This window comes from Manis pentadactyla, chromosome 3 (genome assembly GCF_030020395.1).
Source record: "Manis pentadactyla isolate mManPen7 chromosome 3, mManPen7.hap1, whole genome shotgun sequence".
Classification (NCBI taxonomy): domain Eukaryota; kingdom Metazoa; phylum Chordata; class Mammalia; order Pholidota; family Manidae; genus Manis; species Manis pentadactyla.
Genome location: NC_080021.1, coordinates 144,524,463 through 144,812,820, shown reverse-complemented (window position 1 = coordinate 144,812,820; position 288,358 = coordinate 144,524,463). Strand labels below are relative to the sequence as shown.

Below are 288,358 nucleotides of genomic sequence, written 5' to 3'. Positions count from 1 at the left end.
GCCTCCTTATGACGTATCATCAGAGGGTCAACAGTAACCTAACAGTCACAGTGCCCACATCATCACCTTATGTCACCTCATCCTGTAGGCATTTTAGCATCTCACATCATCACAGGAAGTGTGAGTCCAGCACAATAAGCTACTTTGAAAGAGAGAGACCACAGTCACGTAACTTTTATTGCAGCATATTTTTAGAATTGTTCTATTTTATTACTAGTTATTGTTAATCTCTTACTGTGCCCAGTTTACAAATTAAATTTTATCATAGGTATGTATATATCAGAAAAAGCATAGTATATATAAGGTTTCATACTTTCAGGCATCTACAGATGGTCTTGGAACATCTCTTCTGCGGATAAGGGGGGACAACTGTAGTTGGTCATCCCAGCACTACCCAACAGTGTGATTAATTTGGCCTAAAATTAGATTCTTCTGACTTTCTCTTAACTCGTTTCCACACACATCTCTTTTTGCACATTTGAGCTCTGTATATGAACAAGTTCAACTTATTTTACAGTGATTTGAGGTCAGAGTCAACTTGGTTTATAGTGATTTGCAAGCCTGCCTTTCATTTATGAAACACTCTTTTTTCTAATTCCCAGCATCCTATCCTCCTCCCTTTTCTTGTTGTGTCCACTTGTAAGTTGTAAAGGATTTTATAAAATGTGATCATTGAACTCTCTTTTTATGAATTATTTGGTTAGTTTTAACTTAAGTAGTCAGTTCAGTTGTAAGAAAAATAAATACTGCACCTTAAAATATTAACTGGATTTATCTCATAGTAGAATTATGGGTGACTTTATTTTCTTGTTTTCTAAATCATATTGTGTGTGCATTATTTTTGCAAAACAAAATATTTTCCTTAAATAACTTTGAAATTACATTTTAAATTATTTCAGTGAAACAAAATTAATGTTTACCAAAATTTATCCGTAAGATTTCACCATTTCTGGTCAGCATTGCCCATGGAAATAGACATAGAAAATTAACTAAATCTTCTGTCCAGAAAGATATCATGCTATGAAAGAAAGACATTGATCAGGGTCCAAGAAACTGAGAATTATGAAGCAGGTCAGTCATGTGATAAGGTGACAACATCAGTTGAAGAATGAGTGAAATTCCAGAACAAGATAGCCAGAGGCAAAATGGAATTTGGGAGGGGAATTTTGGTGGGTGTGAGGAAAAGAAGTCTTTGGATAATTTTTACTGGGCCAAGGAAACTTTCATTCATCTGAAAATATTTACTGATTACCTTCTATGCACCAGTGTTTACATCAATGAACCAAAGGTATAAAAAAAATCAATATCCTTATAGAACTTATATTCTAGTATGGTAGTGACAATTGATAGTAAATGTAATAAGTAGATTATATTTTAAAAAGTGAAAAGTGTTGTGGGAAAAAATAGGTTTAGGAGTATCAGGAATGCAAGGTAGGGTGGATAGAAGAAGGATTATAATACTAAATTGCAGGGAAGTGAAAGATTCAATCAGTAAAAGTTCTTAAAAAGGACCAAGTTTTACCAAGAGAAGAAAGTAAATGAAAACAATGACTTTGCAAAAATGCATTGGGATTCAGAATGCTATTTGACATCTGACCTGTAGACTTGGAAGGACAAAAGGGGGACAATGAATTAGCGTCAAGTGGACCCTGCCCAATTTGGGCCTCTTTACCTTCAAATTTGTCTGTTCCTATTTGTCTTTCCTGCAAATGAGATGAGCAAGGCAGTGGTGCTAACAGTTTGCAGGATATTATGGCAGGGAATTAGAGAAAGGCTATTTTGTGTGTACAAGCATCAGTGTAGACAAACTTTTTCTGCTGTGATCTGGGCTAAGATCTAATTCATTAGAATTTCCCTAGTGAAGCAAACAGATAGGAAAGATTTATATTTTTATCCTTTTTTTTCTGATATAAGATGCTACTGAAAAATAGTGTTAGTGTTTTAATTAATGATTGACTTATGGTATGTATGAATACATTTGTGTATTGTATAAGTGAATGACAGGATTAAAAAGATTTTAAACTACATAGATAAATGAAGCCACTAAGCCAATAACAACAAGAAAAGCCTTAGGGAGAAAAAGTTTGCTGCCAGTGACTCAGTATTCAATAAAGTATTTAAAGTCTGCTTCTTTAAAACTCAATCTTGGACTAAGTAAAACTTAGTCTGCAAGCAAGTGCAGAAAAGATATGCATCAATGCGATGAATGAGTGAACGAAAGCAGAGATACATGTAGTAGTGACTACAAACCCTCATGCATTATGAAAACTTAGTCATATATCCACTGTTGCCTTTTATTAAGAAAACTAAGCCTCCCAAATGAGATACATTACATAAATTGTACTGTTTAAAAATTGCTGTGTTCATTCTGAGGAGCTTAATTATGGTCATCATTTACCCCAAAAAATCAAAGTCTTGTCAGAGAATTCATAATAATGAATGTTTCCCATTAAAAATTAATGAACAAGTGGCTTCTTCTGAAGGTATAAAGTCTGTGGAATATCATCATTTTCTTTTCTTGTTTAAAAGAATTAATATTCATGCAAATTAGATCCAAATTACTACAGTTTAGATGGTTACTTAGTACTACAGATTATGGATTTGTTTATTACCATAGAAGCCAATTATATTTGTCAGCATAGGCCAGTCTATGCTGTAATAAACAAACCTTGAAATCTCAGTGGTTTCATAAAACAAAGGTTTCTGTCTTCCTCATGCAAAATGGGATTAAGTCAGAATACCCCTCAAAGTTGTTCTCCTCTCTACAGTGACTCAGCAAACTGCTACATCCATTTTATATCACTACCATTTCCCCTTTAGGATTATCCTGGAACAAAAAGAGACAGAAGGTTGTGCCTCAGACCTTAAATGCTTCAGCCTGAAGTAACACACACCACTTACATTCACAGCCCAGTGCCACATTGTATTGACTTTACTAACACATCCAAGAGATGTGGGAGAAAAGATGAGTATTCAGTAAATAATAACGTGCCTATAAGTGCACTAGCAAAACCTAAAGAAGAGACAGATAAAGAACATATTACCTAGCAGGTAAGTACTGCTAAGATTTTTTTGCATAACATTGGGAGAAGGGCTGTGGAGAAAGTGAGGGTTCCTACGGGCCGGGATTCTCACCTGGCCCTGATTGGCTTGCTCACTACACACATGTGGGCAATACATTGTTCTGACTCTATATGAAGAGCTCCGCCCTACACTCTGGGCTGCTGAACCACTGCAGGGCAGTAAGGATGCAGAAGAGCAGAGACTGAGACAGCTGGGAGGGTAGAGAGGCCCAGAGGCAGAGAACTGGCTTGCTGTAGGCCGACTCGCTCTGAGTGGACAGGATTCTAGTGCTTAACATGCCACTGTGGGAATAAAGGTGGGCATAATCTCTTTCACCCCAAGAGCGTTCCACTGTCATTTTTTTGGTCTCACTGAATCTACAGTGAACTTGTGCGGGGCTGAAAACCATTGGCAAGACAAGGGCAAGGGCAGAATATTCCAAAACACAGTAAAAAACGTCTGTATCTTGGAAACTCTAAAGTAATGCATGAATCTGTGAGTCAGTGATCTAATACCAGAAAGCTACTATAATAAATGCTCACCCTAGAGGGATCAAACCATCAGTGCAAAACACATTTGGTAAATCCATCACTTGGAGGAAAATAGGAGTTACTTGCTTGATCATGGGGTTATAAATAGCATGGGTAAAGTCCTATTCCTTTCTTGACCAAACTAAGAAGAAAGACAAGGCTTTGAGTGAGAAGGAAAAACTCTCTGTTCCTAAGTCTTATTTAAGAACACACAATTTAACTTCACTTGTTTCTTTATCCCTAGGCTAAAATAGCAAATAAATGAAGGACTCAGTTAATTAAATGCATATTTTAAGCATTTATCTGGCATTGATTGGCTGAGGCCACTTACAGTAAAGTGTGGAATACTTAATACAAGTGCTGGCCATCTCCTAAAGGAAGTGACCTCAAGGTTATATAATTGTAGCCATCATTTATTTAGCTTAAAATGAATGTGTTCTCAATTAGGTTGGGTATGCATTATAATAACACAAGTGGGATTTATATTTGCTTATGCCTTGGCTATGAGGGTTTAGTTATTGGATATGTTTGCCTATATTTAGTCAGTCGATTCATGATCCTTCCCAGTAAAGATTGGGAGCCTTATGCATGCTGATTAATAGGGGCACAGTCCTTATATTGCAAATATTGGCCTGACCTTCCCAGAGGCAGTGGAGGAGTAGAGACACAAGCACAGCTGCCAGAAGACATATCAGGGAAATTCTGCTTGTAGGAACCCAGTACAGTTGCAGCACATCTTAAATTTGCCCCATAAATTGGTGCCTAATACAAAAATATACCACTGCTGCAGTACTTGAGGATTTATTAAAAGATTTGGTTTGCTGAAATTCACCTTTTACACACACATATTTCTCTCCCTCTAATCTGCAGGTCCTCTGAAATGGAAAAACAATTATCCATGATGCTCTACTCTCAGATTCGAACTTGATTGTATTTGTTTAGAAAGGGGAACTGAAGCATCTTTACCATTCCTTGGTCAGAGAGGGTAAAGAAATTCAAAAGTCAACATGCAAATGGCTGATTCTTTACCAACCCTGCCCACCCAGACCCAGTGTAAATTTTTCAATCTCTGCATGCATGCCAAGCATGCAACTAGTAACTGTGTATGAACACACAGAGTAATTTTAATTATCATTTCATTTATTTACAAGCCGTCAGAGATTAGGGGTTGTGCCACCACAGGGTCCAGCCGAGACTGGTCTGGAAGCACAGAAGTCAGCCAGTAGATGTCTCTATTAGACTCACAATAGTGAAGTGTTCGCGCCCCTTGGGAGGACGCCAGACCTCTCAGGATGAGTGCAGCCTGCTTGTAACATGCGTATTTCTATCCAAAACTTTTCAAAAGCTAAAAAGGAAATCTGGCACCGGTTGTGCTTGAGCTCCAGTTTAGACTGTCAACTTCACAACATCGCTTCTGTTTAGATGACCCAGGGAAGGTGAAATCACCCTTTCTCCTGATTCCTAATCATCAGGAAGGTTATTCTACCCCATTCCTGTGCCCTGCCTAAAACACAACCCACATGCGACCTTTCTTCTCCAGGGGGACTGAAGCTAACACTCACCCCGCTGTCTGCTCAGAGAACATCTGCTTTGCCATGAGAACTTTCACCAGCACAAATCTATGGTCCTTGGGAATAATAGAGAGACTTTTCTTTTAGTCTCTTATGTATCAGATTCAAGTAAGAGATCAAACCTGTGAAACTGCTGGAGATGAGAACTGTTACCACTGCATGAAGGAAAATGTGTGGATGTGTTCTTCAAAACAAAGAGTGCTTGCTACCAGCTCATTTTTGTCTAAGGTACTTCAGTGGCTTTGCAGCCCAGAGAAGTAGTTTCTTCAAGTATCTACCAGCACATCAGTGAGAACTTCATATCTAAAGGTTGCATAACTGAATCTTAATTACTACAATGCTTCTAGTCTCAGAAAACACTGTCCAGTGGAAAGAAAATTGCACTGGGCATTAGGAGAGCTGTGCTCACTTCCAATCCCTCTTGGCATTTTGCATGAATCGAGTTATTTAACTTTTCTGATCCTGTTTACTTCTCTGTGGCAGTGGGGTAATAACAAGAATGAAAGAAGACAAAACATTTTGGAAGGAGTTGAGACATTCTTACTTCTCAGGATCGTCCCAAGCCATAAATAAGATAATGTACATAATCCTCCTGAGTCATACTCAATTACTGTTTATGTCTTTTCTCCTCCTTTTCTCATTGAACTGGACAACAGGAAATCTAAGAATGCCTTTTAAAAAATTGATAAGGAGATTAAACAGCTAAAATGAATCTTAGAGATTATTAGAGACTATCAGAGATTTCTATTTCCTGTGCGCTCTATTCTGTAACACTCTCTCTATTCCTTTGAACACAGAATAGGTGTTCAAAGTCAGAAGAACAGCACAGATGACATGTCAGATTGTTCACATACTCTGGTTTGAAAGCTGTTGATCAAGCTATTTTCCATAGCACTCAGACTATGCTAGAAGAGAGTGTCATTTGCACCAACAAATAAAAGATACTAGAAAGCCTGGAAAACTTCTTGACCATCCACAAATCTGTTGCTTGTCTTTTTGCATGTTTACTGGGAACCTCCTTTATGCCTGGCCCTCTGCTCATGGGAAGATGACTTTCTGATCCGGGTTTCTCCTGTCAGGGGCAATCACTCTACAATCCGGGAGGAACATGTCCAAATGAATGTCTCCAATGCTAACTGATAAATTTGATGCCAGATAGAATTGAAAACATTAAGAAAACCCAAATGCTCGAATTAGTGATGGGAGTATGAGTCAGAGGAAGTCTCTATAATAAACTATAATAAAGGACTCAATTGATCAAAGGAAAAGTAGGTGGACAATAGATGGGGCAGAGGAGCATACCATCTTAGGTACTGGGAATAACAAGAACAAAGGAAGACAAATGTTTAGGAGAAGTTGAAAAATTCTCCCATAATTCACTATAAGAACGTGTCCTAAAGTTACAAGTTACATCCATACTAAATACAGATGTGCAGAGAAGAGACAGGTTCGTTGTTCCCTAAAGCTGCTATGATCTTCACAGGAAGTGATGGGAGGGAAGATTAAGTATTTAAACCTGATCCAGTCCAATATTGCTGCAGCCTCCTTAGGTATGTATGTAATTGTCAAGGCACTGTATTGTACATCTGAAACCAATATAATATTGTCTATCAACTTTATTCCAATAAAAAAGAATTAAAATTAAAAAACATGCAAATTAAAAAAGAGAGTACTTATATGTGTGACTTCAAAGCACTTCTAAAAATTCCTCTTTCAGCACAAAAAAGGGGCTCCGGTCAAGTTTACATCTTTCACATTTCAGAGAATCAGCCTATAGACAAGGTACTGTTTTCTCATTGTCTTAGATTTTTGGCTCCCAAACAATAGAGAGGAAGAGACTCATATTGTATTGAAACATATCTTTCTCTTCAGAAATGATGGGAATGCTATATAAATATGACACCTCATGCAACTAAGAGAGCCCCACACATGTGAATCCATTTCCTGCTAAAGATATTTGCCAATACACAATTTGTAATTCTTACAAGCCAGGTCAAATGGAAACATTGCACAAAGATTATCATTGCAGCCTCTCAGAATAGTAACACCTTTTTGAAAGAGAAGTGTCTAGAAAAGAGAAACAGCAGGGCAGCTACACCTCTGAAATGCATGTGCTGTTAGTCAGTCATCCCTCTGGGCAGTGGAGTTTGTGAAGAGTCCATTCGTGCAAGTGATGGCTTTCCCCCGAAGATGATGGAGGCTGGCCTCGCCCTGCAGCAGTTCTATAAGCACCTGGAACAAATTTCAATTTCAGTTTTAATAACTCCATTGGCATGACAGGAAAGACATGTTTTGTGCAAGGCAATATAACTGAACCCATCTAGGGACTGGTTTCAGAGCATCTTTCCTTTTGTTATTCTGCCTGTCCGTGTCTGCCTGGGTAACAGACAGGTCAAGGTTGACACCTTTTTCCCTACTACCTTACCTCCCTCTTCTAACTTTCTACAGTAAGTGGAGTTTGGGGGAAAGTGAGGGGTAAGAAAATACGCTACTTTTAAATGCCTCCAAAATCCCTGGATTTTGCCAAATATATTTCTATATTGTGATCACTGAGCCTGAAATGGATGAATCTGCAGAGTTTCTGTAAACTGACCTTTTACAAAAACAACCTAGGATATCTATGAAATGTTCCCTTTCAAGCATGGTAGATATGAATATTTCTACATTTATGAATATTGTTCATTTGAGGACTTTTAATAATCATGCCAGGATTGGAAGTTGGGATAATGCAGAAAAAAACTGTTAAGAAATATACACCATTCATATACAGGGTGTTCATTAAAGAATAGTAACATAGATGAATACCTATAATCCCAACAGTGAGTGACATCTCTGAACTGTAAGGAAAATAAAATAATATGGAATAATATTAACATATTTTTGCTAATGTCAGCAAATCTAATAATAGCAATACCAATATTAATATAGATACTACCTTTTTTTTCACCTCTGTTTCCAGACTATGGACACCCTGCACAATATGATTCCAAATTTGTTTTTAGTGTGAGCACATATGTGTGCATATTTAAAACAACAGAAAAATATACAATAAAATTTTAGCAATGAGGTGAGATTATGTATCATTCTTATTTTCTTCTTTGTGATTTTTTTCCAATGTTCTAACATTAGCATGTGCTACCTTTGTGTTGAGAAAAAATTTTAATAGTCAAAGCAGAATAAGCTGTGTGTCTACATGTCTACCATACAATGTAAGTAGTAGTAGATAAATTCTACTGTGGATATGTTCAGCTACTCAAAGTAATGGTTTTCAGGCTCACGTTTGGAAGATAGATGAAATGTCTTAAGAATGTCTTAAGAATCTAGGGAGGAAACAAAGGGAAAAGAGGAGTAACAAGAAGTAGCAGAGGGTCCAAACGTCTAGCTCCTAATGCATTTATGATAATATTCTTGATGTAATCATTTTCTCCTCTAGACAAAGTTCCTAGTAAAAGAAAAGAACAGAATGTAATAGAGTTGCTCTGTCATCTTCAGCTTCTTCTGTTTTCTCTTACTAAGCCACCAAAAGCATCCTGAAAACACAACTAAACCTCCATAAGTGTCTGTTCACTAACAAATCACATACTTTGCCCTTAAGAGGTCACTGGAAAGAGTGACATATATGTATATATGCTTATGCTGGGTATTTTTAAATATGAAAGTGGGCTTAATTATATGGTAACTGAAACAAATTGTCAGTTCGATTTATGAAGATAAACAGAAGGGAATATCCTAGCGCTAGCCTCCAGCGAGGTGTGGGAGAACTTTGTTTGGTGCGGCCCAGGTGTGTGTATGTAGAATCATTGCCATAATGTATAGCAATGGTTAGTCGCTACTTCCCCAGTGATAACATAGATTGAATTATACAATCTAGTAACTTTGGGAAAAGCTTTATCATGAAATTGAATGTATCCAGTGGCTTTTTATAGTTCCGACTTCTTATAGATGGTTTTCTCATACACAATTTCTATAACCTTAAAAATCTTCCTGTGTTCAACTTGTACATGTGAAACTCTCAAAAGGAAAGCCCAGCACTGCCGAGGTGGCGATCGCGTTCCTTAGAGGAAGAGCACATGTCCCCATAAACCTTAAAAACAGATCACAATTTCACGTTCTCCCATGGAGTATTTCTAATGTTTAAGTGTACAGCTTGACCCAAGCAATTTAAGGTACATCTGAAAGCTGTTCAAGGACAAAACTGAAAATACACAGGTTCTGTGTGTTCGAAAAGGCCTGGCTCTTCCATCAAAGAACAAACATAAAACTCTATCTCATAGACATCTGTTACTCTTGCCTTTAAGAAATGACTCGTAGGCTATTGTAAGGAAAGAGTTTTCCTTCTGTAGACACTGGCAGTAGCAGATGAAGAGAAAAATAACTACAACTCCATAGAAGACACCACATCACCTTCCCTGAGCCACTTCGGAGCAGCAGGGATGCCGCACCGCCCTGGGTTTGGAACGACAGTGTCACCAGCTATTTCTGTACATTTTTAATAAAAATTCTTCTATTTTGATGAATCCATGCTCTTCAATTTACAGCTGAGATTAATTCTCCAAGACACATTATGGTACAGTACTAACACCTGAAATCATCTCATAACTGCTTGCTTTCATATTTGGCGTGACTATTGTACTATCTTAGAAGCTGCTTCTATTGACCTTTAGATTAAAAATATGTTGGATCATCATGATTGACACTTTTTAAATGACTCATTCTTGCCAAACACAGCATAACAACTTTTAACATTCCCTTTTCTTTACAGCCGCCTCTACGTTCATTATATGAAACATGGCTGCATTCTACACCAACTCTCATTGCCTAAGAGGCATTTTTTTTTTCCAAGTTCAAGAAGATTTACATTTGGAGATAAATGTTTCAGTGATTGCTCTGTTGGGTTTCATTATACCAGTGTAGTTAATCAAAGCATGTCTGTCCTTGCTACCATGATTCATTGTATGGTTTTTTGAACTTAATCATTTACACAGAATGAATATACACATTATCACCAGGGCTGGATTTCTTTAACAGCCCGCATGACACGGTACTGTAATACCTTTGTCAACTGCTGGCTCCTGAGAGCTCCACCGTTGCTAGGGTTTTTGTTAAGATGTTTCATTGATAGGCTTTTGAATAGAAAAAGGTAATAGGAAGCCCCTAGATGGAGCCCCAGAGAGCAGAGGAAATGCTGGTTGACTTCACTCACCTCCAGATTGGGCAAACTGGGAATCTGTCGTTTGTGCATAATGTTTCTTTTCATAGTGTGTGTGGTCTTCACAGTCCTAATTTACAAGTAACCTTGCTTCACTTTCATTCTTAATCCCATCATAAATTATTGGCTGCTGGCATCTGGGTAGGGTTTGGCAGATCTCGGACAGCCTAAGGCCATTACTAAAGATTGCTGCTTTTTAAAGTGAAGAAGCTAATTGTCTAAGTATTAACATATGTGAACTAGGTTCTAACAAGTCTAGTTTCTGCGTCTAACAAGTCAAATCCAGTGATGATCCCACTGACAGCCTCTTCTTCAACAAAAAAGCAGAGTCCCATTAAACCAGAACTAGCCGAGGGCAAGAGCCTGCTCCAGGTTGAAGTCAATTGTCAAGCTTTTGAGAATTTTATAAACAGCCACTATAAAAAATTGAACTATGCAAACTTTTAATTAAATAAATTATTTTTAAGGTAATAAGTATCACAACTCAGCACTTCTTAAAAATTTTAATACACTGTTCTATTATCTGTACCCTTGAGCCTATTTGTGTCTCAAGTACCGGTATGGTGGGGATGCCATGCATGTAATGGCACACTGCTGCACATCTCTCTGAACTCTCCATCCAGTGACGTCCCGTTGGTAGCCTGAAATCAGCCCTTCATGAAGAGAGCATTTACAGCACAGAAATCACAAATACTACAAACCAGGACTTGATTTCTTGTTTTGCTACCTCCTTGTGTATGAAGGAAACACTATTTTATTTTTATTTTACCTACCACAAAATTTCAGTAAGTTCCAGAAAAGTTCAGTAGATGATTTGGCCATAGGATTCCACTGCAGGTGTCTTCTGACACAAAATCCATTTTCTTAAGTCATGTGTTCTGTACTACCCATCTAGTGGACCTTCTACCTGCCACTGTCCCTATACACTCATAAAAACTACCAGTGGTATTAACTAGTGTGTGGTTGGTGTAAGTATTATGTTCCTTGAGTAAGGTACAACTTCAGTACATTTGAATAAATCCTGCACTTTATTTTTCAGAGAGCTGGTTGTTACACATTTACCAACACAGAATTGGAGGTTCAGTTTAAATCAATTATCCCCAGGAATTAACACACTCAGGTGCAACAATCCTATCATCTGACTTTCACATCCCCCTTGTCTATCTTCCACTCCAATTCCTAACCCTAGAAAACACTGAAAAAATACTTCCTAGAAATAACTCTTTTTTTCTGTTCATAAAAAAGAATCCCAATTAGAATTTATAAATTCTCCAATTGTTCAGGGCTCCCCATCCTGACCACTGATTTGGATTTCTGGCATCAGCCCAAATGCTCCTATTTGATTTCAATATGTGAGCAACATGAAGCCAACAGAATTAGAAATGAGAGAAGAAGGCGGCTACACAGACAGGCAGAGGAGTGCCAGGCTTGCTAGGCTTTGAAAGAATCAGGTGTCGGACCTTAGCCTGTGCTCTGCCTATGCCATTCGGACTTGCCTTCCGTGAATAAAAACAATGCTTCAGTGGGAAATTTGGGCTCATTTTCCACCACACACTATCCTGCTGATGTAGGAAGAAGGAATTCATTGGATGGTAACTGAGAGACAGAGACTGCAAGTCTAATAATATATGGGGCCCACCCTCTTCTGTTTTTGATACCGTTAGCACTGTGAGTACACTCACAAAAGAAGTACTAAGTCGCTCTGTGTGTATGTTCAGACATCTCACCAGCTTTGTCTGCCATTCATAGTTTGTGTGGGAGAGAGGGTGAAACATGCCCTGTTCTATGAGTGGAGATTCTCAGATGGGATATTTTATCCCCACCCCCACCCCAATGCCCTCAACTGGTGATTGAAGAACCTCACCTCCGGACACCTTTCCATCTTTCACTTCATTACCGGTACCATATGCAGCAAGAATTACCTTCAGCTTTACCACTGACCCTGGATATCATGGCTTTCTCACAGCTTTATCTGCTGTGGCATGAAGATTGTTTCTTCAAAACAATTAGTCACAGTGAATACTTTCCTCATGTGCATTGTCATCAACATCCTTGCCTGTTTGATGACTTCTGATGGAAAAAAACTGACAAGTTTCTGCCTCACTCCTGATTCAAGAGGCCCCTGGATAGCTCACAATGGAAACTGGTGTGTTGCAATTAGGACAAATCACACTCAGACTTATCAAGAAGCTTTGTTCCTAAATGCAAAAAAAAGAAGCAAAACTCTTTAAGTAGTTACTAAACTTTTCTGCAAGAGTTGTATCAGGGGAAGAAGGAAACAGAATTCATTTAATAGTAAAACCTAAAAATTTTAAAAGCTGAAGATAGCTTATCACAAAATTGTCAGTTTGGGGGATTCATTTTATTCCCTCTTATTAAAATGTACTATACTGTTTGCTTCCCCCATATACACATATACCTTTTCCTCCTCAGCTGGACTAAAAAAATATATTTTGCAAACAGTAGTTGCTCAAAAAGGCTAGTCCACTGGCTCACTTCAAAAGCTGTGGGATTCTACAAATTGATCCATTAAACAGCTGCTCTCAGATGAAAGTTAGTCCTATTAACACTAAAATGCAAGCTTAGAACTCACATAGGCTTGGAAATGACAATCTCTCCTAGTGTTTAAATCCTCTATATCAAAATTCCAGTCAGCTAACAGGATGCATAGGTGGTGAGGTGCCAGAACATTCGACCTTCCTTGTTATTCCATGCTATTTTATTGGGGAAAGCTTCTAGTTAGCTTACTTTGAGGTTGAAGTAGAAGAAAAAAATCAACAGTGATAATATACAGTAAAACTTTCAGAAAAAAGTTTAGCAATGTACTTGGTGTGATTCTGTTTGGTCAAATAAACAACTTCTATTTTGGGGTTTGACTTGAAACTGCTAGTATGATCTGCAACTTTGGCCATCACTTTAACTCACCCACTGTCATCCCTCTTGTGAAAAGGGGGAAATAATACTGTCTTAGTTGGTCAGAGCTTCTGCAACAGAATATCACATAAGACTGTGCACTGACATACATGCTATGATAAAATACCAAGGTGACTTATAAACAACAGATTTTCTGCTCACAGTTCTGGAGGCTAGAAGTCCAAGATCAGCTTCTGGTGAGAACCTCCTTCTGAGTTCATAACCGGCTGTCTTTTTGCTATGCCCTCACATGGTAGAAGGGACGAGGTTTCTGGGGTCTTTTCTATAAGGGCAAGAATCCCATTCTTCAGGGTTATACCCTCATGACCCACTCACCTCCCAAAGGCTCCACCTCCTGATACCATCACATTGGGCATTAGGTCTGAATGTATGAATTTGGTGGGGGCACAAGTGCTTTAGTGGACATTTCCCTAGAGTTTCAGAAGATGAAAATTCTGGCCTTGATACCTGCAAGTGCTCAGAGGGCTTGGCCTGGAGACACCATTACTTTCCTGGAACAGTGTTGGTTGGGATCAAGAAGTCAGTCTGAAGGAGAGAGGCAGGCAGCAATGAGTAGTTTTCTCAGCACATAGCAGGATTCCGGCCTCTTGAGTCTCTGAAACACTCAAATTCACTGAATGCAGAAAGGAGGAGGACTATATATATTTATATATCGATCTGCGTGCTGGGGTTTCAAATGTGATTCATTATGTACAGTTTCCTTTACCCTAATCCATCTGCTAAGGTTTTCTTCTGCTGTGCAGAAGGAATTTGAAAAAGAAATGCGACTTTCACTGAGAGTAACAGCATGACATAGTTAGAACCACCTGCCCTAAGAAAGATTCAAGATGGTATTTGTCAAATATTGGAAGATGTGTGTCTGCTAGCTGAGGGATAACGGGATGTTTTCAGAGACTGTTTTAAAGTTCTATGGCCAAGAAAAAAAAAAGCTGCATTTGCTTCTCATAATAGTGGTTATCATTTTTCTTGTGAAATGTTTATCTACTGGTGATCTCACTATGGCTTCCTTTGGATTGTCTTATTTTATTTCCTCTCACTAGAAAAAGCAAACATCTTGGTTCCTGTCTCTTTCTATTATAAGTACCAAGCATGTGCAAAATTAAAACAAAGCCTGCACATTTCCAAGGAGCTAGATAAGTACGGTCAAGTGGATCCTAATGGGAAGGCTATGGTGTGGACATTTAGTAACAAAAGCTTATTGACTCTGTAAGAAGGGGAGGAGAGATGGGTAAAAAAGAGGGGGGGAGCAATGGGAAGAGGAGAGAATAAAATAAATACTTGAGGATGCAGCTACTTAGGTGGGAGTGAATAAAACACCATTCAGCTCAACTTACAGCTGGTCAACTATGCTTTATGTATATATCATACCAAATTTCAGCTGTTGAAATCAGCAGATCTGCAATGAGGGATAAGTAAAATTATGTATCATACTTACATGGGCATGCAAGTTTTAGTCAACTGCTTTGCTTATTACCCACACATCTTGGAAGATATTAACTTCATTAAGCTTTTGAGCTTGACAAAGGTATTTATAGTAGCTGCATATTCTCCTATATTCCTGAGTCTGAAAGAAATTGTTATCATAAAAGTAATATAATCATGTTACAAAAAATTTGTAAAGTAGTGGAAATGAGAACCAAAAAGTATCCTAAATAAAACAAGTGGAAAAGTTTGTATATTTTTAAAGTCTTTGATACACATTTCGGCTACAAGCTATTTACTGGCTCTGTGATCTCTTTGCAAATCTTAGACCTCTTTGAGTTTCAATTACTTCACATAAAAATTAAAATTAGTAATACCCCTTCCTGGTTGCTGAAATCTCAAATAGATAGAAAAGCACTTTGGAAAGTTAATGCTACATTGAGGTATGATTAGTATTTTTACCAATTCTTTAGGACCCATCCCAAAGAGTGAGGAAGTCTGGGAAATGGAGTGTTAGGAGTTTGTAGATTAAAGAGAGAAAGCAATGGAAACCCTAGGCATTCATTTCCCTATAGTTAACAGGCCTAAAGACAACACCAATGTTTTCCCTAAAAGAACAAAAGTCTTCTCTCTTGCTGGGGTTTCCAGATCCTTCAGAAATTGCTAGGAGTAACAAACCTCAGAGTAATTTGTTGATTTGAAAACATACAGTGTTGACAACTGGGATTATATGGTATCTTTTAGCCTAGAGTATTTCCTGATACTAACTTTATTAGGTTTTAAGTAGACATAATTTCATCAAATACTTTGAAACCATTAAAAAGCAATGCAAATAAAGGTGAAGGAGGAATAACAGCAGTGTGGTAGACCTAAACAATAAATTAACAAAAACACAGTGGTAATTATGTGTAATTAAAGTAAACACTCCATTGTTCATGAGGGATACAGACCAAGTTGATCTTTGGAATCCCCAAATTTGTGAATCCAGAAACATTAGTACATGCATTCCTGTTGAGAGTTATACAAATGTATAACTTAGACATATCTTCATATAAGAGTAAGCATTGTTTTAAACTTGGAAGTTTAGATCTCGCTTAGTTAGTAATTATGGCAGTGGCTGGCACATTTTTCTGAACAAGTTCATGAATCTAATTCCCTGGTTTCCACATAGAATTTATGACTGTCTTGTTTATCTTGTTTACTTAAGTCATGGCCAAATACATATGACACTTTTTTCCTCTAAATCTCCTAATTGTTGTCTAAGAACCATTATTTTTTCTCTTTCTTTCTTTCTTTTTCTCTTGTTCTCTTTTTTTAAATTATGATGTTGACATCTCTTAAAAGTACCAGGCATGTAGCAAGTGTGCTCAGTAAATATTTGCTGAATGCTTTCTTACACTCCTTCACTTTTGCACCAGTACTAACTGTTGGTGTTTGGGGAAGGTAATTTTCCATAAAGCAACAGAGTAGGTTTGTGGTCTGTTTGTCTTGTTTTGTTGTACTCATTTCTTGGGAGCTACTGCACACATTCCCAGCCCTGATGTTTCCTTCATGTGGAAGCCCTCATGGCATAACAGGCTTTTGGCCTCTCCTTTTTACTCTCAGGTAGTGGTTCCCAACCAGGGGTGATTTTGCCTTGGCAATGTCGGGAGACGTTTGTCACCCCTCAGGGCAGTTAAACAGTCCTGTAGGTAAAATTAGCAATATTTCCAGAATCTCTCACCTGGTCTTAGTTATCTCCATATCAACAGGTGTTTCCAAGGGGTAGAGAGAAGTGGTCCATCTCCATATCAGTAGGTAATTACAAGGGCTCACGAGGGCATATCTGAACCAGAGAGGTTGGGCAGGGTCCCTTCTTCTGCAGCCAGTCGCAAGAGACACAGGAGAGCAGAAGAGGGCAACTACTTGTAAGAAATAAACAGATTTCCCCCACTTTTATTTCTCCCTTTGACTGATTTCAGTTTCAAAGCTATTTTGCTCTGGGAATTTCCCCCTGGGCTTACAAGTCCTTGCCCTTTCTTTTGTCTTTGTGATTTGCCTGTTTACAGAGAACACACATTTTCCTCTGTTGGCACTTTTCCATGGGCTACGTTTCGTGGGGTGGAATCTGCCCCCCTGACAGGGAAGCCCTGTAGTTTGCGGGTACACGTTCAGTTCAGGAGAGCAATAGCAAGCTCACATGTCTGCACTCCCTTAACCTTATTACTTAAAAAACGGACATTTTAATCTCCCTCTGCTTGAGTCTTGAATTTCTCTCAGTTCACTCTAAGCTTGAGCAGGAAAAGTTACTATTTGGAGGGCTCCTTCAAGCTCCAACATTATATCTAATGAAGACAACATATAATATGGATGCTTAATGGCCAGCTGGGTTTGCTGACTATGGTTCTTCTCTCCTCACACCAGCTCTGTTAACAAGCAGTTGATACAGTGATGGTGACAGCAGTGGGGGTTCAAGGCCTGACACTTGGGAAGCTTAAGGTCCTCAAGAGGCAGGGAAATTGAGCTCATTTATTTAAAGATGAAAGAATGACTATGAATGAAAACAAAATATATAGATATGGTACCCATGTGGAATATGCCAACTAATGTATTTGTCCCCATTTTTGGATGATACCCTAGACATACATTATTTTTGTTCAGACTACATCCTTTCAGAACAGAACCCACTTTTTCCTTGGTGAATTATTGGTTCATGTGGGCCAACACCATACCTGGCTCCAGGTGTAGGCCTAAAACACAGTCCTGGCCCATGACAACCTCAGTTCCCCTGGGCCTCAGTGAATAGATCAGCAATGGGCACATGCTCCAGTCAGAGTAAAACCACTGCCAGGGTTTTGCTGAACAAACAGGAGAGAGACACTTATTTCTGCTGGACTTGGGGCTATGAGTACGTTAGCCTGAGCTGCCATAAACAGGATGCATGAAATAGAAACCAACATACAGAGTAAAGTAAACCAAGACATAGAGAGAAAGAATCCAGAAACTAATGGTATCGTTTGATCACTGAGTTCCAGTTGTACCTAAATCTTGGGTGAGCCAATAAATCCCACCACACTGCCCTTAAAAAATGAAAAGACACTTCACAACAGAGAGAGTCTTGAGTGATAAAGACATCAACTTTGGACTCACAGCCTCAATCTGTCATTAAATAAAATAGTTCCACCTAATTCTGGATACTCACACACTGCCCATCATCTACAGTTTTGAGTCCCCTCTTGATTTCATTTCTTCATGTGCTTTGGCAGCATTTGAAGATAATTCCTACTGGTCACTGGATACTCAGAGAGTCATGGGTAAATTCATGCCATGAGCCAGGTTGTAGGTGAAACACACCAAACTTGCCTGACCGAATCCTCAGAAAACTCAGTTAACCAAATATTATTCTATAATAATGACTAAAGCAACAACAAAAGTAATATTGGCACCTGTCATTGATTAGCACTTTCCTGCTTCTCACATACGATGTTAAGTGTGGTCTGTATTTTCTCATTTAATGTTCTCATCAACCGTGTAATGTAATCTTCATTTTCCTATTTACAAGGAAGAATCAGAGACAGAGAGAAAGAACTTCAACAGCTTCCCAGGGGTTACAAAGCTAGCGGCACTGAGAATCAGCTCTGACTCCAGGCCCTGTGACCCCAACCCCTTCTCTCCTACTTCTCAGGAGTGCTCACTGGGAGGGTAGCTATGCAGCAAGGTTTCACAATAACCAAGGATGGGTATCAATGATAGGCCCTCTCACTCATTTTTCCCAGGAATTTCATTCATAAAGTGATTCCATCATGGCGTCTATAGAGAACAATTTCAAAATAAAAGATTTACAGGTAAAAAAATATATAGTCAGAAATGTGTTGCCCACAGAATAGGCACAGACCCCAGTGGCCCTTGGCATCAGCAGTCTCTAACCTCAGTCAGTCACTTACCTCTCAGTCTCCCTTTCCTCCACTGCAGATAGGAGGGGCTGCTGGAGAGTGTAATGATAACGGCGACCACGGATGGAGGGCCTCCGTGTGCCAGGCATATACCAGCCTTTCACATTCATTGGCTCTAAGCAATCACTCCTGCCTTGTTAGGCCTGAACCTTCTGTGATTACAGGCTCCCTGTGAATTAAAATGATTTTGAAAGGGCCATGTGAGAATACAAATATGCAACTGCTTGAGAGAGTTAGATTAAAAATTCCAAATAATGCAGTCCCCTAAAAGTTATTTTTTATTTTTGTTCTTCGCAGGGCAGCAGTGTGTATGTATTCTTGGCAAGCATACACACTGCAGCCATGATCCTTCTTCCAGGGCAGCAACCAGTGGATCTGGTGTGACTGAGAAATAAAACGCTTACAGCTGAGCCCTTAGTGGCCTCCTTACCCTTTTGGCTGAGGCCTCTTGCCCTGCCGACACCCAAAAAGACACGTGAGAAGTCAGAGCATTTTGTTAATATTGCAGGAATTTCTTCCAAGGGCCACTAAGGGCCTCTATGATTCAAAGAAAATTAGGTTCCTCGGCCGGTAAACTGCCCTTTGGGGGAAAAGGGAGAGCCATTCCGGAGGAGGGAGGGGAAAAAGAAAGAATAAATTTCAACTACTCCTCTCAATGATAATTAAAAAGGGCAGTAAATGACAATTGTTCATTTCAGATGTTCACCCACTTTGGAGTCATCTCCGAACTGGATTCCTCGGTATGTATTTATTTTTCTTTAAATATCCTGGGACGTGCACATGATTATCTTCTGCGGACATCTTTAGTAAACAGGGAGCTTAGGCATGTTTGCATTGTTCTGGCTTGTTGCAGCTCTTGAGCTGATTGGATCATGCACTACTTTGATCACATAAAAAGGAAAGCAGTTTTTACTGCAAACTGCAATGGAATCATTTGAAAGCTAAACAAACCAAAAGGACATGTTCTCTTTATTCTTTATTACTTACACGTTTAAAAGAACACACAGACCTCTCTTCTCTCACTCTCCAAAATAGGGATGTGTTCAGAACATACTTTTTAGCCACCTTCTGTTGGAACATTCTAGGCAAAACCCACCCGAGGGTGCTTCTGGAAAAGGGTCTATGGGCTGGCAATTTCGATTTGGAAAAACCACACTTTTTTTCCCACCAGATCCTCCCCTCAGTTTTGTTTTACAGGCTCAGGAGTCTTTGTCCTGACTCAGCCCTTACTGACCATGTAAACTTGGACACAACAGTTAAACTCTCTGAGCTCCGGTTTCCTCACCTGAGAAATGGAGATAACAGCTCAGAGTCTTATTGAAAGCATTTAATTATTTAAAGTACATGGTAAGTATAGTCAAGGAAAGATGGATACTACCTTTATTTTGGGTGTAATTTTTTATTTACAAATGAGGAAATTGGATCTCAAAGAAATTAAGTGACCTGTGTAAGTACTCACAGCTGACAAGTGGTAGTATTTAGAAACAAGACCTATTCTTTTGCCTTAAAATTCACCTTTTCTTATTTTGCTCATATAATAGAAACAATTTGAGTAAAAAATTCTGGGCAATCCATTCCTTGCCACCCCCTCTATAAAATGGTCAGCTCAAAGTCCCTTCTAGACAGACATTCTAAAGCTATTTTCTCTATCTTATTTTTTTAATTAAAATGCCCCCTAATTAAAAGACACTGTTAGGAAGAATAATTGAGAGGTAGTGGTTTTAAAACCACTATTTGCATAATGATGTGTCTGTTGTTGTGGTCGCCTTTTCTTGTCTTTTTCATCAACAGGCCTGATAGCTTTATCTTTTCAATGCCACAGTCATGAGGTTATTAAAAGGGACCAAATACCCTAACAGCCTCCTACCTTTGATTTTCTGCCATACTCTCCAAGTTAATGAGTAAGAGGGTCAAGGGAATTTATTCCTGTGCTTTAGGAAATCTACAAACAATATTAAAAGAGAAATTGGTGGCAGATTAAGAAACTTTTAATAACCTTGTGCAAACCTTCCAGACACTCATTACTCAGCTTCAGTTAGCACATATAGGTGACTGAAATATGCAATTTCAAAATAGGCTGTGGGAGTTCAGAGAGAGCCAGCGGCTGACAGCAAGATAGTTTGGGCAAGAAAAAAGAGCTTTCAGGACCAAGGAGCTCAGTGGAAGAGTTAGTTGTTTTATTTTGCTGACTTTTTAACTGGAATAACCACCACAAAAGGAAATGTTGGAAGCCTTTCAGGGGCTTGCATGCACATCATTTGGGAACCCAGGAAGGACTACTGATCAGTTTATGTGAGGCATGAGTATTTCATTGGAAGAGAATACTGTACTCTCTCTCTCTCTGCCTTTCCTTCTTTTTTTAAGATGTTATTTCCCAGACAAGCAAGTAACCTCCTAACTGCCTTATCAGTTCCAGTCTAAGAAATGGAAATCCCGAGCTATTTTCCTATTCATCTTTGAAGCAGTTATTTATCTTCCTAATGCTGTTTCTCAAGAGCCAACTGTGAATTTACACATAGTTTGTGTTTATCAACTGGATTCCAACTTCTAGCTTTAGCTCTTCCTAATTCTGGGAACTTGTGCCAACCACCTAATGGCTTAACATAGTAAGCTGAGTATTTTATCCACATTTGACAGATGGAAATATGAAGCTCAAAGAAATTAAGTGACTTACGCAAAGTCACAGAGCTACTGAGTTTTGAACATCTGACATAGATCAATCTAGCTCCAAAGTCCTCAATACCAGAGTGCACCCTGGTTTGAGTTTCTTCTCCACAAAGTAACAATAATAATAATCTCTGCCTTATCATCTCAAAGAAACTTTTCTAAGAATCATATAAAGTAATATTTGTAAAAGTGCTTTATGAACTCTATATAGCAATGAACAACTGTGAAGGTTTCAGAGAGAATAGAGTAAGGACAATTCTAATGGAGGAAACCACATGTTCAAGGGAAAAGAGTAAAATACCAAAAGTACAGGCAAGATCACCCTGACCTGAGTGGGATTTGTGCTACAGGGAGGGGTCTGCAAATCTTCCCTGGAGAAAGCCAGAGAGTAAATAGTTTAGGCCCATTTGTTCTGACTCAAATACTCACCTTTGCATGAGAACAGCCACGGGCACTAATAAACCAGTCAGCATAGCTGAATTCCCATAAAACTTTCCTTATGGACACTGACATTTGAATTTCATTTCGTTTCCACATATCACAAAATAGTATTCTTGTTTTGAATTTTATTTCAATAATTTAAAAATGGGGACATGATTTTTAACTCACCAGCCTTCCAAAAACAGGCAGTGGGCCCACAGGGCATAGTTTTGCAGATTCTTGCTACAGAGCAATGAAAAATGATGAAGTGGCTGACTCATTTGGTTATGTTTGATAGGCAACACTATGTCATTAAAGTTCATTAGCAAGAGGATTACAAGAAATGGAAATAAAGCAGAGGTATGTTAGAGAATGGAAACTTGTGTAACCTTGACTCTATTTTTCCCTGTGGGAGAGACTGCAGTCCTCCTGGCAGCTGTGCCCACTCATCTCCCACAGCTCACAGTCCCCTTGCATCCTCAGCAGAATGGAAAAGAGTGGAACCAGTTTTTTGCATCACAGTCGGTAGCCAAAAAATGTGAACAGAGTCCCACTGGGAAAGAGCCAAGAAAAACTTGAACAAATGATATAGAGAGCCAGGTATCTGCCTTTTCTAGGCTCAGGGGTTCTTACAAGGTATTGTTTGGTTCGCTCCATAGCTAAGGAGGACCTGCTGCAGTGTTACAGGGGTTGAGGTCCGCAAGAACTAAGGGGCACAAGACTGTGGTGGCCCAGGCTGGCAAAACATTCTTTCAGTCTAAAAGAGAGAGGTGATGGCCAAAACACAGGCTGAAAGCAAGCATGGGCAGCAGGAATGGACACAGAAAGGAATGCGCCTGAGAAAGAAGAAGAGGAAAGAGTGAGAGAACCATTTGGGGGAGAGGAACTTTTACAGGCACAACATCTCATGCCTGCAAAGTGTGTTCTCTGTACCCATAATATAAACAAGGCCTAAGGAAAAAAATATCCAGTGACAGCACCATTCTTTCAATGTGTGTGAGAACAGTCCTACACACACACACACTCATCCACAGAAACAAACACAGACACACACAGTCTTGTCTTTTTTTCACTATTCAAGCTGTTTCCTCCTGGATCTTCACACTTCTTAAAAACATGCTCCTTCTCTTGGATTCTCCTGTAACCATGGAGGAATTGGTAGTGCAGCCCCAGAGCAGAAAACTTGGCTGCTTTCTTATCAGTATGCTGTACTGGCCTAGAGGCTTATTTTCATTTTAGGTATGTGCACTGGCAGGGGAGCTGAGTGGGTGGCAGATGACAAACGGAGGCCTTAGGCAGTGGTAACTGAGGGCCAGTGCAACCACAGGGGCACACAGTTAAGAAGGAATGTTACTCCTGACTAGGTAGGAAGAGGCTTGTGAAAATAGGAAGTGCAGACAATGTGGTCAATGACTCCAACCAGCGAGTGTTAAAGAGGCTGGGGAATCTATTTGCAAGGTTGTGTTAAAGTGTTACTGCTGAAATTAATCCTACATGTTGCCAATATTGACTGTGTTGCCTTCACCCAGCATATTAGCTGAGGTCATTTTAAGGCCCCACCCCATCCATTGATTCCTGGGATTCTCAAATAGAAGCTGGACGGAAACTTTTATTCCACAATTCAGTTCACATCAATAGACTGCCTGTCATGTGGTAGGTACTAGGTGCTTTGGGAGATGAATTGTGCTTGCCCCAACAAGTTTACAACCTGGAAAATAAGAGGAAAAAAAACAAAAAATTAGAAAAGTAACACACTGGCTAAACTTGGCCCTCAGGTGCTGATCTCTGTCATCATCAACAGCACTTGACGAGCGCTCAAAATTGTTCACAGAAGAACCTCAGTGATGAGAATGCATATGATTGACACTCAGGCGACAAAGCCCCAAATGGTCCCTCACAACCACAAAAATTTTTTGGAAGTGTCATGCCACATAACAGTGATTTTCAACCAAATGTAACTTTTCCCCGAGTCCCGAAAGAACATTTGCCTATGTCTGGATACATTTTTGGTTGTTACAACTGGGAAGAGCATGCATCTACTAGGTAGAGGCCACTAAACCCTGCTGAACACCATATAATGTACAGGACAGCCCCCCTAAAACAAATAATTATTCAGCCCCAAATGTCAGTAGTGCTAAGAAGCCCTATTGAACAATAATTGAGAACCCTGCTTTAAGATATTAAAACCCAAACACAGATTTTGCATTCTACTAGATGTTCGGAATAATATTATTTTACATGGCTTCTTTTTCTTTGAGTAAAATTGCTACTGAAAGGACATGGGGTCATGTTTTTCTGATACCCTGGCCTGTGCTCAGGCCCATGGTAGCACACCATCATTTAAAAACATGGCCCCATCCCTGTCTCTCCATTGATTCTGCTCATCCTTCAGTTTAATTCCCATGTCTTTTGGGAAGCCATCAAGACGCTTGCAGCTAAGGTTTGCCAGATTAGGCAAATAAAAATACAGGGTGCCTGGTAAAATCTGAATTTCAGAAAAAATAATATTTTAGTAGTGACTCATACAATATTTTAGACAATTGAAATTTAGAATTAGAATTTGAATTTTGGATTTGCATTTCAAATAAACAAGAAATTTTTTATAAGTGTGTCCTATGTGATATTTGGGATATGTTTATTATAAAATCATTCATTTTTTTAATTAAAATTAAATTTAACTGGTTATCCTATATTTTATCCAGCAGCTCTGCCTGCCCCAGTTTAAATGTTTGCCATCTCCTCTCAACAACTATGATGTTATGGGTTGTATTACTCCTTTGATACTTGTGTTTAATAATTATGCTTGAGTAATTATCTATTAGCAAGCATGTTTTAACACCCCAAGTAGAATAGAAGTTTCATGAGGCTGGGATCAGTCCCCATTGTTTCTGGCTTTTTGTCTAGGCAAGTGCCCTGACATTTCAGGAATTCATTTAATTTGTGGCTGATGCACATGTCATTTTTAATGATAAGGTATCATTACATGATACGTGCTTATAAGAATGAGATTTTAGCAATGGGTATAGACTATATTGGTTGTGATTAGCTTGGCTGTTAGGATGAACAGAGACAAAAAAGAAAAATCATCCCTATAACAAAACAGAAGTTTACTTCTCTCCTGTGTAAAAGCAGGCTGGAGATGAGCAGGAAGAGCTGGTGTGGGGACTCCATGCTCTGACCCAGGCTGCTTCTACCTTCTCATTCTACCACCTGGGGTCTTCATCCTTATGTTTCAAATGGCTGCCAGAGATCCAGCCTTCATATCCACATTTGAAGAACCACAGGGCAGAAGAGAAGAAAAAGGGCTCACTCTCTGCCTTTAAACACATTTTTCTCCACTTGCATCTCGTTGACCACACTCAGATGCAAGAGAGAAAGAACTGTGGTCTGTATTCAGGGAAGAAGTCCTAGAACATGTGAATTTAATTTGAGAACAAAGTGGAGAATGGATATTTGATGGGCAAAGAGCAGTCTTTGATTCAGATCTCTTCTGGCCTCAGTCACTAATTCCGTGACCACTTTTGACTTATATCCCTGATTCTGAAAGTAACTGGGAAACAGACATGGGAAGAATTCCCAAGCCCCCTGCAACCTTTCAAACCTTTCTTGTTTTGAAATGCCACGTCCTTCCCCCAGCCTTCTTGGATCCCTCCTCTCTCTTAACTGCCCCATATAATCTATCCACATACTTTTTGTGCCTTTCTTGGGTATATGGGGTTTCACCTTACATCATAGCCTTTTCTGCAAGTTCACACTACCCCCGTTAGATTGTACACATCTTGAGGGAAGAGTCAGTTTTGAAATCATGTCTGTGGCCACTTTATGTCTTGAATATACTAGGGGTGCAAATATTTGTTTCATGGCTGAATGACTGTCTCCTACCTGGAGGAAAGAAATGACTACCTGGCACAGGTGCGCGGACACACGGGTGGGGTTTGGCTGGGGGTAGGGGAGCTGTCCACATGATCTTTAATGGTTGCAAAGATAATGTACTGTGGAGATTAATTTCATTTAGTTAAGCAGATTTGGGAAAGGAGAAAAATGAGTTTGTGTGGGGGACTCCAGGGAGCTTTTTAATATAACTGATGTGAAAGTCTCTAGATTTGGGATAAAATCCTGCCCCAAACTGCTCATGAAAGGAACATATCTGCAAAACTTGCCATTACTGAATGACATGGTGTAGAAAGGCTGTTAGTGAAGGCTAATGCCTACACAGATGGTGTAATGAAGAAATGGGAGCTTTAGGCACGGGAAACCACAGCTCCAACAGAAGGAGCTGAAAAGATATAGATAAGATTAGTGACATATGTAAAGGCCCAGATACTGTGTGACAAAGTCTACCCGGCTGAATAGGCTGGAGCCAGAAGTAATAGGAAGGCCATGTTCTCCCTAATCCTCTAAGATAAGCTGTTCCATCCAGAATTATCAGCCAACAATCTTCAGGGTATCAGGCTGAAAATGAAGTTTCAGACTGCTTTGATTCCTCATCCATAAATGAGAAAGTGCCTGAAGGATCTTTATTTATTCTCGCTCCCACCGAAACACTCTTCAAAAAGTGCCAATATACTAGCAACAGATGCATAAAGCCTCCCATCCTTTGATTGACAGAACATGATATAAAGCAACCCTCACTTGACATTTCAGTTTCATAAGTCTCCTAGCAGGAGGAGGAAAAAAAAAAATCTTGAAAAAAATCCACTAGAAAATAAAGAGGGTTTATGCAAACTCACATGAATGTTTTCAGAATCAAATTGAACAGTTTTATTTCTCTCCAGCCCTTATTTGATATTTCAGGTTGTGGATGAATAATTTCAGCTGGAGTAACATCAGCCATGTGCTTATTAATGTTTATGGCTTATTAAAAACAAAGTATTTACATGGTAATGTTTGTTGATTACTGGATGCTTTAAGTTGCTTAGTTATAAATGATTGGGATATTCACTCTGGGGAGGAGATATTTAATTTGGTGCTGTGTGTGTGCTTTAATTTAGATTTCAAAATAAGTAACTGAAATGAGAAAATGTCATCCACACCTATGCATTTCAGTTTGAAAGATCAGCCTGTAGTTAGTTTGTACATTTAAAAATTCTTGCCACATTGTTCAATAAGATATTAAAGTCAACTGCACCCTTCTACATATTTCTTGCAAGTGACAAACAAATGTTCTGTTTGAAATAAGAACTGAATTTAATGCCTACATATTTCTGAAGGAGGAAGGATGGAAAGATCTTCCAAATGAGCCTCTAAGAAAGATACTAATTCTTTGTGTTTTGTCAAAGGTATTTCTTTGTATATTTAATGTCTCTCTGTGTTGTTGTGAAGATTATTGGACTTAGAGTTGTTCATGCTCTGTGGCAACTATAGTGTAGTAGAAGCCCAGCTTGCCAGCATTTTCCTGACAAACATCAAAATGGCTTTGGACCCCAGGGTTGGCTTTACGTCACTCAAAGAGCATTTCAAATGGTAATCTTCAGACTGCAAAGAGAACTGGGTAAGAGCAAGAGAAAAAATATAGCAAATTTGACAAATCTTGGCTAGATGGAAGTCAGTTTTATTTCAAATGTGATTTGCTTATTTGTGTCCCCTACTCTCCCTATTCTCCAAGAAGCTGAACAGGAGAGAGCAAGCAGGTATTGCTAATAACTGTATCATCATTTTCTGCCCTGCTATGGGTGGTAATAGCTGTGGGGTGGCTTAAAATCTTGGTTGTTTTACCAGAAGGAAGTGGAAATTAAGACCTTAGTGTGATGCATTTGGAGATGGGACCTTGGAGAGACAATTAGTTCATAAGACTGGAGCCTTCCTGATGACATGAATGCCCTTATAATTAAAGGTACCCTCTTCCTCTCCCACGTGAGGACACAGCAGGAAGGAGGGAACCTCCAAGCCAGTGTCTTGCCAATGGGTTTCAACCCCAGCAAGTTCCCTATGGATTCAATGCGACCAAAGAAATTGACAGCAAAATGTTCTTTGGGGTGAAAGGGTTTATTACCCGACTTGTTCTCCCCGCAGTAGGTTGAGCACTAGTCTCTGCCTCCGCCCAGAGCACTGGGCTGAGCTCTCTATATAGTGCAGTAATAGCTTCCTGCCTAAAGGTGTGGAAGTGGTGGCCTAGCAACAGGCCAGTTACATCATGAGGTGGTTTAAGTTCAGTGAGGATCCTGGCTGTAGGAACCCCAACTTCCCCACACCGGGAAGTGATCCTCACCAGACTTCAGATCTAACTCACCTTGAGCTTGGGCTTCCCAGCCTCCAGAACTGTGAGACATTAATGTTTGTCATGTAAGCCACCCAGTCTATGGGATTTTTGTTACAGCAGCACAAACTGACTTAAGACAGTTCCTAATGATAGTACCTTTGTTGACATAGAGATACTCTTGAAGAAGCCAGAAATCAATTATTGAATTGCACCCCACATCTCTTTTGCTTGTTTGTTTGGATGAGAGATTTTGTAATATTTCCAGATTTCAACCAATGACTAAGGAGCTCTAAGGACCCTTTAATGAAGAACAATCTTCCCTTTGGCAGAGAAAGCTTTGTCTGAGTGTCTGCAGTAAGAAGAGAGAGGAATTAGATCCAAAAATTGAATAGAAACTATACAGACAGAAGTATTTACATAAACCTAGGAGAATTCATCTTAAAAATAGATCTCTACTTGCCCTTTCAATTAGGATCCAAATATTCATCTTAGGCACAATAATTCAAATGATAAATGCAAAATGGATGAAGAACATGGGATCAGGTAGAGAATCCTGGCTACATAATTCAGCCCCAAAGAAAAGGATCTGATTAAGTTTTACATACATGCTCAACTGTGAACCAACCCTGGATCAGAAATAAATTGTTAAATTTTTAAAATATAAAATTGACTCCTCAGAAGTTCCAGGTTTGACTACCTAAGGCATCGATGGGGTGCATATTTTGATTAGCTAAAGTTGAAAATGCCTCTACCCACTTCAATCTGTTTTATCAGTTCACTTGGTGATTTAAATAGATTCTATCATGGCACAAAATATCTTCTCTTTTCATTTAAATCCCACAGAAACCACATCATACAGGCTAGGAGTGTTGGTGTGACTGTGGGAACTTGCATCCTCTGGGGGAAATGTGAAAATGCCCTGCAGTGTTTTAGATGTATTTTTTCATAACTGGACCTCAAATAAGGAGAGACTTAAAAGCAGCAGATGGTGGCATTACAATATCTGGTTGGCACAGAAGTTTCTCTTAAGAATTAATAATCCTTTTTTTAAATGCATATTGTAAGACAGGCATTCTGTGTACTCTATTGAATTAAGTTTCACACTTCTCTTGTGAGGTAAGTGCTATTATAACCCCCATTTTACACGGAAGGAAAATGATATTTCTTTTTGAGCCTAAATGAGCAAGGTCCAGTATTAGGACCACACAGCTGATCAGCAGCCGGGTCCAGCTCCATGCTCAGCTCTGCCTGGCTGCCAAGCCCAGCCTATGGTCACCACTTTATCTTGCTAGTTTCTGATTTCTTTGATTGGGAGTCACTTCTAGATATCTTTTGCACGCATACTTATTTTATATTGTAATGAAAAACCCAACCATAGACTAAGTTTTACTTGTAAATTCTCCAGATCCTTGGACATGATGAAAATATTTCAGAATACACAGGGTGCATAAGATTGTATTAATATACTTAATATGGTAACAATTAAGTATGATGTGTGTGTATGTGTATGTGTGCATGTTTAAGACACATTCTGTATTCTAAAATAAAAATGTTTTCCTTATATAAGAATACATCCTTTGCTAAAGGCAGCATGTCAGAGTGACACTTATAATTTCAGGATAAGCACAAATTAAGTCTACCACTTAAAATACAAAAGCGTCAAATATACAGATGAGATTCCAAAAATGGCCACTTAACTCAAAATCACTGAGTAATTCATTTTGTGCTATATAGGCAAATCCTGCATTCAGCTGGCATTGGTACAGGTCACATATCAGCTGAAGCATTTTACTATAACTCATGGCCCCTATTTATGGTCCAAATTTCTTACAAATGCAGAAATGTTGCCTGTAGAGGGAACACACAAAAATGCAGTCAATCAATCAAGATTCCCTTACTCCCTTACCATGCCTCTGTACAAGTTAGCAATAGTTGTTTATCAAGACCATGGTTTGTCTGTTTTTTTAAGGTGACTATAGGCATACCCTCAGCAGCACAGAGACTGCATCCCTGAAAATGGGATACTAAGTGAATCAGTACCCTCTATGTTCATTAGGGCATCATCTCTGTGAGAATGTGGCTCCTACATGGCATTTGTTCAATCAGTAACAGTGCCTGAAATAGTCCTTGTGCAAGAGCAGACACTAAATAAATATTTGTTAAATGAATGAATGGACTGTTCATCCACCTCAGCTTCCCTGAAGTCATCACATGCCTTCAAACATTGTTTCTTCTGGGCACTAGCCACACCATGTAGTTGTCTCTCTGTCTGCAGGGATGTTTATCTGTCTGAGGGCTTCCACCCGTCCCAGTTGCAGGCTTATCTCTATCCTCTGTGTCCTCACCTGCAAGGTTGTCCCGCAAAGACACCTCAAGTCATTGACAACCTTGCATTTTAAAAACCCACTTGTTAGTCTTACTTGCAAGTCTTACTGTTGCCCACCTCCAGCATGTTTACAAATACACTTACTCTTACCTCTTCTGAGTCAAAGTTATTCAGCTGGACATTTAAAAAGTCAACAAATTTGAAAGACTCAAAAGAGTCAACAAACAGCCTGACAAACACCATTCAAACTGGGCCAAGTATCTCATGGTTTGCTACCAGTCTCTGACAGAGCTTGGCACTCCAATGCTCTCTTCTGCACCTGTTGCCCTTTCATAAGGAAATTAGCATTAATTATGTTATTCGGTATATACATATTTAATACAACTATTTCTAAGCCCAAGGTAATAAGAGAGTCCTAAATATATGACTCCATTCTAGTTAGAAAACAACAGATCTGTTATGTTTTATTTTACTTTTGTTGTGGTATAACATATATACCATAAAGTGTACAAGTCTAAAATATTCATTTTAATGAATTTTACAAAAGAAACATAACCACACATAACCCAGGTAAAGATAATTACCAGCAAACCAGAAACTTCCCCATACCCCTTTCTCATAATACTTACCTCCTTCCCACCCATAGCAAAGAACTCTGGAATCTATTACCAAAGATCAGTTTACCTATGTTTTACTCCTTGAAAATGGTCATGTAGTATAGACTCATCTATGTTTCATTCAATCTTTTATCTGTGACATTCATCCATATTGTTGTAGGCAGCAGTAATTCATTCATTCTCATTGCTGTATAGTATTCCATTGTATTATTCTCACAACTTATTTATCCATTGAGTTTCAATGGACATTTGGATTTTTTTTTCCCAATTTGGAGCTGTTAGGAACATTCTTGTGCATGTTTGGTGCATATATGTAACATTTCTGTTGAGTATATATCTAGGAAGAAAATTATCAGGCTACAGGATGAGCAAATTTTTAATTTTTACAGGGTATTGGCATATAGTTTCCCAAAGTGTATGGAAGTTCCAATTACTCTATACACATAAAATACTTGATACATTCTGGGGCTTTTCAGTTTGGGTTTATTTTAGTCACTCCTGTGGCTGTGTAGTGTAATATCTCAATGTAGCTATATTTGCATTTCCCAGATACTAATGACGTTGAACATCTTTTTATAGGTTTATTGATTATTTAGATATCCACCTTCATAAATGCTTGCTCAAATTATTGCCCATTTATATTATGTTTTCTGTTTTTCTTATTGATATACAGAAGTGACATAGAGAGAGGGGGACACAGAGAGATAAAAAGAGAGAGAGAGAGTGATATGTATATAGCAAATATCTTCTTTCCCATTCTTCCTAGTCTTTTCACTCTCTAGATGATGTCATCTGATGAACTAAGGTTCTAAATTTATTGAAATCCAATTAATCAATCCTTCCTTTTATGGCTAGTGTTCTTTGCATTGTTTTTTAAGAAAACTGCCTAACTCAAGGTTTAAAAAAAAACAAATTCTTCTTTATCTTCTAAACAGCTATATAATTTTAACACATCCATTTCATTCTATGACACTTCTGGAATTTTGTATATGGTGTAAGTTAGGGGTCAAGATTCATTTAATTTTTTAATAGGGAGAGCAAATTGATTTAGACTGTTTTTTGGAAAAACCTTGTTTTACATTGCAGGAAAGTGGAACATTTGTTGTAAATCTGTATCTATGAGAATTTTTTTCTGGACTCTATTCTTTCCATGATCTATTTGTTCATCTTTGCATCAATACTACTTTAATTAATTCAGTCTTAGTAAATGGCTGTGTAAGACCTCTTTCTTCTTTGTCTTCAGGAATATCTTTGCTAATTTTGACCATTTGCCCTTCCTTATAAATTTAGGAATCAAGTTGTCAATTTCCACAAAAAATACCTTGGATTTTTATTGGGGTTTCATTGCATCTCTAGATAATTTTAGGAAGAATTCACATTTTAACAATAGTGAGTCTTCCAATCCTTAAAAGTGGTATCTCCATTTATTTAGGTATTTAAAATTTTGTCTCAGTAAATTTTTTTAGTTTTCTGTGCAGAAATTTTATACAGCTATTGTTAAATGTATCCCTAGGTATTTGATTTCTTATACTACTGTATGTGTACATTTTTCCATTTTAATATCTAATAATTCATTGCTGATATATAGATACACAGTAATTTCTTAATGACAGTGTTTTTAGATATTCGATATACCAAATCTCATCATCTAAAAATAAGATGGTTTTCTCCCTCTCCTTTCAATCCTTGTACCCTATAATTTTCTTCCAGACTAGGACCACCAGTACAATGTTGAATAAAAGTGATGATAGCTGACATCTTTATGCTTTTCCCAAATTTAGGGTTATAACTTCCAAACTTTTAACCTTAAGTTGATTATTTTTTGCATATTTTTGAAGATAACTATTATCACACTGAAGGAGTTCTTTTCTATTCCTAATTTACTGAGTTTTATTATGAAGAAATATTGGTTTTTTATCAAATGTTAATATAATCAATGAGATGATCATATGCTTTCTTCCTTTATTTGATAAATTAAGTGAATTTCATTGGTTGTTTCTTCAAATGTTAAACCAAACTTTTATCACTGGAAAAGTCTAACTTGCTGTCTAGTATTCTTTCCATACATTTCTGGATTTAATTTGCAAAAGTTCTGTTTAGAATTTTTGCCTCTATGTTAATAAGAGATACACTTCGGCAAAATAATCAGTACCTCCTTCTGAATTAGTAGTAGCATGAACTAACTTCCTGCAGATATTTTGTTAAGCAGAATAACTTCATTTAGACTACTGGCATTCAGCGCTGTGTGTCTTATAAATTGCAATGGTTTAGATATTCCCAAGCAGATATAGTGAAGAGTTTTATGAGTCCTCCTTGACTATTGATCTGCATAGCAGAAGGGGGAATGGAGACGCTTGCTCCATACTTTGTGGCTGTGTGTCTGTGAGCTCACAACTTTCTCTTGTCAATGAGTATGGTGAGTCCATGTGATGTTCTGCCTTTAAGATGGAGTCCTATCTCCTAAATCCAGAACCCAAGGCTTGTGGCTCCCAAAGTCACACACTTCTCTAACCTCACATCTGTTCTCTTCCCCGTGCCCCGCGGCTGAAAGCCTTTGGCAATCTAAATGACTCAGCCTCATTGACCCCCTGCAGTTCCTTCAATATGCCAGGCTCTCGCTCATCTTAGAACTTTCCTCCTGATAGCAATTACATTTTCTACTTAGTATCCAACTAAAGTTTCCTCTTCTGGTGTGCCTCATTATTTAGGGATAACACTGAGGATAGGTTCTATGTCTTACTCACCTTTTGTCCTATACTCTTAACCAGCACGTAAGAGGAACTTCAGAAACATTGAATGAAGAATGAATGAATGGAAAAGCATTTAGGACAATTCCACTGAGTTCACTGATCATCTCTGTGTAAGAAGTAAGGACCAAAAGGGAAGTGAGAAAAGCAAAACTACCACTAATTTATTCAATAATTAAATCAGTAAATAATTATTGAATATCGACTCTGTTAGACACAATACTAGGCATGCAGAATACAGCAGTGAATAAGACAGAAAGCTCAAGAGGTTTATAGTCTAGTGAGGGAGAGCCAAGTTAACATAAAGGAATAAAGTGGTAAAGTTTAAATTGGAATGAGAAAAACAAATGAATAAACAAAAAAACAAAAACAGGGTACTTGGCTCCAGAGCATTGAAAGTGGGGAATGCTTACTTCAGACAGAATGGTCAGGCAGAGCTTCTCTCAGGGTAACAAGTAATATACATTCTGAAGAGTGAGCAGACCCCATCAGGACTCTTGCCTGTACACAGTTCTGAACCAGCGTACTTAACCACATCATAATTGTACCCATGTTTGTTTATCTCAGCAGTCATCTTCCCTTGTCAGAGGAGTCAGGAGGTCCGAACTACAATACTAAGATCATAACACTCAAATATCTTACCACTTTCACTCTCACTATTTCATGAGGATATGTGGAGATCCCCAGAGGCTACCTGACATAGGATCTGACAGTAGGTTGAATGAAGAAGCTGTCTTTTATTATCCCAGACATTAAAGGGATTTGCCAAAAATATATAACAATGCCACTTTCTCACTAAATATTTTTGCTTCAGCTACTATGGGTGTGTTTGACAATAATATGTGTTATTTATGTGACCATGTAATGGGTTTATCATTGCTGTTTTGTAATAATTTAATAGATATTTTAAATAATTGCCAGTTTAATTTCTAATATGGTAAATATTGACAGATAAAACCCATACAGGCAAGAGCTCTTCCAAGTTATAGAACATTTAGAAGAATAAAGGTGTACTGAGACAAAAATATCTAGGAGCTGCTGGTTTGGCAGGTAGAATTAACATCAGTCAAAGAAATAGGATCAATAAACAATGTAAAGATACCCAAGATGGTATATATAAAATGATCCCTACTAACCATCCAACTTTAGACAAAAATGGAAGCATTCGGTCAAACATCTCCAATGTTCCTAAAAGCCCAAATGTTGAGCAGGTTATGGACAAATATTCTGGGTATTTGAGTGAATATGGGCAGAGCTCCATGGTGAGAAGGGTTCTCATTCAATTTTTCGGTGCCTCATAAACCCAGCCTGAGTATTTTCTATTTTAATTGGGAAATGTTGCATCCCCTTGTTTAGAGCATAAGGGATTGGAGACCAGACATCCTTAAGCAAAACAGAAATAAAACCAACTCCTCAACTTAAACTTCCTGAATCTTTTCCTTGAAATATTGCCTTACAGGTCTCTCCTACCCAGTTACTCTGCACCAGGTCTGCTCATCCACTGTCCAAGATAATCAAACCTGACTCTGTGAAGTATTCAATCACTCCATGCCTCCACGCACTCCCTGGACACCAGGGCATAGTATCTCCATCGTATTTTAGTCTGATTTTCACTTTCAGTGGCAAAAATAGAAGTAGTAAAATTGCCAGCCATAAAGATCAGTTATGGAGGAAATGTTTCTTCAACATTCGTTAAAAATAAAAACAAAAACAAAAACAAAACAAAAAGCTAACTTCAGCTTTCCGTCATTCCAAAGATAAATTATTTCTCTTTGTAAAAGTCATATATGTTTGGAAACTGTGTCTGAAACTAAACTAGAAGTCAACAAGAAAAGAAAGCACCCCACCAAAAAAAAAAGAAAAAAGCAATATATATTAAATTGGCAGATTTTGGGGGACAATTTTTATAGCCTTTAATGTGCTATACCCTAAGAAACATTTGTATTTGCACCAGATTTGCAAGCAGAAATTGTATTACTTTGGGGATCCTTCTGTTTGAATTTAACCTTTTGTAAGGTTCTGACTTTTCCTATTATAGATTTGCCCATGCAGATTTGTAAAAGGTAATGCATATGAAAAGTGCATTGTGCTATAAATACAGGAATACTCATATATTGAATTATCATTGCAAGTAAAGAAAGCAAAATAAAATGTAATCTCTTTAAATTAAAGCTATTGACAATATTCCTATCTAATCCTCTTCCATTGATCCCTTAGAGTGCCTTTCTGAATCCAAAGTCTCTTGTTTCTTGAGTAATGGAACGTTTCTAGACTGACCTTTTCGAGTATATATGCCATCAAGTAATCAATCTACAATCTGGAGCCCTCTTTGCTTAAAGATCTCCAAGTCTTGCTTGGATACTAGTTAATCTATTCCAGAGAGAGTCTCTATCAGGACTGTTTTGCAACATACATTCTCTTATGTTCCAGAATGTTGAAATAAAATAATGGCTTGTGGATGTTTCATACACAATACCCAAACTATACCATACAGTTATGTTTTTCACCATTTACATAAATTCCTTTGAGTCACTGATACATCCTCCAGAGATATTTTCCAATTCAGAGAACCAAGAGTTCTCAGAATTTTAGGGAAAAACAAAACATGAAAAGTCAAGTACTGGAATAACAGACTCATAATAAGTGTCATTCCTGTTCTGAGGACTCAATTTATTTGAACAGATTTGACTAGAAAACTAATAATATTCAATGAATGTGAGGATGTGGGATCATTATTGTGTTTCCTTGACATAGATTGTTAATGGTTAAAAAGACATCATGACATTGTAAAATGAAAGTACTTCAGTGTAATTGTTCTGTGGTTAAGGAACACCAATACATGAATATAAATTTTTGTCAGCAAAATTTTATAAAATCTTCCATACAGTGATCATTTACTTAGAGGTCCATGGTCATCATATGACTTTAATGTTCTTAAGCTTTTCTGCCTATAATGACTGTGATTTGGAAAGAATGGATCTGCAGAAAATACTTACTTCATTGATTTGCTTGTGTAATATGATTCATTATTCACTGAAGTTTCCAAATCCTATCTTCATTTCCTTGATAGTGTTGCTCTAAAATGAAGAAAGGGAAAAAGAAAAATGTGAGAATGTATGTTCTTCTTTAGACTTCTACCATTTTCAGCAAACACTGTTAATAAGTGAGAGCCTCACTCCCAGTTACAAAAAAAAAAGAGACTCACAGAACATGTTTGGAATCCATATGTCGTAAGGAGATGCCTCCTGTTCTTAAGTGCGTGGTGTGCTCAGAAAGAAAGACACCTGTCTGAGTTTAAAAAAAGAGAGAGAGAGAGAAATGAGAAGAATTTCAAGTTTCAGCTTTATGGTACAAGTCCCTTTCTTCAGAAAGAAGCAGCAGGACACTTTGACTTTCTGGGAGGCAGTGGCATGCCCTGTATTACTGAGCTTTCATAGTCACTTACAACAATGAAATCACAGATTTTTGCCCCAAGTAAATCCATCTGTCAATCATACATGAGAAATTGGATTGTGAATTATTAGAATGAATTTAAATGCATTTCAATTGCCATTTGTACTGCTAGTAGAGATTTACATAAATGTAGACTAGCACCAAAGCCTATATAACAAGAAAAATATCATGCTTAGCATAAATCAGGCAAAATATTTGGTTGAATACCTGATGCATCTGAACATTTTCAATAGCATTTCAGATTTTTCTTTCCTCACCCTTTCTCTAGGTAATGTTAATGAATAATGCAGAGTATAAAGTATCTGAACTCCCTCCTGTTTCCCTTGGTTGGAGCTGAGCAATCAGTTGGCACATTCAGTGGGGCAGGGGTTGTTGGCAGGATCAGGGCTGAGGGAAAGCCTGTGAGATCAGAATATTAGCTATTTAGGGGTATTGACAAATATATAAGTAAATAAATAAACCAAAGATAATGGGAACTAGATTTCTCACTATTGAAGAAGGGGGTTACAAACATAGAAACAGGGAATTGAAATGTAACATAGATAGACATAAATATAGAAAGGGGGAATTAACCCTGTCATACTGAACTGAAATTGGAAGTATTGGTATGGAATCAAGGTTTTTAAAAATATACAAATAGAGCTACATTTAAGAGAATGAAACTGGATTACTGTCTAACTCCATACACAAAAGTGAACTCGAAATGTATCAAAGATCTGAATGTAAGTCGCGAAACCATAAAACTCTTAGAAGAAAACATACGCAAAACTTTCTTGAATATAAACATGAACAACTTCTTCATGAACACATCTCCACAGGCAAGGGAAACAAAAGCAAAAATGAACAAGTGGGACTATATCAAACTAAAAACTTCTGTACAGCAAAAAACACCATCAGTAGAACAAAAAGGCACTCTACAGTATGGGAGAATATATTCATAAGTGACATATCTGACAAGGGGTTAAAATCCAAAATATATAAAGAACTCACATGCCTCAACACCCAAAAAGCAAATAACCCTATTAAAAAAATGGGTGGAGAATATGAACAGACACTTCTCCAAGGAAGAAATTCAGATAGTCAACAGGCACATGAAAAGATGCTCCTCATTGCTAACTATCAGGGAAATGCAAATTAAAACCACAATGAGATATCATCTCACACCAGTTAGGATGGCCAATGTAGAAAAGACCAGGAACAACAAATGCTGGTGAGGATGTGGAGAAAGGGGAACCCTCCTACACTGCTGGTGGGAATGTAAACTAATTCAACCATTGTGGAAAGCAGTATGGAGGTTCCTCAAAAAACTCAAAATAGAAATACCATTTGACCCAGGAATTCCACTTCTAGGAATTTACCCTAAGATGCAGGTGCCCAGTTTCAAAAAGACATATGCACTCCTATGTTTATTGCAGCACTATTTACAATAGCCAAGAAATGGAAGCAATGTAAGTGTCCATCAGTAGATGAATGGATAAAGAAGATGTGGTACATATACACAATGGAATATTATTCAGCCATAAGAAGAAAACCAATCCTACCATTTGCAACAACATGGATGGAGCTAGAGGGTATTATGCTCAGTGAAATAAACTGGGTGGAGAAAGACAATAGTCAAATGATTTCACTCATCTGTGGAGTATAAGAACAAAGAAAAAACTGAAGGAACAAAACAGTAGCAGACTCACAGAACCCAAGAATGGACTAACAGTTATTAAAGGGAAAGGGACTGGGGAGGATGGGTGAGAAGGGAGGGATAAGGTGGAAAAATGGGCATTACGATTAGCACACATAATGTGGGGTGGGTGGCACAGGGAAGGCAGTATAGCACATAGAAGACAAGTAGTGATTCTATAGCATCTTACTATGCTGATGGACAGTGACTGTAATGGGGTATGTGGTGGGGACTTGATAATGGGGGGAATCCACTAACCACAGTGTTGCTCATGTAATTGTATATTAATGACACCAAAATTTCAAAAATACACAAATAGAAATAGACATGGGTGGATGTATACGTGTGTGGGTGAGTGCAGGCACACATGCCTTAGTTCTGTCTGCAAAGAGGGCCTAGATACAATGACACTCTGGTACCAACTATCCAAGGCACTCAGATATTGATTTCTAAGTAGCATTCTTTACTAAAAATCGAGGATGAATCTAGGGATGGGAAAGGAAAACAACAAGATGAGCCAGGAATATCTTGTGCCAGAAAGTAAAAAAAAAAAAAAAAATCTGAAGAATTATGTCAAAAGGATGTAGGTACCAACTTGAAGGGGCTTTCATTGGCTAAGCCTGGAACAAAGTGATCATCAAGACATTAAACAATAATGGATTGTAAACACTGAGTAAAAAAAGGAAGCTTATTTAAAACTGGTATATTTGGTAGGTATGTACATAGACAAATGATGATAGATAGATGACAGAGCTTCTATAGTGAAAGGAAAACTGTCTTACAGTAACATGCCATACATGTAAAAGAAATTATAGAATTTGCAAAATCACCATTTGTAAGCCATTATAGAAATATTGGTTTAGGCAAGAGTCAGCGAAGGATGCTAAAATTGGTGGGTAAATGATGAGGAACAGGATATTTACATAGTCTCAAACTTTTCTCCACAAATCACCTAAAAAAAAATACCCATCAATTAATAGATACAAAACACATACTAAATAACCTTACAATGGAGAAACCTGGGAAATCCCTCCACGGCAAGTGATAAGAATTGATAGCCCCAAAAATGAGATATATGGATATTATGTGCTTCCAGAAATTACACATTGATAAGTACACACATCATTTCTCTGATACTTCTGCCAAAAATGCGTAAATCACAAGAAAACATCAGACAAACCACAACTGTGGGGCAGTCTACAAAATAATTGGCTTGGACTCTTCAAACATTTCACAGTCATAAAAGACAAGGCAAGACTGAGGAACTGTTCCAGATTGAAGACTGAAAAAATATGATAACTAAATGCAGCATGTGATCTTTGGACTCTATAAAGTAAATTATTAGGGCAATTGGCAAAATCTGAATGGGTCTGTAGATTAGATGGTAATATCTGATCAGTGTCAATTCCCTGATATTAAAGGTTTGACTGTGATTAGGTAGGACAGCATCCTCATTTTTAGGAAATAGATTTTGAAGTTTGAAAGTGTATTAGGGTATCATGTTGGAAACTTAATATCAAATGCTTTAGAAAAATATATTGTAATATCCATATGTATATATAGTGTACATGTATGAAAAAAGAATGGTAAAATCAATGTACTAAAATGTCGATATTTGGGAACCTGACTGAAGGGTATACAAGAGATCTTTGTATTGTTTTACACCTTTTCTGTAACTTTCAAGTCATTTAAAAACAAAAAGTTAAGAAAAAAGATTAATCCTTCCACCCCTCAATAAAAGAGCATGAAATCATGATATAAAAAAGCAAAGACACACATACACACACATACAGGAAGCAATGATCCAGTCTACAAAAAATAATTCAGAATTGTATTGAAGTACCAAAATATAACAAGGAAAAATAGTTACCTATTTCACCCAGCTGTCTCCAAGGAGATGGATATCAGAATTTGGGTTCCAAATTATGTCCACTTTTCTTTGTTTCAATTTGTTGATGTCTAGTTTCTCAGAGTCATTTTGGCAGATTGCATGCTGTTCCAATATTTCTCAGTGAGGCCACCTTCTAAATATCCTAAGGCTTTATAAATGTTCTCAACATGACCACATATCATATCTCTCCCCTGTAAGAAAGCCAGAGAGATTTTTTAAAATTCCTAGACAATAACTTGTATTTTAATTTGAGGTACTGTGTCTAAAAAATATCTCTTTTCTCCCCTAGAGTTTGAACTTAAAGAAGAAGGCCTTAGGTAGAGGCAGGAAGTAGGAATACTATCAAAGGCATTTTTTTCAGCATAGGAAGTTTTGTAATATAGTCAATTTATCTGTTCTCTATGATTTTCTTTAATTCTAGATATTGAGTTTCATGATCAAAGTTTAAGATTGTCTCTACATATGATATTTTTTAAGAGACTCTTAGTACATCTCAAAATGTATTTGTGCTATAAATTGCAATAAGCAATACTCTGTCTGGGTCACAGTCTTCTAAGTTTTCGAATTCTCCCAGAAAAGAAACTAAATAGTGTGTTTGCTGTGTTGGGAAGATAAGGTAATTTAATATGGTTGGAAATCTAGGGTTACAGGGGTTTCAGATAAATCTGAAATGAGAATGATAATGATGATGATGGTGAAGATGATGGTGAGATGGTGATAGCGATACTGATGATGGTGATGGTGGTGATGATGGTGATTATGGTAATGGTGATGAGGATGATGGATGTGGTGATGATGATGATGAGAATGAGGGTGATGGTGATGAGGATGATGGTGATGGTGGTGATGATGAGGATGATGGTGATGGTGGTGATGATGAGGATGATGGCGATGGTGATGGTGATGACGAGGATGATGAGGATAGTGATGATGGTGATGGTGGTGATGATGGTGATGGTTATGAGGGTGATGGTGATGATGAGGATGGTGGTGATGGTGATGGTGGTGATGGTGGTGATGATGGTGGTGGTGAGATGATGATGATGGTGATGGTGAGAGTGTTGATGGTGATGAGGAGGAGGAGGATGGTGATGGTGATGGTGGTGATGATGGTGATGATGAGGATGATGGCGATGGTGATGATGATGATGAGGGTGATGGTGATGACGGTGATGGTGATGGTGAGGAAGATGGTGATGGTAGTCATGGTGAGATGATGATGATGGTGATGGTGAGAGTGTTGATGATGGTGATGAGGATGATGAGGATGATGGTGATGGTGATGGTGGTGATGATGAGAATGATGGTAATGGTGATGATGATGGTGGTGGTGATGGTGATGGTGGTGGTGAGATGATGGTGGTGATGGTGAGAGTGTTGATGATGGTGATGGTGGTGATGATGGTGATGATTCTGGTGATGGTGATGATTGTGGTAATGGTGATGGTGAAGATGATGGTGATGGTGGTGATGATGATGGTGGTGAGGATGATGGTGAGGATGATGAGGGTGATGGTGATGGTGATGATGGTGGTGATGGTGGTGGTGAGATGGTGGTGATGGTGATGGTGATGATGAGGAGGAGGAGGATGGTGGTGATGATGGTGATGAGAGTGGTGATGGTACTGATGAGGGTGATGTTGATGATGAGGATGATGGTGATGATGCAGATGATGGTGATGGTGGTGATGATGGTGATGGTGAGGATGATGGTGATGGTGATGAGGAAGAGGAGGATGGTGGTGGTGGTGGTGAAGGAGAAAGAAAGAGATAAGATGATGATGATGATTATCAGTGCTAACATTTGGGAACTTATTTAGGCCTCCTTTAAAGGCCTCACACGCCTGTGACACATTTAATCTTTAACCCTATAGGGTAGGTATTATCACTATGCCTGGATGAGGAAACTGAATTCCAGAGAGACAGGTGAGTTGTCAGAGGTAACAGAACCAATAGAAGGTGGAGCCACACTCAAAACTTAGGTCAGTTTGTCTCTTTCACCCTAATATGTTGAATTGGGAGTTGCCCCTCTCCTTCCTGGCCTCCACTACCAACACACTTACTATTGTCCATCAGTTTTTGTAGAACCTAGAAATTGAATGGCAAAGAACTTCTAATCCTGTCCACTGTTGTAGTTCAGATATATATCAGCACATCTGATATACTTGTGGGCCAGAGGGATGATGGAAGCAAGTGTAAATAACAATCAAGAAGCCTGTGTGTGTGTGTGTGTGTGTGTGTGTGTGTGTGTGTGTGTGTGAAAGACATTAATTGAGATTTATAAGTGAGGACAGCCTTGGTAACTCTTTGAAATAAAGGGAGCAGCAATTCAAGATATAAGGGAGACAGTGTAATGGAGTTCACCCTAACCTTGACAGTCTTTTTGGGGGAAGATGAGGGCTGAATTGTCAAACTAAAATAGATGCAACTGAAGATTCAAATAACTTGTCTGGGTGGACCTCTCCCATAACCATTGCAACTGAATAGGGAGACATTAGAGGGGCAGGCACCACCCAGAGGACAGTGGGGAAAGCAATGACCCTAATCATGCTTGAGGCAGAGGAGGATCAGCATCACTACCTGGATAGCCTAAGGTGACAACAGCAACCGGGTGGTATCAAAGCAGCCCAGCACTCAGCCACAAAGAGGGACAGGCTAAGCAAGAACTACAACCCAGGGCACAGAGGAACAAATAGGCTACAGTTTGCATTTCACATGAGGCAACCTTTTTTGAAAACATCAACTGGGACCCAAGAAAGCAGAAGGACTGAGTTTCTTCTCTCCTTGAAGGGCAGAGGCCAGTGAGTTCTATAACTTAGGATAAATTCTCAAAGTGATTCATTCTCAGATCCACATGCTCTTGACACCCAAGGACATTTTGGTTAAGACTAATATTGAAGAGTCTACTCTGTTAGATTTGCTTCCTATTATTGAGCTTTTAAAATCCCTACTTACACTTTATAAGCCAGGACTAAACAAGCAAATTAATATTCTGTGTGTTTTCCTGACAAACCATCCAACCATCCGAATATGAAAACCAATGATTTGGTATCTTTTTTGCTACTCTCCCCAAATATAGGTAAAACTTGTTTAGACATTTAAATGGATCTGGTGCAACACCATGATTCACTCATCTAGAAAACATTTGTTGAGTGCTGACTCTGTCCCAGGTAGGTGAAATACACAGTGAACAAAGTTTATACTGTAGGGAAATTGATCATTAACAGTGCCCAACTAATAAGTTAATCATTTGAGATAATAGAAGACACAAGTGCTAGTGAGAAGAGAAAAAGCAAAGCAGAGTAAGGGCTCAGGAATGGCAGAGAAGTGGAAGGGAAGGTAGTTTGCACTACTAAGTAGTATGAATAGTTTTGATGTTTAGTAATGGGAAAAAGTCAGAATTGTTTAACCTAATCCATTCCCAGGCTGTCTCCAGATGTACTGTCAATAGTTGTGCAGATGAGAATTTCCAGTTGGAATAATTTAAATAGGACAATTTAAATTATTAAGTTTAATAATTTAACTTGGTATATGATGATGTAATTGAAAGATGCTTCATAAAGTTGTATAGTTTTAGAAATGAAAAAGGTCTAATTAGAAAACTGTGAATTTCTCATCCCACAGGTGGGAAAACTCAACTGAGAGTTTGAGTGATTTGCCCATAATCACTCAGCCAGTAAATGCTATAAAGAGAACCAAAATACAGTTTCATCAAAAAGAGTCTTTTTTGTAATGCAATTTTCAAATTTCCATAACAAGTTTATTCTTCTATTTCCTGTTTAGGTTTTATTCCTAATTCTCAACCCACCTGTCCCTCCCTGCCTACCCTCTTAATTATGGGGTTTTGTGTGTGTGTGTACTCCTTAGGCGTTTATGTTAAGTACAAGAAAATATGAATACATGATTGAATCCCTCTTAGACACAAAGTAACATATAGACCCTTCTCTGTTCTCTCACTTGCTTCACTGTCTTTGTAGAAAGATCCTTACCTAGTCTCCTAGGTTCTCCAGTTTCTGTCTTGAAGTGAAGGGTATAATACTAGCAGTGATCTTTTCTTAGCAGAGATCGGGCCTGCGGAACAGAGTTCTTTAATCAGGGTTTTGGATAGAAAGGCAAAGTTTGACTGCAGATAACAGAAATCTGATTTACAGAGACTGGAACAAATAGGCATTTTATTTTTCTCTTATAACAAGAACCCCTGAAGTAGGTGGTTGCTGGCATCAAGTCAGCAGCTCCGCAATGAATCAGGGCCCTGGATCTTGTTTTTTCATGCTTCTGTTCTTGAAGACTGGCTTTTATCCCCTTGTTGCTGCTTTGCCATTGTAAAAGGCTCCTATACTTGGGGGACAGGGATTAAAAAGCCTCTTTCTGCAGCTTTGCATTATTATCCCAGAAGGAAAGACCTACTACTACACCCCATTAGCCAGAACTGAATCACATGCCCCTCCTAAACCAATCAGAGGCCAATAGGAGTAAGGTTACCCGGCCCTTATAAACCAATCAGCTCTAGGGTTGAGGTAGGATCCCACCCTCCCAGAAAACCAGGGATTCTTGCCCCCTGTACCTGAACAAAACGGAGTTCTTTTAGTAAAAAAGAAGAGAGTCAGGAATGATTATCAAGTGAGCAACAGGCAACATCTTCTGGAAGCCATGAGGAGTAGTGACTACTGTGTGCAATATTATGAAATTGTGTAATTTGAGAAACTTGAAGTTCTGTTAGCTGTAGAGAGTATATTACACATTCTCATATCACACCCATTGTTTCCTTGTGTGCCCTTGCATTTATTATTTCAAGGACTGCAGATTTTAAAAAGTTAAAAGGGAAAATTACATGAGAACAAGAAAATGAAAGAATGGGGAGGGAGTCATTTATCTACCACATGTGAGGAGAGGAAAGGGAGTGTCTACACCTGCTGGACAGAGGCTATGTCAGAATGAAAAACCTGTACTCTATTAAGACTATTCCAAACTACGTGATAAATATAGACGTAAATAAATATAGACATATCCGAGCTCTGTCCTTATTAATGTTTATTAATCACAAAGGTGAAAAGAATAACTTTATTGTAGAGAAGCTTAGCACATATTAATCACTTTAACCAAGGGATCAAAGTCAACATCAACCTGCAATTAGATTGACTGAAGCCATGTGCCACCTGATAGGATGCAATGAGAGGAATAAATTGCCAACTATGTATAATCTATATCTAAGCATGAGGAAACATCAGACAAGCCCAAGTAAGAGATATTCTGCCAACTAACTGGACTGCAATCATCAAAAATGTCAAGGTCATAAAAGTTAAGAAAAGATAGAGGTGAATTGTTCTAGAATGAGTAAGGAGACTAAAACTCTGAGATAGCTAAATGGTCACATGATTATAGACTAGTTCCTTTTGCCATAAGGGACATTATCAGGACAATTAACAAAACTGGAAGGAGTTTGAGGATTAGATGGTGGGGACATATTGATGCTCACTTCCTGATTTTGATGTTTGTATTAGTGATATGCAGAAGAATGTCCTTTTTTGTAGGAAGTACATGCTAAAAGTATTTAGTAGAAGTGAAGAAGTATTATGTCAGCTGAAGGTTACTCTCAGAAGTTTCCGTTAAAAAAAAAATTTTTTTCATATTATCCACGCAAGCTTTCTGTATATTTGAGAATTTCAAAATAAAAACATTCTTCTGCTCTTTTTGCTTAACGGTATAATGAGATGCCAGTTCTTTGTGTCGACTGCATTGTATTTCTTTGTATGGAAGTAACTGGATTTCTTCCATACACTTAGATTAATTTGATCTTGGATTAATTTGGATAAATTTAACCAAGGTTAGATTTGATCTTGGCTATCACACCCTATGCTGCAATGAATATCATACTATTTTGCACATTTGCAACGTTATCTGTAAAATACCTTGAACTGGAAATTATATTAGCTGATTTTAAATGGAAGCCATGTTCCAAGCTACATAATGTTCGATGCAAAATGATGAAATATTTACTGAAAGTATTTTTAAGCTGATTGATCTGGTTTAATAATATTTTCACTCATCAATTCAACAAATATTTTTTGATTCACTACTGTGGAGTAAGCTCTGTATTAGTCCTCAAATACAGTCATAATCTTTGCCTTTAAAGGACATAAAAGTTTGAGAGATTTGGCAGGCTGAAGTTAATTAATTTAACTGTTTCTTCTAATGTAAGATATGTCTTATTACAAATTTTGAATGAATTAAAACATTTTTAAAGAATTAAAAACTCCTTTCTCCTAAGGTGCATATAAGTTTTGAGGGGAAGGAAAAAAAACCTTTACTAGATGTTTTACTAAAACCACTTATCAGACTTTGTATTGCTATTAATGTTAGATTTATTAATATTACCTCTATTATGGTCATTTCAAGTAAGTCCAGCTGGAAGTCTGACACACTGATTGTTCAGTTTTTTTTCCTACATTTTAAGGTTTCATTGTGCTTCCTTGAATGCACAGTAACTTGGATGTCACCAGCTCCTGAAAGGTGGAGAACAATAGCCCATCTCTTCAAGGATGAAATCTCACTTTCAAGGTTATTTCTCCCACCTATTTTCAGAAAAGAATTCAGAAGTAAATACATTTATAAAAATTTTTCAAACATAAGTGGAGGTCACTAAAGACTCCCACTCTAGGAAATTGACACTTACAGAGCTGACAAATTGCATAAATGGCCTTTTATGGATATTGATACCAGCTGTGCAGACAGAGGAGGCCCTCCATCAGAATTCATCAAGGAGATGCACAACACAAATATTAGTGCAATCTCAAAATACTCCTGGCCAGCAATGTTGAGGAATAAATAATAACAAACAATTAAGACTGCAATTACAAGAAAATACATTGCTTAAGGTCAAAAGAGTAAGTCTTCTAAATGGAGGACCTCAGTGAAAAGGTTTTTACTAGAATTAGGATCTGTCTGGTCTTCAAAGGGTTAAGCAGAGCCTGGATGCAGAACAGTGTGATGGTTGGGAGCATGGCATGACTCCCAGAAGCACCTTCAGTATTTCACAGTGTGAGCATACAGTGGGTTAATGAGTTACCTTCTCTGAGTCTCAGTTTCTTCAGCTATTTAATGGAGATAGTAATGCCTACTTTTTTCCAAGTGCTGAATAAAACCATCTCATCTAACTAGTAATGAGTTGAAATTGGCATATGTGGTTGCAGGTTGATTCAGCATGTTACCATGTCATCGAAGAACCGCCCTGAGCCTGCTTTTCCAGCTTCCCCCGTCTCCACACCTCCCCTAGTAACTTACACTTTAGAAATGATCTCCCTAATGCCACACTGTAGTTTCTGCACTGTTTCATTTGTCTGTTCCTCTCGCCTGGGTTACCTTCTCTTTCATGATCAGCTCAAGAGTAATATCCACCAGGAAGCCTCATCTCACCAACTGGCTCTCCCGCCTGGCCAAGTTCAGCCTGTGCACGCGGGCCTGTTCGTGTTGGAGGTGAGGAGAGGGGCATGGAGGGATTGGGAGGGGAGGGCTGTACAGGAAGTAAGAGATGTACAAGGCTGAAGAGGTCCCTTGGGGCCAGGTGGGGAAGGGCCTTACGTGTTACGCTAAGTTTGGCCTCATCTTAAGGGCAAAATCTTATAGAGGCTGTGGAGGGTTTTGGTAGAGAAGCGACAGCATCAGGTGTTTTTTTTTAGGAAGACGGTCTGGCTGCAGTGAGAAGATCAATTGGAGGTGAAGGAGACGTCACAAATGCAGATGGGGAAGACAGGAACGTGCTCCCTGAAAGCTTCCTTCTCTTCTCCCTCAGGTTTCAAGGGAGAAGTGGTTGGGGAGTGTATGGGCCCAGCGGGCGTGGCATTATGGGAATCCTGGAGACTCACAGAACATCAGGGTCTCCAGGGCATGAACCTGATGATGGCAGCCCTGCCTCTCCCAAGTTCTGCTCTCGGCCCTCCTTTCCCTATAACAGAGAAGGCAGAAGGCAACGCAAACATATTCTAATCATGAAACAAAAGAGGGAGAGCTGGAGAAACAGGAGGACAGCAAATGAGGAAGGAGCCTGTTTACAAAGGTAGTTGCCACTTTTGAATATGACACCTTGTCAGGGGCTTTTTCTGTTTCAGTGGGTCTTAAATCACTGTCGTCACCGAGGGGTCATTAAACCACAGAATTAGTGATGCTGAGTCTGTAGGTCTGGGGTGGGACCAACAACGTGCAGTTTGAACAAGGTCCTAGTGAGGCTGCTGCTGTTCCTGGGGCTGCGCTTGGAGAACTTCTCGTCCTATTTCATCTCTTTCAATCCTCTCACCAATGTGGCCAAATGGTATTATTTCAACAGAAGAAGAAACCGTAATTGGAGAACTAAGCAACCTGTCTCCTGCCCTGGGTCAACTAGCATGTAGGAAACAAAACTTTGGAACCAGTTTATGTTTGGCTCAAAATCCCATGATTTCCTGCTTCATGCTCCTTTTTCCTCCACAGCTATCTTGAGACCTTAAGAAGGACAGACGAGCTCCTAGCTACTTCCTTTCCATCAGTATCCTAATTGCCCACAGCTCTGAAGTGTGAGCGTGGAGAGTAACGGAATATACTGTACTTTGAAGCATTTCTTTTTCTCCACAAACCATTTTAAATCCTTGAGCTCTAATTCCTCACTCTGGCCTAAAATATCCAGATACTGAAGCTGTTTATAGACACAGTGGTACAAAATGGACATCTAACAGTTCCACATGCAACTTAATGCCTAGAAGTCTGCAATCTGCCCATATGTATCTTACCTTTGAAGCCTTTTCCAGTAAGTTCACACCTCCATTATGCTTCCACTATTTTCCCTTAGCATGACCACGATTAGGTGGTTTTATATGGAATCACCAGCTCTGCTCTCTGTGGGTCTTGCTCATCTTTGCTTTTTAAATATTTCCACATGCTGTGATTGTCCTCCCAAACCCTGTTTCCAACTTCAGATCATTTGTTTGAGTGTCTTCACTTGCTGATTGTCCACTTTGAGCTAGGGGAAAAAAAAAACAGCCAGGAAAAGCATTCACTTTAAATATACTTTTGCTTGGAATTAATTATTTTTTCTACAGTTAATAAGTATGTAAAAAGCCAGGATGCCTACTTTAGGCCAAAACAAATATTTTAATCGTTTCATTGTTACTGTTGTTTTGAAGGTAATATTTCACCTGTAAAGTAGGCAAGGTGTGCTTGAGGAATTGTATAAGTTCTTTCTTTGTTACATGCAATGTGATAATAATTCCCTTACTGCAATAATCAGATGAAGTCTAGTTGCCCTGAGGTGTTCTTTTCTGAATAAGATTGTATTTTTCTTGAATGGGGAGGTAATAAGCACCAACAGTAAATTCTGCCCACCTAATTTTGCCCAAAGCAGATCTTGACAACCCTTGTGAACTTCCAGACTTACTGCATTTCTTGTTAACTTAGTTAATTTAGTATTAGTTGATTTAGGCTTAACATTGTTTAGTCTATTCCTTGACTCTAGGTGGCATTTTTGTTCATGTGGTTTTTTGTTTAAATTACCAGACTGTATATAGTTTAGGACAGTGAAGAATTTATTTTCATAAATGTAAGTTTTTAAAAGTCTAATGTATTCTTCTTCTTCTTCTCTCTTTCTCCCCTTTTCCCCTCTTGCCCCTTTTACTTTCCCTTACTTTCCTAACAGTCCATCCCAAAAGTTATTAAGTAGTGGGAGAGGAAGACATCTCAGTCCAGGACACTAAACTTCAAGTAGGTGACGAGGTTGCACCCTGGGGAATGGTTGTGCTGAAGGGCCCAGCATGTGAGGTTACCAAATTTATAGCAAAAAAAATCACAGGAAGCCCAGTTAAATTTGAATTTCAGTTAAACAATATTTTTGTAAGCGTAAGCATATATCATGGGATATTTGAGACATACTTATACTAAAAAAATTATTGTTTATCTGAAATTCACATTTTATTGGATGTCTTTTATATTACTTGCCAACCATATCAGTGTGGGATGTCACAGCCCAGGCTAGATGGGAAGGGCAGCTACATGAGGGCAGGGACAATAGAGAAGCCGCTTAGCACAGGGTGTCAGAGCCAGGCAGGATGACAAGGACATCCTTAATGTAGAGGGATGGTGGCCCAAGAGATTGTTTATATACAGAGGAACTGATCAAATAGGAAATACATGGAGGATAATGTAGGAAATGGGAGTTACAATTTGGACAGGAGGAAAACTTGAATGAGCCCTATGCTGTGGGATTAGAATTAGAGGTAGTGTGGATTCTTGGTTGATAATTTGAAAATGTTTTATGTATTCAATTAATATGCATAGCATTGTCTCTGGAATATGTACACAAAAAAGTGTGACACTGTTTACCTCCACAGAATAGAACTGACTGGGGCATGGATGGAAAAACTACTTTACCTTGTATTTTCTTTGCTACTTCAAAAATTTTGTGCCACATGCTCAATTACCTGCACTAGATAATGTTTTACAAATATGTAAACATTTAAAAAATAGAACTGGCTCTATTTCAAATCAGAATATTAGAGGTAGCAGGGACCTTAGAGGGCTTTCTAGGCCAAATTGTTGACTTCAAGATGTTATAACAGAGAACTAAACAAGTAAAGTGACTTTTAAGGTCAGAGGACCAATTAGTGTATTCCAGTGGAAACAGAAAGGGCTCTGGATTCAAATCATGATTTTGTCACATGACAGCATTGCCCTTGAGAAAGTCACTCACTCCCTCAGAGTACAAACCAAAGGTTTGAGCAATCAGCTTGCTCAGATTCACCTGTCATAGTGCATGATCTTGGGCAAGTCGACTGCCTAAAACTCCAGACTCTTCATTAGCTGTGATTGTATTAACTTTATTTCATCAAATCTAAGACGTCCTAGATTGTTTTAAATACACCACTATTTTACGCTCCACTAAGAAATTTTCAAAGTTAACTGTTAGTTAATTGTTAAGATAGTAACCACTGTGAGCTGCATGCTAATTTCAAAGAGGTTAAAATGTATTTTAGAATTAATGTAATTTACCAAGGGGAGAAAATATATAATATAAAAGGTGGTGCAGTGGGAACTGAGAAATAAGCAGAAATAAGTGAAGAAAATCAGGCTGACATTAAAAACATTACTAGGATATAGGAGAAAAAGAAACAAAGTAAAGCTATAATGGGAAGTAAATACCTCAATATTTATACAATTTTGATCAGAAAACATAGTCTGCACATACTTGAAATTAGACAAACAAACAAAAAAGCATAAACAAAACAGAACCGAAGTTACTTTCCAGAAAGACATGCACTGGTGTCAGTTTGGCCAAGAACTGAAATCCATTCCCTGTCTTATGGTGACAGGAGCAGCAGATGTGCAGATCTAAGTTGGGCATGGAAGTCGGTAGCACTGGGGACCACCAGGCTGGATGGGGGTACAGATTGCCTCTGGGCCAGCATCTGGCTGAAGTTGCACAAAAAGGGTTTTGTGAGGTCTGTAAGATATGAATGCCTGAGAACTTCAGGGAAACTGTGGGCCTGTTTAATTCTCCTGTTGACCCTGGTGAGATATAGAAATTGAAAAAAAAATGCGGTTGTGTATCCAGGTTGTCTCCTTGATGCCCCCAACTAATCAGTACCACATGCCGGATCCGAGTCCCGGAAGGAGGGACCCGTGTACGGGAAGGAGGCAGAGACTCTCACTAGGGCCCCAGTCTGGGGTGAGAGGCATTCTGGCAGTCAGTTGAACAGGTCCATGTGATCTTACAGTCACCTAGGAGAGCGAGGGTGGAGAGTAGAGTACTGGAGTAAACACTGAACCTCATAGAGGTGTTATAAGAATTAAATGACATCACCACATCTGGCACGTGGTAAGTGCTCAATAAGTGTTACCTATTGTTAAATGAAATTAAAAAAACTTTGTCAACCATAAAATACTATACAAATATTTATATTATATAGTTTTTTTAAGCACCATCACAATTAGATCCTGATTCTTGAGGCTAGCAATCTAGACCTCTTTGCAACATGCCACATTATGCTTATTTCATGCACTATTACTTTAAATTGAACCCTTTTTCAATAAACTGCATTACACACACTTGTTCATAAACAGTAGTTGTGTGCATGGGTTGCTGTGTATCTTTCATATATTTTCATAATACATACACACAATGTAACATAGATATAGATTTTTCTTTTAAAGAGCAAAGTTTCATCAGTTTCTCTTGAATTGTATTCTGTCATTTGACTACATTATATTTCTGATGTTCAATTTGTGCTGAGTACATTATGGACTTCTCTGGGGAACAGAAAAAAAAATTTTTTTAAGTAAACATTAAATGCTTTGATAAATCAAAACATATGAATGAGATTTCAGTTAAAAATGTTCCTTGAAATAAAGCCCTTCCTTTAATATAATAAAAACAGTTAACCCAAAGGCAACAGCAAAATAATAATAATTTATTTGTAATAGAAGTAATGCATAGGGCTTATTCTAAAAGGTCAAAAACACAGTGGGAATTTTGCTATTAACTAATTGTAAAGAAACTTAAAAGCTGTGAAGTCTGTGCTATCTGACTTAAGCTGACAATAAGCACTGTAAATTTTCTGGAATCCATACATACAGCTTATATCATAAACTAGCTAAAATGTCCCTCATGTAGAAAAGTCAACCATATGCTAAATATCATGGGATATCACCTCAACCTTAGCTCTATAAGAGCAGGGACTTGCCTGGCCCTATCATACCTGTATTCCCAGTAACTAGTACAATGCCTACCCATAGTAGGGCTCAATAAATAACTTCTTAAATGAATGAACAGTAGACACTCAGTGATTTTAGAAATCCCAATACTCAAAATTCCAAATATAAAAAACAAGTAATTGGGGAATGATAATTTAAAATACAAAGTGGTCCTCTGTGCTTGCAAGTTTGGTACAGCTCAAAGCACAGTGGGAACAGAAATTGGAAAATCTCAACTCAAAAAAAAATCAACAAAGGTGATTATATGTTTAATAAGTCACCATTTAACTTGTCTGAGTTTCCCCCAAAAATGAAGGTGATAAGGATGGTTGGAACTAATGATTGTAAATGCCCTCCCAATCCTAAAATTCTATGATGCTATGATATATAAAGCACTGCCTCCAAACATTTATGTGCATGTTTACTCATTTTTACTTGAGATGGAAAGAGAGAAACTTGAAGCTAAATCACTATCAAAATTGGCTATGTGGTAGAGACTTCAGGATGTCTGCTAAAATCTGTTCTGCCCTTCTTCCTGGGCACTAAGTTAGCCTACATATCCCATTTTCTCAGTGAGGTGTGGCCATGTGTCCAAGTTCTAGGGATAGAATATTAGGAAGTGGTGTGCACCACTTTCAAGCTTGGCTCAGAAAACCTCCCATGTATGCTCCTCTAAACGCTTCTCCTTCTAGCTGTCTGGGACAGTGGCACCCCCTCCCTCTAGAGTAACCTTGGAAGTCATGTATTGAACATAATAGAGTGACCATCAGTCTGGATCTCTGAATAACTTTGTGTGGTGCAACCCCTACTTTCCTTCTCACCCCAGAGGTGTTAGGAGGCCCCTCTTCGTGGGTATCTCATGGAGAGACTCTGCATATCCTGTGAGTAGAGGCACTGGCTGTCTTTTTTCAGACTATCTTTTCAAGGTTGTTGATGTAATGAACAGCCACTGAAGATAAAGACTGCCTTAGAAGCAAAGGAAGGTTTACTGGCTGTCCAGTATAATGAAAATAATCTCTCCCTCTGGGGCAAAGGAAGGTTTTGCTTGTAGCTCACTAAAAAAGATTCTGATTCCCTATGCTCAAGGATCCTTAGCATTGACTTGAGCCCACTCTATGTGCAGTGTTCACCTGGGACACTCCACATTGACACTGTGGGACTGGGGGACATGGAGAAATGACACAAATATGAAGCTCACACTGCTTTCTATGGCATGAGTAATCAAGTCATATGTCTCTGACCCAGGAAATTTTGTGTCTTCTGCCAGCTTCTGGCAGAATAAATGAAACTGTGGTAGATTAATTTGTGAGCTTGCAAGTAGGATAAGATCTTAAATAATCACAGTTCTTGATACCCACCCACCCTCCCGTTCCCCAAATCCTGGACTCTTATGTGAGCAAGCCATTATATTTGGGATCTGTTTTTATAGCCTTAGCCAATATAGCAGAAGCCACATTCCTATTGAAAAATCAATAAGAAATTAGACTCAGTTACTTTATCTCTGTCAAATCAGTTGATGAAAATAAAGGATATGAGTCTGTTAAATGAGGGGATTGAATTAGATAAATATTTTCAAAATGTATCAGAGCATACACTAGTCCCATAAGACACCTGATGAAAGTAATGTCCTGTATTCAAATATGTTTGCAATACACTCACTGTTTAAATCTTATTCCCCCTCCCTCCCTGGAGAGTCCCAATGCACATAGTTTATTGAAGACTCAGAGAAATCCCCTAGTAAAGAACGTTATGTGCATGATTTAACCAGCAGTACTTCCTAAAATTTTTCAGCATAGCCTCTGTTGACATCCTATGAAATGAGTGTTTCATGAAATACACAGGGGGAAATGCAGGGGTAGATCATTTCTAAAATCCTTTCATGCATCTGTAATGCAAATGTCTGAAAATAAGTAAGAAACACATTTATTCATTTATTAGGTAAATGTGAGTGTACCCAGTGCTTCTTAAACTTTAATGTACACCCAGGAATCTTGTTAAAAATGCAGATTCTTATTCAAAACTGTGTGTAGGACCTGATATTCTACATTTCTAACAATGGCAGGTGATATCAATGTCAATGGTCCACAGACCATTCTTTGAGTAGCAGGAATCTAGACAATACAGGATCTAAGAATATAATAGCCATGCTTATGATAATTGTTTTAAGAGATGCAGTAAATTGGAAGATAATGGTATGTTACTACAAATAAGCTTTTATTATATATTTAGAAAAAAACGGTCTAAACTTGTGGCTTCATATTAGATAATGTGGTGGTGATTTCAGACTTTCTCAGTATTACTTGGTGAATTTAAGGATTTATTAGAAAAAATGTATGTGTATCAATCTGGGATTCTGCACCATCATGCAGTCTATTCCCAATTTAGAAGTTTGAGCACAGAATCAATATCTTCAATAAACACACTGAAAAATTGTTTTTGATTGAGCCTGACAGAATGGAATAATCTGGCCAGATTTTTACCTCTATGCCCTGGATTAAAGATCACTCAGCTTTTTTTTCTCACACACACACACAAAAAAAATATTTTTCTTTCTTCTGTTTTCACCTAGCTCAGCTGTGAACTTGCTTGTCTTGTTTTAGGAATCCTTTCCCCCTCCTCTGCTCTAACAGTTCTAAGAAGAACTTTTTCAATAAAATAAAAAGGCATCTGAGATCAGGTAGAAAGGTTATAGGAAGATGAGCTTACAGGAACATCAAAACAATATAACTGAAGTTGAACAATATCAACTGATATTGTAGTTACTTCCAACAATGAAAATAAGAGAAAGTTTGGCATGTGCTAATTAAGGAATTTGATATGTGTGAATTTGTTTCCAATTATGAGATCTGAGTCCAATAATGAATTCTTTGAACGTTTTTCCAAAGTAATATATTTGATTCTATAATAAAATTTTTCATACCAATCTCTAAATAAAAATAATTTGCAACCTTCATGATAGTGAGAGAAAAAATGTCAAAGATGATGCATTATATGCTCTCAATGGAAAAATATTTTTTCAGAAGTCATTTAACATTGTAAGTATGTGGGGGAAATTCATGACATACCAGTATGTGAAATAAGAACAGAAGAAAGTGTATCTCTCCTCAGAGTAGAAAATAAGAAAATAAAAGCAATTTAGTCTGTGGGGTGATAAAATCATGAGTGAATTTTTCTTACATTTTGATTTTTGTTAATTCTGCATTTCCACTATTAGTAGACCGTTTAAAATAAATCTATTAAAACAGCTCGCTAATGGGTCTGTGGAAAGAGTACTACTTATGTCAATGGTAGTAAGAAAAAGGCAAAATTAGTTTTGTTAATTTTTTTACATGTTGAAGTAGAGAAATGCTGATTGATAAGAATTTTCTGTCAATGTAGCTTATAAAACTATAGGGAGCAGGTAAGAAACTAGGCCAAAAAGAATGGCACACACTATGTGAACAGTTGAAAAGAAGAGTTTAATAGACTATTTATGAAACTGTGGGCAGGGTTTAGGGAACCCAACAAAGTTTGGGGGAGTCCCTGAGGGGATAGCCACAGGGAGCTGTTGCCACCATTGGGACTATAGGAGCAAGGAGAGAGTGACACTAGGACCCAGGTTGGGCAGCTGAAATGGAAAGGGCTACCAAAGGAGGGGGGCAGTTAATGAGCACACAGAATGCATGTTGGCAGGGGAGCCTGAAGTAGATACCCAGCCGCACATCATCTCCTGCTGATGCATCCTAATCACAGATTCCAGCCAAAGCCGATGGACAGGGAGATGGTTGGCGCGGGTCAGTTCCCAGACCCAGAGCAAGGATAGAAAAAGAAGAAGGTGGGTCTGGAAGGATAAGTGGAAGAGAAGTAGAACAAGGGGCTGCACAGTAGTGTGGTAACAGGATCTGTGCATTTACACATGGGTTCACATGAGGGCTCATGCTAAGTGCTTCAGCTAATGTTAATGAAGAAAAATATGGCTACTGGCATTTCCGAAAACTTGGAGCATTGCATAAACTTGTTTATTTCTCCTTATGTGCAAGAGTGCCCATGCTGTGTTTGCTAGGTGATATAAAATGTTCCAGGACATCCTGCATGCGCCTCTGCATTCATAGCAAGAGCTCATGGCTCTTAAAATAAGAAGAATCTGTCAAACCTTTGTTTAAAAATCCCCCTGATCAGCTTTCTGTGGCAGATATATATATAATGTATGTAATCATTATATATTATATTATATATTATATGATGTAAATTATATGTATATAATTATATATTATGTAATGTATAAATTATTTATATAGAATTATATATAAAATATAAATCATGATTATATATTTTAGTTATATATGATTAATTTTTATATATAATAAGTCAACCTTCTTACCTCTTTGAGGCTCTCTTGACTTTCAGATTTTTCCCCAAAAAAAGATTTTTTTTTTGCTAGAAGTGTAAATTATTGATAACGGTGATGATAATAGCTAGCACTTACTACATGCTTGCTATGTGCCAAAGTACCTGTGAGGTAGGTCTGGTCTGGTCTCTCTTTTAAATTGTATGGATGAGAATTGAAGCTAAAAGAAGGTTATTAACTTCTTCAAGTCACGTCACTAGAAATAAATGACTGGGTTTTTGGAGGCAGCCAGACTCCAGAGCCCGAGATTGTAAACACTCTCTTCCCTCTCTATATAGAAATAATGCATTAACACTTTTTTAAATAGTGGACAAGATGATTGGCATTCTTTAAAAGCTTTGCTTGAAACCTCATCAAATAAAATGCAAGACTGTCAAAGATGGGGGAAGAGCAAGATAAAAGATCAAGGGCAGGGGGACCTGGGCGTAAGTGTCAGAAGTTTCCAAACTGAGCTCAGCCTACTTGCCGGCCCCTGCCACTCACGAATGTTCTCTACCCTGTGCCATCTAAACTGGAATGTTTGTCCTTCCCTTTCTTAAATGATTGCTGTGAACAGTTGGGAGCTAAGTTTGACGGTTTTGTTGAATCTGTATTAAAGTCCTACATACAAAACCGTGACAGAATGGTTCTGCCGTAGGCCTTAAACTTATTTCATGTCAGCTTTGTTTAATGAAATTCTGAGAAATGTGATAGAACTGTGAAATGTGCATATGGCCACATTGCATCTGCCAGTGTAAACCAGCTTTACTCACATGTTAAGCTGCTTTTGTAAACATACTGATCAAGCAAACCAACCCTTGGTCATCCATATTGCTTCACAGACTTCAATGCTCTCAGAACATTAAAACATTATAAAGAAATAAATAACAATTCTCATTCTACTTTGGAATGTCAAGGAATAAGCAGACAATTATAGATTATTGAGGCTTGATACTTCTCTATCTCTGGACTACTTGGTCCATTTTTCTGTTTATCAGATGATAGCCCAGAAAAATATGTAAAAATGGAACCCTTCAATAAGTTAATTTAATGACTTGTTAACAGCTTTGATGAAAAGGTTGGTGATGAAATTAAGATATTTATGTAAGATGACATATTGAGGTTAATGGTGGGACTCAATTATCCATGATATCCATTAGCATGGAAGGCTGAGAAGTTGCTATAAATTTCCTGAAGCTTGGACTGCCCCATAGCTTAAACCATACTTAGCAGAAGAGATGAGAAAGAGTTCATTGGCTCCAAACTGATCTGATTTGCCCTGTGGCTGTGTGCCAGTCTGCACTAGTGCAGATGTATGAATTGTAGGCCACTAGAATATCCCTTCTTTGCGTCACATGCGAGCTAGAAGAGACTTTATCTGGGCTAGACCTGGACCTCTGAAATAGTTTCTGTAGTGATCATTTGTTTTTTTGCCTCTCTAGTATCCTTTCTCTTTGTTCATTCAGGGTTCAATATTTCAAATTTCCTTTGGGAAGCTACTCTATCCCCACTCTCAGATCATGTGGTTGAGATGGATCATGTGACCCATGTTTAGGCAACCAAAGCACTAAATTTTCTTAGCCATATTGATTCTTTCAGAGGTGGGTTCATGAACAAGGCCTGCTCTAGCATCGAAATTCCATCCCTTTGGGCACATTGGAGATGGTCATAAACCCAGGTTAATCCAATCATAGTTAATTCTGAGACTTGAGAAGATGCACCAAAAAATAGTCTTTTCTGCTAGAATGACTAATACTAATAGTGATACAGTCTTAGAGCTGTAGGGTACCAATGTGGAACCTAAGAATTTGAATGCAAAAATAGCCAAGAAACTTATACCTGTTTGAGTGCCTGGATCAAACCATGCCTGAAGATACGAGTACTTGATTGTCAGTGATATTAGCTCATTTATCTTTTTTTTGCTTACATGCTTAAATTGGGTTTTCTGTTACATGTGACAAAAGAGTTCTAAATAATATTATCTCCTCACTACATTTAGTCTCACCTTCTGGCTCTTCTAGAAAAGTCCTTCTATTGCTCTCCCTTTTGATCTAGTACTCTCCTGTTAAAGAACATTGAACAATGACTCTTCAGTGCTTAGCTTACAGCACAATCTGGTCTCTGCCTTACCTTGGCTGGCACAGGCATGTGGCTTAGCAGTTTGAGGCCAATGGGAAGGAAGAATAAATAGGATTTGATGGGAAATAGTCAAGGGGCAGTGGTCTGCTTGGGAGAGGACAGTTGTGGTGTCCGGGAACAGTGCCCTATGGTAATTTCTAAAGTCAGGAGTAAAACAAATATAGACCATTGGAGACATAAAACAAATCCCATCATGCGGGGAAATCTGGGTCATGAATAGGAGTGACAGTGGCACCACAGCTTGAGGGTGAGGTGACTTTCCCTCAGTCCACTGGTTCTGCCTGTGGCAGGCAGCCCATCAGCCATACGGCTGGACCACCAGGGCTTACTCTGGAGAACAACCATGTTAAGCATGACCTGGCAGAGGAACACAGCCTACTATCAAATGCACGACCTCTGTTGACATTTACTCAAGAAGTCAGATGGCCCTGAGCCTGCCACATGAGACCTTCTTTGCATCAGCTGAAGAAAACAGAGGTAAGGAAACAGGGTGGCTGCCAACAGGTGCAGCCCACCTGCCATCCCAGGATGGGGCTGTACACATTGGCTTGGAGACCAACCTAGACCTGAGCTTAAAACCCAGGTCTACCATTAGCTAAGTAGTATGATCTTAAGCAAGTGTCTGAATTGTTGATGTGTCAGTCTTCTCACCCACAAAATAGTTCTTTCCTCAGAAGGTGACCATGAGGATTAATTGATAAAGTGTGTAAAATACTCAGCACAGGGTAAATACTTGATAAATACTTTTTCTTTTTCTGCTACACTTCAGCTAAGTTGGATGTACCATTTCCTATGCATATTTGGTGCTTTCCATCTTTACAGATGCCATTTTCTTTCTTCCCTTATGTTTCCATACTGGAATTCTCCCCATCCATTAAGATTTAATTCAAAAGTCATCATTTTATGAAGGCTACCTTCCAACTAGATGGAATGTTTCCTTCATCTATAGCTCTTTGTAACAGTTAGAAACCATATACAGGACAGTAGTTCTTAATCCTGGCTGCATATTAGAACCACCTGGAAACCTATTAAAAATATTGATGCCTGGGCCCCTATCCCAGAAATTCTGATTTAATTGTTCTGAGGTGAGACTCAAGCATCAATATGCTTAAAAAGCTCCCTAGATGATTCTAATGTGCAGCCAATATTTAGAAGTGATGGTTGAATGATTGTGTTTTTAAATAATGTTTATCAACAAATCCAAGCTAAGATATTAATGCCTTCAAGTTTTAATAGACTAACCTTTAGAAGACTTGCATTTTTATTAAAAATAATATAATATTATTTCCAAAGAATACAAAAGTAAATAAGATTTTAAAAAATGTTTAGCCTGTGGAAGAGATCATACTTCAACAAGGGAAAATCATATAGAGCTGTGAGCGTGGAATATGACACATGGGTGGTATACTAGAAATACATCTGAAGTATTTTGGGAGCACAAAGGCGAAAAGCCCACTAATTAGGAGGTGGCAGAAAAAGAAGAGGAAGAACCTTCAAAATGTGGCTGACATTGAGCTGAGTGCTGAAAGGTGTAAACTGGTTTGCAAGATCAGGGGTGGGAAGGTTTTCCAGGCCATTCATGGAGGTCTCAAGTGCCTGGCTCGTTCCCATTCATGCATCTTCCTATCACCAAAGAATGAATTGTTACTGGAGAAAACAGCAATTCCATCTGCTAGGTTCTAGCTGTGAGAAGATGAGAGAATGTTTTGAGGCAGGTGAACTTTTTCTCAAAATTATACCTGTAGTAGACTTTGGTTATAATGAACCAGCTCTAAACTTGGGTTTTTATTATTTTTTTTAAAGACAGAAGGGTTGCCTTCCAAAACCAATTCATAGGAAGGATGAGTGTGACAAGGTTCAGAGATGACTGTACCAGGACCTAGGATGTTTCCAGGACTCTCTTCATCTCCTTTCCTCTGGGCTTCTCTCTGAATGTTAGTTTCATTGCCACAAGCTTGCCATCTCTTAGCCACCTAGTTCTCTCACTAGCTTCTTCTTCCTATTTAAATAATTTCCCCCCAAAGACTCTGTGGTTAACTGATTGTAAAAATGGTTCCAGTTCCCCACTTTGCCTGCTATCCACACCATTTGCAATGTACCTTTGCAGCAACTTCCACCAAGCTGGGTGTTTTTCGCCATCCTTTGGATCCAGGTTGGCCTATAACCTATATATATGGCCAATAGAATAGGACAGAAGTGAGAGTGGGCTAGTTTTGAACCTAAACTTGAAAAGATCCTGTGTTCTTCTTTCTATTAGAAGCCTACCACCAATGTTATAACAGGACCAGGCTAATCTAAAGACCCTGGCCGTAGAGCCAGGTCATTCTAGGTAGACCAGGCAGCCCTCAGCCAACCCACCAACTGAGTTGCAGACACATGAGTAAGCTCAGCCAAAATCAGTAGAGCCTAACCAGGACTGAAGAATTGCCCAACCAACCCACAAACTCATGAGCTAAGTAAATGGTTGTTTTTTTAAACCACTGGATTTTGTGGTTGCATGTTAACAGAATTTTTGTGGAAATAGATAACCAATAGAGCCACCAGTTTACCAATGTAATAATCCCACATGTAAACACAGATGTATTCAGCCCACCTCACTGCAAATAGCTGAATATCCAGTATCACAGAGTGATGTCTGTTCCTGTCTATTAGGTGAAAAATGTGACTTTTCTGAGATTAATATTTAGTGGTGGCAGAAAATTAGGATAATGCCAATCAAAACCTCCCAGTCAGAAATAGGAGATGAAGAAACCACACACAAGGGCAAATACTACTAGCATTGAGCCCTGCTATTTATCCCTGGCCAGAGCGCTCTGGTTTCCTCTGGGAGTTGCCCTCAGGCTTTAAGTGTATGTGGCCTTGGCAAGAGGGTGATTCCAGCATCCTGCATCCACAAATATGAAAATCCTGCTGGTTAGGGATAATAAGATAAATGATGACTTCAGTAGGTCTCATTGGCATCTATGTGTTGAATCATTTCCCTGGCTGTATATTGAGTTCTTTAATTGGCCAATCTGGTAGCTCAAGTTCTGCCAGCTGGGTGATTATCCTCCTCTATTTTTGTCAACAGCAACTGTAAGAGAAGGGAGAGAGCCTTTGTGAAGTTTCAACACCTCAACCATCCAGCTCACCTACAATTGGTGCAGACCTAGAGGCCTAAAGGTTTCCTTAGGGCTTAATCACTGGCTCCATTGTCCAGATTTAAGATTTCTCCAGCAACATCGTAACCGCCTCATCACCAGCACCAGAAATGTACTCCAGCCTGATATTTGAACTAAATATCACTGTCATGTTTTACTTCCAGCTTCTATCTGCCTAGTTCTTAATTTAAAGAATTAGATCTCTGCCTCTGTCTAGTTGGGACAGAGTGGGTAGAGAAGGGAGGCAAACTAGTATCTCCCCTAATGCCAGCTAATGCTTGGGAGGGCCTGGGAGATTGGGAGATCAGACTTCCTAATTTACCTGAATTTTCCCTCATATTCCACTTTAGCTTGGGCTGAGAAATAGACTTTTACAATTTGCCAGTGCGTGAATACCAGTAGTACAAGACCACTGTGGAAGGGCAGAAAGGGATTCCCTTAACGAAGCCATTTCACTCTCCTGCTGGTCTGCCTTCAGCTTGGGCAAAGAACATCTTTTTCTTGCAGCATCATGCTGCATGCCCTACAAAACAGCTTCCACAGTCTACTGTCATGACATTTCCTACCACATCCTCCAAAATTATAGCTTTAATGGAAATGGGGTTTGAATGCCAAGAGACTCCAGGCTACAGTTTAGCCAATAGTTTCAAATTTGCATAACAGCCCAGGATTTGAACCACATGCTTGGAAGACTTTTCCAGAGGAAGAAGAGTACCCTTCCCAGAACATCAACATTCCAGATAAACAAAAGAAACACCTGACTACTACAACCCCATATTGAACACTGCTTATCAAGGGTTGCCTACACTGATTGATGGGTAGGGGCTGCTCTCTGCACTGCTTTGAGAGAGATTGTGAGGCCATGTCTTGACTCTATGAGAAAGAATGCTATGATTAATTAGTCATGTCTACACTGGTTAAGCAGAGACAGGAGAGTAATAAGACACATGTCATGTTTTGCCATCTTTGTTCTTCGCCAATTAAGCATAAAATCAGGTCTGCACTGTGGCCTTGTCTTTATAAGATAAAAATTTGAGAATTTGGTAAGCATCTGAGATAACAATTGGGATGAGTCTAATATGAAAAGTAATCATCTTGGCTTCCAGATAAAATACCTTAACCTTTTCAGAAAACTAGTTCATTTGTACATTCAAACCAACATTGTTAACAGAAGTTGTTTGTACTCCAAATATGCTAAATTCATCTCCAACTGACAACATCATATACTTAAGGTTACATACCTCTTTCCTTCTAAATAAAAAGTCAGATAACAATGGAACACCTTATATTCTATAAGAATAATCTCATCTTTTGGCAGCTCAGATATAATACCTGCTCTGCCTGCATCTCCATTTTGTGAAGATCAGATGTACTTTGAAAACCTTAAAATACTGTATGAAATTTCTTTTTACTACTTCTACTTTGAAAACTGTAATACTCTATGTACCTTATTTTTCTTCTTCCCAGAGTGGTCCAGTCTCCTTCAGGGGCTGCCCTCAGGCACTATGAGTATAGTCTTAGCAGGAGGGTGATTCCTATACTCCCCATCCACAAAAAATAGGGCAAGTGGAGGCATCGGATCCTACTTCCACTCATTTCTGAAGCTGCCTAGTGTGCAGGCACGTGAGAAAGCTCAGCAGAATGTGATGCTTGCTCCCAAGATGCTGGCTCCAGAATATGGGTGGAAGTCAGCAGCTACAACAGATGTGGTTGCCCCTGAGCAGAGGCTGTGATGGCAGCTCTGGCCTGATTCTTCTAGTACTTTCTGTGAATTACACACACACACACACCCCGTTTCATTTTATATCTTAATGTACTCTTGCAATAATCTTTATGGCAAACAGGGATAGTGTTGATTGAAAGAAGCAATCAACATGGACTGCAGACATATGTCAGTGTCTGGTGCATTGAGCCCGAAATGCAGCAAGATCTCAATAAATAGTTGTTGAATAAATGGAGGCTTGAAATACAACTGACCTTGGACCTCTGTGCTCTAATCAGCCACAGGTTTATCCCTATGCAGCTCTAGACATGTCTGAGTTCAAAGCAGGAATAGCCAGGCCCATGGCATTTTGTACTCTTTGATGAGGGAAGTAAATCTTTCCCAGAAGCCATCATCCTGAAATCTCTTGCTTACTCGTCTTTCACCACACCCAACTCCCATGGATGTTGGCAAATCACGTATCCCACCTGGGGCTGTATCCTTTGTTGCCACAAACAGATAGGGGGTTCTGTTAGTGAGGAAGAAATGGGTGAATAGATATTGGGTAGGCAACTAATAATGTCTGCCAGAAAAAAATTCTAATACAGAAAAGATAATGATCCTGGCTTTCTGAGAGTAGAAACCGTGGGAATCTGGACCACTAAGGAAATGGGAAACCTTCCTCACGAACATGAACCCTGGTCCCATGGTCCACCTACTCGGCCCCAGGCCAAGCAAGATGTCCCTGCAGAGGCTGTCCTAAGTCTGAAGATGGGACCCTACTTTCAGATACAAACATGTAAGCTCTGGCTAGTGAGGAGGATGTATGTCTTCAGAGGAACCAGCATTCCTATAGCTGACCAAGGTCTTATAAACCTAAAGGTTTCTACCTGGGGGCAGAGATGGCTATAAACTACCCAGGATGAGGGGCTCCAGTCTGCTATGTGTTTTCTATGATGCAGCTGTTCTAAGTGTTTCGTTTGTGTACCAGCAGTCCTGCTGAATCCTTCCTGACAGCCTTACAAGGGCTGCCACAGGCTCCTGACCCTAGCCTGGCCTGCGCCTTCAGGCTAGATGGTCCCAGGAGACCCCACTAACCCAGCAATGACCCTTGTCACTCTGACCTCTCCCCAGGCTCCATGCCTCTGACCGGAGAACTAAACAGTCCCAAGCTGTGCCCTGCGGAGGCCCCAAACACCAGGCCTAGGGAGTAGCTAATTGGTTTTTTACAAGCCTAAGATAATTCAGACATTTAAATATTGATGTTCATTTCTAGGCAGCTATAAACACAAAAGGGGGGAAGAGGATGTTTAACTGCTTCCTCTCATTCAGTCGCAGGGTGATAATGGCCTTTAGTCAATAAGCCCAGCTTTCTAAAGAGGGGATTCATTTGCATTAAAAGGGATATTCAGTGTGAGCTCTCTCATCGTGACAGAATGGTCCCTGCACTGGGTGGGTGCTCCGCTCACCCATCACCCGCCCAGTTTGGATAGCAAAAGGGCCACAGGAATCCTGTGTCCGGGACTGAAGAAAGAATAATGCAGACTATAGTCAGCACCCAAGGAAGCATTTCCCATAGCCTATGAGACCCTGCTGAGAATGGGCAGACCCCAATAGTTGACTGCAGATCAAGAGTGGGAGGCCAGGGTGCTCCTGCTGTCCTCCCCTTGAAGCATGGCTGTGAGGGGGACACAGGTGGGGACTTAAGGTGCCAGGGCAGATGGCTGAGCTAACGTGGTCCAAGAAAGCACCTCGCTGCCATCTCCATCCCTCTCCCAATCCTGCTCACCTCCCCCATGCAGTCATTCTGTGCTTGTCCTCTCAGGCCCACAGAAAACACTAGTCCAAAAGTCCCTGACACCTGATCATTTTTTTCCTGTACCATTGTGTATATTTCTTGAACATGCCCATCAGCAAGCTGGTGATTTGTTCCAATCCTGATACTTCTGTGTTCACGGGTATGTAGTTGTTACTATTAAAGAGGTTTGTAAGCCATCCACAGGATCTGCTGCTTTCATAACCAGGATCAAGGCTTACAATTAAGATGTAGAAACAATGATAATAAAAATGGTACCCTTTGGTTCAATTAAAACACCATTAATATTATAGTACATGTCATAGAGTCACAATATGCTAATTTATTTATAATTGAAAGATGGTCTGTTCTCTCATAGACTCTGATGTTGATGGGTACCTTATGTTATATTTATGTAGTTTTTCATGTTACCATTCTTAAGATTCTAGACCTCTTGAGGGTACTGTTGTCATTATTCTGGAGTCCTAGAGTCACACATTCACTTATAGTACAAGTCAGATGTTGACAGAAAGTGCAGCTTCTTTCATTGTTCTATTAACTGATCCCCTTTACAAATGCCTCACTGGGAAGCAAGGAAAAAAGAAAAAACCAAATTTATGTTAACAACCCAGAAACTTTCATCCTCTTCATGCAATTTCACACTTTCTCTGCCTAACTGCTCTGCCTATTTTGGAAGAAATGCTCCATTTTTCAAACCTCTGCTTCTCTCCCTGTTTTTGGAGATGGCTCTGGGCACAGGGGCAGGGGTGGGGTTTCTGCAGCTCTGTGGTGGTAGTGGGCGAGAGGGTCCTCAGACCAGCAGTGTACCCTGAGTCCTCAGGAGGTCTGCGGCAGAGGGACTGGCTTGAGCTTCCTGGGAACTATGACCACAGAGGGTAAGTGGATCTCCTTCCAGGAGATTCTGCTGGAAACTGGTCCTAGAGCTTGGGGCTAGTGCAACTGATGGTCAGTTTTCTCTTCAGCTTGATCTGGAGCTGGTCTCTTAGTTCTGGTGACTCATGTTCTTGTGTGCCCTTGCTGGTGCTGAGGACTCTCAGTAGATGCTGGCCCAGCCAGTCTGCCTGGCAGGCCTCATTGCTGTCCCCAACACAATGACTGGCCCCTTCCAGAAAGTCCTGTCAGACTCTCCCTCAATTTTCAGACTCTCCTCTAGGTCTCATTTGGGCCATAGAGAAGCAAATAGCAGTCCAGGAGGTGAACAGACTGCCTCCCTTTGGAGTATCTGTGAGTTTACTTTGCTGTGGCCATTCTTGGTTGCTGAGGATGGGCTATAAGGCTCTGTCCTCTCAGAGCCTCAAGTGGAAAGGAGAGCAGAGACCCTCTCTTCACCTTTGCCCTCAACTTAGCACATTTCATCGAATCTGAGATGCTGCTGATTATAAGACATACATCATTGTTCTGTATACCAATACATAAAAAAAAGAAAATAGCAGTGCCTAGGAAGACATGACACTCCGTGATGGATCCTGTCAAAGTGTGCAAATCCATGTGTATTAAATCAGAGAATGATTTATGTACGTGGCATATGTTCCTGTTGACTGACTGTTGGCCCAAAGATGGAGACACAGGCCTGGCCACTACTAATTTCCCTCTCTCACTTCTCTCTCTCCACAATCCCTCACACCAAGAGGAATAAGCCTGGGGCTTTTGGTTTCTTGTCATCACATCCTTCTGTGACCTCAGGGCAGCAAGCTTCACTGCCTGGATTCTCCTCAGAAGATACTCATCCCTGTAGCCCTGCCTAGCTCCTGATACAGTATTAACTTGGAAAGTCTGTTTTGTTTCAGCAAAGCCTGGCTTCCAAGACTACATTGACTTGTGAGAAAGTTCTTTTTTGAATATCCAAAATTGAATGTTGGTGTTTTTTTTTCTTTTAGAACCAATTCTTAAACAATCTTAAACTTCTAGGAAGCATGCTTTTTGAATGGCTCTGGCAGAATGCAGAGAAATTCAGTTTAAGAAAATATAAAACAAGCAAAAAAAAGAGGCACATTAAAACGTTAACGAAAAATTATGCTATTTCATTTTTATCTCCCCACAAGTCCAGGCTAGCATGGAGTAATGGGCAAAACTGACATGTAGTCTATTCAGCAGGAAAACAAAAAATGAAAATATTTCTACTCACTCCAGCAGTACCTCTGAAGACAGAATTTGTATCACTGACTTTCTTGGCCATTTCCCACAAAAAACTAAATTAGATTTCATTTTCAGGGGACCCACAGTGGATGTTGACTTAGTAGTTGACCTCTTTGCCATTTCCAAATTGATAGTATCTCTCCCACCAAAAATAACCCTGAGGCCCTAGACACTTTTGTATTTCTTTGTGTTGCAATCTTTGGACGAGGAGTGAATATTTGCTTCCTTCTGCTATTCGAGCGTTAGTAATCTCATAGGTGGAATAGAGGTTGTACATGAAAATTGTTATTATCTTGTATGAATGTGACTTTTTTTTTCACTATTATTTTGGAGCAGCCAAATTGACATTCCAGGGACAGGACTTGTTATAATATAGGGGTTTTGTGCAGCTACTGAAGCTCTTTCTCCCTAACATTCTTCAAAAAGAACCTTTACTCAGATGCTTGGTGAGGAAACAGGAGTGGTTTCTCAGGCCAGGACTTCTTGCTGTCCGCCTGAGGTACAGCTGTCTCCATGGACTTTTCTGCTGGCTAGCCTGTCCCAAGACACTGCCGACAAAAATCTAAATATAAACTTAAAGTAACCAGCAGAGGAATGGTAGATAGTACTAGAAGTATACAAAAGAGGTCATAAAATGATTGCACTGATTTGTAAATAGGTAGGTGAAAGAAGTTGAAAAGTTACAGAATCACCCTGCTTTTTTCCCTGTTTTTCTTCACCAAATCTTCATTAATTCTCATATTTTTTGTTTCAGTGTTGTAATCACATAACTGTCATTTAAAATATGATTTAAGCCAGACTATTATTTTTAAATATACATTTTCAAGTGTGATCTTTCCCATATTCGGGGCAAAATTGTGTGCGAGTGCTTATGTAGCACTAAGTCTCTCATAAACTTGACTTTAATACGAAGTCATTGACGGTAGAAGGGAATGTCACTGAACTTCATCTTACTAGACATTTCTTGGGGACACTGATGGTGAGCTAAGCTATGGTTTGACAACTGATTTTCAAGATCCTAAAATAAATGAAATGTTTTAGTTAAAAGATGTTTGCATATATTGGAGGGTGGGAGGTGGAATTTTTTTTTATAGCAACTAACTGTTAATGACTTTCTCTAGCTATAAGTATGATCCAATATTTTTTCCTCATCAATTCTTTCTTTTGTTTGCAATATAGCTCCTGTGCCTTACTCTGAATAGCGTTTCCCACCAGCAGGTTAATAAGATGCAACACACAAAAAGGGCCAGTGAATCTGTTTGTTACAGTCTACTTACTAAAGCTATGGCTACAATACTCCAGTGCTGAAGTCAGTGAAAAGGCATCATCCAAATACAATCCAAGGAAAATGCAAGCTGATACAGCACAAAGATGCTTTGTTTAAGAATGGCAGAAATTTCCAGCAGCTATCTGGAAAAGAAAAAAATGCAGGATGGGAGGGAATGTAATCAAATAACAAAACAAACCCAAACTAAAAGAGAATCTTTATAAACCAGCACAAGGACACTTTGTTTTTAAGTGCACACAATGAAATTTAAAGATCTTTGTTCAGAAGGGAAATAAAGTATTATGAAGGACTGACACATTTGATGGATGGATGCGTTCTGAAAAACCACATTATCAATTACTTTTTCCTTGTTTGGCTCCAGTCCAGTAATTTTTATTTGAACAAGCCACATGCTAGCATGGTTTTGATTGCAGGAAGTGACTGGTTGTTGTTAAAGGCTACTATTTCACTGATGGGCTTATCTCTTCCTCCCCCCTCCCCTTTCTGATGGCTCTCCCATATGAAAGGCACAGCTTTAGTTGTTATAAACAGAGCCAGGGATTGTTTGATAGACCCACCCGTGTTTTTCTTTCAGTCTTCCGTGGTACAATCTGGACAATGTATTCAGCAGCGCTTCAGAAAACAAACACTTGAATTTGGCTCTTTCTGTCCTAGACCTTGAAATGAAATTTTTATTTTTCTGACATTTGTATCTCTCATAATCTAAGTTTGTTAGCAATATGGTATTCTTATGAATATGATCTTCCTCTCTTCTTCTTTTTTTTTATTTTGGCATTGGACTACTATCTCAAGTGAACCTTGCTGAGAAAAAGAATCTTTCTGAAACAGGCATCCTGAAATGTGTCAAGGATCTTCCCAAACAATATGCTGCCTTGTTCTTGCTTTGCTTATTTTTCCTTTAATCAAAACAAGCATATTAGAGCAATGTTTATTGGTCTTAATATAAGAAACATAGCTAATTAAATTATATTAGTAAGTATTATCAGTTTACCTCTGTAATTAAAGAAAGATTTGGGTGCAGTCATCAATAGGCAGGAAATCATCTATGAAATCAGTTGTTGATACTCAGGGGTGTGTGTGTATGTGTGTGTGTACATCAATATCCTCTAAACTTCCTTTATGATGGGATTTTTTGCATGTTAGCAGTCCTGAGCCTTAAACTATTTCTAAATTCCCAGGGTAGCATGTTGATAATAGCCTTTGGATAGATAAATATAGTTTCTAGTTCTATGTATGCATTTTTTAATTTTTTAATTTTTAGTTTTTTTAATTTTTTGCTTAGTCCTTACATCTTTTATTTTTATTTATTTATCTATTATTGGGGTATGTAAAATGCATAAATCTTAGCATACAGCTCAAAGAATTTTGACATGCTTATATACTCACATAACACCCAGCTCAAGATCAAACATCCTCATTAATTTTTTCCCCCTTCACCTATTTTACCCTATTCCACATAGTTCTATACTTTTTTTTTGAGAGGATATCTCCCATATTTATTGATCAAATGGTTGTTAACAACAATAAAATTCTGTATAGGGGACTCAATGCACAATCATTAATCAACCCCAAGCCTAACTCTCAACAGTCTCCAATCTGAAGCATAACGAACAAGTTCTTACATGGTGAACAAATTCTTACATAGTGAATAAATTCTTACATGGTGAACAGTGCAAGGGCAGTCATCACAGAAACTTTTTGTTTTGATCACGCATTATGAACTATAAACAATCAGGTCAAATAAGAATATTCGTTTGATTTTTATACTTGACTTATATGTGAATCCCACAATTCTCCCTTATTATTATTATTATTTTTAATAAATTGCTAAAGTGGTAGGTAGATGCAAGATAAAGGTAGAAAACATAGTTTAGTGCTGTAAGAGGGCAAATGTAGATGATCAGGTGTGTGCCTATAGACTAAGTATTAATCCAAGCTAGACAAGGGCAACAAAACATCCACGGATGCAGAAGATTTCTCTCAAAACAGGGGGGGTGAGGTTCTAAGCCTCACCTCTGTTGATCCCCAATTTCTCACCTGATGGCCCCCCTGCGACTCTGCCTGTCTTAGGTTGTTCCTCCCTTGAGGAATCTTACCCGTCTCTGGCTAACCAGTCATCTTCCAGGGCCATACAGGGAAATGTAAAGTTGGTAAGTGAGAGAGAAGCAATATTGTTTGAAAAGGTTAGCATTTTACTTCTTTGCATATTTATGCCCTGTGGCTTCTATGCCCAGCATTTGTCTTGAGGTATCTTTACCACTTGGAAGAATTATGATACTCGGTAATTTCGTTATGAGGCACGAATTCTACTTAAGGGTTGTAATTAGGAAGGAAGAAGAAAAGCTATAGAAGTAGCAGACAGAAGAAAACATGGGGAGATTGATTATTTCTTCGACATATCTTCTTGTAGAGTAACATAAGCATGTATAGGATTTAAACTACTAATTAAATTGCGCACACACATTAACATACTAGGAATACAGCTACAAAACCAAAGCAGACCTACAATTACCAGCCATCTCCAGTGAAACCAAGAAAACCAGTTAGGCACCCTAGGCATTTGTGAAAACTTATCAATGATATGATGGATATTGTCTAACTGAATTTGAATAGTTTGAGAAAAATCAGACAAATTAAAACAACACATTCCTGGGAAATGTTCACATCTGATATGTTCTTTTAACAGTAGACAGTCTATAGTTGTAAGATTTTGGAGCGCTGCAACTTGCACTTCTCCTAATTCTTGGTTGAGTTCCAACAGTGTAGATCCAGTCAAATTTGTTGTTTTACTGTATGCACAGGCCAGCTTAGATATCTCCTTCTTCATTCCAATGGCAAGTCCAGGAACCGGTGGGATGAATGCAGTTACAACTGCAACAGCGCCAGGATCTTTGTTGAAGTTTTTTGATGATCATCTTCTGGAATTACTCTTCCAGAGAATGTTGATGTTCGAAGTTCTTCTTCATATTGTATCTTAATTCATTTTCTGGGTAGCCAAATTAGGCTTTGATCCTCTGTATAAACACAAACAGAACCTTTGACCCCACTTTGATATGCCCTTTATATCATTGTGAAGAATTTATTGGAGGTCACCACTCAGGAACTGCTTTTTTTTTTTTTTAAGAGAAAGGAATATTATCAGAAAAATGTACTTCCATAGCTGATCATCTGACACCCTTTAAATGATCAAAATTAAGGATATTTAAAGCATGCTTTAATTGTTGATTTACAGTTAGTTTTATCCTATCAGGGAGTAATCCCCCTTTTCTTTCCTTTTTTTTTCTGTTATCATTAATCTACAATTACATGAAGAATATTATGTTTACCAGGCTCTCCCCTATACCAGGTCCCCCCCACAAATCCCTTTACAGTCACTGTCCATCAGCATAGCAAAATGTTGTAGAATCAATACTTGTCTTCTCTGTGTTGTACAGCCCTCCCCTTTCTCCCCCCACCCCATTATGCATGCTAATCACAACACCCCCTTTCTTCTTCCCCCACTTATCCCTCCCTACCCACCCATCCTCCCCAGTCCCTTTCCCTTTGGTACCTGATAGTCCATTCTTGAATTCTGTGATTCTGCTGCTGTTTTGTTCCTTCAGTTTTTCCTTTGTTCTTATACTCCACAGATGAGTGAAATCATTTGGTATTTCTCTTTCTCCGCTTGGCTTATTTGACTGAGCATAATCCCCTCTAGCTCCGTCCATGTTGTTGCAAATGGTAGGATTTGTTTTCTTCTTATGGCTGAGTAATATTCCATTGTGTATATGTACCACATCTTCTTTATCCATTCATCTACTGATGGACACTTAGGTTGCTTCCAATTCTTGGCTATTGTAAATAGTGCTGTGATAAACATAGGGGTGCATCTGTCTTTTTCAAACTTGAGTGCTGCATTCTTAGGGTAAATTCCTAGGAGTAGAATTCCTGGGTCAAATGGTAAGTCTATTTTGAGCACTTTGAGGAACCTCCATACTGCTTTCCACAATGGTTGAACTAATTTACATTCCCACCAGCAGTGTAGGAGGGTTCCCCTTTCTCCACAACCTCGCCAACATTTCTTGTTGTTTGTCTTTTGGATGGTAGCCATCCTTACTGGTGTGAGCTGATACCTCATTGTGGTTTTAATTTGCATTTCTCTGATAATTAGCGTTGTGGAGCATCATGTCTGTTGGCCATCTGTATTTCTTTTTTGGAGAACTGTCTGTTCAGTTCCTCTGCCCATTTTTTAATTGGATTATTTGTTTTTTGTTTGTTGAGGTGGGTGAGCTCTTTATATATTTTGGATGTCAAGCCTTTATCGGATCTGTCATTTACAAATATATTCTCCCATACTGTAGGGTTCCTTTTTGTTCTATTGATGGTGTCTTTTGCTGTACAGAAGCTTTTCAGCTTAATATAGTCCCACTTGTTCATTTTTGCTGTTGTTTTCCTTGCCCGGGGAGATATGTTCAAGAAGAGGTCACTCATGTTTATGTCTAAGAGGTTTTTGCCTATGTTTTTTTCTAAGAGTTTTATGGTTTCATGACTTAAATTCAGTTCTTTGATCCATTTTGAACTTACGTTTGTATATGGGGTTAGACAATGGTCCAGTTTTGCCAGCACCATCTGTTGAAGAGACTGTCATTTCACCATTGTATGTCCATGGCTCCTTTATCGAATATTAAATGACCATATATGTTTGGGTTAATGTCTGGAGTCTCTAATCTGTTCCACTGGTCTGTGACTCTGTTCTTGTGCCAGTACCAAATTGTCTTGATTACTATGGCTTTGTAGTAGAGCTTGAAGTTGGGGAGTGAGATCTCCCCTACTTTATTTTTCTTTCTCAGGATTGCTTTGGCTATTCGGGGTCTTTGATGTTTCCATATGAATTTTTGAATTATTTGTTCCAGTTCGTTGAAGAATGTTGCTGGTAATTTGATAGGGATTGCATCAAATCTGTATATTGCTTTGGGCAGGATGGCCATTTTGACGATATTAATTCTTCCTAGCCACGAGCATGGGATGAGTTTCCATTTGTTAGTGACCCCTTTAATTTCTCTTAAGAGTGACTTGTAGTTTTCAGGGTATAGGTCTTTCACTTCTTTGGTTAGGTTTTATTCCTAGGTATTTTATTCTTTTTGATGCAATTGTGAATGGAATTGTTTTCCTGATTTCTCTTTCTATTGGTTCATTGTTAGTATATAGGAAAGCCACAGATTTCAGTGTGTTAATTTTGTATCCTGCAACTTTGCTGTATTCCGATATCAGTTCTGATAGTTTTGGAGTGGAGTCTTTAGGGCTTTTTATGTACAGTATCATCTCATCTGCAAATATTGACAGTCTAACTTCTTCTTTACTAATCTGGATTCCTTGAATTTCTTTGTTTTGTCTGATTGCCGTGGCTAGGACCTCCAGTACTATGTTAAATAACAGTGGGGAGAGTGGGCATCCCTGTCTTGTTCCCTATCTCAGAGGAGAAGCTTTCAGCTTCTCGCTGTTCAGTATGATGTTGGCTGTGGGTTTATCATATATGGCCTTTATTATGTTGAGGTACTAGCCCTCTATACACATTTTGCTGAGAGTTTTTATCATGAATGGATGTTGAACTTTGTCAAATGCTTTTTCAGCATCTATGGAGATGATCATGTGGTTTTTGTCTTTCTTTTTGTTGATGTGGTGGGTGATGTTGATGGATTTTCGAATGTTGTAGCATCCTTGCAACCCTGGGATGAATCCCACTTGGTCATGGTGTATGATCCTTTTGATATATTTTTGAATTCTGTTTGCTAATATTTTATTGAGAATTTTTGCGTCTACATTCATCAGGGATATTGGTCTGTAATTTTCTTTTTTTGTGGGGTCTTTGCATGGTTTTGGTATTAGGGTGATGTTAGCTTCATAGAATGAGTTTGGGAGTATTCTCTCCTCTTCTATTTTTTGGAAAACTTTAAGGAGAATGGGTATTATGCCTTCTCTGTGTGTCTGATAAAATTCCGAGGTAAATCTATCTGGCCCGGGGGTTTTGTTCTTGGGTAGTTTTTAATTTTCTTTGCTTGTAATTGGTTTGTTTAACTTTTGTGTTTCTTCCTTGGTCAGTCTTGGAAGGTTGTATTTTTCTAGGAAGTTGTCCATTTCTTCTAGGTTTTCCAACTTGTTGGCATATAGGTTTTCATTGTAGTCTTTAATAATTTTTTGTATTTCTGTGGAGTCTGTCATGATTTTTCCATTCTCATTTCTGATTCTTTTGATTTGTGTTGATTCTCTTTTTCTCTTAATAAGTTTGGCTAGAGGCTTATCTATTTTGTTTATTTTCTCTAAGAACCAGCTCTTGGTTTCATTGATTTTTGCTATTGTTTTATTCTTCTCAATTTTGTTTATTTCTTCTCTGATCTTTATTATGTCCCTCCTTCTGCTGACTTTAGGCCTCATTTGTTCTTCTTTTTTCCATTTTGAAAATTGTCATGTTGGACTATTCATTTGGGATTGTTCTTCCTTCTTCAAGTGTGCCTGGATTGCTATATATTTTCCTCTTAAGATTGCTTTCGCTGCATCCCACAGAAGTTGGGGCTTTGTGTTGTTGTTGTGATTTGTTTCCATATATTCCTTGATCTCTATTTTAATTTGTTCGTTGATCCATTGATTATTTAGGAGCATGTTGTTATGCCTCCATGTGTTTGTGAGCCTTTTTGTTTTCTTTGTAGAATTTATTTCTAGTTTTATACCTTTGTGGTCTGAAAAGTTGGTTGGTAGAATTTCAATATTTTGGAATTTACTGAGGCTCTTTTTGTGGGCTAGTATGTGGTCTATTCTGGAGAATGTTCCATGTGCACTTGAGAAGAATGTATATCCTGTTGCTTTTGGATGTAGAGTTCTATAGATATCTATTAGGTCCATCTGTTCTACTGTGTTGTTCAGTGCCTCCGTGTCCTTACTTATTTTCTGCCCGGTGGATCTATCCTTTGGGGTGAGTGGTGTGTTGAAGTCTTCTAAAATGAATGCATTGCAGTCTATTTCCCTCTTTAGTTCTGTTAGTATTTGTTTCATATATGCTGGTGCTCCTGTGTTGAGTGCATATATATTTAGAATGGTTATATCCTCTTGTTGGACTGAGCCCTTTATCATTATGTAGTGTCCTTCTTTATCTCTTGCTACTTTCTTTGTTTTGAAGTCTATTTTGTCTGATATTAGTACTACAACCCCTGCTTTCTTCTCACTGTTGTTTGCCTGAAGTATGTTTTTCCATCCCTTGACTTTTAGTCTGTGCATGTCTTTGGATTTGAGGTGAGTTTCTTGTAAGCAGCATATAGATGGGTCTTGCTTATTTATCCATTCTATTACTCTGTGTCTTTTGATTGGTGCATTAAGTCCATTTACATTTAGGGTGACTATTAAAAGATATGTACTTATTGCCATTGCAGGCTTTAAATTCATGGTTACCAAAGGTTCAGGGCTAGCCTCTTTAGTATCTTACTCTCTAACTTAGCTCGCTTATTGAGCTGTTATATACACTGTCTGGATATTCTTTTCTTCTCTCCCTTCTTATTCCTCCTCCTCATTCTTCATATGTTGGGTGTTTTGTTCTGTGCTCTTTATAGGAGTGCTCCCATCTAGAGCAGTCCCTGTAAGATGCCCTGTAGAGGTGGTTTGTGGGAGGCAAATTCCCTCAGCTTTTGCTTGTCTGGGAATTCTTTAATCCTTCCATCATATTTTAATGATATTCGTGCTGGATACAGTATTCTTGGTTCAAGGCCCTTCTGTTTCATTGTATTAAATATATCATGCCATTCTCTTCTGGCCTCTAAGGTTTCTGTCGAGAAGTCTGATGATAGCCTGATGGATTTTCCTTTATAGGTGACCTTTTTCTCTCTAGCTGCCTTTAAAACTCTTTCCTTGTCCTTGATCTTTGCCATTTTAATTATTATGTGTCTTGGTGTTGTCCTCCTTGGGTCTTTTCTGTCTTGGGAGTTCTGTGTATTTCCGTGGTCTGTTTGATTATTTCCTCCCCCAGTTTGGGGAAGTTTTCAGCAATTATTTCTTCAATGACACTTTCTATCCCTTTTTCTCTCTCTTCTTCTTCTGGTACCCCTATAATACAGATATTGTTTCTTTTGGATTGGTCTCACAGTTCTCTTAATATTGTTTCATTCCTGGAGATCCTTTTATCTCTCTCTATGTCAGCTTCTATGTGTTCCTGTTCTCTGGTTTCTATTCCATCAATGGCCTCTTGCATCTTATCCATTTGCTTATAAATCCTTCTAGAGCTTGTTTCACTTCTGTAATCTCCTTCCTGGCATCTGTGATCTCCCTCTGGACTTCATCCCTTAGCTCTTGCATATTTCTCTGCATCTCCATCAGCATGTTTATGATTTTTATTTTGAATTCTTTTTCAGTTAGGTCTGTCTCCTTCTCTGGTGTTGTCTCTTTGATCTTGGTTTGCCTGTAATTTTGCCTTTTCATGGTGATAGAAATATTTTGCAGAGCTGGGATGAGTGACAGCTGGAAGAACTTCCCTTCTTGTTGGTTTGTGGCCTTCCTCTCCTGGGAGAACAGTGACCTCTAGTGGCTTGTGCTGGGCAGCTGCACGCAGACAGGGCTTCTGCTTCCTGCCCGGCTGCTATGGAGTTTATCTCCGCTGTTCCTGTGGGCGTGGCCTGTCTTCGGCCCCTGCTCCAAAATGGTGGAGCCCTGTTAGAGGGGGAGTGGCCGGGAGGCTATTTATCTCCATGAGGGGCCTCCATGCTCTCTGCTGCCCAGGGGGTTAGAGTGCCCAGAGATCCCCAGATTCCTTGCCTCTGGACTAAGTGTCCTGCCCTGTCCCTTTAAGACTTTCAGAAAGCACTTGCGAAAACAAAACAAAACAAAACAAAAATTAAATAAATAATTTTAAAAAAAAGCCACTCCCTTTTCTTTGTCCCCGGGCACCGGCCTCAGGGACCTGCTCACAGGTCTTGCTGCCCTGTTTCCCATTATCCAGGACCCCGCGCATGCACTGTGTCTGCGCTTTGGTCCGGATGGCTGGGGCTGGGTGTTCAGCAGTCCTGGGCTCCGTTCTCCCTCCCGCTCTGACTCCACTCCTCCTGCTGGGAGCTGGGGGGATGGGCGCTCAGGTCCCGTGGGTCCGGGGCTTGTATCTTACCCCCTTCGGGAGGCCCTGGGTTCTCTCAGGTGTGGATGTGGTCTAGGTGTTGTCCTGTGGCCTCTGGTCTCTATTCTAGGAAGAGTTGTCTTTGTTATATTTTCATAAATATATGTGGTTTTGGGAGGAGATTTCCGCTGCTCTACTCACGCTGCCATCTTGGCTCTGCCCACTTAGTTCTATATTTTAAAACACTTTTCCTCTGCTGAAAATCAAAAAATAAAAAATAAAAATATGGGCTTAGACAATGATTTATTTGATTATTTATTGGAACCTGTAAACAATTTAAATGAATTAGGATTTAATCTTGTTCAACGGAGGAAGTATAAATTTAGCAACCATTTGTGGATTCACTGATTCATATCCAAATTCTTCTAAAGAAGATCCCACAGCGTAGGGAGATACACAAAATGCATTATTAACCATAACTTCTCTAAAAATCAAAATGAAGAAAACAAAAGATACTTCATATCAAAGCTATGTATCTAAATGTTTTATTTCTTTCTGACCTAGAAAAGGGTGGTGTGTTTTTCAGCAAAAACAAAACAAAGCACTTTGTAGAGAAACAGAACTGGGTTTGAATCTTATTCTGTTATTTACAGGTTGGGTGAAAGTACTGAAAGTTAGGGAACATGTTCAATAGTCCGTGGACTCACCTTTTAAATGAAGAAGAGCTGTAGACTAAGGTATTGTGGTAGGTCATTTATATGACAGTGTCTGGTGTGTTCAGTAAATGTTTGCTACCAGTGGGGTTGATTACATATAACCTACTGTGAAATAAATACTGGGCCTTCCTAGGATACAGCAGAAGGCCATGAGGCAAGGTCCATAATAAAAATCACAGGGTTTGTTGCACCCTAAGTCTTGATATTCAAAATGTTATAAACAAAATTACACATCCCTTTTTAATCACTATTTAAATTTCTAGCTGAATTGACTAGTTAGTACTTTATTTGGCAATTCTTCCTCCCCAAGTGATGACTTTGTATATATTTGGTTTTAATATTAGTCAAGTTCTAGTTGTGACGCAGTAGTTTTGTAGGTAATAAAAATTTAATTAAACATACTTTGATGCAACTTTGATTATAAAGTTTCCTAAGCAGAGCATAAATAATTCAAAAATCTATGTGACTAACATACTTCATTCAACAAAAAGTGAGTTTTCAAAAGCAAAGTGTCAAATATGGTCATTCGTGTAAGGCTATTGTGAACATTCTGCTCTAGAACTGATGAAAAATGTACAATCAGTGTACCTTTTGCCAGTACGGTTAGTGCTGTCTAGTGTTCTTAGAGCTCAGAGTAGATTTCTGAATCTGGCTAATTTTTACAACATGACTCACATGTTTACTGTTTTTGGAGCAAGTTGTTAAGAGGACGCTGATTGCAGCATAGCAATCTAAATGTTATAAAAATGTTTCTAAATGCAGCTTGCAATATTTATGTGTTAATTCTTTATTTTCTATTTTCAATGTCCTATTAAAATATGACAATTACTGTCATAATAAATCATTTTCTACATGATTAATTATATGTCTTAAAATTTTCAAAGAACATAAAATCCTCCAAGGACTTAAAAAACAAAGTTTCCTTCCAAGAAAGCCTAAGTACCAAATTTCTTATAGCTGTAAAGGAAAAATTGTCTATGCTGCTCTTTAAATCCTTGATGAACATCATTCCTAAAGATTGTATTATTATTTCCAGCATAGCTTCCCTTTTAAAAGCCTTAATTTCTCTTTAAATTCTCACTTGATAGATTTTAAGTGCCTCAGTTGTCTTACAAATTGAGAAGGGAGGATGAGTGAGTTATTCTGCATTTCTGTCTTTCATATAGAGATGTTGCTATATGTAGAGAGATTCAGAATTCACCCTAAGCTGTAAAAACTCTGCACAGTAGTAACTGTTCTGGAAAAGGTATGCCAATCATGCTATTGATGCCTTCCCTATGAAAGGAAGGGAGATGAGAGAAGGCAAACTGCTAGACTGAGCAGAGTGTTCCATGGTCTGGGTGAGGGGTGTCTGCAATTGAGCAGGTCAACAGAGTAGAGATAACCAAGGGAGAGGGGTGGTTAATATTCTTTCATTTGTTGGTCCTTTTGAGTTTAACTTCCTCCATCACCCACACCTTCAGTAGGAGTGTTGATCATAAACAGCTTGTGTCAAGGGTACTTCAGAAGAGTAAAAGGTGTCCTAGAGATTAGCCTAGTGTGGAAAAGGGATGGATGAGCAAGAAGCATAGAGTGGAGATCAAGTTTTCATCGGCAACAAGACACCACAGACAGTGATGAGTCAGAGAAAAAGAGCCCTTTCAGAATCTCAGGAGCTACTGAGAAGGATGTTGGATATCTGACTGTGTGGGTTGACAGTGGATTATTCCTGTTGAAATCTCTCAGAGCAAGGAATCCGGCAGGCTGGAAGATGAGACTTCCAGTTAGCTGGCATGGATTATACCGATAACATCTTTCTATTTTCTAACTGTATATATTTTATTATTATATCATTTATATGATATAAATTACATATTATATATAACAATTATTACATTATTAATTATGTTACTATATCTGGCTATACATATACATTTTGATTGTAGAATTGATGTGTAGTCATACTATAAACACATGAGGTAGGCCAGTCACTTTTCTCTGAGTAAGTTTTCACACTTGTAAGGTGGTCACTGTACCTGCTTTCCCTACCTAACAGGTTTTATAGGAAAGGAAGAGGTCCATGGGAGCACTTTGAAAAGCACAGAGCGTTGTAATTAATGTAAGAGATTAAAGGGAGCTCAAGTGGAGGGGAGCGAAGTGGGATCTGAAAGCTCATGTTTGATTCCCAACTTGTTTGCTTACTACTTGTATAATTGTCAGGAGGCCATTGCTTTCTCTGAATGTCAGTTTCCTAGTCTGTAAAATGGGGATTTGAATACCCATTCTTCCTACCTATTAGTGTTTTTACATATTACCAGATGTAATAATATGTGACAGCACTATGTAGACATTTGTGGTCCATCCAGAAGTAAGGTATCTAATGATCTCACTTGTGGACATATTAAGAAAAATCTATAATAAAAACATCTAAATCTTATTCTATAAAAAGCCAAGCAGGAGAGGTGGGGGTATCTCCATGAATGAAAATTTCCCCAAATATCATAGTTTTTTCTAAAAGTGGTAGTGCACTGGACCAGATATTATACTGTGAATGATGGCTCATTCACACCATTTTACTAGGATTTCTATTCAAGGAAGTCATGTGATTTATCAGAATTGTTCCAGGCTATGTCATACTGAGAACAAATCCTGAACTGAATTACAGCAGTGGGAGCCTACATACTAGCATTAAGATTATAGACCCTTACAGTTTAGATTGCTTTAAGTGACAACTAATCAATCTTCAACAAAATGTGTCTGCTTCTACTTCCCCCAAATACTATTCATTCCAGAAGTTCATTTCTTTGGAAGTATTAGTGAGAGGGAAAGAAAAAGCAATTAAGCTTAGCAAATGATCCTGAATCAAAATTCATTCTATATGACCAATCCAACTCCCAAATAATAAAATAAAAACATTTGAGGAGCTGCAAATGTTTGCATTGAGTGAGGAGAGGTTTAGAGATGATACTTCATGGATGAGACACCATATGGACAAAATCAGAAAGGTTAAAGGGACCAACTGAGGTTAACCCGATCATGGTAGGCTGTGAGTTGAGTCCCAGTTTCAGTGAAAATAATACTGGACTTTGATGAGATATTTTCTTGTACAAAGCACATAGTATCTAGTTATACTTTCCTACACCTACTCCATTCCCATGCCACCCATTTCAGAAAGTAGGCACACAGCTTTTCTCCTGTAATATCTGCCCTGCAGGCTATTGTGATAGCCAATGTGAAAGCGTGGCAGGCACCCCTGAATAGGTGTGAACCCTGCTGTTGTGGAAAGTGAAAGGACTAGTGCTTATGCACAGTTCATGTTTAAGTTCATTGCTCTTGAATTGTGCTTACCAAGATTTTCAGAGACTCTGAGGTTGGGGGCTGGAGGAAAGCAGGGCGCCAAGTTTGCTTACTGCAGCCATGGGAATCCTCAGGTTTAAGTTTTGCCCAGTGGCAACGGTAACACAGTCATCTTCACCCCCATTTCAGCAATAAAACATCTGCTTGAAAAGGCATAAACCACACAGGTGAGTTGGGTCCTGTTTAAATCACATACTTTAATTAATACCCACTTGTGGAAAAAGGATTTTATATAGTTTTAAAATAAGGAGGTAGAAGATAGAAGTTTTCTGCTTCAGTACTTACAAGCTGTATATCCTCAGGCAAGCGACTTTTTCTGAGCCTCAGGTGATTAGTCTTTAAAGTGTGGATAATAATACTTTGTTTGCTTAAAGGCAGGGGAATAGAACAGAAAAATCTCTTAAAGGTCCCTTTTAGATGCAAGGAATTAAACATAATATAACTTTTTCTTGAGTGAGAGAGTCTTTTTTAACAGTGTATTTTAAAAGTATGATTTAAAAAATCACAGAATAAATTCCTTTAAAATATTCAGATAATTAATTGTGCAGACTAGTTAGAAGTCCAGGATCTCTCTCGGACATTCAGGATTATTGCTGATGTAAGGTGTGACTATTGAAGACAGGAGTCCGATAAGACCTTTGTCATTCTCACACACTCAGCCAAAGCACCCCATTTGGTACCAGGGTGAGTCAGCCGAAAAGAAAACGGGATTCTTATCTTCAACCAAGGGTTCTTGCAGAATGAGAATTGCCACCTCTGTAGCTACTGATGTTGAGTCAGGGTTATGGGTCCATTCTGTTGACTTCATGGCGAGGTCCAGACAGCCCTCCACATCCCACTATGTTTGTGACCCAATCTATGGAAGGGAAGAGAAAGGCCTCAGTGTTCCTTCTTGCCAGCAGACTTAATTATGGACCATCTCAAGGGTTTCAAACAATGCAGCATTTCAATTAGGAGAGTTGTTTTCTTCCAGAAACCTCTTTAGTCTCTATGCAACTTTTTCCACCCTACTCCCTAGCCAAGCACCCCTGCCCCCCAAAAAAGCAATAGGTGCCCACTTGCCTTTTACCCACCAGCAAGGGACATCTCAACACAAAGACAGGTTGACAATCTCCACCAGTAAACAGAGGCAGCTAACAAAAATAAGGCCTTGCTTCACCGGACAAGTCCAGAAATTTGACAGTGTCTCTTTGATATGGATGTACTAAACCTTTTTAAAAAAGAGTATTCTATACAGTTATATCCATCTTATCATAGATGGGGGGGTGACGACAAGTCAGTTATGGGACAAGTCAGCTGATGGTCTATAAATGCGTCCACATGTCCTTGATACTTTGTGATCGTTGCTGTCCTAGTTGTATATTCAAAGCAGAGCTTGACATTTCTGAATTATACAGGTGGCCTCTATTCAAATTAAAATGTACTCATTTTATTCATTACCGGGGGTAGGCCATGGCAGTGCCAAGGAGATGTGTGCCTTAGTAATCTTACCAACTGCCCAAAATAAAAGTAACAGATATTCTTCAATATGGAAAAGGATATTTTCTCAATCTTAGGCAAAGTGTGAATAAGGGCATTTACTGACCATTTTCATATTTGTAATGATCCTGGCACTTTCTGCTTACAATCCTTCCTTCCCCCACAATGGTTTGCCATTAACCTCAGAAAAGAAAATAAATGCCTTATTCAGGTTAAGAAGTTTCATGTGATCTGGACCCATAGATGTGGATGACCTGATCTTCACACTATTTTTACCCTGGCACACACCAGTCTTCTAAAAATCTTCACATGTACCAGTATTCCCCCAGATGGGGCCTTTGTATCCACCCAAAACTTGCTTTTCACTGATTTCTGCCATGGTTGGCTCTTAGCATTCAAGCCTCTGCTTAATTGTCACTTTCTCCCAGAAGCCTTCCATGACCTTCCATATGAACTAGTTCTGCCTCCCCAGTGACTCTTGTCTCTGTTACCCTGCTGTATTCTCTTCATAGCACAGACCACCACAGTCATATTATGCTGGTACTTGTTCAGCTGTCTATCTCCCTCCCTCAGAATGTAAACCTCAACAGGGAAGAGACTTTGCTTCTGTTGTTTATTGTATCACTCTGAGTCCCATTAGGAGACAAAGCACACAGTAATTTGAACAAGGAAAGTTCAATATAAAGAATTAACTATAACAAGAAATGGGAGTAAAGAGGGATTATAAGTAAGAGGTAGAGAGCCCTAAAGAATATAGAACAGCAGATAGAAAAAACAGCCACTAACCCTGTGGCTGAGAGAGAGGACTCAAGAAAGAGCCTGCCCAAGACTCACATGCCCTCTATGGCTGAAATCCAGACTTTGCTGGAGAGTGTATAGGTGGAGTGCATGGACTTGTTAGAAATCTGCATTCTAGAACTGGCCAGAAATCCACATTCCAGAATTTACTGGAAATCCATCCTCCTGGGTGCCAGGGAAACCTGTGCAGGGAGATGTCTCATCAGAGGCATTCAGCTCCAAAGGCACTTGAGGGGGGCTCCTGAAGAAAGCTGCTGGCTGCTGATTGCCACCTATGCTGTAGGAACCTGCAACCTCCCCTCCCCTGCACCAACACACACACACACACACACACACACACACACACACACACACACTCTAGAACCAGGAAGCAAAGCAAAATCCTTCCTCTTGTAATGTCTCTCCAGGGTCCCCTGTTGACAAAGATTTGGTACTAGCTGGCAAAGAAAACTATTTAAAGGGCCCAGATCTATTTTCACAGAGCAGGCAAAGAGGTTGCATTTGGAGGTGAGAGACAATGTATAGAAAATAGCCACAATTACTACTAAATTCCATTATCCTGGCACATATCAGGTAGTCAAGAAATATTTGATGGAGAAATAAAGGATTTATAGTATATAACCTAAGTGAAAACAATGTGCTTGCTTTGCATATATCACTTTAAGATTGGCTTGGCTTCCAACAGGAATGCTGCTGCTGGGTCCTTCCCACATGAACATTCTGGAGCTTCCCACTGTGTGGTAGGGATATGACAAGTCCCCAAGTGACTTCACAGCGTGGCTCAACAGTTTGTGAGAAGTGCAATGAGAGAAGCACAGCAGAGAGGAGGAGAGACAAAAGCAGCTGTGAGCCCCACTCTGTTCAGCTGGGCCACTGGTTGCTTCACTTGGCATCTTTCTGAGACATCACTGTGAATTATGTAGATCTGTCATGTGGGCAAAATGTGAAACATATCCAAGTGTTGTATTCTAAAATTGTACTTAATAAAAAATAAAGAAACATTCTTGATTTCTCTAGCCACTCTTCTGTGGACACAAACTGTGGAGAGCGTTCAGGAGAAAGGTCCCTGCTACAAGCTATTTGATATTTGATATTTCCTAACAGTGCTAAGCTTCTCACTGTCCACAGACACTTTCAATAGTACCTTAGGTTCTATTATTAGGACTCTCATTCCCTGTCCTAGGAAATAACCACACAGAATTCCAATAAATATGGCCAGATGATGTGGAAGCTTTCTATATTGACACAACTTGGTGTTCACTCATTAGGGCCATCAACAAATATTTATTGAGCACCTATTTTGTGCCAGACATCACTCTAGGCATTTGGTGTGCAGCCTGCTCTCATGGAACTTGCTAACATTCTGGCTAGCACAGGTAACATAGAACTTCCTACAGATGTACTATGGGTGATTCAACAAACTATTGAAAAGCTCCAGTGGGAGCAAATAACCAACCCCAGAGTAAAATGTGATTGTTGCTAGTGTTTTTAGAAAATTCACTGTCCTAGTGTAGAAATTTTATCACTCAAGTCTTCTAACTTTGGGTTTTAGGAATGTTTCAAAACATTGCTGTCCAATGGAAACATGTCAGTCACACGAAATAATTTAAAATTTTCTAGCATCTGGGTTATTAAAAGATTAATTTTAAAACACAATTTTAATAATAAATTTTGTTTAACTGATTATATTCAAAATATTTGAATTTCTATGTGTAATTATTATAAATTATTGAGTTATTTTCTTTGTCCTTTTTTTGTACTAACTCTTCAAAATCGGTGTGTATGTGTGCTTACAGCATACCTCATCTTGGACTGGCCACATTTCAACTGCCCAACAGCCATCTGCCCAGAAGAATCCTCCATCTTATTCTGGGGATGGAGGAGAAGATACTTGATGAAATGAAATATTCTGTGAACTCTGGTTCCAGGATTTTAGTAAAAAGTTAGAAGAAGGCAAAGACCACCATAGCTTTCCTTTGCACCAGCCCTCCACAGTGCCCAGAATAGAGGAATGCCCAAAGAATGCTGTAGGTTGGACATTAAGTCACTGTTTGATTCGTTCCCTGAGGTAAAGTATATCATTAGGAAGAATGGTTTTCCACGAATGATGAACTATCTCAATTAGCGTCTCAAGTTAGGGTAGTCAAAGGACATTCAAGTACTGAACGTTCAAAACCCAGACCGTTAAATTAGTCAAACCCCACTTGATTTTTCCGAATTCCTCCCAGCCCCAGAGGTTTGAGGTTTCCTAGGAAAGGCTGAGCCGCGCGGTCTCCTCTAGAACCAGGGAGCTGCTGTCAGCTGGATGGGGGCTGGGAGATCTATAGCGATGAGCCGCTCCCCGTGCCCCTGCTTCCGCTCCCTCAGCCTCTGCCCCGGACCCACCTTCCCAGCCCCTGTCTGGGCGGCGGCCGACCCACCACTTCTCTTGACAAGCGTGGCCCCCTGCCCGTTTTAATCGCGACAAACTTGACATTCCTCCAAAGGACGGGAAAAAGAGAAGCAGTTTCCTCTGATCCGGAGGAGAAAGCAGCTCGGGACGCGTAGGGGCGTTTTCCTCCCCGTGCCGGGGGCCGGCACCGGTTGCCGTTGCTTCAGTCCGGACAGACTGACAGTCTGCGAGGTACGGGTGGGCCCTGGGCAGTTTCTTTGGGAATCGGACGACCCTTGATCCTGGGCCTCCACGGTTACACCCTCCCGACCCCCGGCAGGACCCCAGTCTTGGGGAGCTTTCTGGGATAACAGCTGAGGGAAGTCAGTCCAGCTTTGGGGTTAAACGGCAATGCCAGCTCCCTGGGGCTCGGAGGGGGGCCCCCTCAATCCCCCACGCCTTCTTGCCCCGGCCCCTGCTCCGGTAAGCGTCTGGCAGCTCTGTCTTCAGCTCTAAACAGGAACAGGGCCCTAGCCCGCGTTCAGACGGAAAATTATGCCGGCTCCAGCGGCGCGTAAAATTGATGTGAACCGAACGGAGTGGATTCGGCGTGATCCTCCCTCTCCTCTCAACAGGGGTTTCGGCGTTACACAAGGCCGAGCTTGTCTCTTTAAGAAGACAGTGGACCCCTAATTAGGCTGCGTTCTTGGCGCGGTCGCGGAGCAAGGGGCCGTGGGTGTTCGTGTTGGAAGGGGGCGCGTGGGAGGACGCGACTCGGAAGGAGATCTCTGACCAGCCTCCAGCCTCACCGCCCCCTCCATCCTCTTTACTTTGCCGCCACCACAGCCACCGACACCCAGTTCCGAACGCAGCCAGTGCAGCAGCAGCCGCCGCCGCCGGTGCTCCCGGGCCCACGTTACTTTGATTGACAGCTGAACAAATGTTTCCCGGGTTCGAACGCTCGCGCTAAGGAACGTCAGCCAAGGCGAAGCTCCGCCTTGGGCGGGCTGTCTTCTCCCCGCCTTCGCTAACACCATCCCGTTCTGTTTATTGGTCTGAGCTACAGAAGACGCCCGGCCCCCACGTGGGCCCCAGCCCGGCCAGCTCCTCCCCACTGGCTCGCCATTTGTCAGCAGTGAAATGATGGGCAGTAATACAGAACGGCGATTAATGTTCAGCCACCTCTGATTGGTTGCTGGAGACACCTCCCGCGCCGGGGGTGGGCGGGGCGCTTGGAGAGCGCTCCAGAGCGGTCGCGTGGCCGGCCGGTGATTGTAGTCAATCTGGTCGAACGCTCATCCTCGGTCGCCGGGGGTGGACTACATCTCCCGGGATTCTCTGCGGCCCCTCCGCGGACGGTTGTGAATATGTATCAGAATGTTAATGATTAGCTGCTGCTAAATTTGGTCAAAGAAGTCACCTACACAGAGCGTGTTGTTAGAGCTGTTCGGAGCGGGTGTTTGGGCTGTTGGCTGCTCTCTTTTCCCCCTCTCACACACTTGTACATTATTTTGAGGTGGTGTTCGCAGAGTTTGAAAGGAGAGAGAATTAAAAAAAAGCCGCAAGCGTTTCACTCTTTTATTTTTAAAATCCCCTTCAATTTGGGGTTTTTTAAAAAAAGGACAAGAAAACAGGAAGGAAGAAAAATAAGGAAATGAGATGTGGTAAAAGAAGCTAAAAGGTGCCTTTTAAAAGATCGTTGCTGTGAAGTGAAAAAATCTCCAGAGAAACCAAAAAAGCACCGCCAAGACCTCTTCCGAACCAAAGGAGTTTGTGTTGGCTTTTAGGAAAGAAGAGAGAGATCATTCATTCGGAGGAATAACAACCAATTAAAAGACAAATAAAAAAAAGTTTGGAGTGGGACGCCGAACGAGCGAGCGAGCGAGCCGGCCGTACTGCCGGCGGGCGCTGGGGCGCGGAGCTCGCACTTTCCCGGCCCGGGTGCGGCGCCGGTCTCGGCGGGCGTGCCTCGGCTGAGCGAACGTCGGAGCTTTGCCGCGGGAGACGCGCGCCGGACAATGCCCGCGGCGGGCCAGTGACGCCCGCGGGGAATGCGGAGCTGCCCGGCCACCCGCACCCAGCCGCCGCCGCGCGTTCCTGCCGCCCGCGTCACGCGAGACCCGGCGGGGGCCAGGACCTTCCGAGCCGCCCCTCGGACCCGGCTGGCCGCCGTCGCCGCCTCCTCAGGGCCATTAAAGCCAATGAGCCGCGCGCCTCTGCCCAGCGCAGCCAACTAAATCGGCTTGGATGATCCGCGACCTGAGCAAGATGTACCCGCAGACCAGACACCCGGTGAGTGCGGGCGGCGGGGGCGCCGGCGCGCTCTGGGAGGGGGGGGTTCCCTGTGTCGCCCCATGCGCGCCGAGTTGTGTGTTCGGCCGGAGGTGCGGGGAAGGCGCCCGAGCCCCGCGCCCCGCTCGGGGAACCACCCGGCCTCCGTCCCCTGCGCAGTGGCACTCTCGAGGAGGGGGTGCGGAGAGGCAATTGAGTTGTAGCCATTTTCTTATTGTTGTCTTTGAAGCCCCTGGAAGCCGCGCGGAGCCGTTCGTCGTCCCCGCGCCGCGACTGCTAGAGGGGGGGTGGCGAGCGATGGAGGCGGCGCGACTCCGCGCTGGGGCGGGGAGGAGCCCTCGGCGGCGGCGCGGCTGGTCCGGCGGCGGCTCGGGAGAGCGGGCCGCCGGCCCCTTGCGCCGCGGGCTCCGGACACCAGCGAGCGGGCCAGGCGGCCGCGTCCCCGCCTCCCCTACCTGACTGCGGCCCGACGCCATGGCGCGAGTCCCCCCGACGGGCCAGTTTCGATTCCGGGTGGGGAGGGAGTGGGTGCGGCGCGCCGGCCCCTCGGCGCCCGCCTTGGGCGGGGGAGGGCAGCGTGGTCTTGAACCCGCGGGGTCCGGCGTGGGAGGAGATGCGGGGGCTCGGCGCTACACCGAAACCAGCCCCTGCGGGCCGTGCGGCGGCGGGGCCGGGGGGCCGGGAGGAGAGTTTTCCTCGCGCTCTGCCTGCCTGCGCGATGACCGCCCCTCCGCCGCCGCCAGCGCCGCGCGGTTGGTTTTCTCCATCCCCCTGCCTCGCTTGTGATGTGGGCTAATTAAATATTTTATTGTTGTTCTTTAGGCACCGCATCAGCCTGCTCAACCCTTTAAATTTACAATTTCCGAGTCCTGTGATCGGATTAAGGAAGAGTTTCAGTTTTTACAGGCTCAATACCACAGGTAACAATGTTGACTTTAGCTGATCCTCCTATTTGTTTAGCTCTTGTCTTCCCCCACAGACACATACAAACACCTCCCCTTTTTTTGGCCACCGCAAAGGTATTGTCGCTTTTCTTAGTGGGCTGAAAGGGCAAGTCAAGGCCTTTTTTCCTTAGGCAGGTGCAAAGAAATCAAGCATTCCTCCCTTCTCCCTTAAATAAAAGGAAAAAAAAAAAGGAAGGCAGAACAATCGAAAGTGGGGAGACTTGGAAAACGCTGAGGCCGAACTTTCGATATTGATTTATTGGGGCCAGGAGGATGGAAGGCTGGGAAGGGTCTGGGGCCTTTTGACTTCCTTGGTTCTCTATGACTGCGGTCTTGATTCCTTGTCACTTTTTCCTGCCGTTCACTGGAACACCAAGAACTGAGCGAGGGTCCTGGGAAGTCGCAAGTGAGCAATTTCATGACTTTTATGCTGAAAAAATGTTTTTCTGTTAGAGACGACCATTGGAGTGCCTTTGAAATATTTTTCTTTCACTGGCTCTTTAGCAACGTGTGATTCTTTCAGAAAAGCAAGGACCAAAACAAGCCACTGAACCCGATCTACACTGTGCCCCTGGGTGGTGGTGTTCAACTTGTGTCTGTGCTGTGGAGGGAAAAAATAAGACATCATTCATAAGACTGGCTTGATTCATATTTTCATTGATCTCTTTGTGGACCATTAAAGAAAAAGAATTCCCTTGTGACATTTTGGGGGACTTATTTGTGCTTGGATATGTAGACATTATTGATGTTTATTTTCCTGTTTTTGTTTAATTAAATGAATTCAGTGAATATTCATTTCTGGATGAGGTTTGGTAATTGAATTGGCTAGAAGTTTTTTTTTTCTTAGAACAAAACCCCCACACTTGATGGGAATTGAAAGGGCAAGTCCAGACGGCCAATCACCACCCCCTTCTCTTCTCTCTCTAATATAATGAGGGTGGTAATTTAAGATAGTTGATTAGGCGTTTTGTAGGTGATGGCTTTAAGGGAGGTAATGTATATTTACATTTGAAGGATGTAAGTCAAGATCTTAATTACTTCTATTTTGAACAGCCTGAAGCTGGAATGTGAGAAACTCGCCAGTGAGAAGACAGAGATGCAGCGGCATTATGTCATGGTAAGAAAACTGTGTCACAGATCAAAGTGCCTATTAGTTTGGGATTCCAAGAGCAAGAATACGTTCAGATTGCTGGGGGCTGCAAGATAGATCACAGTTGCCGTGCTAGTGTACTGAGGTGGTGAGAATGTGACCATACGCAATTAGCAACCTGGATTCCAGAATGTTATAACTTGGCCTCTGACAACCAGCTTTGATTTGAATTTTCAAAAAGTTAAGCCGCCTGGGGTATAATTAATTTTCTATGCTTTGTTTTTACATATTGGAATAAGAAAAACGTTGTTTATGTTTTGTGTCACAAGCAAAATGTTTTATTAGTGGTTTTCTTTGTTGTTTTATTGCTTTTGCTCCAGTTTTTCTGTATACTGTAAAGATTGTAATGTGTTTTCTTTCTTTTAAAAAATGCGGCTAACAAGAAACCAGGCACCTTTTCAAATTTTCCCCCATTCTTTATGCTACTAGTGAGTGTGTGTTTGTGTGTTTTCAATCTCTGTAGTGTTACATTGGTGTGAGGAGTGTTGTAGTCTCCTGTGTAACTGATCCGTTCTGCCAGAATTTCTATGACAGTTAATAATCCATGTTTAAAGAACTCAGATCTGCTTTCTCAGAAGTATTAACAAGCATATTTTTATGCTTGTTCCTAAAGGCTCCAGAGTAACTCATTTGTTTCCTCTCAAGTCTTTTTCTTTTGTATGTATGAACATAAGTAGTAAACGAAAAATGAGAAACTGAACTCTGAAGTAGCATCACCTTTTTGTGCAGTTCTTTCAAAGCATTGGCATGTGTATGAGGCACATTTTTGCCATTAACTTGCCCTCTGTGCCTAGAAATTAAGAGTCCATATGGTATCAAATTTTCATCAGATCTTTTTGATTCATTCCTCTGCTTGTGATGTATAAAGACAACTGGAGATGTGAAAAATACTGTGTTGAAACTTGATTTTTGTAGTCTTGTGAGTTTCTCCCTTAAAGTCTCACCTTAAGGTGGCTTCCAGCTTTATTAGACTACAGACTGCAATAGGGTGCCCCTTCTCATGTAGCAGCATAGGTATTTTGGATACTTTGGTTTAGGTGAGGCTTTTATGTTTGTTTTAAACATGCTTGGGGGCATTTTGAACAAACTGTAGATTGATGAAAGGCACAACATTAATTGCTTTTCTTTCTTTGACAGTATTATGAGATGTCCTATGGGTTGAATATAGAAATGCACAAGCAGGTAAGTTATTTCCTTATAACCATTTTAAATGGCATTTGGAATACTGTGCACTTTAGAAAGAAAATAGTTATGTTTTGCAATTCTGCACATCTTTGTGCCTACTTGTATTTTAATAGTCTGTCCTAGAGAGAGGACTGTTTTTTCAGGTGTGGTTCCTCATCTTTGTTTTGCATGTTAGTCTAATTGTAACCATTTGAAATGTGATTTAAAGTGAGTGCGTATTAAACTTTGTACAGTTTAAAAACAGGATGTTAAAATATTGTTTTCTTTTGAAAGAGTTAATTTATGTATTTTGGGCATTGCACACATGTCTTATGAAAGAGATTTTCTTGAAAAAATATTAAGAAAGGAAAGCTGTAAAATGTGTGGAGCCTAAGCTCCATGTGAAAGTGAATAGAGGGTGAGCTGGGAGGGTCAAAATGAAATCTGTGGTGCTGCAAAAAAAACTGATGTAAAATAAAATCTTTGTACTGGTCCCCTGAGACTCCTTAGTTGGGTCTTACCAAGAACCATAACTGTTATTTCCAAAATTTGTACAGAGTAGCCTGATAGGGGGATGTGATAAGGTTCAATCATGGATCTTGAAATCTAGCAATTAGTTCAGCCAAAAAAAAAAAAGATTACTCAGAAAGTGCTGAGAGGTATTAGTCAAGCTTTTTTTTGGTAGTAGATTGAATAAATGAATAAAACGGTTTGGTTTAAGTTTCCTAGATAGAAGAAAAGCAGCATATGTGTGTGTGCATATGTGAGATGTGTGTGTGTATACACATCTAGTATATAGTTTGCAGTAATAATTTTCTAGGAGGCATTTATTTGAAGTGATCTAGTGAAAGTGTTTCAGGTCTGTCTTATCAGCTATTTCAGAATAGGTACCTATGCGTTTACCTGCTGGAAAAAGACGATGGAAATCTTAATGCTTTTTATCTCTTATTTATCCTTAGGGTGTGTGTCATTTCCTTCTAAGTTTAAAAACTAGGAAATTATCACATATTATTAGGCTTTTATTACTTCTGGATCCTTTTTTGGATATAGTAGATTACATTCACAGAACATACTCAGATGGTAGATCTTCAAAATATATCTGATAATAAAAGCAATCAGATAGTGCCTGAAAACAAAAAAGTGGGGGAAAAAATGAGTTGTTAACTTACACTAAGGACTCTTTTGATTCAGATTCTTTTCTTTTTTAACTTCATAAGGTATTCGGTAATGTCAATAGTAATGTTGTAGTCTCGTTTGCTTCATGTTAACATTACCTTCCTATTTTGGCATCTTTACCATTTCTGTTTAGATTAGTAATGTAAATATCTTTTGCTTAAATAAAATCCATCAAGCTTATGGATGGGCTGACTTTGCTTAGTTGTACCTTACAGGAATAAATTACATGAGAGATATTGTTTGTTAATTATGCTTATTACGTGTCACTTTAGGTCTGGATCCTGTACATGTTCTTTTTTTTTTTTGGTCCTTACTCCATCACCCAAGATTAATTAGTGTCTTTTTAAAGGTTGGACCAGATGATTAATGTCCCTTTATTTTTTCTCTTCTGTCTTATTTACCACACCACTCAGTTTCCAGATCTCTTAATGCCATTTACAGTTTCTGCGAGGCACAGAGCTCGTATTTGGCTCTCTGTATCTCTTTGGCGAGTGTGAGGGTGGGGGGGAGTGAGAGTTGTGTGAGATCCCTTAATTTTGAACATTTTATACCTCTGTAATTCTGTCATCTTGTCCAGCTGCCCTCAAATGCCATCCATTTAAAATTGAGAATGAAGTACATTTTCCCTTTTTTTCTCTTGCTTTTAAATTCAATCATATCAAGAATCCTGGGGGCAGTTTATCACATTATGAAATATACAGACAGCCCTGCAAAACCACCTACTTATTATATTTTCTTTCCTTTCCCCCTTAAGCACAGAGCCCTATCTGTCTTTGTTTTCCTAGGCAGACAGCCTTGGTTCCTCCTGGCCTCTCTTCCAGATGCACTCGTTGGATACCCTCCTAATGGAAAGCAGCAATAATGCAGGGAAGTTGCCCTGTGGCATAATTGGGCCTAGTTCTCAAGATCGGGTTAGGCTTATTCACTTATTAGATTTGTGTCTCTGAAGGGTTCAAGAGTAGAAGTCCCCAGAGTCCTTGGAAGTACCCTAGTAATTGGTGGCCCTGATATTTGAAACCTTTGTGTATTTTTTGGTTAACCCTCCTGTTCTTGGTTGTTGCCAGCCACAGGGTATTTGTTTTCAGTGAAATTTTTCATTGGAACAGAAAATCATGGCTCTCATGGAGTCATGACTCTGTGACTTAGCAAATTGATGGAAGGATAAAAGCACAGAGCAGTGACAAACAAGGTGAGGGTCTGGCATTTGGGCCCCTTCCCTTTTTGTATGATGCTCATCATCAGTCACCTCGTGTTGATTCTGATAGAGGACTATAGAGTGAAACCTATGGGGAATTTGTCATTCTGAAATGAAAGCTAATGTAATTAGTACCAATTAAAGTACATTTAGTAAATTGGATTTAATCTTAATTAAGCCTGCATAATGTTGCCAATTTTTAACAATTATGTTTGAGAACATAATTAATTTAAATTTTGGTAACTGAGTAAATAGCATTAGGCTGGTAGAATTAGTTGATTTTCTTTTTTTCTAAGGGGAACTCAGTGATGTGACATGGAATTAGAGCATAAGATATGAATCTAATTTCTGGTAGTCTTTAGTAGGATCGATAGAGCTGAGCAAATGAAGCTGGAAAAAAACCCCAGAAAAGTTAGAATGGAGTGTTCTAGTCCCAAATGTGAATTAATGCTTCAACACTGTCTGAAGTCCTAGCATGAAAGTGAAGATGACCAACGGGACATGGTTAGCAGTGGCACATATTTTTATTGTGATGTCTTCATAATGTAACTTTTTAAAATGAAAAAACATTGACCTTTATTTCCTAAGGATTTTCCTAAGTTTGGGGTTTTGTTTTTTGTTTTGGATGGGACAGTTGGCCTACAGTTTAGTTGTTACTATTTTTGCTGATTGTTCTTCTTTATAAATACAGTGTGGCTTCTAAATGGGTCAGTGACCATGGGCAGAACCGGGCAATGTGTGCAGTTGATAGCATTGCTAAATGCTGCCTGTTCTCATCCTTCACTTGTAATGCTGCAATTACAGAAGACTGCCCTGATTTAATCTGACAGCAACAGTTACCACTTTAAAAAGTTAGTATTGGATGTAGATTAGGAACAATAGATATATGAATTCAACCTATAGGGACTGTAAATGAAGGAGAACACATCACATTCTGAGACCGTCTTGTGACTCCCTCATACTTAATATTCTATAATCTAAAGAATAATATTAGTATAATCTCGTTGCTTCCAAAAATATTTAGTTCAGCATTTTAATTTTAGAAATTGGAAAATTTTAGAATTCTGTAATACTGAGAACCTTAAGGCAAGTACTTCACATTATATGTTTGTGTTTATGAATATATGTGTTTGTGTGTGTGTGTGTGTGTGTGTGTGTGTATATAAATAATAACTATTTTTTAATCAGAGCAAGAAAACTCCTGTTTCCCTGCAAGCCATGTAAATTTTATTATGAAATTTGGGCCACAACCATTTGAGTGCTGCTAAAATATTAATTGAATAGAAATGAAAGGGCCTTGCCCACTGATAAGATATCATAATCATAGCCTCTTCGGTCGATGGTAAATGATGATAAATGACATTAGGAACCTTTTAGCAAACTGTAATAACTACAAGGAGGGAAGCAGTATGGATTTGCATTATATCTGATACCCTCTAGTACCAAGTGGATTGCCAATACTGCTTGTTTAGCATTTTCTAAGGGCAATAGGATATTGATTTCTGACTTACAAGGAACAGCTCTATTTTCACCATTGAAAAGTATTGCAGGTTGTTAAGAAGAAATTGACTTGAAGAGGCCGACTGCTGCCCATCATGGAACAAATAAAGCAAAACTGCCGAAGCATGGTGGAGCAGCGAGACGGGCCCTCAGCAATTTGTTGCTATTAATTTACCATGCTCGACAGCAAATCAATCGGCATCTACTTCATCTGCTGGAGAAAATGCTGTCCAGGGCAGATAAAAGGCTCGGCATGGCACAGAAAATAGACTAGATTGGCCAAAAGGAGGTTGCAGTTAATGTGTAAATAAGTGAAATCAAGGCTGCTGTGGCAGAGGGAGCTGTTGTTAATTAGGTTGGTGCTTTTTAGTGAACTGTTTTAGAAATCAGCCTAGGATTTGGTGAGTAAGAAGAGATTTATAGAGGTTGCAGTAATGTATGACTGTCATGACATTCTAGCCTTGAGTGTTCTTGATTCTACGGTGTGGTACATTGATTTGGAGATGTGCTTGCAATAGAAGTCAGTTAGCTTAAAGTTGTGTTTACACCAGATTTCCTGTTAGAAAAGTTGTTTTTTTGGACATTTCTAATTTCTTGTACATCTCCTGCATACACTTAGATTTGGAGGAGTAGATGCATATGCTTAGATTGCATACACTTAGATTTGGGGGAGTAGATGCAGGAGTAGGTGTTCGAGAATGTAGGCAAAAAATGTGTCTGTTGTATTCTTACACAGTAACTAATTATTTTTTTCAGAAATGGATGACTGAGCTCTTGTATAATAATGAAAGTGAACTATTACCAAAGGTGGGCTGTTCTAGCTGAAAGTAATAAGCCAATGAAAATTTTGCTGATGCAACTTTATTTTGCTGTATAAACATTAGGCAATAGTAATTAAGAGGGGCTGAACAGTGGGTGGATACTACTGGACTGGAAAATCTCAGAGAGATTACAAGTGAAATTTTGATGATTGTGCAGAGCACCTCTAGGTATGACTAGAGCATGTGCTTGCATTGGGGGGTATTCTTGTTTTATTTCTGTTTTTCATTAAGGTTTGAAGCCACCTTTCCTGCTTTAAGATTACTTATCCTTTGATAAATTCCACAATTACTATTAATCAAATGGAGGTTATTGGTAGTGTTTTTTCCCACTGCCTCTCTGATTTGGACATTCGGGATAGAGAGGCATGGCAGCTTCAGTGCTATGTAGTAAATCTAGGTGATATGTAGATTTTAAGTTATATTTTTATATTTTTTACAAAACTCTGAGAGGATTTAACGTTAGGGCAGTTGATACCAAGTGGCCATGCTTGGGCAGGACCACGTGTGCTCTCATTTTACTGTCACAGGATCTTTAAGAGAAGCAGATCTGGAGGAAACTTAACCTGGCAGGGTACGTGCGTGATTAGAAGTGTTTGTGGATGGCGTGGATTTCCCTTTTTCCTCTTCTCACATCTTGGGCTCTCAATTTTCTCTTTCATGAGGTCTCCTAGAATATCTAAAGATTTTTCATAAGCAGTGCTTTTTGAGTGGAGTTGGAATTTTCTTTCAGCTGAAGTAGATGCTATTATATATCTGGCATGTGCTTACCACTGATCTAGGCACATTGCCAAAATTCTTTAATTTTCACAATGATCCTAAGAAGGGGATTACGTCCAATCAGAGGATGATTAAACAGGATCAGATCTGCACAAGGTGATACAGTTATTAGGTAGTGCAGTCAGGACTTCAGATGTATTTACCTGGGAGGCTGTGTCCTAGGAGATGGCTCTGTTCTAGGTTGGAGATTCAGAGCCCAGCTCATTCCTGGAATGGAGAATCCCTGGGAGGCTGAGATAGTCCTTTGTTTTCCCCTGAGTCCTGAACTTCTAAAGGCTCACACACCCAGAGTCTTGGAGGGTCAGGATATTCTCTGTAGCTCTTCCTAGAGCCAGGGCCTGAAAGCTTGGCCTGGCCTCTCCATGCAGATTGTGTTCAGTGGGTGAGAGGGTGAGGGTCACTTAGGCTGGAGTCTCCGACAAATGGGGGAGGAGAGCTGCTTGCTTATTAAAATGTAGTTTGCTTCATCCCCTGGCAACCTGTTTTTCATTTGTTTACAAATTTGTTCTTCCATTTAACTTTTATCTTTCCTCGTGGCTTCTAAAACTGTGCCTGAAGACAAGGGGTTGTTTGTTAATCACCATCCTGTGGGTTTTTGAAAGGGGAAGTTGGGAGGGGAAAATGTGATGTTTTGTGGCCTCTTTGTAGTTCAGAAAGAGTTTTTTAGATGCAGGAAATCACACACCACTTAAACTTTTAAATGAAGGCAAGTGTTTTGCTTTTACTGTTAAAAGATTCTTTGCAGCATTCAAACAAAAGGATATTTCCTTCTCTCTGCTGCTTAATCCCTACTGAGTATTGTTTATTTTTATTTATTTTTGTTTTGCTGGGAAAAGTTCTTTGTTTCCTAAGTAATATCCCTTTGAGCTGGGGTGGACTAATGGATGGAGACAGTTGCAGCCTTAGTGCAGTTGAGATAGAGGAGGCACTGGGCTGGCTCATTGTTTTCATACTCTTTGCTTTCCTTTCCTAGATACTTCACTTTTTTTTTCTTTTCTTTTTTTGCACTTTAGGTGAAGTCAATTGGGAATTAAATGTTTAAAATGTGCACCTACAAGTTATTTGCGTTTGTTTTTAATGAGAACATTTTTCTTGCCTTTGCTATGACTGGATAGTCTGGTTTTCACATCAGTGCAGCAGTAGTATCTTTGATGGCTACTGAGTGAGTGAAAGAGATGTGATTTTTAGAAGGCACTTTCCTGTGATCCCTCTTCATACCTCCTCTACAACTCTAGTGATGGTGGCACATTGTGGCCACGTTATCATCAGTTTTTCAAGCTGGGCTATTGGAGAGAAGCAGTGGGCATTACGTTTAGGTGTGGGCAACTTGAGTATTTACACTGCTAATGACAGTTTGCGAGGTTTAGGACTACTTGACTTGTTCGGAGTAAGTGCGCTGCAATCAGAATTCATGCAATTATTGCTCTAGTTGAAGGGGTAAGAGCCCCAGAAGTTTTAGTCAGAAGTGAAAATTAGATTTGCTTTGACTTTGCCTCTGTAACAGCTGTCAGTGGTAGATGCTTTGTGTTTATAAATTGGGATTTAGCTGGCATTCATCAGCACAGATCTGTATACCCTCTCTTTACATTGGAATTGACCCAGCATGTATCACCCTCTTGCTGTGTCAAAATTTTCCTTGGTATGTGTTCCATCGGGGTTGTGGGGTGGCGAAGGGCAACATATGGATTTTGTTAGCTGGGTCGTCAAAACAGAAGAGAAAAATTATTGGACACCCCTGAGGTACTCTGTCCTCTGGTGAGTGTCACTTTGTCATCGTTTTGTAGGGTTTTGCCCACCAGTACTTCAAGATCTGTATTGTGAAGGGAACTTCTGTGATTGATAGACAGAAAGGATGGTTGCCCTCCCGGTTCCCGGCTCCATCTGCAGCCTGGCTACATCTCCCTTCTCTCAGGAGCAGGGGTGTTGGACACTGTTCTCTGCTGTGTGCCCAGTGCTCAGAGCTGTCACTCAGTAGTGTGCCCGGGGCCCTGCAGGGCCCTGGGGTTGGCGGTGCTTATGCAGGGAGGGGTGGAGGCAAGGAAGAAGGATGTTGACTTTTGGGTTTTTCAGCAATTTTATTTCAATTATTATTATTATTCTAGTTAAGATTCTGTTCTAATTATGTAGTTTGCTTTTCTAGGTCTGGATCATTTGGTTAAAGAGTTTGAAAATAGAAGGAAATACAACTGAATGGAATAGTAATCATAGAAATTATGAGCACTAGTACTGTGTGACATCCTTTCTTTACAGAGAGCTTAAGGCATTTTATATGTTCTCCTTAATCTTCCTTGATGTTCCCAGAAAGCAAGTAGCAAGCTGGAATCTATGTATTTGTTTAAATAGCTTCTGTCAGTAGAGTACCCGACAGTTTGCCAAGCAGTGTCATGCCACTGGCCTCCTTGAACAGATGACACTGAGGCTTAAGGGCTTAAGAGACTAGCCCAGTGTCACAGTATGGGATCAGCAGGCATGCAGGGAGACCAGGGTTCCTGCAGGTTGGTGAACACGCCTGGGGTTGCATAGCAGGAGTCACTGGCAGAAAAGGAAATAGGTTTCCTGACTTTTCTTCCAAAGCTCCCTTTCCTGATCACTCTGTTTCCAAACAGCAAACGGTGGGTTTCTTGCTGTGATGTTTTTGGCTGTATGCAATGTGAGGAGCATGGGGATGCTATTGGCAGTCCAAGGGCAGTTAGACAGTGTTATCTCTAACTAGAGATCTGATCTGTGTGTTTGTGTGTGAGGAAATGGCTTCCCTCTCCTCACCTCTACCCTTCCAGTGCCTGGGCCCTGCTCCAAGGGAGGCTAGGATCCACAGATTAAAATAAGAAGCTTAGATCCACTTGCAGTAAAGTGCTTAATAAAACTGGCTGTTTCCACATTCCTAAAGGATAATATGCAAACACACTATGCTAGATGTAAACTTGTTTCTTCCCAGTCTCCCTTCTCTCAGGAGCAGGGGTGTTAGACGCTATTCTCTGCTGTGTGCCCAGTGCTCAGAGCTGTCACTCAGTAGGTGCTCATGAAATATTTGTTAAGCGAGGGAATATTTACATTCAGATCAAGCTAGCCAAGAATATGTGTGATTTAATATATTTAAGATTTTAATATTTAGGTTGCAGGAGAACAAATGCTGAGCTTTCCAGCCTAGTTAGGCCTGTTTTGTTAAGTTTGTGGAAAAACGACAGGAGGAAAGGGAAGTAAAAGTAACTGAGCTCAGTTGCTTTCAGGGGTGAATTAGGATAAAGTAGAATATATGTACTTAGCATATGGACTCTGTGTTTTTAAAGATGAAAACATGAATCCTTTCTAACCAAATTTAACATTCAGTTTGAACATCACTCTATCACTAGTCAGTGTGTATCTGAAGAATTCTTTTACTGTTAATAGATCTGAGTACATGTGGTTTTGAGTGAGTATGGGGAGATATTGACCTTTACTATAGTATGGTGTGTTTAGCTTCCCTCCAGTGCAGTGTCAAAATCAGTAAAAATGCAAGTGCCTATTCTTTTCAAGGGACAGGGGAACTTTGAAGATATCTTAGTTTTTGATTACTGGGGATGATATAGTATTGAAAGCATGATAATAGTAAGTGACTTAGCTCATCATGCAGGTAATATTTTACTTATTTACACAACAATGTTATGAGATTATAGAATTACTATTTTTTCAGTTTCGTGTGTGAGGAGGCTGAAACACAGAGAAATTAAATAACTTCTTGAGATCAGCCACGCAGTGAAATAGATCCTGGTTTGACTCAATTTCACATCGCTGATGTGATGGATATTTCTGCTGAATTCCAAATGCTTTGTTCGGAATACTCTACCACCTCCCCGCAAATTCTTGACTGAGTCAGGAGATTTAGATTCTAGGTCTGGCCTTGCATGTACCCAGCTGTGTGATACTGCTCAGTGCCTTAACTTCTCAGGACCACACTTTTCCCAGCTTCAAATAAGAGTGCAAGTGAACGAATGCTGAGATCTCTGTTAGTGCCTTTGGTCTAAAATGACCATTTGATTTTGTTTGGTTTGTAATTTTCTATGACCTAGTGAACAGAAACTGAGATTTGCTGTCATTTCTTTTTAGTCATAGAAAGTCCCTTTAAACACCAGTTTTTGGAATTTTTTTAAAGTCCCAGATTAACCTAATGAAGCTTGGAATAGAAATGAATATTTATATAGTACTTTATATTTTACAAGGTTCTTTCTGGTCTCCATTATTTTACTTAAGCCCCAATAGTGTTGCTAAAGCATTTTCTCTATCCTTTGGATGAATGAAAATGAGACTCAGGTGTTAAGTGACGAAGTCCCACAGTTAAATTAGTGGATGATTCAGAATTCACTGATTCTCTTAGGGCCAGTGTTCAGACTACAGCCATATTGATGCACAGTTATAGCAGCTATTGTAAAGCATATAATATAATAAAAATATATAATATCAGTGCTTGTTTAAAGTGATCCATTTTTATGCTTTATATAAAGCATATGTGTAGCAGAAAGTTTAATTGTACAACTTCTGAAACTGTATGGCCTATGATGTGATCCAGTAATTTTCTCCCAAAGTATTAAACCAATATTAAGGGGCTATGTAGTAGTTTATTACCTATTATGTAATTAACTCCTGGGATTAGTTGTCCTTATGGAAACCAATGTAGATGTTTCTCTAGCTATCTAAGGTTTACCTCATGATGTTCAGGGTAAAGCGTGCTTGTAAAATGGCTTACAGTGAGTTTGAGACCTCAGGTCCTCTGGTTTCTTGCATTGTCCCATCAGGGATCCTTTATTTGGGGAAAGTTTGGACTTTTCAAGTTGGTTTATAGTAAGTTAATCATATGTAGAAGAGAGGAGAAATGTTCCATCTTGGCCTTCTTGAGCTGATGAAGCAAGGACATGATAGGGATCCGGTTCCTTTGCTTCAGTATAAGCTTCAAAAGGGAAGTATGTTTTTGTTACTACTATATCCCTAGCACCTAAAACAGTATCTGGAATATAATAGAGGAAATGAAGGAATGAATGCTTTAACAATTAAATAAGTGGTTTAATTTTCCATTTCATTGCATTTCCTATAGCACTCTGCATTTGAGAGTCAACCACCTCTGTGTAAGCATTTTTGAACTCTGAGTTTCTGAGTTCATAGGGAGGACTTGTCTACAATGAGCAGAGGCCTAGATAGGCAGTCAGAGGTTAGGAGTCCCCATCACAGTTCTGCTGCAAAGCTGATGGATGATTGGGCATTTAAAAAATTTAGGATTGGGTTAATTTCCAGATACTGATTTATTCCTAAGGTTGCTTTTAGCTCTCACATCTAAAAATGGCCAGCGTTACCAAAAGGTACATCCCTAATTTCATTGCTTGACATTAGAGACTTAACCGTTTTTAGTAGGTTAAGTTATTATAGGAAATACTAACTTTTTTTGAAGAACCTTATTTTGAGCAGTGTTAGGCTTTTGTAGACAGCTAGAAAAGAAATCTTGATCTTGCTAATGTTTTACAACCTAGAGCCACGTGTTATGTTGCTTTCTTTATAGGTATGGCCACATCTTACAAGTCCCTCTTTAAGCTGAGTTTATCAGTGACTATATGTAGTTACAGATTTTCCATGTATGTCTCTTTGGCGAATATTAATGATAATAAGAATAGTTACCATTCATGAAGCACCTACCACCTATCAGATAATGCACTGTAAGTACTTCAGATGTGGTTTAATTGGTGACCATTCGAGGAAGGGATCTAGTTGTCCTCCCTGTGTATGAGGAAACTAAGGTAAAGAAAAATGAAGAAACTTGCTCAGGGTTTTTACAGCCTGTAAGTTGCAGCACGGGAATGCAAGCCCAGGCAGTCTGGCTTCAGAGCCAGGTTGTAAACCACTGGCAATACCAGCCTCCTAAGTGACCATTTTGTTTTTTAAATTTACCTAAATAGTTTGGGATTGTGTTCTGTACAAAGTGTGCCTAAGTGTTACAAATAATAGTAGGTCTCCTTTTGGGTATATATTTGTATCAGAAAAGTGCTTTTTGAATGGTCAGATCAGCAAGTTCTTTGCCCTTTAGCCCTTGTTGAGAAGAGTGGTGTGGACAGGAGCAGACCTCTCATTATCTGAGGCCACTTGCCTCCACCCAGATATCTGCACCCCCCTCGCCCCATCACATCAATCTGACTCTGGCTCTACTTCACCAGCCATACGCAGTGAAGGAACACTGGTTTTTTTCCTTTTAAATAAATGGAAATAGTGTTGGTCTTCAGATTCAGTTTTAAATTTGCAAAATAATTCCTGTATTTTTTGCTTCAGGACTTTTTACTATTGCGTGAGAATATTGCCTGCCAGAGCTGCAGGTCCATGCACAAGGCCATGCATAAATTGCTTAGTTCCATGTTGGGGAGAAATAGTATCATTTTTTTGTGCACAAGTACACTTGGTGAGTGAACCAGTTGGTTCCATCTTTGTTGCAGGTTGCAGATTCCAGTGCCAGCTCATGGCCTAATGACCACAGACAGGCCTTTGGATATTTTCGTACTTCTGACTATGAAATTTCTAAAACAGGCACAGTACCTTTTATAACAACATGGGAATGTCCAGAGGACTGAAAAACGTCTGAGTGCTTGCCAGGGGTGAGAACTGGATGGAGGTCCTTGGCTGGGTTTTAAAGGATCAGTAGTCCTTGACCACATATACAAAATCGAGTGCCTTTTTCTGTGGAGGGAGAGTCCATAGCATTCACTGATCTGGTGTGGAAACTGGGCCCCAATGAAAGACTTGGAGAGCTGCTTCTCTAGGGTAGGGGACTCAAACTGGGGCAGTTCCTTCCTCCCAAGGCCATTTGGCAAATTCTGTGGATGTGACTAGAGGCCAAGAATCAGCCTTGTCTGGCTCCTCTAATTAATTAACTCAACTTGAGAGAACCTGTCAGACCAGACTTGCCTTTTCAGGTTTTTTTTCCTCCCTTTCTCATGATGATAAGCAGAGTAGGGTTGGTATTAGTAGGTTCTTATTTCAGGTTCTGAATGGGGATGTTATATGGTCTTCTGTAATCACTTCTTTCTTAAAGAAGCAGGGGGATGAGATAGACTCTTTCATTGGAACCATTCCAACTTTGTTGAAACAATCATATGGACCAGTGGAAATTTCATGCTTTAAGGGGGGCCTGTTTGTCTTGGCTGCTCAGTGAGGACCCCAGAATTAATTAGTCTTAATCCTTTCCTAGGTAACAGTTTTTCAGGAGTGTTGTCCTTCATTAGCCTTTTGTCCATGCTGAGCATTCTGTCACCTCAGTCATTCTCCTGGATATCCGTCTGGTTAGTACCAAAATGAATACGTGGCCAACTGGGCCACCTGGGAATTCAGCATGACCCCTTGGCCCCTCTGCCCCAGCTGAGGAATTAGGGCAGGTCTTGCTGTAAAAGTATCTTCTGCTCTTGCACTTAGCTTCTTGGTGAGGTCAGAAGTGCATTGTGCTTGTCCTTCTCCAGTCGCAATCACATTGTAATAAATAAAATAGAAGCTGGTATTTTCTAAGTAGCCTACGAATCCAGAACATGAGTTTATTTTATTTTTGATGGTGTGAGCACTGATCAGTGAACCAAAGTTTTACTCCCCTCCCCCGACATATCATTAATGCTGTGCTATGAATGTGAGTGACTGTTTTAAAGGCTTTTGATGTTTTAGGACAAGGGAACTGTTGGGAGTGTGGCTTGGTTAACCTAAATACTACAGTTAACTTAAAGTGGCCAATAAAAAACATGGGGGCAATTCCACAGTTACTTGCTTGAACATATTTTGGCTGACTTGAGGAAGGCAAAATGCTTGTTTAGGCTTCTTAATGGAGAAATTGTATGTTGCAAGATTCCAGAGTGACCTTCTTAAGCGTTCACCTTTGTGTGGGTTCCAGGAATGTAGAGATGATGGATTGGGAGCTCTACTTCTTTGTAAGCCTTTCCTTACATTTATGAGGTGGCAGATTTAGGGGAGGCTGAATCAGGCATAGTACACTTATGTGCAAAAATCTTGGTTTTTAATATGGCCACTCATTTCCAAATGCTCATATGGCAGATGTTCCATAGTTAGGATCTGCTTTAGCCAGGTCTAAGCAGAACTGATAGGATTGTCTTAGAATGTAAGCCAAGAATTCTTAGGACATTTTACATCAGTTTAGGATGAATATAGAAAAAAATTTTGTAAGATCTTTGTTAGTTTTGGGTTATGAGATGGTATGGTATTCATGTCAGCTTCCTAGGTTAGATATATATATATACATCCCATCTTTCTTCGATATTTGATTTTACAGTTTGAGGGCATGCTTTTGTCATGTTGGTTGTTTTGTTTAAGGCTCATCCCCAAAATTAACTTTCTAAATGGAAAAATTTAGCTTCTCAAATTGAAATATCTAGAACTGGACCTACAAAGGCTAAGAAGATTATAACTGAAAGACTTATATCGGAGAAATAACTTAATCCTCGTGAGGTAGTTTTATTCTTCCTTCACGGAGAGTTGGCAAAGAGGTGGTAGTGCTGGACTCCTCACGTGGAAGGCAAGAGCTGTGATGCTGCTCATCACTGAACAAATGCTAATTGACCATTTACTATTAGCAGGGTGCTTTGAGGGCTAGGGAGTTAGGAGAGGTGGGAAGGTTTATCTCCATGGAGAGTCTAATCTTCATGGCATTTGGACTAGTGTGAACAATCTGAGAAAGTATGTGTGACATAGGTAAAGAGAAGGCCATTTTTCTGGCGTTGGAGTAATTGATGCTGTACCGAGGAGGTAGGAACATACCAATGTGAGCTCAGAGGATAGGGTCACTTAAGAGGAACAGAGAAGGTGAGGATGCCAAGTGGAAGCCACAGAGATAGGAAAGGGTTGTTACCTGTTCGTTCTGTTGTCAACATTTCCAGCTTGGTTGGGGCAGAGGATAGAATGGCTGAGAAGGTACTTTTGGGATGCATTATAGAAGGCCTCGAATGCTGGTCACACGTTGTGGACTAATGAAGGAAAGTAAAGGGAAGATTAATTGGACAAGAGGGCAAGGACTGTGTCTGTTCTGCTACTTCGCTTTGTTCTCAGCAGCTAGCATGAGGCCTGACAGCACATATTCAATAAATGTTGGTTGAAATGGTGAGTGGAGAGGGGACAGGGTTGAGAAGGTGATGTAGGACTGGACAGAAGGAACCCAGTGACTCAGCAGTTCATTGGATGAGAAGCGTGTAAATGCCCTGGAGAAAAGTCCTAAGGCATTGACCTCTGCAGACTGGCAGAATCATGGTGCCATTAATAGGGAAAGAAATCGGGGAGAGAGGAAGGTAGGTGGTCTTGATTATGGTAGGGGGTGAGGGGCCTAGCAGAAGGGACTGATAGAGGGAAGGGAAGGGAAGAAAAGTGAGCTTTTGTTTCTCTTGCCTTCGTATAAGCATCTTCTCCTTATCTCCTGCCTAATTTGTACTCATTCCAAGAGCTTCAAGGACTTTTTTCAGCAAGACCTGTATTTGTGCCTTAATTCTATACCCAGACCACAATAGACTTTGCCAGGCAGCCCTTTGTGGGTAGTGGTTTTAGGAACTTACTGTTTTAAGGAAGGTGTTTGACGTTTGTGTCAGTGTTTGAGAGTGTTTCTCTTCATCATTTTGCTTGATTATTACCTTTATATAGATGTAGTAGTGGGAGTTTGCAAATTATCTGATTTTGACTTTTTTCCTTTTAAAGTTTTTTTAACATTAAAAATAGGTACAGAATCCTCTAAATCATTCAACAGCTATGGGAACTCTTTGCTCCAGTCATTCTTTTCTTTTTCTTTTTAATTTTTATATCATTTGGCTAACAACTACGGAGAGTTCTGTGATTCCATGTCCTTTTTATGTTGAGAAATTTCAGGTAAACCATAGGCTGAGTCTGCAGTTGTCTTCAGAAGCTACTATGTTTTTCAAAGGAAACAATCATTCCCACTGTTCATTATACATGAGCTAAATTACAAATTATAATAGATGGTTTTGTTAATGTGAATTATGTGTGTGTGGTTAATTTTATTTCATTTTCTTCTTCTTAATGTACGGCATGTTCTGTATTTTAAACTTTTCCCCCCTTTTTAGATACTTGTTTTGATCTGCAGTGGTTGAGTGAGAACAGCAGTGATAGTAAGGAAAGTTAAGTAAACATGAAATTAAAAGACTGTAGAATACATTTTGGTAAACCAAAATATTGCTTGGTGGCATAAAGCCACAGATCCATTCCAAAAAAAAACCCAAACCCTGCAGAAATGTGGTTTTGCTGTCTGTCATGCAGTCTGTTTCAACTGTCAGAAGCATACGTTGCTTTATTTTTTTCAAGGCTGACCGCAGCTTTGAATTTCCTTCATTCCACCCACACCTCCCACCACACCCCCTGGGTACCTAGTGCTGACTTACAGGCGGTTCAAATGTAGTACCGTCATCACCACCACCAAAAGGGGGAGCAGTTGTGGCAAAAGCTTCTTCTCTTAGGTCGCCTGTGAATCAGTTCTGTGCTTGCGGAAACTTGTCTCCAGAACACAGTGATGGTCCTTGTTTTTGGACTTGTCAATCTAAGTTAAATAGAGATCTTTAAAGGGTGTTCTGTTTCTGCTTTTGTTTTCTAAGAAAGAAGTATGCTCGCGTTAAAGAAACTTTAGAAAGGAAAAGAGTCACGCCTCTGCCGTGCGATGTAACTGCGGGCCTAGGCAGAGCCCAAAGGCTGAGGCTGTGCTGTGTCTCTACCAGTCGTGCCGTGGTGGGGGGAGAATTAGGCCTTCCTGTCTGCCCTGGAAACATACTGGTCAGGATTCAAAGGGTAGCGCATAAAATAAATATGACTGTTTTTATTTCTTTTAGATGTGCAAAAGTACAAAAAAGTATATAGAAAATGAAGTCTTAGATCTTTAAAATGAATTTTGAGTTATTGGTCACTTTATGGTTCCTTCAGCCTTTTTTTAATGGTTGGTGTGATCCTAAGTATCTTTTAGAATCTACTTTTAATTCAGCCAGTAATTTCTTATGATCTTAGTAAGTCATTTAATTTTCTGAGTCTCAAGTTCCTAATCCATATCCGTAAGGTGAGGGGATAGGACTGGATCAGTAAAATGCTGGTTCCTGGGCCCTCTAACCTGGGCCTTGGGCATTAGACTTTTTCTAAAAGCTTCAGGAGTGATTCTAATGTGCAGCAGTGTTGAGGACCAGTGAACTAAGGCCTCTTAATATGTTTAGAAATCACTGGGGATCATGTTAAAATCAGGTTCTGTGTCTGCAGGTCTGGAGAAGTGCCTGATCTCCATTTCTGGTGGCCAGATATGCCCATTCTGCTGGGCCATGGACCACATCAGGAGTAGTAAGGAGCCAAGAATCTCTAAAATTCCATCCATTTTTATGTTATTCCTTATTTCCAGGGGGTAGTTGATATAGTACATGGGGGTGTCTGTGTGCTGCTTGCATGAAGACCCCGATTTAGGATGTCAGGATTGGTAGATAGTGTGGTATCTGCCTATCCTCTCAGTGCTTAAGTTCCAGATTGAAGTACTTTTTAATGGTGCCTTGCTTTAGGTAGTCTGAATGAGCTCCTGCTCCTGGCTGGTCGGTTGGTACATTGTTAGGGAGAAGAGAGGAACTTTTCTATCTCTGCTCATGGAGACCCCACTGTAATAGGTATTTTATTTATTTATTTTATTTATTTTTATTTTTATTTATTTATTTATTTATTTATTTATTTATTTATTTATTTATTTATTTATTTATTTATTTATTTATTTATTTATTTATTTATTATTGAAGGGTAGTTGACAACAGTATTGCATTACATTAGTTTCAGGTGTACAACACAGTGATTCAACATTTATATACATGATAATTCTAGGTACCAGGTATCACCATACCAGGTTGTTACAATATTTTGACTATATTCCTTATGCTATACATTACATCCCGGTTACTTATTTATTTTACAATTGGAAGTGTGTTTATATATATATATATATATGTATATATATATTTTGTGAGGGCATCTCTCATATTTATTGATCAAATAGTTGTTAACCACAATAAATTTCTGTATAGGGGGGTCGATACTCAATGCACAATCATTAATCCACCCCAAGCCTAATTTTCGTCAGTCTCCAATCTTCTGATGCATAACGAACAAGTTCTTACATGGAGAACAAATTCTTACATAGTGAATAAGTTACATGGTGAACAGTGCAAGGGCAGTCATCACAGAAGCTTTCGGTTTTGTTCCTGCATTATGAACTATACACAGTCAGTTCAAATATGAATATTCATTTGATTTTTAAACTTGATTTATATGTGGATACCACATTTCTCTATTATTATTATTTTTAATAAAATGCTGAAGTAGGTAGATACGAGATAAAGGTAGAAAACAGAGTTTAGTGTTGTAAGAGAGCAAATGTAGATGATCAGGTGTGTGCCTGTAGACTATGTGTTAATCCAAGCTAGACCAGGGCAATAAAACATCCACGTATGCAGAAGATTTCTCTCAGAACAGGGGGGGTGAGGTTCTAAGCCTCACCTCTGTTGATCCCCAATTTCTCACCTGATGGCCCCCCTGCGACTGTGCCTGTCTTAGGTTGTTCCTCCCTTGAGGAATCTTACCCGTCTCTGGCTAACCAGTCATCTTCCGGGGCCATACAGGGAAATGTTAAGTTGGTAAGTGAGAGAGAAGCCTTATTGTTTGAAAAGGTTAGCTTTTTACTTCTTTGCATATTCATGCCCTGTGGCTTCTATGCCCAGCATTTGTCTTGAGGTGTCTTTACCACTTGGAAGAATTATGATACTCGGTAAATTCGACATGTGGTACGAGTTCTATTTAAAGGTTGTGATTAGGTAGGAAGAAGAAAAGCTATAGAAGTAGCAGGCAGAAGAAAACCTGGGAAGATTGATTATTTCTTTGACATATCTTCTTGTAGAGTAACTTCAGCATGGATAGGTTTTAAACTACTAATTAAATTGTGCACACACATTAACATAATAGGAATATAGTTACCTAACCAAAGCATACCTGTAATTACCAGCCATCTCCAGTGAAACCAAGAAAACCAGTTAGGCACCTTAGGCATTTGTGAAAACTTATCTATGATATGGTGGATATTGTCCGACTGAACTTAAACAGTCTGAGAGAATTCAGATAAACTAGAACAACCCATTCCTGGGGACTGTTCATATCCCATATGTTCTTTTAACGATAAATAGTCTGTGGTTGTAAGATTTTGGAGCGCTACAATTTGCACTTCTCCTAATTCTTGGTTGAGTTCCAACAGTATAGATCCAGTCCAATTTTTGTTTTACTGTATGCACAGGCCAGCTTAGATATCTCCTTCATCATTCCCATGGCAAGTCCAGGAACTGGTGGGATGAGTGCATCTACACCTGTGACAGTGCGTGGATCTTTGTTGGAGTTTTTTTTTTTTGCTGATCATCTTCTGTCATGAGTCTTCCTGAGAGTGCTGATGTTGGAAGTTCTTTTTCATATCGTATCTTAGTTCATTTTTGGGGTAGCCAAATTAGGCTTTGATCCTCTGTATAAACACAAACAGACCCTTTGCCTACACTTTTATATGCCCTTTATATCATTGTGTAGAACTGTAATAGGTATTTTATACTTTCAAATTCTGACACCTTTTTTTTCATCCTTTGATGGCTACCCTGCCCATTTTGGCCTCTAATTCCTGAACAATATTTTAGGTAAACGGGCAAAAAGATTAGTAAAGTATAGTATATTTTGTTTCAATTTGGCTTCTCATATGAGCACATTTTCTCAGAATGTTACTAAACCCAAGTTAAGGCAAGCAGAACTCTAGTTTTGAAGTGTATTTTGTTGTGACAGAAGCCCAACGTCCTTAAGCTGTAACATTTGCCATGCTCTCCTCTGACCCTGTCATTTAGAAAAATGAAAGTACTGTTTATAACCACAGTCCTTTAGTTTTGTTTGCTGTAGTGCAGGATCAGATTAGTAGGCAGTGTGTTCTAGTGGGAAGAGCCCTGGCTGGAGTCCTCCAGCAGGTCTGATTTTTAGGCCATCACCTGCCCTTAAGCAGTTAAGTATAACTGTGGACACTTAGCTTCTTCATGTAAACCAGGCAGGGATAAAGAAGTGCACCATTTATTAGGGCTGTGCTGGAGAAATTTGTTGCTTTGAAGGAGTATTCTTACCACATATTCTGAGTCTCAGGCAATAAGAAATTAAAGTTTGTGATGTAGGAGTGTTTTGCTTTAGAGCAGTACTACTCAGCGTGGCCCATGGACTGGGGCAGGTCTGTGAACTATTTACTAAAGATGAACATTAGGATACAGAGCTTGTACTAGACTGTAACTCAACGCATCACTTCCGTTATCAGTAATATCTTTATTGTTAAAAAAAAAAAGAAAAACCAAAGAACAACAAAGAGACCCTGGTGCACTAACAGCTGTGATTTGATTCTGGTACAAGCCCGTTATCAGCTTGCTGATAGATAGCAATTTGGGGACTGATTACTTTCAGTAGCACTGCTTTAGAATATGCAAGTAATCAAAAGGTTTATCAGAGCTGTTTTATAAATTAGAAATAGACAAAAGGAAGGAAAGTATAACCTAAAAAATAAAAAAGTAAATTGAAAGGCAAGTGAGGTTAAAGGTGAGACCGAGTCAAGGTGATATGGACATGTGCAAAATAGTACATTAAGTCAAGACATTTGACACAGATTCACAAGTAGGAAGTTTGTAAGAGTCACTGCAGTTTGTGTTTGATTAAAGAAGAACTCATTTAAATTTTTCTGATAACTTCTTAATTCTTCTTAATTTAATCACTTGCCTTAGAGAGAATTTTTGTTTTTTGTTTTTACCTTCTACCTAATGGAAAGAACCTATTTCTCTTAGGCCTCATGGAACTTATTCTGTAGTCTTAAATTTCATGAAGTCTTGAAATTAACCCTGACTTCCCCTCCATTCCTCCTCTTCCTCCAGCCCAGTGTTCACTACTCTTACTACTATATATAAAATTTAAAATTGGTTTCAGTTTACCAAGAAAAGAGGAAGAGAGATCCCTTGCCAGTAGTGAAACATAAATACTGAGAATGTCTTTTCTGGGTCACGGTGCAAGAAAAGTGGAGAGACAGCATATTTTCTGGGACCGGGCCTTGACCTTACTCCTTTCCTATCAATTGGGAGTCACTGTCTCCTGTTATTACTGTGCCTGTGAGTCTGTCCCTCACTGCCTCTTAGATCAGAGGCCCTTCCCTGGTGTGGTAGAAATTAGTGAGGGATGTCTTCTTAATTGAGAGACAGGAAGAGCCCTAAGCTTGAATCAATACCTAACAATGAAGCTACTTATTTGTGGCACTGTCTAATTTCAGTTCTGTTTTAGAATTACTTGCCTTAAGGGGTTTTATTCCTAAATCTACCCATGTAAATATTTCTGCCAACCAGTTACGTGGCAGCTAGTCTTCCCATTTCATGGTTGTAGAAATGGAGTCCCAAATCACTTAGGGGTTTGCTTAAAGTCATGATTCAGCTGGTTAGCAATCAGCGTTGACCTGGAATTTGGGACTCCACAGTCATATCATTCACAGTATCTGGTGTGCTTTCCAGAATGTTGTGTCACTTCAGTCTGGATTCTTCCCTTGCCTTTCCGTAACTGTCCCCCAAAGAAACCATGCAACCAGCTTTGTGACTTCCCTATCTTAATGAGTGGGAGCACCATATTCCAGGCCTTACCTGTTGGAATCATGGATTTGTTACTTTCTCTCAGGTGTCCAGATCTGGTGGTCACAGCCTGCTCACATTCTCCCTGTGCGGCATGTCCCTCTTTGTGCTCCTGATCAGTCCTTCAGACCCTTGTTGTCACACCACAGCTGCTGTACTGGCCTCCCATCTGGCGCTGCATCGGCAGCCTTTGCCTTCTTCCCTCCCTAACGTGGGTTTCAGGAGCTCAGGGCACACTTCCGAAAGTGTCTGTATTGAGTCATTCTTTAGTATATGTATTAGGCCCCTCTCCACGCCTGGAAATCCAGCCAGTATTCCCCTCACGGCTTGGTCTGTTCTCTGTCCATTTTACCCTTTCACTAGGTGATCCTATCCACTCTCCTAAGTGGATGAATCCTGTATTTTTTCTACAGCCTATATCTCCCTGGGACCAGTCACTGTAGGTAACCAAGTCCTCATTTCCCTTGAGTGTCTCACAAGGGCTTAAACTCAACATATCCCCAAATGACATCTTCCCCTACCGGCCTGCTTGTGGGCCAGTGATCTCTATCTCAGGAACTGCCAGTACCATCCACCCCATTTCTTGAACCAGAAACCCTGAGGCAGGTGATGATTGCCTTTCCTTCTCTTCAGTAGCCACACCCAGTTATCTGTTCTCTGGAATCTACTCCCCAGTTACTCCTGCGTTTGTTTACTTCTCTCTAGCTATCTGATCACCATGAGTTAATTAACTACTTTATTCTTTGGTTTATCTGTAAAATGGGGATAAAAGTAATTCTGTTAAAATTGTTTTGCACTTAAATGAAGTGTCTGGCACAGAGGAAACTGTCCATGCGCGGTAGGGTGATGCTCATGATCATGATTAGCAGACCTTCAGCTGCTGTATTTAAGATGATTCGCCTGGAAGGAATGCAGTAATCTCCCACCTGGTCTAACCTGGGTGTCGATCATCCTGACCTGGCGTGCGCTGGGCTCTTCTGGATCTGCTTCTTCAGCCTCCTCTTGTGCTGCCGTCCCTGCCCCCTTTCACTTGTCCCATTTATCGAATATGAATGTCCTACTCACCTGTAGCAGGCTGGTTCATTTGGAATACTCTCTCCCTGTAGCTCTCTCCTTTGTCTAGGCGACTCACTTCACCCTGCTACTCAGGGAAACAGGGTCCTCATTAAGCATTTAAAAATATTCTGCATTTTGTATTTTTTTAGTGCTTGTCTCATTTGCTCGATTATGGGCTCTGTAAATTATGTCTTCTTCCCCTGCTCTTTTCTCAGACTGTAACATAGTATCTGGCAGCATAGTAGACAGTTATTAAAAACTGTAATTAATGTGGCTCAATGATTACAACCAGAAGGGGTATCTTCTACACCTCTACCTGCATTCCTAGGGCTCCTCTGTGTACAGCCTGGGTACACATGCTGTTACTGTGTTTATATCCATTTGGTCTTCACCTGTATAAGACTATAAACACTGAAGAGTATGGATCAATTGGGCATTCACTGCTGTTTCTACCATAGCTCCTAATTTAGATTAGGAGTGAATGAATAAGGACTTCTTGTTGAAAATCTTAAGTCTGTGGTGCTATGGGAATTCATATTGTTCCTATTCTGAAATTATCTTTCATCCTGCATCTTTCCCCTCGTGGTATATTTTGTCGTTATAAATCTCTTCTTTCCTTCCACAGCCATTCAAATATAATCAGTGACAAGAAGGGGGTGGAGGGCAGAAATGCACTGGAGTATCTTGACCTCCTGTCTGGCATTTATCATAGCTTTCCTAGGAATTGTCCTTGATTAGTCCTTGCTGCCTTCCAAATAAAGTTCAAGCTAAAGAGCGTGGCATTCAAGACCTTGCCTTGTCTGACCCCTGTGAACTCTTTCTGTCCTTATTTTCCACCCTTTCTTATTGCATGCATCCTGTGCTCCAGCTTAATGGTTTTCAATCTTGTCTGTGCCTTAGAATCTCCTTGGAGAGCTTAAAATAAAATACTGAAGATGGGTTCTACTCTCTGAGAGAGTGAGATCATTGATCTGGGATGAGGCCTAGGCACTGTATTTGTGAAAGAGCACTAGTAATGCTAGTGTAAAGCCAGGCCTGGAAACCATTGACTAGTTCAGTGTTGCCCACCCAATAGAATCTGCTCTAAGAGCTTTGAGAAGACAGTGCTCCATAGTCAGAAAAGTTTGATCAGCACTACATTTTGTGTGCCTCTTTCCAAAGATTTATAACCAATACCATTAAGTGAAAAGCTCTGAGATGTCCAACAGCAGAGAAGCCTGTTTAACTGTGTTTCAGCTCTGTGAGGTCTCCTGGTTGGGGAGCCCTTTATATATTTAACACCTGTTAATAACATCTGCAGAACTGGCATAGAGCCTTCTTTGGGCAATGCTGCTTCTAGTCACATCTCAGCTTTTGTTTCCCTATTTGTCCTTTCTAGATCATTTCATTCAAATCAGACCAATCCCCTCCCCAAGGCTTCTCTCTTAGAATACCCCACCCCCACCCCAGTTTTCTCAGGAGCTGAAATTCCTCTTCGTCTACTTGTATGTTTGTTCTGCCTCCCACCCCTGTCATGTGAGCTCTGCAACAGCAGGGACTTAAGTCATCTTGTTCACTCCTGTGCCTCCATTCAGCAGCTAAAATAAGTCTGACAAATGGTAGGCACTTCCTAAATAGTAGTTGAGTGGACAGAAAGGCAGCAATCCGTTTGTGGTTTTGGCTTTCTCTAAAGTACATGTGTTTACATATTTTAAACTGCCTGCCCAATTTAAATAAAAGCAGCTTGAAATACATTTTAACAGTAACTAGGAATACAGAAGCCAAAATAGATGACAGTAGTTTCCTATACCGTTAATTTTCTCAGCCTGCCTTGGAAAGTATTAAGAAGAAAACAAGCAAAGCAGATATGAGCTGATTTGTAGAGAAGATGCTGTTATTTTTCTGATTATAGAGAATACTCAGTCTGTGGGATGGGGGCTTGTTTTTTTCCTTTTAATTTCTTAAACGGCCTCTTGCAGGCGGCATCTCCCAGTGTATGGGGATCACCCCGTGTGTCACTGAAGAAGTCTGAGGAGGAATCACTGTGTGACAGTGGGGTTCTGTGTGGGATACATTGCGCCAGTGACCAAACCCCCCACAAAAGCAGGCAAGGAATCAGTAGACTCACAGTACAAGCTTCCTACTTGTTACAACCCTCATGTAGTGAGAGTATTTAAGGAAGTTTGTCGGGGTTGTTGGGAGGGGATTTATGGACCTGAATCCATGCGTGGGGTGCTGCAATTCCTGACCCTTGTTTGGAAGGGATTTGGATGGTGCACTCTCTCTGCAGCCCTCATATGGCAGCTGTGTCCATGGCTACCCAAGCCTGGCCCTGGCTGTCCAAGTTTTCAGTGGGGTCGGCAGGTGTGAATTGCTCGGCCTGTGGGCTAGTGTGCATAATCCCCATGACCCACTACACCTTGAATTATCAGAAAGTGCTTATACTTCCACAGGACTAGGGATGCCAGCTCATGGCAAGGTCTTCTCCTTGGGCTGCTGCTGAGATCGTCACACTGGTTCACTCTGGAGGTACCATTGTGGAGATTTATCATGACTCAGTGTACAAGGTGCCCTCCCAGTCTGCTGTCCAACTACAACTCCAGTTGCAGTGGGCCAAGTGGTCAGCAATCTGGTGTGAGCAATCTCAGGAAGGAGGTTGAGTAGCATCCTTTATTGTGTTTCTAAAATGTCCTTTAAAACACATTTCCTGCCCAAGTTTCAGAATGGAAGTTTTAATCATTTACTTTATCAGTCAGGAATTGTCTGGAGTGAACTTGCATTTCATTTTGTTGCCTACTGTGATCACTTGCTGTTCTCCTTGAGCAGTGTGGCATTATGATTGCCAGCAAAGATGTGTGCTGGGAAGGTAAACAAACCGAGTTGAAGTAAAGTAGGTCTGCCAGATGGATATACCTTTAAGGCTGAAGCACTCTAACCTAGTCCCAGTTGTAGTGTGTTTGCAAAAAATTTTAGGGGATTCCAGCCACTTAACCAAGCTGCAGTTTCTTCGGTTCATTCAAGAAATATTTTTGAGTGTCATCTTCTACCACACACTGAGGCTATAGACAAAGATATCTCTGCCTTCATTGAGCCTTGAACATTCTCTAGAACCTTGCTACTCAGGGTGTGATCTGTAGATCTAGAGCACCACTGTCACACTGGAGTTTGTTTGAAGCGTAGACTTTGAGGCCCTACTCCGGGTGGATTTTAATTTAACAAGGTTGCTGGGTGAGTAGTAGGCACATTGAAGTGTGAGAGGCACTACTCTAGTTCATATAAACAAAAGCATACGTGAGATAATTCCCAATGGTAAATGCTACGAAGAGAAAGCTGGAATGGGCCATCGAGTGAATGGGAGAAGGTAGTCGTGGATGGTGAGTGAGGGTTGCGGAGGATGAGGTATCCTGTGGGCTGAGGAGGCTGAGATGATGAGTAGGGAATGAGCCATGGGAAGAACTAGGGTGGCGGTTCTGGGCAGAGGGATGCTCCCTCATTCTTGCTGTGTTTTATTGTTCATCCCCTTTTTGATGCTTTTCTCCTGCTCAGCTCTCACCAGGCCAGCGCCGTGGATCCCTTGCCTAGCGTGCCAGGACCTGGCTGGTAGTGCATGTTCGGTGGAGCAGTTTGAGTGCAAAGCATGGTTTTGTTGAGAACTGGCTACTTACTAAAAAGCAGGAAAACAGTCCAAGGGGATGGTAGAAGGGTGTCTTGGCAGTGATGGCTTTCAAGAGTTGAAGTTTTATATAATTGGGAAGAGGGAGGGGAAGAGGAAACCAGCAGAAGGCATTCTGGAATTGAGAGAAAAGCAAATCCTGAGAAATGTGGATTTAGGTGAAGATTTGTTAGAAAATGGAAATAAACAGGAGGACACACAAGGAAGCCTTTACCTAATGTAAGAGGATAAGCTGAAAAATAGAGCATGGCTCTGCTCTCAGTGTTTGAAAAGTGGTTTATTGCTTTCCTGCAGATATAGCTACCCTTGATGAGAACTTGGCAAGAACCATTAGTGTTTTTCTTTTTGTTTTTGGTTTTATTCAAATATCCAAAGTTCCTCTGTCTATAGATATTTCTTATGTACATTTTAATCACATAGATTATGTGGTAAAAAATCAAGGTGAACTTCACCTGCTGTGGGCACAAGGCTTATTTGTCCCCTTCACTATTTCTGAGTATGAAAATGCTTAATTGTAAGTCAGCATTCAAATACACATGTTTGTTTATGTCAGTAGAAAAAAAGGGGGGGAGAGAGAGAGAGATTGATTCAGAGACAGGGAGAGAGAAGAGGAATCAGAAATCTGCTGATAGAACTTGCTGTGACAAACTGGCCCTGGGGAAATGCACATTGGTGGAACTTGGGTGTCAGTGTTCTGTCATCACGTTGCCTGGCCAGCTCTGCCTTGTTCTGTGAAGGCTCACCAGAGACAGTTAAGTTCACCAGAGAAACTCATTGAAGACTTAGCATGCAGTAAAATAATGTAACTGTGAGTTCACAACAAAGCAGATGGACATTGCTTGAAGTATTACCATCAGAATCATCGCTTTATACTCCCTGGGGGTTGGGGGTGTTGTGTGGATAAAAAGTGGTTGGATATTGGCAGTTGTCATATTATTAAGGGTAGTAGTAGTTCAGTACTCATAGACAGTCCCTCTTTCTCATTAGAGGAAGTGGGATGAAGAGGACTTTTTAAAAAGTCTTCATATTTTGCAAAAAAAAAAGTCTTAGAAGTTTGAATCAGTTCTTTATGGAACCGGTAGATGTCCTATTGAATGGATTTTTATAATGTTATCACTTCACTTTATTGCTTTATGAAACAATTTAAAATTTTTTGCACAAAATAAGCAAAATAAACTGAGCCCAAATAAAATTTAAGCGTCAGGTTTACCAACTTCATGGTAATGCTGGCAATACCTTATATCTAAATCTCTAAGCCTTATTACTTCAGTCTGACTTTTTTTTTTTTAATACATAAAGTTAGTTTTATCTGTTATATTTTCTTATCTCTTTGGTAAAGTTGGATTTTGATGAGAAGATACAAACTGAGTCGTCAGCTTAGAGAAATTGTACTGCCTGAATATTCCTTATGTTTAGTCTGGATTTTTATTAAAAGTCCGGAGGAATTTCTCATTAGTCTTCTGGCTTTTGAATCTTGGGGTAGTAGGATCAGTTCCAGAAGTTAGGCCAGATTTCAGAAAATTTGAAACAGATTAATGAACACATCAAGATAATTTATTTTCTGAGTGAAATAAAAATTACAGTCTTGGTTCTGTAGTGGTAATGGGAGGGTGAAAGAGAGGGTTGGAGATTTATTTGTACTTACTCCAAAAAAGATTTCAGACAGAATAAGAAGGAATTTTTCTTCACTTTTTAAAAAAGTGTTTATATATAATGGGTCACTGTGTGTTCTTGATAACACTTAATAAAATAAACAGATTCATCTTTTAAAAACGTTTCTGGCAAAGAAACTGCAGTAGAAAATAATTCCTCGTGAAATGTTATTCTTCAAGAATGTTTTCCTGAAACTATAATTGTTTGGGGTTTTTTTTTGTTTGTTTTTTCCGGCTGGCTGCTGAAATGGTGTCTTAATAATGTTTTGATATTCTGTTTTATTTCAACATTATGGTGCAGTAGTGTTCCTATTTTAATGAGAGGCTAAAAACTCCCAAGAAACATTTTTTTAAAACAAAAGTTGTTTTTTGTTACATCTTTCTGATTACTAAAATAAAGTTATATGTGCTTTCTGTCAAGTTTATTATGTTGTTAAAATGAAATTTATTTTTTTAAGTAAACCATATAGGCAGAAATAATCTAAACGGAAATTAGATTTTTATTATGTTAGGACTCTTTGACAGGATGTAGTTTAAGTGTAAGCTTAACTAAACTTTTCATCTTGGTTAAATGACTAATAATTTGTGGTAAGTGATAAAACATGTATTAGATATTTTATGCTTTAGTATTTGTTACTTTTTAATCTAGTGATTCAACTATGGCTTTTCTTTCAATGCATGACATTGCTCTCCTATGATGCAAGGTCGTTAATAAATTTTCCAGTGGTTCTGGAGTTGGAGTCTGAGAAAAGAAGGGATAAAAGGCCCTTGTAGGTATCTTTCTGTTTCACTGCTAACTGGTCATCTCCTCTTTGGAGTTAGCTTGTCAGCATTCATGTGCCAGGTGCTGAGTACATAGCCAAGGTATTTACATACAACATTGTCAGGTTGCCTTTCTCTAAAGTATTTTGCCCAACAGATTTTTTTCTTTGTGTTTTTGTTTTGTTTTGTTTTTTTAAGTGGGGATGGTCATCATTTTTATTGGTTCTTTATTTTTGAAAGGTGGCATGAAAGTGGGGAATTGTAGGGGAAAAAAATAGAACTGTTAGGCAACTGAGGGTAGGAAAATACTATGTGTGGAACTTATATATCTTGATGGATAGAGGAAGACGTAAAAATATCAAAAATGGTTAATATACTTGACAAACTATGACTACAGAGACAATCATTTTGTTATCTTTTAGTGTGAATAGTTGTCCTTTTTTGGGGTCATTCATGCTATTTTAGAATCTCACAGGCATATGAAGACAGTAGTTGAACAGTGTTCATAAAGCATCAAGTACTGTGATACCATCCAGTAACCCTAACAGCAGTATTTCAGAATCTCTGCCTGTTTAATGGGCTCTCTGAGAGTGTACTTGCTTGGGGATGCATGAGCTACATCACCTATAAATTGGATTGGAAACTACAGCACTGGCGTAGCTGATGGAGAGCAGATTAGAGCCCTGATTAACCATGTGATTCCAAGACTGGGAATATATTGTCTAAGCAAGACTCATCAGACGCAATCAGAATTTCAAGTGGTCAGATGAAATTCAAATGTGTATTGTGGCTTGTCCTTCTCTAGTGCTTTTCCTCCTAGGTTGCCTTTTTTCCCCTCTTTCCCTAAAGCTGAAAAATACTTCTTTGATGAATCTGCTCCTTACCCTAAAGCTGTCTGTCTGTTATTCATCAGAAAGCAGGTTGCAGTTCAGTGAGCAGAAGAAAAGATTTTAATAGAAGCTGTGCCAAGGGCTGTAATGCATCATTTTAGGGCCCTAATTACATTACAATGACAAATATCAATGGTGACAACAGCAATAACCTACATCCTTTAATGGCTGTGCTGGAAAAGGAGTTTGGGCCCCACGCCATTAGATTAGACTCAGTTTCAAAACATAGGCCATTAGAATTGTGTGTCCACAGTATTATTGGCTGATCACTGAAGCCCAGTGGAAAGGCCTGTAAATAAATGATGCCTCCCTAAAGCGAGTCCTATGGGACAAAAGAGGCAAAATTAGATGACCATGGAAGCAGCAGTGTTTCCGAGGCAACTTTAGCTTTCAAAGTGAGGAATGACCTGCTTAATTTTATGAAATCACACACACATCCCACCACCCCTGCTGCCAATTAGGCTGACCATGAAAATCCATTGGCATGACTACTTAAAGAAATTAAGAAGTCTTTTAAACAAAGGAGACCTTAAAAGAAAAAAGTTGGGAAGATTCCTCCCTCTCCCCTTTTCTGTTACATATGTTAACGTAGATGAATCAATAAAATGTCCTCTGGTTTTCTACATTTATTTTTAAGAAAAAGTTTTATTTTTTTCATAGTTGCTCATATTTAAAATAGCCTATGTCTAAAATTAAAGTAGCCAGCGCTAAATACCTCTTGGTCTTTTTTTTTGCCTGATGAGTAAGTTTCCTTAGAGTAGTTTTTATTGCCTAGATTATGTAGGCAAACTAAAGAACTCAGTTTTCTTATGTGCCCACACATTTTTCAACCCTCCTAGCAAGGGACTATTTTATTTATGTAAACAACATAATGAGGAAAATATGCTTGGCAGATGGTTCTAAGCATTAGAATCATGAGTTTGGTCTGCCCCAAAGTGTCTCATTATCTTTTATTCTCTCCCCCTCCACCTCTCCCTTCAAAAAGCTTAACAACCAAATGCCTTTGAGATGTTGCTTTCTGACTGGTGAATGCTGCTCTATTTTCTCAGCTCACGCTGGAATTTCACCCCATAACCACTGTGGTATGTTCGTCCAGGTGGAGAGTGGTTTGGTGATTCCTATTGCAGCTTTTCATGGTGCTTTAAGCATTCTTAAAGGATAGCTAAATGCTCCATGGGGCCAGTGCAGTAAATTAAATCAGGTCAGCACAGTTGGGTCCTTATTCAGTGCTGCTTATTGGTGCTGGGGTTTTGTCCATCCTGTTAGGAATGCAGTCTGAAATGGAAAGCTTAGATTTGAAACTTCATGGTGAATTTGTTTTCTTTTGGCTGGCAAACTTTTTAAGGTGCTGGCATTTAAAAGATTGCATAGCTGCAAAGTCGAAAGGGTTGCTGATGAAAGAAGGAAACCTAGATTGCACAAGTGGAGTGTCGCTGTCATTCTGGTAATGACTTAGCAAGAAAAAGAGCGTTTTTGTACTCTTACAAAATGAGAAACTGACCCTGAATGGAATTTATTTTAAGAATGTCTCAGGAATAGTAATTGCTTTGTATTTTCTGCCTCTCAACACTTTCCGTCTCTCCTTTACCCCACCCCATCATTAAAATACAAGTATTTCCTACACATGTGTATAAAAACCATATGTTTACATGTCAGCTATCAAAGTATATAAGGAACCATCTGATAATACAAATTATGATGAACAGTGAAGCTGGGTAGCTTTTTAAAGAAAACTTGGTGGTGGTGTTCCTTTTTTCTTTTTTTTTTAAAATTTACTGTGGCATCCTATTAGTATAAAATTAGTTCAGAATTATTGGTGAATAAATCCTATTTACTATTTGATATTACTGGGACTTTTGCAGATCTGTAGTGTAGTGATTAATTAGCATTCCCCAGGTTAGTCTCCATATACATACAGATTGCTTTCTGTGAAGTATGGGACAATTTTATCATATTCTTAACCTCTGCACAGCAAAAACCCTGGTGGGACATATTTGGAAATTCTTATGGTTAAAAAAGACATGCCATTCCCCAACAATTTATAACTCAGGACCTGAATTAATCCATGTCTTTGGATTGATTGAGTGCTATTCTTTGGGAGGTTGGGGACTGAATTCTAAAATCCCAGAGCCTGTTTCAAGCAAAGACCACAAAAGTAGAAATCCAGTGAGTTATTAACTTGAAGAAGTTGAGATTAGGGAAGAATGTGTCTTTACTATTTAAACTCTAATAATTCAAGGTTTTATGAAAAACCACATTAGAATGAACAGGGTCCTGTTGAAGGCTTTGAAGACTGATTTCCAGTCATGAAAATTAAATTCCTTTTTATGTTGTCCTGGTGTTTGAAGGTTGACTTTTTAAGATGAATGTTGGTTAATAAATTGTGCTATTAATGTGGCACTGTTGTCACTGCCTCCTTTTAATGGGCTTGCTGATGAGAGTTTTCCCCTTCCTTAGGAAATACACCAGTCAGAATATAAAGTGTGTTTTAATATCATCCTGTTAATATTTTGGGAATTTGTAACCGGCTGACTGTTCTCTTTATTGCTTTCCTTTCCTTTTTTTTTTTTTCTTCCTTGCAGGCAGAGATTGTCAAGAGACTGAATGCTATCTGTGCACAAGTCATTCCTTTCCTGTCCCAAGAGGTAAGGCAGTTGGTTTCAGGCACTGGCCTAGAAGGTGCCATTTTAGTGGTTTTTGCAGAAAAGGAATTGTGGAACTGAATCTTTGGCCTTGTCAGTCTCTTGGTGTTTGTATTGTACATTTCTAAGGTACAGTGTTGGCATTCCAGCTTCTACAACTTATTAACATTCAGCCGACTATAAGTGTGTTTTATATAATGGAATATTTTCTGATGTGTGAAGCAAAATTCAATTGTTAAAATATTTTGCTGTCATTGGAATTATGACTGTCATGACATCTAATTGGGTAGATTGAAAAATTGCCCAGAAGAGCTTGTTGTACACTTTGTCACTAGGCATAGTTGGCAGAATGCATATCAAATAGAAAGTGCTTTACATTGTGAACAACCTAATGTAACTTCTGGCTACCTGCTTTAAAAAAATTATTTCCCTTGTGAAGTCTTGATATTGTCCATGCATTTGGGAACAGGCATGCAGGGTGGACTCAGTGGGCTATGTTCTGAGTGCCGCAGGCTTTGTGCATTGCCAAGGCCTGGTTTACTGCTTCCTTGCTTTCTCGCTCACCACCAGTGGAGGCACCTGCTGTTGGCAAGTGTGTACATGTTGGAATGAGTAGGTGCATTCCTAGTGCATGGGGGGTGGCTCCCTTGTGGCTTCTTTTTTTCTTTTTGTTTGCTTGCTCACCTGTGTCTGGTAGTTGCAAAGTTTGGGTGAGATTACTGGAAAGAGATCATTTTTGCTTCTTGGTCACTGAATCCTTCATTTGCTCAAGTAAGGTCACCTGTGAGAAGGAAGAAACTGGTAGACTATCTGCATGTCTTGCAGACACAGTGCTTTGTGTTGTGGGCTAGCAGGCACCCATACACTTTGTTCCTGCCCTTCAGTTCTTTAAGTGTATCGTGTCTCTGCTTTTCAGGAAAACATGGGCATGTGCTGATGTTAGCATGCAGCTGGTATTTGAGCATGCGTGTATTATAGATATGTGGATTCCCATCTGACTGCTTGTTTGATCCAAGCGGAGTTAGACCTCAGTAACCATGGGTACCTTTCATTAGGTGTATATCCCACGGAGGCTCTCATTCCTAAACCATGAGTCTAAGTTAACATCCTGAATGCAAATGTTCTTCCGGATCACAGTGGTGACCACAAAACCACCACCCACTATATGCCCATTTACCTATTTCTACTTAGAATTTGCTTGGGACTAGATTACGTGGAGTGGTGAAGGAGAGTCAAGGGGCCTATTTGCATTTATTTAGGAAGCCTGGCTGCCCTTTGCCTGGTCTAGACCAGTGTGTGTTTCTTCCTATTGAAGCAGCTCTGCTTTATGGACATGGAGGAAGGGGACAATGTATAACTCACAGAGTTGTAACCAGGCTGAGGTGTCATGCCCCGAAGGAGAGGGAGAAGTTTGAATTATCCCTGGGGTGATGTTAGACTTTAGGCTTTTGCAGGTACAGACTCCTATATCTAATCACTGGTACAGCTTATTCCCATGGCATTTTTCCTAGGTCTGTGGGGTTTATGTTCAGACAGAGAAGGAGGTCTTGGGGTGTTGGAGGAGCTGATTTGCCAATAGTTGGTTTTCCCACATGAGTTATGTTGTTTGTTTGAGCAGGCCCTCTAGGAACAGAATGTGTAATGGTGGTGTTGCTGAGCAAGACTGGACTGGAATTAATTGGCTCAGGAAGTCATTCTCTGTAGAGGAAAGCTATGGGGAGATACTGGCAACTCCTTTCCTCCTGCTTGAGGCTGGGAGGATAGACATCATGATCTCATCACGTAGTATTTATTTCCCCAATACTTGGGCATTTTGTGCTTGAAATCCTTGATTCGCGTGCAATGCATGACCTATGTCATGGTTTTCTAAATACTAATTCTGAGTATATCTTTTCTGCTTGCTGTGGATTTAATTGGCTCTTCTTTTTTAGTTTTCTGAGTGTGTGTATAGCTTTTAATGTGCGGGCCACAGACATGTTTGTTCCTGTCCTATCCGGGCCTCTCTGATGTTTTGTGTCTGAACACTGCCCACCTTGTTTCATCTTCTGGGTATTTTGTGAACATCAGACTCCTCGCTTCTTCCCCAAGGCCAGATGGACCATAATCTGGAGGGAGGGGAGGAGGCAGGTTATTAGAGGAAGATGAATTCTATTTCCTGTCTCTTCAGAGGCATGGAAAATCATTCTTGCATGGCTGCGAGCATCACTCGGTGCCAGGACTGAAGGCTCTTAATCTGATCTTTTAACACTGGCTCTCGGTGTGACAGTCTCACTGTCAGAACAGCAACTGTGACATTAGAACTTATTTTAAAATGTTTTCATTTAAAAATTAAATGATCATATTTAGAAAAAAGAAGAACATTCACTGAAGACTAGTACATAAACTGCAGAACAATGGTTGGGAGGACTTTTTGGAGTTTGGAGGAATGAGATAAATTTACATACATCTAGATGAAGTCGATTTTTAATTTAGCCCTCCCCCCATGTGCTGATTAATGTACATGCTTAATATGGTGTGTGCCTAGTGCACTACATTTTCTAAAATTAAAATACTTATAATACTGAATGAAAGCTATTAAATATGTTTAGTTTTAACTGTAGGACTTCAAGAAATAAGTTATATAATTGTAGATCAGTGTCTAGGTATATAACAATCACAGTTCCATTAAAACTTTTTTAAAAAAAGTTATAGCCAGTATAATTTTGTGTATATGATGTGTTTGCTGTACTCATGTACGGCTGTTTCCAAAGTCACAGGCATTAGACAAGATATTGGCAGCTCTTGTCATTAAAATGAATAACTGCCATCTATATTTATTAAAATTGTGTAGGATCTCTTAATACCAGAATTTAAAGAAACCTTATGAGTAAGTCCTCACCTGTCTAAAGCTGTTCTTTTCTCCCACTTATTATTATTTTTTTTTTTGGTTTTTAGGAATGGTTTAGATGCTCTATATTCTGCTGCCATCCAATTTAATTTGCCTTCTCAAAAGGCAAATCTCAAAGTAGTAAGGGGGAAGCTCTTCCCTATTCTGCTTTGGGTCTCATTTGCAGGGGAGGAGCTGTAAATAAGCAACTCCCCATTGGCAGTTCCATAAGCAAGAGATGCCAGGATGATGACAGTTGGATCTGGCTTGAGTCCCGGCCTCTTGGTCACAAATGCGTGGCTCACTGTAACTGAGAAGAGCTGGGTGACCTTTAGCAAGTGATTTTCCTCTCTAAGCTTCAGTTTCCTCATCTGTACAAAGTTAATAATAGCTTGGAATGCATATGATAGCTGTGAGGATTACTTGGGATTATACACGGACGGCTTAGCACACAGTGAGCACCTCCTGATGTTGACTAGCAGTAATAGGAGCTGCGGCAGCAAAGCTCTGAGTTCCCTTTGAAAGCACCTGGAGCCAACTCTCCCTCCCCTTTTTAGTCTTTGCCTTTCAGAAGAGTGAGAATTGGTTATCTTCTCTCTAATGTCCTCATAGAGAAGAAAGTATAAATTAAAACTGACCCCAGGGCTGTGAACTAGCTAAAAATCTCAGTGAGGCATATTAGGTAGCCCCAAGGGAGATTCTCTTCTAACTCTAAAAATTAATTTTCCAATTTAGCAAACACCTGTCTCTCCCCAGCCAGCAAGCAGAGATCTGAAAGGTGACAGCTCTTCCATGTTCATCCTGTAGAGCTCACCTTGGAAGGGGCAGTGCATTTGAACGGATGGGGTCTTTATCCACACAGCTGTCAAGGAAAACAAACTTCTCAATCCAGCTGGGATCAGGCTATTTTCAAAACACCTGGGTGCTTGGCTGAAGTTAATTTTGTTTTCACAAGTAGTTTATGTGGATGGATTCTCTTTCTCTTTTCATCAGTGGTTTCAGAATATAGCTTGTAGACCCTTAGACCTTATTGGCCCTCAGCAAAATTGAAGGATGCCAGTAAGTACTGACTTGTTTCCAGCGTGTCCCCCCAGCTGCTGTTTCTTGTTCCTTGAGTTAGTTAAGCAGGATCAGTGCTGCTCTGAGGCTGGTGAAGGAGCCTGGTAGACTGGCCCTCTTGGGGTCACGGTGGAGGCAGCTTGGAAGCCTGCACTTACTACCGTTTATTTCTTCCATGTGTAAATATTGATTTATGAGTGAAATAAAGAATTCAAATAAGTCGTTTGACCACATTCAACACTAGTTCTCTGATCATTACAAATTTTAGAGTACAAAAGGGAAGTTAAGAGTGAAAATTTTAATCCTTCTACTTTTATTCTTATATTTAGGGAGAAGAGAACATTGTGATTTGAATGATTTCTGGTGCAAATTTAATTTTAACTCATACTTGTTTTTTATTGCCGTGTTAGTTTTTCTAACACATATTACCAAGTAGTGTTTTCCTCCAGAATTATACAGATTGATTTGGGTGTTCTACATTGCATTTAAATGGTAGAAAATAATGTACAATTGTGTAATAGCTGATATGTGCTTATATTTAAATTCTAATTCTAATAGGCTAGTATAGCTAGTAAATCAAATGATACATGAATTTCTATTTTGGACATGCTGTAAATCTGGTCCTTGTAATTTGATGGAAAACCAACACCTTCTACTATGATGTGAGATACGGTTATATCTCAGATGCTATCTGGCACCTGGGTTAGCATGGCACTGAATTGCCCTGAACCACATTTTGCATGTATGGAATAATTGTAAAATGGAAGTTGAAAAATGTGATCAGTCACTTTCATATCATGCCTTAGGGAGGAAATGAACAAAATACAGTGGTTACATGCACTGGTGGCAGTGTTCTCGCCTCATAATGGCACCAGGTTAACTCATCTTATTGCTTGTTAACTTTGTAAGGAATCAATGGCTTGTGATAACATGATTTGATGTAGGAGAGCTTGGCTGAAATCACCAGAGATCCCCAGATAAGTATTCAGTGATACCTGTAAGACCATCTTCAGAGATTGTTCATTTAGTGCTAGCAGGCCCGTCAGGGCTGTTTCGTCAGTGTTGGTAGTGTGTTATGACAGTGCTGTGTATCTAAAGAATGTCCTGAAATGGCTGATACACCTGGACTGGGGCTTTAGAGGATTTGGCCCCATTTTCTCATTCTTACATTGGACAACCTTTCATTTAAAATGTATGCATTTTTCTGATTTAAAGTACATTTTTCCTCATTGAATGAGGCATCAGAGTACATAATCCTGTCCCAAGTTCCATGGTTGCCTAACTGGCTTGTCCTACATGATCATAACATTGTGGTGTAAATGTTTGGTGAGATCCTTATGGTGCTTTTATGGCCTGTTTGACCTCAACAGGTGCAAGATGATTCTCAGGAGGGAGAATTTTTTTTCTGCAGGTTTAAATGTAGGCCTCCTTACAAAGGCAACAGTGCCAATCCTTATATGTATGTGTCTAAAAGTTAATGTGCATTTGAGAAACTAATTCATGTCTGACTTTCAGTTAGGTAGGGATTGCATTGCTATTGGAGCTAAGCTTTAAAATACTTTAAGTAGAAATGCATTGTTCAGCACAGTAGCCACAAACATATGTGTCTGTTTAGATTACAGTTAAGGTTAAATAAGGCTAATGATTCAGTTTCCCAGTCACACTAGCCACATGTCATGTGCACAGTATCTATGTATCTGTGGCTAGTGGCTACCATATTATTAGCCAGATCTAGAACATTTCCAACATTGCAGACAGTTCTACTGGAAAGCACAGACTTGTAAAGCTTATTGGATGTGTCATTGAAAAGTGTCCTGTCCCCATGTGAGTGACAAGGAGAAGGTAAGGCCATGTGGTCTGTAGGAAAAGGTGGGAGGCATTTCCCAAGGTGTGCTCCTAAGAGCTTTAATCCCAAGTTCCGTAGCCAAAGTTGTTCAGAAAGCCCTTCATAAATATTCCTTCTTTTTGAAATTTGAAGCTCAGAGAAGACCTGCATTTTACCAAATGTTAGACATGGGATTAAACTTGGCATTTTTTTTTTTTTAAGTAAGGCTGACTTGAGGAGTTTTGGTTAAATTTAAAGTTTATTTGTGTCACACTTGGTAGAGTTGATGAAAAACGCTCAGTAGAGTTTCAGCTTGACTTACTAGTCATGGGATGACACTTTCAGTCAGATTTGATCTGCTCACCTGTACCTGGAGTACTGTGTCTAGTCATGCTGGCCACCACCGGAGGAGGGGCCAACAGGATGAGTGGCCCAGAGCCAGTAGCCTGGGAATGTTTAACCTGGACAGAGAAAATAGAAAACTTGCATTATGCCATTTAAAGATATTAGAAGTGCACCCCACTGGAGGAGAATTTGGATGCAAAACAGGGAAGGTCCAATTTCTACTCAATATCAGGGCCCATTACCCCCGAATGGAAAAAGCTTATTCATGAGGTAGTGCATTCTCTGTCAGGATGTGATCAAGCTGAGACTGACTGACTACTACTGAGGGTATGACAGAGGAGATTCACCCTTTGGATATACTAATGGCCTTTGGTCTGTGGTTGGTAGTTGTGCTGCCTTCCCAGTCTTTCAACCCACGTGGCGTTTGGAAATGTGTAAGTGTTTGGCTCCATGGAGAGTCTTGTTGGTCGGTTGGTTGTTAACAGTGCTTGTGACACTACTGACCATCTGGGTTTCACCATTTCCAGAGGCCCTTCTAGTTCTAAGAACTGGAACACGTGGCTAGTTTTTTTTATGTGCGTGAGGCTAATGATTCTCATTAGTGGAAAGGGTGTTCAGTGCAAGTCCAGGCCTAGGTATCTTTCATCCTAGAATATCACATTAGCCTTCTGTTGAGACTGTTCTCTCGCCCATCCCGTTGACCTCCTTGCCATCCAGCTTCTTTGCTATTCCCACGTTCATCTTACTACAGTGCAGAACTGTTGACACTCAGCTGCTTAAAAGTTCCTAATAAAAATGTCTTACCAGGGGGAAGTCTGGTTTCTTTGCATGTCATATAAAGCCCTTCACTGTTCGGCCTCCTCCTGCCTTACAGGTTGCACTTAGCGCTAGTGTGTGGTTCGATAAGAGTCTGTACGCTGCACTCACCTGGCTTCCCATGCTGGCCTTAGTTGTTCTTTTTTGTGAGTACCTCTTCACTTTTTAAAGTTTGGTGTGGGTGTCTTGCCATGCCCAGGAAGGCTTTCAAAATCCTGCCTTGCCTTGTCTCTCCCACCTTTTCCCTACCCTACTGTCCTCCGCCACACATTCTTTCTTGACAGACAAGCTCCTTTCTCCTTCAGGAACCTTACCCAAGCTGTTCTTTTTGCCTGGATTCTTTTCTCCTTGCTCTTCATGCACAGAACTCTTGCAGATCCTTCAGGTCTCAGTTGTTGAGCTAGCTTCCTTAGAAAATCTTCTCCTAAGATTAGATTAGATATTTCTCTGAGAATTGCTTGCATAGCATCCTGTAATTTTCGTCATGGTAATTGTCCTCCAGGTGTAATTACAGGAGCCACTTGAATATTGTGAGTCCATGGACTGTCTTGTTCAATGCTCTAATCTGAGTTCTTTCCATAGTGCCTGGTGCACCGCAGGTGCTTAATAAGGAATTGAAAGCATAAGAAAAGGAAGCCTTTCCTGATATCCCAGGACGCATGCTGGCCATCCCTTCCTCTAACCCCCCTAGTATTTTATACCCTGTATTCCTGTATTGTAGGATGTGCTCTGTGTCTGGGAGTTTTATGAGGAGTGGGCCCATTATCTCCTACTCATTTTTGCACTTCCACATGTCAGCAACATTAGTGTTGGTTATAACAATCCTACTGCATTTACATCTCTGCCCTTAACTATGCCTTTCCTGTCCCTATCAATGGGGGAGGCATTAAAAACTTGTAAGTTGTAGAGTATTTTTTATTGCTGTTTTTATTAGAAGTACCACAACCATAGCCCTGCTGTAAAGTATTGACCTTGTGCTCTCTTCCGAGCATGCATTTGGCACCTATTGAACACATGTTAGTTAGTGGTTTCTTAAGAACTGTTTCTCAGCAGGCTTTATTGGACTTATGGAGCTTATATTGTTTCAGTCTCTTTCTTGCAGAAAAAAAGTATTTTCAGTACTTTTCCGAAATAAACGCAATAAGTAATTTTATGGTGAAAATAAGTAGACAAGTGGTGGAATGTACAGAATTTAATTTTACTGGCTCTTTTTTTTCCTCAACTATGCCTTTATTCTTAAGTCACAGTGTTTTATTGAGATATAATTTACACATCATAAAATTCACTTCGTTTTAAGAGTACAATTTAGTGCTTTTTAGCATATTTACAGAGTTGTGCAACCATAACCACAAGGTAGAGGTTTTTTAAAAATATTTAATAAAAATTATAAATTACAGTATTTTAAAGAATAAATAATTGGGCCAGTGAGAGGCCGCCCCTCTCAGCCTTGCCTTCTTATATTTGTAGCTGCATTTTATTTGGTGGTGCTGGAGGGAAGTTCAGACTGGGAGCTCCTGAGTGAGCAGGAAGGGAGGCCATGGGACTGTCCCTGTCCTCAGATTTATAGGGGCTTGGGTAGCTGTCACCACCTGTGGTCTGGTGGCTGGGGGATAGCAAGAAGTGGGGGCAGAAAGGAGACATAGGGTAGAGTGGAAGGAGAGGAGCAGATGAGGAAGAGGTAGCAGACAACAGGAAAGGCATCTTGGTCCTCAGAAGATGGGAAAAACGTGCCGCTTTTTCTGAATCAGAGAGCTTATTTGTTAAAATTTGAAAATAGGGAAAAAACGCCTCCTTTGGGTGGTTAATGAGAGTACTTTGGGCTTTTTCCTTGAGTGTTTTTTCTTTTGTGATCATTTGCCCCTTCTTACTGAGTTTTAATTTCCATACCTCATCTGGTGTGGGCCTCTTGGTCTGTGGATGGTGTTGGTGTGGCACTGAGTGGACAATGTTGGGGTGTTTCTGGAGCTTTCAGAGCACATGGGGAGGAGGCATTCTTTGCCTTGGGGAGCTTCTGTTCAAAAGGCCTGTAAACCGCAGATAATCCACAGTTGTAGCAGAAACAGGGAAGTAAAATCCTGTACTACAGGTACAGTTCAGATATGGCATTAGCCCATGGCCACTGCCACTGGAGAAAAGGCAGACGCTGAATCATGACCTCCACTGTCATTCGGGCTCTTCAGCAAGAGTTTCTATAGGAGGGTCAGATATCAGTGTTAGGATTCACTGGCGTGTTCTGGTTTTCTCAATAAATGCACTTGATTTTAGTGCTGAGCCAAGAAGATACACTCTAAGACATCTTTGCCCATTTTGGCAGTGTGAATCCAGTTTATGAAGCAAGAGTTGAGTGATCTTCATGATAGAAAGGCCCTAACTAGATGTATTTTCTCCTTCTCTGTCTCATGAAACTTTCTTTGGATACTTAATATAAAGTAGATGATATATAGGTAATATGAAGATATTTCAGTAATATCCAGAAATGTCACAGAGCAAGAGCTTAAAAACTTCTGTTTGGATGAATGATGTGTATGTTGGATGTATGTACATGTGGTCCTTTGCTTTCATTTTCTTGGAAATTTTGAGTAGCCATTGTTGAATATTGGAAACTAAAAGGTGGAAAATCTCAGGAAAACTGTCTGTATACTCATTTCAAGTACTAGATAAATCCTAGAGTCATCCTACACGTTGTCTTTTTCTGTGCTTTCCATGTACTGCCATTTTTCCCTACTTAAAACCAGATTGTGTTAAATTTAAATATGAACTCTGATCCTGGCACATAGTAGGTATTGAGTAAGTGTACATGGTCAGGGTGGTTTCAAGGGAAAACTATTATTACTGGCCATTTTACTGAGTATGCCTCTCTCTTCTTTCTATTGTTTTCATAAATCTTGAGGATTTTCACTTTCTTCAGAGTAAGAGGGAAATGAATCATTTCACAAATCATTGGCCAATATTCTATTACAGACTAAGGGAATGGGATGGAGATACCTATGAAGACTTTGGGATTGCTTTTTAAGCCCTTATTTTGAAATGTAAAATAAAAAAAAATTGTCAGAACTGTAGAGTTTAATGTTCAGAGTTTATTAAAAAACTTAAAATGTAACAATCTATTCTGAAAATTTTCTTTCCCTTAGTTTTAGGCACAAAATACGCATTTCTATAAGGAAATCAAGGGTGAAAACACCACATGTAGATAATTAATTTAGAGCAGTTTCATTTCCCACATTACCTCCCCCACTACCCCTACACAGCCGGGCAGTAGAAATAGTGGTTATCCTTTTTCATCTCAGTAACTGTATATTTGAGGGTTTGGGGAAAGTAGTACGAGGTAGCTCCAGGGGAATTTTATATTTAATGGATGATGGCTTAGCTCTTTATATGTATTAAGCAGTATGATAGCTGAGCTACATGTTCACTTCACATCAGTGGAGAGAGCTAACGTTTCTCAACTGGGATCACCCAGAACAAGACCCTTCCCAGGCCGCACAGAGGAGTGCCTGTTCCACAACACTCTGCCTTTGGCTCTGCCGTCACTCCACCCTCGTTGAAAGAAGTTGAAGAGAGACCTACTTTAGACTAAATTTGAATCTGTAGATACTAGCATGTTCAAGTGTACTTAGTTGGAAATAATATTTACACTTTGGGGTACTTGTATAAGCATTTGTGTATGTTCTATGTGGAGACTTCAGTGCTGTTTAATTTAGATATTGTTAAAATTATTAATGTCAGTTCTAGAACTGAATCATAGAGGAATTACCCTATACTTTCCATCCTAGTTTTCCCAAAAGAAATCAACTTGTAGGTTTCGGTTTTTCTGTTGCATTGAAAAAAAATAACTAAAATTCATATAAACTTTACTGCTAGTGAGAGTTCTGTAGTTTTAATCTCTTTTAACATGCAGCCCTTCCATGACAGGAATTAAAATAAGAACACGTTTCCCATTTCCAGAAGAAGCATAAACATTTAAATCTATATGTCCTTCTAGCATTTACGCTAACAAGTATCAGGATAAATTTTAAAAAGAAATATTTCTAGGAAATAATTTTCAAAAATTTTACACACAGATGGCAGAGAAAAAGGGGGTTCAAAGAAAGCAGGTGGGGTGGGTTGTATTGTTTTGTTTCTTTATATTAGTGGAAGATGTTGGGTCAAAGTGTACCACTGACATAAAAATAAAATGTAAGCTGCTTCTACCAGCCGTCAGGGAGAGTCCTTTGTGGTAACACAGTCAGATAGATGCCCTCTTCCTTCTTGTCAGGGCAGACCCAAGGGTACCCTAGGCATTTACTCATCCACCTAGTACTTTTTTTGAAATATGGAAACCCCTGAATCCTGTTTTGCATGTAATTGAAGTTAGAGGACATATTAGGAAAAGCTGCTCTTAACTGATTAGAAAGCAAATAATTGTATTCTGTTTCTGATCTTCATTTATAGCACCAGCAACAAGTGGTGCAGGCTGTGGAACGGGCCAAGCAGGTGACCATGGCAGAGCTGAACGCCATCATTGGGGTACGTGGCCTTTCCATTTTAGCTCTGGTCTTGGTGTTTATCATTGGCTTTCTTGATCTCTCCTTTTAAGTTTTGTTTCATCGAAGGGCCAAAAGACAATAGGGGACCGTAAAGGGAAATTAGAAACATTGACTTCAATCTCATGTGAAATTTGATGGCTGCTTCACACTTTGGATTATATTCTCACTAATTCAAATTGACATGTTCCTGAAAACTCTCCCCTAAAGAGGCTGGATTGTTCTTTTTCATAGTGTTTTTTTCCTTTGCAATCAGCTTCTGTTGCTAGCCTGTGCCAGACAAGAGATACAGATTGCCCTGATGTTAAAATGACCTGATTTCTTGATCTTTCCTCAATTATAGAGTATTTTAATATCATTTTTAGTGAAATAAAATGTACATTTTTGCATCTTCCTGCTACTCTTCCTCCCTTGTGATGAGTGGTTCTTGAGGGCTGGTATCCATTTGTAGTAGAAATAATAGATGTAGTATACCTTTTTGCGACATAAGTGTCCTAGTTAGAAAATCCTTCCTGGCTGTAGTAGCACTGATGCTCCATAGGAATTCTGCTGGAATTCATGGGTTTGGGCAATCACTCCAACTCCACTTACATTTTTGTTCTCTCAGATTAAGATAACAAGTAGTAAAATAATGTGCTGAATCTTAGAAATAATAAAGGTGGGAAATTGGAGCTAAAAAAAAAGAGCACAATATTCACGTCTATTTATGCAGCTGGTACAAGCAGTTCCTTGGGTTATTCTAATGAAGACAATGCAACTGCACTTTCCTCTTTCTGCTCCCTCCCAAATACTTTCTTTTGTGTATAGATTATACACAAAAGTCTTCTCTCTTTTTCCCCTCAGTGTATCAAACACACTTTGAAATGCTAATTATTCCATTTACTTTCATTAAAATTCAAATTGCTGAGTGAAGATGCGGATAAGGGTCGCCTGATAATCAATCTGAAGTGAAGATATTGCTTCAATTATGCCTCTGTCTTTGAACAAGGAAATCAGAACTCTAGGATGACTGCCGATGGTGGTGGAGCAATAGTCTGATTGTAGCTTGTTTTTTAATGGGCTATTTTGAGCTCTATTTTGTGTCCCTCTGACCACAAGAAGATACTGGTACTAAATTAGAAGACATAATAAATGGAAAAGAGTAACCTTCATTTCCTCAGAAGTGCCCCTTGGAAAGAAGGCTGAATCAGAATAAGCCATTTTCTATGCTCTGGGGTTGGGGAGAGATGAGATATGAATACATTTCTCCGAGAGTTTTTATGTTCTAAAACTCCGGAGAACAGCAGTATATGCTTTTTTTTTGAAGTTGAGCAGCTTTCATTTTAAAGTTAGGCATATATGTGCATAGTAGCTGTGTTGGCTTGAAGCTAGTTTTCTATTCATGTTGGGATGTATTTTGGTTACCAGCTCTCCCAAGGTCACCAGGGATAGAACTTAACATTTCTCACTGTCTGCTCTTGAAGGAGAGAATGCATGGAGTGAGGACTGATGGGAGAGCTTGCTGGGTCCTTTCTGGCTTCGTGTTTGTTGTTTGTGTGAACTGCTCAACTGCAGGTAGCCATCCTACTTCATGTCAGTTTAGCAGCCTTTTCTAGGAAATCAAAATGCTTTTGTGTTGCTTTTTTGAGTCTTATTAGTTACTGTCTGTACAGTGGAAAGATTGATCTAAATCAAAAACACTTTGTGTTGGATGTTGCTTAAAAATATGAGGAAAGATAAATCAGAACATGTTCCCTTCCCTTCACACATCAAGCATATTTTTAATATTGCTTTATATCTATTTCATTTTATATACTTTGTTTTGAATGGGATGGCAGACTGCCTTTTCTCAGGGAAAGAGTGATTTATTAGACTGTAGTCAAGTTACTGACATATTGTGTATATATGGATTTAATTATTAAAATAAAGCTAATTTCATTTTGTGACCTAAAAACTTACTGAAGAACTATCTCAGTAAAGCTTGCATGCTGTCAAAGCAGCATGTGCTGTTCGTGGATCTGGTGGCAATTCCAAACTATTTGTACCTGAGCAGGAAATGAAGTCAAAATCATGTAATCAGCTATTCTGAAAAATAGATTGCCAAATAGAAAAACAAATCCAGCAGTTTCAGGGAGCCAGAAACCAAGTGAGAAGGAAAAGACTCATTACCAACTTCCTTGATGGCGTTTCTGCCGATGCTCTGTCATCTGTGCCCTTTGTCTGTTTAAGCCCTGATAGTACCTTATGCCCAGTAGTTTTCACTTGTAACACTGTAGAATTTTAAATGCACCTGCTGTTCTGTGCTTCTGTGCCCCCTTGCACATGGCTGTGTCCTGAGGTGGTGGTATTTTGACTTGCTACCAAAAGTGATCAGGGGCCATTTTTAGATTTTTATACTTGGTTTTGGGAATATAGTCAACAGTGGTTTTCTGCACAGAGGGAATGCAAATTTTCCTTCTGAGAGGTAAAGACCCATCTAAGCCCCTGCAGACCTTCATTTGTTTATCACTGCATATGTATCTGTTTTATATGTATGCACACCATCCAGACAAGCGCAAATGTTCCCAGGTTTAATGAAATCTGATGAAGCACCTTTTTAACTCTGCAATATTATTCTACCTTCATTGGTAAATGAGCCAAACCAGTGATCCATGCAGTTTAAATGCAAAATGCTGAAGTGAGCCTGAAACCTGGAGAGGCAGCTTGTTCTCTTGACAATAAGCTAGTTGTGTTTAATGGAATGAAACACAGTTATAATGATTTCTTTCACAGGTCATGTTCAGTTTAAAACTGTTGATAGATTGAAATACGTTAAATATCATTTATCTTTTATTTATAAGGAAAAAATCAGGAAAATTCTGGTGCTTTTGTCTATAGTTAATTATTTTGTTTTTTATTTTGACCTGGTCATATTTCACATTTCCTTGAAACTTTGCTGGAGTTCCTCCAAATGGGCTGAGGGACTATTATGTATCTAGTTTGATCTTGTCATGTGTCCTGCTAGCCACTGTGTTTTCAAATTAGAATCTCTGCAAGATCACACTGTTGGAACAGCACACAAATTGTAGTTTTAAATCAGTAATATGATCTAATTAGAAATGATGTTTTCATTTCCTGTATTATTAAATTGAGTCATCTGACTATCTTAAAATGCTTTTTAAATCCATTACACTATATAATCAGCACATGCTGTGTGAATGTGGTTATGCTTAATAAAGGAGGCTGACTTGGAACCTCATAAGAATTTCACCCAAGAAGCCAACCATTAAGAAAAAAGTTTTGTTAATGCGAAGATTGGGAAAGGAAATGTTTGGCTTGTAAAAATGGAAAATGGTGGGTTCCTTTGGATTTCCCCCACCACCATCTTTTTTAACCTAACTCTTGGAGGAAAAAAAATGATAGAAATACGCGTTAAAAAAAAAATACCCCCTTTAAAAAATACTTAAGAACAGGTATGGCATGGTGTTTGTAGGAAAATGCAGTTTAGCACAAGAAATGCTGAACCTCAATTTTTAGCAGTGACATTTTAATGATAGGAAGTCTGCAAAATTATTTGCCATCAATTGTGAAGGCAATAACAAGCCTTGGTGGTTTTTCACACTCTCTGTGTTAAGTGCTTTCAGAATGACAGCGTAAACTGTGTTAGAGAGCTCCAAGGAAGTAAAACTGATTAAAATGTTCATGCTTGAATGGTGCTGATGGAATAGTTCATTTGGACTTTCTCTACCTCCTGCAGCTCAAGCTGAAATATTAAAATTCAGTGGATTTAAATCTCTCTCCTCTCAGCTCAGGAAAAAAACATTACATTTTAATAGGTTTTAAGCCCATAATTCATTGGTTTGGAGCAGCACTATTAAATCTACTTAAATATTACTTGTATTACTAAGGAAATGATTTAAATGACTTTGCCTTTACCATCCTGTGTGTTTGAGTTAGTTTAAAAAAAAGAAAGACAATACCTTTGGTTTTTTTTCCCCCCCTTAGCATTTTGTTTTATTGTTCTTGTCATATAATTGGCCCTTAAATTACACATACACACACACACACACACACACACACACATTTCAGATTGGCATTTTAGCACAGGGTCTTGCAGTATGACAGTTTTAAAATGTATGTCCTTCTTTGTCCATTATAAATTTCAAAACTGCCATTTTAAGTTTCAGAGGCATTTAGTTGTGCCATTGTGGTAATCTCCCTTGCTGCCTGTCTTTTAAAACTGATTAGCCATTAGCCTAAAAACTGAAAGAAATATGTGGGTATATATAAAAATGTGTATGTTTCCCCAACCCTCTTACATCTCAGCCTCCAATGACGCAAAATTTGAAATGAAAATACTTCACTTTTTTAAGAAAAGCAAAATTGTGTTAAGTACCTAAGAGCCACATTGCGGAGGCAGTGTCTTTCCTGGGTCCACCACGTAGCCTGTCTTTCCTGGGCCGCTGCGTTGCCCTGTCTGCCTCTCTCTCGCCTTTCCCATTGCAGTGTGTTTACCTGGCTTGACAGCACCTCCCTTCAGCTACACTGAAAAACTCTCGCTTTCCCCAGTGCTGATTGCGCAGGATGTGCCCTTCACTTACGTGTGTGAAGCATGGGGTTGTGAGGATTTACTTCCCTGCCCCTCCATGGGGCATTTCTGAGCCTGCAGGCAGGCAGGCAGGCAGTCAGGCAGTCAAATGCCCTCCCTCCTGCTCCTTTGGTGGGATTTTGAAGTGATTTCTACATTCTCTCACATAGGTCCCAGCAGATGGAGTTTCAGTTGCTCATGGTAGTGATCAACTCAAGAGAGAATACAGCCTTGTTTGATGGCAAATAATTTTGCAGACTTCCTATCATTAAAATGTCACTGCTAAAAATTGAGGTTCAGAGAATAAGCCTTCCTTCCTTAATTCACTTTCCCTAGGCCCCATTCCTATCCTAGGATCATTTCTCAAAATTCTGTCAGCCAAGCCCTGTCCCACTTTCCTAGAGGAGCTAAGACACTCAGGATTTGACTTCCTAGGCCTCCAGTGCTTCAAGGGGTTTTCAGGTGCAGGTCAGTAGTTGTAATCACATCCTAGAAACGGGGTTTGTTTTCTGAGTGTTCTGTGAATAAACATTTTCTTTGAAGCTCAGCTTTTACATTATTTTTTAAATAAACATTTTTTAATAACTTAATGGGTGCTTCCCTTGTTCCTTTCCCAGCTGATGGCTACTGGTATTTTCTAAATATATATAATATGGAGTAAACTTAAAAACAAGCTGTAAAATAGATTTGTGTCTTATCAGAGATTGTTAATCTAGCTTTGTTGCTGTCTTTACTGAACTGTATGCTTGGAGCTTAAAGGCTTTATAAAATATGCTGGTCACTGGCTACAAGATGTACACAGCTTGCAGGGATGATGATTTGCAGGAGAAGCTGGTTTTCTACAATTGTAGGGCTTTGCTCACTTGCTTTCATAAAGCATGGTAAAGCTGTGATTGCACATAAGCTAGAGCAGTTTTTTATCATAAGTCTATACGTGCCTCTGTGTGTTATGTTGGTATGCCTGCTCCTCATCCTTTTTTTTTTTAAACTGGTTCATTTGCTGTGGATCAGGGACTACATTATTGAGTGATGTAGGCATAATCTAATCTTTGTGCTACAGTTTGATGAGGCACCAAGAGGCAGTGATTTCTCTTTTCTCATAACAAAGACTCATATATTTAAGTAATTTTTTAGCTCTGTCTCCACTTCAGAATTCCCTAAAAAACCTGCCTGAAGAACAAGATTTCTTATGTTTGCGTATGGTGTATACTCTGTTGTTTTCTGTTACAAAGCTTCTCTAGAAGAAATTTCTAGAAGCTAATCTGTTTTGCTTTATTTTTTTATTTGTTACTAACCTGAAGTGCTACTTTTTTTCTTTCTCATGAGGAAGGAACCCTTCTCTCCCTTCTTTTTCCTAATAAATGCATCTCCAAGGCTCAAGATAGAGTTCAGCACAGTGTTACAAGAGTTGCAGAATGTCTGGGTGGCTGCATCTGACTTAGCTTAAGGCAGGTGGACTTTGGGCTTCCACTGAGAAGAAAGAGTTTCCCAGATTTTTGTGAATCTGCATTTCATTTACACCATAGTCCAGCAGGCTGAGTCTGTATAGGGGTCTAGGGTTGCACAGAGAAATAAGTTTCACTCAAGGCAGCTTGTAAGCTTGTGCATTGTTTTCCCTTTTTAGTGGTTAGTGGTTTTGTGTGTATGTGTATTTCCATTTTGCTTTCCCTTTTCTAATATGCTGATTTCTTCCCAATAGTGTCCCTACCAACAGCATCACCAACTCCCGTTTAGCTAGTCCCTTTCCCTTGTGGACCCAGCCCACCTTGTTTTCCTCAAAGCTGCGAGGGAGGCAGGAGATAGTCTCACCCCACCCAGGCAAATGAAGGATTAATCATATAGTCTGAGTTTTAAGGGCTGTTGGTCTGTGTCTTTCCCAGAGTTCCCTAGGAAGTCAGTTTGGGAATCTTTCTACTTAAAAATGGATTTGTGATCTTAAGTTCTCCCAAAGACTTTTGTGAAAAGCTTAGAACCTTTTAGCAAATAGTAAGAATGATTTAATGATTATATCATCACATTCATTCATTCTGTAAATATTTGAGTTTCTTCACCAAATCCTATTAAAGGGACACATTTTTTTTTCACTTTGAATGACATTTTAAAATATTTCCTGAAATATATTCTGAAATTACATCATATTAAGTCTTTGGTAGCTGTAAGCTTTTTGGTTTTACATTTTACTGTACATAATCAACTTTTAATTAACACATTTTAATTTTAATAAAACTAGTTTCCAAGGATAGCAGAATAAAGGGAAACAGACAATAAAAAACATGACAAAAATGAGGTTGCATACATTTATAAATTTGTAATTTTTTATATTTGAAATTAGGAATCTAGCAATACACATCCATTATTGTTATTCTATATAGTTTTTAAATATTTATCGAGGTATAATTTACATAATATAAAGTTTACCCTTTCTAGCTTACAGTTCTATGAGTTCTAACAACTGAATAAAAGTCATGTAACTCAAGATATAGAATATTTCTCTCCTGCCTACTCCTGCCTCCCCCAATTCTCTTGTTCTTTGTAGTTAGTCCTTTCACCTACCCTAGTCCCTGGCAACCTCCCATAATGTTTTTTCTCTCAAAGCAAGGCTTTGAGAATGTCATATACATGGAATTATACACTTAATGTAGTTTTCTGAGTTTACAGATTTCATTTGGTGTAATGGATTAGAGGTTTGCCTGTGCACATGTTGGTTGCATGTGTCAGTAGTTACACCCTTTGGATAATGAAATAATCTTCCACTGTATGGATATACCAGTTTGTTTAACCAGTCACCCCTTGAAGGACATTTGGTGATTGCTAGTAAAGCCCCAATAAATGTTAACGCACATTTTTTAAAGTTTTGTAAGTGAATATAAGTTTTCCCTTCTTATGATTACCTAAAAGCAAGATTGCTGAGTTTTGTGGTTGTATATGCTTAAAGAAACTAACATGTATTCCAGAGGGACCACACTGTTTTGTAATCTCAATAATACAGATGAAAGAATCTTTGCTTTACATCCTTACCAGCATTTGGAATTGTAGGATTTGGGATTTTTTAAACCTGGTATTTGTATGTTTATGTATTTTCATAACAGCTCATGATGCTGAGTGTCTTTTTATGTGCTTATTTGCCATCCCAATACCTTGTTTGATAAGTATTTGCTGAAATCTTTGCCTCGTTTTTTTTGGGAATCTTATATTTTTATTAAGTTTTGAGAGTTAAAAAAAATTATTCTGGACATAAGTCCTTTATGTATTTTAATAAAGTACTTTCTCCCAATCTGTAGCAATCCTTTAATTTCTTTTAAAAGCACCCTTTGAAGAGCAGAAGTTTTTAACATTGGCAGTGTCTCATTCATGAATTTTTTTGCGTTTAACTTTTGGTAGTGTCTTTCAGTTATCTTGGCTTCACCCAAGACCAAAAAGAATTTGTCCTAGGTTTTCTTCTAGAAGTTTTCTATTTAGGCCCATGATCCAGTTAATTTTTTTTGTGATGTGAAGTATGGGTTGAGTTTGTCTGCCTGTGTTTATTTTTCTCTCTTTCTTTCAGCTGGACATCTGATTTAATTGTTCTAACACCATTTGTTGAAAAGGCTGCCTTTTCTCTATTGAATTGCCTGGGCACTAGTGTTGAAAATCTGTTGACTATATGTATGTGGGTCCCTTTCTGCATTGTATTCTGTAAATATTTGAGTTCCTTCACCAAATCCTATTAAAGGGACACATTTTTTTTTTCACTTTGAATGACATTTTAAAATATTTCCTGAAATATATTCTGAAATTACATCATATTAAGTCTTTGGTAGCTGTAAGCTTTTTGGTTTTACATTTTACTGTACATAATCAACTTTTAATTAACACATTTTAATTTTAATAAAACTAGTTTCCAAGGATAGCAGAATAAAGGGAAACAGACAATAAAAAACATGACAAAAATGAGGTTGCATACATTTATAAATTTGTAATTTTTTATATTTGAAATTAGGAATCTAGCAATACATTTTTAAAATACATTTTAAACTGGGTGTCTGTTCTTTTATCAGTGACACTCTGTCTTGATTTCTGTAGCTTTCTTAGATATTTCCCATTCCATTTTGTGTTCACTGTTTGGTGTTCTAGCTTGCCCTCTTTCTAGTACCCCTCAGAATGCAGGCCCTTACTGTCAGTATCCTAGAGCTGCTGATGGAAGAAGGGAAAGAATGCAAGCTCAATAGAAAAACCTTTTCTTATATCAAAAATGTCTATTTTTGCCTCTGCACTGTTCTCTCAAGGGTGACTACATTTGTTGTCTCTGCCAGTCTCGGGTACTCCCTCCCCTGGGCTCTTGCAGCCTCCTCTTAACAGGGCTTCTTGTTTGTGCTTTTGTCTTTCTATCTGTCATCCTACAAACAGCAGTCAGAGTGACCTTTTTCTAAAATATTAATAGGGTCCGACTGCTCCCTTGTTTATTAAAACCTGCCTCTGATGACAGCCCTTATGGCTCAGAATGAAGTCTAAATTTGTTACCATGCCCCAGAAGTCTCTATGTGAGCTCAGCCCTTTGCCCACCTCTCTGACTTCACGGGCCACTCATTCTCTTCTCTTGAATGACCGTCAAACAGATTGGCCTTTTCTGTTCCTCGTCACCCCAGGCTTCTTCTTGACTAAGGGTTTGGGTCCTGGCTCTTCTGTCCTCCAGACTGTCTGTCCTCCAGGTCTTGACATGGTCGTCCTCATGCTCCTCTTTAAAGTCTTAGCTCAGATATTGTCTCCCAAGAAAGGACTCTCTGTAGCACTTTTACCCAATTCATTCTCTGTCCTATTAGCTGGTTTTATTTTCCTCATAACATTTACCATTTATGTGTGTGCACTGAGATCTTGTTGACTTGTATAGCTATGGGGCCTAGATCAGTATGTAGGTGTCATTTTCAATAAATACTGTATAAGTACTCAGTAAGTGTTTGTTCAATAAATGTGCAATAATTTATTATATTTAATATTTGTTGAGTAAATACTTGTTAAATGAGCAGATACTCTATTTTGAGCTATTTTTGCATTTTGATTTTTCTTCCCACAATTTTCAGCCAAGATTGAGAGGAAGCTTGGATTGGTAGAAATTACATAATCTTAGGTGTCACTTATAGTATGATCTTAAGATTTCATTTAGAAGTTTTCGTATGTGTAGAATGCACGGCTGAATGGAGTTGATAGCTTCTAAAACCCTGTCTTTTCTAACATTGTATGAAATCTTTTACATTATGTGTATGAATTCATTTTGATGATTATGAAATTTTTCTTTTTAAACTCGGGGGCCTTCTGTGTCACAGTTACTTCTCTAGATTTACATCCCTAGGCTTTTGTCCCTAAATGGGTAACTAAAAACAGCAGATGTGTATTGAGTATTTGCTTTGTGGCAGTGCTGTGCTCAGCTTTGCATGCCTTATTTGGTTCAGTCTTTACATCAACCCCACGTGGAAGGGAGTGTTACTGTCCCAATTTCACAAATAATGAAACCAAGGCTTTGAAGGGGTGAGTAGTTTTCGGAAGGCCACATAGGAGGAAGTGGCAAACTGGGATCCAAATTTAGACTAACTTCAGAGCTTACATACTTAACCGTTCTGTTAACATTTGTCCCATGTTTTTTCCCTCGACTCTGTTCTTTTTTCTTTTACACTAAGATCAATAGTCACTTTTATCCTGAGATCCATTATAGGATTGCCCAGGGTTTATATTCAGAGCTCAGTGAGGGAGATGGAAATTAGGTGTGCTTGATGCATGTACTAATTGGTTAGCCTATGTCATCTGACGTACATTAGTTCCAGAGACCAGTTAGATACTCCTGACTCATACTATGTTTCTTCCTGTGCGTTATAACTTACTCTTTTATGTAAGAATCAAAAGTTGTCATAAACACTAACAAAGTAGGTATTTTAAACCTAAGTCCTTGGTTTTTCTGGGATTTCATGCGTGGGTATTAGGCTATCCACTAGTTCCCTGACATGTTAGCAAAATTGTGTGTGCACCTGTGGGGGCAGTATGTACATTTTCTGTGGAAGAAATTTTGGTCTTAGATTCACAGAAGGTCTTGTGATACAATGTTTGAACCTGTGCCTTAAGGGGAATAGAACTATGCAAGATCCTGATACGAAATAGTAAAATACTTGTAGAATAAACGTAGACAGAAAGCACTTGGCTATAGCATTATAAGGAGCCTTTGCTTGACGATTGTTCAGAAACTTGGAAATCAGTAGTTTATGCTGAATTGGTTTCTAAATATTGCTCAGAGGATGAGGGAGTGTCTTGAACTATTGTCAGGTTAAAGAGAAAGTACATTTTGTTGATATTGTTGTAGGGTATTGTTGAAAATAAGTTTATCCATGTTAAACATTTAAGCTTTAATTAACACTCAATGATAGTGACTGCTTAAGATATTGTGTATATTAAGAGGAATTAGGTAGAATTAGGTAGAGCCAGCAGTTGCCTTGATATAGTTGTACCAAAAGAAAATAAAGGCAAGTAAATATTCCTTCAGAATATTTTATTAGTTCCCTGCTCATACAAGCACCTTTAAAGTTCTGGGGCACAGTGATGACTAAGACCTGGTCCCTGTTTCTTTGATGCTCGTGATCATGGGAGAAGTAGACCCATCGGTGGACAAATTGCGTTTTATAGAGTTACAAACCGAGTACAAGGGGAGACTGACTGGAGTAGTAGTTACCCAATGAAAGCAAAAGTGTGGGGGTCAGCTAATTAGAGACAGCAGTGGCTAAGGGAGGGGAGAGAACTGGTGGAGAGGACAGCAGAGGGTCTGCGGCCAGAGGGGCCATATGTAAGTTAGAACGATAGGGATCACTTGTATATTTTGGGATGTCCTATTTTTGAAATGATTTCATTGTCTTACGATAAACTGTAGTTTTTTTTCTGCATCCATTAATCCCTAATAATGTTTTGTCTATCCTACTTGTGAATAACAACTACTTCATGGGATATATTGCAAACTTAAAAAAGGATGGGGTCAAATAAGCAAGAGAATCCTCTCCCCCTCCTGCACAAACCTTTTAAGAAACTAAAAATGGCACATCGCTGGACCCTTTTTAAGTAAGGCAGCTTCACAGCTATTCTACCCCTTGTGATTCTCATACACTCCCTTGGTAGATTCAGAAAAAGGGGAGAGTTTATCTTGGCTCCCAGGTTATCTTTTGGACCAGAAAGGGCAATGCCACTGTGGCTCCAAAGCACAGTGGCAGTCACGTGCATTATTATTATTGTTTTAATTTCCCCATGGTGTTTCTTGGTTGACCCAAAGCAATTTGTAGACACAGCCCTATACCAATTAATATCTGGGAGAATAACCTGTTGACGGGGGAGAACATTTTAAGCTGCTGTCTACTTGGATTGAAAGCTCAGAGGTTGTTCTGGCTTTTCTTTCAGCTGCTAGCCTCAGAATGCCCTGTGGGCAAAGCAGATATCAAGGCAGACTTCAGTGATGGTTTCATGCAGGCTAAGCCTGCCTCCTGTTATGGCGGCCAAAACATCCAGGTGCTGTGGGCATGTGACCCTATCCAGGTCAATGAGATATAACAAGGTGTCTTTTTCTCTTTAACAAGAAAGAACCATAAAGCGAAATTCCCTCTTGCTACATTTAAACACAGTTGTGTGAGGATAAGTTAATGCCTGGAGCTGAGACTGCCATCTTGGAGGAAATGAGATAAGAGAGGGGCCACAAGAATCAGAGAACTGTTGATCTAGAGCCTTGGTATTCCAAGTCATCCTGCCAGCCTTGGACTTACCTGAGACATGAAAGCCTCTGTTACTTAGGCCCTTACCTTAGATAGCATCATCAGTAACTAGGAGGGGAACTGACTAAACTGACACATCATCATATCATGGTGACTCTACATGTATACATCAAAACTGGAAACAACCTAAACGTTTTGTTTTTTTTTGGTTTGAACCCCTATCTTACCTCCTAACTGGTCTCTCTCCTGTCATGTTTTCTGCTTTCACATCCGGTGTCCATATAGCATTCTGAATTCAAAAAGGTTTTAAGTTACGTAATACTCTAGCTCAAAATACTTACTAGTCATTATATAAGTCAATGAAACAGAATAAAGTACTCCATGTCCACTCATATATGTCAGAGGAGTGAGCAGATCAGTGGGGGAAAGATGGGCACAGTAACCATTAGCAGGAGATAGTTGGTTATTCTTGTGGAAAAACGAAATTGTATACACTAGCTGTCATATGCACAAGTCAATCCAAAAGCAGAAAGATAGCTGTCAGACTTTGGGAAAAGAAGAAGTATCTTTATCTTAGTGGGGAAGAGGATTTCTTAATTGGTCATAGAAAGCTCAAATCATAAGAAAAAAGACTGATAATATTATTCAATAAATTAATAACATCTGTTTATTGAAAGATATCTTAAAGAAAATGACAAGACAGACAGTCCGAGAAAATACTTGTAACACATTTAACCAACAAATGATTATAAGCCAACATATACTAGTTAAAGACAAACTATAAAAGTTGAACTTAAAAAAAAAAAAACTCACCGCAGCCTAAAGCTCTCTGTTGTTAAGTGAAAGTCCAAAGTCCACTTCTGTCCATGATCTGATTCCCATGATACTCAGTGCTCTACCACACTTCTCCTTGCTCGCTGGATTCCCAGCAGACTTCCCTTTTCTTCCTTGGTCACTTCAGGGCGTTTCATGTTCCGGGCCTGTGCAATTGCATCTCTCTTGCCTCTCTTCATTCTCCCAGCTCTCTACAAACTGCTGTCATTCTCATTCTTCAGGTTTTAGTTCAAAGGTCACTTCCCCAGAAGAGTTGTCTCTCTTGATTCTAATGAAGGATTGTTTGCCTCTTATGGTAAGATCTCTCTAAGTTAAGGATGGTCCTGTTGGGGCAGTGGGTACATCATTGGTCTGGATGGTGGGGGCTTTTGCTCCAATCTTGATGCTGATACAGTCTTCCCTGGCTTTTACCTTGGGCCTCACATGTGCAGGTGTTGGCCTGTAAAATTATACATCCAGTTCCAACATGGGGGTGGGAGGTTCCCGTACCTCCAAGCAATTCTCCAGCACCAGTTGGTACCCTACAATTCATTTCAATTCTGACATTATCTTCCTGGAGATAGCATCCTACAGGGTAAGGATTCAGCCCTTCAAGACTGCTGCTCCCACCTGCTTCAGGCACCCATTGCAAGTCGAGGTTGTCACTGCCTTCCACACCCCTCCCTTGGGTTCCATTAATTTGCTCGAACAGCCCACAGATCTCAGAGGAACATTTTACTTATTAGATTATCCATGCATTATAAAAGGACATACCTCAAGAACAGTCAGGTGGAAGAGATGGATAGGGCAAGGTATAGGGAGAAGGTGTGGAGTTTCTGTGCCCTCTTTGAAAGCACCCGCTCCTCAAATGTCCACATGTTCATCAACCCAGAAACTTTCCAGACTCTGTCCTTTCGGGGTTTTATGGAGGCTACATTACAAAGAAGTGATTGATTAAGCTATTGGCCACTGGTCATTGGACTCAATCTCAAGTCCCTCTTCCCTCTGTGAAGTTCAGGGTGGGACTGAAAGTTCCAACTCTGTATCACATGGTTGATTTGCCAAGCAACCAGCCTCCTCCTCCTGTGGTTTCCAAAAGTCACCTCATTAACATAACAAAGACACCTTCCCTGTGCTCATCCCTTAGGAAATGCCAAGGGTTTAAGGAGCTCTATGCCAGGAACCATGGATGAAGACCAGATACATATTTCTTATTCTAATGACAGTACCACAGCCTTGTTCATTGTTTTCAAATTGGAGGTCATAAGACTCAGGAATGTCCAGTGAAGTCAATTTAGTGAGCCGTAGTCCATATTTTTTTATTAAAAAGTAGAAAATACTAGAGCATACACACAGTATTTGGTATTGTCTTAAAGTTTTGCTTCATTTACATATGTGTTCTAATACAGATCCATGTGTATACACATGTGTGCTACACAACATGAATAGTGGTCGAAATGTTGGAAAGAAACTCATCTAGATGTCATCTGAGGTTCATTCTACTTCTCACATTCTAAGATCAATTCAATTACAGGATTATTGAAGAACCTAAAGTAAATAGGCTTTTTAAATACAGCTTCTCTTTATGAAGTAGCTAAAGAAAACTATTTTGAGCAGTATCTTTTAGCTTAGTGACTTTAATGACTAAATCACAAAATAGAAACATAGGTTTCAGGAAGATAATGTGTTAAAAATCTCCAGAAAATTTTTCCTTAATAAAATTTTTCCTTAAATAGTTTGAACAAATCTCCAGAAAGTTTTATTTCTATTAATGTGCTTGGAAATGACTCTCCTTAGTTAACTTTGGACCAATTCAGAAAAAGTTCTAACAGGATCTCTGATGGAAAAGAATAATATAAATCAGGTTTTCAAAATTTCTTCCCTCCTCTGAAGCCATTCTTCATGAGGTCCACTGCAAGTTAAGACAATAGAATCCTTGGCATGAGATTCATGGGATTTGCTTGCTGTGCTTGTTACCTGCCTCCCCATAAAGACCAGTCCAAGGATATTGAGAACCATAGAGATCTGGGAAGTTACTGTGAGAAACATCTTTGCACTAGTAATCTTTCTTGGATTGCTCTAAAGGCAAGTCTTTTCCCTGCAGTCAATCTCATGTTTTGTTATAAGGAGTGAGTTACAGATAAACATAGGTTGAAAAGTTACTTCCTTTGTTTTGTTTTGTTTTTTTAATTCTTGCTTCTTTCCATTTATTCATTTGTTCATTTAACCTTTAACTTTTGCTAGAGATAATTTGTTAAAAGCAAGACCTCCCAGTTTTTGGCCAGAAGAGCACTTCTTCTTTTCCCCACCCCGACAGCTACGGGGAACTGGAAAGAAGAGTAATGCAAACACTGTACTCATTGCCTAGACTCACCAGTTAGTGTTGTGCCACTCACCAGTTAACATAACAACACAACATGCACATTCATTTTTATGTGTGCTGAACTGTTTGTGAGTGAGAGGCAGGCAGAGTAACATTTCAGCCCTGAGCGTGGCAGCACACATCTCCCATGGACACAGGTGGTTTCCTGTGTGGACATGCAGTTACCGCGTCCATGTCTCAGGACTATTGTTTGAGTCCAGACTTCTCCAACTGTCCACCAAATGTCCTTAGGAGCACTTTTACCTTTATAGTGGTGTTCCCCCAATCTATGACTCACATTCAGTCTTTTCTACTATAGAACAGTCCCCAGATCTTTCTACTTTATTATAGACTTTGGCATTTTTAAGATTCCAGGCCAGTCTTGTGGAATGTCCCACCATCTGGGTATGTGTGATTATCTTCTCATGTTTAGATTCAGGTTAAGTATTCTTAGTAAAAATACTCCCTTGGTAAGGGTTGTGTATTTCCACATTACGGTGAAGCTCTGTGGGGTGATGCTTTTACAATGAATAACCTGTTTCCCAGCAACTTTTTATACCCAGTGGCTTCAGCATCTGTTGATGCTACTAAATGTGTTTGGAGTTGTAAAGTGGTAAAGTTTAAATTATTTTCCTTTTAAATTAATATTCTGTAAAGAAGAGCTTTTCCTTTGCTCTTCCCCTCCCCCCACACTGTGTGTGTGTGTGTGTGTGTGTGTGTGAGAGAGAGAGAGAGAGAGAGAGAGAGAGAGAGAGAGAGAGAGAGAGAGAGAGAGAGAGAGCAAGAGCAAGAGGGAATATGGACCTCTGGATAACGTTTTCAGTAATTATCACCATATATTGAGGGTTTATTATTTCCCAGGCACTGTGCTAACTGTTATATATGCACAGGTTCCCAACAGCCTTGGGGAAGTAGATTTTATAACAGTTTCCACTTTTTACATGAAGACATAGGCCTAGGAACATTTTGAGACTGGCTTTTGCTCACATGGATGCTAAGGATTCCAGCAAGGGAGCCCTGTGCCACAACGTCGTGACACATCCCTGCATGCTGACCAGGCTGTCCGTTCTCAGACTCAGCCCAATCCCCACAGACAGCGAGCGGCCTTACCAGAGGGTGTCTTCACAGTCCAAGGAGTGTAGCTACTGGTGCTGGCCCAGGCCTTCCTGTGCTTGCTGCCTGTTTCAGAGTCCACCACCTCATCCTTCCTGGCTCCTCTCAGGTTGCCTGGCCTTTACCACTTCTCTCCCAACCCGGTGGTCCCCAGCTTGGATCAGGCATGCATGCACAGTGCACCCAGCTTTGTGAGCCGGTGTAAGAATGGTTGTGGATTTGGGAGCCATTCTTGAGTCCTGCAGAATGCCCCAGCTTCACTGCTTTCTTGGGGTCCATGGTACCATTCCTCAAAACTTAAAAATGTGTTAGGATCCATTACAGTTAGTACTCTCTGCTTGTCTCACGTTTTGCCAGTTAAGACCCCTTCAAGTTAGCTCGGTGTCCTATTTGTCACTCCCCATTAGTCTAGATAGCTTTCTTGCTTTTTGGCATAAGATGTAGCAGGCTCACCTTGCACCTTCTTTTTTTTAAAAGAAGCCCCCAAAAGTGTGCTTGTTGCCCTTGGAGTGTCAGTACGTCCAAGAAATATGTGATTGTGTTTTTAGGATTCTTCTGCCATTAATAGTGTAGTAGAAGTATGAGTAGCTGGCCAAGAAAACCTCTACCCAGTTTCCAGAATTGCTCAGGCTGTGTGTGGGCTGCTCCTCTGTCCTCATCCTGCACCTGTGGTCCACCTATTGAGCCCTGGTGATGGAGCAGTTGGGGAACATTCAGTTAAACAGAATTCCTCTTTTTGCAGACATAAAGACAGTATTTCAAAAGATACTTCCTATGAACTTGATTTGCTAGTGGTCCTTTCCTGCCCTTCCTTCCAAACTTGAACCTGCAGAGAAATAACTCTGTTGCAGAGACTCCAGTAAAAAGCTATTAACAGAATGGCTTCCACCTCATTGTGTATATTTTCAGAAATAATTACTGGCATTTTTTCAAAATTAAATTAATTATCTTAATGGAGTGCTTGCCTAAGTTTAAAGTTCACTCCATTTTAATGTTTATTCTCTTGAATGGTCCATCAAGGGAACAGAAAAAAAGGATTTTTATTTTGTATAGTGGTTGGAGAGAAGAGTGTTTTTTTTTTCTTCTTTCTTTTTTCTTTTTGTTTAAATAAGGCACGCAAAAATAGTAAAGGCCTAGGGAGCTCAGTGAGAATTTTTCTAAGATATGTTTCTTTCTTAGTAGGTCTTTATGTTATGGTTTCATAGAATGTATTTCAGTGTTTGACTGCTACTACAATATAGACTTTTTTGGCTTTTTTTTTTTCCCTTTCCTTGTAAAAGTCAACATTTTAACCTGTTTGTAATTAGAGTAGTGATCTATCTTAAATTATTTTAGTAATAAATCAGTGTGGAACTATATACTTTTCATACACACTTCCTTTCCTTTCATCTTTAAAAAACAAGAAGTTTTTTGTTTCTCAGTGTGACTGTAGGATAGAGGAGTAAACCTTCACAGGTTAATCACTCTGTAATTAACGCAGATGGGGCAGAGATTAGAGGACAGCATTAGTTATTGGGAAAAGAAGCAAGCTCCCCTGGGATTGTAGGGCCCACCAGTTGTGCTCTCAGCTCCTTGAATAATATCCGGAGAAACCTAACTCTTCTTGCAGGGAATCTGCTTTTGAATTTTCCTGTGTTGATGAGAAGACTTGATAGAGATTCTTTTTTATGTTGAATTCTTGAATGTTGTTTGAAATTTGATAAATATAAAGCCTTTTTTTTCAACTAAAGGAAGGGTGAAGTCCGGTTTAGCTGTTGGTGACCTAACTACTTTTATTTAAAGAAGATGGCTTCTTATATGTTTATTGACTATTCAGGAGCCATTATCAATTGTATCTGCCATTCTACTTATGGGGTAGTTTTTAAGGTGAAAATTATTAAAAATGACCACTTAATGCATAAAGTGGTCTGTTTTGTTGATGTAAACATTTTAAAACCTATTATAGCATTTCAGTGTATCTGTTTACATTTTATCGTATACCTTTTTGTGACTTAATCTCACTTTTATCTTACAGTTTTGTATTTTAAACACTTGATAAAAATTGTTCCTTTCTCAGGATACCCTGCTGAGAATGCTTTTTTTGTTTGATATTTTGTATGTATAATGGATGGCTTGTAAAATGGGTTTATGGTAGCCCCATCTCATTTTTCTTTCCTAAGTTCCTGGCGTATTCTGTTCAATAGTATGACTATAATTTATATGTTTCCATTCATAAGGTCTTTGAAAAGGTTTTATAATTTTGGTATAATTGAAAAATTAAAACCTCTTAATGCAATGTGTCATCTTGGATCAGAAAAATAACATTAGTGGAAAAACTTGGGAAATCCTAATAAGGTCTATGGTTTGATTAATAGTAATATACCAAGTCAGCTTTTAAATTTTGATAAATTATTTTGTTAAAGAAGATGTTAAAATTAGTGGAAGCCAGATAAAGGGTATATAGAAACTCTCTTCATGCATAGTGAAAATTTACTTTATTAAAGGCTTTAGGCTACATGACTATATGGCTATATAACTAAATAGTGGTAAGGTAGGTACCAGGGGTGCAAAGAGGTCTGAGGCTGGTCTCTTCTCACCAGGGTCCCATAATCTCATTGGCAAGTCAAAGTCTTTTTTATGCATAAAAAGATGAATTAATGCAGCTTATGCCAATGAATGATACAGGGAGTCCTGTAAGTTAGTAGACATGTTGGATGTTTAGAGAGGCCTTTGCAGAACAGGTGAAACATGACCTGAGCTGGGGTGGATGAGTATAACTCAGTAAGTAATGGAGAGGTTGTTCTAAGGGATGGGAGATGACTTGAATCGAAAAAAGATATTGCCAGCAGCGATGCAGGAGGGTTCACTGGAACCAAAGTGAGATGATGGAGACTTGCAGTAATTAATCAAAGTAAGGAAGGGTCGGACTAGTATGATAGCAGTAGAAACAAAAGGAATTATTCGGGAATTGACAGGACTAGGTGATTGTGGATATAAAGGAGCATAGAAGAAAAACAAATTGATGGTTGTTAACTAGAGCCAGCAGAAGTTATTTAAGGGATTTGTGTTCAACATTTTCTTTCTCAGGTGGTGCTGGACTACCAAGTAGAATTGTCTGGCAGGCAGTTAGACCAGGGTCCTAGAACATGGAAGAGGAGCAGGAGAGCAAAAGCTTTAGGACTCTTCCTTTTTAGTGAGCAGGAGAGGAATAAGCCAAGAAAGAAAATTTACTGTGAGCATTCAGATAGGTGAAGAGAGGCCCTGGGGATCACTGCAGTGTCTGAAGCAGAGGGAGGAGAATTTCAGCAGGGAGGGTGCTTGCTATGGCTGTAGAAATGTCAAAGAGAAAGAAAATTGTAAAATCCTGAAGTAGTTGCTGTATTGAGTAGTCATCAGTCTTACGAGAATCTGGCTAGGAATCCAGGTAACAGAGGGTTAACCTGGTTAAGAAGTAAGCATATGTGTGTGTGTATATATATACATATGTACTTATAGGAGGGGTTGTTGAGAAGTGAAGGCAGCAGATTTACACTAGTTTTTAAGAAATTTTGCTGTGCAAAGACAAGGATATATTTATAAGCCAGTAGCTGAAGAGGGCAGAAGAAGGTTATTTTAATTAAATTTAACAAACATTTATCAAGTGCCAATTATGTGCAAGGCACTGTATTAGGGACAGTGGAGGACACAAAAAGTGATCTTCCTTCCCGAAAAAGTGCTACTTCAAGTGGTTTTGGTGTTAGATAGGCCATTCATCTTAAACACGTTAGAGACACTGGTATGAAGCCTGCACACAGGAGGACAAAGTCAGGGACAGGACACCTGAAGAAGGGGAAAAGGATGGAGAATGGCCAGAACGATCAACAAAGAAGGAAAGGGAAGAGAATGCAGCCTCTGTGGGCAGGGAAGGGTCGCAGGGCTAGCGGGGAACAGGTCTCCTTCCTCTGAGAGGAGCAGCAGAGAGGGCGAAGAGGACAAGGTGGTATCAGAGTTCTTCTGAGGCAGAGGGAAGACGGTGAGAGTGCGAGGACTCTCACTGAATGGCATGTGCGAAACACTAGGGGCCTGTTTTCTGCTCCTGGAAAGTTTCTGGTCTGTTGGAAAAAGGAGGCTATTAGTGCTTACTTCCTGTCCTGTGAGAATAAAAGCCAAAGTCCTGGATCACTGAAGGTGTTGCTTTTGGTTGAGGTTTTTTATTTCCATGTCTAACGAGATAGACAAAAAATTTTGAAATTGTTCATATATTGTATGAATGTCTCAGTGACTACAGTCAGCTAGGGTTTATGTCAGAGCTCAGAGTCTAGGGATGGTGATAAGAGACACATATTCGCAAGCTCTTAATAAAAACATCTGCCAGTTGAACCCTGATCTGAGATAGAAAGTGTCTATGTGCCCAGCCGTACACATGAAGTATTAGGGGATTTAGAGGAGAAGGAGAATTGGAGCAATTTTCTGGTTTGTATCACTTGAGTAAGATTTGAAATAAATTTGCCATATATTTACCTAAATGCCTTGTTTTCTTCATAGGGGTTACTTTGCACACATTTAGTTGTGATTGGGTGCTCATACTTTTTGATCACACCTAAACAGCAGTACAGAAAATTATGAACATGATTTTGGCCACCCAAATGAAGAAAGGCATGATTCTGAACTGTCCAGTTAGATTGGGCTTTGGCAGGCCTTCAGGGTGGGTGTTGGGGGAATGTCTGACTGCTGTTCTGCTTTTCCATTTTATGTATGTAAACTTGGCTTAAAAGTGTTAGTACTTTATTTTATTGACCATAGTTTAGGTACATGTAGCCAGAAAAAATAGGTGTTGGTCAATTGGAGAAAAGAGTTAATTAGTGCTATACTTCGACTTTTATAGTCAGGCACAGGAAGGCATGTAGAGGGGAAAAGGAAGGAAATAAAAGTGATTTGGGGAGGATAAAAAAAATGTTCACTTTCTTCTTTGAAGTATTTTCTTTAAAAAAAAATTATTTCAAGATCTTTCTTACCAGTGAAGGTGGAGCAGAATATGCCACCCTACATAGGATTTCACAAAATAGCTTTCTAAAAACTGCTTGGAAAGAAAACTATGGAAATGATTACTTGGCTATCATGGGATAAACCTGAAAAGTGACTTATTTAAAGGCATTAATTAAAATGTGTCCCCTGCAAAATTTGGTCTGAGAATTTCTCAACACTTGTTCTCATAGGACATTGTTAAGTAGGGGGACTCATGTTGAAGGGATTCCTGTTGAAGGACATACTTAATATCCTCCTGTCACCTCCCCCTTCCCACCAGAAGAGGCAGGAAGGCCTGCCTGCAGCAGCTCCTGTAGCTGAGCTTGATGCGGCCTCTGCTGAGGTCAAGCACTCCCCTTGCAGCCTCTCGAGGGTTTCCTCCATGTGTTGCCAATGTGCTGGTAAAAATGACTTTAAACTCTTGTCAGCACAGTCACTGGTGCGTGCATCACAGCCCCACTCAGATAAACCTGTCACAACACAGAGGCGGCCACTGGAGAAGAGTACAAGGGCAGGCCTCTAGCTTTTCATTCGAGCATCACTAAACGTGCACAGAGTGCCCAATTATTTCAGCATTATTGAGCAAGCCTACAGGAGGACCCAAGCCCTGCTACATTAGATTTTCTTTAGTAATTTGCTCAAGTACCGCTGAGGACACTTAAAGAGCTTAAAACGGTGGCTGCAACCAGTTTCCTTTTCTGGGTTGTTAATTCAGGTTTTCTCTTTCAAATTAACTCTCACTGCATGCTGTGCAGTGGTTCTGGGAGAGCTGTTTAACACTAATTTTCTCAATTTTCAGCTTTTTTTTGTTCAACATAACTGCTTTAACAGTTAGTCACGTATATGTTTTGATTAGAGATGTATAGTAGTGAGGCATTATGTTTTGGAGCACAAAATACGTATGCTTTGTTAAGGAAGAAATCGGAATTTCAACCCTTAAAAGTTACTTAGATGATTTCACTGTTAAAAATTAAGTTATTTACATTGTATTGCAAACCCTCCAAATCTGAGTAAAAAACGTAGCTTTTCTCCATTATACATCTTCCTATCTTCCTTTTTTAAAAATGTACACAGAGGATAAATCTTTCCCTCTTGGGTGCTGGGTTTTGCATGATCTTTTTACGGCTCTTTTCTCTCTTTATTGGAGGGAAGCAGAGGTAGGGAACAAGTTCAATATCTTTGTCTCGTTTCTCACAGCAGCAACAACTCCAGGCCCAGCATTTATCACACGGACACGGTCTGCCAGTGCCTCTGACCCCACACCCTTCGGGGCTTCAGCCCCCTGCCATCCCACCCATTGGTAGCAGCGCTGGTCTTCTGGCCCTGTCCAGCGCCCTGGGAGGCCAGTCCCACCTTCCAATTAAAGATGAGAAGAAGCACCATGACAATGATCACCAAAGAGGTGAGTGATTCTCTCGAGATGTCAGTCTGATTTTAGGCTCTGGATTCCATTGTTTATTCTGTTCCAGGATTTAATTTCACCAGTGACTAAACAAAGGATTTCTGCTGGAAGGTAGATTAATAATTGGAAGCCTTCTTTCAGCAAATGACACCCTAGTGGTTGGCAAGAGTTAATGCACTCCCCTAAGGCAAAGGGGCCTGTTCTCAATTATTGCCTTTGATCCCCTGCTACCTCCTATATTCACCAAGTCTAAATCAGTAATGAAATCCCACAATGCTCTGTGTTTGAAATAGTGAGTGGCATTAATAGCTAATTTTGACTGAATCTATTTTGGGGAAAGACTTACTGATAAAGGCTCACTTGATAATTTGACAGAATCAATTATTATTTATAAATCAGAGAAGCTGTATAGTGCAATAAAAATCTTTCAGGTTAAGAAAACAATTTCAGTAGTTGTAGTAATTGAGGAGTGCAGCCCAAATTAATGAAATCTGTTGGTGTAACTACCTCTCTCACCCAGTCTGTTTAGAAGCATGAAATTAACTCATTTCTTCCTCTAAGAACCACACAAATGTTTATGCAAATAATTGATTTAAATGACAGTTGTGCTTCTTCTAGGTTAGTTTTTTCCCTTCACTAAAGTAGATGATAGCATGGAGAAATTTTGATGTGACTGTATGTTTGTGTGGAACTTGCTAATAAATTTTATTAGTTAATGGCAGAAAAGCAAATTACAAAGTCTCTCCCAGTATTCCTTTGTGGGAATTTACTTAGCACATGGGTGGGTCCTTAGGAGGGTGCGGTTATAATTAAAATCCGTATCTACTCCTGTTTCATGTCATTACCATGAATTATTATCTTGGGTAAATGATTTTTATTAAATAAACATTAATTTCTCATCTCTGATGTTGGAAACACTGTCATTTTTGTCATCCAGTTATCTTAATGCAATGGTGCAGAGCTGAGGCATGACTATAAACACTTTTTTACAAGTGGGAAAGTTGATAAGGGGTGTAAATAACATGAATATCCTGCTTTGGTTTCTGAAATTGAGTCAAAGGTAGACTGGTGCTTTGTGGATCTTGGTTGAGCAGTGTTAATTAACAGCAAAGCTGACATCTGTGCCATTTATTACTTAGCAGAGATCAATTTTGAAAATGTATGATTTTTTGTAAACTAACTGGTACTTTTCTTTTTTCTTTCTTTCTGTGTTGCTGCTGTTTGGCCTATAGACAGAGACTCCATCAAGGTAGGACTCAAATTCACAGAGGAAGGAAGGAATATCTTAAAAGGTCTCTAAATGATTTGAATAAATCTAGTAGTGGATTCCTTGAGATTTACAGGATGATTTGGTGGACTTTACTGAATTGTGGTTAACTGCAGTTTTTTATTATTTTCAGTTATGTGGTTGAGATTTTTTAAATACTGGTCCCATTTCTCAATCAGAATCAGAATTGTAGATGAAGATTGAATTATAACATTTGGCTTGAATTGCTCATTTTATTATATGTCTTACCATGTGAAAAAGAGTAACTGCTTTTCTTAGCCTTTGGCCATAAGATAAATAATAGTGAAAAGAAGTAAATAAATTGATTTATAAGGGATCACACATTAGTCTTACATTTGGGGAAATGATTTCATCCAAAAAACTATGAAAATACTTGTTTAAGAGCATTTTTCTTCATGAAAAAGAATTTTTAAAACATCTTGGTTTTCAGTACATAGCATGTTTTTCTCCTTAGGGTTTGCATCTATCTTATTTTCCTTCTGCATCCCTGTATAGACAACTTGTAGGGAAAGAGAAGTGTTTAAGAACCTAATGATTTGGGTATGCTTGTGCAACACCAGAATAGGATGTGCTAAGGATACCTGGATTTATACAGTAAGTGAACAGAAAAACAGGTTTCTATAGCAGGAAATGAGAAAAATACCGAAACTGACACTTTTGAGCCAGGTGCAATGTAAATATGCCACGCTATCAGGCATAATTGTATTGTATTTTGTATAGATTAGAAGACAGAGACAGTTCCCAAGCATAGGCCAAAGCACAGATGCTGTCAATTCTTTTTCTTGTATTTTAACAACAATTGAATATTGTGGGGCATTAACAGTTAAATCTCTTATAATTTTTAGTGACGTTAAGTGTATGGAGACCGAAATCTTGCCCTGAAACCACCTGTACTGTCACTTCGAATGCCTCTTTTCTCCTTGTCCTTTTACAGTAAGAGAGGTAGAGCTTTTGCCAAAGCCCTTAAATAATAAAAAATAAAAATTAAGTCTGTTTTACCCTTCAAGAATCTTTGTAATTTGAGAGGACATCTGCACACGCATAGAAATGTAAACATTTACAAGTGGAACTGCACGCAGAGAATTATTTAATTATGCATTTATAGTTGTGTATTTTGTTATATAATATGCATATCAGTACCTAGATTAAAAAGCATTCTTAATCAGTGTAGTAAGGGTTCAACATATGTGTGCTTAGGAAGTAGTAAGTAAATGCATTGACCGGGATTAGCTGATAGCAGCCCTTGGAAAGCCTGTCTAGTTATTCTAAGGCCAATAATATAAACATCCCCTGCCTTCTTATAAATACATACCTTTAGGCAGGCCAGTGAACTAAACAAAAGCCTCCTCTCATACCCTACTCCCAGAAGACTATGAAAATATTTATACTCCAGTGCACACTTTTCTGTCAATTACATTTTATATTCCCTCACTCCCGCATAGGGTGTATTTTGAAATCATCTATAATCATTTAGGATGAGTCTGGGAGACAGTGTCTGTATAGCTAGAAGCCAGGGGGGAAACAAAAAGGAAATAGAGGCGAATGATTTTTGCCTTGATTTACTATGGAATAGTAGCAATAAGTAAATGTTTTTGTTGGGTGCCATTCTCAAATTTGAAGTTGTTTTGTGTATGGTTTGGGGCTGTCCTATGGCTGTGCAAGGTGAAATAGTTTGCTAATTTTTGTCAGTGTGTTCTGAGCTGTTCAGAGAAGCAGTTAGTTGCTTGTTCCATCGATCGTCCTCATCCTCCCTTAAGTGGTTCCTGGTTAAGAGTGGCTTTTCATGATTGTCTGCTGTGTGACTCGAGATGGTTTTTATCAGCCGGAGCGTGCCAGTTGCCTGCAGCTGGAGTCAGGCTTGTATGAAATAATTTATTCATGCAGGATAATGCTCCTTAACATTTAACAGGTAATGAACGTGACATAAATTTCCTCCTTGCTTTTAATTTTTCCCTTTCCTCTTCTAATGTGCAAACAGACAGCTCTGGTACTCTAAATAATAAGTAATTTTTGGCCACCTGTCAAAAGGAAATTTCAATACAAATTTAAATTAATGGTGCCTGAAATTTTTTATAGCTCCTCTAAAAGCCTCTAATGTGCAGAAAATTCTGAATCTGCTGGTAGTAATTAGTGTTGCATGTAATGAGGATGTGGGCAATGTTATACAGCCCCAGTGTAACATTTTGATATGGTAGCAAAATTTTGATTTATACAAGGTTGTGGATGGGTTTAATTGTGAGAGACACTTTAAAATGTTTTCTTGATGTTACAGATTATTAAACAGGGCAGATTTCAGAAGAGCTCATAAAGTATGATTTAAATTTACTGTAAAGATTCAGATAATGAAGGTGCTTTACCTTTAGGTGTCAAGTAAAATCAAAGAAATTCACTTGTCACAGTGTTGAAACCTCTTCTCCCTTTTCCTTTCTCTTCGTGGAAGTTCTGTGGCTACTGAACCACATGCTATTGGCTTTATTGATCTTGTTTTCTATAGCTCCAGTAGCCAAGTTCATGCTTAAGCCTGCTATTTGCAGACCTGTATCTGAAGTTCTTCAACAAGGGTGGAGAAGATAAATATGGACCTAAAGGAGGGAAGCACTGGAGGAGCCCAAGAATCAATTAATTTGGTGATGAAAACCCAAGCAGTGTGTGGTGCAGGGCTGTTGTTGTAAAGGGTCAGAGCACTTTTTTGTCACTTGCCTGTCCAGTCCCTCCAAGTGCCCAACAGTGAACCGTGGATTTGGATACTGTAAAAATAACAAGAAACACAGGTCACCCAAGAGGCCCTCGTATACTTCCTACTTTTCTTTACTGAGTGGGGCTTTCTCACCCTCTTCTGGAGTGTTTAGAACCATTACTCTCATCCCTTGAAAAGACATGAGTGAAACCAGGTGATGGAAGCTTCTACTGCCCATCCCACCTGATGGCACTTGAGGACTGAGCACTAAAAGTCGACAGTGCTCAAAGTGACAGAGCATACATTCCAGGTGCTGCCAGGAGCTTGCCAGGTTCTGGAGGTACTAGTTCATGAAAGGGGATTTTTAGGTTCCTTACATCCTTGAGTTTCCACCTGAGTAACTGAGGTGAGGGTAATGACTTAGATCAGTGAAGGCCCAGTTGCCTACAAATCACTAGGAATCTGAGCTTGAGACATTAGCCTTACTACCCACCAAAGTATCACAATTCTGATACCTTCTAGCAAAAAACAGGCAACCATATCAAGACCAGCTTGCATGTAAATAGCAAAATACAGTATCACCAACTATTCATTAGTGCCATGGCCACTCCCAAAGTGATATTGTACTTACTTTATTACATCATAAGTCCTTTGTGTGTATATTATGTCTGTTTTTTATCCTGAATTCAATACTCTCCTCAACTCAGGCCTGTGAGAGAATTGCCATTTTTTATTTTAAAATAAAAGCATAAGTACATTTTTTCCCTCCAGGTGATGGTGTTTATATTTTTTATTATTTCATTTGATTGTCTTCCCCAAGCTGTTATATATGCATAATCAAAGAGTATCATTTTTAGTTTCTTGTACATTGCCAAATTCATCTCCAGAAACACTGCACCATTTAAAAATGCCAAATGCAGTACCTGCGTATGTTTGCACACAATCCTCCAATATTGAACTTCACAGTTTTTATTATATTTGGTAGTATAATAAGTATGGATGATGTATTTTATTATCTTTAAAAAATTTACATGTACTTAATTTTTCAAGCTAACTGCTATTCTGTGGGTGTTCATATGATGTTTCCCCCCCTTTCCTGTATGAATTCTTTGTTTTTGTTTAAATAAGGGTTTCATAGTGATCCAACATGAGCTGTATCTAAGGCAATGCCTGTTCATTCTGCCCTGTATTTTGGTATTTGTAGATGACTGAAACATCATACGTTGCTTTTCTTCTTCTCTCTCCACTTAGTCTCTGTTGGCAATAAAAGTTTATCAATGGGGAATTAGACTAAGGCTGTTTGTGTTCAAATTGAAGTGTATGATTCAGGCCAAGAAAGCACTTATGCTTCATTAGTTGGGTGCTACAGGTAGAAGTGGGTTTTTAGCCTGAATTAACAGAATGATTATTTCTGTTTGCCACTTGCCTTTTTGTACATCAAGACTTAATGGTCAACGTTCTACACCAGGATCTGGAATAGATTTGTGTGACTTGGTGTTCTCTTCTTCCTCTGCTTGTTTTCCTGCCTTAAAGGAATATCAGTCTGAAAAGGGTGTGCCTTAATATGTTTAAACCCTTGGCATGTCCTATGAGGGAGAAAGCTGTGAAGAAAGCACTTGAGGAGGAAAGGGGAACAGTGGAAGAGGGGATAACCATATGGCCCAGGCGGTTTGGTTTTCAACACTCCCTTCTCCCCGTACACCTGGTTAAGATAGGAATGTTTGTAATTTTACCCTTTTGGAGAAAGCTTGGTGGGATTAATTTTCATTACTGTAGACTTTAGAAGGACACATTATAAAAAGACTAAGGCTTAAAGTAATAGAAGGCTACATTAAAAAGTGGAATAGATGAAATCTATAAAACACTAAGGAGAGAGGGTAGAAGCAAAAAAACCCCAAAGCGCCATCACCAAACTAAACTGTAGAGGGTTTGCATTATCTTCTGTTTTCCCCTCAGACATTAGGAGTCTGAGAAAAGATAATTGAGGGCTGTAACTTGGACACTCCAGCTTATCCACTCAACCTAGTGAAAAATAAGGTGGGTCCCTAGTTACCCACTCAACCCCACTGATCTCTGAGCCATCTCCCCTGCTGCACAGACGGCTCATAGTTCACATTTCAACTGAGAAGGTAGGCGGTGTATGTGTGTCCTCATTTCACACGTGAGGAAAGGTTTAGAGGGTGTTAAAGGCCTGTCCAAGGTCATGTAGCCAGTGCTGTCCTCATAGGAAAGCTTTTTGGATGAATCAGTCTCATTCTTTATTATTAAAAAATTGAAACATACTCAGAAGTAGAAATAATAGTGCAAAGATCCTCCATGTACTTAACATCGAGGTGTAAGAGCTATCAGTTTTTAGCCACATTTTTATCTATTCCTTTATTTCTTTGCTAAAGTATTGCAAGCAAATCTCATATAGCATACATTTTATCCATATGTACAATATATAAATGTAAACTAAATGAATATGTAAAAAGAACACATTTCTCTAAATAATAGACCTCTTTTGGTAACCAAAATGCCTTTAACGACTTAATAAAAATAATTCTTTGATAGCCTCTGATATCCAGCATATAAACAGACTTCTTTAACTGTTTCCAGTAATTAGTTTCCTTGAAATGGAATTGAAATAGGATCCATTCCATTTTGTTGTATCTCCCAGGTCTCTCTTAATGTAAGTGTTTCTCTCACCTTAAAAATTTTTCCTATGCCATTGTAGAACCTGGGCCAGCCTTCCTTTTATAGAATGGCCCACATTCTAGATGTCTCTGTGTGCTTCCTTGTTTCTGCTGAATCACACCAGGAAAATTCTTTTTCTTAGAATGGCTAGAAGAATGAATTCTAGGTTAAGTTTGCACATACACATTGGTGATGAACAACTGAATGAAGTTTACCAGTAATCAAGGGAGTAAAATATCTAGAAATGTATACTGATCATCGGTAAATATGATTCTATTTCTATCCTTTAACTTCCAAACACAGACTATGATGTATTAGAAACCCCACTCCAGTTTCTAAACATAAATACTGCCAAAGCTAGGCCTTTAAGAATACATTTTTAAGTAGGATTTTTTAAATGTATTAAAAGCATCTATTTCCTTAAGGGTAATGTCCTGAATGCCTCAAACTCCAACAGTGTAAAGTTCTCTCCCACTAAATTTTTAGCTCCTGAGGGTAAGAATCTTAATCTTTTTTGTGTAACTGTACAGGAGGACATATTAAGAATTATAATAGAATTAAGAAAATCCTATCTCTGCTAGGTAGCTCCTCTCTCACTCTAGAGAAGCCGTGTGTCAGTGGACAAGTCACTCTGACTTCCCTGACGCTCAGAGCTGCTACTCTTGCTATGCTTTCAGGCATTGAGAGTGTCGATGTTTTCTTATGTTACTCAATCCTAGAAGTGAATTTTACAATAAAAATCTTGTACCATGGGTATGTTTCAGCAATAAAGTTGGCCATACCATTAGCCAAATAAACACAGCGGCAGTTTTATTTCATTTTGTGGGTTGGGTGATAGGAGAATGTTTTAAGATATGTCTCTCAGGCATTTAATGTGTGACTCTTTCAGTTTTCCAAAATAAGATGGTAATTTGAAATGAAATATGTCAGCATTACTGTTGTTTTTCAGTTCTTTATAGAGGTATTTATTTCTACCATGTGGAACAATCGGGAACTTTTGTTCTATGGGTTTATGATGCAGTAAGTTGTTCAGTATTAATTGCTATCTGCCTCTAGGCATGTAAACTGTGTGAAACGTAACAGGTGCCCTAATTCCAGAAAATATGTTGTAATTGTTTGTTTGTCAAACATGAATATCTTGGGGGCATAGCTGGTCCTCAGGTGGTGAGCATGAATGGATTAACGACAATGTGACTCCGGGAGGCTTCTGGTTAGCTGCCCCCTCCCCCACCGATCACCCAGGCAAAGCAAATATTAATTAACAGGGTGGGTTGGTTGTGGGGGGTCTGCCTTCCCTAGCTGATTTTTGGCAAGGGTGGTATAATTCTTTTCCTTCATAAACCAACTCTCTTAGTTACTAGACAGACATTTCATTCTGATGTTTAACAGCTCTTATTATCTTAATTAGAATGCATATCATCTCTTGGAAAAATATTATACCATAAAGTTATTATCTAACATATTTTTTTAAATTTTAGAGATGCCCAAGGTTTATTTAAATGTTACAACTGGCACCTGAATTTCAAACGCAGTTGTTTCTCAAAACGTAGATCATTCTTGCAAAAGAATTACAAAAAATTGCTCCCCATCTTTTTTGCATTCTTAACAGTAGCACTCACCACTGACTCACGATGGCAAAATTACAAATTCACCCAGGGAGGAGCTTCATACTCCTTCACTAATCGTTTCTGCTGGTTATCATTTCACTTACTTCTCTCCAACTTCTGTATTTTGTTCAAAACAGTTTGAAGTAATTTGGGTTACAAATTATCAAATACAGGTTAAGAGCTCTCTGCACCTGGGTGGGGGGGCACAACTAACAAGGTCGTAATTTCAGATGTGTAGAAGAGTCATACCTAATTATTACCATGGCAGAAGCTTTGGGATGGGATTAAACAGAATTCAGACTCCCTGAAAGAGAACCGGAAAGAAAGTTTGTTGAGAGCTACTGAGTAATACTTTCTGCAAGAGTTTTGGATTCTTTTAAATAAGCTTGCTATTAAGTGAAACTAACAAAGTCATATTTCAAGATTAAATGATGTTGCTTACATTAGGCAAATCAAAACTAAATTTTAGGGTTGAATACTTAGTTGTTTTACTTTGAATCCAAGAACTGAACAAAGTAATACTACTTTAACTTAATCAGACTCATTATTCAGAACCAACCCACTTATTTCTGTAGGTAATAAATCTTAACTGCTTTAAAAAACATTTTGAGCTTCAGACAGTAGTATTGCAACTTAGATTCCTATTTACTTGTGATGACTTCAGGGATGCATCTAGTAGAGTTGGGGAAGTAACACATATGCATGCAAGCAGCCCCCTGGGTTGCAGTCTACCTTCCCCCTTCCTACTGCTTACTCTCCCACCCTCTCTCCAACCACTCAGTGTTCAGGAGGAGCTTGCGCTTTCCTGCCCCACCGCCCTCCCCTTACAGCAAGTGACCCTCAGGGAGTAAGGTGGGAGTGAAAATGTCCTGCTTATTCTTGTTGTAGGTGTGCTTTCTGAGGTACAGCGGTAGGCTGAGCTGGAGGGATTCTTCATCATGGAAGTGGACTCATTATTAAACTGTCCCACATGCTGAGGATTCTTGAATATTTTTTTCAAAGTTGGTACTTCTCAAGATGCTGAGCTCAAATTTAAGGGCAAGAGGTAAGCAGGTTTGTGATGCCACCCAATGAGGGAAGCCGTAGGTGACAGAATAACACCTCCTTTTTATTTATTCTTCCTCATGGTCATTTTAATTATACTAAAAATTTTTGAGTATTCTATTCATTAATTTTTCTTTAAGCTTCTGTTTTTTTGAGCGACATTTGGCCTTTTGAACAACAAAATAAAATTGGAAATGCTAATGTTTTGAGCCAACTAAAGGAGGAAAAATAAAAATGTCACCATGGTAACAAAGCTGCTTTCTAGATGGTTTCCTAAGATATGCCTGAACTAGAAGCAGATGTCTGATTTGAGAATCTTGCCTCCTTCAATGTAAACAAATAACTTCTGGGCAGGTGTTGGAAATAATATGGAAATCCTATTAAGGGGCCCCGGGTTCCTGTCAGTCAGGAAGCCTGTGCCACAAAAGGGCTGGTTGTCACATAAAGGAGCAGAGTAAATTCTCATTAGGCTTGAGCTTTTCCCAGGAAATGATTGTCTCGGTGTGTTCTTTCTACTGTGAATCTGAATGTAAGCTGTTGCTTCTATTGATCTATTCACTGGCTTTAGTTTTCTCCTCTTCATTCCAGATCCTCCTTTGCCACAGCAGCCTGTGTTCGCCCCCCTTTCCCCTCTGCTTTCTTTTAGATTAACACTTGATCTGTGCTATTGCTCTGAGAGTTGTGACGTTTGTGACTTTAACCTCCTGCCCTTCGTGGGGGAGGGGGAGGCAGTCTTCAGCCCTGGGTCTGTTGGACAAAGAACCAGGCTGATTAGGCATAGTGCTGGGGGCTGTTGGGAACCCACCGCTGAGTGACAGTAGCTGTCCTGAGTGCGGTTCTGTGTATATTTACTTGGAGTTACATTTTTATGAAATAAGCAGTAACTAAAAAGCATGAAAGGACAGCATTCTATGAACTTTTAAAAACCTGTAGTGTTGTCTGGTAGGCTTCTGAAACTATGCTTCTGTGGTAGCCAGTAGCCAGCCATATGAAGCTATTTAAATTTAAATTAGTTAAAGTGAAATAAAAATTTAAAACCTAGTGTCTCTATGGCACTAACCACATTTCAAGTGCTCAATAGTCATGTGTGGCTGTTATAATTGGCATGCCAGTGCAGGCATGAAACACTGCCCATCACAGAATGTCCTGTGGGGTAGGGAGAGACTTTGGCCTGATGAGGCTTGCTGGTTCTGCTGTTCCATCTGGTTAAAACTGACTCTTGATAGTCAAAGGCAAGCGTTCTCCTCATGTAGAAAGTACAGCGCATGTGTGTATTTTGAATTTGTAGCTTCTATACTGCTCTGAAATAGCTAATATGGTCAGCTGCACTAATATAGTAATCTTTAATGGTTGTAGGTCTTTTTCTTTTCCTGGTGGAATTGGTTGAGCAGCTTAACATGGATCTTTACAAAAGGGACCCCCAGGAGATGAATTTTAATGTTACTAGGTAGAAAGTTGAGGCACTTTGATGGCGGGAGTGGTGGTAGGGGGGTTTGAAGGGTCTGCATATAACGATGCCTCTTTATAATACTCAGAAGGTTAAACGTGGATAAGCACAAAACAAGGCTTCAGAAAAGCCACACTATTATTATGCAGCATTTCTTGGACTATAGTCCCTGAGACGCACTTCATAAAGCCAATAAAGCACGCACTGGTGGTCTCCCGTTGCCCTAGCAACGGACCATGGGGCACAGTGTATGTGAAATGCATGAACATCTGTGAATTAATCTTTCTTAGTTTGTTCTTTTCTTGGCACTGATTGGGCCACCAGGGCTTGTGCCTGTGACAATGTGTGTGGAAGGGGAATCGGAGCCTTCCCCAGGGCCTTGCCCTGAAGTGGATGGTGGAATGGCAAGGGAGGCAAGATTGATCCCGGGGGTGCATTCAGCATGCAGGGATTTGGCCTGGCAGCGCTCTCACTGGGAAGTTATTAGCTTACTTTCTGGTGCATGGGGAAATGAATAAAAATTTTTCTAGTGAATCTGGGCATTATTGGGGTTATGGGGCAGCCCTGAAAAAAAATCTTTAGCGAAAATTGCAATGATCACTTGTATTTATACCACAGTGATCAAGATTTGAAAGATCTCTGAGTTATTCCACACCCTGTCCCAGCCCCAGGCCCACCTTACCCCAGGGATTATAACCAAACAGTGTTGGGCTAGTCAGGACAAGACTCCTGAATTGGATGCTTAGGCTGGAATCTGTTTTGATTGTAAAATCGGGTAGTAACCAAGGCTGACCTTATTTAGAGAAATTTTAAACTAAGCTGGTGACATTTTTGCCCTTGGGAAAATAGAGCAAAGTGTGACTGCACAGAGAAGCATCCAGGAACAATACTTTTGGTTAGATATTTGTACCCCCACTCCCAAAGGGATTGCCTTCAGTTCTTCCCCTCCCCCCACTACACTGTTTTCAAACTGGTACCCCTCCTGCAGGCTGTACCCCACTCCACAGCCTGTGTTCAGTTCTTCTGTCAGTGCCAGAAGCTCACTTGTAAACTCTTTCGCTCACTCTTGTCATGTTCAATTTCCTTCTCTTTCTTTCCTTTTTTCTCCCTCTGCCCTTTTTCTTCTCTCCTTCCATTCTTCCTTATGGGTTGACCCTCTTTCCTTCCTGGGGACAAATGAAAGAAGAATATTATACATGAAATGTCTCATGCTGATTATAGTCTGTGGGTTTAATATGTAGGATGAGAAATTTCTTCAATAAATGTATTAAGACAAAAGTCTGTGCTACCTGCTCGTCATCTGGTTTGCTTATCATTACTATTGAGGGCCACTTAAGTAGGAAGAACTGCTTGGCAATTTGTATGTTTTCCTGTGAATGTTGAAAAGGCATAGCTGTACCTCTAGCTGCAAGATTTTCCTGATTTTCTGTTCAACTACTAACCAAAAATTAATGGTCCCTGGCTTTGAAACCTGTTGGTGTTGATAGATGAACTTGAGAATTAAGCAATTCAGTGTAAATAAAATATTTATAGTTTGTCTGTAGATATTGATTTGGCGGTGGCTAGCTGGAGGGCATATTGATCTGCATCTCGTTGTTGGGGGTGCAAAGATCAGATACAGTCCGTTACTTCAAATCATTTTCCTATTTTAGTATTGAACTGAGATACGCTATCTTCTGAATAGAATAAAATACATTAATGGATTGTTCCTCTTTATTTCTCTGAGCCTCTGTTTAGTCTTGAATTCTTTAAAATGTGCATATAAAACTAGTTTATGATGATTGGAGGACTCTCTTCTGAAGGCCAGCTTCCCAGGAAGCTGCTAGGGCAGATGTGCAAATATATGCAAACATGGAACCTTTACCAAACACTGCTGGCGATGCCAGTGGCAACATTCTGTAGACTCCCAATCTTGATGGTGCCTTTTACTCATGCTCAGATACTGTTCCGTAGGAATCCGCAGAACAATTGGACTGTAGGGCTAAAATATCATCGAACTTGTGGGTGTTGGAACCCTTTCTGGTGTTTTCTCTGATTCAAAAAAAAAAAGTGTTTCCTGTTGCTCTTCTCAGTAAGTAGCCTCATTTCAGTTCAGATAAAATTTTCTTCTTTTAAAAATCTTTTTTAAAGTTACCAACTTCCTAGTTGTTATTTATAGCCAGCCTCAGAAATACAGTAGTTACAGGGTTTATTAGAGACCTTTAGAAGAACTAGAATTCTCAAATTGAATTTTTCATGTCCTGGACTACTATTTCTTTTTTGAAAGCACAATTCTTCATGCCGAAAGCTAAAAATTCTTAGACTCTGGAGGTAAGAAGTGAAAGTTCCACAGTAAAGTAATAAATGGCAGTGAGTAAGCTAGCTATAGTGAGGAGAGGAAGTGAGTTTGAATCTCTGCTGTTTACTTCATCTGCTTTTGACAAGTGTTTAAAAGCAGTAATGTCATAATCTGGATGTTGAAGGTTGCAAAAGGAAAGAGAGCACAAATAATCTAGAAGGGAAGAGGTCTCCAGCATTCCGATATTGTATCCTTACTGTATGTACTAACCCAGCAAATAGCAGTAATCCTTGATTTTTATTTTTAACTTTTCAACTCTTAGTGTGTTTTAAAGTATGTGTTTATAGAAATGAAATCAGTACTTAAATTCTTGTTGTGGGTATATGGATCTATAAAAACAAAAGGTACTGACGGGAAAAGATTCTCACATAGTTTTCTTCTACACAGTATTCAGTTTGTGATGGTACGAGCAGTCTCAAAAGATAGGGTTCCCAAAACTGTATGTAATACCTTCCTGTTGGGCCTATCCCTAACATTTGTGGGGCTTGGGAAAGGGGACAAGTGGAGGCCCTCATACCATATGTCTAAATATTTAAAAGTTACAAATCCAGTTAGTTAACATACCTTCATGATTATCTGAAAGGCCAGGTTTTTACACCACATGGGCCCTCGCATGTTTTCATGTAGATGCCCCAGCTTTCACTTCAGAGCTTCTTTGCACCCCAATTTCTGCCCTCAGGTCTAGTTGTGCCCAGACCAATAGCTTAGTCTACCCCTGGGAGGCTCCAGAAAGAAGACTGAGTACACCCTGAATGCGGCCTTTGAGCTGGCACTTTCCGGGTCCTGGTGCCCAGTTCCTGGTCTAGAGGGGGCGGGCAGAGAGTGTGTGTGGCCTGTTCCCTTGATCCGGAGATGGGGCTCAGCTGGGTCAGGGCCCAGAACCCTGGTCAGGGGCCTCTTTTGCGAAGCCCTTTAGTTTGTGTATGATTTCAGCAGCCATATATTTAAGAGGAGAGAAAGAAAAGTGGGTGTTTGGAACTATTACATCTCAAAATAATTCTGTTAAATAAACATCAGTGTTTTTATCAAAATGAGGCCAGGGAGTTGATGTTCAAAAATATGATCCTTAGGAACAGGTACTTTAAAACTATGCTTTGTAGCTTGTTGATACATGTCTAAATATTCTTTAAAAATACTCCATTAAAAATCATAAGTGCATATTGTACCTGTTGGCTGTGCTTGTGAAAGGCAGAGTTGGGGGGACACTTTTAAAACTGAACATAAAATCGTGGGGTGCCATCCTCGGGTGTTGCCCTGAGGGCTGTAAAAGTGGCTCTTGGCTGGGCCTCTCCCCAGTCTGGGCCCAGGGACAGCTTGGGCCTGTAGGGACAGTGCCAGGCAAGGTTAGACCCAGAAGGATTAGTTGTAAACTCTGGGTTTCTTAGTCTGGAGAGTATCACTGGGAACTAACTCGGGTCATGATTTCTGTTTTCATCCGCTTTTTCTCCTTGCATGTGCTTCCCCAGTTGGACAGCTGGAAGTGCCGCAGAAATATTTGAAGAGCCCTGTTTAGTAGTTTACATGGAAAGATGTTGAATAATTCACATAACAAATGATTAGACAAGCACTTGTCCATCTGACTGAATTATTCTACATGTTTGCTGAAGCAGCGTAGGAGGAGCACAGCATTTCCTCCTCCAGAGGGTAGACAGTGGCCGTATTGACCCATCTAGTTATTGGGTTTCAGCCTTTTGTTGACATTGTTGTAAATGAAAGCAGCCTAGACAAGCTTGGAGCAGCTGGGCTGGATAATTGTGAAGGACTCATGCTTGTTGCTGTTACCCCAGTGTTTGCAGTTGGTTGTTTGCTTTGACTTTTGTTGAACTGTTGACAAAAGCATTAGATACAAATGGGAACAAATAAAGTGGTGAGATGCCAGGAGGGCTTGGCAGGAGTAGTGGTTTTCATTCTGACTTAAATGGGGGATGTTGAACTTATCTAGATGGGAAATGGAAGGTGTATTGTGTGTGAGCACGTGTGTGTGCGTGTGTGCATAGAGCTGTTTTCTTTTCAGATACCAAACTGGAAAATCATTGCTATTTATGCCCACAGAGGTGAGGGAATTAAGGAGGCCACCATGTCTTATGACCTTAAAAAAAGCCACCCTATAGTTTATGACCTCCAGGTATGTGGCTGGCCAGGAACGCTGTAACAGAAACAGTCTGTTTCTGGGTTTTCCCATCCTCAACTTAAAACAAATTTTTTTTAACAATAAAAGTATTTTGGATGGAGGAGAAAACAGACATGACATTGAAGTAGGGAGGAATAAGAAAAACAGTATACGCTAAAATCGTATAGCTAGCAAAATAGAAGTCATTTACTGGAACGCTTTTAATTTGGTTTAAACAAAATACTCCTTTGTATATTCAAATGGGGAGTAGCTCAGCTGTTGTGAAGCCAGAAAATTAATAGTAATTTTAGTGAAATAGCAAAAGCATGTCAACAACATAGCTGCAGATGATAATGCTGGCATTTTATTCATGAGGAATTATCAATGCAGGTTACTGGACAACATAGTGTGACTGAAAATGATTGAGTGTTGGGGAAGCCGCTGTCCTTCTGCTCGATGATTTCATTTTGCATTTAGTCTTCCTCAGGTTTCATTTGTGCATGTATTTTCCCTAGTACAAACCAAAATATAAAGTCCTCTTGGCTGAGGATTGTATGCATATTTCTGCCCTTAAAATGTCTTGAAGGGAAAGTTCCCTTTGAGTATTGACTCAAAAGCTGGGGAGTGTGTTTCCAGTACACAGATGGTCAGGGAGATGGGTAGGCAGCAAGAGAAAGGTCCCTGAAGAATTCCTCTAACTAGGTCTGTGGGAGTTGTCTAAACACACTTCCCTCCCCAGCAAACCCTCCCTTCCCAGTGACCACAAGGCAGTCTGTGGGTAACTGTCACAGAATTCCCCTTCCCTGGCAAACAAAGGATTTGGAATATGTAGTGTGGCCAGAAAAATGTTTACGAACCATGGACAAGGATAGACAGAAACTCTATTTAGGAAGTTAAAATGCTCTCTGAGATAGTGATGCGACAGTTGAAAAGTTTCCTGAAAATGTATTTGAATGGTCAGAACAATGAAGCCGTGCCTTTGCGTGTGGTCTCCAGTTTTGATGCACAGTCCTCTGGGCGCCAGCAGGAAGACCTCCTTGTCGGGACCGCTTCACCCAGGGTGGGGCAAGGAGGCAGCTGGTGCTTTCCCTTCTATGTTCTGTGCTCCATCTTCTGTTGGATTCCCCGGCCCTGCTAGTGACAGAAAGAATGGGTTGTACCTTTGTGTACATGTTCTTTGGCTCCAATATCTCATCTGACCAAATTTTAAGGACTTACAATGGGGAAGGATTGGAATTTGCTGAGTTTATGTTAAATGTGTAATGTTAGATTGTTTAATTGTTGCAGGATCTCTAGTCCTAGAGACTAGTAATCAGTTGGGAGGTGGGGGGTGACTTAATCGGTAAACAGAAATGGAGGTGTGCATTGTATGGCTGTGCCCTGCAGTTTACTAAAAAGAATGAGAAATGAATGCTCCCCAGGCTTCAACACAGAGGTGATATTTTGCTTTATTCAGTACTAGGTGATCAAGTGTAAGAACCTAGACTGGAAGTTCATAAGGAAGAAATCCCTGGAAGGGACTGACTTGAGTGAGGGTAGATGCATCTATGTAACTGAGCACTTGATATTCCTGCAGAGGTTCGCTCTCAAGGGAGGAGGAGGGGAAAAAGAAAACATGCAAATTAGAAAATGTGAAAAGATAACAAAGCAAAAAGTTGATGATTGTTAACGAGCTAGAAGAAGAAAAGGAAGAGAGCAAGACTCCACAGACTAGGCTTGACTCAGCATGACTCCAACATTATGAGATTCCCTGGGCAAACACCCAGTGAAAGGAGTGAGTTCAAGAGAAACTGACTTAGGCCAAGTCAAAAAGATTGGTTCACTGCAGCCTTAGGCGGTGGCCAGGGCCACAGGGGTAAGCACTTTTTGGAAGAGGCCTGTTTTACTGACACTTCGGCCTCAGTCTTCCCTCCTCCTCCTTTCCCACTACTCTAGCAGGTATTCGTGTTTGCTGTGCTCTTAACGCTAAAATAACACCCTTGTAAAGGGTGACTCAAGGAGGCTCTTTGTACACTGTTTGAACCACATTACTTCATGTTGGGAAGCTGGTATGTGTTGGGGCCTGTCCACATCTGTGCGTGGGACAGGCTGTGAACCCTGACCAGCCTGAAGGTGAGAGGCCGTATGGGGATATACTGGTTAGAAACTCCAGCTCCAGGGTCAGGTGGCCGGGGTTCAGTCCCTGCTTTCTGCCGTTTGCCAACCTTGTGGTTTTTCAAGCTACTTCTTTCATGTTCTTCTGAATGTAATGGGGATAAATGGTAAAGGTAAATTTTCAAAGGTGCCTGACACTCACTAGGTGCTCAGTGAATCCTACTCTCACTGGTTTTTAGTGCAGGATGGAGCATTTGAAAAGAACTTCGTTCCCTTTATTCTTTGGGGGTTGAATATTTTAATTGCATTCCAAAGTAAACATCAGACTGACAGCAGAAAGCAGCAAACTCGAAATGTGCCAGGCTGCAGGGGAAATTATTCTGGGATTAAAATTTTGCTGCAAAAAAATCTACAAAATGGATCTTGTACGTGCAGATGGTTGAGAATTAACTTTAGCTGATCTGAGCACATATTTAATTCCAAAGGGGATTTCGTATGTCAGGATAGTTCAGCCTTAGCTGAGAACATGACTTTTATGTATTTTACAGCAAAAACCACTTGCCACTCATAATAGATGAAATTGGAGACCAAACAGGGAGAACCTTGTGGGTCCCTGTCAGTCGAATGCCTGGTTTTAAAAAAAGACCTGCCTCTGCTGTACTGGTATGGTGCTGCTTCTGGGCAGAGAAGCTACTGACTAGCCTTCCAGCACTGGAGGAAGGGCCTGAGGACTGCGCCCTCACAGTTTACCTTGCCTTTTTCAGAGAGCCTCTTTTATTTTCACATCAGATTATCTGTAAAATGGACTTCTCCCCATAGTGTTGTAAACCGTAACAATCTCGGCCTTCCTCTAATTGTGTGGGGAGAGGGGGGATACCCCGTAGAGGCTTGAGAAGGAGAGGCTTTTCTGCTTTTCATTGTTTTACTACTCATACACCTAATCCCTGTCAATAAAGTTGGCTGTTTGGGGAAGGAACACACGCATCCCTGCACGATAATACTGATTTATTTGCAGCTCTTTGTCAGCCTAACAGCAATGAGGCAGTGAGCATCAGTGTTGGTATGGGCTTTGGGAGGGGTGCATGCCAAGGAAGAGGGTCGCTTGCAACATCTGGGGTGCTGGAGGCTTAGCAGGGGAGGCAAAGGTCCGGGCACCCATCCTAGTGGAGCAGTGTTGACATAAAGGTGAATGCTGACAAAGGATGGGTTCTTGCAGTGTGCTGAGTCCTACCTGCCTGCTGTGTTTCCAGTAGAGAGATTAGCCTCAGTTTCTCCATAAAAATGTCAGCCTGGAATATTTCATATAGCCTATGCTTTTTAGGCTGTTTAAATAGTCCTTTGCTTAATTTTTGGTGTATTCCCTTTCAGTGGTAAGGTACATAGCTGTCTTGCAGAGCTTACAAAACTGAGGGACCCCCTTCTGTCATGGAGAGAGGGTGCCCAGAAAGTAAATTTAGATTACTCAGGAGTCATACCAAAAGGATTGTAGCAAATTGCATATTTTCTTAATAGGATTGACAAAAGTGCCTGAGTTCTGGAAAGTAAGATACCTATTTTAATAAATGGATACTTATTTAAATTTGTAGAAAATCTATCCAAGATCCCGAGGAGAATATGCTATTCCTCTTTTTTTCTAATGGGTCACTTCTTTGGCACAGAGCTCTGGAAAGCAAGATAGGGTGGTGCTTGGCCTCTTGGGGAGAGTGCTGGCATGGCAAGTTGTCCCACTGGGGGTGGACCCTGGGGGGACCCTGAGCAATGACCCACCTGGTCTGACAAGGCAATAGGAGGGATCTTCCAAATGACTTTTTCCTAGAGAATTAGCTCATCTGGATGTTCAGAGCCCTCTTCCTGGATGAACTGTTTTCTGTGAGACAGAGGACCTGGGAACCATCAGGTCATATTTGGGGCAGCCCATGCTGACCCAGTACCAAACCTTTATTTATGGAAGAGTGATACCACCACTGAAGGTCTGGGAAGGCTTTGTGGGCTCAGCTACGCCTGAGAATTCTTGAGTCTTTCTTTTTACTTTGAGCTATCTGAAATTGCACTTTTGCATGCTTATTAACTCAGGTTTGGGATTTGATTTAGAGGGATTCACATTTCTCTGTTTATCGGAACTAAATGTCAACTGTATTCCTTAGTAGATTTGTTTTATTTAAAAGATAGGGAAAATAAAACTATTTCTGTAGCTCAGAAAACCCTAAGAAAGAATAGATTAAGAGGGAACTTTCTAGAGCTTCAGTTAGAGTTCTGTTAAAGAAACAAGTACAAGTGAGGGCAGGTGGGGCATAGAACACTCAGACCAGAGACTCAATTAAAAATGCTTTAAAAATGTAATTCCAATCAATTTGGAAAGTCTTAGAGCATTGCAAGATGTGTGAAAACATGCTTTAAATGCCAGCAGCCAGGGAAAAGGGCACGGTTTCAGAAACCCTGCTATAAATTACGTGCCTTTGGCTTTCAAAAGTATACAGGATACATCACTGAAATATTCAGAATAAATATCAGAATTGTACAGTCATTGTATCCTACAAGGAATGAAATTTTTAAAGAGCCAGTTTTATTTGGCCTAAGATCCTGAGGTTTTTTTTGGTTGTCACAACATTTGTTTTGGGAGATGTACAAATCAAATCTGATTATAACAAATATCATTACAGCAGCAATATCCCTATAACCAAACAATTTCTAGACCTCAAGCAATAGTCTACTTATTTAAAACAATATTGAATGTAACCCAACCCCATTAAGGTAAAATCATGTGGATTAGTCTTGGAGGTTTTCCCCTCATGATTTTCTTACCTTCTGGAATCCATACACAGGGACTGGCAATGAGTGATTTCAGAAGTGTTTACCTTTGAAATGCACCATATGATTTTTAGAGTGTAGTGTCCATTTCACATTATTTTCTGCATAGGTCCATATTGAAGTATTTGTGGGAGGAACCCACCCCAGATGAAGTGCTCCTGTCTGATTTGCTACTTTGCATATTTTAGTTTCTCTTATGTTTACATCTAGAAAGTTTTTCATGTATAACTTTCCCTTGAAAAAGTTAAAGTTACATCATTTTTGTTTTACTCATTGTCAGCCACCAAAACCACAGGCCGCAGCTTGCTTAATGTTGTAAATGTGAAACAAAATACAGGCTCAAAATACAGTTACAGTGAATAGTCATTGTCACGTGTGAGTAGTTTTTGCCTCAGCCCTGATGTCAGTTACTGCCAATCCTGGGCTGTGAATACCTTCTTCAGAGGGATGGCTTTGTAGACTGGGCAGTTCTGGTCGGTGGCCCCTGCCTCTGGCTGTCTCTGGACCCAGCATGCTGGAATCTTCCTTCTAATTTCCCTCACCTTCTCCAGTCTCTTCACATGACACATGCCTCAGGCTTCCCTTCCCAGGTAAGAACTGAGACGTGGCCTATTGCTTTTCTTGATGTTCTAGAAAATCGCTAGAAGATTGCTAAGTACAGAGTGAAAGCATGCCCTTTGTAGCTACTGTCATGGATTTTAGAGACAGCTCTGCCACCTGTTAACTTGTGACCCCGGACAATAATAATAGAAATAATTAGCACTGAGGGCATGTTTACTCTGTCCTCGCCAGCTCCTTAAAGCTAGTCATCCTTCTGTTCAGTCATAACAGCCTACTAAGGTGGAATTTACTATTATCTCCAAGTTGCAGAGTGAGAAAAATGGGACATGGCAGGCCAAGTGACTTGCCGACGGTCCCTCGGAATGTATTCTATCAGATGAGCTGCTTAGAACCAAGTTAGTTTCCAGATCATATCCCCTTCATCTTTACACTAGGGTCAGTTTAAACTTCATGTGGACGTACATTACTTGGTGTAGAATTTTAAGTGTGAGGATTAGAGACATATTTGAGGAGATCCAGCAGTGGAAAGGCAATCAATAAATAGTATATGGTCATCTCTTTCTTGTCCGTCAACTCCACAGAAGTCCAGATTAAACAGATGCTGATTTTGTGTATCAGAATAATTATGTTGTGTTCTTTTGCGTGAATTACTGCCCATAGGTCCTTAGAGTGTAAAGTCTTAATGGGGTGAGGTGGAGGGTGGAGGGTGGGGAATGGGGAGGCATGTCTCTTTAATACTTCCCATTTGGGGCCCTGCAAAATGGTGCTTTAAGGCCATTTGTATTTTCCAGCATTTTTGGAATGCCACTACACAGTCCTGTTTCTGTGTTAGATTTCTCATCTCCAACAGATGTGTCCTTTTCCTATTACAGCCCAGAATTTGTTATCTGATTAACTGAAATTTATGCAGATGAAAAATCTGACAGAGTTTAACTTGTAGCCTCACCCGCTTGCTTTAGGTTAATAGGCATGCACACTCTTAACAGTAATAGAATTCCCTAATTTGGATTTTATAGCCATTTCATTTCATGCAGATGCAAGGGTAGTGGTTTTGTTTTGTTTCTCTTTTGCGACTACTACCTGTGTTTATTGTTAATACTCCCGAACTTAAATGCCTATAATAATTTACAGTAATTTGTAATCTATTTATGTTTACTGTTCTTCTTTAATTGACAAATACTGCTGTTCTCAGTTCTTGGCTGTTGTTCCTATCAGGTGACCTTTAGAGGTTTAGGATGTGGATTGATTGAAGAGGGACTCTTTGTGCTCTGTTACTAGAAGGCCCCTTTGGACTCTTCGGAGTTTCCCTTTCCTGTCCTCCAGGTCCTCATCTTCTATGCCTATCCCCTCTCTAAATAAGAATGACTTAGTATCTTTAGCATAGAACAGATGGGGTAGTTGGGTAGGAGTCACAGGGGAATGAATGCTTGATTCCAGTGCTGTATCAATTTGGTGAGGATAACTTGAGGAATTAAGTTGAGCTCTGCATATCATGGTGACCTACACTTTTAGCATACCAAATCAGGGCCCATGGCTTGACGAAAGCATTTTGTGTCTATTTGTGAATCAATTTGAAAAGAATTAGACATAGAAATGAGATCTCATTTATTCTGCATTTCACAAGCCACCCTTTAGGTAAAATGAAAACAAAGCATGCTCCCAGGCTGTCCTGTAAATCCAGAATGCACTTACTAACAGCTCTTTGTGATAGGGGGCTTAGTCATTTTCAGGATCCCTCTTTCATTCACTTAGCTCTGTCAGTGCCACCCTGATTAGTCATTTTGCTTCTCTTTTCAACACAGTTCTCAGCTTTATGCTAGGGAGCTAAAGCGAGGTGAGAGAGATGGTGTTTTTTAGAATCCTAGACCAGCCACCTTGATCTGATTGGATCACAGGCTTCCTGGAAGGTGCTTAAAGCTGGGTATCTCTGGTAGCGTGGCAGTAACGGAATGCTATTTTATGCTCATTTTATTCTGCTGCCATATTTGATGGTCTATTAATTGCCACTGAAGTTTGTTTTAGATACTCTAATTAATGGGATTCTTCACTGTTTTTGCTCCCCAGGGCCTTTCTAGCAAAGGGCACAGCAGATAAAGTAAATAAATTACTGCTTTTGTTACCACTGAAACTATTCTGGTTCAGTAGTCTAACTCCTTGAATGTACTTTATTATTTTAAAAAATATGTAGGTAGAGAAAAAGCACCAACTAGGGATGTGGTAGAGAGAGCACTGCATTGACTGCGATTTAGGGAATCTGCCACCATTATCTGACCCTGGATGTGCTCTCCGTGTCGAGTTTCTCATCAGATTGCATGAGTGCTTGTGTTCTTCTAAACCTAGAGTTTAGAAGTATATTATATGATTAGCCCTCTGAAGTATTTTATTTAATATTTCAAAGCAGTATTTTCCTGTGTGAAAGCTTCAGTGAATTAGTTGGAGGCGGGCGTTACTCTCCTGTACATTCAGGTATTCTAAATGAAATGTTGGTGTTGCCTTGACATGTAAATCAAAAACTTGTTTGGTATTTTAATTTACTTGGTATATTTGAGCTACCCTCAGATTAATGTAAGAATGGTGGTTTTAGCCATGAATTGAACATTGGTGTAATGGAAGGAGAGTAGATTTGGAAATGGATAGATACAGGTTCAAATCACAATCCTTCATAGACTAGATAGATGACAGCACGTTGTTCAGTTTCTCCCAATTAGATTCTTTAAAATGATGATAACAACAGTAATAATATTACCTCGCAAAGTACCTGGCATCTCTTCAGTTCTCAGTAAATGCTCATATCATGTATTTAAAATGGTGTTCTGGCTAATTCAGAACACTGTATCCATGTGGAAAGTTCTAGTGCCAAAATTTCTGACATGTGAATGATTTTCTGTCCTTTGGAAAATACATCCACAGTGGAAATAATAGTAATCGGTAGACCGTTAGAGCATCTGTAACATGGGTTGTGGGCCAGGCCTTGGGTCTGTGTGCTTTCCATGCCTTGTCTTATTGTGGGGTATCCTTTCCTTTTCCTTCAAGATGTTAATTTTATTGCCTGTAAGTACTAGGCTATGATAACAGCAGGCACAAGATGACATGGTAGGAACTTTGAAAATTTTATTAGATTGATAATCGCAGGTCTTATATACTTGTATAGTTATTTCTTCACTGAGCTTTTTTGTAACACACTACTGTATTTTGAATTTATATGTAACCAGTGATGATTTAACTTCTAATTTTCTTTTTGAGAAACAAACTTAGATTGAGCCTATGCTATCCTAGCAGTTTTAAGATGTAAGCTTCCTCACAGCTATCCTGCTTCTGTGGAATTTTGTAGGCTTGTCATTAATTTCACGTTTGTATTGATGTGGTCCAATTAAGGGTGCTCTTTTGTGTATACAATCAGAAGTGGGCAGTGTAAGAGATTATTTAATTTACCAAATTCAAAAATTTTAGAATGAAAGTTAACTGAAATATTAACCTATCTGGTGCTTAGTAAAACTTTATCCTTCTCTTTTGAATGCCCATTTACATATAAAGGTAAGAATCAAACCCATAACTTGTTCACAAAGCACATAGTGAGTGATGCAGTTGCTATACAAGTACAGGGAACTATTTTATACTGTATGCAGTCTGTGTCTTTATAGAAATTAGTAGAAACTATGCAAACTATATTCTGAAATACATGAAATGAGGCAGAAAAGAAATTGGGTTTAGCTTGCTTATGTCCAGGGGTGATGAGCTTCATCAAGTATGTGAACCTCTCTGATGCTTAGAAACTGTTACTGTTTCTTCATGCTCCTGACTCTGTGAGCCTGATGTAGTAAGGCCAAACATAATGTGTAGGTTTCAGTCTATCTGTATCGTTTCGGTTAAACGTCCTTGTTTATGAGCAAAATGTCATTACAACCCTGACTTGGAAGCCACAGTGCACACCTTGTTCTAATCCTAGCTCCTCCTCTAATTAGCCACAGGACCTCGGACAAGTCCCTTCACTGCATCATTTTCTACATCTAAGAATTCAGATTCAATCTGGGGGAAATTAAGTATTGATGAATTAGAATGAGTCTGGATAGACTTCACACATGTGGTGAAAGGAACTTGCCATCTCCCAAGTATATTTTGTTTTTCATGTTTAGGTGTACAAATGAAAATAGCTTTCATATATTTGTTAGATTGTGATAAAAGGCTTGCTCCATGTAGGGTGCTGTAGTGAGGCAAAGGTCAATTGGATACAGACTCTTTCCTTGTTAAGGGACAGGGCATACATACTGAGAAGGTCAGAAGATCTGTGCCTTTCACATTATGGGGTATCAGAGTGTTTTCTCTTGGGAATTGAAGATGTAATGTCCACATTAAGGTGGCCCCCTTCTAAAGTTATATTACCTCATCTAGCCACCTAGCCACATTGCGTATAGAATTGGAAGTGGGCAATGTAAGAGATTTGGTGGGTAATTTATTAAGAAAGCTATGCTACAGATTTTCGAAAGATCCCTTAACTACCTCCTAGAAAGCATTTTATATATTACTTTCAGTCTTTTTTTTTTTTTTAATGACTCTTGGGTAGCATAAGAAAATGTTACTAAACGTCAAATCTTGGTTAGCCTAAACTTACCACTCACCTGCATCACAGGTAACCTGTTCTTGTACAGATATGTACAGATCTGGTGTCATAAAAAAGGCCCCCTTAGTGCAGCATAAGTTGATAATTAAAGTTTGAACCTGAAACACCACATTCCATTTTTTCTTTTTAAGTTAAAACATCTTAAAAGAGAGAGAAAGATAAAATAAATTTATAGACTCTTTTGATAATAGGCCAGCCCACATTCCTTATCTTCTACTTTGAAATCCAAAAAGCTCTTAAAACAGAGGTTTTTGTTTTTGTTTTTTTTTAGCATCTCATTTGGTAGCAAAATTGACTGGATTCACTATGGAAATATTAATGTTTGATTATGTGGTGTTATCCCAGGCTCTGCTACAGTAAATGTATCATACTGCCTTTCTCAAATTCCTAAAATACTCTATTCTAGAGCACATCTGGCCTCACAGGATTTCCTGACATGCACTCTTTAAGTGCAGTCTTAGAACTTGTATGCTTATCTAATCTTTGTAACTTTTCCATGGGCAAAATGCTTTGAGGGCAGAGACCTTGCCCTTTTCAGCTTTGAGCATTCCTGTCAGGGTGCCTGCCACAATAGTCATTTGTTATTATTCTTGAATAAATCAGTGAAGGGAGGGAAGGGTGTTCAGGCACCTCTAGCCAGTTCTCCTCTAAACCAGCCAGCCAGTACTTTCTAGGCCAGTGTACTAGGTACAACTTATACCACGAGACTGAGTTGACTGATCACCGAAGTTAACAGATGACAATTTATGACCTTTCCCTTGTCTTTCAAATCATGAAAATCAAAGTGTTCAAGCATCTCAGAGTGATGAAGTGACCCTTGGGCAGAATTTCAGATAATGCTGTGTACACCCTCACCTCTCCTCTCCTGTCTGGGGACCTGTTGAGTGTACCCTGAGGAGAGAATGCTGGAAATTTGATATGAGTGTTGTGGTGATACTCTTTAGATTATAAAAAATGTAGGAATACACCACATTCTCTTGCAGTTACATAGATGAGAGGGTGGGCAAATTATGGCCCACAGGCCAAATCCATTTCTTTCTTTTTCTGTGTTTTTTTGTAGCCTACAAGCTAACTGGTTTTTACCTTTCTTAAGAGTTACAAACAAAGAATATGCAGCAGAGACCTTATGTGGCCTGCAAAGCCTAGAATGATTTCCTAGGAAGCCCTTTATAGAAAAAGTTGTCCAGTCTTTAATACAGACCATTAATTTCCTCCCAGCTTACCCTTCTCTGTCTTTAGGATGAATTCTTTCCTTCTCAGTGTCTATCCTCCTTTGTCTTGAAGAGTGTACTGATAACAGAGTCATTCTTCTAGAGCTTAGGTAGTATTTCTTTTTCATGAAATGATGACCCTAAAAGATGCTTTTTATACCCTTTTAAAATCTGTTGAAGAGGAAATTTAAATGAAGATGAGATACAGAATTAAACTGAGCATAATACTAAAGTTGAGAGTTTTGGGGATACTCAAGTGTGAGAAGAACTAATTATAGAGTTTCTACAGTGTCCTAATTTTATGAAGGTATGTGTATTGGGTCCCTGTATCTTCAAAATTCCTTTCATTCACAAAATTATGTACACTTTGAATACTGAGAAGTATTTTTAAAATGCTGATTTGGGAAAATATTCGTTGCTCTTTAAGGAAATTACTTTTTTAAATAGTGATACATACCTAATGATATAATCCTGGAATATCAGTGTAATTTAGGATTCATACTATGAGCCATTCCATTTTTTTCTAAGTCATTTCAGTTATACCAATATATAGTTTTTTATATCTTGCCTTTTTACTCCGTGAATTGGCAAAGTGTGAGTAATCTCACTGACCATGTCATATTCTCCTTGTTTTGTGTCAGTGTTAGTGAAAATCAGTTGAGCCCCGGAGTCAGAAGGCCTGTATTCTACTACCAGCTTCACTTCTCTCTAGCTGTGTGACCTTAAGCAGTCGCTTACTCTCACTAGAATTCTGTTTGCTCATCACTAACTTGGTAGTGAGAATACTAGCCTAACAAAGTTTTGGGGAAGGCAGAAACGGCGATATATGTGGAAATGATTGGAAAATTAGAGTGTTTTCCAAATACCATTTGGTATTGGTGACACAATGATGAATTTATGATAGTTTACCATTTATGCATATGTTGATTCATTTCTTAAGGTGTTAGAAGTCATAAGGCTCAGATCCAGAAAGGAATGAGCATGCTTTTTAATTTACATTATTTTCATTTATTCCTAATAAGGCTTAAAAGGGGGAAGGGGCACTTACTCCTATAGTGCTTAATCTCATTTAAATGGTTATATCAGTAAGCATTTACTGTATAATAAACCTTTCTAAAACTTAGTGATATAAAATGAAAGCTATTTGTTATATCTCCTTAGTCTTCTGTCCACTATGGGGGAAGTCCTTCTAATTGGGCTGGCATGAATGACTTTTGGCTGAATTTGCTCATGTGTCTGCCATCAGCAGAGTAGCCTAGAAGGTCTTCAGCTCAGGTCATCTGGCTCTCTAGCAGGCTAGCCAAGCCTTGTTCTTTTGACAGTCCAAGAAAGCGTTTTTGCTTCAAATTTGCTGCCTTCTATACCCTTGGCCAAAGCAACTCATATGACCAAGTCTAGCATCAATATGGCAGGACACTGCCAAGTACAGATACAGGGAGGTGTACAAACTTGTGGCCACTACGGCTATCAATCTACTTGGTGGTCTTAGAGGCTAAGGACAGTTTTCCCAAGTGGGAACTGGATTGTAGCCAGGCATGTGAGTCACGGTGTTCCTGTGTTCTTGCAAAACCTTGCATAATTTCAGTGCCTACACACTCCCATTCCTCATCACTATGTGAGAGCCTTGGCAGCCTCACAATCTGACGGATTTGCGAGAGTAGCCCACGCCCAAATATGCACTTCTCGTGTTTTAAATAATACATTGTATATTGTTTCCAGGACAACTTTGATGAATTGTCAGCTTTCTCTAGGTTCCAAACCCACATAAGAAGCATTGTTATCCTATCCCTGCTGGGTAATTTGTATACTACAGTGGTTTGTTTGGAAACATGCCTGTTGTTCTTTAAAATATGCTTAATGCTAGATTAGAGAACAGATTTTTTTTTTCTGTTTATGCAAGCTCATTTCTAAAGCATTTAAATAAAGAGCTTGGGCATGTATGGTATTTAAAAACCCTTCACATGATGTTTTTAAAACAGATCAATTTCAGCATTAAAATATTAGGAATTCAGCCAAGGAAAATTCAACTTGGATTGTATAGCTGTAATGATAATGTATTATAACCATCTTCTTTGAAAGAGATTGTACCAGCAGAGTTGAACCTGGTGCATTACATAATTTAAGAGTGTTTGCCAGAACACTGTTTTAGGGGGATTATTCGAGTCCTTCCTAAACAAGTGAAAAATGAAAGATGGATTTTATTATGAGGTACTTAAGTCACAAGAATAGTCATCATAAAATATCTAAAGATAACTCATTCGAATTGAACAGAAGGTCATATGTCTGAGTATCAGTTATCACACTTAACTACTTGGCAGAATCTTGAGATGTAAGAGAGCATGATTTCTGTTTTTCAGCTACTTTGGCTTGAATTAAAAATTGCTTCTTACTTACCCCAAAAGTATTTTGAAGTCAGAAGTCAATCCATGATTGAGACTGCATTGATTTCAGATACTGACTGCCAAGTAATTAAGAAAAATTTTTTATGTATATCAAACACATCATTTAGGCAGATGATTAATCTTTAAAAAACTGTGTTTTAAAGGAGAAAGTTCATGCACTCTTAGTTTGTGCTCCACCAAGTAGCGCTGGGTCTCAAGGGACCATACATTCTGTGAGGAGCGGTCTCCACACCTGTCACATCTTTGCTGCTGCTGCCCTCACTCATTCAAGGTCTGGTGTCAGAGGATGGTTTGGAGGGTCAGGTTCATCATTTTGCATTACAAATACTATGCCTATGGAGAAGTGCTACAGGTTGAATTTCTTAATACTTTCAAAGGTGGAGATGAGGCAAGACTCAAAAGAAATAAGTGGTTGGGGGAACTTTTATTTAAAAAGCCTCTACCTTGATAGTGAGGTCACATGGATGTGGTGGGAAAGTCACCTAGAAGGAATAGTTCCTGAGACACTTCAGTAAAACTGGGGGTGGGGACACTGAGAGAGGAACTGGAGCCATGCTGCCCCAGACTGGGTGATGTCAAGGATTGCCTGCACCTGTCACAGGCGTGAGGCAAGAAGGGATCGTGGCCTTGCTGACACCTTGTTCTCCAACTTGTGAGGCCGCCAAGGCTCTCATACAGAGCTGGAGGAGAAGAAATTGCTGTTGCTTTAAGCCACCTGGTTTGTGAGAGTTTGTTCTGGCAGGCCTAGGAAACTAAAGCTCCCAAGGGTTAACGTTTATCTGTCAGTTTTGTTTCATCAGCGTGGTAACTGCTGTATGATGATAAGTACAGTGAACATCTACATAGAAGCCACAAAACAGTTACATGTTGAATGTTTTCAAAATTTTGTTACTCAGTGTCTAGCCAAGTCTGGGCACTGCACTTAGGCTCTGGGGATGCAGTGGTGAAAAGGACAAAGAAATGTCTCCCCTCATGGAATTCCCATGTCACTGGGGAGACTCGCGTTCATCAGATGATTCATAATTCTGATGAAATTTGCTCCAGTGACTTTCATGTAGCTTTTATTCTTGTTCCCTTTTTTTCAATCATCTGGAACCCTAGTTGACTTTTAGATCAGCCTTAGGGGAGGCACTAGGCCTGCCCATTCTTCTCAGTTCCTCGTGGGTTAGTCTGGCCACATCCAGTTTTGCAGAAGATGTGCTTGCATCCTTTCTAGTCATGGATGGGCTTTGTGGGTGCTTGTCTCCCTCTCCTTCTAAAAAAGTACCATGAAGCCCTCATAGCTTTTCCTTCTCTGAGTTTGTTTTAACACATCTTAATGTCCTTTTCATCTTTTCATTATACTTACAAACTTTTAAAGTTTTCACTTCATGGTTTGATCGAGTCTTGCCCTAAGTTAGATTTGAACCCAAATCTGTCAGACCAAGTGAAGCAAGCCCCTTTTTCATTCCCTTGACCCCTTTTGTGTCCTCTTTTAGTCATGATGCCTTGCTGCTCTATATAGGGTGGTTTCTTTTCCCAGAATGTAGGCATCATTTCCCGTGCCTCTTATAAAATCAGATTGACTTCTAGTATCTGCCCTGTTAGCTTGCCTGAGTGTCTTCAACCCTCAGGATTCTGATTTCTTCCTGTGTAAAAAGTGAGGAGGCTGAGATAGGAGCTTCCAAACTTTCAGTGAGTATCAGAAGCACACATGTTGGTTAAAATGCATTTTCTGATTCAGTAGGTATGTGGCAGGGTCTGAGATGCTGCCTTTCTAACAAGCTCTCGGGAGAGCCTAGTGCTGCTGGATGGTGGGCCATACTTTCAGCGGTGAGTGACAGATATTTCTCCATCCCTCCCAGCTAAAGATGAGACCTTTCCTGCCTTGTTCAGTAGAGCCTGTTGGTAGCTGGGAGCTTCCCAGTGAGCAGGCCAACCCCTGGTCTTCACAGTCCAATATTCTTTCCATGCCTGTGCACACTGTTCCAGTGGAAAGGGGCAGAATGTGCCTGGAGCCATCTGATAGGGCTTGAAAGGATTCGCTGTCTGCAGTTCTTGTTTTATAGTTTGGCCCATGTTTTGTTTCTCAGAGTGAAACTAAGCCTACTGTCTGATGCATAATCAGCATTAGCCTTCAGGTTACGTGGTTCTTGTCGCTATTTGCCGTGGGTTTCCCCTCCTCCTTCATCTCACAGTAATGGTAGATTTATGACCGTCCTCATAACTGTGATTAAATGTCTCAATTCTTTACCCTTATGTGGTGTTCTTGGCCACTTAGTTACACTACATTAAGTGGTATGTTGTGCTGTCAGTGCAGTTGGATTGCATTGTGGATAGCATCTTTGTATATTTTGTGTTCCTATCATACGATTTGAGCGTACAAAGTGCTGAGCATGCATAAATGTGCTTTAAAAAATTATTTCTTTGTTACTGTTTAGTTGAACTGATGGTGACACTAAACATCAAGACTTTGATGTTTTATACGGCATTCTTCCCCAATAATTAACTACACTAATGAAGTTAATTAGTGGGGAAGAATGCCGTATAAAACATCAAAGTCTTGATGTTTAATCCCAGCTTAAAAAAGAACTTTTATATTCTTCGATTGCCAAACACATTCCAATTAGCTGAAGGAAGGTCAAAAATTCTGTTTTCCCTCTTCTAGTCTTCAAAGCTTTTCCTGGCTCTTTTCTGCTTGACCACTGGTTACTTGAGCCTGAGTGTTAATCTAGACAAGCTGACAGTGGCATGTGGTGGGTGAACATCTTCCCACAAGCTACAAACCAGCAGAACTAGGGCAGGTTTTGCAAAAGGCAGTGAAAGCTTCTCCTGTAACGTGTGACGGGGAAAATGGAACTCACAGAAATGGGTATTTGTTTTTCTTTTGTACCCTCTAATTTTATTGTTAGTTTAGAGCCACTCCATTTTCCTATATGTTGCCTTTCTGAGCCACTTCTCTAATGTCTGGTAGGTATTTTTCCTTATTGAGCTCAGACTGTAGAGCAGAGGAAATATATATGGCATAGCATGTAGTGGGGACCCACCAAAGTTGATTTCAAGAATTCTTAAATGACCAGTAGTTAAGCTACAAGAACAATAAGAACTCCTCAGGTCATTTCCCTGTGGCGTATGTTAGATCATTTTTTACTGTTTTTTTCTTTTTTTTTAAAATCAAGCAGGGTTTACAATAGCAGTAATGTAATTCAGATAAGCAATTACTGTAATTGACCTTGGCGATGCATAGCCTTGGCTTTTACCATAGTTTGCTTAATACCTGCGGATGGCCAATTATCTCATAATGCTCACTTTATTGAGATTATTGTTTTAATTATGGCACTCAAAATACATCACTGTCAGCATTGTCGAGTCACGTATATAAACACCACATTCAGATATTCAGGAATGTATGAAGAGCATCTAGTCTCACCTTTGACATTTGAGTTTTTTCTTTCTCTCAAACTCCAAACTATGATTTTGAAATGCATCACTTCTTACCATTTAAATGTGGTTCATCCTGATGAGAAGAGCCACAGGGAGATAAAGTTCAGGCTGCTGTTATACCTTTGAATTAATTTGCTCTCTGGAAGGGCCAGAAGTGGCTTGGTACCAGTAAGTAGGTGGTTCTAGTCGAGTAGCTCTTACTGACAGCTGTAAAAGTAGCTGCCGATGATCTGAGTATGCTGTAGGGCAGAGATTCCTGACTCAAGAATCTCTTGGGGGCTTTGAGGGTGGCCCAGGCCTGCCCCTGTGGAGAGTCAGACTTACTGCTCCAGAGGAAATATGTATGGCCCAAGAGGCCTTTTTTTTTTCTTAGAGCTCCACAGGTGACTCATGTGGCATTGAGAACCACTGCCCTGTCCCTGAGTTGTTTGCTTCCTGCCAGCAGGTCTCATCCTGGCTCCTGAATTCCGAGGAAAGGACACCTTTTGGGGTCTTTGCTACTCCTGTGCCTTACTCTCCTTTCCTCCCAGACTTAGCCTAGCTTCCTCACATGGCTGAACTTGCCTTAGTCCGGGTTTGGACCCTGGCAGTTTAGAAATGGTAGGTCTTCTTTGCGGTGCTTGGCCACCTCTCCCATGGCAAGTCTCAGTGGATAACCCCATCTTTCTGGAACACCTCACTGTACTCTTATAATTGTTTTTTTTGTTGATCACAGGAGTATGTCTTACCTTCTTCCTTCCTGAAGTTTGAGTAAGGATCAGCATTTATTCTTTAGCATCTACCACTTTGCTGAATGTAATTCTGGTTGATTAGGTCGGCTATTTCCCCACTTCTGTCATGCCCTGTAGAATGCCATTCACATGCACCATGCAGTCCCATAAACCCCTTAGGTTCGGGGCATTCTTGAGGAATAGCTCAAACTCCTACCCTTTCTTGTTCCAGTATGAGCCTGGATCAGATTGCAGATGCATGAAGATATTAGTAGGTTGACAAACTTGATTCCATTCTTATCATATGTATACGTACATACCTGCACACACCTAGGAGTACATGGATACTTAGTGTGCACAGGCACACATATACATTTGCAGGAAGTAATCACTGGATTATATCTCTACATCTCTCTCAAATCCATCCTCTTCACTCCTTCTCCAGACCCCCTAGACCCAGCCAATAGTTTTGGTAAAGCAGGGACACCAAGAGTGATGAAAGCTTGGTTTTGATGATCTGATTCAGAATTCTGCAATTTTAGTTTCAGCATACATTTAAGGTTTATATTGTACACTTAGTATTGTGTATATTTTTTAATTACCAATGGTGAGGTAGGCAACATAAGTCTTCTCTGTTCTTTAATGTTTCTAAAAGTCCTCACTCTGACTCCAGCCCTCTCTCTAGCATTGAACTTTTCAAAGATCTCCTGAACGATTTTTAGAATGTGTGTCACCTCACCACTTGGCTTCAATGGCACTTAGATGTCACCATGGCCCGCTGGCCTTGTGCAGCCCTGCTCTCCCTCCACAGCAGACACCCAGCCTCTCTGTGCCCAGCATTGCTGCAGGCTTTCCTCCTCATCGGGGTCTCTATCTGTAGCATTCTCTCCTGGTACTTCACACGGTTGATTCCAGCCTTTGCTTCCTGCGTCAGCCTGAATGTTGTCTCTTGAAGAGGCCATCCCTGCCTGCCCTGTCACTAGTTAGTCTCAGTCTTAGCATCCTGTTTATCTCTTTGGTAACATACTGTCATTTGCACTTACCATTAAGGTTTCCCTAATTTATTACACTAATTTTATTTTTGTGTGTCCCCTTACAAGAACAAGTGCTCCGTAAGGGTAGGGTCCTTGCTCACCCTTTTAATTCTGTTCTGAGTCAGTGCCTTAGGGCCCTGCAGGGTGCCTGCTACAAGCTGGTTGGTACTTGTTCAGTAACTAACTAATGATATTCAGTTGTTAACAAGGGGGAGACATTCTGTGTTCCGACCCCGTCAGTCCTGACATCCCACTCACTTGAGTGTCATCGTCAAGTTCCATTGAAGCTGGGCCTGGAAGTCTAGTCTTCACTCTGTCACCCAAACTCCAGGTCATGCTAAGTAGTGTGTTTGCTGTGAATTCTACAAATAAGGAAAAAGAACAGAGCTTATTAAGAGGGTACCAGCCAAGAGGGCAGGTATGTGCCCAGACTGGAGACTATGCCGTCTCGAATATGAATCTGGAACAGCAGAGTGCCTTTTACCCAGGCTTCAAGGTAATGAGGAACTGCCCACTACCGTCTTTTAAAGGAAAGCAAAGAGGAGACACTCACAGCAGCTCGGGGTAGCTGCCGCCGCCAGGATCAAGGGCTGGCAAAGGCTTAGCCTTACCTTCTAAGGGAGGTTGCAGAAATGAGCATGAAAGAAAGGGCAGTGTGCCGGTCCCTTCAGGTGGATCTTGGTTAATCTCCATGGCAGTCCTGTAGGACAAAGAGCCATACTTCCATTTTATAGTAGGAAAATTGAGGCCTTGAAAGGTTAGTTTGCCAGAATCACACAGCTAATAAATGCTGGAATTGAAATTTAAGACCAGAGCCCTCTCTCTCGAGCCAATAATTGTTCTAGTCTACTCCCTCCCCTTGTATTCCACAGTGCTGTAAGACTGCGCTTTGTGTCTGCAGTGTCTAGCACATGGCCAACACAAAGTGTCTATTCAGCTAAAGTGGTAGGATTTGACTGGCATCGCAACATGAGACTGCTTACAGAGTCTTTGTTGTTCTTCAGATAGAGGAGTAAAGCTTCCTTTTTCCATCCTCCAGCTAGTATTGATAGCACTTCTGCAAAATCACCCTCTGCCTCCAGTGGTCTGCCTCCAGTGGCTCTCCCCAGGCTGCTCATGGCCTCTCTTACCCATTCTCCATTCCCAGTACAAGGAAGTCTGTGGCTGTGTGTTTCAGCAAAATTTGTCAATGGTGCCAAGGTCTCTGACTCAGCATGTGATTAATCCCATGCTCCTGGATGCTTTCATGCACACATTAGGTGATGGGGTCTTCTGTGTCTAGAGTCCTGGGCCCTTCATGCTTATAAACTAGAAGACCAGCAAGATGATAGACTATTTGTTGTGTTAGCAGAGGTCTGCCCTGTGATGGGGTGTGTGTGTGCACATGTGAAGAGACAGACAGGCAGATGGAGGGGAGACACCCATACCTCGGAAGTCAGACCTACACTTGGAGTTATTTTTATCTCCATTCATTCAGCAAACACTCAACCATCCTTACAATGCATAGTGCAGGATTCCTTCAATTCTGTTTGGTATTAAATAGCAAAAGTTTACCACAGAGCTGGTGCTCTCCTTTTCAATAAAATAGTGCTTGATCGAATGGTATTCACCTCATTTCTCAGTGTTGTGGGTGAGAGTGTTTCCGCCCAGTCCATTTTCAGCATGCTGCTATTACTGCGCCATTTAGCACTAGGCCAGATTGCAGTTGGCTTCATTCAGTTCTGTTTACATGAGTAGCGTTGTAGTGATTAAATGTCACCGGGTACACTGAGTATACAAAAGTAATTAACCTAAAAGGACATGCAAGAATAAGGGTCAACAAACTCTTTAGCCTGTAGTGCTACCGGCAGGACTAAGTATTGACAGAGGTATTGCTGGCAGGGCAGGGGCCGGGCGAGGGGAGGGGGTGTGGGGTGAGGAGTGGAGAAGTAAAAGGGAGAGAAGAGAGGAAGGGTCAGAGAAGCAGGACAGACAGACCTGCCCTCACAGTTGTTTGGGATGGCCAGTAGACATTTTCTGTGTTCCCTTATAATTTAGCTCTCTGACCTATGGTCCTTGGAGGGGATGGAGGGTGGTATTAGACCATGACCTGACTCTCCTCTCAGCAGTTCAGCCCTGGTTAGTGGAATACTGATATCTGGTTAGACCAGAGTAATTTTAGCAAGCTCTTGGTGGATCAACCTATTCTTCCAGGGTTTTATGTACTTTGTCAACCCTTACATCTAGTTGTCAAGTGAAATCTGCTTGAAGTCATTTTTTTTGGAATGATTAGAAATTGTATCTCTTCAGTATCTGTGTCTCCTTTGTTTTCATTCCCCAGTATCCTGAAGTCACTTTTTTAAGCTGATTGATAATAATGCCTTATGTTGCTTTACATACTAAAAATTTACTTAAAACTCTACATAATTGTCTATGACTTAAACATCAACCAATGTAAAGCTCTTTTTTAAAAAAGTATTCAATCTGCCTACCCTATATTTGGCTCTCTTTTTTATTTTTCATCACCTTTGTGTGGTGACGTACTATCCAGAAAAAACATGGGAATACTGAGGATTTTTTTCCTTTTTCCACAAACCTCCTTGGGAGATAACCATTTCAAGGAGCTCCCCAGGGCTCACTGTCCTCTGAGTGAGCTGCCCCAGACCAGCTGTTGCTCTGGCAGCATTCTCAATGCGGGAGGTCTGTCAGGAAGGGCTCACTTACATCTGCCTTTTCAGTGGTCAGACTCTAGTAACATGTGTTTCTCTCTGGCCACAGACCAGTGATGAGTACATGATGAGAGACGAGGAGGGGAGAGAACCAGTTGAAAAATGTGCCCCTTCTGTTGAAGATTTCTCTCTTTTAGAATAAGAAAAAATTGGTGGCCTTTGATATACTTAAGTAACAACAAATATTTCTTGCATGTACACCTAGAGGTTGAGCCTGGTGCTGACCTTGGAGGAGGGGCCTGTGCCTTTGATTGGTGAGGGAGCAAATGGGGAAAAGGCCCCACTTTTGAGCCTCTTCTCCACCTGAACCATTCTGACCTCTGATTCTATTTTATTTTTTGCACTGCTTCCTCATAATATCTTTGCAGCATTGCCCTGAAAATTGTCTTGTCGCTGTATCACTTTCTAAGTGACCACTTTTGAAAGCTGCCTTTCTCCTTTAGTGTGCCTTCATGCACCTGCATGTGTGCACACACACACACGTGCAGCTATTAATGAATGTTTTATTAATTAATGGACACTTATATTAATGGATGTTGATTCCTGTTGTGATTTCAAGAACTTTTAGATCTGTGTCATCTAATATGGTAGCCAGAAGCCACATGTGGCTCTTCTGTGACAGTTTGTATCCAACTGCAGAGAATACAGAGAAATACTGTACACAGTAGTACATGACCTTTAGCAATGCATATCTCTACTCTCAGTGTAATGAAAATAGTCTGGGAACCAGCAAGATGTATGCACAAGGATTGAAATACACATAGAGGAAGGTCTGTTCTTGTTCATTTGTGCAGCAGCCGCTGATTGAGGCACCACACCCAGTGCTGCATGGTCTCTGCCTTTGTGGGACTTCTAGTCAAGTGAAAAGACAAGCAAATAATCAGAGTAATGGCCATGATTCAATGCTAGGAAGGAAGTAAACAAGAAGCAATGGTAGAGATGTCCAGGAGAGATCACCTTGGATAGCATCACTGAGAAGACCTTCCTAAGCAAGTGGCATTTAAGCTGAGACATAAAAGGTTAAAAGATGCTATCCACTTAGAATTCTCAGCAGAAGTCTGCACTGAAGGATGCAAGAGTATGGGGTGTCCAGTGCTCTCAGGAGACTTTGAACTGAGATTGGAGATTTGGGGCAGCGGCCAGATTAGGCCTGTACTTTTGTAAAGTGCCAGGCACTTGTATTAATGTATGCTGATTCCTGTTGTGATTTCAAGAACTTTAGACTGTGTCATCTAATATGGTAGCCACCAGCCACACGTGGCTCTTCAGCACTGGAAATATAGCCAGTCCAAACTGAGATGTACTATAAGTATAAAATGCATACCAGATTTTAAAGAGCTAGTATTTTAAAAAAGAATGTAAAATGTCTCATTAATAATTTTGATAGTGATTATATGCTGACATGGTATTTTTGGATCCACTGTGTTACATAAATATGATTAAAAGTAATGTTACCTGTTTTTCATTGTTTAAAAATCTGGCTACCAGAAAAATTTACATACATGGCTTGCATTCTATTTCTGCTTTTTAGTTTCATTATAGAGTATAACTTACATCAACATTTTCATGAACAACCTTAAGACCAAATTGGCTAAGTGATCACTGAAACTATTTTACCCTTTTGAGGTGGTATGAAGACCTGGAATTTCTGATTAAGCTACTTTAAAACTGTTAGGCAGCCTTTCTTTAAATTGATATGTCATTTTCTTCTATATACCTGCCCAGCTACTCTCCAATATTGTATAGAGTATATTTGCATACATAATGCATAAGAATATGTATGAGGCTCTGTGGAATTAACACTCTTTGGAAGAAAAAAATGTTTAGCCTTTCAAATAGATTAAAACAGTATACTGGAAAAAATAGCAACATGGAAAGACTTTCCCAGTAAATTTTAGTAGTTACTAAAATGAGGATTCTAGTCCATTAAGGTATATCTTGCTGAGTCACTTATTTTCGCTGAGCAACCACCCTACTTAGCTTCTTTCAAAGCAGCTGTTACAAGTATGTTGATGTGTGGTTCAGAAACAGAGCACAATACATGAATAGGTCTAAAGCCAGTTCACCTTCCCAGAAAATTCAGCAGGGAATTTGTGCCAGTACCCCGCTTTTGTTTTCAGGGCAATCAAACTCATGTACTGCATCACATTTTCCAGTAAGACTTAGTAACATTGATTATATGGCAGTAAGTGGATGAATGATACAGGACATATTTTATAGGCCCTGTACTGGAAAAAAGAATCCCAGAAGAAGTGGCAGGTGCATGTGACTATACATAGTATCTACAAACAAGATTTATTGAACCTCTTAATGAGGGGAAGGTATTGTTGGTGGAGGACAAATGCACATGGCAGGTTTTGCAAACTTTGAGGAGGTCCGTTGGACTGAAGGGCATGAAATAGCTTTGGAGTGATTAAACAGTTAAAAAGGTGACTTCTATGCAGTATTTGTTGACTCACTTCTCCATCAATGGTGAAGGATATACTTGTCCCCTCTTCGTCTCCCAGTTAATTCCTCATGTAACCCACAGTGTAGACCACATGCAGACAGAGTTTCAAGAGAGCAAAGCTCAGGTGCTTACACAAGAACCAAATCTCTGTCTTTGGTGTCAGAACATCATATTCCATCAGCTCAGCTCGCCAGCCAAAGTAGTTGTGTTTAATGAAATTTCTGGGGTGGTGCCAACAGCTTTATTCCAGGAAGAGGAAATAACATTCAAGAAACCCCAAGAGGACATTAAGATAATGTTCTAATTTAAAATCAATTTTATTGATACCTTATAAATTATTACAGCATTTTATCCTGACCAAGTAATATATATTGCTGAAGCCACGGAAACAAAACATGAATGACTGAATCCTGAAGAGCTGTATATTACACCACATGAAGGAAATAATATGTAGGATTTTTGTATTCTAAATATCTTTAACTCATGGAGTCTTACTGTAGGGTAAGATGTATATTTCATTCATCTTTGTAGTTCTGTATTTAGTGGGTATTTGGTAAGTGCTTGTTAAATGAATCCATGATTGGACTAAGAGCGCGTGGTGGTGGTTTCCACATTACTCGAAGAGGAATGGCTCTTCAGAATGCTAGACACTGTGCTTCCCAGTATGCACTCCTCTGATCCTCACAGCAACCTTCTAGGGAAGTACTCCCTATTATCCTTGTTTTACCCACTTGGGAAATGGAAGTTAGAGAGGTTCATTAACTTGTCCAAGTCACACAGCAAATGGTACAGCCTGATGTTGAATCTGGGGCTGTCTCTGACTCTAGTACCCATACTTGGCCATTGTGGACCCTGCCTCTCTTCATCTTTGCTCTGTCAGTTCCTGTGGCTTGATGGAATTTTGATTATCTGCAAAAGAAACTTATCTTGACCCAAGTTTCTGTTACAGGAGAGAAGCAGAAACACAACAATAGAACATTGTAAAGAACATGTTCATGAAATGTTATATTGAAGGTGAAACATTTTTAAGAACAAACTCATTACTTTTATATGGAGATTATATTAAATCTTGTTTTAATAAAGGCAGGTCTTCAGAAAGTCCCAGTCATTTTTGAAGGTGAATTTTGATTTATGCTAATTTGAAAAAAGCAAGTTCTGGAAGGGTTATATACAGATTGTGTTTTTAATGACTTCCTTAATCAAGCAGGTTATTTTTTTAAAAAAATCTTATTGTAATGAGGAGTAAAGTGACACCAGTGACTGGCTCAGAGCCCTACTATATTCAGGTTTTTCACCACCAGCATGCTCCAAATTTTAAGGTAATTTACATAAATTTGCGTGTATTATGATTCAGTTTGTAAGACATGTACATTTTGGCCAAATAATTTTCACTTTTTAACTTTTCCTAACTGAAGATTCTTCTCTTCTCTCCTGGTTGTTTCTTTACAAATGAAATAATAAATGTTAAAATGTTTTATTAGTTATAAAGAGCTCTGTGAACAGAAACTGAAACAGTTTGTGTAATACTCTACAATACATTCTTTATCAGAAATGTACTGGGATATATGCTGCTGTTAGTTTGGTATACATAGGTTTATTCAGGGTATTACTTTTGCTTCAGAGCTTGTTGAAATATTTCATAACTCAGAAGTGCTTTGAGAACCAGTGAACATACTGGTTGAGATGACTCGTGATGGCCATGCTCCTCCTACTGAAAGGCCCTTCTTTCTGCTTCAGGGGAGGTGTGGGCTGAGTCCTCAATGATCGCCAGCAGCACCGTGTCCTTGTCTGAATTCAGGAAAGTTGCTAACATCCGTTTCTGTTGCGTGTCAGTCTTTTGCAGAGGAAATGATGATGAAGGACTTGGGTCGTCGGATCAGTGAGAGTCTAGAGGCCTCCCGAGTCTGCCTTCATCCTCCCCACCCCCACTGCCATAAACAAACTCCCTCTCAGTTGCCCCTAACCCAAACTAATTCCTATGCTGAATGAACTACAGTTGGACTAGCAGTATAATTTATCTTCTCAACTGGTCTGGTTAAGAATGAAGAGAGGTCTTGGAAGACAGTTGTAAAGGAGGTGCAAACCAGGACATGCAGTCCCTAGCCAGATTTTCATGATGCCCTCTACCGTGTCATTATCCCCTTTATCTGTTTGAAAACAGATTTGCCCTCTGATACCAAGTAGATGGGTGATTAAAGGCTGTAGATGTTGAGCAAACAAACCATAATGAATTTTAGAGTTCTTGATCATGGTGGTCCGCTCACCTTTAGCATATTCCTTCTGGTTGGAATTTTGTAAGTGGGCAAGGACATCTGAACACTGCTGCACCTATGTGAATGGAAAGCAGAATTAGCTTGATGTGTATTTGAAGTCAAATTAGAAAGGCCGATGTGAAGGTGGTTTTTATAGTCCTGCTTGCAGTATTAAGCCAAAACCTTACTGTGATTGTTGTAAGATGATGTGTTTTGGTTAATAGCAGCCTATTGAAACCCTGTCATTATGAACTATCTGCATATCTATGTTGAGGGGTAGCGCTACACAAATGCCTAGAATAGTCCTTAGGTAGGGCTTAAAATAGGAGATCCACACTAGCTCTCTAGTAAATGGGGTGCAGGGCTCTTAGTGTGGTTGCTGTTGCAGAGGGTCTCAGTTGTCTGTCTGGGACTATGCCTTGTATTTGATGGGAATTCTTTCACTTAGTCCTCAAAGCAGCCCAGTGCGGGAGTGGGTGGGGTGTTCTTGTCCCAGACCGCAGAGAGACAGACTGAGCAGCATGCCCCAGGCTACACAGCTATTAAGTGGAAGACTCTCAATCGACTTAAACCCAGGCAGGCAGTCTGACTCCAGAGAGATGCTTTGCCTGCTAGTAAAACTCTGTGCTACCTGTTATTAAAATTAGCTAATTATAACAGCACTACTTCTTTTTTGGGGGTGGGGTGGGGGTAGGTACTTTACAGAACTCTTTCTCATACATGCTCACCTTTGATCTAGAGAGGGCAGAGGAGTAAAAATAAAGGGGGAGAGCCATCCATTTTGATTGCTGGCAGTGTTAGTTTTCCCTCTGACTTGGTCATTAGCCTTCTTAGTAAAGTCTGTTGGGTTTCAAACCTGGATTTAGCATTTTTCTCATTTTAAGGTAAAACATGATTTGTAATGTAAATAATAAATGTCTTTAAAGCATATCTTTTGCTTCAAAGCAATTGGGATTTCCATATCATAAGACATAATTTTTATCATTTTTTTTTCCTCGATTTCTCTTTGTCTATGCCTACCCCTTTTCTTTCATTTAACATCTACCTTGTTCTTTTTAATATCCCAATGTAAGTGCTTTTTAGAAACACAGAACTTTTTACTAAATATTCACATCTAAGGTCTTCTGCCTTCTCTGGACAAAGAAGCTCCTGCTCCTGATTGTGACTCTCAATTCATAACAAATTTGCTGATATAACATGATCAAACTGTAATGAGAAAAAATATTTTTTACTTAAAATACTCTTTTGGGGCAGGAAAGAGAAGAGGCCAAGCAGGAGGCAAGAGGCATATATCTGAATGTCCCTGATAAGGTTTTGGAGGGAAGTCTATGAGCCTCTCCTCCATGCAGTCCTCTTTCAAGATAGTCTAAGAATGAAAAGTACCCTTCAGCTCCATACTGGGCCCTCCCCAGTGACCCATCCGCAGCTCCTTTATCCCAACAAACATGCCAAGAAAAAAAATTTTTAATTTATAGATATAAATACTCATGATACAGATCCAGTGCATTTTTTCCCATAATAAGCTAGGGAAATATCCAACCTAGCTAAGTTTTTAAAATGATAGAAAAAGCCCTTTTTTTAGTAGAGGCATGACTTTGTCTTTATCAGTATGTATTAAATTCTTCCTGTTCACATGCTAACTACACATCCAAGTGGCCTTCCAGTGGCAGAATGGTGGACTTGTAAGATTCATGATGAGAATCTGTGCCAAGTCCTATTTGATTCCAGAGCAATTATGTCATTAGAATATTGCTGATTGCCCCAGTGCCCATTGTGCAGCTTAACCTTTAAATGTTAGGATAATTAACTACTTTATCGTTCTACCAGGAAACCAACATGTAACTCTGTTCTACAGTAAATTCACAAATAAAAGATTGCCTACAGAGCCAGAAACAACCAGTTTAAGAGAAACAAAAGTATTGGTACATGAAGATCTAAATAAACATTCTGTTCAGTATTTATAAGAAAGTATTTCATCATAGTTTAAAAAACAGTCTTTCCTTTTGGCAGAGTAGAAATAACTTTCAGAGTATATCAGAATCAAAAGGCTCAGATAGTTATTAGTCATAGACATGTACACACTTTTTTCTCTTCATCAAAAATACCAAATTAATAGGATGGAGGCATCTGGCAGTAGTAAAGGAGCAGAGATGAAGAAGGGGCTCCACTGCTCAGATCTTACTCAAGTGACTGGTTTCTTGTGGATCTGTTCAGCCCAGCGGAGCTTCTGGAAGGAGATTTATCACATGAATTTTGGATTAAGATAGAGGGGTGCAGAGGGGATGTTCAATCATTTAATCAGAAACATTTCTGTGCAGTTCTTTGCTGCTCACTGTGAGGGGGCCCCCACCCCCAGGTAACCCACAGCCAGTAGTGGGAAGTGGCCTTGTAAACAAATAGCCATAAATTGATCACAAGTACTCAACTCATTGGGTGAACAAAATACTAAGGGAACAAAGTGGAATGAGCAATTAATTCTGCCTGACAGCATCCAAGGGAGCTTTAAAAGGTGATGGTAGAGCTGCTTCAAAAGAAAGCTGCTGAGGGAAAGGTCATTCTCATAAACAGGGGAAAAGGGGCTACAGACAGGATGAAATTGCAGGGAGCACTGAGACAAGGCTGGGCCCTAGACTGGGTGTGGGGTGCCTGGCTTTGGAAAACAGCCACCCTCAGAAAGGTGGACTTTTTAATTCCTGTGGATGGTGGAAAACCACTTTTGTTTTTAAGGAATGGTGAGAAGTGGTCAAATCTGTCTTTGGGGAATGTGAATCCCAGAATGTGGGGAATAGACTGGAGAGGGGAGAGACTAGATACGGGGTTCTGGCCTTAAATATGGTAAGGGAAGCTTACAAGGGGATGTTTGGTGCATAATTTCAGTGGAGTAATGGTCATTAAAATCTCATTGCATTGGGTCATGGTGTGAAAGCAAAGCAGAAGCATTGAATCAAGTCTCGTGGTTTGGGGATAGGATTAGATCTCATTGAAGATATGTGAAAGTCATGAGGCAGTCTCCTTTTAAAACTTGTTTGGCTTCTAAGGTTTTGCTTCAGTGAAAATGCCTGCCATATTTTCTGCCACAAAGGGTGAATGAGTAGGGACAGTTTGGTGCATACGATTTAGAGTATTCACATAAGCCTTAGAGAGGGACTAGTACAGGGAGGAAGGGTTTAGAGATTTGCAGCCCCATCATTGGGAACCCACGCCCTGGTCCTTCTCACCTGCCTCCCCTGCCAAACTCCTACCCTGCTCTCCCGCCTTCTGTGCTGGGGGTGCAGTTGCCATCACCACAGCGACCACTAGGGGGTGATCCCTTGGTAGCTGTACCAACCCAGGCATGGGGAAAGTTTATTGTAGTTTTCATCTAACACCAGGCTTTGAAAGTTACCTACAAAAGAAAATGTGATGTTATGGTTCCATGGAAGTTAAGTGGGAGAAAGAGCCAAAGTCTGGATATCACACTGTGTCCCATAGTTAACGTAAAAGCCCTTGTACATTTTGTGTATCTTTATAAATTTTATTACTCCCAAAAGACTAAGATTTTTTTAAAAGTACAAGGAGTTAGTTTTATATGAGGAGAATAAACTTACAGAGGAGGAGGAGTTTTGCAGAACAGTTTTTTCTGACATGATTTTGATGCCAGGCAAAGACACTTGGGTGGCGATTCTTTGTTCATTCTAGAACATTTTCTTATCTTCAAGTGTTCTTTCCACTGCCCTCCAAGATCAGGCCTTTCCTGCCACAGGCTGGGTGAATTCAGGCATGCAGAGACCTGCCCAGCTGCCCTGCTGAGGGACTGGGCTACCCCGGCCCTTCTGGTCTACCCTCAGCAGGTTAGCTGTGTGTTCAGGTCTGCTCTTCTCTTACACCTCACCTTTATTGAGAGCTTCCGTTTGGTCTGTCTGGACCTGAGTCAGTTCTTAAGGTTGCTTCCAGTTTCACTGACATTTTTTCACTTCTTTGTGCATGGTGTGCCACTAACCACCTGGCCTCAGTGGCAGACAGACTCATTTTCCGCATTTGTTTTCTGCGTGTGGGACTCCTCCAGTTAAAGAGTTCTTCAGAAGAGCAGAGATGATATGGCCTGAGCCCAGACACATCATCCCCAACTGGGATCCCTAGAGAGAGGGAACATCTTTCTCCGTTCCCTAGTCCTAATGGGATTCCTGGGTTCCCAAAGAGGAGAAGGAGCAGGCTCATGAAAACTCTAAGAGCCCAAAAGAAATTAAGTACATTTTTGCAACTTTGCAAGTGTTTGTTTTTGTTCTTGTTTTTTGCTTGGTGCTCTGCATCTTTCAGGCCCTTAAGATGAGATGCAAAGCAATACTGTGAATATGACCTTTGTGTCATATGATCACTATTTTGTTTGCTTAAATCTGCAAAGAGTACCTTTTGTTTTTTTCATTGAAGACTTAGTAATTATCTCTTGAGCTAGATTCTGATGTATTTAGTTTCTCTGTAGAGGTTTAAAATACTAGCTTTCCATTAGCCAGCAGACTTGGAGAGAAGGAAAAAAAGCCTCCTTTTTCTTCCTTTTTCTCTTACATCTGTTTCCTTACTCATCTCTCAGAAGGCACTTCACCAGTGTGATACAGACGTCTCCACCAGAGTGAGCCCATTCTGCCTCGGAGTTTACACTATTCCCTGCCTCCCTATTTCATTCATCGGCTTCCTCCTGTCTCTGCTTCCTCTTTCTTGTTCTTCCCTTTTTTCCCCCATTCCTTTCTTCCCCCCCTTTTTTTCTATACCTCTATTCTCTTTTTCCTTTCACCTACTCCTCTCTCTGCTGTCTCTTCTTGACGGCTTTGCCAAGTGTGTATTAATGAACAAAAAGGGCAAAAAATCTCAAGTGATAAAAAAAAAAAAAATCATTGTGAAATGGATGATTACTTTTCAACCTTGCTTCCCTCTAATTCCAGAGTTCTTCGGTATCCCCATCTGCCAGTTTCCGAGGTGCTGAGAAGCACAGAAACTCCACAGACTATTCCTCTGATAGCAAAAAGCAGAAAACTGAAGAAAAGGAAATTGCAGCTCGTTATGTAGGTTCATTTACCTTTGCTTTGGGGGAGGCCAGTTTGCTTTGCTACTTATCAGCATCCATTTTACCCTTTTTTATTAGCAACCAAAACTAGATCATAAGAAGAAAAAAAAAATCTTCTAGGAGGAAAGCCTAGTTACTGCATTTATAACTGTGCCTCACTTGGCTCGCTGAAGGCCTGTGGGCCTGTGTGTGCACAGGTGAGTGAGTGAATATGTGTATGGGAGCAAAAACAGTGCTGTATCTGGCAACTCATAGAAGCCCTTGGTGTTCCATGTCATCATTTCTATAGAGGTGTTTGCTTCCCTCCATATACTTCAGGTAGTTGAATTTTCTATGGTCAGCTAGAAATGTTAAGGATAAATGTAAAATCATAGAAAACCTGTTAAAACGTCTAGATGAACTTGTGCTAAGGAATTCAGTGAGTTTTGTGGAATATAACTTGCAGAGACATCCAGACATGTCCCTAATACGGGCTGAAGCTCATTCTCTGTCACTGACTGACCCTTCAGGTCTCGTGAAGGGAGTGAGTAGGATGGGACTAGTATGGAGGCAAGCAGTTCTTGCCCAGTTTCCTGTGGTGATGCCCTGCAAGACCGCAGGCCTCAAAAAAAGCTGAAAATTGGGGTTTTCATGCGGAACTTCCCAGTTTTACAATTGTGGCTACTTACACAGTTTTTTAAAAACATTGACATGACAGATCACAACCATCTGTAAAATGGATTTAGACTGGACAGGCTAGCTTGAACTAAGTACTCTGGAGTACCAAGCAAGCCATCAGCTTCAGTTTTTGACTGTAAAATGGGATCATCATATTTTCCACCTCCTATCATCATGAGGATTAAAGAACACAGTACCTTGTAAAGTGTTTAGCACTGTTGGGTGCAGTTCATTTTTATAAGATGTGAGGAATTAGTCTGGCCTGACTTAGGGAAAAATCTGGCTTTTTTTTTGCTGGGGGAGGAAATAATGCTTCTTAATTGTCAATGCAGGACAGTGATGGTGAGAAGAGTGATGACAACTTGGTGGTTGACGTTTCCAACGAGGTATGTCTGTGCCTCATTAACCCTGCTCCTGCCCAGCTGTCACAATAGCTAGTATCCAAACAAGTAGTGTCCAAAATGGTTTCTTAACTTTTAAAGGGACCCACTTCTCATTTACCTGAAAATATATGTAATACTGATGATGTATGTTACTGACCCTTTTTTTATTTCTACTCTTTTCTGTGAAGTTATAGTCTGTTTTGCTATTACGTTGAGTGCACACCAGACATTTATGATCAGCCTTCAGATCTTATGGACAAGTGACTAGGGTTTTGATTTTTGTGTTTGTTTTGAATAAATAATGTAAAAATTCTAATATTTTCTTTGACTTCAATACCAAATACTTTCTTCGGCAATTTGGTGAGTCTTATCATCTATTCCAGAACATTTTGCACTTCTGAGTTACTAGGTGCTTTCTGCTAGGAATGTCCACACCCAAGTCCTCCAGCATTGCCGGTGCTCTGTGCTCCATTAATGCCTTTGGCATTCCTCTGTGTAGGATCCATCTTCCCCTCGAGGGAGCCCAGCACATTCCCCGAGAGAGAATGGCCTGGACAAGACACGCCTGCTCAAGAAAGATGCCCCGATTAGTCCAGCCTCGATTGCATCCTCAAGCAGTACTCCCTCCTCCAAATCCAAAGAACTTAGCCTTGTAAGCAGCTCTTCACCGTCTTTCCTGGTATTGCCTGTAGCAGGATGGTTGGGTTGGAATGTTTTTTAATTTTTGTGTTTTTCACATTTTTTCTATAGAACTTTACTTCCAAATATATGTGTATGTTCAGTATTTAAGTTTAATTGACAAAAGTACTTTTGCAGCAGAACGGGTTTACTGCCTTGCCAGTGATAGATGTTTATGAGTCTTTTTGCAAGGCTAGGGGAGGGATATGGGGAACTTGAGTGAAACGTGTCTTAGCGAAGATGAAGAAATATACACCGGGGCTAGTGAGGGTGGTTTTGTCACCTGTGGTTTATGGTAAATTGAGTTTTGGGCTTGGATGTGATTTTGTTGCTAGTTTTGTTTGAATTACCAAGCTATATATGACTGCAATAATTTTCCCTTCCTATCTAAAAAGTCATCTGTCATCTACAAAAGTCTACCTTGACTCACACCACAAATCACAAATGCAAAACTGAAACTGCTTGCAAGTCAGGATAATCTCCCCATACTCCTTTTTCTGTGGCTGTGTAGTTAATTGCATTTTTGTGTGGAGTGTATTCCTTATTTCTTCCCAGTTATTTCTTTGTAACATAATATTAAAAAAAAAAGATGAATTCAGTTTTCAAATAACCTTTTGAATTCACAGGTGAAGGAAAGAAAATTCCTCAGGTTGTCTGCAAATTAGTGGGGATGTGTCTGGCATAGGGCTAGGTTTAGTTTCTTCCATTGTTTTCTCTTGGCTTCCTGGCCAGCTTGTATGAGCAGCTCCTCTGTGCTGATCTGCACAACAATTCAAGCTTGGATCTTTTCTAATGGGACTTGTTACCCAGGAAGCTTCTTTCAACATAATATAGTCCACCAGGAACCCGACTCAAACCACTCAGTCAAAGCAACCAGCAAGTTGGCTGGTCACAGTCCAGACGTCGTTTGTCAGCATCCATCTGACTCAGACTAGTTTCCTGGAAATGGTCTGCTGTACCCTGAATTCAGCTTCAGGTTATGTCCTCCTCTGAACAACGGTTTTGTGGCCTCAGAGAACTCTTTGTTTCTTTGTTAGTTGTTTTAAATTAATGAGATAAAGGGCCAGTACCACTCCTATTTCTTTCTCCTTTCCTTTTTCTTTACCTTTTTAAATGTTTAACATCATTGTTCAAACTATATTGTAATTGCCAATGTATTCCATTACATCTCTTGTTAGAATGAAAAATCTACTACTCCTGTTTCAAAATCCAATACCCCTACTCCACGAACTGATGCGCCTACCCCAGGCAGTAATTCCACTCCCGGATTGAGGCCTGTACCTGGAAAGCCACCAGGAGTTGACCCCCTGGGTTAGTAAGAAAAAATGTTTTTCTACATATTTATGCTTCTTATTTTTTTAAAAAAAAAGCAATTTAAAAAGTGCAATCCATTAAGAGTCCCAATAACCAGCACTGAAGGACTGTTATTTAACTTGAGCCAAGCACCTAACACTTACCATGCCTGAAACAGCATAGTAGGTATCCAGTAAAAGGTGAGGAAATAAACCCTGATAAAGGCTTGAATGACTTGCGACAATATTAAAATAATCTTATTTGAACGATGGATCCTGTTTTTTAATGTCTATAATAATGTTGTGCTTCGTTATTGTTATGGGTTCTTGGTTTTTCTCTTCCCCCTCCCGTTTTGGTCTATAGCCTCAAGCCTGAGGACCCCGATGGCAGTACCTTGTCCATACCCGACTCCGTTCGGGATTGTGCCCCACGCGGGCATGAACGGCGAGCTGACCAGCCCCGGCGCCGCCTACGCCGGCCTGCACAACATGTCCCCGCAGATGAGCGCGGCCGCTGCCGCCGCAGCAGCCGCCGCTGCCTACGGACGCTCCCCAGTGGTGCGTTTGCCCCGGGCTTTTACCCGATAAAAATATGTCAGAGCTCAGAGGATTATCATACGTACTTTAGAATGTAGTGTATATAATTTGAGGTATTTATAGAGGGGCCTGTGCATATTTGTAAATTAAACTCATGATTTAGAAAGATTGAGGTGGATGAAATAAGCTAATGTAACTGTGTTTCTGTTGTTTTGCTTGGGAAAAATTGTAGGTTGGATTTGATCCACACCATCACATGCGCGTGCCAGCAATACCTCCAAACCTGACGGGCATTCCAGGAGGAAAGCCGTGAGTACCTCTGGGCCTCGTGCTCACGGCATGCCAGTCCCTAGGCCCTTGCTGGGCCTGCAGCTCTGCTGGGCAATGGCAGGGATGTCCTGCTGCTTGCCTTTTTTTCCTTGCAAAGTATTTTTCATTTTCTCTTAGCACAGGGAAAGAGGTAATGAGGTAGGGTTTTGTATTTTCAGTTGAAAATCTTGAGCTTCTAATATGGAAATGCAAATTAGTGAGGCATCTCCAGCAGTCACTGTTCTGCTGTTAACAGTCTACATCTGTTACTGAATTCTTTTGTTGCCTTGAAAGAGTCTTATGTGTAAACCTGGATGTTCAAAATTTGAGCACATTGGGGAAAGACGTGCCAAAGTTGAAAGGCTGAAAAGAGAATTGTGGTATTAAGCTTGATTGTATTTCTCAAAAGGGTAGCTTGCTGCTCATCTGGCTTCTTGTCCTTGTAGCTGGGTGTTTGGAGGTTCTGTATTCACAGCACCCTTAAGTTACAGAGGCAAACACCCACCTCAGATGTCCCAGCCTCCTCTTGTACACTCCGATCTCCGGTCATCTCATTCTACATCATTTATTTCAATCCAGTGCACTTGGTTCTTACTACCTATGCACAGTTATCTCTTCTGTTTGGCTTCATCTTCCCAGATACAAAGACTTTAATATAAAATAACACTGGCTCTTCCTTTAAAATCCCAGCCTGCTTCCTCTCTCCTCCCCATTGGGAAGCATGCGCATAGACCCTCCTGCCTTATCACATGACTGTATTTATTCTCATCACTCTTCTCTTGGGCATCCTGTCTGTCACTGTAAACACCACGCACATGCTGCTTCTGCAGTCTAGTGCTTTCCCACCTGCTGTCCAAACTTGACCCTGAGTAACAGCTAAGTCCCTTTCTCCTAGAGGCTCTTCTGGTGGCTTGCCTGCCTCAGGGCATTGCTCTTACTGGTCTTTCTGTGACACTTTTTCTGTGACTTACTGTCTTACTTAAGGTCTCCACTGAGATGTCACTAATCAGAGCACTCTGCTCTGATAACCCTATAAAACAGGGATCTTTCTGTCCTTTCCTCTCTCCACCATCTTTCTTTTCTATTCTCTATCTCTTTTATACTTATCTGTAGCCATATCAGCCTTTCCCTGCTTGAATGTAAGTTTCATGAGAGCAGAGAAGAATTCCTTGCTATTCAGTTATAGATGTTCCAGTGCCTAGAATGGTACCTGGTTCATAGTTGGTGATCACAGTATATACTAGTTGAATGAATAAAAGAAAGAAAGAAGATAAATAATAAATGTGTGTGTGTGCGTGCATGCATGTGTGTGTGCTGATCTCTCCCTTTTCTGACCTCCCAATGATTATTTATCCACTACCCTATACAGGCACGTAGTTGTTTCCTGTGTGTCCTCTCCTTTTCTCCATATTTTCTGCCCTTCAGTATTAAATCACACTTGATCTTGACCTTTTCTTTCTCTTCTACCTGATGCCTCAGACTCTTGGTTTCTCTGTAACTTCTCTCCACCCTGCTGGCATCAAACACAACGCTGGCTCCATAGCCAAGTTGCTCCGTAAATATTTGACTGATTAATAAGGGAAGCAAAGCAAATTAGACTTTGAGTTCCTTGAGAGTTGAAGGTATAAATATCAATTACCATAATATTCTGTGTTGTGCGTGTTCTGCAAATAGTTGTTGACTGACTGACAAGTCTTATTGACTAAGAACTGGTGTATTTGAAGGTGAAAGTTTGGTCTATTTCAAGCAGCAACTAAATAACAAGGTCATAGGATTAATCAAATAACGAATGCCCAGATGAACTCGTGGGGATGGAGGGGTGCCGTCAGGGAAGCAGCATTGGCCTGCATTCAGGTCTGTGTAATCACCACTTCGTTAACCAGCAGTGGCGCCCAGAGCTGTAGCGTGAGCACCAGAGCAGAGGAGGTGGTGCTGCTCGCCTAGGCCGCCCAGAGGCCACAGGGACTCAAAGTGCGCTGGTGTGTCTGAAGGAGCAATGGCGGTCTTGCTTTGGCAGTTTGAGCCAGTTGAACCTCTCTGGAATCACAGCTGGTCTCCTCCTTCCCCCAGCTTGCCACTCAGCATTATAAAGTTGTCCAGGCCTTTTTGGGAGGGTTGATGGGATGGAGGCTGTTTAACAACTTCTGTTCTTGGGAGTGGTGGAGTCATACCTAATGCAGTTAGCATATGACGTCAGGAACCCCAAGGAGAACGTGATGTGGTTGGCAGAGAGTGAGTTCTGCAGTGTGGCAGACCCCAGTTTGAATCTGACTCTGCCAGTTGACAGAAGACAGTGACTTTATGCACAGTTTCTTAACTTTGTGAGCTTCGGTTGGCTCATCAGGAATGGCACCGCCCAACAGGGAGAGGAGGGTGTGGATGAAGTAAGATAACGTTACCCATTTAGAACCCTGTTGGGTGTACAGTGGCTAGTCAGTCAACTGCAGCCCTGTTGCCATTCAGCTTTGCCCCACATATTATCAATTTTTAGTTGCCTATTACAGAACATTTTGTAGGGGGCAGAAACGGCCCAAGAAGATCAGACTGAATAAATTACACTCCACATTCCTGTCAATGGTGTATCTTTATGTAACAGAGCATCAAGACATACATTCACATTCATTTCGCTTATAAAGATAATACACTTTTATGATAGATTTTTTACAGAAGAGATTATAATGATTATGTGGCTCTCTAGATCATAAGGTACAGATTATGAAACTTTCTGTGCTAGAACATAAAGCATGATAAACCACTTAAAGGCCTCCTCTACCACACATACCCAGTTACTGCCTTTCTCTAGAAAGCCTTAAAACAGTTGTACATCTCTGTCTTAATTATTTTTACAGAATAAATTGCTAGATATTAACAAAAATTGTAATTAAATGCATGTTCCAAACTAAAGAATAAAATAGCATTTATTTGATAATTCACATTGGGTTTTCTCATCTATTCTGGTAAATTAGCAAGGGTTCTGCTCAATATGTAATAGAAATGACAACATAGTTTAATTTCATCATAAGCCAAAAATGGACCTTTTTCTCACCTGCTACTTAAAGGAGACTTCTATAGGTAGTGTAAAACTATTCAATTAAAACCATGGTACTAAGTATATTATGGGATATGGCATGTGAAAGCAGCCATAAGAAAAGAGCTCAAGTTAATGGTTTTTAGGCTGCTCACAGTTCAGAAATCTTTCTCTGTCGTATTTATTTGTTTTTATAAAGCAAGATTTTTCAAAATAGGAACAATGCAACATTCAACAAGTATCTGTTGGCTGGCTAACCTACTGATAGGTTTAGATGCCACTTAGAACCTAATTTTCTATTATACTTCAAAAAGTCTAACAGTCAGACCTTTAATTGTAAGTTCAAGGTCTAGTCCCATCTTGTAAGACATTGAAATCTTGGAGAAGGTGCTGCAAAGTCTGAAGAAGATGAGTATAACATCACAAACCAGACCTCTTTGAGAGGGTAGCAACAGTAGAAGTGGGGAGGCTAAGGACCTTCTTTGAAATGCTGGGCTTTCATTGAAAGCTGATGAGTCAAGTAAAATAACAACTTCAATGTCCACATTTTAAAAAGAGAGACTTGCAGATGCCTTGATTGTTTGAAATATAGTTCTGTCAGGAAGTCCACACTGCTTCTGTTCTCTTCACTGCCTGCCCTACAGAGCCACTCTTAGCTCTTAGCTTTTGAACTGAACTGCCTTATGTGCATGCATGTTTTATAAGAGTTCAGGTCACTGTATTTCTCTGGCTTGCTGTGCCCTCTCTCCTTGGCCCTGTGTTTCTTGTTACGCGGACATCTCAGCAAGGTCTTGAATGTGTGTTAACCTGCACTTCAAATTCATCACGTTCACAAAATGCTTCCCCAGACTAGGTCTTCCTGCCAATTTGCCCATTTTTCACCAACTGCTAATACTCTGTTTCTTGTTTCCTGAGCTCAGAAACTCAGTTATTTCTGACTCTTTTTTCACATCTTACTAGGTAAGTCCCACAAAATTTTATATCCACATTTTTTTTCTAGCCGGCCCTCTTCCAGCTTGCCTGGTTCAGGCCCCCATCAGCTCCCATCTAGATTAGTGAAATAGCCATCTTCCTCTCCTCCTCCATTTTGCTCCTTGCTGCCCAATCTATTCTGTGACTGGCTTTGCCCCAGTAATGTCCCATCCTTTCTCCCCTGAAAAATCCTTCAGTAAATTGGGAAGTTCTCAGGCTGGCTTTCTAGGCCCTCCCTTTTAGAGCATTATATTGAGAGAGATTATATCTGTTATATGTGTGTGTGTATACAGTATATTTTATCAGATTGTGCTCCAGCCAGCACCTCCAGCCACTTACTGTGGAGTCACTGCTGAGTAAGTGAATCCCTAGGTGAAAGCCAGTCCAGGGATTTGCCAGGTCATTTCACTCAGCTCCTTTTAGAGCCCCTATTCTCTGCCTCCTGCTGGAATCGTTTCTCTGTCTTGCTCCCTCTTTAGTGAAATCCTTCCATTCTATGAAACCACCAAGTCTCTCATGACCTCTTCATTGCCAAGTCACTTCTGCATTTTCTCATCACATGTCCTAGATTTTAAGCCCCTATGGGCAAGACCAGTGCTTGACCTGATTTTGTTTCCTTAGCATACTGCCTCTGCCCAAGGATGTGGATAGCAAGCACTTATTGATGGATTTACTAGATAGAAAAAGAATAGTTCTTCAAGCCTGAGTTGGTTTCTTTATGCTCTCCAGTGCACTTTACTAGCTACACGTCACCAGCAAGTTTGTTGAAATCTGGTAAGTGTGTATTAGAGTTTTGTTTTTTCTAGTCTTGAGTATCTTACATATCTAGTAACAAACAGGGCCACTTTATGTCCTTAATTGCAAGTAAGCTCTTGAAATTCTTACTAAGGGAGTTCCAGGAACATAGTAGGTGCTCACAGAAAAATGGTTGTGGTTGAGTTGAAGAATGTGATAACAAAAATCTCAGAGGAAATTGTGTGCCTGGTTTCTTAACTATTTAAATTCTCAAGGCTCTTGAAAAACCATTTAGTGATTCTAGAGAGGAGAAAAGGGATGTCTTTTCAAGTAAATTATCATTAAGAATGTATAACACCATCTAAATTTGGAATAACCTTCCTTCAAGATTTAGTCTTCATGGCCTCTTCACTGCTAAGTCAGTTGGCCTTTTTCTCCATGTCCCCCCTCAGTCTCAGGCTTTTCCTCTGAGCGCTGCTGCCTTCCCCTCCTTGCCTCAGCTGACCCCTGGCTCTCCTGAGGGAACCTCTCAGGGGCTGCCTTTCGTAGGTTTCACATCCCGAAATCCTCAGGGCCACTGGCAGGGGTGACGAAGGCTGTGTTGCCCCAGCGCCCCTTCTCCAGTCTTTCTAGAACTGACCTACTTTCTGAAAATCCTGCCCCCTCAGGCTTGTGCCATTGGACTCTAATCGCTCTTCCACCTTGTTGGGGGATTTTCGCAGTTTACTACAGACTTGACACTTGGCTTAGGGTCTTCCTTCCTAACTCCCTCAGAGCCTGCCATCATCGTGGTGACTCTGGTGTTGACAAGGTCGGCCCCCCAGTAACCTCCTCGTCTCAGGCCTTGGGCCACGTCACCTCCAGTGACCTTCTGCTCTTCTCAACTTGAGTTACCTACCTAGAGACTCACAAGACTTTGTCGTCACCCCTCACTGTGTCCCCCTCCACAGTCCAATGTCCCATCCAACATGGCCTCCTTTACCTCCAGCCAGCGACTGATCTCTTAAATTACAAATCTGTTCCCAGCTTTCTCCCTGTCTCTCAAGCCCCAGCCACTGACTTCTCCCTCGATTATCGCACCAGTTCCCCGACTTGTTTTCCTTCCTCCAGTCTGCCACCTACCATCCGCTCTTCACCCAGCAGCTGGGGTGATCCCTTAACACAATCTCATCACTCCCCAGCACAGAAGTTCCCAGTGGCATCCCATTCTACTCAGAATGGTTCCACACCCCTTACCACGGTCTGCAAGGCCCTGTCTACCCCAGCCCCTCCCTCTCCTGCAGCCTGGCCTGCCCCTGAGTGCGCCTGGCCCTCTTGCTGCTCCTGCTGCAGGGCTTTGCATGCACTGTTCCTCTGCCTGGCACATCCCCACCTCAGTATGTGCATCCTTCCTCCAGGGCTCAGCTCATAGGCCCCTGCAGGCCTCTCTGGGCTCCATTACTCTCTCTTACCTGAAGCCGAGGGGGCGGAGATAGGTGGCATTTTCTGCCGTTGAGGTTACTTAGGTGTCTGCTTCAGTGGTGTCTCTTTCCCCTCAGAGGAGGTAGGTTCTGGAGGACAGGGGCTTCACTTTTCACCTGATTCCCCAACACCTGATAGCACACGGCTCATATTAGGCCTGTAGTTAAGTATTTTCTGACCAGATGGGTAATAAGCATTCTGCCTCACTCGGCCTTCATGTTTGCCGTACTCCTCATACTGCCTTCCCCTGTGTGCCTAGGTACATAATCCCCATTCTTTATATGGCAGCTCCATTTCCATTTTCCATGGCCTCCTCTGTCAAATTCTAAGAGTAATCCGGCCTGTCCGCAGTTCATAGCATTGACCCTCTGACACTGATTTATGTGAGTATCTCACTAATGAATCTGCCCCTCCAACCAACTGCTGCCCAGTCCCACTGCACAAGCTGAACTTAAGGAGAATGGGAGTGTGTGGGCCTTTTCTTCCTGCTGCATCCCCAGCCCTGTCAGCACGATGCTCGGCACATGGGGTGGGCAGGGTGTCTCCTGGATGGATCTCTGTGGTTGACAAGCTGTTGTGTGGTTGACCATCTTCTCTGCCTCTTCATGTGATCGTTTCCTGATGACTGACCTCTCTGACTGCGCTTGCTGGAATTCCTCTTAGATTCTGCCTCTAGACTACTCTGTGCATAATGTGCCCCAGGATTCACCTGTCATTTTTTTGTGGCTGTGAGTGCATCTGACGTCTCTCCTGAATCAGTTTTCAGCTTTCTGTTGAGTTGTTTCAGTCCCTTCTGCTCTCAAGCCAAAGAAAAGCAAGCCATTTACTGGCCTGCATGTGTCCCCTTTGGCTCTGCTTCCCTATCACCTTCACTAGCATATTGTCATCTGCTTGGTCATCTGGGTCCCAGACCTTCGAAGCCTACTCAGGACCCTTCTCATCCAGGGCATACATCCAGTGTGTCTCCAAATCCTGCTGATTTAACCAAAGCATTGTCTGTATCTGTTGTCTTCCTGCCTCTCCACCTTCTTCCCCCTCTGCTACTCTTTTGCAGCTGAGTTCTGAGCCTTTCTCTGTAATCTGCAGAGAAGGAAAAAGCTCTCCACTGTCTGGCACCCATATCTTCCCCAGCCACAGTGCATGTGTCATCCTTTCTGGGGACATTCAGGGGGCTGATGAGTCTCCTTAGTAATGGGCTAAATGTGGCTAGCCTGTAGGCTTTGGCATGAGGAACCATAAACTGTTTTGATTCTGAGTTTCCTGGATAGGTCCAGCTCCTGTCCTGTGTGTACCCACTAGTGCATTCCCTTGGTATGTCTTTTGTAAACTTCTTCCCTGTAAACAGAGCACGTTCCTAATCTCCGTGCCTAAACAGAATGACAGAATTTCCAAACTGGGCTATTGCCCAGTGTCCTCCAACACAGACCCGGCTCCCTCCTTTTCCGCCTCCCGCCTCCATGAACCCTGCATGCATCACAGTGGCCTCACTGGTATTCTCTCCCTGACTTTAGTGAAGGTAAAGAAATCTACCTTAAGTTGCATTTTAAAGTCAAATTTTTACAACTGGAGGAGGGTTTTCCCCAAAAATGAATTGGAGATGTCACTGCTGATAGGTACTCCCAGGGTGGCCTTTGGGGCAGTCACACAGGACACCTCTTCAGGTTCTAACTTCATGTGAAATTACTAGAATTAGTGACTGTCAGAGTCTAATAAGACTCAATCCTTTTTCCTTTTTTGGTTGCACATCTTCCATTTCACCCTCTAGGCCTAGACACTCTGAATTCCTTAAAGCTTGATAATTTTGGTTTAATGATCTCCCTAAGTAAGGTATTTGATTAGAGTGAATTGATCTGTAGGCAAAAGTTTCATCCCAGGCTTCTCAGTCACTGAAAGTAGAAGGGAGTGGAAGCGTGTAGAGGGCCCTGAAGGAGTAGGAACTGTACCAGACATTGGCTCTCTTATTTAGTTCTCTGTGACGTATAGATAGCAGTCTCTACATTTTAAAGGTTAGGACTATGGTTCAGAGAGGCTAAGTAACTACTGATGTCACACAGCAGCTTGTGAAAAGTCAGCCTGAGGTTTGATTGTAGATCTAGCTCTGTGACTCTGAAAACGGATTCTTCCACAATACTGGGTAAATTTGACTTGTTTGCAAGTGATAAGTAGCACTGAAAATGTACTTTTTATCTCATTGCACTGAGTTATGTAACATTTTTTACATTCCTGTCTTCCTCTCTTTTGTCCCCTCTACTGCCTTAGAGCCTACTCCTTCCACGTCACTGCAGACGGTCAGATGCAGCCTGTCCCCTTCCCCCCCGACGCTCTCATCGGACCCGGAATCCCCCGACACGCGCGCCAGATCAACACGCTGAACCACGGGGAGGTGGTGTGTGCCGTGACCATCAGCAACCCCACCAGACACGTGTACACGGGCGGGAAGGGCTGCGTCAAGGTCTGGGACATCAGCCACCCCGGCAATAAGAGCCCCGTCTCTCAGCTGGACTGTTTGGTGAGTGAAAATGGGTGAACATAGACCTCACTCAGTAAACAGGATGGAAGATGAGAGACACCCGCCTGCACCCTAAGGGGCCAGCTGTCCCCAGAGTCCTCTGGTCATTCACTTGGAGACTGAGAACACTGATAAGGACCGGAGTCCTCTTTTGGTGCCTGAAAGCAGGATGACATGGTTCTGCATGTGGCATGCGGCTCTCATTAACCCTGCCCAGGGCATGGGGTGGGCAAACTGCTGTTTTCCCAGTTGATAAAGGAGTTTAAGAAAACTAAGAGCCAGTGATTAGTTCTGTGAGAGTGTACCTAAACATCTTAATCTGACACATTATGAGTTGAGAGTAATTTACACTTCATGTGGTAGACACTTGAATACCCTTAGCTATTTCATGGATGTTTTCCTTGAGTTATTTGGGAAATTCCAGTTTGATTTTCTTTCTTAGGCCAGCAGTAGAATTTTTTGCTTACAGCATGATGTCAGGTCAGTTTAACATAATTGATGCACACAAGATTCCCATAACCTGCTGTACTGGGAGGAAGTTTTTCTCCCTGTCCTTTAACACTCGTTGATCAAGGCTTGCCTCCCATTGATGCTGCCTTATCAAAGCCAAGATTCCCTTTAGCCAGCAGTGCAGGGCCAGGTGGAAGGAGGAGACCACCAGGTCTCTACTCCTGGAACTTCACCAGCCAGGTCAAGTGCACCAGTTCCCAGGCGAGGCCCTCCCGGATTGCGGGGGTGTGCATGTCTGTGAAAGGACTCTGGCAGCTGGTTGATTTGATGGTGGTGGGAGGGGGTCTAGATCTTTGCATTTTCATGCTAATTAAGATTAAATATCTGGGGACTAAATTTTGTAAATCAAGTATAAGTACTTCCCTAATTTCATGTAATTTTCCAGCATTAATCCACTTTATCATTGTCATAAGTAAAAATGGCTCATTAAAACCAGGAGGGAACACAATACTTTATGGCTTTCTGCTCTCATGTTAATGCAGTTTTCCTTTCCTCATGAGTAATCTCTTGATGGTTTTTGTCTCTACAGAACAGGGATAACTATATCCGTTCCTGCCGATTACTCCCTGATGGTCGCACCCTAATTGTAGGAGGGGAGGCCAGTACTCTGTCCATTTGGGACCTGGCGGCCCCCACCCCGCGCATCAAGGCAGAGCTGACGTCCTCGGCCCCCGCCTGCTACGCCCTGGCCATCAGCCCTGACTCCAAGGTCTGCTTTTCGTGCTGCAGTGACGGCAACATCGCCGTGTGGGACCTGCACAACCAGACGCTGGTGAGGTGGGTCCGCAGGCTCCCTTACCAGGTGTGAGAGGGTACTCGTGCTGCCATTCAGTGCCTGAGAGTTGTGCGTGTCTAAATTTAAAAAGATTAAATATAGTTTACTAAAAATTGTTAAGAATAGGCCCATTCTAAGATGTTAGAAACAAATTATTATCATGCAATCTTGTTTTTGCAGTACTTGAACTTTTATCAAATGAGGAGGTTTTTTTGACATACTGAGCATCACCAATTCAGGTTTTTTATAAATTAGGTCATTTTTACTTAATTAATGTGCATGAGGTTCCCATGAGCTCATTAGACATCTGTAATTCGCCATCTGTGCTCGCTTACCGACCATCACTGTCCATAGACCCGCGCTGAGGGTATTTGCTGTCCTCGGTGCCCTATGTATCTGACACATTCACTCCTGAAACAAGCTCGTTGGGCACCTGCCATGGCCCAGGCATTGTGTTGGTGTCGATCACCTAAAATGCTCTCGGTTATTGGTAGCCCACCTTTCAGGATGGACAGATATAACTAAGAGGTCTGTTTAGAAATGAGATTGTATAGGGTCTGTGTTGATAGGTGAAGCCCTGCAACAAGTCTCTGGGCAGCAGCACCTAAGAGCAGGAAGCAAGAGTGATTGGCTGAAGAGCGTATGAAGGTCCTGATGAAGCAAAACTGCAAGGCCTGGGGGAGGTGGATGGAGTAGGCAGCCTCTGTTCCCAAGATAGTTTGCCTGATGGGCTTTATATGTGATTCCAAAAACAAAAGGATCATCGCTTTGGTTCCTTTGGGGAAGGCCCTAATGAGGAACTCCTTCTAATCCCCTCCCCCCAACCCAATGTCTTTGTACATTTTACCAGCCCCTGGGGCATTCGGGTCCCTGAGTGTCCATGTCCCCTTCTGGAGAGCAGGCCTTTCATGCCGTAGGCTGTATTCCCTCCCTCAGCAGAATGGGTTCTGCCACTCCCTGTGCTCCCTCCCGTAGCTTTGCAGAAGGGAAAGTACTCCTTACGTCCTCTTCAGTTCTCTCCTTCCTTGATACCACAGGGACAGAATGGGTCTCGGACTGTATCTTTGATTACTCCCCATACATGTAGTCGTCTGTTTTCTTTTGTTTATATCAGTTGGAGATTTTTTCCATCAGTTCTATCAGTCTTATTTTAGTCAAAAAGTAATTTGAAGAATATTTCCTAAGTGTTCGAAAATTAGAAGTGCTGGAAATTCAGCATCTCAATTAAACTTTAATCTTTATGTATATACTTCATTATTACTTGAGTAATAAGGAAACATAATAAACCAAAATGAAATCTGGCCATTTCAAATAAGGCCAGCAATGAAATTGATCGCTGAGGAATTCTAAATTGAGTTCACCTAAAAAATAACTTTTCATGGGTTTTCCCTCCATGTTGACATTTTTCAGGCAATTCCAGGGCCACACAGATGGGGCCAGCTGTATTGACATTTCTAATGATGGCACCAAGCTCTGGACAGGCGGCTTGGACAACACGGTCAGATCCTGGGACCTGCGTGAAGGGCGACAGCTGCAGCAGCATGACTTCACCTCACAGGTGCGGCCGTGGGCCCGTGACATTTCAGACATGGTTCTGTGAAATCTGTGACATCTTAAGGGGCAGTTGGTATACTGTGTGAGGAAGCCACTTTTGAGTGTGGATTAGACAACTGAAAATTCTAGTGTTTTTTGTCGAATTACAACAGTATTTTATTAAAGGATTCAACCTCATTGATTTTAAGCTTTTATCAGGTTTCTATTTGAAAGACCATCACTCTGTATGGATGTGGATTTTACATTGACACATAAATTGTATTGTGGAGATCTGACTCATTACTTTGGGATCACCCGTTTGGCTTTGTCTGAGATAATCTTGATCACCTTCGTCATTTAAGTAGTATTCTCAGAAGAAACAATACCTGCTAGTTAAAGGAAGCATGTCCTCTGGGAACTCCAGCACTATAACCTGTTTTAATCTAGATCTTTTCTCTGGGCTACTGCCCAACTGGAGAGTGGCTTGCCGTAGGGATGGAGAACAGTAATGTGGAGGTGCTACATGTCACCAAGCCGGACAAATACCAGCTGCATCTTCATGAGAGCTGTGTGCTGTCACTCAAGTTTGCCCATTGTGGTAAGCAAGCCCCTCTCGTCTATTTTCTGTCAACAGGAATTGTTCCTTCAGGCCTCCTGCTGATATATTATTGTAAGTCAGGTCCTTTCGTTTATTAACATGTACTCTTCAAAATTCCAATTCCTTACACAAGCCAACTTCCCTATGCCATGTAAATTTTAGGTGTCACTCCACTTTTATCTTTGTCATAAGTATAAATGACTCATTAAATCTAAGTAAATTTTTCCAGTGTTAAATAACTTTTATTACCAATTAGATGAGTTTTCCGTGAATAGCTTAATGCTCCATAAAGCAAATCTTGAGGGTCTGACAAAGTAACACTAACATTGCCTTTTTGAAACCCTCTTTCTGTAGGCAAATGGTTTGTGAGCACTGGCAAGGACAACCTTCTGAATGCCTGGAGAACACCTTATGGAGCCAGTATATTCCAGGTAACATTTAACTCGTGTACTCACTGCATGGCGCTGGTTTAACCGAACTTGGTCTGTGCATCCTCTCAAATTAATAATGTACATAAATGTTGTAGGAGGTAGAAGCTAGTGTTATTCCCATTGTGCAAGTTAAGCAAGACTCTTCTTTCTTAATCTTCTGTATTTAGGATGCTATTTTTTAGGTGTCCTTTTTTTAGGAGTAACATAACAAATTTGTAGTTTTCTTGACTAAGTGGTATTAAGCCAGCATACCAACATATACTGTGCAAGATAATCAATAGGACAAAAATAGCTGATTTTTGCTATCATGAAGTTTATAATTTAATAGTGTTTTTTGTATTGTGGGTCACAACATTTTAGATGATTCCAACCAGGACTTGAAAAATATTAGAGTTCGTCTTTTATAGTAAGTATATGTATCTTATGTGTACACTGGGTTGTGAAGTAAAATGTGTTTATTATAGGTCGTGGTAAAAAAGCCTGAGAAGCACCGGTAGTGGGTTAGAGTCCTACGGGGTCAGCTGGCTGGTTTAGTGCAGTCCAGGTCACAGGTGACATTGAACCCTTTGTCGCCAGAAGTTGAACATAGTATCCAGAGCTCTAAGTATGATACATTTTTCTTTATAATGAACTACTCCCCACTTGCAAACTTGCACTCTGTTTTTACACAGGGGAAAATTAGGCTTTCTATTAGAACTATTTTTAGATTTATCTAAAAAAATGTAGTATTTTCAATGCCGTTTCCCATTTATTACCTTATTGAACTCTGAGGCAACGCTTTAAGGTGGCAGCCAGGTGAGACATCTTTACCTGTTTGCCTTTGTAAGGAAACTGAGGCTCAGACAGGTGTAGTGGCACATCTCGTGTTCACAGCTCGATCTAAATCCAGCCATCTGACTGAGGATGATGGCTTTTCACTAGGAGCGCTGTTCTTCACTCTCTGGACAGCAGGCTTTGAAAGGGGGCCTGGCTTCATCAGCATTGGTGTCACAGGTGCCACTGACTAGCCTGCCACCTAATGTCCCCAGTGCAGGAGCAGGTCGCCTCCCTGGTGAGGAGCCCCTGGAGGGCACCGGCTCAGCCTTCCTTGCTTGGGGCTCCTATTTGGGTGACGTTTGAACATGTTATACTTGTTTTTCCTTGGAATTCTGCAATCCTGCTTCTCAGTTTTCAGGGATTTTTCTTTCCATATTTAACATTTGTGTTTATGTGCTTCTTTCCCAGTCCAAAGAATCCTCATCGGTGCTTAGCTGTGACATCTCTGTGGATGACAAATATATTGTCACTGGATCTGGGGACAAGAAGGCCACGGTTTATGAAGTTATTTATTAAGGATAAATCTTCATGTGAACTGGACTCCTTCTCCTTGTAGCACTTTGTTCTGTCCGTCTCCCTCCACTCCACTACCCCGCGCCTAAAGCTGAGAATCAGACCCTCACTGCAGTTGGGGCGTCAAACCCCCACCCTCGCCCCCACTTCCTTCCTGCTGTCAATTGTGAAAACTCATTAAGAACCTGTGATACCAAATCTTCAGCTGTCTACTTGGAACAATACGAAATAACCATACTTAACAGTGAATGGAATCTTTAATTATGTATTATATCTGTAATATATTTATTTTGTTTAAAGAAGGCTTTCTAACTTTGACTAAATAAAGCTGTCTGCTCCTGTATTGATAATGAAGATGCATTGTATTTGATACCCCTGCCCCCCTTTTTTTGGCAAAGGAGGGGAAAGGAAGGTTTAAAATAATTGATTAAAAAATGTCACTAAATGTAGACTAATGACTGTATAGAGATGTGAAATGTATAATTACATATGGAAGCAATATGTTGCTGTGTTGTTAGATTTATTTGTTTTTGTTTTCTACTTATTTTAAAGATGTTTGGAAATTTGAACAATTAGAACATGACAGCCCACGTCATATTCATTTGAGTCTATTTGGACAACTTCAAACAACGTATCTGTAGCTTTAGATTATATTTGATAAAAGTAATTGGATTTTTCTCTTTTTTCTTTTTTTTGACTTGTTGACAAGTGTCTTTGTAATACGTTTTTAATTCCTTTTCTTACTGTATTATAGACAGATGAACAAATTCAATTTGGCCTCAAAGAGAGAGAGAACGTAATCCCTTCCGGATATTTTTGCCACATTTCTTTGCAAAGGGAGATGTCTATCTTTGGGGAGTTTTGTCATTACAAGAAATTATGGGCTCTTTCTGGCATGTTCTTTGGGAACTGTACAGTTTGAGGGGAGGATTCCTCCCACTGTACAAGTCAGGTGTTTCCCAAACCAAGGGCAGCAGGGAAGGACTTGCGAGGACCTCCCTGTGAGCACCAGGGGGAACGGACACTCGCCTGGGGTTGAGGACTTGCTTCCTTTACCTCTGTTTCTTCCCATGTCTTAGTGGGATGTCCCTGAAACAGACACAGGCTGGGCCTTCGTGCCAGACACTTCGTGTCATCCTTTATGTTGTTGCTGTTAAATATGATATGTGACTCCTTTTTTTATTATTTTTGTTTGAATGCTTTAAAACTCCTTTAAGTCTGTGGATCTGCTGATGTACAGTGCCTTTGCTGCTATGGATCAAAATCAAAAGAACTGTGTAGATAAACTTTATTGTGTAAGTAGAAAATTACTTAATTTCATACTAGAAATGGATGGATGCTGCAAGTTGAAATGGACTGTCCATTGACGTTCCTAATGTGGTAGCAGAAAAAAAATGGTGTCTTAAGTGCTTAGTGTTTGATGTCATTAACAGTTTCGTAAAACTCTACAGTGTAGAAAGATTTTGATACTAAACTGTGCATTGTACATAGTTCTAACGCATTGTATTGACCACCAGTACTTCTATAATGGTAGATTGTTTGTGCATTCAGACTTTTAAGCATTAAACATAAGTAACTTCTAGTATGCTTATTTTTAATTCTTTGTTTTCCTGGCTTTAGTTTTTTTTATCTTTGTGTCACTCTTTTATATTAAAAATTTCTAGTTTTATTCAAGGGAGACTAGTGTTAAAGTCAAGTTATATGGGCTTTTTTATTGCTCTTTTAGTTTTATTTTCACTGAAGAAGAGCTAGAAGGGAAAACAGAAGTTATCAATGACAGGTTGCTGTCAGATGTTTGCTGAGTACATCTTTGGTTTGTAAAAATATTGTCCAAGCAAAAGTTATACGTTACTCAAAGCTTTGATGCTTTAGAGCTGTGCCATTCAGTATGGTTACTGCTAGCCATTTGTGGCTATTTAACTTCATTAAAATAAAAAATTCTGTTTATCTGTCACACTACATTTCAAGTGCTCAGTAGCCACATGCAGTTGACGGCTACTTGATTGGACTACACAGATTTATGGACCATTTCCATCAGCAAAGAAACTTCGTGGGACTAGCAATGCCTTAGAGTTGGCCCCTGCACACCACTGTTAGCTGTTTAGGTTTGGGTAATATTTTTGACATAACGTGCTGAAGTCTTGGAAAAAAGTACAAGGCCTGTTGGGCTGCTTCTGGTTTGGTGTTTGAAGATCCACCATAAGAAAATACTTCAAGAACTCTATACTCCTGGGACCCAAAAACCTGACATTTTAAGGATCCAGTGGGTAGAAAGAAGCCCGGGGCTTTGGGAGCAGCCCTCTGGTGGTCTGGAGTGAGCCCAGTGATGGGCTGTGAGAGACAGTGTTGCACCTCAGTGCTGGGAGCTATGTGGTGGTCATCAGTGGGGTGGCAGCAGCAAATCCCAGGTGAGGGCTGGGAGGGATGCTCCCTCGGAGGGTGACATCTTAGCAGTGTTGTTAGCTCAAAAAAAAAAATCATTTGGGCACAGGTCATGACATTTACATACTGTGTCTACACTGCTAGAAGGAGAAAGTGCCCCAAGGAGGTGGAATTCCTGGTGAGTGCCTGGTGGATCAGGTCTGCAAGGTGCTGAAATTTTCTCTTCACAGAGAGATGTGAAACATTGGCCACTGTATTGTACTGGTTTAAAAATTGAACTTTTTAAAATAAATGGGTGTCTGTTTATTTCCTCTCATTGTTGAGGTTTTTATCAGGTTAGATTTTTATGCCTTGGATATAAATCTCAGCCCTGCATTGATCTGCACTGATGTCTTCATATTGCTGGTGGTATAATTTTAACTTGGCTTAGTATTGTTTTTACTCCATGTATTCAAGAGTCTTGCAGAGTCTGAAGGACAACAACTAATACAAGCATCACCCTGAACCAAGGAAAACTCAAATCTGAGGAAAGAGGACTGGAGGGTTGATTGACATAAAAATATCAAGAAATAGAAACCCAAATTCAGGAAGTCATCAAGAGTTTCCTAAGATTGGCAGATAAAATATAGAGGGATGCTCACCTCACTTTTGGGGCATTACTTAGCAAGGTGGTTTCTGTCTGATGAGCTACAAAAGCATCCAGCCTTGTCCTGGAATGGTGTATGCCAAAATTTTACTGCAACCCCATAACACCTGCAGGTGGCTGGAATTACACACCCATGAGATACTGAGAAACTCAGTTTCAGTCCACCACAAAGCCATGAAATTCTGGGACCTTGCAGCCAAGAGCTGGGGAAATTGATGTCCCACCCACAGTCAGAACGCAATGTTCTGGACAGAGATGTAGTACACATGTGAGCCTTTGTGAGCAGCTAGACCAGCAGTGATACCCTCAGCTGTCACCTCAGCTGCTTTTGACAGCATCTCAATTGTTGGTGCACTGGAGCTGAGTAACAAAATGTCCCACTTCGGGTATTCGGCAGTTGATATTTTTAGCAATTGTAAGCAAACTCATACTAGGATTGTTTGCCCAGCATTAAATAAGCAATTACAAGATTTTAACAATGTTGGTACAAAAAAAGCCTCTGATACTCTGGGATGTTCATTTCTAAAGCTACCGAGCCACTGGGCACCCTGTGGCGTGGTCAGCGAGCTCTGGGTCTCGCTGCCCCTGATTCTCGCTGTGGCCGCAGCCGTCGAAGCAGAGGCTCACACCAGCCCTGGTCTCTGGAGCTGATGGCATTTCTTTGCCCTTCAGTACAAACTTCCATTCAGAACTGACAATGGAAATGGCCAAACACATGAGAAAACTTCTCATGTATTGGAGCATTTTAAAAGCCCTGCCATAATGGTGGGGAAGGACTCTTCTTATAAGTAGCTGTTAACATTTTATTTTAGTTTGGTTTGGGCTTTTGGCAGCAAGTGACAGAATCTCTTTGGTCCCAGATAGGAATTAGCGGGGGACCTGGACTCTTGTTCACCTCTCCCCAGGCAAGGAAATTCCCAGCTGGGATCTTAGATATTTGGCCCACAGGGAAGGAGAATTCTCAGGGAATGGCTGCCTTTAGTCCACAGGAAAACCATAAGCGCAAGTGTTTTCACAGAAGTTGTGCTGTTTGATCTCCCAGCAGCCTAGACGGGCTGGACACTGAATACTGAATTTATACAAAAGCACACAAAGGATCAGAGGAGAAGAGTGCGTGACCCCAACTCTCGTCTCACCAGGATGGAGTGAGACAAGCTGACCCGAGCGCCTGGGCCCTGGACGTGCAGGTGGAGCCCTGTGCATGGCGGGAAGAGAAGCAGAAAAGGGGTGTGGCAGACGCTTCTGGCTCACTGCCCTTCAGTCCTCGGTGTCACACGAGTTAGCTGGCTGCCTGAGACTAGGAATCACACAACCTCTTGGGAACTCCTTAAATCAATCACCATTTGCCTTCTGAGTTCCTGTGATGGCGTATACGTGCCCTGGGCTGCCTACACCAAGGCAAAACCTGCTTGTGGGTAGCAGGCTTCCCCACGTGTGATCTTGGACCCCAGGCCTCTTACGCCACCCCTCTTCTCCAGTGACAATGGGACTTGATGATAACATTCAGAATTAACAACTCTTAGGTTATTTTGCAAGAAGACATAAACACACATAAATGTCGAGCTTTATCTCAGGCCCAGCTAAATAAATACACACTAGAACGGACTTGTCAAGTATTTGGGTTTTGAGGACTTAGGCAGTAAATCTTTGGACTCTAGGTGGAGGCCAAACTGATGCCCACATGGTTTTAAGTGTCTCAGGATTTCCCCCCGGCCCAGGTGGCAGCTGGCCATTTCCCTGTCTTTACTAGATACCCACACAGCCTTTTCTAAAAGAAACTAGCAGAGGAGGTAGGTACCCTGGCCTTACCTCTCGTCACATGGCAGGAAGTCTGAGTTGAGCTAGCGAGTAGCAGGAGAGCCAGCTGGCGGTGGAGTCAGACGCTGCTGGCCTTGTGATCGTGAGGGCTCCCGCAGAGGAGACTGTCAGCTGAGCCTGTGCCTTTGCCACCTGGCAGGGCCAGCATAGGGACAGAAAGGGACATTAACAGGAACCACCACGAGGAAGGGAGTGAGACCCCTCGGACACTATGCATCCAGCAAAGTGGTTCTGGGCTCAGGAACAGCACCTTACTGTTTGAAGAATTTCAGTAGGGTGTCTCTGCCGCAAGAGTTTAGCTTAAACAAACACTCTTCATTTCAACACCTCTTTCCCACCGCAGAGAAAGCTGGTGGCCCTAGGGACAAAGCACTACCCTGAGGCCTGTTAGTCTTTCCCAGGTGTTGTGTTTGGATTAACTGCAGAAACCACCTGTTAAACTTCTTAGCCCTTTCATTTGGCCTCTGAGTAGACAATCACCACTGATAATGAAATGTGATTTCAGGTTTTACGGCTGAGTTGAGAAATTCAAAATTAGGGTTTCCGCATTGATGGTCAGTCAACCCCACTGCACAGGCATCTTCAGCATGAGAGTTTGCGTGCAAACAAGAACACCCTTCCAAGGGGCGTAAGATGGTGGAGAAGGTTACTTGGAGGACAAGGGTCTTGGTTCACAGGCACTTGCTCCTGAGCAGTGGTCTTAGAAACACAGCTAACGTGCCCTAAATGAGAACTTAAGGGTGACGAAGAGGCTCAGCCTGGGCCACTTGGTCTGGGGCAACAGGCCTTCCAGACACCTTCCTGTGGGCGCAGCTTTGAGGCACGAGCACCAAAAGGACTTGAGCTCAGCTCTTCCACACTTTGGGCAGACGGCATTCCCACCTCAACACTTAGTGCTTGCTTGAACATGTCTTTTTCTTGCTGAAGATTTGTTTTTGCATGAGTTAAAGAGAACAGTGTTCCTGTGTCCTGACAGATTACAGGCTAATAGGTTTGCAAAACTCATACCTGACCACAGATCCACAGGCATGAATAAGCTATGGCAATTTGGTGTTGCTCAAGTTTATTGAGGTTTTATCTTATTTTTCCCCAGGCTTATTGAGATATAATGTACATATAATACTGTATAAATTCAAACTATACAACTTGATTTGATGTACTTACATTTGCAAAATGATTACCACAATAAGGTTAGTTAACACATCTGTCATCTCACATAAACACAATTGCATGTGTGTGTGTGTGTGTGTGTGTGTGTGCTGAAAAACAAGATTTACTCTCACAGAAATTTTCAAGTACATAATACAGTACTGTCACCCATGGACACTATGCTGATAATTAAATCCCCAGAATTTACTCATCTTATAACTGGAAGTTTGTGCCCTTTGACCAATATCTCCCAGGACTACCACCCCAAGCCCCTGGCAGCCACCGTTCTACACTGTTTCTCTGAATTAGCTTTTTTTTAGATTCCACATATAAGTGAGGTCATACAGTATTTGCCTCTTTCTTCATCTGATGTATTTAACTTAGAATAATGCCCTTGAGGTCCATCCATGTTGTTGGAAATGGCAGGATTTCCTTCTTTCTCAAGGCTGAATAATATTCCATTGTGTGTGCAGATGTGTGTATATATATATATATATATATGTGCCACATTTTTTTTCTATCCATTCATCCATTGGTGGATACTTAGGTTGTTTCCATTTCTTGGCTATTATCAATAAGGCTGAGTGAACGTGGGAATGCAGGTATTCCTTAAAGAGAGTGGTTTCATCTCCTTTGCCTATATGCCCAGAAGTAGGATTACTGGATAATATGACAGTTTTATTTTTAACTTTGGGTTGATTCTCCATAATGTTTTTCACAGTGGCCCTTCCCTCCACATCCTCACCAATATTTACCTCTTGTGTTTTTGATAATAGCCATTCTAACAGGTATGAGGTATCTATCTCATTGTATCTTGACTTGCATTTCCCTGATGATTAGTGACATTGAGCATCTTTTCACTTACCTGTAGGTCATTTGTATTTATTCTTTGGAAAAATACCTGTCTATTCAGGTGCTCTGCCCATTTTTTAATCAGATTTTTTTTTTTTTGCTATTGACTTGTTTACAAGTTTCTTACGTATTTTGGATATTAACCCTCTATTTGATAGATGGTTTGCAAATATTTTCTCCCATTCAGTGTGTTGCCTCTTCATTTTGGTGATTTTTTATTAAACTTCTTATCTTGTTCATGCACTGTTATCATGATTTCATTTAGTTGTCTCTATTTTCCTGGATTTCCTTGAGTTTCTTTAAAGATACTTATTTTGAGTTCTTTGTCAGGCAAATCATAGCTCTCCCTTTCTTTGTGCAGGAGCTTTGTTAGTTTCCTGTGGGGGCATCAGAGTTGCCTGTTTTTCCTGAGTTGCTTCGATGCCTCCCAGTACCAGGGCTCTTTCAGAATCTGCAGGCTAACTGAGCTGGGCAGGCTCACCTCCAGGAGCTCTGGTGCTGTGGTGAGAGGGGCTGTGGCTGGTTACAGGCAGTTTCAGGATCCACAGTGGGGACCAGGTCTGTAGGCCTGTTACCCAATGTTGCACAATGGGCATCATGCCTCCTGGGCCCCTTGGCGTGAACCAAAGCCAGACGGAGCCATAGTTGAGTTGTCAGGAAGAGAGAGCTGTTTCTGATTCTGCAGCCCAAAGCAGTTAACCAGCCAGCTTCCTTGGTGTGAGCCTCCTCCAGACAGTTCTCCTCCATCGTGGTCCACAGGCCTTCCAATCTGGGACTTCTAGCTGGACCCCAAAGCCCCCACCAAGGCCCTTTTATTCAAGGACAGATGCAAACATTGTTTTTGAGGGACTTCTTATTCAGTCCCCTTGCTGACATCTCTTGATCAAGGTTTCTCTTTTTAAAGAGATTTCCCATATTTTGCTGTGCATGATTTTATGGCATCACAGTTTACCTCAGTCACCTGGCATTTTCAGGGAATGAAGAAGTCCATGCTATTTCATTTCCCAAATAACTGAAATGTATCCCTTTAAAAACAAAAACAAAAATCCTTTCTGACAGAGAAATGTCCAAAAGTATTGAACTTTCCTCTGCCTTGAATTCCCTTCTAAACACACTGTACACTTCCCTGGTGGCACAAAGTCAAAACGGCAGTGATTTTGCTGGGCTGTATATAAAGCTCTGCTTCCATTAGTAGCATCATTTCTGATAACCAGAGCAAATGGAAAGACTCTCTTACCATGCACCAACCACTGAGATTCATTCACATCATCCCTTTTTTATCTTCACAAGGATCCTGTGAAAGAAAGGTATGGATTTCTCTTGGTCCACATATACTGGGTAATAGAGAGAGATTCTGGACTGTAAAAAGATAACATGTTTCATGCACCACATATTATATCACACCTGGAAGCACTCCATAACCAGGCACATTAATATTTACAGGGTGAAATGTGCATGTTCATATTATGTGGAGTAAGAGATGACTGTAAACATCTACAGCTCTGGTCAAGGGCAGTTTTGTCCCAAATGTATCATGAAAATAGTTCTGTTTTTCCTGGACTTCTTCATTTCGGAACTAGAAGTACAGGATTTATAGACCTGGATTCTTTTTAGCCCCATTTTCCCAGTGAGAAGTCGGATCCACAGAGGTCAAGAGCCTGGAGTGACAGAAACCTGTCCTGGCTCACTTCTCCCCACTGTCGGCATGTCCGTGAGCGGAATGAGGTTGCCAGAATGCTCCTGTGGGTCCCTCATCCATATTGCTTCTGTCCCTCTCCCACATATTCCTTCCATACGCTCTTTGCAACCTTTCTTCTAGTCCGATACTGATTATTTTTACTTCCATGCAAAATTCCATACTTATTTTTTCTTTAAGAAAAGATTAAGACCTGGGCTTTACTGTTGTGCCCTCAGCTCTGAGAAGCATGCTTCTCTGCGATGCTCTATTTGGTGTGTCCAAAAGTCTGATCTTTAGATGAGGCAATGTGGAAAGCACTATACTGGTAAGAAAAACATTAGCAAAAACATGTAGCATCAAAAATATCTTTCAAATTTTTTATTGGAAATGTCCTAATACATGTTTTTTTATTTTTTTCTCTTCCAAACTTTAAATGTGGTTAGCATTTCTCTTTTAACTTTTGATTTTACTATTTGTATTACTCTTCAGATAAAATGGTGGATTTTGTCTTGTAGCCCTGTTTCTTTTTTCTATTTTTGAAGAGCACTTTGTAGCATGTACAATAGTCTTGTTTGAAAGATGGGTCACATGGGAAGATTTTCTTTGATTACTAGTGTGTTTTTTGATTCACGAGCTCATAAAGGCCAAGCCATGGTGGTTAAAACAGAATTGTTTACAGTCATGTTAAAATTGCGCTGAGATAGCAGGAGGCCCAGCTCATGGGATAGATTGAGCTGCAAAGCAAAGGACACAAGTTGCTTGAAATCCTGGGAGCTGCTGTTTTGGGTCCACAAAGGCATCTTGATCTATTGCTCTAGTTTGGGGACAGTTTGATTATGTACTCTGAGTCTTAATATCACACACCTGTATTAAAGAGGTCACTTCTCTCCACTGCCAAGAAAGGAACTCTCAGGAAATCTGGAGAGATGACTTTGTAGAGTTTTAATTAAGATTTCATCACAGAACTTGGGCCCCTTAAGTTACCATATGAATTGCTTTCCTGTAAAAAACATGGGCTGCCAGAGCCAGCACAGGGATGTACAGCTCTTTGGGTAAATGTGTAATTGGTTGCCTAGAGGAAAATTGGGCAGCTGTGAGCATTTTAAGCATCATCTTTTAGGGATGTTGCAAAACCATAATCCTGTTCATCTGTGGTCCCTGAAAAATATTTCCTGTAATTTCCAACACTCCAGGGAAGTAATCACTGGAGAGTAAATCTGAGCAGAATTGAATATCCACCCATTCATTCATTTATTCAACAAATATTTGTTGCAAAGCTACTCTATGTCTTAAGGAACTGAGCTAGACACTGGGGATACAGAAATGCACAGAACAGAGATGGCCTCATAGAGCTTAGAGAGGGATAAAGCTTCATGTAAACCATTAAGTGATTACAACATCATTGAACAAATAATGAACCACACTGAAGGGAAAATAAGCAGACTTGCAGGGCCAGGGTAGCTTCTGGATGGTAGGACTAGGATAGGTTTCTGGAAGAAATGGCATCTAAGCCAAAACCTGAAGAGCAAGTAGGGATTGGTCATATAAGAAGTTCCGTATGTATGGGAGAAAATTCGATGCCGAGGGAACAATGCAAATACCCAGAGGTGACAGCATGGAGACTGCCAAGAGTTTGGAAGCCCTTTGGTATGGCTGCTGACTGGAGTGCAGTGGGTGGGCCGTGAAGACCCCATGGGCCACGTAAGCATGTACAGCTGTGCACTGAATGCAAAGATGGCTTATGAACGATTTCCAGCAGAGGAGAAGTCTTGTCAGGTACTGATTTGGGGAGGATCACTCAGCTACCTGTAGAGAATAGACTAGAAGGAGAGTGGACTGTAGACAGGGACTACTCAGGAAGATAGAGAAGCAATCCAAGGGAGAGAGAATGGTGGCCTGAACAGAGACGGTGCCAGTGGGGCTGTGGTTGGGCTCTTAGAGGCATTGAAGGGACAGAATTAATGCAACAGGGCAAGGGGATTTACTGCATGCTAAATCAAGGTTTTTCATTATTTGTTTATCTGTTCTATTAGCAATCAATAAAAAGTGTCTTGGACTAACTTAAGCAAAAAAGGAATCCCTTGGAAGGTTGTCAGGATAGGTCACAATGAAAAAGTGAGCTGAACTGACAGCCTGGGGGGCCGGGAAGCAGGGATCTTTGTCTTTTCAGAGCCTTCAAAAGCCCATTTTTTTCTGGAATTCTGCTGTAAAACTTGTTGGTTCAAATCGTCTCCAAGCTGTCAGACATAGCCACACAGAATCTAAAGACTCAGGAACAGAAAATCTGAATTGGCCACTTAGATCCACACCAACTCCCATGTAGCCAGGGCTGGAATGTTCTGTTATCAGTGAAATGAAACTACATTGTTTTTCCTTAGGCATGTAGAAATTAAAAAAAATCTAGAGATATTGAGTAGTTAAAGAAAACTTAAAAATGTTGATTAAATTCTGATTCCATTAAAATCATTTAATGTTATTTGGAAATTGATAGCTATGATTGCTTTGGAGAATTCCCTGAAAGAGACATTTTAGTACTATTTCTCGAAAAAGGAATGACCATTGCAATTCTTTACTTAACCTTCAATTCGCTCTTAAGGAGATGACCACAAAAAAACAAGCAAATATATGTATAACCAAAAACCATGGAATATTTGCAACATATATGACAAGCAAAATTTTAATATTTGTATGTATAAATAGCTTCTACAAATCAATTGGCAAATGTATTGATAGAGAATTGGGCAAATGACACGATGGACTGTTCAATCAAGATGAGTAATAACTCTGCTATTAGAATTTATAACAGAATAAATGACCATTAAAGAAAGATGCTATTTTTCACCTATAAAACTGGCAAAAATAATTTTTTAAAAATCCAGTGTTAGGGAGGGGTAGGCAACATACATTCTTATATACTGTAGATGAAAGTTAAAATTAAAACTTCTCTGAAAGACTTTTGGGAAATGAGCCTCAAATCCTCTTAATAATGCACATAAATTTAGACAAGAAATTACAATATCTGTGATTTTACTCTAAGTAAATATCTGAGGACATTATCAAAGATTTTTTTATAAAGGATTTTAGTTGCAGTGTCTTTTTGAAACCTGATTACAAATGACAGAGACCTAACCTGAAGATTCATAAGCAAAAACAGAGTGTTTGGCTAGGGGGTACTCACAGTTTGAAGCACAGGGTTACAGAAGGGAGCAGACAGATGCAGCTGGCCAAACAGTAGATGGGGTATGGTGTCTGAAATATGGGAACTGGGGCTGGGGGTTGAGAAACATGGGGTGAACATCAGACAACCACTGGTGACTTCAGGTAGATGGCAGAAGACAGGCAGTGGGAGGGAATATCACTGAATCCACTGTCAGTTACTGTTTTGAAGTGGACTTCCCTGCACGTTAATGGAAGTGAGGAGCTATTATATGCCTACAGTATGCTTAAGTCTGGGGGAAGTTACCTATGTGCCTAAAGACACGGAATATATGGAGATATATGACATATATTCATACATATTCATATTCTGTGCACATGAATATATATGATTTAAAAAATCTGATTTCTGATTTTAACTCTATAAGATTTAAGAGACCCATTCTCCATCCAAAAACAGGAAAGGCTGAGAAAGGTTACATAATGTACCTGCAGCCATTCAACTCATCAGTATTCAGTCCCTTTTTTAAACCTGACTATGTGCTGGCTCCTTATATCACCTAATCTTTCTCAAAGTTTCCACCCTAAGATATTTTAAGGATATGGCATGGCATGTCTTTCACTTACCCAGCATTTCACATACTATTTTTTCTGCATTTTATAAAGCTTGAGTTTACATAGATTGATTTCCTTCAAAATAAAATGTATACCATTAGTTCTGTGTATTTATAAAATCTGTCAAAAGAATTTGTAACAAAATATATCCCAAACAATATAAATCCTTCACCTAACCTCATCCCAGGTGTTCTTGGGAAGTTGTCTCTTCTCCAGTGTGCTGGTATCTGACCACACATCCCTTTTAGAGTCATAATAATTCACCAAGCAGCTACCCTGCCCATCATTCTTCCACTGACCAAGTGTTGGCTGAGCATGGGCACAGACTGATAAGCTTATATATCCAAGGGTCTGGGAGTCACTCATTCCTGTGCCGAATATCACACCAAATAGCATCCCCAAGCCCCCACCCACCAATTTAGGGCTGAAACACCAAAAGCTGTGCTTTTTAGTAACCTGCACTGCAAGTTTCTTCTGGTCTTAAGTCATCTGCTGATGAACTTATCATCGAAGAGGAATCAAGAGCTTTGTAAAATTCCAGCCCTATTCCATCTATTTCATCCCTCTGATCTAAGAGGCCTGTCACTCTGTTTTAGCAGGAAATTAGATGGTTCTGACAAGACTGTTTTTCACAAAGCAATGCTGATTATTATCTAGTATTCTGTGATCCTATGGGTGTTTGCAAATTGATATTTTGATGATTTGTTCTAGTATTTTCCAGATAGATATGAAAACTAAACTGACTAGTCTATGATTTTCAGGGCTGTCCCTTTCTCAGTTTCAAATATAGACGTACTGCTACTTTTTTACTGTTTAGTGGCCTCCCTGATCCCTGTTGAATCTTTTCAATTGCTTTTGAAAAACATCATAAGGCTTGCTTCAAAGTTACATAAGAGGAAACACTTAAAGGCAATGATGACTTGAGCATTTACAGTTAATTTTTAAAAAAGAAAGCATAGTAACAAATAACTGAAATCTGGAGTTTCTTACAAATTGGCAAGCTCCTAAAAGATGTGCTAGGTCACTATCCACAGCAATAAGTTGGCGTTAAATAAAACCTAGAATTTATAAGGTTCCTTATACAGGGCCATAATAGTTAAGTAGTGCTTAGTGAAATAAAGATGTTTTAGGCAAATTGATTAAGATATTTCTTCCCCTTGCCCAGCTTGCTCTGTAAAAGACATACACAGATTACAGGAGAAGATATACTTTTGAGATATAAAGAGATTTATTTAGCCCTCCAAAGAGAATAACCATTGAAATAATCATAGGAAATCGTGTAACTGCTTTTCCCTGTCATTAAGATAAGTTTGGCATCATATTAGAAGCACAGATGAAATCTCCTTCTAACTAACATTTTGAAGATGTGGTCAGCAACCAGCTCAGACTGCTACTGCATGGAAATGATGTAGAGATGACAACTTTTGAGGCTGTATTCAATTCGCTTATAGGAAAACCAGAGAGTAGCTGTGAAAATTCTGTCCCCTAGACCATCTGGGGGTGAAAACTAGGTGAATACACCTGACTGTGCCTGGGTACAGAAACTATGAGATTTTCTTCATTCCCTAGTTACCTTCTTGGCACCACTGCAGGCCCATTGGTACACTAAGCTTTGGAGTCTCGAAGCTATAGTTCAGTAAAGACAGCTTTGTGTCTCCAAGGCAGACAGAACCATTTTTCAATTGCAGAAGCACTTAATTCTTTCTCATTTTAAGTGTGAAAGCCATTTGGGTGATAGCCCAGGCAGGGTATTGCAGACCAAGAGTGAAAAACTCTTGGCCTCTGAGAAGAAACAGTAGGGAGGAAAAACTTCAGCTACCATTTATGAAGAGACCAAGAGAAAAAAAAACATTGCATTTAGAAAAAATTTCTATTGGCAACTGTGCTTAAGACTCTCAGATTTGGAAGTTAAACATAGGAAAATGTTATAAACGGGTTGCGCCATATTTGTCTATCACTCTCTTTTTGAAGTGGCAACCTGGGTGACTGGAAAGTATGAACACATCTCTATTCTGGTGCAGCTTGCTGAGAACTGCAAGCCACAGTCTGCCTGTTGGGCTGCTGCTTATAAATAGAAGGAATCTGGTTCATGCCATGGAGGGGGAGCTTCCGTTTGATTTTCTGCATGTGTGCGACGGCAGTGTGTGTGTGACAGGACAGCTCAGCTGTTGAGAGCTGGCAAGAAGTAACAGAAGGAAGAAGGGGGCCCAGTAAATCATCACTCTCTGAAAGTGCTCCTCAAGGAACTGGGATGTTTCCTGTAGCAGTCATGAGCTCAGGTGAGGATTCTGGGGCTGGCTGGAAGATCTCAGAGGAGGCAGAGGGGCTTCTGGAGTGTCACAGAGCCTGAGAGCTGCCCTACCTTTCAGGCGACAACTCATCCTCCCTGAGGACAGGCATTCTCTTCCTCCTCCTTATTTTTTGATGATGGTAGTCATTTTATGAAATGATGGGCTTATAGAAATTCTAGAAGGATTATGGGATGCTCATATTCAGGTACAAAAATACTACCATTAGAAAAGGGAGAAGGGACTCTGCTGAGTAGGCTACCACATTCACAACATTGTATTTAATTCCCACAGTAACACAGTTATGTAGGTGACATCAGCCCAACTTAAATGCATAGAAATGGAGGTTCAGGAAAGTGAAGTGATTGGCTCAAAGTCTATAACCAGGAAGTGATGTGATCAGTCTGCCCAACTTGCTCTTGACGGCCCAGGATCAGCTGCTTCGCCTTTTCCTCCCATGAGGAAAGCGCACTTATGGGAGGCACGAGAACTGGTTATGCCAGGAACCCAGAAGCCCTGTGGCCTTGTAACCTGGGCTATGATTTATGTCCTTGCGCTCTTACAGAGATGCCATGGGAGCTCAGGGGCCAGCCACTCTCTGGTAATTCTGTCCAGAGCTACGTATTTTCATTGGGCACCAGGCCTGCTTTACGGAGGAGATTTAAGTCATTTGTCAACACTCTGTGAACCTTTGAATTTTCAGGGTGAGCAAAAAAGTCCTTATTCATTCTTCTGGGATTGTTATCCTCCAGCTGTCATTTGGACCCTTACAGGGCAAGATTTTGTGCTGTTCTCTTAGCCGTATTTCTCACAACAACATCTGAGTTTCTTTCTTTCTGCTCCCCTAGTCCCTGGCTCAATGTAGATTTTATACTACTGGTTTTCTTATGCTTAATGTCTGACTAAGCCAAAAACATCTTCATGGCTGATGTTGTAGTACCACCATCACAGGGATGTTTTGAAACCGATGCAATGAAAAAATTCAGTGATTTCTAGACATCTGTCAGTTTGGCGATAAATTTCTCACCAACCTGTTCCCAAACACTGCGTCTTGCGCTCTCTTTCAGGTGGAAATCTTGTAAGAGCTTCATTAGCTCAGCTTGGCTGGACACACTGAGGTGCTGGATCCCCGAAGTTGGTCCAAGGACAGGATCGTGTGCCTGATGAAGCTTTCACCAGACCTTAGCAACAGAGAAATGAACAAATGCAATAAATATGTTTTAAAAAGATAATCAGTTTATAGAAATAGTTTTTTGTCTAAGTTTATGTGCTTCTTGATGGTGTGTATGTATATTAGAAATGTCTGTTTTGTGAATTGATGGCAATTACAGATGGTTAACATTTGTTTTCAGTGGTCTGTTTTGCCCTTCACCCTCAATGAATGGTCAATTCCATATGGATTCCCAAAATTACCAAAAAATTCCTACTGTTCCCTGAAACCCTAAATCTGGGAGCCAGTAATGACAAGTATAATGTTTGTTATCTCCACCATCCTTCACCTGCATTCCCCAAACTCTGTCACCAGAGAGATTCTAAGAAGGGTGAAGCAGAGGAACTGGGGAGAAGAAAGTAATCCCATTTGCTGCTGAAAAACAAGAAGAGGAGATATATATATATATATATATATATATAGACATATTTCTATATTCAACTTACATATGATTTAGAGAAGTTATGTGATATATTTACATATTCATATATATTTATAGAATCCCTTTGAATGTAGGTGAGCTGCAGATTTTCTGATTTCTTGGGGGTGTGAGAGGTCACTTTAGTTATCTTTTTCCTTTTCTCCTTCGGCTCCTTCCCTGTCTTCATCTCCCTTCTCCTTCTCAGACAGAAAGAGTCCTTCCTGGGCCTCCTACTTTAGAAAGCCCTACTTGCCAGGGAGCGACATAAATGAATTAATTCAAGGATACACGGTACCTCTGTCACTTGGGATCCAGTGATCTTTGCTGGGACAACATAACCCTAAACATCCACTGTCAGAACTAGTACTCTGTGGGTCCCAGAGAAGTATTTCTCCATCGCTGTGCTTTGTCCTTAGACCAAAACAGGCAACTCCCCCCAGGCGCCATGCAGACTTACAAGCTGCCCTACTGCCCCGCACAGCAGCGACCAGCACAGCTTTGGAGCGGCAGAGCTGGGTGGCGGCTGTGCTCTACAGCTAGGTAACAAAAAAGATAACTGGTCAAACCATTTCCTCTGAAAGCATGAGTGTGATAGAGTCTCAGGTGATTACCATTTCCCAGCAGCTCTGAACGTCCACTTTCTGATTTCTCTTTGTGGTTCCAGAGGTATTTACAAATTAGCACAGTGTTCAGAGCAGTGGCACATGGAGTCTGAAGACCATTTTCTAAAATTAAATAATCCAAACGGCTACTACATCTGTAGAGATGTGGACCTAGATATAATGTGAGAATTAGTTTTCTTTACCTTATTATGTGGATCTAGATATTGTTTTAAAAGATGGTGAGAGTCAGGATATGATAATTTGTATATGAAATTAAAGATTCTTGTGATTTTTTAATAATAACAATAACTTATTACATGCAATCCAAGTTTGAGCATGATAGGTAAAGGAATTCTATTACCAACTCCACTTACTACTACTTTAGCAGGGTGAAAGTTCTCCAAATAGAAATCAATCATGAAAAACTTCCTTAGAACTATAATACTTCAAGAAATGTGTCTATTTTAGCATGACTGTCAATAGAATACAAAATACATGAAAATGGTGATGGTAACATATTTAGTGTTTTGCCAAAACAAAGACATGAAAAGCAAATTTTATGGAATATATTTGTAAAATAATAAGGGTTATTTTACTACTTATCAAACATCTCTAGCCCAGCAAGGAAACACTCAGGACATGCAGGATTTAATTAATTCCAGTCATCTTTGAGAGGTTGTTGACTTACAGTCAGGTGAAAAACATAGCTTAAACAAAGGTTTTCATTCTATCATTGTGAATATTTATTTGTGAAGAAAGGGGATAGAATATATATAATGTAACAGTTTGTTAACTTATTTTATATTTTATAATTATTTAGCTCTACAGCATGTGGGCTTCCGTTCAAACTCCTGCCACATTTTGTCTTCCTTTCCTCATTCCCCCTCCTTTTCCTATCTCCTCCTTTTCACTTGGCTTTACTTTCTCTCCCTTATTCCTCTCTACTCTCCTTTTTATCCTTGTAAATCTTACTGCATAATCTCAAGTGCTTAATAAATGTAATATTTCTTTATTTTTGAGTCTCCATCTTTCCCAGATGTCAAGAAAATCTAAATTCTGTCATTACGGAGAAGAGACGAAGATGGAGTTCTCTTCCTCTTTCTCTAGGGTCACACTCTCAAACAGAAAGCTTGCACAGAAATCAGGAGAAGGCCATCTCCAGTCAGGACATCAGACTGACCACTGAAATCTTGGATCCCAAGATAGGTGGCAGGTCTGCAGCTCCTTGTGAAGCCAGGACTCGTTCCTGTCATTGCTGCTCTTGGGAGCCTGGTGGCTGGAGTCCAACCTCTCCAGGATCCCCTTCTGGGTCCTGCCACCCTCCAAGGTGCTGGGACAGCTGGGTGCAGGTCACACTCTTTCAGCATCTACCAATCCCAACCCCTTTCCTGTCTGGGGGAACTTGCTCTGCTTCCTTTAACAATCTGCAAATTTCTCCTTCCTCCCTGACTCCAGAATGATTCGTTCAGGAATACTATGCTTATAGAAAAGCAAGCCTGAGCACCAAATTATCTAAAGGCAATTTCGGCTTTTATGAATCACAAACTCCTCTAAAGCAAGGAAATGACTGTCTGCTTAGAGGAAGAATAAGGAAAACATAGGAAGGGCAAAACAATGTAATATTTTAAAAATTATCTTACATGTTTGGACTTGGGGACTGAGGGGAAGAAAACAGTGTCTGTTTAATTCTGGAGACCTAAGGAAGATTGGAAAATAAAATCAGGGACCCAGCTGATTATGACTGATTTTTGCTGTAAGGAATATTTCATTCCTCTCCCTGGAAAAGGGTTGGAGACAGGGACTCATGGTTATACGTCTGGCCAGGAGTGAAGTCATTTGGCTGGTGCATTACCTGAGGTGTGCCTCTTAGAAACGGGTGTTTTCTTCCAGTTAGCTCCAGTGCTTGAACCCCTTCCAACACCTGCCTGCTGTCCCACATATACTTAACATACAGACAAAGTTAAGCATACTTAAAGGTGAACTCCTTTTTTACTTTATATATTCACTATTCATTCAACAAATATTGATGAGGGCCTTGTCATTGCCAGCCGTTGCCCTGGGTGCGGGGTGTACATTGGTTCGTAAAAGAGGCATGATGCTGCCCGAAGGAACTTTCGGCTTCGTAGGGGAACTATTTGATAAACAAGAAAACAAATAAATATGAATTACAAATTGTGCTAAGAGAGTGAACACAGAGACTGACCAGAAAGTATGAAGAACTGAAGGAGTTGGAAGGTTTTGCCTTCCCCACAGAAGGCTCAGAAGAAACTTCTTAACTGTACATAAATTGTAAAAAATGGCAGATGAAGAGTATTTGCATTCATTCTAAGGAGCTGAGCTAGCATCAAAAGCTGAAAGCTTTAGGGAGATTCATGTTGGCTCGGCAGAGTGCAGACTCTTGAACTGCAAAATGATGGAATGCGCTGCTTGGAGGTGGGAGCAGGTCAGCACCTCTCTTGACTGAAAGTAGCCACAGTTACTACACAGTAATGAAAAGGAGTAAATACACAACAACACAGATGAATCTCAGAAACATTACACTAAATATAAGAAGTCTAACACAAAAGACTATCGTATGATTGCAGTTACTTGAAATTCTAATTAGGCAAAACTCATCTGTACGAGGATGGTGAGGAGTAAGATTAATGAAGATGGGGTGTGAGAGACTTGCTGGCATGACGGACATGGTCTGTATCTTGGTAGAGATTTGGCTTTCACAAGTATATGCATTCTCAGTATTCATTCAATGGTTCATTGAACATCTGTGCATTTCACTACTATACATTTTACCTAAAAATAAATAAGATGGAAGTCAAAGAAAAAGAAAGAGAAAGATAAAAGAAAGGAAGGAAGGAAGGAAGAGAGGGAGGGAAGGAGGGAGGGAGGGAAGAAAAAAATTTTGAGCTTTAGTTAATGTATGTGTGCTGGAGTTTTAGGGGTGAAGTGTACTGGTTTCTGCAGCTTTGAAATCATGAAAAAGTAAGATGGACTGATTAATGAATCTGTAGAGAGATATGCAGTAAAGCACATGTAGTCAAATGTTTACAACTGTAGAATCTAGGTAATGGTTACGTGGGAATTCACTGTACAATTTTTAGCTTTTCTGATGTTGCAATTTTTTCTTAATAAAATGTTAATAAAAAAATAGTCACTATTCATTGAAGAAGACCATTATTCAACCTTTTAGTCATTGTGAGATTGATTTTAGATATAGTTGTAAATTAGTCAATTTATGGTAAATCAGGAAACTAGGGCTAAGAAAAGTCTTATAATTTTGTCCGGGACCATGTGATTAAGTGGCAGGTCAGTCTGTTTCCAGAGTCTGTACCTGTGCTATCCAATATGATAGCCACCGGCCACATGTGGCTCCTGAACACTTGAAATGTAGCTTATGTGAGTGAGAAAATTGAACTTTTTTATCTATAATTTTATTTAAAATGAAAAAAATACCTGATTCAATTCAGTTATTGGAAAAGTTTGAAGAATGTTTGTAACAAACTTGTGTAAGTAAAGCTGCTTTTTCAACTGTAAATTTTATGAAATCTAATACTTATCAAATATTCCCAATAAAAAGTTAGTATTCAAACTGAAATGTGCTTTAAGTGTAAAAATAGACAACTTCGAAGATTTATTGTGAAAAAGAGAATGTAAACTATCTCATTAATAATTTTTATATTGTTGAAATGGTGAAATGATAATATTTTGGATGTGTCTGGGTTAAATTTTTAAATACCACAATTGCTTTCACCCCTTTCTACTTTTAAGAAGTTGTAACATCGCAAATATGACTCACATTACATTTCTGTTGGACAGAGTTAGTCTCTGCTCTTACCAGTGTATTCCAGCATGGATAATATTTGTGTTTAGGTCAGGCGATGCAAGTCATCGAGAATGGGGGTGGGGTGGGGTGGGGTGGCGTGGGAGTGGCCCTTTGTAACTGTGAGATCCTGGGAAGATTTTGTAGCTACAAATTCATTTCAAGTCTTGACATTTGTTAATTTATGTAATCCTTATACAACTCTATGAGGTAGGTAATAATATCCCCGTTTTATAGATGAGGAAACTGAGGCACAGATGCATAGCCATGATTAGCAGCAGGTAAATCAAAGTAAAGGAACTACTGCAATCGGGATAGGCTCAGAATTGAAAGCTTACTCTTTCTGAACTTTCTTTAAATGGCTTCGATTTAGACATTTAGTTTCAATCTCTTAAACTCTTGAGAACGTTTCCCTCTAAGGAACTGCCTGGCGCCTTTTACATGCACAAGTAGCTCTCTGAATTGTGCATCCTTCCCAGAATTCCAAGCCATTAATTCAAACAGTGTGGATCAAACAAGATAACTGGCCAACAGGGAGTGCCCTGTAGCTGAGCAAATGGGTTATTAGAGGGGTTCCATTTGAGAATTCTTCATTTTCTTTCAGTAGAAAGGGTGGTTTAATCTCTCTAAAAGCTGGCCACACCCTGAGATAATTGACGTAGCAATGGAATTGCCTGGCAGAAAGCTCTTGTATTTCTCTGGCAGTAATGATGATGGAAATCTTGGAGAGGCCCAGGAAATACTGGGCAGTCCTTGCTAGATACTCGCACAAGGAGAGAAGGTGACTACTGAATTCTGTTAATTGCCTAAGTGCTAGACTTTGGTCATTTTGGTGAGAACTTGGATTGCTGCATCTAGAAACTGCAATGAGGAAATTCAGGTAAGTCATCAAGTTACTTGAGCAGCTGGACAGTAGGCACTGTTGGTTTTCAGTACCAGAAGTCCAAGCTTTTCCCCTCTTTTATGAGTTTGTCTTAAAATTCAGGTCCATACTGATGCCAGTTATATTCCATGTCTTTTTCTGGAAGGCACTGCCTGCTGCGGTTATGAGACCCAGCAAGTGTATGCTGTTAGCACATTGGCAAGCCTTTCAAACAGTCAAAGAAGAAGCTCTAAAAATTCAGGAGAATGTCATGCTAGTGACAGTTCTAAAAGGGTAGAAGGTGATAACATGGAAAAGCCTTTAAGAGCAGAACACTCTGAGGATGACAAATGGTAACTCCCACATTCTCCTAAAAGCACAGAAGGTGCCAGATATAAATATCTAAAAGGTGTTACCTTCTGGGACCACAAAACTAAAATGTCCAGGTCTGTTAATCATCGGTGACAAATGGTGGGTAGCATCTCATATTTTGTTTGATCCAGACCACTGCTACTTAAAGAGTGTGGTCCTGGAATCGTGTTGAAAGTGCAGATTCACAGACTTCACCTCCAGTCGACTGAATCAGAATTGCTGGGATTGGTGATTAAGAATCTGTACTGTAACAATACCCCTAGACGATTACTTTGCAAACTATCTTTGGTGAAAGGCAAGGTTTTTTGTTTTTGTTTTAATTTGTCACTAATCCATTCTTGGGTAAAACATCCTGTTCACTGAGACATTCAGCAGTCTGTCCCTGGGCTGTTGCAGTAAGGTACTTTGCTGTAAAAGTTTTAAACACTCCCAGTTTGTCTGCCTTTCTTACAGGAGACTGGTAACAATGACTTCGTGGCTGGCACCAGTCCACGGACCACACTTTGAGTAGCACACTTCTAAGCCATAACTCTCTGGTACACTGGACTTTCTCAGTCCAGAATGATCACTCTTGCTGCCTGAAACTCACGGATCTTTGCCACAGAACCCCACAGAGCCTCACACAGAGTAAAGACACAGAGATGGCAGTTATTAGAACCCACCCCTTCTATCTAGGTTGGTCAAACCATTGCAGAACACCCTTTCAGCTGACAATTTTCAGCTGACACAGATCAGGCAAACTTTTAGTCTTGGATGGATTGCCTTCCTGTGTTATTGAGTTAGGATGGTGAATTAAAAAGATTTGCTTTTCGTGCATTGCTGTTGTGGTTCATGAAACTCACAGCTGCCATAAGTCGAAGGTATTATGGAACAAAGTAAATTTATTTTCATGTCTCTCTTCCAAATAGAGCTGAGTTTCCAATTTTCTGCTAAAAGGCTGTGTTGCAGAATCTGGCTGGTTAGATGACCTTTGGAGTTCATCAGATTCTAATTGACGAATAAACACAGGGAGAATGTTTCTTTCCTGGACTTAAATTATGGAGTCATCATTGTCAGACGAGGTTGAGGTGTTATAAAAATTGTGCTTTAATCTGTACTCCATTTGGTTATCATCATCCCATAGCCACATCTCTTAAAATCTTGTTAAAATACATTAGGGCTTATTACAGCCCTTGTTTATATTAGGGATTCAGTAAGAGAAGGTGTCAATGATGTAAACATTACATAAAAGTAAAGGCTTCAGAGATGAAAACAGTGCTTAATGGAACTGTTTTGCTAGTGGGAAATGAATTCTGACATTATCCAGAACCAGTTCTTACTGTGCTATGCTCTCCACTTATAAAGAGTGTCAAACAGCCTTTTAGCAACTTTTGAAAAAAATCTATGATTGTTTACAAGAAAGTGTTTCAAACTCTTCATCTGCTATAAATTGTGTATAGCCAAGTGGGCGCATTAGGATTTATACTAAATCTATCTTGTAAGATAAAAGAAACGTTTATAATATCCCTGAAATATATTTGCATTTCCCATGGTTTGGGATAATATCGTTAACCCCTAAAAGGAGCCCTTTAAGAAATAGCTGTTTAACCCACAGCATAAGCAGTAGCATTTGCCCTTTGGTACTTTCTAACATCCAAAAATGAATCACTGTGCCTTTTCCAATTATTTGACCTCTTATGTATGAAGGGTCCTTGTTTGTGAAGTTTATTGTTTTTAAGAATGCCCATGGTGAATCATTTTAAATGCTTTCTCATCATGCTTTCTTAAATTCACACGTGCTGAAAATAGGCTCTAATTAAAATGCAAGTTAAAGCCACAAGAAGATACCATTTTACACCCACCAGAGTGTCAAAAAAGAAAAAGAAAAAGAAAAAGATGAATGATCAGTACCAAGTGTTGGTGAGGACGTGGGGCAGAGAGGACTCTCCTACAAGCTGGTGGCAGTGGGAACAGAAACAGCTGCTTTGGAGAACAATTTGATTTGTGTAGTGAAGTAGAACATGTGAATACTCCATAATTCAGCATTTCCCTTCTAGATGTACATGCTACAGAGATTCTTGCTTATGTCCACTAGGTTATATACATGAATATTCTTGTTAATGTAGTTTCTAACAGCAAAAACTCCCAACAGAAAACTCAAATGGTCGTCTAATAGGAAAATGGATAAATTTGTATTGTTACATTCATGCAACTGCCTCAAAAGTGGATAAAAAAAATATAGCTGCATTCAGCCACCTGGACAAATCTTTAAAAAAAAACATAATATTAGATTAAAAAGCAAGCTCCAGAAGAATACATACAATAAGATTTCATTTGAATAAAAGAAAATCATGTGCAAAACTGAGCCATATATGTTTGACATAAAATGATTTAAAAATGTAGGTGAATTAGTAACAGAAATAAGACAATTGTCTTTTTGGGGAACGGGAGGAACAATCAGTGGGGGAGAGTCACACAGTGGAATTTGGAATTGGTCTTGTTCTGGTTTGAAGCTGGGTGATTACATGGATGCACTTTAAAAATCAGACAGGTGTGGTTACATGTAATTTGCAAGTCTGAAATTTTTCATGACAAAATGAAAGTAAGTGGAAAAAGAGTATTTCGTAGAAAGAAATCACAAGATGTGATCCATGAGGCCCCATTCTGTTATCTGGGTAACAAAGCACCTCCAGTTGTTAGTGGCTTAGTAAAGCAGCTTATTTTTCTCCCATAGTTACATGTCCAGTGACGGTCGTCAGGGGCCCCTGGTTATTGTAACCTAGGGACCCGGACTGACAGAGCTTCTATGGGAAAGAGCCTCTGTGACTCCTGCCTGTGGGAGAAGTTACCGTCAGGGACACCAAGGGAGGGAGGTGGGGACGGGCAGAAGGAACATGGCAAGTCAAGCAGTGGCTCCTCAAACCCTCAAATTCTTTCCTGGGAATGGTATGTCACTTCCACCCATGTTTTATCCACCTAGTCAAGCCTATGGTCCTGCTGGTACCAAAAGTGTTCAGGAAGTGCAATCTTACTACATCTCTGGAAAGAGAACCTCTATGTGTGAACACACCTAATGACCGTAATGACTTCCATATGATCATGGCAAATTTTGAATTCATTGCTGCTTCTTCTGTCCCAAGCCCCAGAACACACATTTAGGCTCATTAGCCATTATGACTCTGATAAGGTTACAAAGTGCTAAGTACAATATGAATTTATCCATTTTTCCTATTAGATGGCCATTTGAGTTTTCTGTTGGGAGTTTTTGCTGTTAGAATTGGTAAGGGTTCTTTCTTGGTAGTCTTGGGAGAAAATCTCTTCTGAAGATAGAACCCTCTTATTGTAGACAAAAGCTATACACTTGGAGTAAGAGCCTCTTAGCAGGATAAAAGCCCAGGACAGTCCGTGTCATCTGTGGAGGTGGAAGTCAAAGATCCTCAGTGTCCTACTCCCCAGAACGGGGAAGAGGCATGTTGCAGTGGCAGTGAGGGTGGGTCAGGATGGCTGGGAGGGATACCAACAAAAATCTAAATTTATTTGAAAACAAAGCAATTAGAAATTGCAAATTCGTGGCCAAGATCTGTCCCTCCCCTTGTGTCAGGGTGCCAGTGCCTCAGCTGCATGGGTCACACCTACACCCAGACAATCAGAGGAGTGAGAAAATACATGCCAGCTATCTGCGAAGCCAGCCTCCAGTGTCTTGTCCCCTGGGGTAGGGCTGAGACTGGCTCTTTGTTCTCTCTGCCATCTCTTGTCCAGGATACATTGGAAGACTACATTTCCCAGCTTCCCTTTGCAATCTGGTTTGGGTCATGGGGTTCTGGATAATGGAATGTGGTGGACATGGTGTGATGCCCAGACCTGACCAGAAAACAGAACAATAGCCCATACCTTGTCACTTCCCTTGTCTTTGGGCCAAATGCAGAGGAACCATTCCGAGGAGCCACCTGACAGTAGGAGCCTGGGTCTTCAAACCACCCCATGGATGGCTGGCCACTGAAAGCCCAGTCAGGTGGTGACGTGAGCAAGAAATACATCTTTATTTTGTGAAGCCAGTGAGGCCTGGGGGCTGTTAGTTTCATCAGCTAGTGCTACTTTACCACAAATAATATAAGGGGTTGTAGCCCCTTTCTTTAAAGCTACTGCTGGCAAAGAACTCTGCTGGGTTGAACTGAGATAAGTCTCTGGGGCAGATCCTTCTGCTGTATAAGAAAGGCTTGTCATCTTTTGTTACCACTCTCAAAGTGGGTAAGCAAGCCAGGCCTTGTCCATGTGTTGGGCAATCATTCAGAGTTGGCATTATAATTTGGTTTGGATTTTGAACAATGGCTTAGCTTTGCAAATGATTTAAGAACCTGCATATTTTTAGCAGAAGGTGTGATATGATTTAAGAGATGATATAATAATTCTATAAATGTCTGGACAGGCTACTTTATATGCTTTAGGGTCAATTAGGCATAATAAGCCCATTGAATGAAGGAGGATACAGGCTCCAAATGCTATTTTATGTACATAGAATATAGAGAGAGAAATGCCCAGAGGGAGAAAGGCTGGAGTTCAAAGTAGATGAGCAGACAGAAATGACGCTCAGGAAGGGAGTTATCCAGTGAAATCTTATTTTTTAATTTTTAATTTTGGGCAGTGAGGAGATAAAATGAAGTTTATTCATACCGATGGGACCTGTAAAGAGGCCGTAAGTGGGTTTGCTCTTCCTTACTGAAGGGGAAGAATGAGCTCATGCCTGACCCAGGACATGCAGTGACACCCGGAAACCTGTGATGGCTGGGTGGCGTCTCAGGAGGGGTCAGTTACACGTCAGCTGTAGCATCCAAGGCCCTTGGCCTTTGTCCCGCGGAACCCTGCATTCTTGCTTTTTATGTCCATGTCCATGTCCATGTCCATGAAGCAGCCTGGTGACTCATTGTCTCACAAGGCAGAAATCTAAAGCAGTGTATCTCTATCCCATCACTTGTTACAGGGGTACCCGGACAAATTCTGTAACCCTTGGAGCTTCAGTGTCCACATCAATAGAATGATGAATTGTGTGAGATGGATGTGATATACGACATGTGAAAACAGCCACAGCGGTGCCTGGCAAATTACCAGCATCCAATCCTGTTTGCTTTTTCAGTTCTTTCCTCTGTTTGATATTAAGTTTCTTGAGGGAAGGATCACGGCACATTCATTTTGCATCACCCTGAGGGCATAGAACACCATCTGGAAGACTACAGAGGCCAGATAAATGTTTATTAAATGTGCAAATGAAAGCACCAGCTATGAGACCCTGCGGCTCACCATCGGACCCTAGTAAATTAAAATACTGACCTTTTCACCCCTCATGAAATATCGTGTAAGATGGATGTATTAGGTAGGCTTTCGTTTCAGTGGCATTTAACAGGGACCCAAGTGACAAGGGCTGAAAAGATAGAAGTTTATTTCTCGTTCATAACAGGCTCGTAAAAGTCTTAATAGACAGTGCAAGGCTGACACGGTGGCTCCGTGGGGTGTCCTAATGGCCTTTGACCTCATTGTCCAGGGTGGAGGAGAGGGAGTAAGAGGTGGGACCCTGCCATCGCCCTTAACGACCCAAGCAGGAAGTCACACATATCTCGTTAGCTGGAAGTTGTAACTGCAGCATATTGGGAATAGGATTTTTATTCCAGGCAGCCCTGTGGCCTCCATTAGAGAGGGAGACTAGATATTAGATAACGGTCTTGAAGTTCCTTCCACACAGTCTTTCTTCCATGACACGTTTTTGGAAAATGGAATGATTGCTGATCTCCTTTGCTGACCATGAGGATGGCATCCATTTCCTGGTGATGGAGGAGATAAATTCTAGAAGCTTCCTGAGTCTCCGATAACTGAAGAGCCACCAGAAGGTCTTGAATTGTCTGTTTATGTGTGAGAAATAAATTGCTTTCCTGAAGCCCTATGATTTTGGACTTTTGTTATCCACAACTAAACCTATATTCTAAAAACTGCAATAGGGCTGCTGCAAATGTATGTCTGTGTGGCTATGTATGAGTTGGGGAAACTTTAATGCTTCCACTCATATTATTGCCCATGGGGGAGCAGGTGGTTCCTCTCTCTTCCCTACTGTGCAACTACCCTGGCTGGCAGGGGATCATTCTTCTCTCCATCCAGCTGTGACTTTATTCCATTAGGCCAAAATTTAAATAAGGGGTGAGTTAATATACTGAATTGTACCCTAGTGGTCTCCAATTTATTCTCTTCTCACTTAAAGGGTCAGGCCCTGTATACTTATGTTTTATCCTAGCAATGCAAATTTACAAGACTCTTTATAAAAGGAAGAGGATAAAACAGTCCTGCCTACCTGTAGGAAATATCAGTAAGTGAAAATTCAGATATATTTAAAGGGATAGAGTGTGCCTGAATTACTTCAAATTTTCAAATAATCCATCTGCTACATAAAGTGAGATAACTGGCTCAAGCACCCACGCTGAGTCTGAATATAAGAGATGGGATTTTTATCAATGTAACTTTGTCAATGTTATTGCTTTGGCATTAACAGTCAGTATGAATAAACTGAAGGACCAGTAAAGAAATTAACGTGATGTTCCAGTTTGCACTAGAATCAGCCTTCTGCTTTTCTTTCGGTTACATTTTATCATAGTTCTGGCACATCTTTTCCCCCCTACATTTTAGAGTTCATTGGTTATCTACTTTATAGGTTATACCTTGTATATTTTTAATGTCATTAAAAAACAATCTCAATTCTAGATGTTTTTCTCTTCTTACACTGTGGCCATGATACCACAAAAGGTTGGCATTAAAATGGCCATGATCTCTTAAGGCAAGACTTTCAGCTTTTGAAGTAGGCCAGGCTTCATACCCACAACTTTAGCCTCTAATAACACAGAGATATAGAGAAAGCACCTAGAAGGAGAAACCAGCCTTTTATCTGGGCTTTTCATTGTGAGTTCTTAAAAAGTATCTATATATATATATCTATATATACTGCTTTAATGACTGTTTTATTGCTTTTCTTCAGGACGACAATTTTCTGGATTTGAATGTGCCATCTTTCTTACCCATGAATTCATGAGAGGTCCACTTTTGTAAGCAGTTAATTACATAACTCATCAGCTTTCAGCCCCTTTCCATTTGCAGCTCCTGCTGCCCCTCCGTGGGGAAGAGAGGGCCTGGCAGCCATCCAAGTGCATACACCAGGCCGGGGAACCACAGCTCACGAGGAGCGCCAAGTCCCATCTCCGCCGGAGTACACCAGGACAAGTGAACCTCTCCAAACTGCGGCCAGGCCCCTCCTTGTTCAGGCTTAGTATCTTCTCTTCCGTTTACAAGGAATGTCTTCTCCAGATCTTCCATCAACACTCTAAATGCAAGTTTATAGAATGAATCTCAAAGGGAAAACCGTCTGTAGACACAGATGATGTACAAACATTCAAACTTAACTCTTAACACCTGTAGGCCCTTTTCTGACCAGAATATCTGTCCTGTGGTCTCCTTCCCTCACTCTCTGTCCCTGGGAAACAGGGGGCAGCCTTTTGAGGGCTCCTCATCCACAGCTGCCTCACTGTGGGGTTTACATCCGCAGCTCTGACCTGGCCAGAGTCCCCTGGAGACTCCTCCAAGATTCCAAGCACCATCTGCCTGGGGTTTTTGCTTGCCTGGTTTCTGGGATCCCTGTGTTGGCTGCTGATCTACAGGGCACTCTGCTTGGGGGAAGACACAGAAACCCCCTTCTGAAATACTGCTCTCCCTTTGCGTATTGCCTCTGCTGCTGGCCTGTCTCCTGCCTTCATCTAGCTTCACCCAGACAAAGCAGTCATGAGAAAGCTTCAAACAAGTCCCGTCTCTGCTTCAGACAGGACCAGCAGAACTTCACCTACCCACAGACCAGGTGCTTCCGGCCTGCCCTCTTCTGCCTGGCAGACCCCTGCCTGCGGGCTAGTGGACCACTTTCTGTTCTGCCTTTTGGTCAGTTCCTGTGTGAGCCATAAACACTCATGGAGGACAGTGGAGTGGAATGGAGAGACCTTTGAACTTGAATCCAGACAGATGGCAGTTTTAATCCTCCTGACTTGTGAGTTCAGTGCCCATGTGATCTTCAGATGCTATAGAACCTCATGAACCCCAGTTTCTTCCTCTGCAAAATGGAAATATACATGCCCTTGCTAAGTGGGCAGGGGCCAACAGAAACCCCTTCTTCAGGAGTTCCCCCTCAGAATTAGTATCTGTAGGCTTTTAAAAAGATTTACCACACATATTCTCTTTAATAGCTAAAAGCCAGACTTGCTTCAAAAAGCAGAAATAGAAGTTAGCACGAAAATCTAGGGATTTTCAGTAAGTGTTTTTGTGAAGTTTGGTTAAATTAATTGGTAGAAGAGAGCTCAGCAGAGCCGGCCATGTGGAGTTAGTTCTCTGTGGATGAAGTGAAGGTTCCTATGGCCAGGATCCTCACCTGAACCTAAACTACTTGATGATGTAACTGGCCTGCTGTTGGGCTACTGCTTCCATACTCTAGGCAATTAGCTATTATTGACTGAGTCACTATATAAAGAGCTCTGCCCAGTGCTCTGGGCAGAGGCAGAGATGAAGGGGGATTACAGGCCTGCAGACTGTTGGATGCAGGTGTAATTACGGTGCTTGACCTATCACTGGGAGAACAAGCCAGGTAATATACCCTTTCACCCCAAGAATGTTCCATTGTCATTCCTCAGTCCACTGAATCCATAGTGAACTTGCCTGGGGCTGAAATCCATTGGCAAGACATTCTCTTTTCCCTGAGAGCAGGCCTCTGCAGAGCCTGAGAGACCCCCATTCTCATCCCCAGATTCCAGGCAGAAGTCCCTCAGAAATCTGAGAAAAGGGCTTGAAAAATACCAACTCTCCATGCAGGACATTCAGAATGTTGTTTTTCATGGTTTTTATGCAGCAGGTTTGTTGATGTGTCTTCCCTTAAAGCAGGAAAAGAAAGCGTGAAAATCCCATTGATATAATTCTGTTCAGGAGTGACCAATGAAGGTGTATACGTGGACTGGTGTGAGGCTTCTCCAAACGTTTGAGATCTCCTTATTGACTGTGGTCCCAGGCAACAGAGCATGCGCTCACCTAAGATGCCTGTTCAGCCCAGGAAAGGAGTGGTGGGGCATGTGGTCATTTGAAAAGCCACATAACCACCCTTGTGGTTGAGACTGCGATGGCTTTCAGGGGTGGGTTTGGATGGGAGAGGGATGCCGAAGCTAATACTGCAGAGGAATTCTTTCTTTAGAAAGCCTTCCCATGTCTGCTGGAGTGTGGTTTTGGTTAACAGCAAAGATATGGGGATGGGACCAGCCTCCCTGTTGCTCATGCAGGTAGGGCTTTCTACACTTGTATTGATGCTGATTCTCTGGCTGCCACAGAGAGATGGATGGCTGATCTTTTTTATTCATTCATCCTGTGTGCACATTTACTGAGTGTTTATTATGCACCACATATTGTTTTTTAAGCGCTCTACTGGTCTTCTCTAGTTTATTCCTCACAGTGTCTCTGTGAGGTGGGCACCATTTTTATCACCTCTGCACAAAGGAAGAAACTGAGGCAGAGGGGGTAAAGCTTTCTTTATTAGGAGTTGTTCTAGTTTTATAGTTACTGACTTGAAGATGGCAATTTCCAAAGAATTTTTCCTAGATGATCTAACCTAAACTATCTGCTCACCAAACAGTTAACAGGTTTGTGTCAATGACAGATGATCCAGACAGAGCAAGGGAGTATGCTGGGAGAAGTACCCTGATAGCAGACCTGTCTATGCCATGGAGCAGGCAGCCTGGATGATCATGTTCAATCAGTCCCTGACCATAGACTGCTGGTTCTGTAAAACATCCACACATTTCCTTCCAAAGCAAGGGTGTCAGCCTACATCCCCTCTCTGATGACCCTTTAGAGGAGCTTTGATAGCCCATTGGCTTGAATACATCTGTGGAGAAATGCCAAATAGCATATTTATCTTCTGTCATGGTTACCTTACAATGAATGAAGAGATTAAAAATGAAATTAACTATTCAATCATTCCACTGGCAATGAGGAATCACTTGGGCAGGATAGGAGCAGCTCTCACTCTTGTTCTGTGAACCCAAAAGAATCTCAATAGTGTGAGGTTTGAGTGCAAACGTGCCAGGACAGGTGGCCCAGAAATTTGATGGTATTATAAAAGCACCTCTGATACTGGGGTGGAGTGATAGACTCCCTATCATGGATTGCTGAAAGATAATATTGGAAAATTGGAATAAAGTAAGGAAAGATGCAGAGGGCAGGTGAATTGATTAAGGCAGGTGTTTCAAAACATAGGCCCAAGTGTTGTCAAGGTGCTCTTTTTCCTACTAGCTGATACATACTGTAATGGCAGGTGAAGTACCACCAGGAATCTTGGCTGGACAGCACTGGATGAACTCTATAAGCCAAGGACATGGTTAGTTATCCATACAACTGGCATTTTCAAGGGTGTGGATGGAGTAGGGTCTAATTCTCTTTTCTGGTCTTAGCCCATGGCCCTATGACAACACATCCTTTATTTCCAGTTTCCCCCAGTGCCCTGATCTTCAGGAATTCTGTCTATATGGCCTCTTAGGATGGGTTAATCTAGTGCAGGTTGGCATGCTGATGCTGGTACTTCAGTTATCCTTCAGCAATCAACAGGCTCTTCCATCCTGTTGCCATCCCTCCCCACCCCCTGAAACCTTTTATGCCCTTCAACGTGCATCTCTGAGGCTGCTTTGTCTATGAGAATTCCCCAACATTCTGTTTCCTACTTCTGGAGCTGTATTTAATCCTTCTCTCCTTTGTGCTTCATGTTACAGATTGCACCAAAGGCTATCTTATATTTATCTTTACTATTTGTGTTGATATCTTACTTGGACCTAAAGTTCCCAGAGAGGAAGTTCACGTTTTCTTCATTGTTGCTGCCTCCCTAACACCTTACACTGTGCCTTGTACAAAGTGGATGCTTAATAACTTCTTGTTGAATGGAAGTACATTAAAAATCTTCCATGGTCCAGGTTGAACTGAGAACATCAAATGTTTCTGAAGGTGTGAAACTATGTGCAGTGGACTGAGGCAGCAGTACATGTGGCCTCCAAGGGAAGAGAGGCCATGGTAGGGGCGGGGAAAATGGAAGTTCCCATGGGCAGGATCCTCACCTGACCCTAAGCTACCTGATGATGTAATTGGCCTGCTGCTAGGCTAATGCTCCCACACCTGAAAGCAAAGAGCTGTGATTGACTGAGTCACTATATAAAGAGCTCTGCCCAGTGCTCCAAAGAGAGGTAGAGATGGAGGTGGATTATGGGACTGCAGACTGCTGGATGCAGATGTGATTCTAGTGCTTGACCTACTGCTGTGAGAATGAAGCCAGGTATAAACCCTTTTACCCTAAGAACGTTCAGTTGTCATTTCTTGGTCTCACTGGATCCATAGTGAACTTGCCTGGGGCTGAAATACTCAGGCAAGACAGTAGGTTTCAATATTTCTACACCAAGTTGGTCCAGACCTATTTCTTCCCTGTGCCATCGAGCCTTCTCATTTTTTCTCCTGTGTGTTCTTTTTGTCCTTCTTGTTTTTTCAGAGATTAACTAAATAGCCTTCTTTTCCGGCATGCTTTAGAGGCCTCACTTGCATCTCCTTTGCTTTTTTAGAGAGCTTGGAGGGTCTCTTAGTTCCAGCAGGGCTGCTGGCCTCCTCTCTCCTGTCTGTTAACCTTAGTTGGGAGTGCAGGGGTGAACCCTGCCCTGTAAGGGCAGCACTGATCTGGCCACTGAGGAGATGGTGGGATAATGTGAGCAACAATTTACCTTGCTGTTGCTCTTTTAAAATAATAATCTATAATCATTTCTATATTTCTTCAGGACAGGGCCAAGTAGTACAAAAAAAAAACAGTGAATACAGAGATTCTTCTTCTTCTTCTACCCTAATGTTTAACATTTTTTTCCCCCATTTGTTTTAAAACTGAAGGAAAGCTCTATATCTGTAAAGGCCCTTCATTGAATGAAATATTAGACAATCTGAAGTTTGATACTAATTCTCATCTCTAGGTTCTCAAGAGAGCCTGGCTTTTGTCCATTCAGTGGAACCCTTGTACTAGGTAAATCTTATAAAAATACTCACAGATGCATAAGAAGGCCTGGACAAGGAGTTTCTCCTCTGCTCCTGGTGACTCAGCCAGGCCATCTGAGTTGCAAGACACAGAAGAGAGCTGTCTTTGGAGTAGGTGGCTGGGGTAGACATGCTTCATTCCGTCTCTGTGGTCAGAAACCTGGAAGGGGACATGAAATGTCCACCTTGTATGTTTTAGAGCTCTGTGTTCTCTGATCCCTACCGATGCTCATCTTCTGCACTCTTTCTGACCACAGCAGGATCCAGGGACTGGAAGAAAAAGAATTTCACCTATTCCTAAGTGCAGGCAAGATGCCGGAAAGAATGTGTATAAATCATCAAGAGTAGAAAACACAGCTTGGACAATAGGTAACAGGTGAGTTTAGTAAGCACCTTTAAGCTTGATTCAATGGCATTAATTTTCCCCTGCAGCCAGATGTCAGCTCTGGCAGATCTCACTGCTTTTGCCTCCACTGGTATATAAAAGATACTCCAAGGTCACTTTCAGCTGCAAACACAATCTCAATTCAGTAATTAGAATGTCCCGGTAAAGACGTTAATCAAAACTTTGAACATGACAGCATTCCATTGCTTGCCTTCCTTCAGCTCTGACCTGCTTCAGGCGTGGTCCTCTAGTCTTTGCTCCTTCTCAGCTTCTCCTCGCTCCCCTTCCATCTCTGCTCACCTGGCCCTCCTTGCTCACCTCTTCCTCCCTGCACCCTTTCCTTCACCTGCTGGTTCCTTGCCAAGATCAAAGATAGGAGAGTGAGAGAGGAGGAAGCTTTTTTTATTCCTTAAGATATTTACCTTAAAGCTGCTATCCTTAGCTAGGTTGCTGAGATTCAAACACCTTTTCTGCACAGCTGCTTTTCGGCTCTTTGAGGCACTCTGCTGAGCTATTCCTCCTCCAGTTTCCATCCCCTGTGTGGCTTCAGCTCTATTTCTGCTGGCCTCCCTCAGCCCATAGGCATCCAGTGATACCCTTCCAGCTCCTTCTGGTGAGGTCTTTTCACCTGTTACCCTCTGGGGAAGGACCTAAGAAAGACAAGATGTGCTGGGCATTTTCTGGCATGGCTCACATCACTTCCCAAGATCCCTTGCCCAGTGAGCCCTGAGGCAGGCTGACCCCATTGCAGAGCACCCTCCTGGCTCCATCACCGGAATTGCGAGGCAGCTCTTTGCCCCTTGGACACATGTCCCCAGGGGAAGGCAGACCTCAGGCAACACTTGAGTTTGGCTTTCTTGGTCATGAGTTGGAAACTCATCTTCTCTGCTTATTACTTGCATTTCAAAATTTCTGAGGCATCCTTGAAACTGTTCACTAGCTTATCACTATACCCTAAGGATAGTAAGTGATAGCCCTATAATTCCCCCACAAAAGGAAGTATGGGAGTTCATACTACAGCAACACCCCTTGCAAATTAAAAAAAATACAGCAGAAGGAAAAAAATCAACCACCAGTTTCCTTTTTCCACTCTTTTTCTGATCTCCTATTGTATTTCTGATCTGGCTGAAAAGCACAAGCTTCATGAGACAAGTTTCCGAGACCATTTCTTTCATCCATTTGTACGTGGAGGTGAAGGTTTGTCCCACCCTCATTGTGGTATACAGTATCTGCTGTGTTACCCCAGCTGAAGCTGAGGCTGGAAGGATTCAGTCTAACATGCTGCTACACAGATTATCTGAAGTAGCTTGGATTAACTAGATGTGCCTCGAATCTGCCCCTGCCCAGGAATATTAGGTAAGCCATTTGGGCCAGCCAACTTCAGAAGCCACGGAAGAATAAGCCTCTTGGGACCAGTCCTTTTTATTTATGTGTATATTTCCTTAGGCAATGTCAGGGCTTCTATCTTTCTCTTGAAGGTAGAGGTGGGGAGGCTAACAGACAGGTAGGAAGTGTCTCTGTTCATTTCTGTGAGGGGAGGATAAAAAATAAGAGATTGTTTTTTTCTCCTAGGGTTTCATGGCATTTAGAGAGGAACCACTGTTAGCTCTAATCACTAGCGATGACTTCTAATTATCAAGTTCACAAATCCCAGTTTAGTGTAATATCTCCCCTTATGGGCTATATTGGCTAACTATTAATTTAATAATGCTACATTACACACAACTACAAGCTCAGTGGCCTACAACAAGCAATGTCTATTGCTCATGCTTTTGTGGGTCCTTTGGGGATCAACCAGATGGTTCTGCCAATTGGGCTGGGCTCGCTCACTTGCACGGGGATTGAGTGTTGGCTGATCTCGGCTGACCTCAGCTGGAATGGCAGAGGAGATCTGGCTCTGGTATAATAGGCCAGCTCAGGCAGACAGAAGTGCAAAAATGAGTGGAAATTTGCAAGGGCTCTTGTGGCCTAGGCTTGGCCTGGCACATCTCTCTTCAACTTGGATGGCCTATATTTTTTATTTGTTATCTCTGATGGCTGTATACTTTGTTTTACTGGCCAAAGGACATCACCCTGCCCACAGTGGCAGGCCTTGCAAAGTTATATGACAAAGGGCAAGGGTCTAGGAATGGCAAGAGCAATGAAATCAACCTACCACATTAAAAAAAAAACAAAAACAACTTTTATTTTCTGGCAAAGGGCCATTATAGTCACAGTGTTCCTTCTTGTGTTCTCTTCACCTGCATTATGAGCAGTAGATACTGACTTTATTTTGAGGACTTTTGCAGAAGCAGCAACAAAGTAGGCGTACTACCTTGTTAAAGTGGTTACTGCCTTCATAAAGCCTTGCCACACTGGGGATTCAAATTCTTGCTTGGCCAACATGACAAATTTTGTCATCGTTTGGCCCTTTGTAGTCCCAGAGTCAAAGCCACAGATGTTAACTCTGAGAATATCAGGGTATTATGGGGCCTGAATCCTCACGAGACCGAATGACAAAGTAAGCTGGAAGAAAGAGTCACAGAGAAAAATGGGGGTTAGAGAATGTGAGAGACAGACTGAAGGAGTGGCAGGAAGTTGGTAAAAAAAACGTAACTCAGGTCGTGGTTTCCAAGGCTGCTGAATCATCTGAGCCACCTGGTGACATTCTACATTCCTTATTTCCCTGTGAGACTAGGAATTCCTGGTCCATATCAATGTTAGGGACAGAACTCCAGCTACTCACCTGGTTTCCTTACAAGTTTAGATACATGTTAGTATAAATGGGACAACACCCCTTGAGAGAATTAAGATTGGCTAGAAATCTTCCTGTATGAAAACTAATTGTGCATAAATACTAATTCATCTCTATTTTCCTGTTATATTTAATTTTATAATCAATATTTCTATGCATTAGAGATAATGAATACAGCAATTGTATTTGACTCTTTATATATTCTCTTACATTATTAAGTTGCAAATGCCTTCAGAGAGAAATCATACCAATTGCATGTTTGTGTGGAATATTCAGAATTTGATTCCTGCTTTTGTTAATATAATAATCTTACAACTTTTCTGATATTTAAGTATTTGTTTTGTGAAAATAATATAGTTTGAGGATTAAAAGAAGGAATCTTTATTAGTATGATTTAATTTTTATTGCTTTTGAAGTAGCAGATATTCTTTGACTTAAGGGTAAACTATTTTATTTCTCTGAAAAAATATAATATATAATGAGTGAGGGCTGCTGATATATTTTCTTGACAAGTACTTTTAGGAAAACTATTTCTAAATGCAAAATGTCAAACAAAACCTTGAGAAGAAGCTGCACGTTTCTTTAGTGAGGTCATAGTGATCTGCTGTGCCCTATTTGTTTGTTCATGCATCTTAGGCATCCTTTCTTCATTTAATTAGTTTTTGTGGGTTTTTTTTTTCTGCTTTAAATGGAAATACTCTGTGGAACAACCACTTTATATATCTGTTTTAAACTCTTGTTTGGTTCATTAAAATGCATTTTTAAGAGTTCCTATGTAGCTTAGATTTATGACCTTAAGCACTTAAAGTCAAGAGCATATTGAGTCTGGTATGGTTGATGGAGCAGAAAGAATATTTAGGGCAAAGTACTGAACTTTTATAAGCTTTGGCAATAAAGGGTAAAAATATCTATTCATTTAGAAACTAATATTAGAAAATAATGCCTTGTGATTTTATAATTTCTCATCTCAGTTAATTCTTAGAATAACCCTTGTGTGATATAGGCAGTCAGGTGGTCATATCCCCATGTTAATGATGAGGATATTGAGGCTCAGGAGGGTAAGTGTCATTGGCTGGAATACTGAAGAACTAGGACAGGAATCCAGGTTTTCTGTCTGCAAGTCCTGACCTTGTATGTTACAGCATTATGATTTTCTATTTTTTTTTTTTTCGATAATTATTTTTTATTGAAGGGTAGTTGACACACAGTATTACATTAGTTTCAGGTGTACAACACAGTGATTCAACATTTATATACATGATAATTCTAGGTACCAGCTATCACCATACCAAGTTGTTATAATATTTTGACTATATTCCTTATGCTATACATTACATCCCGGTTACTTATTTATTTTACAATTGGAAGTGTGTATATATATATATATATATATATATATATATATATATATATATATATATTGTGACAGCATCTCTCATATTTATTGATCAAATGGCTGTTAACAACAAAAAATTTCTGTATAGGGGGTCAAAGCTCAATGCACAATCATTAATCCATCCCAAGCCTAATTTTCGTCAGTCTCCAATCTTCTGAAGCATAACGAACAAGTTCTTACATGGAGAACAAATTCTTACATAGTGAATAAGTTACATGGTGAGCAGTACAAGGGCAGTCATCACAGAAGCTTTCGGTTTTGCTCATGCATTATGAACTATAGACAGTCAGTTCAAATATGAATACTCATTTGATTTTTATACTTGATTTATATGTGGATACCACATTTCTCTCTTTATTATTATTATTTTTAATAAAATGCTGAAGTGGTAGGTAGATACAAGATAAAGGTAGAAAACATAGTTTAGTGTTGTAAGAGAGCAAATGTAGATGATCAGGTGTGTGCCTGTAGACTATGTGTTAATCCAAGCTAGAAAAGGGCAATAAAACATCCATGGATGCAGAAGATTTCTCTCAGAACAGTGGGGGAGAGGTTCTAAGCCTCACCTCTGTTGATCCCCAATTTCTCACCTGATGGCCCCCCTGCGACTGTGCCTGTCTTAGGTTGTTCCTCCCTTGAGGAATCTTACCCGTCTCTGGCTAACCAGTCATCTTCCGGGGCCATACAGGGAAATGTTAAGTTGGTAAGTGAGAGAGAAGCCTTATTGTTTGAAAAGGTTAGCTTTTTACTTCTTTGCATATTTATGCCCTGTGGCTTCTATGCCCGGCATTTTTCTTGAGGTGTCTTTACCACTTGGAAGAATTATGATATTCGGTAAATTCGATATGAGGCACGAATTCTATTTAAGAGTTGTAATTAGGAAGGAAGAAGAAAAGCTATAGAAGTAGCAGGCGGAAGAAAACATGGGAAGATTGATTATTTCTTTGACATATCTTCTTGTAGAGTAACTTCAGCATGTATAGGTTTTAAACTACTAATTAAATTGCACACACACATTAACATAATAGGAGTACAGTTATGTAACCAAAGCATACCTGTAATTACCAGCCATCTCCAGTGAAACCAAGAAAACCAGTTAGGCACCTTAGGCATTTGTGAAAACTTATCTATGATATGGTGGATATTGTCCAACTGAACTTGAACAGTCTGAGAGAAATCAGACAAGTTAAAACAACCCATTCCTGGGGACTGTTCACATCCCATATGTTCTTTTAACAGTAAATAGTCTGTAGTTGTAAGAGTTTGGAGCACTACAATTTGCACTTCTCCTAATTCTTGGTTGAGTTCCAACAGTATAGATCCAGTCAAATTTGTTGTTTTACTGTATGCACAGGCCAGCTTAGATATCTCCTTCATCATTCCCATGGCAAGTCCAGGAACTGGTGGGATGAGTGCATCTACAGCTGTAGCAGTGCGTGGATCTTTGTTGGGGTTTTTTGATGATCATCTTCTGGCATGAGTCTTCCAGAGAGTGCTGATGTTGGAAGTTCTTTTTCATATCATATCTTAGTTCATTTTCGGGGTAGCCAAATTAGGCTTTGATCCTCTGTATAAACACAAACAGACCCTTTGCTACACTTTTATATGCCCTTTATATCATTGTGTAGAACTCATTGGAGGTCACCACACAGGAACTGCTTTTTTTTTTTTTATCATTAATCTACACTTACATGATGAATATTTTGTTTACTAGGCTCTCCCCTATACCAGGTCCCCCATATATACCCCCTTACAGTCACTGTCCATCAGCATAGCAAAATGATGTAGAATCACTACTTGTCTTCTCTGTGTTGTACAGCCCTCCCCTTTCTCCCACCCCGCTATGGATGCTAATCTTAATACCCCCCTACTTCTCCCCCCTCTTATCCCTCCCTACCCACCCATCCTCCCCAGTCCCTTTCCCTTTGGTACCTGTTAGTCCATTCTTGAGTTCTGTGATTCTGCTGCTGTTTTGTTCCTTCAGTTTTTCCTTTGTACTTATATTCCACAGATGAGTGAAATCGTTTGGTATTTCACTTTCTCCGCTTGGCTTGTTTCACTGAGCATAATACCCTCCAGCTCCATCCATGTTGCTGCAAATGGTAGGATTTTCCCTTTTCTTATGGCTGAGTAGTATTCCATTGTGTATATGTACCACTTCTTCTTTATCCATTCATCTATCAATGGACATTTAGGTTGCTTCCAATTCTTGGCTATTGTAAATAGTGCTGCAATAAACATAGGGGTGCACTGGTCTTTCTCATACTTGATTGCTGCATTCTTAGAGTAAATTCCTAGAAGTGTCATTCCTGGGTCAAATGGTATGTCTGTTTTGAGCATTTTGATGTACCTCCATACTGCTTTCCACAATGGTTGAACTAATTTACATTCCCACCAGCAGTGTAGGAGGGTTCCCCTTTCTCCACAGCCTTGCCAACATTTGTTGTTGTTTGTCTTTTGGATGGCAGCCATCCTTACTGGTGTGAGGTGATACCTCATTGTAGTTTTAATTTGCATTTCTCTGATAATTAGCGATGTGGAGCATCTTTACATGTGTCTGTTGGCCATCTGTATTTCTTTTTTGGAGAACCGTCTGTTCAGTTCCTCTGCCCATTTTTTAATTGGGTTATTTGTTTTTTGTTTGTTGAGGCGTATGTGCTCTTTATATATTCTGGACGTCAAGCCTTTATCGGATGTGTCATTTTCAAATATATTCTCCCATACTGTAGGGTTCCTTTTTGTTCTATTGATGGTGTCTTTTGCTGTACAGAAGCTTTTCAGCTTAATATAGTCCCACTTGTTCATCTTTGCTCTTGTTTTCCTTGCCCGGGGAGATATGTTCAAGAAGAGGTCACTCATGTTTATGTCTAAGAGGTTTTTGCCTATGTTTTCTTCCAAGAGTTTAATGGTTTCATGACTTACATTCAGGTCTTTGTTCCATTTTGAGTTTACTTTTGTATATGGTGTTAGACAATGGTCCAGTTTCATTCTCCTACATGTAGCTGTCCAGTTTTGCCAGCACCACCTGTTGAAGAGACTGTCATTTCGCCATTGTATGTCCATGGCTCCTTTATCAAATATTAATTAACCGTATATGTCTGGGTTAATGTCTGGATTCTCTAGTCTGTTCCATTGGTCTGTGGCTCTGTTCTTGTGCCAATACCAAATTGTCTTGATTACTATGGCTTTATAATAGAGCTTGAAGTTGGGGAGTGAGATCGCCCCTACTTTATTCTTCTTTCTCAGGATTGCTTTGGCTATTCGGGGTCTTTGGTGTTTCCATATGAATTTTTGAATTATTTGCTCCTGTTCATTGAAGAATGTTGCTGGTAGTTTCATAGGGATTGCATCAAATCTGTATATTGCTTTGGGCAGGATGGCCATTTTGACGATATTAATTCTTCCTAGCCATGAGCATGGAATGTGTTTCCATCTGTTGGTGTCCCCTTTAATTTCTCTTAAGAGTGACTTGTAGTTTTCGGAGTATAAGTCTTTCACTTCTTTGGTTAGGTTTATTCCTAGGTATTTTATTTTTTTTGATGCAATTGTGAATGGAGTTGTTTTCCTGATTTCTCTTTCTGTTGGTTCATTGTTAGTGTATAGGAAAGCCACAGATTTCTGTGTGTTGATTTTGTATCCTGCAACTTTGCTGTATTCCGATATCAGTTCTAGTAATTTTGGGGTGGAGTCTTTAGGGTTTTTTATGTACTGTATCATGTCATCTGCAAATAGTGACAGTTTAACTTCTTCTTTACCAATCTGGATTCCTTGTATTTTTTTGTTTTGTCTGATTACCGTGGCTAGGACCTCTAGTACTGTGTTAAATAACAGTGGGGAGAGTGGGCATCCCTGTCTAGTTCCCGATCTCAGAGAAAAAGCTTTCAGCTTCTTGCTGTTCAATATAACGTTGGCTGTGGGTTTTTCATAGATGGCCTTTATTATGTTGAGGTACTTGCCCTCTATTCCCATTTTGCTGAGGGTTTTTATCATGAATGGATGTTGAACTTTGTCAAATGCTTTTTCAGCATCTATGGAGATGATCATGTGGTTTTTGTCTTTCTTTTTGTTGATGTGGTGGATGATGTTGATGGACTTTCGAATGTTGTGCCATCCTTGCATCCCTGGGATGAATCCCACTTGGTCATGGTGTACGATCCTTTTGAGGTATTTTTGAATTCGGTTTGCTAATATTTTGTTGAGTATTTTTGCATCTACATTCATCAGGGATATTGGTCTGTAGTTTTCTTTTTTGGTGGGGTCTTTGCCTGGTTTTTGGTATTAGGGTGATGGTAGCTTCATACAATGAGTTTGGGAATATCCCCTCCTCTTCTATTTTTTGGAAAACTTTAAGGAGAATGCGTATTATGTCTTCCCTGTATGTCTGATAAAATTCCGAGGTAAATCCATCTGGCCTGGGGGTTTTGTTCTTTGGTAGTTTTTTGATTACTGCTTCAATTTTGTTGCTGGTAATTGGTCTGTTTAGATTTTCTGTTTCTTTCTGGGTCAGTCTTGGAAGGTTGTATTTTTCTAGGAAGTTGTCCATTTCTCCTAGGTTTCCCAGCTTATTAGCATATAGGTTTTCATAGTATTCTCTAATAATTCTTTGTATTTCTGTGGGGTCCGTCGTGATTTTTCCTTTCTCGTTTCTGATACTGTTGATTTGTGTTGACTCTCTTTTCCTCTTAATAAGTCTGGCTAGAGGCTTATCTATTTTGTTTATTTTCTCGAAGAACCAGCTCTTGGTTTCATTGATTTTTGCTATTGTTTTATTCTTCTCAATTTTATTTATTTCTTCTCTGATCTTTATTATGTGCCTCCTTCTGCTGACCTTAGGCCTCATTTGTTCTTCTTTTTCCAATTTCGATAATTGTGACGTTAGACCATTCATTTAGGATTGTTCTTCCTTTTTTAAATATGCTTGGATTGCTATATACTTTCCTCTTAAGTCTGCTTTTGCTGTGTCCCACAGAAGTTGGGGCTTAGTGTTGTTGTTGTCATTTGTTTCCATATATTGCTGGATCTCCATTTTGATTTGGTCATTGATCCATTGATTATTTAGGAGCGTGTTGTTAAGCATCCATGTGTTTGTGAGCCTTTTTGCTTTCTTTGTACAGTTTATTTCTAGTTTTATGCCCTTGTGGTCTGAAAAGTTGGTTGGTAGGATTTCAGTCTTTTGGAATTTACTGAGGTTCTTTTTGTGGCCTAGTATGTGGTCTATTCTGGAGAATATTCCATGTGTACTTGAGAAGAATGTGTATCTTGTTGCTTTTGGATGTAGAGTTCTGTAGATGTCTATTAGGTCCATCTGTTCTAGTGTGTTGTTCAGTGCCTCTGTGTCCTTACTTATTTTCTGTCTGGTGGATCTGTCCTTTGGAGTGAGTGGTGTGTTGAAGTCTCCTAGAATGAATGCATTGCATTCTATTTCCTCCTTTAGTTCTGTTAGTATTTGTTTCAAGTATGTTTTTGCTCCTGTATTGGGTGCATATACATTTAGAATGGTTATATCCTCTTGTTGGACTGAGCCCTTTATCATTATGTAATGTCCTTCTTTATCTTTTGTTACTTTCTTTATTTTGAAGTCTGTTTTGTCTGATACCAGAATTGCAACACCTGATTTCTTCTCTTTGTTGTTTGTATGAAATATCTTTTTCCATCCCTTGACTTTAAGTCTGTGCATGTCTTTGGGTTTGAGGTGAGTCTCTTTAAGCAGCATATGGATGGATCTTGCTTTTTATCCATTCTATTACTCTGTGTCTTTTGATTGGTGCATTTAGTCCATTTACTAGGGTGATTATTGAAAAGTATGAACTTATTGCCATTGCAGGCTTTAAGTTTGTGGTTACCAAAGGTTCATGGTTAGCTTCTTTACTATCTTACTGTCTAACTTAACTCACTTGTTGAGCTATTATAAACGCGGTCTGATGATTCTTTATTTCTCTCCCTTCTTATTCCTACTCCTCCCTTCTTCTTATGTTGGGTGTTTTGTTCTGTGCTCTTTTTAGGAGTGCTCCCATCTAGAGCAGTCTCTGTAGGATGCCCTGAAGAGGTGGTTTGTGGGAATCAAATTCCTTCAAGTTTTGCTTGTCTGGGAATTGTGTAATCCTTCCTTCATATTTAAATGATATTCGTGCTGGATACAGTAGTCTTGGTTCGAGGCCCTTCTGTTTCATTGCATTAAGTATATCATGCCATTCTCTTCTGTCCTGTAGGGTTTCTGTTGAGAAGTCTGATGATAGCCTGATGGGTTTTCCTTTGTAGGTAACCTTTTTTTTTCTCTCTGTCTGCCTTTAATACTTTGTCCTTGTCTTTGATCTTTGCCATTTTAATTATTATGTGTCTTGGTGTTGCCCTCCTTGGATCCCTTGTCATGGGAGTTCTGTGTACCTCTGTGGTCTGAGAGGCCATTTCTTCCCCTAGTTTGGGGAAGTTTTCGGCAATTATTTCTTCAAAGACACTTTCTATCCCTTTCTCTCTCTCTTCTTCTTATGGTACTCCTATAATGTGTATATTGTTCCATTTCGATTGATCACTCAGCTCTCTTAAAATTCTTTCATTCCTAGAGATCCTTTTATCTCTCTCTGCATCAGCTTCTCTGCGTTCCTGTTCTCTGTTTTCTAGTCCATTAATGGTCTCTTGAATCTCATCCATTCTGTTTTGAAGTCCTTCCAGAGCTAGTTTTATTTCTGTATTCTCCTTCCTTAGTTCTTGCATATTTCTCTGCAAGTCCATCAGCATGGTTATGACTTTTGTTTTGAATTCTTTTTCAGGAAGACTGGCTAAATCTATCTCCCCAGGTTCCTTCTCAGGGGAAGATGTAGCAGATGCCAAAGCTGTCTGGGTTAGTCTTGTCTGGATCATATTTTTTTGCCTTTTCTTGTTAACAGGTGCTGTTGACTGTCAGCTGGGAGGTCCAAACTTTTCACTTGCTACTGGCCTTTCTTTACTGGGGCAACTGCGACCCCTAGTGGCTTGTGTTGGGTAATTGCGTTTAGGCTGGGTCTTTGTGTCTTGCGTGGCCGAAGTGTAGGAATTTTCCTTTCTGTGGGTGGGGTTTGCCTTAGGCTGTTTCTCTGCTTTCACAGCCCCTGGAGGGGTAATGGCTGGGGGTCTGTTTGGCTGTTTACCTCCGTGAGGGGTCTAAGAGATGTTGCCCAGGGGGTTAGTGCACCCGGTTTTCCCTGTAATTTCCAGCCACTGGGCTGTGACCTGTGTTGTTTCCGTCTAGCTGTTAAATCCCTGTCCCTTTAAGACTTTCAAAAAGCACTTGCTTTTCTTTGTCATAGGGGCATCAGCTTCTGCACCCGCTCAGAGGTCTTGCTGCCCTGTTTCCCTAGTTTCCAGCCCTCCACGCATGCACTGTGCCTCTGCTCTGGTGCGGGCGGCTGGGGCTGAGTGTTTAGCAGTCCTGGGCTCCCTCTCCCTCCCGCGGGAGCTGGGGGGAGGTTTGCTCTGCTCCCGCAGGGCCGGAGGTTGTATCTTACCCCTTTCACCAGGCGCTGAGCTCTCGCACATGTGGATGTAGTCAGGCTGTTGTCCTGTGTCTTCTGGTCTCTCTTTTAGGATTAGTTGTATTTGTTGTATTTTCAAAAATATATATGTTTTTGGGAGGAGATTCCCACTGTCCTACTCATGCCGCCATGTTGGCTCCGTCCCTCTACAGCATTATGATTTTCAAGACAAGTGATCAGTTAGGGTTAGGCCTGGACATGCAGAGATGAATGAGACACCAACCCTATTTTCAAGGGCTAGTTGGGAAGTTCAGTTGGGAGACAGACAACTGAAATTGCACCATGCAGTACTATTTGCTAAGGGCAATAATAAGAGCTACAGAATGAGCTCTAAGGGAAGGAGGGCCTAATTCTGCTAGGGGTGGAATCCGGGAGGCATTTAAGCTCTTGTGTTTAGGAGAATGAATGTTGGTCCATGGCAGTCTCTCTCTTCCACTGACATATACATGAAAGAGGCAGTTTTTTGTTTGATTTTTGGTTTTGGTTTTTATTTTTGCTGTGGTTGGGAGACTGAGTGATTGAGGAATTAAGTTGATGGAATTGAATACAGCAATTCCGGCTGTGGCAATTGAAGAATTCTTAGTCTGGGAGTAAGGTACATATCCAGGGAAGGCAGTGGGGTAAGGCCTGGAGATGGCTGCAGACCTTTGACACCACCTAGAGCTTCAGGATGTCTTTGTGGCTGATGGTATTTTCCAAAGGTGGGGCCACAATATCGTTTTGGCCCCCATGCTCTTCTATGTGCTCTCATAATGTGACCTTCTATTCCCCTACAAAGGGGTTGAATCTAATTCTACTTCTCTTGAATCTGGGTGGATTTGTGATTGACTACCAGTAGAGTATGCAAAAGAGATACTGTGTGAGTCACAAGGACTGGTCGCAAAAGGTGTGGCAGCAGGTTTTGCTGAAACACTTGCATCATTAAGGCTACTTTCTATAAAAATGAAATTGATATTGTCAAGGATGAACTAAACCATTTATGTGTCCTTTCTCCCTCTCTCATTTATCTCTACTCTATCATCTATCTACCACTTGTCTTTGTATCAGCTCTCTCTTAATGTGTGAGAAATTTTTCCATTGCAATTCGTTTTACTCTGCCATTTGTTCTTTTTACTTTTGGAGTCAAATTGTGGATATACTAAATGTGTTTACACAAAGGATCACAATGAAAGTTGAGGTTGAAAACAGACCCATTTGTACAGAAGGAAAAAGATTGGTGAAAAGTGGAAAATGTACCCTATCCTAAAATAGTCTAATGTTTCCTCTCCCATAACCTCTTCTGTTTTCAGATGTTACTCTGCCTCTCTGGCTTCTCCCACTCTTTTTGGTAGCCTCTTTTTGCTCTGTCCATCCCTTACTTTCTCGTGGTTTCCATCATTACTCCAAGGCCCTCTTTCCCTTCCTTTCTCTGCCATATTTTCCCTTCCTTTTTCTCTTCGCACACTCTTCAAGGGTGATCTTATTCCCTCAGTTTGCTTAATTCCTCTTTATGGTGGACAGTCATTAACTATACAAGCATTTGAGTACCTTCTGTGTGCCAGGCATTTTCCTAAGAGCTGGGGATAGAGTTATAGCTTAACATTTTTATTGGTTTTATGCTTGTGAATTTTTATTTTCAACTGGCAGTGATCAGCACAGAAATCCAAATATTATTATATAAATTTACATCACCATAAAATGTGTGTTCTGAAGATGATGAGTGTCAAGAAAGAATGAATAACTGGTTAGCAGCTTGATCCAGCAGACTTCCTACTTCCTAACTTGGAAAAAGCATCTGTTTATCCTTGGTAGTAAGGTAGCACGATTGATGAGAAAATAATTTTTCTTTTTGACACATATTGCTCTGGGTAGGTTGCAGTTGGGAAGTCCTCTATGATGACAGCTATTAATGGCAGAAAACCTGTTTGAGGCAGATGCCAAGAGGGAAAGAACTGGGAAGTGTCATCTTACTTTGGTCTACTCTCTGCTCTCACAAACTGCAGATTGTACTGGATCACTGTGAGCCTTGTTTCCGGACTTTAGATTATCTCGACTGACTGACTTCTTTCTTGGACCAGAGTTATTTGATAATGTTAATGGGGGCTCTTCAGAGAAGTAACTAGGAAAAATATCATAAAACCATTCATGCACTCGAAAGCAGACATCTTTGATGATATTTATATTGGACAGAGACTATGTCTTATTTGGGTTATATACAAAGACATTCTTGGCTTCCAGTAAATTCTAACCCTAATGTAATTTGCAAAATTATTTGGTTTGGAAAGATTCAGAAAAGCAAATTTTAAATTATCATGTACTTTTACTTTCAATTCATTGAGGAGTTTAAAAATCAACATGAAGCCACTTCCTGCCAGAGCTGTTAAAAACAAAAACAAAAACAGTTTTTCTAAAAAAAAAAAAAAGTCCATCTTATTCAAAATAAGCAGTCAACATCCTTTCATATACTATCTGCTTCCAGACCCTCTGGGTATTTTTAATGTTTTTATTACCATGCTTTTTAGGACTATTTTTTCTTCTGAACTTAAGATACCAAAGGGCCTTGTTCTGAAACTGTCTTCCACCAAAGCAGTCGGTGTTCTGTTACACACAAAAAGAGTGCTTAACTTTTACAAAGCTTAGTGTGCTCTTTTTACATGCATCTGAATGCCAGTCATTACTAATTATCTTCAACTGTGTCATGTGGTCTCTTGTGGTGCTCTCTTGGTATCTCAATACCAAAAACCTGCAAGCCAATCATTAAATCACACCCAGGCCTAGTGATGTGTTTTGTTGTACACAGCTAGTTTGAGTTTCCTTGGTCAAGAAGATGCTGGTTAAACTGAGGAGAAATATAATGCCTCTGAGACAGGGATGGGATGGAAAATAGGAGAAATTACTCATATAGTGGAGAGGACCCTTCAATAGTAGCAATATTAAAACTCATAACATTTCTCTGAAGCCTGATACTGCTGAGAATAGCGGTATGGACTGGGAGGGAGTGAACACTTAGCAAAATACCTACTGTGTGGCAGGCTTGTTGCAAAGGTTTTCCCAATCTTTCTTATTTGAACCACACAACAAAATCAGGAAGTGCATACTGTCTGTAACTCAGAGATGAAAAAGCTAAAGTTCAAAGATGTGTAACAGTTTGTGCCAGATCACATAGCTATTAAGTAACAGTATTTGAACCCAAATTTGAATCTAAAGGCTTAGTTTTTTCCAGTATAGTAGGAACACCAAATTACTTATGGTATCCATTGACTATTTGGTTTCATGATGTCTCCAGAAAGAGTGGGCCAAGACATCCTCACAATTGACTGGGATGTAACGTTTGACTTCCCTGAGTGGAAACAACCAGAGGCACGACCTGAGATCTGAGGGAAACCATTCCTGGCCTTCCAACATCAGCTCAAAAAACAGTCTTGACCCTCAGCTTGACAATCCTATCTATGCCGTCAAACAACTGCCTGAAAACCTGAGCCTCTTTATTCACCTTTTATAAGCAAAGAAAAAAAGGAATATGCGCTGTTTTTTTCCTGCATTTTGAAAGGAAGGGATAAGATGAATGGTTGTGGAAATGCATCATCTCGATGGTGTGGCTTGCCCTTCACTTCTATTAATTGGCTTTTGAATGCTTTTCCTCCAGACTCACTTAGAAACTTCTTACCTGGTACTTTAGAAGTGTGAAGATATTTTCTGTTGTTAAGCAGTTCTTAAAAAAAAAAAAAGAAAGAAACTTAACTCAAAGTTTAGTTTCAATATGCTTGAATTTTAATCTCGTATTTCTTAGCTGAGGCACATATTCTCTTTTGGATCAGAAAGCACTCCTGGCTGCTATCAAGAGTAAGAAATACCGTCCTGAGACAGATGTCTGTTTCCTCTGCCAGGCTGGTGTGGAAGCCGCCCCATGTTCCCTCCCCAAGCTGAATGGTGGGGGAAGCAACAAGGAGCTATCAAGCGTTCTGCCTCAAACATTTTTCCCACTGCAATGCTCTTGCCACATCCAGTGTCTAATTATAACATCAAAATGGCTCAGAAAGTAGATGGCATTAAAGTGACGTGAGTCCCTAAGGGCTCTATGCTTGTGAATCATGCCTATCCTGAGAGCGGGACAAGCTTTGAGCTGGGTGGGACCTGGATTTGAATCTCAATCCTAGTGGTTTATAAGCAGCTTTGTCTTTAGATAGTTATGGGACAGAACTTGTTCTATAACAAGACCTTTCCTGTGAGTCTGGAATTTTAATTAAGACTCATAAATTGAAGACAATGGGTGGTAAGTGCCCATATTTTGTAAAGAGAGTTCTAGACATTTCTTTGTAGAATTTATTAGGAAGTGGTAAAACTAGTCTTTGAACTCTTTGCTTCCATTGCACAGCTCCAGACTATGCCAGAGAAAGTTGGGTAATGTAGTAGAGAACAGGAAGATTATTTGAAGGGTATTAACAGGATTAGGGAATTCCAGGTATTTTCCCTGTGCTTCCTTTTTGGCTTCAATCCTTGGAAAACCTTTGTTAGAGACAGGAGCCATCTGATGGAGAGGAAAATGGACATTTTACAATTCTGCTGTTTGCTTGATGGCCTAGAACAGAGGTCAGCAAGCTTTTGCGATAAAGAGCCAAAGAGTAAATAAATTAAGCACTGTGGGCCATGTGGTTGTGGTTGTGACTATTCAGCTTTGTAGTCACAGAGCAAAAGTAGTACTAGACAATAGATGAATGTGGCTATATTCTTATAAAACATCTACCGGTCAGATTTGGCCTGTGGTCATAGTTTGCTGGCCCCTGACTTAGTGATTCATCCTTTAGTTCTTTGGGGTGGATCACAGGTTAATTCCTGTGTCTGATGAGCATATGGAAAAATAAAGACTAGGGTGTCCCTTGATGGCCTTGTCAAGAAAAATTGTGAATGACTTTGAAATGTGCAAAAAAAATGTCTGTCTTTTGTCATGGAAACTAGGCATTGTCTAGCACATTCTCCTTAGTTGCAGGATTTTCCAGGATCCACAGCTCTCATTTTGTTTGAGTTATTTTGTAACTCTGTAGATTATAGAAAAATGATAGTAATGCAGTTTACTCTTGTCCATAGAGATTCAAGTGAATTTTTTCTGGTGGAGATTCAGTTGATTCCTCCCACTTTCCCTTCAAAGAAGCCCATTTCTTCTTTGGAGGGAAACAGAATTATAGCTGTTCTACAAATTCCTCTCAGCCCAGTATTTATTCCTGGGCCTAAATATGTATCTGTACATTAGATTTGCTATTGAAATCACGCTAACATCTTACTGGTTCCCTCATTAATTAGTGAGTTAAGGATCATCTTTGACACATGTTCATTTTATATCTGCATGATAGTCATGATTTGGTCCTTTAACATCTAGGAAGGAGAAAGGACATTAGAATAAATGTGGGGAGTACCATTCATGCATCACCTCAAAATTCTCTTGGCTGCTCACCTCATACTCTAGGCACTGCTGTTGTTCCTACAGGTACAGTGAGATAGGGCCTGGCCTCAGGTGCACACTGCATAGCTTTCCCTTCCCACTCTGAGGGTTCTTCTATATAGTGGGCCTGAGCTCATTTATACTCAGCTTAGAAATTGTAGAGAGTTAATACCAGTGGGGTCACATTTGCTCAATGGGAGATGAGAGATAATAGATAAATGCTTGTCACTTTCCTCAGTTCTTTCACTCCCCCACTCTGAAATGCATTTCATGAAGTTCTGCCTCCTGTCGTGATAGGATGCCTACTCTTGTCCTTTTTGGAGGGCCAACCTGGTAATGCATACCTGTCTTGGCTTAGCCCCCTTCTGCTTCTCTTCTTCTGCTCTCTTGCTCCCTGGGGTCATAACCTGCCAGCATTCTTCTGTTGCAGGCCTACGGTTTACCTGGGCTAACACAGGGAGAGAGCTTCATTTTAATTCACATCTGCAGCGTTTCCTTTCCTGGAGGCTAAGTGACTATGAGCAGGACAGCCAAGAGTGATGTCTATTGGAAGAACCTGTTTTAGAGGAGTATTTGCTGGGGTGAGGGAGCCCTAACAGGAAGAGATTATGGCAGGTGTACAACAGAGGGTGGTGTGAGAGGTAAGCCTGAAATTGCACTTCCTGCCCTGACAATGGTACAGTGGAAGGTCTCTGAGGAGGACTTGGGAAAATTTACAGTGAACACCATTGAAGAGCTAGAATTTAATGACTGCTGTGCAAACATCATTAGAAATATAAAAGAGAACCAAAAAAGCATCAACTAAGAAAAAAAGCATTTCCTCCTTTACCACTGATTCCTTCTAGTGCTTTTGATCATGAAGGACCTAAAGTGACTACAAGTAGGTGAGGAGTTGGGTTAAAGAGTGGAAAACAAGAGACTATGCCACTTTCTCCTCTTCACTCATGGTCTGTAAAATTGTGGGTTAGGATTAGTGGTACAGGAAGGAGGAAGTTCTCAATTGGTTGAAGGATCTAAGTTTTGATTTGGACTGGATTGGATTTCTTAACACCTGAACATGAAACTCTTTTAATGTCTAATTAGTGACTGGAAAGCTATGGAATTTTCCTCAGATATTGTCAAGGCTCAAAGAAGGAAAATGTGATAGTATTTAAGGGCTCTTTCCTGAGTTTGCCCCATTCAGTAAACTAGTTCATTATTTGACTTCACTGTTTTTGTTTTCCTCATGTTTACAGTGGAGATACTAAAATAAATTAGTCACAGGGATGGAAGTATAGCATAGGGAATATAGCCAATAATATTGTAATATCTTTGTATGGTGACAGATGGTAACAATACTTACTGTGGTGAGCATTTAGTAATGTTATATAATTGTCAGATCACTATGTTGTTCATTTGAAACCAATTTAATATTGTTTATTAACTATATTTTAAAAAAAAAGAAACAAAAAATAAAAAGGGGATACTAAACCTACTTTATAGGTTTATTTGTAAGGATTAATTGAAATGCTTGGTGTGGTGTGTATTGACTGATAGACTAATTGATCAAAAGAGAAGGAAGACATAGATAGATTCAAGTGGACAGATATTTTTACTCTTTGAATGATCTCAGTCAAATGATCACCATCAAATCTTCTAGTCAGTCTTGATTTAAATACTGCTTAATCATCAGAGAGTCTTTATCTCAGGTAACTCAATTAGATAGTTGAGTTAAAAAAGACTTAATTCTTTTTCCTTATGACTTGGATGACATTGTTCCAATTTCTATTTTATATCCATCAGGGTAGCCTGACACTCTCCCCGTCATCCTTCCCTGATGCACTTCCTTGTAATCTCCCCTTTGTTACCTACTACCCTTAAGAATCATTGTCGTCAAAGCTAGCAATATTTTAGGAAGAAGCATGGGGCTAAAATGCACATTTAAAAATTCTCAAATGCTTTAGTCTGAATCATTTCATCCTGAAAGCCTATACATACATTTCTGATTTAAGTCATAAGATGCTGTTTGTCGCTCATCAAAATGAAGATGTCACTTTCAGGATGGATTTGCAGAATCGCCAAACCTTAATCGTTGTTATTTTCTAGGGAAACAGGAGCACTTTGCTCTATGGTGCTTCTGACTTAGGCTTCCTTTTTGTTGCTATGTTGCTGAGAAATATGTTCACAAAGCATTTCATCTGGGGACTGTGGCCAAGCCTGACTTAACATTTCCTGAAAGTTCTACTATCAATAGGAGAGATTCTTTCTTCACCCCCTTTCCTCATTGTCTCCCCGGCCTGAATTTACTGTGTAAAATTTTCCCAAAGAAGAAAATAGTAGTGACATCTGCAGAGGCACAGAAAAATTCCTTCTGTGACATTGGTGATTATGCCAACTGCCCATTAAACATTATAGGTGAACAGCAGACACCCTGCTTAAGCTCGAGCATGTGCAGGGCCTTGTTAACACATGTGGTACCACATCTCTCACCAGGCTTGGTCTGAACATATGCCTGTCTTCCCTGGGGAAGACAGGAAGTCTAGGAAATGCCATTTCTATCTGGGTGGCTGTGTGTCAAGTATCAATCGGGGTTGGCTATTACTAAAATGTCCAAGTCACAAAAATTTGACACATACATTTAGGTGATGATTGTAACTTTTTTTCCCCCTCTCCCTATCCCAACCCCACTTCTGTCTGTCCTAATCTGCTCACAGTACCTTGCTGTCTCTAGATCCTACTATGTCAAGGTGCACTGTGCTTGGCCACACAGTAGGTCTTCAATGAGTATTTGTTAAATGAATAAATGACACACATGACTAAGGGATTCTTATCCTCACTTGTTGCTAATAGGCTTGTTTTTCCTATAACATTATTGTTTCCAAACACTGGGCTCCAGATGTCATGGAGCAGAGGGGTTGCAGAGACCCCTGTGTCCCCAAACATTCCAATCCATCAAGAGGCCCAGTTAAAAACATTTCCATTATGTATATAATTTTTCATGTATGGAGATGCAATTGGGATTAATAAAATGCAATAATACTTATAAACCTTACTGGATAGCATTTAAAAATAATGAGGCAGAGTTGTAAATCTGTCAAGAGAAGATGTTGATATGTTATTTTGTGAGAAGTGAGTTATAAAACAATATGCAAAGTATGATATCATTCCTGCAAGATAGTACATAAAATTCTATACAGATAGACATAAATCAGGATAAACATGAGTTATTAGACAAGCAGTCTTCATTTTTAGTTTATTTCTTCATTTTGGTGGAATGCATCATCCAGCTGATTTCTGAGAAAGTGAGCCCAGGAGGTTAAGGTTTTTTAGATCATTCATTTTTTTTTTCTGTTATGTTTTTAATTTATAGGATGTTTTTCTTATTCTCTCCATGTTACTTTAAAAAAAGAGCATTTTGTTCTTGTTTCATGGCTACGAGTTTCTGTAATGCCTTAAAATTTCATTTATAATTTTTAAACTGTTCTTCTCTTTTTTCTGCAATTTTTTTTATTTGTTTGTTTTGATCTTGGACTTTCATATTTGTTGTTGGTGAACCCTGGTGGTCTTCGGCCAAACATTACATGGAAGAACAAAGTGCTAAAGTCGAATGGAACTTGGGGTAAGACAGGGTTTTGTCAGCTGGTGACCTTCGCGAGCGGGGTCTCTGACACTCTCAGTGGGTCGTCTGCATTCTTCTCACTTCCTGCTACTACGGGGGCAGATGAGGAGACTTCCTACCAGTGTTCTGGAAGGCAACCAGGGAAGAGACTGGGAGATGACTACCTAGTCTGTACACTTTCACTGTACTCTCCCTCTTTGCAGCTTCTTGCATGATCACAGTGATGAGCTATGCCCGGGACCACTGAATCCGCAGCCTCTGGTTTAAGTGATCTGGATAAACCTCATTCTTTCCCCGGGTGGAGCAAGTGGGAACTAAATGTCTGGGGAAGAAGCAGCATTTGGGAATCTAAGTACTACCTATATAGTAACCATAAAAGATCTTAAGACATAATATGCAATGTTTATAAAAGATATACTTGACTTACAAACATAGACTTTAATATATTAGGTATACTTAACATCATAAATGCAAATTCAATATATTTTAAATATATTATAGATCTGTTGAGCTCACAAACTTGAACTTTTGAATATATTTTCTGACCATAACTTAAGAATATATTTTTTTGCTGGAAATAGCTAATTATTTACACAGGCAATTCATTGGCTTTTAACAGTTGTTTATACAGATAGTTAACTTAAACAGGTGATTGTTTTCATGTGCTCCTTCTCTTTCTTTATATTATTTTAAACTATAAAAAAATACAGGCTTGCTATAGAATATTAAATTGATACATTAGAAATGAAACATCCCTCACCTTCCCTCCGGCCCCTCATCTTCTTCCAAGAAGTAGCCACTTTTAAGAATTGGTGTCAATACTTTATACTGCCATTTTGGCTATTGTTTCTGACCTTCTCCCATCAATTAATTTAATGTCTTATAGCATGCCTCCTGGAGAATGGATGGAAAGTTTAGGAAGGATAGTACCTCCCAAATGCATGTAATTTATTCGAATCTTGGAGCAGGTTTGGCGGAGGGAGAAGAGCTATGCCTCTGTGAATTCTGGCTCCTTTTGAGAACTTTCAATTAATTATAACAGGCCCATATTTCCCCAGTTACCATGGCTAACTGAAAGCTGACTGTCATACAAATTGGTTTTACAGATCATAACCCTGGGTATCAGACTTTAAGAAAGATTATTTTAAAGAGTTTCCTTGTATTCTAGACAGGGAGAAAGATCCAATTGGGAGAATAGAATGAGATGAAGAATCTAACCTGACACCCGAATGAAAGCCTGTGTGCTGTGAGAAGCATGCAAATAATTTTTTAATGAACTGGTGCCTTTGACTTATTTTAAGATCTATATGTAGGGGGAAATAAAAGCATGACAGGAATAGAATAGATGGGGAAAAAAAATCAAACAAGATTCTACCCCATTAGTTATGACTGACAAGGAAAAGATAATAGCCAAAAAGCAAATGGAGTTTGTTAGCAGAAAGAGATAATGATAATGGGACCTTCACAAACATATCAGGGAAGAAGTAGATAAAAGTTTTTTAAAAGTTCAGTAATCAGTAGAGATAGGCATAATATGAATGACTCAAAAATGGCTGAGATATTGGTGTTTAAATTCTGTTATTACCAAGAGAAATAGCAAAGGGAAGTTTAGAATGCTGGTGAATGTTGAAGGGAATTACAAATGTGGCTACTAAAAATGCAGGTAAGTGACTCTTAGTACTTGGAAAATTTGGACTTAGATATATCAGCACATCTAGTTGACATGCCTCCTCTAGGGTAATGTGAAAATTAGCTAATGTGCTTACCAAACCACTTATGATGCATAATTTTTATAAGATAATTGTGCTGATTTAACATGAACTAAATATCTAAATGCACTGAACTCTAGAGCTGCCAATTTTCAAAGAGGGAAAGCAAGGGGACTGGAATAGCAATTATTTGAGGGCTCTATGGCTTTATTCTTCAAACTGATCTCCTCTGCCCTTTAGCTCATGGAGGCCAATAGCCACAAAAGTTATGCATAGACCCTTACCTAATGTGAATTCAAACTAAAGAAATGTAATCACACTTTCATTTCCTTCTCACCTTTGTTGGCAAAAAAAACTCTTCGTTGATTAAACTCAGAAGTAACCAAGTGGACTGTCTAGCCTACAACACACGTCTCTACAGAACTATCTATTGAGCTGAGGGAGGAAAATATTAGAAGTTCTTATTTATTAATCTTCTGGTTCTATTAACATATTATCTAAAGTGAAAAATAAGTTGACTGATATTTAACTTACTGACTGATCCTGGCATCCTCATTTTGGGGAATTCCACAAAGACTGGTTATGGGTAGATGGTTGACCAAGGAGCATCCTGCAACCTTTCAGAGCTTCTGGGGCTTTTGTGTGGTTTTTCAGAGGATATTATCTGGTCTGCATCTCAGCCTTTAGATGGAGAGAGGACTAGAAAGGTTCCTGCTAAAGCAACACAGATCAAATATAATGAAAACAACGACTAAGCACAAGAAAACATTAAGAACATGGCAGAGTTGACATTTATCCACCCTTAATATGAGTGAGTATTCAGCCATGTAAGAGGTAAAAACAGTAGCAATCTAATCATTTAATTATTGGGTATAAAGCTTGGAAATGATCAGGAAGGCTTTTTCACATGTGCATTTATACCCACAATGAAGGGATTAGATACTGGTAGTGTGAAGTCATTATGATACACAGAATGTTTAGAAGTAGTTTTATTTTACTTTATCTCACATTTAAATTACTGAACTTTTCTACATGTATAAAATGTAAAGATAAGTATATTTTGGGAATGCTTGCCAAAATTTATTAATGGCATACAGAATTAAAAATGGAAATCATTGTATGTGAGAATATGTAGTTAAAAGGAGATGGTACAGCAGTTCTCAAGTGGGGTGCTCTATAATGCTGAGCTATATTTAGTATGTCATAGTTAGGTTTAAATCCCAAAATACATACTTTGCAATAAATAAATTATTTTGTCTTTTTATGGTTCTTTTACAAATTGGTCATGGCATTTTCCCTGTTCTTCTGTGGTGTGGAAATAAGTGAAGACCCATCAAATGGGAAAAGCAGAGTCCATGTATATAGAGAGAGCAAAAGCAAGGGAGTCAGGCACCATCACTTGCATTTGGCAGACTCAAAGGCAAGCAGAAGAGTGGGAAAACCATGGAGTGGAAAAAAGAAGGTTTCAGGTGTGTGTTATGGGGAAGCTGGTGCTGGGGTGATCAGAAGTTGCACATCCTATGTCACTGTTTAGGGGTGCATATTTGGCTTTCTCTGGTTGGTCCTAAGATGGAAGCAAGGACAAATATTAGGGAAGCTGTTAACTGTTAATCAGCTCCTGGCCATTTTGGACTGAGTGGTACAGAATTATTGTTTAGCTTTCTGGATTGTTACTAGAGAGGGCAGTCTGACTTCCTGGCTAAATTTCTGAAGGTTGTGGGTCAGAGTTCTATTTTTGCATATGGTCTGAGGTTGCCCATTTGTTTATTTACTCTCTTAATGGTTATTTAATTTGATGATGATCCCTTTATCACACCTCTTAAAAATGCCCTCTGGGATGGTACATTAATATTTTCTGTTATGACGATTCAAAATTTTACAAAATGCCTTAAACTAATTAGAAAATCCTTCCTTTCTGTTTCCTGAATGTTGCAAAATGAAAACAATTGTTGCTGAAATTGCTGTTTTGGATACTTCTGGATGTCTGTTAGTTTTTCCAGCCTTTGGGAAAGTGGATCTACAGCAACTAAAAAGGGATAGGCTGTGCTCCCGCACGTCTCTGGCAGGTTTCTAAAAAAGTCTTTCTCTTGCTCTCTTTTTAAAAAATATCCTTCACTTTATTGACCCCTTTTAACACCTTCAAAAATTAAAACATTACACCAAGAAAAACAAAAAGAAACTTAAGGCAAAGCCAATGTATGATTTTGGAGCCAAATGTAGTACTAAATTAGGATTCTAGAGATAGCATACTTAATATGCTACTTACAAGAAACTGTGAAAAAGCATTCTGGAGGTAACAGCTCATTTGTCCCCATGAACAGTGACACCTAAGCGACATGCAGGTCAGGAGCTCCTGGTGGTTGTACTCCAGAAACACTCCATGGTGAAACTGGCATATTGTCAGTGGGATGACTGCCAACATTGTCTTAAAGGTCATTCTCTCCAAGGGTGTGGTCAGTAATGGATAATTGCACTGATTTTTTTTCCACCAAAAAATCTCAGCTATGGGTAATTTCAAAATATAAACCAATTTGTATAAAAACAAAACTGAAGATTCTATCTTGAATCATCTATAAAAGTTATTATTATTATTATTCAGAATTTTTTGATATCCATGAACATCCTAATCCCATAATATGGTCAACAACTTCCCTGAGTATTCAAAAAGATTATCACAAATACAACATTGACCATAAGTATTTTGTATGTTACAATATAATGAACTTTATTTTTTCTGATTATATTCCATTCCATACAAGTTAAATAATTTGCTAAATGTTTCAAACCATAGCTCATATTTAGGTTGTGGTCAATTAAATCATTATAAAAAAGCCTGCTATGAACATTTTGGTGCATAGTTTCTCTGAATTTTAGATTAAGGTAGTATCTCAGAAGAAACATTTTCTGCAAAAAGAGGCTCTATCAATGCATTATTCCTTCATTATTTTCTTTTCAGTGATTTTTAAAAATCTACATAATTCCTTTTTTGGTGATGTGCTATTAAAAATGACTAACTAATATTTGCTTCAATATAACACCAAAGGTTAATGCCTATTGTCTTCATCTTGTTTCCTATATGTGTATTGTGTTTTTATTTAATAGAACATGTTGATGTAACTTAATTTCTTATTTATTCAATTAAAAATGCATTTTTAAGTTGAAAATTAGTAGTATGGCAGTTTAATAGTGAATTCACTTAATTTGAAGAAAAAAACTGAATTATACAATTACTTTCTTGAATATATTTTCTGAACTAACAAACTAATAGATATTGTATTAACATTTTTTTCCCAAAAATTCTCATCTATGAGTAGTTTCAAAATATAAACCATTTTGTGTAAAAATAAAACCAAAGATTCTACTTATCATCTATAAAATAAAATACTGCTATTGCCTCAGAATTTTTGATATCCATGAACATTTAAAAATATGCTTTAATCCCATATAATTCTTTAAAATAATTAAGTTTTGAGAAATCTTGTGAGTAAATCTAGGGAGTAGAGAGTCACTGGGAAAGCAAACCATTCTTAGGTTTTAATTCGATATGATATCTCATCAAATATTTCATGATCATCTATGTTGTAGGGAATAAAAAGAAAGGCAAAGTGGGTTTACTGCATTAAAGAATAATTAAAATAAAAATTCATAGCAAAAACATACCAGAAGTTAGATATTGCATCTGAACCTCAATTTATTGAAGAATTAAACCATTAGTGTTTTAAGTAATACTATATAAATACTGAAAATTTCTGTGATATTTGATAAAGAAATGATACCTGGAGAGAAATCAATTCAAAGACTATACACGAGAAAAACACCGCACCTGCTTTGAGCGTGGGATAGCAAGAATGTCAGGGAGATTTCCAAAAAGAAAGGGAGCTTTCCTAGGAAATATTCCTTATTCGGTGACTGGCTATGTGGAGAATTTCTGGGCAGGAGGTATAGAGCAAAGCTTTTTTACATAGACAGATTCATGAAAGGTGTTCCGATCCCTTTTCATTATACCAAGACAAAGGAGATTGCTCTAGTCTGGTAATTCTGAAATGTGGTTCCACCAGTATTCAGGAAGATTATCCCACAAATAGGCACTGGTCCTAAATATTTTATGATACGTATTTCTTCAATCAGAATTTGAAGCACATGAGTCCTAGTCAGTGTGTAGTAACAGTGGTAGGCTATCCTCACAGAAATACAGAACTCTCAGAGAGCTTGTTGTAATTGAGGCAAAAGTACCATGAACTTTATGAGACAAAGATATCTAATTTTGGACGGCAGACATCATTTTCTCTGAGTGTGCTGGTTTGAATCCTCCGAGAAGCAGACATCATGGCAGAATTAGATGTCCTGGAGATGATATATGGGAGAAAATGTCCAATAGAGGGAGAATGATAATGGGAAGCAGATTAGGTATAGACTGCCTTCAGACCATAATGAAAGTTTGACACTTACAAGCGGAGAAAAGGAGGACAGGCAGATTGGTTCGAAGAGCCTCAGACTTCAATGCACCTCTAAGAAAATCTCAGCCAGGAGTAAAGCCAAATCAAGGTAGAGGTGGACGTACCACTGCCAACCATAGTGAGCTTGATAGTAATTCCATCTGAAAGGACACTTGAATTTCTGGTAACAAAATATTATAAAGGGAAATACTGCATTTTAAAAAGCAGTGGCTGGAATTTCAATTTCTTGCAATTTCTGGCAGATGAGGTGTCACAAAAACAACCACAAAGTCATGGGCTACAAAACAGCTGCAACTGCTTGGTCAAATAGAACAAACACATTTCTAAATGAAGAGCTGAACATTCAGGACAGTTAAAGAAATCCTAAGGCACCAAAGATGAAGAGGAAACTGAGTAACTAAACTGGACGTGGGAGTCACATTTTGTCTGCCTTGTGATAGAGGGTGGGGTGCTGGTTTGGCAGATCATGAGCATATATTTTAATGAGCACTAGGCAGAAAATAGGAGCTGATTCTCTAGTCTGCACACAGAGAGACTTTAAAAGAGAAACTGACTCTACCCCAAATCCTCATATATTGGCACCTAAAAGGACTATCCTAATGGACAGGAGTAATGCAAGGTAGGGAGGAAGCAAATGAACACCAACCACAAAGCCACTTAGCAGCCCAGGGAGAGGGGAAAAGAAAAGGATTATCTTTATTTTTGACTTGGGTTCTGGGTGGGAGAAAAAGTTTCCCTGATGATTTCATAGTTAGAAGTCAATACTCACATGGGTTTTTTTAGATTGATTGTATGATCTGGTAATCTGTAAACCAAGCATTTGTGACAAAAATTGGGCTGTTTCTAGTAATATCTCTTAGTGGCCTCATAGACACAAACAAATATTTCTACAGGAATATACTGTCAACCTTTTTCCTCAGTAATCTCACCTATAAAGTGCAAGTGAACATGGCTTCCTAACCCAAAAATTATGAACACACATTCCAAAATAAGAGTGAGCAGATTCAACAAACAGCTGAATTAAACTCTCAAGAATTTGAAGGAATACAATTAAAAATGGGGGATTTAAAAATAAATTACTTTAGAATGGCTAAAATATCCATACCAATATACTTTATAGTGAAACATTGTAAAACAGAAACCATTGACTTAAAGGAAAGATCTTAAAAGCAGTCAGACAGGAGAGATACATTAATTAAAAAGTAATGACATTTAGTCAGCAAACTTCTTGAGAGCACCAGCATAGAAGACATTCAGGAAAAGTATCGCAAATACAAATAACAAAACAATAAATGAACATAAGTATGACCAAAAGTGTAAATGGCCTAAATTTGATAGTTAAAAGTCAACAACTGTTCTGATTGCATTAAAAATGCCAAATTAGGCATATGGTCTTTCCAAATGATCTTTAATTCAAAATATTAGGTTTTGGGAAGGCTGAACAGGAAGAATGGGAAAAGATATGTCACGAAAGTATTAACCAAACCTAAGTCAGCATAGCTATATTTAATTTGAGCAAAGTGAACTTCAGGGCCAAAAGCATCTTTAGGGATAATGGGATTACTGTGTAATCACTGTTATTTTAATTTACCAGGAATTCTGTAATTCTGTACTGTACTGTAACTTACAACAGAGTCCCCCAAATTTCACTCATTCACTTATTTAATATTAACTGAAAGCCATTCTGTGCCTGACCCTGTTCTGGGTGGTGGGAACCACTGAGGAACAAAGCAAATAAAAATTCCTGCTCTCAGGGCACTTATATTCTAACTTTGGAGGAGGTGGATAGAAAACTAAGGACTAAGCAAAGAAAAAATTTCAGGGGACAATATGTATTCTGAAAAATAATGGAATATTATGAAGGGAGAAAGAGAAATATGGGTATACTGTTTTTGATGGAGAGGGGAATAAGGGAAAATTTAAAAAAATAAGTGACATTTGAACTGAGATCCAAAGGAACTGAAGGAATAATTAATATGGATAGAGAGGAGAAGATCTTTCAAAGCAGAAACTGGAAAGAAAAGAATTTTGGAGAAATGAATATTACGGCCAGTATGTCTGAGAAGCTGCAGTTGCTTCTAGACAAACTAAATGTCTGGTTATACTGTAGGACAATCTTTACATCTAGCCAGGTTCTTAGTCAGGAATTTCCTTGAGTTTGGCTAATTTTGACCTTCTCTGGAACTTCCTAGGATTCCCTGTAACCCAGGCAAATTACTGAAGGGTGACTCTTCCTTTGGAATCTCTGAATCTCAGGATTTTCTTTCCTTTGTTTAGTTGTCCTAAAATCCACATCATTTTAGCATCTTGGAAACTAAGACTATTGGGCTCATCAGGCTTGACCTGGTCAGGCCTGAGTCGGTTGGTCCTCGGATGCTAGAGCTGTGCTGAGTCCAGGATTATAGCAGGAAACAGGAGCTCCTCAGGTTATCCCGACTTAGGTGTCAATGCCTTGTACTTCCCTGCTGTGTGGCTGGCTCACCTGGTTGTGTTAGGGAGCCAGAATTGAGCTGCTGCAACCTTACGTGCCTTCCTTAAGCTACGATGGCACCTTAGAAATATGCCCCAAGTCACAAAAGGGAAGCCCTGCAGGTTCCTGAGATGCCTGGTTCTCTTTCTGGACTTATTTCCACTCTGCTCCCACTCTCCTGTCCTCTTGGGCTCTGGACTTTGCTCCCATAACCCTTGGGGTTGATACTTTTTCGCTCCTATGTGTCATCTTGCCACATCCATCTACTGACTTTGTTTTTCTGGCTCTTTAGGCAGTGACTTCCGTTGTTCCATTATCCATTGATCCATTTCCTCAGTGAAAGAGCCCTCTAGCTCCAGGTCTACCCAGTTGGGGGACCTGTCTCCAGTCCTGCTGTGACCTGGGCTGTGAGAGCATAATGCTCAGGACAGGGGCCTGAGATGGGGAGCGTTCCATAGCTTTTTTTTTTTACTGTCAGTTTTTAATTAGTTTTTAAATCCATAGTTTTTAATTACTGTTAGTTTTTCCTGACTATAGAACTAATATATGCTGAATTGTTGAAAGTTTAAAAAATATAGAGTACAAAGAAGAAAATAAATAGCACTTACAATCCTACCATTTAGGGGTATCTTTGGTTAATATTTTGGTGCATTTACTACCTGAAATTTATATGCCTATAAATGACTAAACAAGTAGTATTTTTAAAAAAAGAATTGGATTATACCCTGCATTCAGACCTTATGCTACCTTGTTCTTTAACATAAGTAGGTATTCCAGGCCCATAAAAATCCTTATAAATGCAGTTTTTAATGATTGCATAACAGTTCACCACATGCCTGGTTTTTAAACTTAATATTTTATTTCACTTTTCAAATTGTGTTATTTCTTTTTTTCTGGAAACCTTGTATTTTACCTGATAAAACAATGATATTTTCTAGTATGACTTATTTCTTGATAGCATTACATTTTCTCAAGCCAGTGTCTTATATTTCTAGTTATTATTATTCTTTTAAAAGAAGACCTATAAATGCTGTGGTTCTTAAAGGCAAATATCAT

The 288,358-nt window shown here is 40.1% G+C and overlaps 1 protein-coding gene and 3 long non-coding RNA genes across 15 annotated transcripts; 2 read left to right on the top strand and 2 right to left on the bottom strand.

Annotated features, from left to right (window-relative positions):
* Positions 1-36,842: 36,842 nt before the first annotated feature.
* On the bottom strand, positions 36,843-44,770 carry LOC118916413 (uncharacterized). Its single transcript, XR_005026374.2, has 3 exons — positions 44,646-44,770; positions 40,636-40,847; positions 36,843-36,925 (listed from the first exon to the last, which is right to left on the bottom strand). It is a non-coding gene; the product is annotated as an uncharacterized LOC118916413 (long non-coding RNA).
* Positions 44,771-47,967: 3,197 nt separating this feature from the next.
* Positions 47,968-86,353, top strand: LOC130682977 (uncharacterized). Its single transcript, XR_008996496.1, has 4 exons — positions 47,968-48,129; positions 48,446-48,709; positions 50,318-50,386; positions 86,036-86,353. It is a non-coding gene; the product is annotated as an uncharacterized LOC130682977 (long non-coding RNA).
* LOC130682976 (uncharacterized) lies at positions 82,248-88,994 on the bottom strand. Of its 3 annotated transcripts, none has more exons than XR_008996494.1 (3): positions 88,642-88,994; positions 87,152-87,219; positions 82,248-83,929 (listed from the first exon to the last, which is right to left on the bottom strand). It is a non-coding gene; the product is annotated as an uncharacterized LOC130682976 (long non-coding RNA). The 3 variants fall into 3 exon arrangements; XR_008996495.1 differs by having other exon boundaries at positions 88,552-88,648; XR_008996493.1 differs by lacking the exon at positions 88,642-88,994 and adding an exon at positions 87,736-88,630.
* Positions 88,995-89,174: 180 nt separating this feature from the next.
* On the top strand, positions 89,175-225,253 carry TLE4 (TLE family member 4, transcriptional corepressor). 10 transcript variants are annotated; one of them, XM_036893438.2, is made up of 20 exons: positions 89,175-90,013; positions 90,836-90,933; positions 92,011-92,074; positions 93,245-93,289; positions 125,015-125,077; positions 136,417-136,491; positions 159,238-159,439; positions 160,672-160,688; positions 205,813-205,932; positions 206,924-206,977; positions 207,474-207,626; positions 208,831-208,963; positions 209,309-209,502; positions 209,714-209,790; positions 218,246-218,495; positions 219,535-219,782; positions 221,191-221,338; positions 221,761-221,911; positions 222,266-222,342; positions 223,567-225,253. In XM_036893438.2, the coding sequence occupies exons 1-20, from the start codon at positions 89,969-89,971 to the stop codon at positions 223,672-223,674; spliced, it is 2,322 nt and encodes a 773-aa protein (XP_036749333.1). In that variant the 5' UTR covers positions 89,175-89,968; the 3' UTR covers positions 223,675-225,253. The 10 variants fall into 10 exon arrangements, with proteins under 10 accessions (XP_036749333.1, XP_036749332.1, XP_036749337.1 ...); XM_036893437.2 differs by having other exon boundaries at positions 159,235-159,439; XM_036893439.2 differs by lacking the exon at positions 89,175-90,013 and adding an exon at positions 90,230-90,526 and having other exon boundaries at positions 159,235-159,439.
* Positions 225,254-288,358: the final 63,105 nt, after the last annotated feature.

Excerpts from the sequence above, each read along its gene's own strand:
- TLE4 (XM_036893437.2), top strand. The coding sequence starts at position 89,969 with ATGATCCGCGACCTGAGCAAGATGTACCCGCAGACCAGACACCCG. Across the intron at positions 136,492-159,234 it reads AGCTGAACGCCATCATTGGG|CAGCAACAACTCCAGGCCCA; the intron begins GTACGTGGCCTT and ends CGTTTCTCACAG. Across the intron at positions 218,496-219,534 it reads TCTCTCAGCTGGACTGTTTG|AACAGGGATAACTATATCCG; the intron begins GTGAGTGAAAAT and ends TTGTCTCTACAG.